Here is a 288,358-nt window from a genome sequence, read left to right as displayed (position 1 = left end):
ACACATTTCAGGTAAATCTCTACCAAAGCTCTCCTCATGTGTGGACCTGAATTAAGCAGCTAGTTATAAGAAAGTCTGGAATAAAAACAGAAAATACTCAGCAGGTCAGGCAGCATCTGTGGAGAGAGAAAATGTTTCAGGCCGATGACCCTTCTGCCAAACCTGCCTTAACGGCCGGCGCTAAGGTCCCAATTTTACAGCCATAGGCTTTGGATACATTGGTTAGTAAAACTGGACAAAATGCAGTGTGCAAAGTCCTGGCCTCAGCACCTTTAATTTCTTTGAGGGCAGTTTTGCCAGACCTGGGGAGGCGGGTATGGAGGCAGGACTGTGGGAAAATGGCAGAATCTGGGGGCGGGTGCCTATCCCGCCCCAACCCGCCTCCATGCCATTTTGCCAGGAGGCGGGTAGCCGTCCCGTGCCGGGTTCTGTCTCCTTGGAGGTGAGAAGGGATTAAAACCAATTAACTGCCCGTTGACAGGTAGTTAACAGGCAGAATAGGATTATCCCCTTTTTGCCCTCACGAGTGCAGGCTTCCCGAAGGCTCCGAAACCCGCCAGGTCAGCGAGGCGAGTAGTGGGTCTGCGGGGGTCGGAGGGGTCCAAAAGTGTGCTGTGGAGGTGAGTGATGGGTGCAAGTGCGGAGAGGTGAGTATCTGAGGTAAGTGGAAAGTGTTAGAAAAAGTGTACTTACCTTTGTTTCTTCCTGCAGGCCTCAGTCGGTGGGTATGCGGAGAGTCTCGGACCTCCGTGGTAGAGATGACAGGTGGCTGTTGCATTCTCCAGTGCAACAACCATCTCATTTCTGCAAAAGAAAGAGGTTTGATGAGGTCTTGAATGCAAGAACTGTCAAAAGTATGAATGGGGATGACCGCAAAAATGCACCAACACACTGAAATAAATAAATAAAAACCATTACATACATAAAATTAATTAAAATGCCATTTAATTAAATATTTTAAACAAAAATTTAATTTTTTGAAAAATAAATTTATATGTTTTAAAAGGGCTAAAAATAACCTTACCTTATTACACAGGTTTTTAATGTTTAATTGATTGAAAAAATGTATTTTTATGTTATTTTAAACTCTTATGCTGGTAAAAGCAGGCCTTACGGCTGCTTTTACCAGACATAAGAATTTGACAGGTGTTCAGCGGGCAGAGGTTGTGCAAAAAGAGAACTCTCCACCCGCAGAGGCACTTTTCCAGGGCAGGCGGATGATCTGTCAAGAGGATTCTTGACAGATCGCAAGTGCTTTTCAGCGACTGCGCTTCGCAGGCCTGAAACCGGCACTTGCGCGGTCCCTACGGGCACGCACGCACCTCGTACACACCCATGGGGGGGTTGGAAAATGCGGCCCAATATATTTACAGCTGCAATTTTCAACTTGCATTACAAATGAGTGCTTCATGATGAGTAGAGTGGTACTGAGATTTACCGTCCAGTCTAATCAGGTGTATCTTTATGCATTACCCAGTGGAGCAAACCCATTATTATACAAGTGAAAAAATAGTGTGGGAGTTAAGCTAAATCTAAAGATTTAACTTAATTAACCTAATGATAATTTAATGAAGCAAATTTTAAAAAAAGCAATCCAAACAGACCAAACACAATTGCAGAAAGATATTTTCTAATTTGCCTGGCCAGGATTGCTTCAGAATAATTTAAGAAAATTGCCTCAATATGCATGGTTATCCCCATTCTGTTCATATGCAGTGCCAGGCTTTTTACTCTGCACTGAAACAGTCAACATGCAGCCTTGTCTCACTGTGAAACTCTCAATGCCACAGCTAGGGACCACTGAAAGGTAAGAGTTTCAACATGTAATTCGGATCATCTTTGAGCTTTTGCTTGACAAATGCAAACATTTAGATCAGCATCTTCAAGGTTTAAAATGATTTATTTTGGCACATTGACACTCCAGGGCAGTGCTGAGGGAGAGCTGCACTGTCGGAGGTGCCGTCTTTCGGATTAGACGTTAAACCGAGGCCCCGTCTGCTCTCTCAGGTGGACATAAAAGATCTCATGGCACTATTTCGAAGAAGAGCAGGGGAGTTATCCCTGGTGTCCAGGCCAATAGTTATCCCTCAACCAACATAACAAAAACTGATTATCTGGTCATTATCACATTGCTGTTTGTGGGACCTTGCTGTGTGCAAATTGGCTGCTGCGTTTCCTACATTACAACAGTAACTCCACTTCAAAAGCACTTCATTGGCTGTAAAGCGCTTTGAGATGTCCAGTGGTCGTGAAAGGCGCTATATAAATGCAAGTCTTTCTTTTATAAAAACAAACTAGGCCCAACTCAGAAATTCAAGGTTCAAAATTCAATCTTTATTTTTGTCTATTAAACAAACTTACTTTCTGACAATTTTATTTTACAGTTCCACAATTAATCAATTTGTGAGCTGATTTAGGTTGGAGTTATACCGCACTGGGTGCAAACTCCTGGCAGTGGTCCCGGTATAATTACATACGAACATACGAATTAGGAGCAGGAGTAGGCCACTCGGCCCCTCGAGCCTGCTCCGCCATTCAATAAGATCATGACTGATCTGATTACTCCACATTCCCGCCTACCCCCGATAACCTTTCACCCCCTTGCTTATCAAGAATCTATCTACCTCTGCCTTAAAAATATTCAAAGACTCTGCTTCCACCGCCCTTGGAGGAAAAGAGTTCCAAAGACTCACGACCCTCTGTGAGAAAAAAATTCTCCTCATCTGCCTTAAATGGGCGACCCCTTATTTTATAATTGCACCCTTGAAATCAAAATTACACCTGCCAAAAGGCACCTTCTATCATTAGCAATGGTGATAAAAATGTATCGGTGTCAATTGGTATTTTTGCCCCTTCCATGAGATCCTCTAATCATGCTCTTCCAGTTTATTCCTTCATGCTCCAAACTTCAAGCGCTGCCCTTCAAAACCAAACACTAAAGTGAGGTGATTTGCAGTGAGGCGATCTTCTCACTATAATTATAGCCAGTATTTAAAACAAATGGTACAAATGAGACATATTTAGGTCCAGTTGCTTATGAAAATAGGCAGCAGTTCATGCTTTCATTAATTGATCTAACAGAGCAGCTATGAATGTGATCACTGCACTGATGACAAGTTCAGCAGTACACACAGTATCTGTGCCAATAATAATCCAGTAGTCGTAATAGCCATCCCTCCTACCACTATACATAAAGAAAGATTTTACAATGTGTAAGGGGCGTGTGCAATGCTGTCATTCCCATATTGACAAGTTGGATGGGAAGAATGATCTGTGCAGCCATTTATCACTGAGTGGTCGGGGGTGAATTTTCTTGCTGTTTTTGGCATATTTTTGGTGCATAATCAGGGCAAGTAAATGTTTGTGTCAGGAAAATTGGGCAGGAACCATTTTTGTCATTCTTCCACCATTAAATCGCTTCCCCGGAGTTCCCTTGGGATTTCTGGCTCTTCCTAACAATCGCCCCACCTTGTCTCAAGTGCCCTCATTTAAATATATGATAATGAGGGGCGATGGCTCTGCAGCTCCTGCTTTTACGCTCCCAGTGCACTCAGGATAACTCGGACTGAGAATTATAGCGTGCAGCCTCTTGCCAGGGTCAGCTGAGACAGGCGGCAGAGCGGAGGTTCTGAGGCTGAAGGATCTGGAGAGAGTCATTAATGATTTCTGCAGCTGGGAAATACTTTTTGCAGCTATCATTTATCACTCTGCTTCTACAGAGCTGTACTTGCTTCTCACTGCTTCCGTCAAGGTCAGACCACTGGCAGATTCTCCATCCGCCCCCCCCCCCAGCCCCCTCCCTTCACCCCCTACTCACAGTGAGCAGCTATTGCATTCTCTGTGCGCATGCCCTTGAATGCCATTATCATGCAGGAGGAGGAGGAGGAGCACAGGTTGAAGCAGAGGAGAATCAGGCAGCATTTAAGGAGGATGAACCACACCAGATATTATTGCATCTCCACCGAATATATAGGAAGCACAGGTTATACAGGACCGTTACTGAGGAGATGTTTGCAAGAAGAAGGCACTTCACCATCGAGGCAGTAGGACAGCGCTATCACCTACTGCATGAGGTCCTGCGGCCCCGCTCATCTGCCAGCTCTGCTCTCCGTGTGGCTATCAAGGTGACCACCACTCTCAACCTTTATGGTATGGGCTCATTTCAGGCAGTCACAGGCAATCTCTGTAATATTAGCCAGGCTACAATACGGGCATGCATTCATCAGGTGGCTGGTTCACTTTTTTTAAATTATTCATTGATGGGATGTGGGCGTCGCTGGCTGGCTAGGCCTGCATTTAGTGCCCATCCCTAATTGCCCTTGAGAAGATGGTGGTGAGCCGCCTTCTTGAACCGCTGCAGTCCATATGGTGTAGGTACACCCACAATGCTGTTAGGAAGGGAGTTCCAGGATTTTGGCCCAGCGACAGTGAAGGAATGGCGATACAGGTCCAAGTCAGGATGGTGTGTGGCTTGGATGGGAACTTGTAGGTGCTGATGTTTCCATGCGTCTGCGGCCCTTGTCCTTCTAAGTGGTAGAGGTCACGGGTTTGGAAGGTGCTGTTGAAGGAGCTTTGGCGAGTTGCTGCAGTGCATCTTGTAGATGGTACACACTGCAGCCACAGTGCGCCGGTGGTGGAGGGAGTGAATGTTGAAGGTGGTGGATGGAGTGCCAATCAAGTGGGCTGCTTTATCCTGAATGGTGTCGAGCTTCTTGAGTGTTGTTGGAGCTGCACTCATCCAGGCATTTACAGGAGAGCTGAGGAATTGAACACGTCTGATGTCACAGCAAGGCAGCAGTGAGCTCGGAACAATTCAGTTTTCCAGGTTTGCTGGATTCCCCAAGGTCCAAGCTGCAATCAATGGCATCCATGTTGCTTTTTGAGCTCCAACAGACCACCTCCTCAACTACCTCAATGGGAAGGGCTTCCACTTTCTGAATGTCGAGGTTGTGTGAGACAATGTTCACAAGATCCCACAAATCAATGTGAGATATGCTGGAAGCTGTCACTATGGATTCATCCTTCGAGATTTGGGCTTCCCTGATCTCTTTGCTGACTTGCTAGGTTAGATGGGGTTGTGCAGTATGCTACAGGTCACATTTCATGCATAGTTGTAGCTGCTGTACTCTGCACAACTTTGCCATACAAAAAGGGCTGCACTATGACTTTGCTGGGGAGTCAGACCTAGCTGCTTTGGAGGCGGAACTGCATGGAAAAGAGCATCACGATGACCAACCCTCGGAGGATTCCTCAGTGAATGCTGCAAGGGGCATCAGAGCACATCTCATCATGGAAGTCTTCTCTTCTGTGTAACACAGTCTACCTTTTATATCACAGCCTTACTCCCTTCTCCCCCAGTTTCAAGTAAAACGTCATTCCTAGCTGTCTTACAACATGAAAACATATCAGTCCTTTTTGCCTCTACATGACCTTGACAATAATCATCACCTGAATGAATAAGTCACCACCAAATACATGTGCCCTTTCCTGTATGACTCTAAACTCCATGAATAGCAAATCACAGCACCAGGGCACATTTTATTTCATTTCAATGAAGTCCAAAGTGAACATAAGCCAACCTAGTATTTCCCAACACTGTGCATCCGCTGGGCGCCAACAAGTGCCTTTCTTTCAACTATTCTAGTTCTTCCCGAAGGCCCAATCTGAGGGCCAATACTGCTAGAGGTGCTACAAAAGGCTCATGCGAGTGAGGTGGCCCTCCTCTCATTGCAGCTTGCTTGTGGCAGGGAGCTGCTGCTGATTGCATCTCTGCACTTTGTTCCTGGGCAGCCTGGTGTCTCCTCACATGTTCTAATGGTGTGGTGCTCTGAGGGGAGTTGGCAGGAGGAATGTGATAGAGTCCTGCGTTACAGCACTCTCAGGAAGGTGGACTCCAGCTGTGCTCATTCCATTGGGCCCTGGATTTGTGCCCCCACTAATCAGCGGGATGGCTGGTCTAACTGCAGCTATCAGGTCCTGAAAGCCCCGAGAGCCAGCAGAATGCATTGCGGCCACTGTTATCTGTAATCTCTCCCCAATTACCCTCAGAGTAGCAGCCTGTGCTTTCATTGTGGTTGGGGGCACCGATTGATTCCTTCCCAGATGGGGGTCTGCTGCAGATTCCAGTGAACACACTCCATTGGTGCCTGCAAAGAAGATAAAGCTACCGCAATATTGCCGCAAAGGAGAGCTACAGCCTCATGAGCGTCGTGTGTCAGTTGCTGCACAGTCTTGGAGACTGACCTCAGAGCTAACACATAGGTAGGATGCTCCTCAAACATCCTTCTTTTCAGGTATCCACGAGTACTGAGTTCTGATTCTGAAACCATTGGCTGCTTTCTCCACAACCTGTGCTGAGAAGATGGCACGTTGTCAGCCATTTCCCAGTCCTCCAGCTCCCTCATGCTCTGTGAATCAACTAATGCCACATCCTCGCTAAACGCTATCTAATAGCCCCCGGGTGAAAGCACCGCAGCTTGTGCCTGGAAATAAAGAAACAACTGACACAGGGGTTGAGTTAGAGGGTTAGGCAGGGGGACATGGGGTAGAAGGTTTGAGCAGGAACTCATAGGTAGGCTTCAGTCTGACATTTTAAAAAAATTCATTCCTGGGATGTGGGCATCGCTGGTGAGGCCAGCATTTATTGCCCATCCCTAATTGCCCTTGAGAAGGTGGTGGTGAACCGCCTTCTTGAACTGCTGCAGTCTGCGTGGTGAAGGTGCTCCTCTAGTGCTGTTAGGGAGGGAGTTCCAGGATTTTGACCCAGCGACGATGAAGAAACGGCGATATATTTCCAAGTCAGGATGGTGTGTAATTTGGAGGGGAACTTGCAGGTGATGCCGTTCCCATGCACCTGCTGCCCTTATCCTTCTAGGTGGTAGAGGTCGCGTGTTTGGGAGGTACTGTCGAAGAAGCCTTGGCAAGTTGCTGCAGCGCATCTTGTAGATGGTACACACTGCAGCCACGGTATGCCGGTGGTGGAGGGAGTGAATGTTTAAGGTGGTGGGTGGGGTGCCAATTAAGCGGGCTGCTTTGTCCTGGATGGTGTCGAGCTTCTTGAGTGCTGTTGAAGCTGCACTCATCCAGGCAAGTGGAGAGTATTCCATCACACTCCTGACTTGTGCCTTGTAGATGGTGGAGAGGCTTTGGGGAGTCAGGAGGTGAGACACTTGCCACAGAAAACCCAGCCTCTGACCTGCCCTTGTGGCCACAGTATTTATGTGACTGGTCCAGTTATGTTTCTGGTCAATAGTGACCCCCAGGATACTGATGGTGGGGGATTCGGCGATGGTAATGCCATTGAATGTCAAGGGGCGGTGGGTAGACTCTCTCTTGTTGGAGATAGTCATTTCCTTGCACTTGTGTGGTACAAATGTTACTTGCCACTTATCAGTCCAAGCCTGAATGTTGTCCAGGTCTTGCTGCATGCTGGCATGGACTGCTTCATTATCTGGGGAGTTGTGAATGGAACTGAACACTGTGCAATCATCAGCGAACATCCCCACTTCTGACCTGCATGGAGGGAAGGTCATTGATAAAGCAGCTGAAGATGGTTGAGCCTAGGACACTGTCCTGAGGAACTCCTGCAGCGATGTCCTGGGGCTGTGAATGACTGACCTCCAACCACCACAACCACCTCCTTTTTGCTAGGTATGACTCCAGCCAGTGGAGAGTTCCCCCCCCACCCCCCCCCCCCCCCCCCCACTGCCGATTCCCATTGACTTCAGTTTTACTAGGGCTCCTTGATGCCACATTCGGTCAAATGCTGCCTTGATGTCAAGGGCAGCCATTCTCACCTCACTTCTGGAATTCAGCTCTTTTGTCCATGTTTGGACCAAGGCTGTAATGAGGTCTGGAGCTGAGTGGTCCTGCTAGAACACAAACTTAGCATCAGTGAGCAGGTTATTGGTGAGTAAGTGCCGCTTGATAGCACTGTCGACAACACCTTCCATCACTTTGCTGATAAAAATTGAGAGTAGACTGATGGGGTGGTATTTGGCCGAATTGGATTTGTCCTGCTTTTTGTGGACAGGACATACCTGGGCAGTTTTCCACATTGTCGGTTAGATGCCAGTGTTGTAGCTTGAGGCACGGCTAGTTCTGGAGCACAAGTCTTAAGCACGACAGCCGGGATGTTGTCAGGGCCTATAGCCTTTGCTGTATCCAATGTGCTCAGCCATTTCTTAATATCATGTGGAGTGAATCGAATTGGCTGAAGACTAGCTTCTGTGATGGTGGGGACATCATGAGAAGGCCAATATGGATCATCTACTCGGCACTTCTGGCTGAAGATGGTTGCAAACGCTTCAGCCTTGTCTTTTGCACTCGCGTGCTAGGCTCCGCCATCATTGAAGATGGGGATGTTCATGGAACCTCCTCCCATTAATTGTTTAATTGTCCACCACCATTCACGACTGGATGTGACAGGACTGCAGAACTTTGATCTGATCGGTTGATTGTGGGATCGCTCACCCTTGTCTATAGCATGCTGCTTCCGCTTTTTAGCATGCATGTGGTCCTGTGTTGCAGCTTCCCCAGGTTGGCACCACATTTTTAGGTACGCCTGGTGCTGCTCCTGGTATGCTCTTCTACACTCCTTATTGAACCAGGGTTGGTCCCCTGGCTTGATAGTAATGGTAGAGTGAGGGATATGCAGAGCTTTGATCTGATCCATTGGTTGTGGGATCGCTTAGCTCTGATTATAGCATGCAGCTATGTCCTTCAGGACTCGGTCAGCTCGGTCAGTAGGGGTGCTACCAAGCCACTGTTGGTGTTGGACATTGAAGTCACCATGCAGAATAAATTCTGTGCCCTTGCCATCCTCAGTGCTTCTTCCAAGCGATGTTCAACATGGAGTACTGATTCATCAGCTGAGGGAGGGCGGTAGGTGGTATCAGCAGGAGTGTTCCTTGCCCATGCTTGACCTGAAGCCATGAGACCTTGTGGGGTCCAGAGTCAATGTTGAGAACTTCCAGGGCCACTCCCTCCCAACTGTATACCACTCTGCCACTTCCTCTGGTGGGCCTGACAGCACATACCCAGGGATGGTGAGGGAGGGGTCTGGGACATTGGCTGAAAGGTATGATTCCGTGAGTATGATTATGTCAGGCTGTTGCTTGACTAGTCTGTGTAATAGCTATCCTAATTTTGACACAAGTCTACAGTGAGGAGGACTTTGCAGGGTTGACTGGGCTGAGTGTGCCGCTATCATGTCTGAAGCTGGTGCCGAGGTCGATGTCGGGTGGTCCATCCGGTTTTATTCCCATTATTGTTTTCTGTAGTGGTTTGTTACAACTGAATGACTTCTTAGGTAATTTCAGAGGGCAGTTAAGAGTCAACCATATTGCTGTGGGTCTGGAGTCACATATAGGCCAGACCGGGTAAAGACGGCAGATTTCTTTCCTTAAAGGACATTAGTGAACCAGTCATCGTTTTCCTTCATTTCCTCTGTTTACTGCCAATGCTGGGTGGAGGAAAGTTACTTGGATTACTCAAGTGGCTTGGTTTTGATAGTTAAGGCAGTAAATTTGAGTCATTTTAAATTAACACTGATTGAATGTCTGATTTTTTTAAAACGAGTCAACTTTTCAGTGTTTCTGTGAGCAGACAATCCAGAATGAATTTCTTCCACCAAAAGTGTCTAAAACTTCTTTAAAATCCCTTTCACCCGTCATCTGGAAAATCACACCGCTCTGACCCCATTGTTGAAACCTCACTGGATTCTAAAAGCAATATATCAGAGGAATGAAGTCTTTTTTAACAATTATTCTGATTTGGAGTCTATGATAATAACATTTTTACTATTTTAACAAGATTTTTTATTTCCTTAATGAAGAATTATTATTTGAAATACCAGAGAAACTACATCTGACCGTAATTAATTTTATGGTTTAGTCCACAGGGCACATTTACTGTTGTTTTCACTAACTATTTACATCAAAGGTTTGATGCTTAATTATTTAAAGTTGTGCTGATTATAATAGACGTGTTAATGTGGCATCCTTTGTCCATAGAGAGAGCTCCCACTGTGGTGTGTACAGGTAGTGTCGGCTGTTGCATACTTTCCATGAAAAAGGTGTTGATTCTGGCCCAGGAAATGTTCTCGTTTAACATCAAGAAGCATTTAAGGAGGTGCAGTGGAGCTCCTATGGTTTAATGGCAGCTTCAGGTTTCATCTAAGGTCTGATGCCCAGCCAAGTAGCCAGCCTGCTCCGGTGTAATTCAGCTTTGACTGGGGAAGAGCCTCAGGAATGAGTTGAACTTCTCTGAAGACTTGGTGGTTAAACCACAGGAAGAAACACAAGTCTCACAATTACTGCCAGAGTTTCCTTTTTGTAACAAGGCAGACATGGTTAAGTGCCCGGAGAATCCCATAATTAGTCACACCGTGTTTTGCCAGTTTCCACTACGCCACACCTTTTGATGTTTATAAATCTTTGAAGCTCTTCTTAAAATTCCCCCTTTTATCTCCACAACTTTTTTTGTTTTTACCTTTCATTTTGGTTTTCCCATTCTACTCAACAGGCTACAGAGCAAGCATTTAATTTGCCCGCGATCTATGCCAGTTCTTCTCTACAACTGTCCACTAGGAGGTATGCAAGAATAGGCCGTGAGATCTTCAGTTTGACTTGCCTCTCCCTTCCTGTGTGGAATTCTGTAGCCTTTTCCAGGCCAAGATTGGGAACTCAAATTTTAAACAATTATGATCTTAAATTCACACCCTGCCACCCGATGCTGTAACGTACCACACAGGTACGCCAGCTCGCTTCTGCAGAGTACAAATTGCACCTAATTATTTGAACAGATTTATTTCACTGCTGCTAAGAGAAAAAACAGCTTGATTTCACTTTTGTTGCAGGTAACTTCTACATTAACTGGCGAAGCACCCATGGCCTTGCTCACGGTTAGACAGAGAAAACGGTATGTCTTTTAGCTGGGCTTGTTGTAACAGGCCAAGGGAGAGTGCAGTGCCACCTCTTCAGTAAGTAAGCAAATAATTAGGTGTTCTTGTAATTATGCTTTTTTTAGAGGTTATAGGGCCAATTTTTCTCTCCGTCAACCTCTCCCCTCCACCGCATGGGCACAAAGCAGACACAATATGCTTGCGGTGCGCTGAACCGATGAAGGCCTCAATCCACCCGGTTTTGTTGTCCTCGGCCGTTGGAATGGTCTAGGTGCAGACCTGCCACTTGGCATATCCTCAGAGACTGACCCTGCATGTAGTTACGATGTTCAAACATCCTTCGTTTCAGACAATTACCCATGAATTCTGGGTCCCACAACTCCAAAGCCATAGGCAGTCTACTGCACAGCCTCTGCTGAGAAGTTAACATATCCTCACCCACTCTTCTGGCTCCCCTGTGCTCTGTGAATCACTTGGTGCCACACCCTCACTAATATCCATTGCTCCCAGGTGAATCTATCAGAGTTGGTTCCTGGGAGTGAATTGGAAGGCACTGGGGCAGAGGAACATGGGGCAGGAGGTCTATGTAGGAACTCAAGGTTGGGCTTCAGTCCACAGTCATCTTCCTCTTCACCATCATCCTCCTTGTCATCATCGTCATTGACCAAGAGGTGGTTTAGTCTCTGTTCTTCCTCCTACTTCTCCTCCTCCTCCTCTTCATCATCATCATCATCCTGTGCCCTTGTTACTGTGTGGATCTGCATGAAGGAAGGGTAGAAGCTAAGAATGGGTGAGCATTACCCCCATGGAGTTAAGGAGAGGGAAAAAGTGGTAGGAGTTTGTGTCTGTGCGGTGCTGCACAGGGATGCTAGGGTGACAGTGTAGGTGTTCAGTCACTAACCTGGTGCTGGCAATCTGCTGCTGACCTTGCTATCTCCCACAACAAGAGCAGAGTGCCTGCTCATGAGTTCTACGGCCTTCTTCTTGTATGTCATGAGGGGTTTAGGTGAGGAAAACCTCCTCTGGTGGTCTGCCTCTGGCAGGCATTGTGCACCAGTTTCTCCTGGAAAAATATGGAGTAAGTGAGGGGAAAGCTAGCAGTTGAGAGGGGTGTGCCAAATGCATAGGAGAGCTGAAGTAAGTGAAGTGGGGGTATCAGCCTGTTTAAGTGGAGGAAGGGGTTTCAAGGTTTTACCTGTTTGTGCCATACTGCAAAATTCTGAGTTATAGCCCCCCTTAAATAAGTACATTGTGAAGGTTAAGCTGTACCAATGTTGCTTTAAGAGGGTGAAGAGTGTGCTGGTGCCCAGGGTGGGCAAGGAAGAAAAGGGTGAGTGTCTAGAGTATTACCTTGCCTGCCCTGGTAAGGTCATTGAACTTCTTGCATCATTAATTGGCAGTTCTGGGGGGTGACAGCGATGTTCCTGCAGGAGGCATGAGAGAGTTTCCTGGTAGGTTTACTGGCAAGGATACCCAAGGGTGGTTCTGTGTCTTCTTAATTCAACTTTTTGAGGAGGGTTTTGAGGTCCAAGTCAGAAAAATGCGATGTCTGGTTGCTCTGTACCACTGCCTTGTTTGGTTGCTTTCTCCAGAGGGTCCTGCTGTAGACATTCTTGTGAAGTATGAGAAATAGATTGATGAGACATCCAGTGATGTTATCTGAGAGTTAAGCGAGTAAGCTAAGCACTGCTCCTTTCTTCCATGTTTGCCCCCGCCCCCAGTCTACTGTTGAAGTGTGTAGACTGAACTGCCTTTTAAAAAGCTGCATTTTCATTTCCATGCACTCCAGTAGCTTACACCTGTTTTACATGGGGTTTATACCAATCACTACTCCAACGGGCATGTAAATGAGCAGAAGCCCTCCTGTAAGTACCTCTCCTGGTCACCAGCGGGTCCAAATCTTTTTCCATTGGCGTAAAGGCAGTGCAACACATCATGTGAAAATTCACCCCCATGTTGATAGAGCAGGGTCTCCCACACTAAGTTATCCCTCTGCACACTAAGGGTGGTGCAGTAGTATGCCTAACTAATCCAGGCTGCATCAAATTTCAAGACTGCTTTCCTGTTAGTTCTTTCACCTCAGGGATCATGGGGAGGCAGATCTTCACTTCACTAATATTATACAGAACTGCTTCAAATACTCCAAAAGGTCTCCTAGAATGTTTGTCTTGGCTCCTGGTGCTGTGGAATCCACCTCATTGCAGCATCGCAGCCAATGCAATAACAACTGCAAAAGCAAAGTACTGCAGATGCTGGAAATCTGAAGTAAAAAGCGAAAATGCTGGAAATACTCAGCAAGTGTGCAGTTGTTTAAATCAAGTTTTTGCCTTTTGTTTTCTGACCACTGACCTGCCCCACACACCTTGGGGAGGTACACACAAGGCCTCAACCAGTGAACTGCATTAATGGCCTGTGCATACCGGCTGAACCCTCAGGATGTCCAGGGTCAAAAAAAAATGGCCATCGGCCATGTCTAATGCTGACGTCATTCTGACTCCAGCAGTAGAGGGAGAGTCCATGTCTTGAATTGACTGCCGCTGGTGGTACCGCTGTAATGTGAATACAGATCAATGATTCATTCAATTGACTGTTGCATGGATAATGACATTACATCCTGCGAATTGGATCGTGTCCAAATCGGGTCTCATTAGGATAGTACCGGCAAGCTGTGGGTGCCACTCGTGGTCCAAGAAGTTCCTTAACAGTCGCAGGAGATGGGCAGGGGGTGGGGAATGAAATCATCCGCATCCCAAGTGAGTTGGAGACTGAGGAGGCAATCAGGAGGGGACAAGCAGTGGCTGGCAGCAGCCCGCAGTTTGATTGTGGAGCTGGGAGGAGGACTCCTGCTCCTCCCAGATCCACATTCAGGTAAATATTTTTTTAAGAGCGGACCTTTTTGATGGCGGCCTCCAAAGATCCCTATAAGGACAAGGACCATAAGTTAGGCTGCATATACACCGAGTGATCCTGAACACAGCAGGCCCGATTGCTGCTGTCGTTAGGGTATGAAATTTCCAGTTTGGGTCCTAAAACAGATATTAGACCTATTATTAACATATGTAAGAAGCATAACGGCTGCTTTAGGCACCCGCCAGGGACAACTCTACAGTACCCGAACCAATATGGCATCCGAAGTGTTTTGGACGTGGGAGGTTAGCCCTCTAAAGTGAACCTCTTTGCTTCAGTTTTACGTTTGGATGACAGGTGCAATGAGGTCCAAGTTTACCCCCTACATGTGCTCTATTAGCCAATGTTTGCAAGATTCTGAGGAAGTAACTAAAACAAATCAGGTGTATAGAAATTGGGTGCCTAAAACAAGCCAATGCATAGAAGGCGAGTGCTGCAGTTAACATCAAGGCAGAACCACACCCTGCTTTTGATTTGCCTGCAAGTTATTGTGTAAGTGAAGTCTAGGTGAAATTGCTAATGGCAGTAATTATTAGATACAGCCACAAATGATGATGCACCTTCCTGACCCTCCATTGTATTGCTTGAACCTCTACTCTTGCCTTGTTATGCAGTTTGCCGTGTGTCTAAACTAGCATCCTCTTATTACTTCTACCAGCCAGGTGCACAATAACTTGTGAAAAATTTTGCGTCAACCCTGACGGGAGGCGGCGACTGGCCAGGAGAGGCCAAGGTAAGTTTAGAAAAATTAATTTTGTACAAAATCCTTGTAGAATCATAGAAAGTTACAGCATAGAAGGAGGCCATTTCGGCCCATTGTGTCCGCGCCGGCCAACAAAGAGCTATCCAGCCTAATGCCACTTCCCAGCTCTTGGTCCATAGCCCTGCAGGTTAGAGCATCCGAAGTGCACATCCAAGTACTTTTTAAATGTGGTTAGGGTTTCTGCCTCTACCACCCTTTCAGGCAGTGAGTTCCAGACCCCCACAACCCTCTGGATTAAGAAATTTCCCCTCAAATCCCCTCTAAACCTTCCACCAATTACTTTAAATCTGTGCCCCCTGGTTTTTGACCCCTCTGCTAAGGGAAATAGGTCCTTTCTATCCACTTTATCTATGCCCCTCATAATTTTATACACCTCAATAAGGTCTCCCCTCAGCCTCCTCTGTTCCAAGGAAAACAAACCCAGCCTATCCAGTCTTTCCTCACAGCTAAGATTCTCTACTCCCGGCAACATCCTTGTAAATCTCCTCTGTACCCTCTCTAGTGCAATCACATCTTTCCTGTAATGTGGTGACCAGAACTGCACGCAGTACTCTAGCTGAGGCCTAACTAGTGTTTTATACAGTTGAAGCATAATCCCCCTGCTCTTGTATTCTATGCCACGGCTAATAAAGGCAAGCATTCCATATGCCTTCTTAACCACCTTATCTACCTGGCCTGCTACCTTCAGGGATCTGTGGACATGCACTCCAGTAACCCTTTGTTCCTCTACACTACTCAGTGTCGTACCATTTAATGTGTATTTCCTTTCCTTGTTAGCCCTCCCCAAATGCATTACCTCACACTTCTCCGGATTGAATTCCATTTGCCGCTGTTCTGCCCACCTGACCAATTTATTGATATCTTCCTGCAGTCTACAGCTTCCTTCTTCAGTATCAACCACACAGCCGATTTTAGTATCATCTGCAAACTTCTTAATCATACCCCCTATCTTCAAGTCTAGATCATTGATATATACCACAAAAAGCAAGGGACCTAGTACTGAGCCCTGCGGAACCCCACTGGAAACAGCCTTCCAGTCACAAAAACACCCATCAACCATTACCCTCTGCTTCCTGTCTCCGAGCCAGTTTTGAATCCAACTGGACACTTTGCCCTGGATCCCATGGGCTTTTAACTGACCAGTCTGCCATGTGGAACCTTATCAAAAGCCTTGCTAAAGTCCATATACACTACATCAAATGCACTACACTAATTTACCCTCCTTGTTACCGCCTCAAAAAATTCAATCAAGTTTGTCAGACATGACCTTCCCTTAACAAATCCGTGCTGACTATCTTTGATTAATCCATGTCTTTCTAAATGAAGATTTATCCTGTCCTTCAGAAATCTTTCCAATAATTTTCCCACCACTGAGGTTAGGCTGACTGGCCTGTAATTACTCGCTCTATCCTTTTCTCCCTTTTTAAACAAGGGTACCACATTAGCAGTCCTCCAGTCCTCCGGCACCACACCTGAAGCCAGAGAGGATTGAAAAATGATGGTCAGGGCCTCTGCTATTTCCTCTTTTGCTTCGCTTAACAGCCTGGGATACATTTCATCCGGGCCTGGGGATTTACATAGAAACATAGGAGATAGGAGCAGGAGTAGGTCATTCGGCCCTTCGAGCCTGCTCCGCCATTCAATGTGATCATGGCTGATCATCCAAATTCAGTACCCTGTCCCTGCCTTTTCCCCATATCCCTTGATCCCTTTAGCCTCAAGAAATATATTCAACTCTTTCTTGAATATATTTAATGAACTAGCCTCCACCGCCCTCTGTGGCAGAGAATTCCACAGGTTCACCACTCTCTGGGTGAAGAAATTCCTCCTCATTTCAGTCCTAAATGGCTTACCCCTTATCCTTAGACTATGACCCCTGGTTCTGGACTCCCCGGCCACTTTTAAAGCTGCTAAACCCCTTAATACTTCCTCTCTCGCTATGTTTATTTCATCTAATATTTCACAATCCTCCCCCCTGATGGCAATGTCTGCTTCGCCCCTCTTCTTTGTGAAAACAGATGCAAAGTATTCATTAAGAACCCTATTGACGTCTCCTGCCTCCACACACAGATTACCCTCATGATCTCTAATAGGCCCTATCCTTTCTTTAGTTATCCTCTTACTCTTAATATATTTATAAAATATCTTTGGGTTTTCCTTGATTTTACTTGCCAAGAATTTTTCCTGCTCTCTCTTTGCTTTCCTAATATCCTTTTTAATTGCACCCCTGCACTTTCTGTACTCCTCTAAAGATTCTGGAGTACAGGTATTTAGCCCTCGGTATCTGTCATACGCCTCCCTTTTTTTCTTCATCCTACCCTAGACATCCAGGGGGCTCTAGATTTGTTAGTCCCACCTTTTTTCTTTAAGGGCACATATTTGGTCTGACCCCTCCGGATCTCCTCCTCCCACTGCTCTGACACTGATTTACCTTCAAGTAGCTGTTTCCAGTCCACTATGGCTAAATCCCCTCTGAGCTTAGCAAAATTTGCTTTTCCCCAATTTAGAATTTTTATTCCTGGTCTATCCTTGTCCTTTTCCACAACTACCTTAAATCTAACAGAATTATGGTCACTAGCACCAAAATGCTCCCCCACTGATACGCCTTCTACCTGCCCAGCTTCATTCCCTAAAACTAAGTCCAGAACCGCTCCCTCCCTTGTTGGGCTTGCTACATACTGGCTTAAAAAGTTCTCCTGGATGCATTTTAGGAATTCCACACCCTCTATACCCTTCACACTAATTTTATCCCAGTTAATATTGGGGTAGTTGAAATCCCCTACTATTACTGCTCTATAGTTTTTGCACTTCTCAGAAATTTGTCTACATATTTATTCTTCTATCTCCCTCTCACTGTTTGGGGGTCTGTAGTACACTCCCAGCAGTGTGATCGCCCCTTTGTTGTTTTTCAATTCAACCCATATGGCCTCGTTTGATGATCCCTCCAACATATCATCCCTCCTCACAGCTGTAATAGTTTCTTTAAACAATACCGCGACCACCCCCTCCCTTTTTACCTCCCTCTCTATCCCGTCTGAAAATCATGTAACCAGGAACGTTGAGCTGCTATACCTGCCCCTCTTTCAGCCACGTCTCTGTAATAGCTATAATATCATAGTCCCAAGTATCTACCTGTGCCCTCAGCTCATCTGCCTTGTTCGCTATACTCCTTGCATTGAAGTATATACCATTTAGTACAGGCAAACCTCCTTGTTGACTTCTATCTAGCCCTTGATTCCTCTGTCCTTCCAATTTACTTTCTATGTTTTTGTTTCCCAATTCTAGTTTTTCTTCCCTCCCTATTGACTCTATACTTAGGTTCCCATGCCCCTGCCAAGCTAGTTTAAACCCTCCCCAACAGCACTAGCAAACCCTCCCGCGAGGATATTGGTCCCGTTCCCGTTGAGGTGCAACCCGTCTAGCTTGTAGAGGTCACACTTCCCCCAGAAACGGTTCCAATTCCTCAGGAATCTAAAGCCCTCCTTCTTACACCATCTCTCCAGCCACGCATTCATCTGCTCTATCTTCTTATTCCTGTACTCACTAACACGTGGCACTGGTAGTAATCCAGAGATTACTACCTTTGAGGTCCTGCTTTTTAACCTCTTTCCTAGCTCCCTAAACTCTGCCTGCAGGACCTCATCCCTCTTCCTACCTATGTTGTTGGTACCGATATGGACTACGACCTCTGGCTGTTCACCCTCCCGCCTCAGAATGCCCTGCAGCCATTCAGTGACATCCTTGACCCTGAAACCAGGGAGGCAACATACCATCCTCAAGTCACGTCTGCGGCCGCAGAAAGGCCTGTCTACTCTTGTGGGCCAGGAAGAGTAGGAGTGCTCCCCCCCAGGCCCCGCAAGGAGTCCTTGGGCCTCCTTAGCCCCGGCCCTGCCTCCCTGCACTGCCCTTGCCCAGTGCTAACATTCTGCCGAGGACTGTTCCCTTGGGCCCCCACTGTCCGAAGTCTCTCGACTCGATTTCCCCACTCCCGCCCGCCAGCCCTGATGTCAGTCCTGTCGGTTTGGGAGGGAGACTGTCCTGGATTATTTAAATGAGGCCTCACGCAAATCCTCGTGGGGTTTCCCTCCTTCCCGCACCCGTAGGTGTGCAGTTCTGCAGTAGAGATATGGAAGATGGTTAAAAGTGTGAAGAGGCTGCTCCAATTTACTGGAATCTGACCTAAACAACTGGCAGTGTAAAAACACCTTTTACACATATTCGTGGAGGAATCATCCTATTATGAAGACAGTAAGGATAATTGGCTGTCAAATGCATGCCAATTATACAGTTATTGGAGTGCCACTTTCTGCTTTTTATGTGTCAATTAACCATTCTACACAATGCAAAGTACAAAATTAAATAGTTTAGCATACAGAAACAACCCACATATGTGTTAATAATTTATTTTTCACTGGTGGTAACTAAAGCAAAAAGATTACTGAAGCCCACAGATATTTGAGGGAACCTGGGTTTTATATTACATTCTTTAAAGGAAAAGGGAAATTTGAGGCTGGGAAAGCCATTCACTGAGAAGATTTGGCTACTGAAATACTCAAAATATTAACCGAGCCTCAGAATGCAGGAAGTGGCTTTGTGAGGGCAAAAGGGTTATTGATGGCCCACAACAATCAATGAGGTGGAACTGTGACAACTAAAAGAAAAAGTGACAAAAGCAAAAAGAAGAGCATCCAGATGTTCTATCTCATGAAAAGGAGAGGACTCATCCGCTGATTACACAAACTCTGGTGTTACTTTGTGCAAGAGATAATGGAAGTAAATTTTCTTGAGGCTTCTGCCACTCCAACATCATGGCCTAGACGGAATCCAGAATAATACAGTGGGACTGGATATGAACTTAGTTCAATAACAGGAGATCGAGTCTTCTTCTTAGGCAGTCCCTCGGAACCGAGGATGACTCGCTTCCACACTAAAAATTAGTTCTCAGGTGACTGCTGAGTCCAATGCGGGACCTACAGTCTCTGTCACAGGTGGGGCAGATGGTGGTTAAAGCAGCGGGTGGGTGGGGTGCTTGGGTTGACGTGCGCTCCTTCCGCTGCTTGCATTTGGTTTCTGCTTGCTCCCGCCGAAGAGACTCGAGGTGTTCAGCGCCTTCCCGGATGCTTCTCCTCCACTTTGTGCGGTCTTGGGCTAGAGATTCCCAAGTGTTGGTGGGGATGTTGCACTTTTTCAAGGAGGCTTTGAGGGTGTCCTTGAAGCGTTTCCTCTGCCCACCTGGGGCACTCTTGCTGTGTCGGAGCTCCGAGTAGAGCGCTTGTTTTGGGAGTCTCGTATCGGGCATGTGGACGATGTGACCCATCCATCAGAGCTGATCGAGCATGGTCAAAGCTTCGATGCTGGGGATGTACTTGTGTACTTGAGAAATGAGCAGCGTCAGACTTGGTGGGGAGCTATTGAGTGGAATCCCATAAGGGTCAGTGGTTGGACTCTTGTTGTTTTCAGTCTGTATGAATGATCCAGACACCCTGTTAATATGACAGAAAACACTAAAATAAGGAGAAAAATGGTGTTATAGGATATAGTTAATGAGTTGCAAGGTGATTTAGATCAACCGCACATGCAGTTGGTAAATTGAATTTAATACTGTCAAATGCAAATTATTACACAATTGGCAGAAATTGTATAATATAATTATATAGTAAATGGAATGGAATTAGCACATGGAGGCATTTTAAAGGATTTGGCAGTAATAATAAATTGGAAAATATAGTTTTCCAATTTAATAATAAGTTGGAAAATATTCTGAGGAACAGGATTAATCATCATTTAGAAAGGCATGGATTAATCAAGGAGAGTCAGCATGGATTTGTTAAGTGCAGATCGTGTCTGACTAACTTGATTGAATGTTTTGTGGAAGTAACAAGGAGGATTGATGAGGGTTTGCTGTAGTCTACATGGTTTTTAGCAAGGTCCCACATGGCAGAATGGTCAGAAAAATAAAAGCCCATGGGATCCAAGGGATAGTGGCAAGTTGGATCCAAAATTGGCTCAGTGACAGGAACCAAAGGGTAATGGTCGACGGGTGTTTTTGTGACTGGAAGGCTGTTTCCAGTGGGGTTCCACAGGGCTCAGTACTATGTCCCCTTCTTTTTGTGGTATACATCAATGATTTAGACTTCAATGTAGGGAGCATGATTAAGAAGTTTGCAAATGTTTACAAATTGGCCGTGTGGTTGATAGTGAGGAAGAAAGCTGCAAACTGCAGGAAGATATCAATGGACTGGTCAGGTGGGCAGAAAAATGACAAATGGAATTCAATCCGGTGAAGTGTGAGGTAATGCATTTGGGCTAACAAGGCAAGGGAATATGTATGTGATTGCACTAGAGAGGGTACAGAAGAGATTTACGAGGATGTTGCCAGGACTGGAGAATGTTAGCTATAAGGAAAGATTGAATAGGCTAGGATTGTTTTCTTTGGAAAAGAGAAGGCTGAGGGGAGACTTAATTGAGGTGTATAAAATTATGAGGTGCCTAGATAGAGTAGATAGGAAGGACCTATTTCTCCTAGCAGAGAGATCAATAACCAGCGGGCATAGATTTAAAGTAATTGGTAGAAGGATTAGAGGGGAGTTGAGGAGAACTTTTTTCACCCAGGGAGTGGTGGGGGTCTGGAACTCACTGCCTGAAAGGGTGGTAGAGGCAGAAACCCTCATCGCATTTATAAAGTACTTGGATATGCACTTGAAGTGCCGTAACCTACAAGGCTATGGACCAAGAGCTGGAAAGTGGGATTCGGCTGGATAGCTGCTTATCAGCCAGCACAGACACGATGGGCTGGATTTTATCAATGGAGGCGTGTAGGAGGCGGGGCTCCCACCTTTGGGGTTGTAGTCCCGCCTCCATCGAGTTGTGGCCAACCCACTCGATTTTCCCCGATTGACCTTGTTGAACCCGCCCAGCGGGCTCAGCAGGCCAATTAAGGGCCACCCGGCAACAGGTGACATCACAGATTGACATTTCATCTGTCAAGAGCTTTTGACAGATGAAATATCAGCGTTTGACAGCTATTTGAAGCTGTCAAACACTGACAATCTGTACTCTAAGTTAATTCCTTCCCCTCAGGCTGATTTAGAGATCTCTCCAGAACAGAAAGCAGAGGCTGCAGATTTTGACAGCTCGCAGCCATTCTGCTTTCTGTGCTGGTGAGATGAGGGACTCCCGAGACCTGAAGGAAGGCAGGCTGCATTATTAAGTAAAGGTAAGTAAAACTTATTTAAACACTTTACACACACCAAACACACTTTCCTCTGCACTCATGCACCCATTACTCACCTGAACACCGGACATCTCGAACCCTCCAAGCCCTTCAGCCCGACGGTCCGCCTCGCTAACTTGGCGTGGTTTGGAGCCGTCGGGAAGCCCACACTTTAGGGATAAAAATAGGGATTAGGCTAAAAAGTGCCTGTTAACTACTTGTTCGTGCCCCCCGATTTCGCGATTTTAACCCCCCACACGCCTCCAATCCCGCCTCAGCGGCCCGATGAAATTCGAGCCCAATGGGTCGAATGGCCTCCTTCTGTGCTGTAAATTTCTATGATTCTATGATTGCATAATAACATTGACTCTTCTATTGTCAAAGCAATTAATAAGACTAATAGAATGTTGTGGTATACAACCAGAGCAGTGAAATGCAAGTTTACAGATGGCATGGTAAGGTGTAAAATGCACTGATCAGATCACATCTGGAGTTGTGCCATGGTTTTAGCCTCTGCACAACAGAAGAGAAGCAAATGAATTGGAGCGGGTGCTGGGATGAGCAACAAATATGATCCCTAAATGTAGAGGGGATAAGACTATGAGGAAAGGTTAGTAAAGTCAATTGAGGGAAGAATCTCAATGATATATTAAATGGTACAGATAAGATGAACCCAAAATTTGACTTCAGAAGAAGTCAGGTTTAGCAGGGCCAGATTCGCATAAATTTAAATCAGTTAAAAATTAATTTAAAACAGATAGTTAAGATTTTTTTCCCCAAAGGGTGAAAATGTTTGAACTAATCTGCCAAGTAATATAATGCATTGGGGGAGTGCAACATACAGTTAGTTGCTAGACTGGTAGAGTGAAGATACTTGGTGGTGGGGGTGGGGGCGGGGAGGATTAAATTTGATGGACTATATGGTATTTTCTTTGTCTTAACTATTCTTACGCAAAATCTGCTCCCCAGAATGACACTCTTGCTGATGACGCTCCGACACCACTGAAGGTGGACACTCTTCCGGAATCTCCCAGATCAACCACAATACTTCTATTACACAAAAAGGGTGAGGATCTATTTTGTGTGCATCCCACAAACCCATGTCTTTTCTCAATTGTAAACACTGGTGAAATCCTAATTCCAGGATAGACTGATCCTCACCAGAATGTGAAAAAGACATTTGACCAGGTAGTATGGAACTTACAACTCACACTGTTTAAGCAAATGCCTTGGGGGATATGATCTGATCGAGCAAAATCCTTTACTCAAATCCCTCATCCTCAGTGTGCACGAATGGCTACACCATATCTGCACTCACCATCCGATGAGGGACGCAGCAGGGCTAGTCCATATTCCCCTAAAGCCTAGGGTGTTTGGGAAGTTTGCGCAGGAGCCTCACCTCTGATTTAAGGATATTCACACCCTCGCTACAGATAAGTCTCAGCTGTGGTTCCTCAGAACTGTTGGGGCACAACAGCAGTCGCACCCCGCATCCTCTTTTACTGGGTAGACTAAACCAGGTGACAGTAGCAAGCTGTTAGTAACCAATCGAGGATAGCCAATGCATGTAGACTGAATGCAGCAATGTCACTGGAACCTCCCTGGTTGGTCATGAGCAGTGTAGTCACAACAACAAAGCATGTGGTACACAAGATTACAACATTGGCGCAAAGTAAATTCTGACTGGCCACTATGGATTGATTTTAAGTGAGACTACCACATATTTTTTCCTTATCAACTAGACCATTCATGATGTTAGATCTTGACTTTGAGCGACAGTGTAAAATGGGTGAAAGCGCTTAAGCAACCCGCTTTACATCTCTCCCGGTTTTTATTTCCATTGAAGTCATTGAAATCAGGAGAGATCTAAAACGGTCTGCCGACTCGCTAACACCCATTTTACACTATTGCACAAAGGCAAGGTCTACCCCCCATGGTGTGCACTAAACACCAGAGCAGAGAGAGTACACGGAAAGAGAGAGAAGTAAATCCTAGATGGCGAGGGAATCTAGCTTTGAACGTTTCACTGGTTGCCATTATTACAGTTTCCTGAATAACCAACTAAAAGGCCTGAGCAATGAAGGAAGTGATCCCACCCCAGCCTGTTTTTCTACACTCTTACAATTATTGACAAACCAGATCCCTGCAGAAAGCATGAGCACAAATATTGGTTGAGATAAGGATTTGAACTCTGCTCTCATTATTGAATGTCTAGCACACTAGTGTTGCAATTATCAGAACCTTCAAGTTAGGCTCTATTTCTTGACATGATCATAAACATAGGCCTGTTAGGATTAATTTGCTTTTTATTCAGAACAAATGTTCCAGTATACTGCACCCTGTAGTTATGTAGGCTGAAAAACATCAATAAAATCATAATAAAACATAATAATTTAATAGATGCCCTCAGTAAAACAGACTTAAAAGAATATTGAGCACGCTGTTATTTTTATTGCTGTATGAACCTCAAAGCCAAGTTTGGTATAATGAAGATTACACAGGTAATGAGCTGCTCTTGATGTAGGATTCTGCACAAGGTTTCCTTTAATGAAAGAAAAGGCAAGGCAGTGTTTCCATATTAAATTTTACAATATGCTTAAAACTGAAAGAATTGGTCTCTACCAGGATCCTAAAAATACTGTATTCCTCGAGTGAAAGAAACTGAACGTCTTATACATGAAAACCCAATATCACATTGAGCCAAGTAATTAAAGTCAAAGCCATGTTAATATTTAGGCAAGCAAAACTAAGAGTGAAACCAGATATGTTGGTTGTAAGAAAAAGAAAAACTTGCATTTGTATAGCGCCTTTCACAATCTCAGGACACCGCAAAGCGCTTCACAGTCAATGAAGTGCTTTTGAAGTGTAGTCACTGTTGTAATGGAGGAAACATTTGGTATTACGTATTGCCTAGGTGGAGCGCAGAGAGGAAAATTGGGCAGGCACCATTATGAGTGTGAGATCCCTTTTACGCTCTGCCTATGCTTATTCTCCTGGTAGAAAAGACAAAGGTCTATCCCAGACAGTGATAAGCCTGTGGGAAGGTTTGCTCTGCACTACACGTAACAAAATCATGAACCCACTCTTTATAAGCAGGTTTAATCATTTTGGTGCATGTAAGACGCAGAAGAAATCTCCCCAGCATGTTAATACTTGGGTAAGCAAATCGGACGACCCGAATTTCCATTTGGTGAGTTGTACCGCCTTTACGCCCATGGAAAGAGAGTTGTATCTGCCAATAGTCTGGACAAGTATTTACAAAGGTATTTCAATATTTTTGTCACCCTATTGTGACACTCCCTTTAAATTGTCTTCATCGCTCAAAATTTCACTTAAACACAATTTTCTGCTCCCATCACTTGTCCAAATCTGCACTTGAAGCTTTGCTAATGACTTTTATCTCAAAAAGTGGATGCAAGCAGCACACTACCATTTGAGTCTGTCTAAAACTCATCAATGGCCATTCTGACCTAAATAATGCCAATAACAGAAAATCAAGTGTTACAGACCCGGAACAGTGCAGCAATATAGCGCCATTTTAACCATCATACACAAAAGCAGAAGTTTATGGCCTAGAAATTCAGTTTGGGCCCGCCAGCTCGCTTGCGCCCAGAAGTTACCGCTGCGTGCGGAGCCACTTGCGCCCGCCGGAAATTCAGTTTCAGCGCCCCAAGTCGAAGCCAGCCGCTATTCAAGGGTGTGGCCGCCCCCGCTTGGGGCGCTGAAACTGAATTTCGGCGCGCTAGGTGCCGCAGCGCCACCCGCTGCGGAGCGGCAGGCTGCAGTACTGCAGGCCTTCCTCCCTCTCTTAAGGGGGAGGTGCCTGCAACAGCGAGATCGCCGCTCGCTAGTGCCGGCAAATGAGCCCGGCACCACGGAGAAGTGCCGGGCTCCCGGAAAACAGCCGGCAATGCCGCGGGGGGGGGTGGTGGAGGAGGCCGGGGAAGGAGGTGTGGGCAGGCGGCCGCCGAAAAAGCGGCCGGCCGCACCTCCGCCTTAACTCGCCCCACTAAGGCTGCAGGATGGCCCCGTTTTCAGATCGCTGTTTGCGGCCGCTGCGGATGAGGCGGCTGCAACTAAATATGGCGGTCGGGCCGATAGCAGGGCGGTAGCGGGGCACTGCGCACACCGATGACGTCATCGGTGGCGGCGCAGCGCTACTGGCTAACGCCACCATTACTGCAGCGCTGAATATCGGCGCAATCTCAGCAAGTGGCGCAAAAGCCCTCTTTGGGTGAAAACTGGGCGCAAAGCCTACTGAATTTCTAGCCCTATGACATTTTAAGGACCATGCCAGCTCTTGGAATCCCTTAAATATGATATAAATTCCTGGCCATAAGAATTTATAGCTTACACCATACAGTAATTGTAAAGCATGTTACAAATGTGCTGAACTTTCAGCAAGAAAAATTGAATTTAGATCCCATTCTGATTTGCATGCCCACACATAGGCTTCTCATAAAGGGCCAGTTTGCTAGGCTTGGCTAAGCCATCAATGCAAAAAGGGAAAGCTACTCAAGGAAGGATCCTATGTGGCTTCTGACACATCAGTGAGGAAATAATTTGCACTGATCATATGGAGTTATCGATTGACCATTCACTTAACTTCAGCTAGACTGCCTGGATGCATAGGGCTAATTCCTTTGAAGGTTAGGCAAAAATAAACATAACTTTTACAATAAATATAAACTGCATCATAGCAAAAGATTTGAACAGCAACAGACAGCTTCAATCTTAAGTTAATTTTATTATTTTTCCTTAATCTGATGTTATGTATCTTATGTGAGGAAAGGGTAGTTAGATAAATATGGATTTTGATGCTTATTTTCCAAAATGTTGGATTCTCTAAATCTGAGCACAAAGTCTGATTAACAAAGCTGATGATCAAGCAAGGGAACCCCAATCTGACTACTAGGGCTCAAACATCATATGAGGCCCAATTTTAACTCCCATTCATGAGTCATGCAGGCAGCGGGCTGAGGCAGACAACAAACCATCCAGGCCACTGCAGCATGAAGCCTGGAAGGTTTTAACCCCAAGGCCTCACCTGCAAAGGCCCTGCCAGTCTCCCACCTGAATGAAGCTTGAAGCGCTAGCTGGCAGTAGGCCGCTGCCGGGGATCCGCCGGAATGGTCCCCAGCACTCAGGTAAGAAGTTGGGAGGGAGTTTGGTAGCAAAGGCAGAAGGAGAGGGAAGCCTGGAGTAATCCTGCTCCTCTGGCCCACAGGGTTGGTAAAAAAAAAATAACTTGGGTTAATTTTAACTCTGGGCACATTTGGAGGCAAGATGAAAACTCCCCACCCCCCACCCCATGGAGACTTCAGTGTGAGGCCTGGGCCATCTTAATTCCTGGGGCCTCATTTGAATACTGCAGCATCGTCTGAAGCCGACAGGGTGACATCAAGGCCGGAGGGCAAGAGCGAAAATTGGGTGGGAAGCCCAAGGACACTGGTGACCGAAGAGAATGGTACCCAGCATGAGGTCAGTGCTGGGTTTTATTTTAATTCGTTCATGGGATGTGGGCATCACTGGCAAGGCCAGCATTTATTGCCCTCGAGAAATTGGTGGTGAGCGGCCTTCTTGAACCATTGCAGTCCGTAGTATACTTCTTTGTAGCGGTTTGGTACAACTGAGTGGTTTGCTCGGCCATTTCAGAGGGCAGTTAAGAGTCAACCACATTGCTGTGGGTCTGGAGTCACATATAGGCCAGACCGGGTAAGGACGGCAGATTTCCTTCCTTAAAAGACATTAGTGAACCAGCTGGGTTTTTACAACAATCTGGTAGTTTCTGGTCACCATTACTGATACTTGCTTTTTATTCCAGATTTATTTTAGTGAATTATAAACTTGCCATGGTGAGATTTGAACTCATGTCTCCAGATCATTAGTCCAGGCCTACTGGATTACTGGTCCCAGTAACATAACCACTATGCTACCGTTCCCAGGTGGGGCTGGGGCTGGGGCTGGGGCGTTGATAGCAGATGATGACACTGGGAGGGAGAGGCAAGGCACAAGGTTAGGGAGATCCAAGGACCCCTTGGGAGTCATGGGGAGCACTCGGCTCCTTCAATCTTCTGAAAAGTTAGACTTTTATAATTACCTTGGCCTCCTCCGGGCACACCGCTGACTTCCGCCAGGTCTTGCTGCCAGGTTTGGCTCTGTGCAGGCCTCACGAATTTTTTAGTTAAAAGGGCATTTTCAATGAAAAGTAGGCCTCCGCCTACTCGGGGGGGGGGGGTGGGGGCAGCCATTGCCTGCACAGTGGTGAGTTAAGATAACGGGGGGGCAGGGACTTATCGGGAATTCAATGTTCCTTCCGGAGGTGTGGTGCGGGTTGTGATTTAAAATGGACCCCTACCTTTCTGGGCCCCCCGGCCCTGGTTTAAGGTTGGGCTTCCCCTCGCAGGCCCTCGGTTAAAATTGTGGTCAAGCTCCGATGATGTCATCGGAGCCCAATCTGCATATTTAACGAAGGAACCAGCTGCCATGGGCGGATGTCCCCCTCGTCTGCTCAAATGAGCAGGTTAAGATGATAAACTGCAGGAAAGCAGTGGGATCAGTGCAGGTATGTGAGACAACCATGGTCTCAGGTACATAGATGTATAGCCATTATTAAACATTGATTAACTACATTGACGTAAGAAAACTACTAGGCACTTGGTCTAAGCGTTAAACAAAGCTTTAATCAACTGTTTTTCAACATGGAGATCTAGTTGTGTCCTTCACTAGTTCCTGTTAAAGAATGTCCTGAGCAAGCTGGGCCCATGCCTGAGTATTTATACTCTCCCTGGACAGCAACACCAGCAGGCCGCCCAGTATTATTTCATAAGTCATTTCCACATGAATGACAAGATTCTTTTCTTTTTCAAATTAACATTTTCAAAGACTACCTCGGACAGTCAGCCAGGCCATCACAGGGAGACTGCATGTGAAAGGGATGCACTTTCTCAGATATTAAATTAACCTGGGCTCTCCTTATCCACTTACGAATGGCTAAGGTCTAAAAAAAAAAGTTGCCCCGTTTACCCTTTCAGTTGAGAAATGGTATGCACTGTGTGCCTGAGGAAAAGGTTGGGAGGAAATTGTAAACACAAATATAAGGTTCAGTGCGCCACAGATGTGATGATGTATATGCTCTCGCCCTTAGTTCCCTCCGTGGTGATTTCCTGATTCCAGCTGGCTTGTCTGGACTGACACTGACACTGAGCAGAGCGGCGATGTTTTGCCACAGGGAAGGAGTTTCAACTGCTTGGTGTCCAGGGCAGTGTCGCGGGCCGAAAGAGCTTGATTTCAGCTGGTTGCACTTCTGGCTTTCTGCTGCAGCACATCATCTGTTAATAGTTCTTCCTTATTGATAAGGGCACATAAAAAACTGAACCCATTGAAACATACCGTTTTCGGACTATAGAAAATAAAAACACTGTCTGCTCTCCCAACCAGTTTTTTCTGCTCACGTTAAGTGTCGGCCACAGCAACATTTAAAAACAAAAATCTTAAACCTTCTTTCTTTCCCATTCCAGATGAATCTAGGTGGGGTGTGGGGGGAGCAGTGGATTTTCAACTTCAGTGGCTCGTTATACACCCCGCCTGATTTTCCTTTCCATCGGATGCGGTGTATAACAGGCGGCCGATCCAGTTTTACATCCCCACTGAAATTGAAATGACCCCTCTGGCTCTGTACATATTCCACGGGTGCGAGCAATCTTCCTGTGTACCTCACCCACAGGGACCTTCCTATTATCATTTCCTTCAAATCCTGCATAACAATAAAAAAAATTAAATAATATGGCATGAAAAGCGATTCCAAACGTGAAACCTCGCCAGTCCTCAGCAACAGCGTAAAAAGCTGTGCCAGCAAATAGCTCTTGTGAAGACCTGATATTGCAGCTGGCCCCACCTACTGCCACGCATTACTAACAGCGGAATACAGAGCAACTCGCTTCGTCTGTGTACCAGAAGGGGCTGCCAGTCAGTCGTGGAAGCAACCAAGAGATGCTCGGGGGAATTTCTTTTGCTAACTGCAGATAAGCCGTGGCTGTTCCCCCTCCCCCAAGCCTTGGCGCCTGCAGCTCCCTGAGCAGACTGCTGTACCTTCCATTATCTTTTCAACTTAGCATAGCTGAGTTGGATGGTTTGTTTGAACAGGAGGAATTTTAAGTTGTACAGTCAGGATTTAGAACTATGTCTGGGCTCTGCTGAGATACCCTGTAAAGGTCAGCATTTTAAAGATGTACTGGGAGCTACTTTCAGCTGAAATGCAATTAAATCTTTCACTCGGCACTTGAAAAGAGACACTCTGAGGACTGGCTTTTCCCCTTCAGTGCTGGGTGGAAATGTGCCAGAGCAGGATTTCTGCTTGTGCAAGTGACGTGGCAGATATTCCAAGCTCGGCTTCATGTAAGTAATGTAGGTGGGCTCCCAGAGGTATTGCTATCTCCGACTGGGAACTCACCATTGATGGAGTGGGGCGGGGCAGGGGGGAGGGGGTTGCTGGGGGCGCTGCATGGGAAATAGCTGTTGTAGGATTTCAAGGCTTGCAGCAGCTTAAAGGGCCAGGCATTCGGAAAAAAAATGTCCACCAATGGCACCTCAATCCATTTAAGTGCCTGCTGTGACTATTTAAGTTTTCTACCATGTGGCCTAACAAAGTTAGTCACCTGTTGTGTACAGGCATTCTCAATATCCAGTGTTACCGAGGTGGTAAATGATTAATAATAAGACATTTGATGTCACTACTTTATTACTGCCTCATTTGAATGCTCCCTCTAGTATTTGGGTGGGTGCTCCCGGCATCCAGCAGAAGTGATGCAGGAACTATGGTGATGCTCCCTGCTCTCACTGTGATTTTGAGTATGTCATAGAAGATAGGAGCAGGAGTAGGCCATTCGGCCCCTCGAGCCTGCTCCACCATTCAATGAGATCATGGCTGATCATCCAAATTCAGTACCCTGTTCCTGCCTTCTCTCCATATCCCTTGATCCCTTTAGCTTTAAGGAATATATCTAACTCTTTCTTGAATATATTTAATGAATTGGCCTCTACTGCCTTCTTTGGTAGAGAATTCCACAGGTTCACCACTCTCTGGGTGAAGAAATGTCATCAACTATGCTTCCAATTTTTACCCAACCTTCACCTTTACGTGGTCCACCTCCAACTTTTCGATTCCATTCCTGGATTTCGCTGTCTCTGTCCATCTCTGTTGGTATCTCTCTTTCTCGCTCTCCCTCTTTGGCAATGGGCTTTCTACAAAATGATTACAAGCCCACTGACTCCTGCAGTATGTTTTTCCCACCCAGCTTCCTATAAAGATTCCATTCCTTTTCCCAGTTTCTCCATTTCAGATGCGATCTGCTGACTCACCGAACTTCTGAAAGTCATCTGGTTTCCTCAGCTGGACCTTTGAGACTGTATCTGTTCCATTTCCCGTGCCTCTGTCCTGACCCTCCCCCACTCCTCTCACAACTGTGGCAAGGTATCCTTGTTCTCACCTAGCCCTCGCATTCAACAGATCATGTTCTGTCATTTACAACATTACCCCATCACCAAGCGCATCTTCCCCTCCTCTGTCCGCTTTCTGGAGGGATCTTTCCCTCCATGACACTCTAGTTCATTCTCCCAGCTTCCAGCTGCCCCTTCTCTGGCACCTTCCCATGCAAAAAGAAATATAATACCTGTCCATTCACTTATTCACGCACCTGGATTTTCATTGAGAAGGCGTGTAGGAGGCGGGACTGCAACTTTCGGGATTGTAGTCCCGCCTCCATCGAGTTGTGGCCAACCCATGCGATTTTGACTTGATTGACCTTGTTGAGCCCACCCAGTGGGCTCAGCAGGCCAATTAAGGGCCACCCAGCAACAGGTGACGTCAGGGATTGACATTTCATCTGTCAAGAGATTTTGACAGATGAAATATCAGCGTTTGACAGCTGTTTGTAGCTGTCAAACACTGACAATCTGTACTCTAAGTTAATTCCTTCCTCTCAGGCTGATTTAGAGATCTCTCCGGAACAGAAAGCTGAATGCTGCAGATTTTGACAGCTCGCAGCCATTCTGCTTTCTGTGCCAGTGAGATGAGGGACTCCCGAGATCTGAAGGAAAGAAGGCTGTAAAGGTAAGTATATGTAAGTAAAACTTCTTTAAACACTTTACACACACCAAACACACTTACCTCTGCACTCATGCACCCATCACTCACCTGAACACCGGACATCTCGACCCCTCCAAGCCCTTCAACCCGACGGCCCACCTCGCTAACTTGGCGTGATTTGGAGCCGTCGGGAATCCCACATTTCACCAATAAAAATAGGGATTAGGCTAAAAACTGCCTGTTAACTACCTGTTAACAGGCAGTTAATTGGCACTAATCCCCTTCCCGCCTCGGGGAGGCGGGTCCCAGCGCGGGTTGGGTACCCGCCTCCTTTGAAACTGGCATGGAGGCGGGTTGGGGGCGGGATGGGGTCGTGCCCCCCGATTTCAAGATTTTAACCCCTCACACGCCTCCAATCCCACCTCCGCGGCGCAATGAAAATCCTGCCATGTCCAGGACCCAAAAAATTCCTTCCATTTGAGGCAGCAATTTACATGTTCTTCTCTAATCTAGTTCTTGGTTATTCACTGCTTATGGTGTGGTCTCTGACATGAATCAGTCATTCATGAAAGAAAGACTTATGAAATAATATTGAGCGGCCTACGGGTGGCGCTGACCAGGGAGAGTATAAATACTCGGGCATGGGCCCAGCTTGCGCAGGACATTCTTAACAGGAACTAGTGAAGGACACAACTAGACCTCCATGTTGTAAAACAGTTGATTAAAGCTTTATTTAACGCTTAGACCAAGTGCCTAGTAGTTTTCTTACATCAGTCTCCTTTACAGTCATGAGATAAAACTCAGGTGAGCTGATAATTTTGCCAAACCCCTCTGTTCTGTCTGTAAGTGTGACACTGAGCTTCCTGTGACTCACCACATTATCTCCCTCTCCGACTTCAATCTTTGGCTTTCCCCACTGTTCCAACAAAACTCACCACAAGCTTCAGGAACAGTAGCTCTGATTTTAACCAGGAATAGGAATCGGGTAGGTGAGGCGGGAGGGAGGCACCAACCCCCAACCCCCCCCCAATCTCAGCAGCATTCGACCCGGGCGATTTTAACTCCCGAGCTTTATCTACATGGCGCTGGTCAGCGAAACGGCTGAAGTACAGTTTCCCAATAAATGTATAAGTATGCTGAAGTATGTTCTCAAGGACCTCTGTGTATCAGAAAGGCACCAGAGTTGCCATAAAAAAAATTCACATTAAGGGCTGGATTTTGTGAATGGAGAGGAGTTGGAGGCGGGACTACAGCTTGTCGGTCTAAGTCCCGCCTCCATCATCTTCGGGCCAACCAGCGGGATTTTCCCCTGACTGACCTTGTTAAGCCCGCCCTGTGGGCTCAGCAGGCCAATTAGGAGGAAGTCACTGACAGAGCACGTCAATGTCTGACGTGCCATCTGTCAAGATTTCTTGAAAGAATAAATGTCAGCATTTGACAGCTCTGTGAAGCTGTCAAACACTGACATTCTGTGTAGTTTGATGAGCCCTTGTGTTCAGGACTCATCAAAATCTTTCTACTTTGTAGATTTCAGATGACTGTTGGTTCAGAGGATCCAACAGCCAGCCTGTGAAATCTACAAGGAAGATGTCGGGACTCCTGATCCAGAGCGGATGAAGGCTGTGGGCAGAAACAAAGGTAAGTGAACATTTTAAAATAATTTACACTCACCTTACATACTTACCACTCCACACTTGCACCCATCACTCACCTCTACATCTCACTTTCAGACCCCTCTGACCCCCGCAGACCTCCTACTCAACTCCTCCACCCCGGCGGGGTTATCCGAGGTCTACCTGTTAACAGGCAGTTAAAAGGATTTAATCTCTTTCCCACCTCGAGGAGATGGGACCCAGGTCAGTACGGCTTCCCACCTCCTGGCAAAAAGGCACGGAGGCGGGATGGGAGCAGGTTTGGCAGCCGCCCCCACTTTCTGCCACTTTACCGGCAGTCCCACCTCCATACCCACCTCCTCAGGGCTGGCAAAATCCAGCCCGAAGCGTCTGCAACTAGAAGACGTTTAATGTGAAAGTGTGCATATATAGTTTTCACATGCTTCCAAAATCCATTCCTGAACCAATCTCACATTTGTCCATGGTGTAACGCAGCAGTGTTTAAAATGTCATTTTCAGTTCCGAATCCCCTCCAAACACCAGGACAGTACAGAAATAAAGAGGAATGTTGAAGGATTACGAAAATGGACTGCAATCGGGTGCTTAGGAATTCTAAGTTATTCCAGCATTTAACTGCCAACCAAAATATTTTCACTTTGATTCCCAGCTTTGAGAGACATTCAAACGTACCCGTTTTCATTGGTTACATGTCACCAAATGTGCCCAATAGATTTCTGAGTGCAGGACAGATTATTACACAATAGATCAGTACACAATAGGCCAGCACATGAAAGGTCAGTACGTGATAACAGAGGGTTTCGTTTCTAGGGGCAAGAAGGAGGAGAAAAATGAAGCACAATTAGAACCAGTACTACATCCTCAGAAGCACACTCACTGTCACAATTTTGGGAATTTTCATACCATATTTTCTCTGCATAATATAACAGCAATTCCTATAGGCAACCCGTTGTCCACCATGATCCAGAAGCTGTACTTTTTCTAAATTCTGTCCTTACAGAGGTGCATACCTTAGGGCTAAACGTTACTCCAGTTGCAGTAATCTGCTTACTGGGTTTGAGTAGTCTCATGCTAGACAGTCCACTTCACTTTCAATTGACAGATAGTGTAATATATGTGGGTAGAACAAATGAAGGACACAGACAGGATGAGTTGCTAGTCCATGTGCTTGCTTTATTAGGCAGAAGCGAACTGAGCATGCTCATACCAAACCATGTGACAAACCATGTGATAATACATTACAGATAGCACCTCACAGATTAGTTTTATAGATTAAATAGATTAATATCTTTACTTATAAATAGTAAAATACGAACGTATGAAAAGGACGAGCAAAGACATTGGGCCCATCAAGCTTGTCCCATCATCAGTTGATGGTGTAAAGTCATCCATTGTTTCATCATGTAATAAATTTATGACCAAACCGTGTTGTGAAAGAATATGTTGGGACCAGAAAACACCCACCTCCCAGCAAGGCCATCCCCTGGAAGGGACAAAGAAACAGTGGTCAATTCAGGTAAAAAAAAATCCACTCTACCGACCCCCCCCCCCCCAATGCAACAAAGCAAAGTTCAGGAGACAGTGGCTGCAGCACTCATCACAATCTGAACTAACTCGCAACTTATCGCCTATAACTGGAAATGTCCTTTTTTTTGCTCACGGGTTTGTCAAGTTCCCTTTTAAAGGGCTGCAGAGACTCAAAGCTCACTATGTTTTTCAAAAGTTTGGTGCAGAGGGCAATGGCTGTGAAAAGAGGTACTTCCTAGCCTACAGGTTATAGAGGCATGAAATCTAGTCCCACCATCTCTATAAATAACCCAACTAATCAGACTGTATCCACACTTTATCATTTTAAAAACTTCAATTTATTTTCTCTAAGCCTGCATTTTTCCAAAGGGAATAATCCTAAGGCTTGCAGTTTATATTTTCATAAGTAAGAGTTCTAAAATTTGCTACCATCCTGACCGTCTCCTTTGCACCCTCTTCAGAGGTTCAGGACAGACTGGAGAGGCTGAATGGCCAACTTCTGTTCCTTTCTTTCTATGATATCCTTCATCAAAGGATAAGATTTTCCACCCTGAAGATGCCAAAAGTGAAAATGTAAGCCAATGTTGCAGAATAGTCCACATGTGAACACGACTGTTCACGTAGGAGGTTCAAGTTATTTAAGTGAAGCTCTCTTCTACAAGAACTTGGTGTACTACTCTTACTGGCTTTTTTCATTTGTTTTTGGGGATGTAGTGAATGCTGGCAAAACTGCATTATTGCCCATCTCGAGTTGCCCCGAGAAGGTGGTGATGGGGCTTCTTCTTGAACTGCTGCAGTCCTTGTGCTGCCACAATGTTGTTCATAGAATCATAGAAATTTATGGCCCAGAAGGAGGCCATTTGGCCCATCGTGTCTGCGCCAGTCGAAAACGAGCTATCCAGCCTAATCCCACTTTCCAGCTCTTGGTCCGTAGCCTTGCAGGTTACGGCACCTCAAGTGCATATCCAAGAGGTTTCTGCCTCTTCCACCCTTTCACGCAGTGCGTTCCAGACCCCCACCGCCCTCTGGGTGAAAAAATGTCTCCTCAACTCCCCTCTAATCCTTCTACCAATTACTTTAAATCTATACCCCCTGGTTATTGACCTCTCTGCTAAGGGAAATAGGTCCTTCCTATCCACTCTATCGAGGCCCCTCATTATTTTATACAGCTCAATTAAATCTCCCCTCAGCCTCCTCTGTTTCAAAGAAAACAACCCCAGCCTATCCAATCTTTCCTCATAGCTAAAATTCTCCAGTCCTGGCAACATCCTCGTAAATCTCCTCTGTACCCTCTCTAGTGCAATCACATCTTTCCTGTAATGTGGTGACCAGAACTGTATACGGTACTGTAGCTGTGCCCTAACTAGTGTTTTATACAATTCAAGCATAACCTCCCTGCTCTTATATTTTATGCCTTGGCTAATAAAGGAAAGTATCCTGTATGCCTTCTTAACCACCTTATCTACCTGTCCTGCTACCTTCAGGGATCTGTGGACATGCACTCCAAGGTCCCTCAGTTCCTCTACATTTCTCAGTATCCTACCATTTATTGTGTATTCCCTTGCCTTGTTAGCCCTCCCCAAATGCATTACCTCACACTTCTCTGGATTGAATTCCATTTGCCACTTTTCTGCCCACCTGACCAGTCCATTGATATCTTCCTGCAGTCTACAGCTATCTTCCTCATTATCAACCACACGGCCAATTTTTGTATCATCTGCAAACTTCTTAATCATGCCCCCTACATTGAAGTCTAAATCATTGATATATACCATAAAAAGCAGGGGACATAGTACTGAGCCCTGTGGAGCCCCACTGGAAACAGCCTTCCAGTCACAAAAACACCCATCGACCGCTACCCTTTACTTCCTGTCACTGAGTCAATTTTGGATTCAACTTGTCACTTTCCTTTGGATCCCATGGGCTTTTATTTTTTTGACCAACCTGCCATATGGGACTTTGTCAAAGACCTTGCTAAAATCCAAGTATACTACATCAAGTACACTATCCTCATCGACCCTCCACTCACATTGACCTCAGTTTTGCTGGGCTCCTTAGTGCTAAAGATTTTTCCAACAGTAAAATCTTCTGATTCATTAGCTAGAGAATTCCAGGATATTGGCCCAGTGACAATAAAGAACTGACCATATATGTCCCAAGTCAGGATGGCATGTGACTTGGAGGGGAACTTGAGGTGATGGTGTTACCACAACATTGCTGCTCTTGTCGTTTTTGGTGGTAGAGGTTGCAGGGGACAGATGTGCTGTTGAAGTAACCATTGTGAATTGTTGCAGTGCATCCTGTAGATCGTACATACTGCAGCCACATTACGCCAGCGATGCAAAGAGTGGATATTGAAGCTGGTGATAGGAGTGCCAATCAACAAAATTGCACTATTCTGGATGGTGACAAGCTTTTTCAGTGTTGTTGCAGCTGCACCCATCCAGGAGAATGGTGAGTATTCCATCACACTTTGGAAGTAAGCCCTGTAAATGATGGAGAGGGTATGAAGGGTCAAGAGCCACTCATCACATTGTACCCAACATCTACCCTGGTCTTTTATCCATGCTGTTGATATGGCTGGTGCAGTTTAGTCTAGGGTCAATGCAGATCCCCAAGATATTGATAGTGGGAGACTTGGCGATGGTGGTGCTGTTGAGGGTCTCTTGTTTGAAATGGTCATTACCTGGCACTTACATGGCACAAATGTTACTTGCCTCATGTCAGCCCAAGCTTGGATGTTGTCCAGGTCCTGCCATAGGCTGGCTTGGGTTGCTTCATTACTGGAAGAGTTGTAAATGGAGCTGAACACTGTGGCATAATCAGCAAACAGCCCCAGGCCTGACCTTATGATGGAGGAAAGGTAATTAATGAAGCAGCTGAAGATTGTTGGGCTGAAAACACTTCCCTGAGGGCTGTGATGACTGACCTGCGACAACCATTATATTCCTTTGTGTCAGGTATGAATTCAGCCTATGGAGAGATTTCCTTTTGACCCCCATTGACCTCAGTTTTGCTGGGCTCCTTAGTGATAAAGGTTTTTCCAGTGGTAACATCTTCTGATTCATTGCCAGTGTCCTGATCTTGCCTTGCCTGTGCATGCACGTTTAGCACTTCCTGCACGTTCTTCCCTTTGGATGGCAAAACTGGAGCGTGCAGCAGACTACAGTGATCTCGATGGCCCTAGCTGGGCTGCACTGCAAGATACCCATGATCTATCCATGTTTCAGTAGTACTGTCAATAGCTTATTCAATTGTAACCCTGGTAAATGCACAAATATCATTGTAGCTGCGTTTAGCTTCTGTCCATTGCTCGCTCAAGGGTATCATTAACCACATCTGACTAGGGTAACTTTGATGTCCTATGGAACATACGAACATACGAATTAGGAACAGGAATAGGTCACTCGGCCCCTCGAGCCTGCTCCGCCATTCAATAAGAACATGGCTGATCCGATTACTCCACATTCCCGCCTACGCCTGATAACTTTTCACCCCCTTGCTTACCAAGAATCTATCTACCCCTGCCTTAAAAATACTCAAAGACTCTTTCAAGTCTACCTTCTCAGTCAAATAAATCAAGCATAGAATTCCCATCAAATAAAAAATTTGCGAGCATTGCCTGGGATGTGGACATTAACCTGCATGATCCTGTGCTGCTGGTCACAGAGCACCTGGACATGGGCGGTATGGAAAACTCTTGCACTCCTTAAACACTGTGGTATTGTGTTTAAGGTCTAGATAGCTACATGGATTCCATCAATAAACACTGTGGTATTGGCCCAGAAATTCGGGTCGGGGGCTTCCCGCGGGTGTAAGCCCCCGACCTGCACTTACCTTGCACGCCGGCTGTTGAGCTCTGGGCTCCCGTGGAATTCCGCTCCGGGGCCTGGCCCAGCTGCCGGCGCGCAGTGCTTGCGTAGTCCAGGGGCGCAATTAGTGCGATGCGTCCCCTGGGATCACGTGGGCAATGGGCAGCCAATCGGAGGAGGGAAAAGCCCATTCATAAGATTGACAGGAAGAGCTGTCAAAACTTATAAATACTACGGGCCCCAAAATAGCAGTAAACCTTCAAATAATTTTTTTTTTTAAATCACACTTTTTAAATAAACTATAAATTACATTAAATAACTATTTTAAACAATTATTTAAATTTTTGAAAAAAATAATTTTATATTCTAACAGGGCTAAAAATAAACTTACCTTGCTTTAAAGTATTTAAAAATAATAAACCTGTGGAAAAAATGTTTTAATTTTAATTAATTGACCACTTACCTTGTAAAAAGCAGGCCTTGCGCCTGCTTTTTACATTTCTAAATCCTGCAGGCTTACGATCCCGGGAAAACCTGCAAAAAAAACTAAGTTTGATGCGCACGCGCAGCCTCTCCTGCGCGCGTGTTCGACCTCTGAACCTCTTCGTTCAGAGGATCGGAATTGCCGGTTTCCCGCGCATGCGCAGTGCATGCAGAAAACCGGCACTTCCATTCGGCCTACGGGTGAGTACCCCGTGCGTACTCACCCGTGGAGAGCCGAATTTCTGGGCCATATTGTGTTTAAGGTCTGGATAGCTGCATGGATTCCATCAATAAACTCTTGGACATTTGGAAAATACTGCCAGATGAACGTATTACACTGCCTCTCATTCTGCTATTGCATTCCCACTGAAGTGATGAAGGTATTGATCTGGTAAACCAAGCATCAATGACCTGCTTGATGCACTTGTGCACTACACATTGACTGATGATGCAGATGCTTCCTGCCTGCAGTAGCTTGGAAGGAGCTGGTGGCGTAAAAGTTCAACGTGACGGCAACTTTGACTGCCACTATCTGTGCCACCTTTGTGGTCAGCATATGGCCTGACTCCCTGATGAACCTCAGCCTGCAAAGGCAGTCACTTCAGACATTTCCAAGTAGTTGCGCTTGGGTCTGTAAACACAGCTGCACACGTTCGCTTCTCTAGCAACTCTGCTTTCACTTCCAAAAAAAAATGAAGCACAGAGGAGTACAATGTGCAGTAGCCATTTTAGCAAATGTCTGTTGCTGTAATCAAGTAATTTCTTGGAAGACCAGAATATCTCTGATTTTTAATGGCCACTGTAAGTCAGCAGACTGGATACACTTCAAGATCCTGTTGCAAAGAATGGGATCTTATTTAAATCTAATTTACATAAAAGATTGATTATTAAAGTGGCGCTCTTGCACAAAATGCAAGTTCAGTGGGGTTTTGGTAAAAGAAATTCTTCAAAAGGACTCCCTGTGCAATCTCTCAGCACCCCGAGCATGCCCATTCTGCACCAATTGGAAATTCCACCCCACATTCAGGTCTGAGCGCAATAGGCCGTTGTTCTTCACTTTTTGATACAGTAACTTCCTAGCAACATCAAATCACTGTCAAACTTAAGAACTTGTTGTTCTCAGAGGTCCTGGGCAATGGATTTAAACAGAGTGGAAGTTACAGTTTGCAGGATGCAGTCGAGCGAGAGGCCTATGGGGATATGCAGATGAAGTTATAAATACTGCCCTAGTTTACAGCCGATTTATATTTAGAAGAAATTGTTAGTTTTGTATTTGTGTGTTTTTTTTCTAATTGTGCTTTACTATTTTTGTGCATCTTAAATGTAACTTTGTTTTGGAGGGCAGGGGTTGGGCCTTTATGTCAGAATTTGGAAACAGATGATTTTTACACATTTCTTTTTCTCCTTTTTGGTTTGGCAACTCATAGGCATGAACTGCGGTCCAGCAAGCAAACATTCTATGTGTTTGTGCATTAACATAGAATGGATAGTGCCGCATTTTGTGCAAAGTTTGGAAAGTTTCACAAAATTTGATCACACAAAATGCTCAGTAGGAGTAATGAGTTGTACTATTTTATGCTGAATAGCTGAAAGAAAACAGACATTGCATCAAAATGTTCCTTAAAATACAAATGTCTGTCCAAAGTATAGAAGACATCCAAATGTAACCACTATAATACAGCCTGTCTGTTCATTTATATAAAATGATGATGCGAGTGTTAGCAAAGAAATAAGTTTAACTTAATCAAATCTTGGTGTCTTTTTTTAGCAATGGAGGAAATCAATGGTGTCTACAAAACAAGGTATCGATTCAACCCTAAATCATAGGATTACATTGGATACACGGCACAGAAACAGGCCATTCGGCCTAACCAGTCCATGCCGACGTTTATGCTCCACACGAGCCTCCTCCCGTCTTTCCTCATCTAAATCTATCAGCCTAACCCTCTATTCCCTTCTCCCTCATGTGCTTGTTTAGCCTCCCCTTAAATGCATCTATACTATTCGCTTCAACCACTCCCTGTGGTAGTGAGTTCCACATTCTCACCATTCTCTGGGTAAAGAAGTTTCTTCTGAATTCCCTCTTGGATTTCTTGGTGACCATCTTACATTGATGGCCTCTAGTTATGCTCTTCCCCACAAGTGGAAACATTCCCTCTGTATCCACTCTATTAAAACCTTTCATAATTTTAAAGACCTCTATTAGGTCAACCCCTCAGCCTTCTTTTTTCAAGAGAAAAGTGACCTAGCCTGTTCATCCTTTCCTGATAGATATACCCTCGCATTTCTGGTATCATCCTTGTAAATCTTCTCTGCGCCCTCTCCAGTGCCTCTATATCCTTTTTATAATATGGCGACCAGAACTGTACGCAGTGTGGTGTAACCAAGGTTCGATACAGGTTTAGCATAACTTCCTTACTTTTCAATTCTATCCCTCTAGAAATAAAGCCTAGTACATGGTTAACTTTTTTTTTATGGCCTTGCTAACCTGTGTCACAACGTTTAGAGATTTGTGTATTTGTACTCCTAGATCCCTTTGTTCCTCCACCTCACCTAGACTCGCACCCTCCATCTATTCACAGCCTCCTTCTGAAGCTGTTCATTTCTGTGCCAAGAAAAGTTGAGCCATTTAAAATTTCAGACAATGTTGTCCCAACTAATGAGCTGAAGCTGTAGCTTCCTATCCAATAGCATCCAACCTGAATGGAATTCACTTCCCTTCCAGAGCTGCTCCTTTATCTCGATTGAGGGAATCCAAATGCAGAGGTTTGCTTTTAGAACAACCTCTCGCTGGTGATGGTGTAAATCAAGCGATATCGGATTGGCCGCCCATTATACACCCTGCCTGATGGTTCTTTCAATTCTGGAAAGAAAAATCAGGCGGGTGTATAACGGGCAGATGATCCGATATCGCCTGCTTTACACCAAAAGTTACAATTACCCCACTCTCATCAGTGATCAAATGTAAGAAGTCACACAACACCAGGTTATAGTCCAACAGTTTTATTTGAAATCACAAGCTTTCGGAGCGCTGCTCCTTCGTCAGGTGAAGTCATCTGCAGACGAAGGAGCAGCGTTCCGAAAGCTTGTGATTTCAAATAAAACTGTTGGGCTATAACCTGGTGTTGTGTGACTTCTTACATTTGTCCACCCCAGTCCAACACCGGCATCTCCACACCATCAGTGATCAACAAACATGCTGGATTTTGCAGGTATAGTCTCGATGTTTGAAAACCAATCCCCATCAGTAGCGTACAATATATTTACTGCGTGATAGCTTTGGGCCCTCCCCTGGGACAGAAAATTAGACATCAACACAGTTCGGTATGCATATGCATAAGGAACATTCCAATGACTTGACAGTTATGTATAGTAAAAGCTTTACGTAGCCCCAAGCAAAAGAGAAACTATTTCTTGCTTTTGCTGCCTAGTATGTGCTAAGTAATTTGACCGCGCCATACCTTACTCCAGTTGACTGAAGTAAGGAATCAGGCTTAAGGCAATCTGATACAGTGAGTTGAGTTCATTGGCTTGTAAAGACTTGTTTCACAAGTAAATAGTTGGAATATCAAACCAGATGAAAATTTGCAAAGAAGCCATTTACAGAATCAGAAATATAATTCGATTTCTTTTTAAGAAAAGCATTTCAGCTTCATTATTTACATAGGATCTCATAGGATTACATAGGCTATACGGCACAGAAACAGGCCATTCGGCCCATCCAGTCCGTGCCAGCATTTATGCTCCACTCGAGCCTCCTCCCATCTTTCCTCATCTAACTCTATCAGCATAACCCTCTATTCCCTTCTCCCTCATATGCTTATCTAGCCTCCTCTTAAATGCATCTATACTATTTGCCTCAACTACTCCCTGTGGTAGCGGGTTCCACATTCTCACCACTCTCTGGGTAAAGAAGTTTCTTCTCTTCCATCCTCAGCTCAATCACTTGCACCTACAAACTTGTTTCACTCGCAGGACGCACAGTTACTGGTGCACAAATGAGGCTCCTCCTGCTTTCTTGAATTTGCATCATTGTGAGGCTTCAAATACATTCGATACTTCAATTATACTGCATCACGTTTCAGTGTTGTTTTCCAGTCATTCTTTGTACTGTATTCAAAACTAGATAATAGTTGTCATCTGTATGTAATGGGCATGATTCAGTTCAAGTACAAAAGCCCTTTGACCCTTGACAGAAGGCTCACAAGTTCAGTTCCCGAGGCTGCCTGTCTTGCAAAATTGTTTGACTCAGTTGAGTGGGTTTAAGCTTTGCACAAAAGCAGGCCAAGCCAATAGTTAAGCATCGACTTTATATAGCTAGGGTGAAGCACAGTAAAAATTTATTACATTTGTGAGGGACATAATGAACATAATTATTCAAGTGAAATGAGGCTTACACTTGCTTGAAGCATAGCTTCATCTTGCCCAACAAATTCGCAGAGAAGAAAATTCGGCGTTCATATGTTTATGCAGCCAATTACTTTTTCAAAGCCTGCCCACAGTAAGGCTCGGTGCCATTGGCAGTATCTTGTAAAATTGGCGCTGAAGCTTTCTTCTCATGTCAGCTGTGACTCAGTGGGTAGCACTCTTACCTCTGAGTCACAAGGTTGTGGGTTCAAGTCCCACTCCATGAGACTTGAGCACAAAAATCTAGGCTAACAACCCAATGCAGTGCTGAGGGAGTGCTGCATTGTCGGAGGTGCCGTCTTTTGGATGAGACATTAAACCGAGGCCCCGTCTGCTCTCTCAGGTGGACGTAAAAGATCCCATGGCACTATTTTGAAGAAGAGCAGGGGAGTTATCCCCGGTGTCCTGGCCAATATTTATCCCTCAATCAACATAACAAAAAACAGGTTATCTGGTCATTCTCACATTGCCGCTGATGGGAGCTTGCTGTGCACAAATTGGCTGTGTCTCCTACATTACAACAGTGACTACACTTCAAAAGTACTTAATTAGCTGTAAAGTGCTTTGGGACATCCGGTGGTTGTGAAAGGCGCTATATAAATGCAAGTCTTTCTTTTTTCTTTATGTAAGTGTCTTCTGTGGCTTGTGCTGCTCTCTTCCATCTTTTACCATCACCAGCACACATGATCTGCACAGGTTAAGTGACACAGGTTAATGTACCATCAGTAGTATGTTAAAACCCAGTGGGGGAGAAATTCGGTATCGCCCCGTTTGGGGCGCAATTATCGGACGGGCACAAAGTTTAGCGCCTGTCGTTAATTATCGCATCTGACTGCAAACTTGGCTTCTATCGCCCCTGGAGGTGATTTGAGCGCTAAATCAGGTGCTACACACCTCTCTTAAGGCGCTAACGCCAAGGAGTGAGGCGCTACCTCAGAGCGCTGGCGAAGCTCATATGATGTCAGTTAGCAATGGAACACAGACACACTGGCGCTGGCCAGTTCTTAAAGGAGAGGGTCGATCTTGCTCTCCATCCACACCCTGCTCATTGCAGCCTTGAATCTCGGCCTGGAGAGACCTGTACATCAATGCTGCTGGAAAGAACAATGGAGAGGCCCAGGGAAAGAGCTCAGAGTGCAGCCCCCATAGTCTCTTCTAAATTGATGCAAGGAAGGTCAAATCAAAATGAACCTGCAAAGTGCTGCTCAGTACCCAAAACTCCTTCACACAGCATTGAATTTCTCCAGAAGTCTCTCTCTCTCTCAGAATGCGTGGTGCAAAAATGTTACAGACAAAAAAAGGCAGGAAGCGGTCGCCTTTAAATAGCATTCCCCCAGTCCCTTCCCGACTGCAAAATGCTCCCCTGAACCTGTAGTTGCTAATGGCAGGCGGTAAGGCAGGGGGCGCCACTCAATATCCGGACCGGGGCGCTACTAGGGCGTTGCACGCTCAACTGACGTCACGACCTGCGGGCGCAGGAGATCGTGGTGGTAGTGTTTAGCACTGCCGCAAAATATCTGGTCAATTGTGAATGGTGCTAACATCGCCGCGTCCGGGCGCTAGCTGCTTTGCGCCCCACGCTAACGGGTGGCGCAGAGCAACCGAACTTTTCCCCCAGTGTGCCCAAAAATGGGGCAAAAGCAACTTGCGGGGTAACTGCCGACCTGACCACACAGTCTCAAGACCACAAGGGCTCATCGGCCCAGAAACTGGATCTCACCCAAAGTGGGGCTTAATCCGGGTGCAGCGCATGCTGAAGGCGCCTAAAGAGACCTGTGGCAGGACCAGGGCCAATTGGTCCGCCGGCCTCATTTGCATGTTACCTTCGAACTGCGAGCACCAATCATGGCTCCAGAGGCAGTTCGCTGGTTGTGGGAGAGGAGCGAGAGCGGCTGGCTGAGGGCCGACGGTAAGTCTGCGGGAGGAGGGGCAATCAGGAGGGGTTAAGCACGGGCCGTAGTTTTCTTGTGGAGTGAGGAAGAGCAGGAGTGCTCAGGGAAGTAAAAAAAAATTTACTTACTTTTTGGGTGGCAGCATCCAGGGGTCCCTTGAAGGACCATTGGTTTGGCTGCCGTGCGCCTGAGAAAACTGACCACAGCACGGCCCACGCTGCAAGTCAGTCGAGAACCAGTTTCAAAAAGGGGCCTGAGACAGGCATTAGGCCTCTGATTTACAAAAGCAATGGGCCCAAGGCCAGTTTCAGGCAGGCACCCTGGACAACTAAAAGGTGCCCTCATCAATATGGCGTAGGGCGCACATCCGGTGCGGACTGAGCGCGCTCACGCCACATTGGGCCCTGCAGCGCCTGATTGTCGCCCTAAATACGGGCGTTGCACAATCGAATATTAGACCATCATCTCTTAAAAAGGTTGAGAAATATAACTGCTGATAAAGATATTTTGTAGCACTTCAAATGATTCATTCAATTGTGTCTGTGAACAGCAGATCTTATGGTGAGCTGAATTTGAAACCCTCGAACTTTTTTTGGTTGCAGAAAAATGATTTCAACTGTGGTTCAAAAGAAACCTGATGAATAAATATTTAAGCATCTGGAGAGGCTGTGCTTTTCCTGCTGCATTCATTCTTACTTTATTGGCCACAGGATGTTTGAAATGTTAATGCCCTGCACAACATTTAGAAAGTTTGGTAATGTACAAGCTCGGCCATTAAATATGAGATTGTGAAAAGTATTCTCAAACAGTGCACTGATGTATTTCATTCCAAGAATAACACTGCAGAGGTGAAAATTAAGGACTCCTCTTGTACCCGCCTTCCCACATCTTAGCTGAAGGCTGACTCTGGTATACCGCCAGTAGCAACAACTCTGAGGTAAAGCAGACTATCCTACAGACATAACTGAATGCCTGTATCTGCATGACACTGCCCTTATATGAATCACGTTGGGCAGCGGTTTCTACAGTTGTAATTTTATATTTATTTCCAGAGCAGCAAGCTACTCGTTTTCAAGCCAGCCTGTCGTTAGCAAGGCTGAGTGGCTGATGTTTAAAACGTTTGTGGTCTGTATTTTCCATTTGTTGTGTTTGGCTTGATGCTTTTCACTCTTTACTTGGGAAGAGCATTTAGATCAATTTGGACTTCAAGTTCGCTGAAGCCAAAGACCAAAGTAAAGGCGGCTGGTATGACACATGAGAAAGTGCTTTCCTCTCTTATGGGGATTCAAAATGTACAAAACACTAGCCACAAATGATTAGACAGATAACCATCTCCCTAGATTATCAGGAGTGAGATGTCTACTCACCACTAGCTAGCATGAGGCTTAAATTATCATCTTGCCAGACAAAGTGGACACACTGCTACCCACTAATCCACCACCAGAACAAGACACATACCTATTAAGTCACCACACCAAATGGGTGAGAATACCAAAATATTATTGAAAAAAATTAACATGCGTTTATATTTGCAGCAACTTCCTGTCAATAAAATGATCATGGTGGAACAAACTTTGGGTGTCAGGGCAGAAACTGTAATGCTCCACTTCAGTGTGGGGTCCTGATAGGCATTAGCGCCGAGCGCAAAATTGGGGTCACAATGCTTTAGCTGTAACTTCAAGCCATGCTTTCATCTAGTCAGGCTTCATTCCAGTAGTGTAGCCTCACAGTTCCTTTCCTCATGAATAAAACCTTGTGGGGCATGTGCAGAGGGACACTGTCTGAAGGCGTGTGAATCCTCACGGCTCCACATTCAGGTAAGTTGTTTACCTTCTTGGTTGGACCTAGTAGGCGACGCCTAGCTTTGGTTTCCCCGAGTCCATCCCACGCCATGCCTCAGGACAAACAAATCTTAGAGAAGTGACCTCAAACAGGCTTCAGGCCACTTATTTACATATTCAAAGGGCTTAATGCCTACTTCATGGGTAAAGGACGTATATTTTTGCCCTTACATAATATGGTGGGCAGCACACTTCTAGCCGGAAGTGTGCACACGTTTCCTGCCTGCCGTATTGGGGCCTTAGTAATCCGAATACCTCCATTTTTCGGGCGCTGTGAGGACCAACTTCTCGGCTAATGGTTGCTACATTTGCCCAGATAACCACAGTCACTGCACTCAAAAATTATTAAATAGCCACATTTACACTAAAACGTTGCTGGTTTAGTTTGTATTCCAGGAAATCAGCATTCATGAGCCAGCCCTCTGTATGTGCACTACTAAATCCAGCTCTTTTACCCTGTCAGGGTCGACCATAATAAACAGAACCTATGGTCCTGAAATAACTTTCTTAATTTTAAGTTAAAATTTCCCCACAGTGACAGAAGGAAAATTATGATTTGATAAATTAACCCATTGGGCTCTAAGCAGAGCCACAATGGATTCTCTTCTTTCTTTTGTTATATGAAAGTAGCCTTGTAAACTAGTTGCAGCACTTCTGTCTCTAATGTTAAAACACTGTGTAAGCCACCTAGCCTGGGAATCACTCGTTTCTGAAATTGGAAATGGAAGATAAAGTGATAGAAATGAAATTGAACATTGACAAAACCTGTCAGTTCAACAGTACTGCTGCTTGGATTTTAGGATAATTTTGTAATAACAAAATGGACTCAGGCACTATATATTGGGTTACTTTTGGGAGAATAAAAGATCCTCTAAAATAATGATAATAAAAAGTGTTAATAACTTGGACCAAGTGAGAATGTTTGATCTATGTTTTCAATCTTAAATATTGTACTGGACAGTAAAGTTCCTCCAGGGCTCATGAATGAGATATGAATGGTAATTAATGGGATGTGTAAAATGGAGAGAGGAAGTGATTGAGGGTGTGAGATAGAAACAGGAGAATTACACCACCAATTGGGAATTTTCCAAACTTTCTCATGAAAGTCAGGAAAGTGTAGTTAAGAATAGTAAATTGACAGCTTTCTCTTGGAGACATTTGTGTCCCTGTCTATAATGAACGTTTTAAGAAAACTGAATTTGATGGTCCAGCCACTATCCAAGACCTCGGGACCATGCGGTGGAAGATGAACAAAGACCTCCAGACAATCTTTTGATAAGATTAGCTGAAAGCCCGAGAAAGGCTTGTATCGGATGGCACATGTGGCACAATATGGAGATACCGATATGAGTGTGCAAATGTGATTCCTTACGTATGAAACAATTACCATCTGGAAATGTATGTTGAATTTGCACTGACATATGGGTCTCAGACATGCTCAGTTACTTGACAACAGCAAGACATGAAATGGTTAATGTGGCTCAGGAGAGCGAGACAACTTTTAAAGCATTAATATATACTCCATTGAGAAACTAATGGAATAATCAGAATAGAGTTAAACACACTGTTAGAGGGATTGAAATTGAAGTTGAAGTGGAGAGTTATATGGAATTTGAATTGGGACAATTAAGGGCCAAGGAGAAATCATGTTTAGTAGGAATTATCCACAAGATGGATATGAGTAAAAGAGAGATCTGGAGAATCTTTTAAGTCCATGATTTGTTGATTATATGTTAAACTGTAATGTTGCTTGAAATGATTGTAAGACGGAATTTAACTGTGACTGTAATAATTGTGTTTTGTAGGTAACAGAGCGTGGGAAAACCAGTATGAATCCAGTATGAGGTGGTTTTGGTGGTGCCTCCTGTGTCACTACTACTGCAATTACCATGCTTTACGGGTCCAACAGGACCTGTCCCATCAACCAACACGTTTTACTCAATATCAAAACCTATGCTCAAGTGAAACTGACAGTAAATGAGATACTTAAGTACGAGCTGCACAATTATGTGGCACAATTCGGATACTACATTCCCCTGTTGTCTAAGGGTTTCAGTGAGCTAATGATGTGACTGAACTCCTCCCTAAAGCATTTTTATGTATTGAAGCAAGACAACTCGAGAATAGATATTGAAATTGACAGCATAGAGGACAACTCACACTGGTGGGATATTGAGCTTAATACATCAGCACACCCTTAGTTCATATTATTTCACATGCTTTGGTAGTTCTCCAACTTGTAATGATAGTGTACAGGAAACTTTTTTTTATCCGGCACAGACGGGACTGACGTGGTGCCGGTTCATCAAAAATTCCGGATAACCGAACACTATAGTAAAAGATACGGAGCTGAGAGCTCCGTATAAAGCAACAAACCCTGTTGCAGCTTCAGAACAATCGGCACAAGTTGCAAGCATCTCTGTAGCTTAGCAACAGCTTCAGCTACACCCTTGCACAGCAACAAATGGAGTAAAAAAAGTAATAAAAGTTACCTGAACCTACTCCTGAATTTTGCCGGTTAACCAACATTTCCGGTTATTTAGGGGCCGGTTAATCAAAAGTTTCCTGTATTTGATATATGTATCTTGAAGCCAGCTCGGGAGGCCAGTGCTCAGAAGATCGCGCCTCCGGAGTTCGGTGCTTGCTTGGTGGGGGGGGCGAGTCTCGGGGGGGCCAACCTCGGGAGTTCGGGGGGTGGGGATCAGGGGGCTCGGGAGTTTGGGGGGACGGGGATTAGGGGGCTCGGGGACTCTCCCCCTTCCCCTCCCCTCCCCCCCCTCCCTCCTCTCCCCCCCTCCTCTCTCCTCCTCCCTCCTCACCCCCCCTCCTCCCCTCCCTCCCCCCGCCCCTCCCTCGCCCTCCTCCTCCCTCCTCCCACCCTCCTCCCCTCCCTCCCCCCGCCCCTCCCCCACCCTCCCCTCCCCCCCGCCCTCCCCCTCCCCTCCCCTCCGCCCTCCCCTCCCCTCCCTCCCCTCCCCCCGCCCTCCCCTCCCCCCCGCCCTCCCCTCTCCTTCCCCCCTCCCCTCCCTCCCCCCTCTCTCCTCCCCCCCTCCTCCCCTCCCTCCCCCCACCCCTCCCTCCCCTCCCCCCGCCCTCCCCCCTCCCCTCACCCCCGCCCTCCCCTCCCCTCCCTCCCTCTCCCCCCTCCTTCCCCCCTCCCCACCTCCCCCCTCCCCTCCCCCTCCCTCCCCTTCCCCTCCCCACCTCCCCTCCCCCTCCCCTCCCCTCCCCCTCCCCTCCCCTCCCCCTCCCCTCCCCTCCCCCTCCGTCGCTCTCTCTCTTCCCCCCAGTCGCTCTCTCTCTTCCCCCCCAGTCGCTCTCTCTCTTCCCCCCAGTCGCTCTCTCTCTCTCTTCCAACAACAACATGCCCTCGAAAAAGCCTCGGCACCGCCGGGCACTTCAGCTAGTATACTATGTAGTAAGACTTTGATACATAAGCCAATTGTATACTCATGCCTATGACTAACCAGCAACAAATTAATTGAGCACACCGAAAGAGAAGATTCAAAGCAACGTAGAGGAGACCCCCGGTGGGGTAACATCAGGAAAGGTAGAAGAAACAGAGGATACTCCAGGCGGGGCAGAATTGGAACACCGGAACAGTGAATTGAATTTAAGTAAGGGGTCAGATCAGGGCCGTTACTGCCCAATCGTATGATGCAGCAATAGGAGAAGCGGGCAGAGGAGAAAGGATAGACTGGGACGCACTAGAAGGCAAGACATATCAGCACGGCTAACATGATGGTTGGGGAGACCCCAGGATGTCCTCCATCAATGAGTATAGGTGGTCGGCCCCTGTGAGGGTCATAGTTAGCACCCAGGCCTATAATGAAAAGGGGATAAAACCTAATTTGAGAAGCACTCCGTTCCCCTCAATTAGAGGACTCCAATTTGCAGCAACGCTAGTCAGAGAATAGACTGAAGTAGTCGAGGAATCAATGTTTAAAACATTTCATCCTCAAGGTGGGGACTTGTACGAAAGGCTGATATTTAGAGATATTGGCCCAGAAATTCGGGTCCCAATGCGTGAGTACGCATGGGGTACTCACGCATGGACCCGATGGAAGAGCCGGTTTCTTGCATGCACTACGCATGCGCGGGAAACCGGCATTTCCGATCCTCTGAACGAAGGGGTTCAGAGGTCGAACACGTGCGCGCGGGAGTCTGCGCGTGCACGTTGAACTTCCTTTTTTTTTTACAGGTTCTTCCGTGCGTGAAGGCTTCTATATTTTACACATTTAAAAACCAGGCGTAAGGACTTCATTTTAAAAGGTAAGTGGTCAATTAATTAAAATTAGAATTTTTTTTCCACAGGTTTATTATTTTTAAATACTTTAAAGTAAGGTAAGTGTGTTTTTAGCCCCGTTTTTTTACAAAATTATTTTTTTCAAAAATTTAAATTATTGTTTAAAATAGTTATTTAATGTTATTTATAGTTTATTTAAAAAGTGTGACTTTTTAAAATATTTATTTGAAGGGTAAGTACTGTTTTGGGGACCGGAGTTTTCATTAGTTTGACAGTTCTTTCTGTCAATCTCATGAATGGGCTTTTCCCTCCTCCGATTGGTTGCCCATGGCTCACGTGATCCCAGCGGACGTATCGCACTAACTACGCCGCTGGATCACACAAGCACGGCACACCGGGAGCTGGACCAGGCCAGAGAGAGGAAATCCACGCAGGCCCAGGCCTCAACTGCCGGCGCGCTAGGTAAGTGTAGGTCGGGGGCTTGCACCCGCGGGAAGCCCCCGACACGAATTTCTGGGCCATTTAGTAGACGAGAATCATATATGTATAACTTCAAGTGTAGCCACTGACCAAATAATATTACCCATAATTACTCCTGGGTAACTAAAAAAGCTAAGACTTGTTCAAAATGTAGCTGCACAGTCAAACAGAAAACAAAGAGTTGGGATAAATGGTTCATTCTCGGGCTGGCAATCAGTAACTAGTGGTGTTTCGCAGGGGTCAGTGCTGGGACCCCAGCTCTTTACAATCTACATTAACGATTTGGAGGAAGGGACCGAGTGCAACATATCCAAGTTTGCCGACGATACAAAGATGGGAGGGAAAGCAATGAGTGAGGAGGACATAAAAAACCTGCAAAAGGACATAGACAGGCTAAGTGAGTGGGCAGAGATTTGGCAGATGCAATATAATGTTGGAAAGTGTAAGGTTATGCACTTTGGCAGAAAAAATCAAAGAGCAAGTTATTGGCCCAGTAATTCCTCTCTGAACGCGTGAGTACGGTCGGGGTACTCACGCGTCTGGCCGGAGGAAATGCCCGTGTTCAGCATGCACAGCGCATGCGGAGAAAACCGGCATTTCCAGTCCTCTGAACGAAGGGGTTCAGAGGCACAGCGCGTGCGACTGCACAGGCAGTGCGTGCGCAGTGAAATTCCTTTTTTTTTTCAGAGTTGCCCGAGTGTAAAGGCCTCTGGTTTTTACGCGTGGAAAAACCAGACGTAAGTACTTAGTTTTACAGGTAAGTGGGCTTTTAGTACAATTTAGAATTTTTTTCCCCACAGGTTTGTTATTTTTAAAGAATTTACAGTAAGGTAAGTTTAGTTTTAGCCCCGATTTTTTAAAAATGTATTTTTTTCAAAAATTTGATTAATTGTTTAAAATAGTTTTTTAAAGTTATTCATAGTTAATTTAATTATTGGGATGCTTTTTAAAATTTTATTTAAAGTTTAAGTAGTGTTTTGGGGTGCAGTACTTTTCATGAGTTTGACAGTCTTTACTATCAAACTTATGAATGAAGTTTCCCCTCCCCTGATTGGCTGAACAGTGCTCACTTGATCCCAGCCGGCACATCGCACTAACTACGCCGCTGGGTCAGGTTAGCACAGCGCGCCGGGATCAGAACCGGGCCACTGACAGGAAATCCACTGCGGGCCAGATTTCAGATGTCGGCGCGCAGGGTGAGCGCACATCGGGGGCTTGCACGCGCAGCAAGCCCCCGACAGGAATTACTGGGCCATTATCTAAATGGAGAGAAACTGCAAAGTGCTACAGTACAAAGGGATCTGGGGGTCCTGGTGCATGAAACACAAAAAGTTAGTATGCAGGTGCAGCAGGTGATCAGGAATGCCAATGGAATCTTGGCTTTTATTGCAAGGGGGATGGAGTATAAAAACAGGGAAGTCTTGCTGCAGTTATACAGGGTATTGGTGAGGCCACACCTGGAATACTGCGTGCAGTTTTGGTTTCCATATTTAAGAAAAGATATACTTGCTCTCGAGGCGGTTCAGAGAAGGTTCACTCGGTTGATTCCGGAGATGAGGGGGTTGATGTATGAGGAAAGGTTGAGTAGGTTGGGACTCTACTCATTGGAGTTCAGAAGAATGAGAGGCGATCTTATCGAAACATATAAGATTGTGAGGGGGCTTGATCGGGTGGATGCGGGGAGGATGTTTCTACTGATGGGTGAGACTAGAACTAGGGGGCATAATCTAAGAATAAGGGGCGGCACTTTCAAAACTGAGATGAGGAGAAACTTCTTCACTCAGAGGGTAGTAAATCTATGGAATTTGCTACCCCAGAGAGCTGTGGAAGCTCCGACATTAAATAAATTTAAAATGGAGATAGACAGTTTCCTAGCAGATAAGGGAATTAGGGGTTACGGGGAGAGGGCAGGGAAGTGGACGTGAGTCTAGATTCGGATCAGCCATGATCCTATTGAATGGTGGAGCAGGCCCGAGGGGCCGTATGGCCTACTCCTGCTCCTACTTCTTATGTTCTTATGTAAAAGCAGTTTTGACTAAGTTTTGAGAACAGACTGCGAGTGAATGTTAAATCATTAAATAACATATTATAATGCTGTATAGAACTTAGAATTCGCTTAACAAAACTAATTGCAACGATATTTAAAAAATAATAAGTATAAGGACATGAAATGAGAGAGATCATGGAGATAAGGTATTTATCTGGTAGATTAAAGTGAGATAGTTTGGATACCTCAAGGCTAGTAAAACAGCACTGATATGGGCCCTTGGTATAAAGGCCTTGTACCAGGGAAGCTAGAAATGAAAGAGATAAAGTAAATTCCAATGGGGTGGAAAACTATAAACAAGATAACACTGAACATGGTAAAGTTGGTGGAAAAATACTGGAAAGGCGGGATGCTACCTTAGTCTGAGTGATAATGGTATTTTGACCATTAGAGCCAATTTAAAAAGGTGATTTTGTTAAAGACCATATATGGACACTGGCCAAACCAACTTTTGATAAGAAAATGGTTAAAACCTCGATGCTCAAAGAACAACTTTACACAGACGTACTGCGAGAACAAAGGAACAGACTTAAGACGATGTCATCTGTGTCTGAGAGGTTCCAGAGACCAAGAGCTGTGAGCTACTTGTTAAAACTATTGCCTAATATTAAGTATATTATGCTGTAAGCTTAATAAATCTTGATCTATTGCTCAAACATACTAGCTGCTGCCTATTGGTGTCTTGTCCAAGAACGCAGAGATCATTAAGATCTTATAGGGGTTCTTCTGGTCTCTCGCTGTAAATGTGGTGAGAGACTGGCGGATTCCACAGGGATACAGCGGAGACTAGGTTATGCCAGAAAAGAATAAGTTACGGTCGGAGGCAGTATAACAAATCTATAATTGCAGGGTCAATTACTGCTCTATCAGATCTTCCAACTGCAGTGCACAAGTTGGATTTCAGTTCATATATGGAAACTGATTGATGGACTTCAGTGTCACAGCTAATGGTTCAGACAGTCCAAGTTAGATTTCATTACAAATACTCCACTTGATGTGATCATAAAAATCACAACATAATGGGCATTGGTAAAGAGTGCAGAACCAATTTGAGTTAGAGTAAATATACATAATTTGGCTGAAATTCCTCTTCTTATGAAAATTCAGAGGGGGAAAAATTCGGTTGGTTAGCACCTCCCGTTAGCGCTTGCAGAGGGGTGCTGATGCAGTAGCGCCGGGGTGAGGCGAGTTCAGCGACGCACGGCAAATTTGGCCCCCCTGTTGCACAGCTGGTATGAGTTACCACTGGGGACTTCAACGGCAGGCAGATCGTGTCGTCAGTGAGCGTGCAACACTCACTGGATGCCCGAACTGCAAAATTGATTTTCGCCACCTACCTTAATGCCTCGCCCCGACAGCAACAGGGAAAGGAGGTGTCAAGCAGGTGGAAGCTGGCACCAGGGACGTTATTTAAAGGGATCATGAGTAATGAGTCGCAGCTGTCAGGTTAGTGGAGTTTCACTGCTTCCTTGTCAGTTTGACATTGTGAAACAGTTTAATTCAGTAATTTAAAGGTTCATTTGTATCAGGAGTGCTGTGGTAACTAAAAAGTAGTTGATGTAATAAAACTCACTACGCACTTGGTTTGAGCATAAAGCAAGGCTTTAATCAACTTGTTTCAGAACATGGAAGTCTAGTTGTATTTCACTAGCTCCTTGTCTTACAAAATGTCCCTGGCAAGCTGGGGCCCACGCCCGAGTATTTATACTCCTTGGACGGCGCCAGCAGCTGGCTGTCCAGCGTTATTTCATAAGTAGTTTCTTGATGATGAGATTTATAACAGTAGTTACATTTATTCTTACAAAATATCAAGCTGTAACACTTGGTTACATTAATGGGGGCTGTACTGGCAGTCGACCTCACCCTACGGCAGAGGGAGCGAAGGCAGCAAGAAAGATTGGAACATGTGGCCAGAGGGAGGAGGAGGGCCATCAGGGCTCTCAACAGGAGGTCTTACCCTCCGAGGGTATTCCGAGAGCACTTCTCCTGTCTCCAATTAAGCGAGGAGCAGTGTATTAGAAGGCTCCGCTTCACCAAGGAGGTGATCACAGAACTCTGCCACCTCCTGCAACCAGACCTCCAGCTTCAGATCGGGGCAACCACGGCTCTCCCAGTGGCAGTCAAGCTCACCATCACCCTCAATTTCTTCACCAGCGGATCCTTCGGGGGTGATTTTGTCAATGGGGGCGCGATGGAGGCGGGACTGCTGCTTGTCGGGTTTTAGCCCTGCCTCCATTGACTTGTGGCCAACCCACGCTATTTTCCCTTGATTGACCTTGTTAAGCCCATCCAGCGGGCTTAGCAGGCCAATTAAGGGAAAGCCGGTTACAGAGAAAGTCAGCGTATGACGTTTCATCTGTCAAACATTTTTGACAGATGAATTGTCATCGTTTGACAGCTCTGTGAAGCTATCCAACACTGACATTCTCTGTTGTTTGATGAGTCCTTGTATTCAAGTCTCATCAAACCTCTTTCTTTAGCAGAAATCAGATGGTTGTTGCATCGGAGAATACAACAGCCATCTGTCATCTCTACCGGTGAGATACGGGGAGTCTCCGCATCCCCAACGGTTGAAGCCTGCAGGAAGAAACACCTGGCTGCTGGGAGACAAGGGCTATCCGCTCTCCACCTGGCTCATGACTCCCCTCCGCAACCCCAGCACTCACATAATGAGAGCCATGCCGCCACCAGGAACATCATCGAGCAGACCATCGGAGTGTTCAAGCAACGGTTCCGCTGCCTTGACTGCTCGGGAGGAGCCCTCCAGTATTCGGCTGAGCAGGTGTCCCATGTCGTGGTGGTCTGCTGCATGTTGCACAACTTGGCCATCATGAGGACCCAGCCTCCACCAGGGATTGCGGGATCACCTCAGGAGGAGGAAGAGGGGGAGGAGGAGGAGGATGAGGAAGAAGAGGAGGACGAGGAGTATGAGGAGGAGGAGGAGGAAGAGCGAGGGAGGAGGCAGCCACTCAACCGGCCTTCTGGAAGGTCGGTCCGTGACCGCCTCATCAGACTGTGGTTTGAATAAATTAAACCCCAGATCCCTGTTGCTCACCACATCACCATCATTCCATTCCTGTCACAGGCCATATCACATCGCAAAGCTGAAATGAGAGACTCCACAAAAGAATCCAAACTGAATTAATAAATGTATAAATAATCAGTCAACACATATTTACAACAACAATATTAACTAATCACCCTTGTGCAGTCCCTTAGTGCCTCTCGTTAATGTGCCTTTGCCTACTCTTGTGCTCCTATGGCAGGTGGAAGGCTGCTGAGTGTCCATGCGGGAGACTTCAGGAGGCCTTGCAGGACGCCCTCGACCAGTTCTGGACCTGGAAGGTCCGGCTGTAGACTGCACTAGCTCAACATGGGCAGCAGCAGTCTGGGCTGGCTGGATGACAGGCAGCGATAAGGGCAATGGTGGAGTGGCAGTGGTGGGAGCAGGAATGCTGTCATCCTGAGAGAGGACAGCAGGTTCCTGCTCCACTGACCCACTGCCACTCCACCAGGGCAGCACCTCAGCATCACTACCAGTCTGTTGTAGCACAGATTGCTGGCCTGCTGCGACACTGTAAAATCCCCGGTCGATGGTGGTAGACCCAGCCACGATGGCAGCAGTCAGAGCTTGCATGGCATCAAGCTGAAACTACATGAGGGCAGTCTGAGATTGGATGCCTAGACTGCATTACAGCACTAAGACATTGCGTCGCTTCCGCCTGTGCTGCAATGGAAGCTGCCAGATCGCCCATCACACGCGGCATCAGGTCTGGGTCGCCACGGTCTCTCTGGGAGTCGACCATCCTTTGCAGACTGGAAATGATGGGCTCCATGGTGTGCACAGAGCCTTGTGCAGTGTTGGAGGCGGACTCCTCCATGCTCCTTACCATTGCCGAGAGGCTATCGTGCACCCTTGCCATTGCACCTATCATCTCCATGAGCATGCCCATCACCCTTCTTCTAAAGACCTCCCCATCGAGGTCCTCATCTGTGTCCTGTACTGGAGAACTCGCTGGCCCCCAAACTACCCTTTCCCCCTGGCCTTGCTGCAGTCCGCTCGTCCCCAGTGCCTCACCATGTGCAGATCCCGCTACTCTACTAGCCTCTAAAGAAGGCGTAGTGCCAGTATCTGAGCTGGTGCCTGCGGGTGAGACATGCAGTGACGCAGTGGGTTCTTCCTCCTCCTCTTCTCCCGCCTCACTCTCTATGGTGCCCTCAGGGACAGGCTGCTCAGGTGCTTGCTCATTATCTGAAAGCATAAAGGTGCAAGAGTCAGGTTAAGGTGAGGGGAGGGGGGCAGGCAGGGAGAAATGCATGGCTACAGCATGATTAGCTGGAAAGTGCGAAAGGCTTGTGGGGCGAGGGGGAAGTGGGATGTGAGAGGAAGGAGTAGGGATGAACATACTGTTGTTGTCGTCAAGGGGGTCAACATCGCCGGTGGCCACGGCGCCCACCACCTGGCGCCCAATAATCTGCAGCACTTTATCTTCCAGCGCCGACAGTGGTTGGGTGTCAGCTTGTCCCCCACTTGTGTGCTCCTGCTCCCTCCTGTTGTGAGCCACCTTGGCCTGCAAGAGAAAGGAAAGTGTGTGAGTGAGTGTGGAGCAATGTGTTTGGGTGATGTGCCTGCCATGGTTGAATAGCTGTCATTGTGTGCAAGGTGTGAGATGTGAGTGTGAGTGTTGGTAGGTAGAGATTGTTGGTGGGTGAGTGCTGTGGGTGTGGTGCTTTGGACAGTGTGTGCAGACTGTGGTACAGATGGTGGTATGTAGCATTTGGTGAAGCATTGGCTCACTCTGACCATCCGAGTGAGGTCATAAAATTTCTTCCTGCACTGTGTGTGGGTCCTGAGGACCACAGTGCTGCCCGAGATGCTCTGGGCTACCTCCCTCCACATGGTGAGGAAGATTTGTGGTGAATGCCTCCTGCCACTTGCTGGGTAGAGCACCGCCCTCTGTCTCTCCACAGCGAACACCACCGCCAATGCTTGATCGCAGAATCTGTGGGCTCTCTCCCTGGGGCGTGCATCTGCCATAAGTACAGCTGTTCCAGTCCTCTGGCGCCTTCTACTTGACCTGCTGCTGCTTGCTGAGATAGCTGCACAGCCAGCAATGCTGAGAATGCAGTTCTGCAGCATCAATGAACCTCCCCTTTAAGAACTGGAAATAGCCTGTGGCACTGATGACTTGCGATTAGACTGCAGATGAAATTGGTCCACCGCTTGATTGTAACACCAATGAGCTTGGGCTTTAAAACCTGATTTAGTGCTCCAAACATTTCTTTGAGCAGTTAGCACAAAGTTTGCGTGCAGTCTAAAGTATTAATGGATGGCGCTAATTCTCAAACTTTTCTAGAGGTACCACCCATTCATGGGCTATAATGAATTTCTACAACAACAACAACAACTTGTATTTATAAAGTGCCTTTAACGTAGTAAAACGTCGCAAGGCGCTTCACAGGAGTATTTTAAGACAAAAAAATTGACACCGGGCCACATAAGCAGAAATGAGGGTAGGTGACCAAAAGATTGGTTAAAGAGGTAGGTTTTAAGGAGAGTCTTAAAGGAGGAAAGAGAATTAGCAAGGCGGAGAGGTTTAGGCAGGGAATTCCAGAGCTTAGGGCCTAGGCAACAGAAGGCACGGCCACTAATGGTTGAGTGATTATAATCAGGGATGCTCAAGAGGGCTGAATTAGAGGAGCGCAGATATCTCGGGGGGTTGTGGGGCTGAAGGAGACTACAGAGATAGGGAGGGGTGTGGCCACGGAGAGATTTGAAAACAAGGATGGGAATTTTGAAATCGAGGCATTGCTTAACCGGGAGCCAATGTAGGTCAGCGAGCACAGGGGTGATAGGTGAACGGGACTTGGTGCGAGTTAGGACACAGGCAACTGAGTTTTGGATGACCTCAAGTTTACGTAGGGTAGAATGTGGGAGGCCAGCCAGGAGTGCGTTGAAATAGTCAAGTCTAGAGGTAACAAAGGCATGGATGAGGGTTTCAGCAGCGGATGAGCTGAGGCAAGAGCGGAGACAGGCGATGCTACGGAGGTGGAAATAGGCGGTCTTAGTTATGCTGCGGATATGTGGTTGGAGCTCATTTCAGGGTCAAATATGACACCAAGGTTGCGAACAGTGTGGCTCAGCCTCAGACAGATGTTAGGGAGAGGGATGGAGTCAGTGGCTAGGGAATGGAGTTTGTGGCGGTGACTGAAAACAATGGCTTCGGTCTTCCCAATATTTAATTGGAGAAAATTTCTGCTCATCCAGAACTGGATGTCGGACAAGCAGCCTGACAATTTAGAGATTGAGGCGGGTGCGAGAGAAGTGGTAGTGAGGTAGAGCTAGGTGTCGCCAGCGTACATGTGGAGACTGATGCTGTGTTTTCGGATGATGTCGCCTCGGGGCAACATGTGGATGAGAAATAGGAGGGGGCCAAGGATAGATCCTTGGGGGACACCAGAGGTAATGATGCGGTAGCAGGAAGAGAAGCCGTTGCAGGTGATTCTCTGGCTACCATTAAATAGATAAGAATGGAACCAGGCAAGTGCAGTCCCACCCAGCTGGACAATGGTGGAGAGGCGTTGGAGAAGAATGGAGTGGTCAACCATGTCAAAGGCTGCAGACAAGTCAAGAAGGACGAGGAGGGATAGTTTATCTTTGTCACATTCACAAAGGATGTAATTTGTGACTTTGATGAGAGCTGTTTCGGTACTGTGTCAAGGGCAGAAACCTGATTGGAGGGATTCAAACATGGAATTGCGGGAAAGATGGGCACGGGTTTGGGAGGCGATAACACGTTCAAGGACTTTGGAAAGGAAAGGGAGGCTGGAGATGGGGCGGTAGTTTGCAAGGATGGAGGGGTCAAGGGTTTGTTTTTTGAGGAGATTTGAGCCAGAGGGGGACATTAGCTGAGGAGAGAGAACCTTTAACAATATCAGCTAACATGGGAGCCAGAAAAGGATGTTGGGTGATCAGCAATTTGGTGGGAATAGGGTCGAGGGAGCAGGAAGTGGGTCTCATGGACAAGATGAGCACGGAGAGGTCATGAGGGGAGATCGGAGAGAAACTGGAGAAAGATGTGAGCTCAGGGCTAGGGCAGGGGGGAACCTTAGAGGAAGTTTGGCCTGGTGGGCTAGGGGAAGGAAGGGAAGTGGCAGAGGCAGCTGATCGGATGGTCTCAATCTTAGAGACAAAGAAGTCCATGAGCTCCTCACCCTTGTTGTTGGAGGTGAGGGTGGATGAGACAGGGGAGAGGGGTTTAGGAAGACGGTTAGCAATAGAGAATAGCAGACGGGGTTTATCTTTGCATTCCAGAATGATTCTGGAATAGTGAGCAATTTTGGCAGACGAGAGCAGGACCTGGCTATGCTTTATGTGGTCCAGCCAGATCTGATGCTGAACTAGCCCACAGCACTCTTGGCTGATATAAACAGGCCACTAATGAAAACAGGACAATGCATGATTTATATCAGAACATCAGCAAATTTATCTGTAATGATATAAAAACAGAAAATGCTGGAAACACTTAGCAGGTCAGGCAGCATCTGTGGAGCGAGAAACAGAGTTAACGTTTCTTCAGAACTGTAATATCCATAATGATAACACTTCACAATTCACAAAGTAGTTCAGTTGTGGAGTGTGAAATTTTCTGTTAAATGGCTCAGCGATAACATAGACTTTACCCATATCCAACACGGAGAGAGGGAATGAGGCACTATCAGAACACACAATAATTCCTATTTTCCTCCAGGCAATGTACTAGAAAAGTGGATTAAAGAGCTAAACAGTGGCATTTGATTTAGACAGAGATAAATCATTTTATTAGTGCAATTGGCACTGACCACTTGCTGCCTCTTTAATCTCTCCTAAGACAGGTGTTGCATGAAATCTGAAAATTCCCCCTTCCTTAGGAAAAAGATCATCAGAATGACATGACCATAAAAACTAGTTATTATTACTTTGAATAGTACTTACTCTAACAAATAGCGAATTCTATTAATCTGTGAAATTTGTTTGTCTTTGATAATCACCGAGTGGGGATACTAAAATAGATCGGCTGACTGACATTTTTAAGATAATCCCAATCAAAACCATCTATCGTTTAGCTCTCCTGATAGGATAAATCACACCCAGTCAGCGTGTGGCTATCAAGCTTTCAGTCAAATAGTTCAAAATTGGGACCTTTTGATTTCACGGCGAGTCCTTAACAATACTGGCCAAGGTTTTCAAATCATAATCAAACCATTGAGTTGAATTGAAAAGTAAAAATCTGCAGGTCTATGGGGTAAGAGCAGGGGAGTGGGACTTATTGGATAGCTCTTTCAAAGAGCTGGTACAGAAACAATGGACCAAATAGCCTCCTTGCGTGCTCTATAATTCTATGATCACGCCAACAATAACATTTTGATGTCGGCATTATGACGTGATAAACCTAGGTTCCTGCTTCAACAAACATAGCACTTTATTTTTTAAAGATCATTTTTCAGACACATTAATGCTGGGGGGTGGGGGTGGGGGAAGGGGTCTCCTGCTGGAATTACAAGCAACACACGCCCCCACCGCCGCCCCCCGCCCCCCACCCTTGGAATTTCTAGCCCAAAATATTTTCCATCAAACCAACTTAAAACAGCTGTTATATATTTTGTTTGCAGTGAAGTTTTTTGTGGTAGAAAGTGCAGCATTGATAATTATCATTTACCTGGCTTCTTCCCGTGCAGGTTTAAAAGGAAAAGACTTGGAAAAGATATTACTATAGAACTTGTAAAAATAAACCGTGGATGCATACAATGTTTTGGACTGAGACACATTATTTTAAACTTAAACAGATTCAGATTTCAGTCTGAGTCAGACCTTTTGGCACAAACTTATATGATGGGCTGAAAGGAGTAATGTAAGTGGTGGATGTTGTGGTAAAATACATTCTAGTGAATGCATCGAAGTGAATAAGTACAGTTCATACGGTAGACATAGATGTACAAATGGCACGAATAATGTAAGCTAAATCGAACCATGAGCTGTACTTGGTCAGCCAATAAACACACACTATTGATTACACTGTTGAAGAGATGGATTTATTAAAGACTCAGGCCGCGAAATTTGGCTCCTTTGTGCCTGCCGTTAACGCCTCCGGGGGCGCTAACGGGGCACAAAAGGCTTATCGCCTGGGCAGATAGCGCCTCCCGAGAAATTCGATGGGGCGCTACTGAGGCGCTAGCCGATAGCGTGGTGCCCTCACCGATAGCACCCCAGGCCGCAACCTCTTGAGGCACTATCAGAAATTCGTCTGCGCCCCGCGAGGCTGCCGCGGATGGTGTCAGCGCCAGCCTCGCGGGTCGCGAGTCGGGCCGACCTCCGCTCGCAGGGCACTAATTAAAGGGAGGTGCAGCCACGACCCGTGCCGCTTTTTTTTTGGACAACCTCCAGGTCTGCCCTCTCTGGCGGCCCTTGGCGTGGTCCGTGGCCGCCATCGCGCAGCCCGGCACCGTGTCTCGGTGCCAGGCTGCAGCCACGGCACCACGCTGCCCTGGTGGGTTAGTGTGTGCCATCGGAGACCCTGCAGAGCTCGCAGCGTCCCCCCCCCCACTTTAATGGAAGGAGAGGGGTGCTGAAATGCATCAGCACTGCGTGGAGCGGCCGCATAGCATTCCGGCACTACCGCGCTTTGCGCCCCCGGTACCGGCCCGAGAGTAAGTGCAGCGCCTGAGATAGCACTTCGTTTCCTCGCTGGGGCAGTAAGCCGAATTTAGTGACCGGGGCGGTACTTCCACGCCGGGCGCTAAATCTCCGGCGATAATTCGGTTACCGCCCCCAAATGGGGCGTAACCGAATTTTGCCCCCTCAGATTAATATCAAGACAGGCCAATGACACAAGGGAAATTAAAAAATAGGAGACAATATGCAACTATATATATAATATATTTGTTGCGTATAATCTGCCAATTTTTTTAAAGCAAAGACAGGGTTTAACTTGGGGGTGGAGAGATGATAAATTCAATGAGGATGCACGCGCAGTGCAGAGCCTCACTGGATGGAGGCACAGGTCACAGATAGGTCACTTAACACCAAGGGCCAATTTTGTTATTGAATTCCCATTTAGCGGGGATCTGCATGGAAATGTAACTTCACTAAATATAACCTAATACGCAAATTGATTATGTCTCAATTCCTCGGGGTAGGTTCAAGTTTGGGTACGGCCTATATACAGAATGACTCTCTACGCTCATCAATTCAGCAAATGTCATCAGATATTTTAATATTGGCCAGTAGAAGAATTTCCCTGTAATGAATTGCATATTATTTCTTCATAAACTTGCAGTAAATACATCACAATCATTAACCCTAAAGGGAAGATTATCATGCTACATCACAGAGTATACTAGCTATCTCCATCTATATTAACAGCCCACTGTTATCATAAAACAAACCCCTTCAACTGTATTAAATTAACAGGACACATATATATTTATGTTTAAATATGTAACTAACAGCAGAGTTCAGATGGTGGTTACAAAGTGTTGGAGTTTTACTCCTGCTGAGTTCCTAGGACAGATATTCTGACCTGGGCATACCAAACCAGAAGCAGCCTTCACAGGGAGCGTAGTTGGGAGGTTGCAGGTCCACACTTCCTTCTCTTGATTAAAATGGGCAGAAAATCAGGGACTGTGGGCCCGTAATTTCCCAATCAGCGCTCCCTGCTATTGTTGCTTCTCAATGTGGAATCAGTCTCATAACCAAACCCTTCAATTAAATTTAAAGCATTATAATCTCTCCTAGGTATCTATTATCATTGATGTAATTGATTCTAATTTTGCAAAATAACATAAGGAAAGAATACAAGAAAAGTAAAGGGAGAGAAAGACCATTAAGTCCTATATAATAATATACTGTAATGTAATATAATGGAATGGTTCCAGTGCTGCTGTATCTGCAGTGTAATATTACACTTGTGGAGTCACAAGAAATCTGTGCAATGCCTGTGACAAATATCATTCTGACATTACGCCAAGCGCTGCAGATGGAAGCACCCACACTTGTACTTTAATTTATAATATATGCATGTTTTGAGAAAAGGGCTTTTATACAACAAAAATGTTGTTAATGGTCCCTGAACCCTGCAATGAGAGTTGCAATATTGTATTACACTTATAACTATCACACCACCTTTTGTGAACTATTTTGCTATTTAATTTAAAATTAACTAGGTAATTATCTTCAGGATAAATGCAAAGCTATTTTGAAACTTCACTGAAGTGTTTTCTTTTTCCTGAATCACCGTATTAAATTCAAAAGGACAAAAATAGCATGAGGCAATTATAATTTGTTGTACATAAAATAAAATTAACTAACACCAGTAATGATATATAAGTATCAAGCAGTTGCCAATACAATTCAGATATTTAAGCCGTAAATATGGAAAATTCATTTCAGTCTGAAAGGATTGCAATTGAAACAGTATGTGTTGCACTGTCAGGATGCTTTATTCTTTTTGTCTCGTTGCCAGTAAAACATTTGTTTCTCGTTTCTGAAGTTGCAAATGCTGCATTTTTAAAGGAATTGTCTAGTAATAATGCTTTACAAAACACCGCTGTTTCTTAAAGGTTATCATTCAATATTTCACCTTATAACTAGAAAAAGAGCATGCCAGTCTGGAAATGCAAAGCATAATCACTTAATTCCTCGCCAGTTTTATAACAGATTGCTCACAACCTAAAAGTAGTGATGTGTCAATTGATTCCAAAATTCCAAGTCACTGAATATATTTAAGAAGGAGATAGATAGATCACTAGACACAGAAGGCATCAAGGGGTATGGGGAGAGAGCGGGAATATGGTATTGAGATAGAAGAACTGCCATGATCATATTGAATGGTGGAGCAGGCTCGAAGGGCCGAATGGCCTACTCCTGTTCCTATTTTTCTATGTTTTCCTATGTTTCCTAAAAACCTTCGGTAGTCAGGTTCAGTATTGATACTGAGGCCTTGCATTTTACATTACCGTAGTTTAACATTCTAGTTCTAACTTGCCTTTCGACCCTTTAAGAAACAAGGGCCAGACATTAGTGTCAAGTTAACGGCACTTTACAAGATTTGTTAGTACTGAACTGTTGATACTGAATATTCTGATCTATGTACCATTCATGCTAAGCTAAGGCATTGAATCAGAAATAATTCAAATTTACTGCTTTAACCAGTGGAAGCTAAACATTTGATCCGCAAATATGACTGCAACTTAAACATTCAGGTAGAAAAATGTGGAAGCAGGTAGTGAAAGTAAAGACACATAGAAAACCATAGTTCAGCGGAATGTAATTGTTTTTAAAAAAAACAGTGCATCAAAATGAAACATGCCAGAACAATAATTTTCACAAGAAAGACCAAACACTTTCGCGGACTGAAAATCTAACATTTTTCAAGTTGTCAGGAATGAATAGAGGGCTGCAGGAAATATATCAATGATTTAAAACATGTGTTTCAATTTAAAATAGCACAGAATATTTTTTAAAAAATCTTCAGGGATAGGGACCGCCACATCGCCCAATTAAAGAGACCAAGATTGTCAGAAAATATGTTAGCTGAACAATTCAATCTTGTAGCCAAGGGACTCTGCACATCCTTGGAGCATATCGATTATGATTGGTGTTACATCAGTTTTCTTAATTTATTTTAAAATTTGCACTTAAGAAATAATATTGTAATGATGAGCTTAAATTCTTTTATAATAAGGTTAGCAATAACATTTACTAAAATCTTGTAAATCTAATGTATAATGTCCTGTAACAACAGCCATTTGTGCTTGAAGTAAATTTATTGGCTCTATCTTCGGAAGCATTCTTACTGTAAGAACATTCTGTACATGCACAGTCCAAAGTCAATTAATGAAAATACTTTTCTTGTATCCACAGGCCGTTCACCAGATATACCTCCAGAGCCCATCGACGTTTTGGAGGAGGAAAGTGAAGCTTATGAAGATGACAATCTGCCAAGAGAGAGCACACCACAGCCCTGAAAGATAATAGGATCTGTGGTCCAGGCTTTGGTTTGAGATGCTGCGAGAGAACTTCATACTTGTAACAAGTCCTTCCACAAAGTCAAATCTGGATAGCTCCATAGAAGCCAGAGAGTCTGTCACAAAAGAAAATCAGCCACAGTGAGCAGATGCTGAATCTTCATAGTCTCAAATTTAGGAAGGTGTAGAGGCAGTTTAGATTTAACTGCTTTATGCAGAGGGGATGGTAAATATATAGAATAGACTGCCAATGAAGCTAGTATCAGCAATTGAAGAGAGAGTTGGATACATATCTGGCAAAAAAATATTGATAAGGTATCATAGGCTATGATTTTTTTTTTAGACATTGTGATTGGCTGGATGAACTATAATGACCTTTTCCAATCCTGTATATTCATCAACATCACACCCAAACCAAACAGGACAGCCAATGACAAGATATGTAAAGGCATTTCAAATAACCCTGACACTGTGGGTTCACCCACTTACACAGTGGCAATGCAATATTACATAATTGTGCAGGGTGACTGGATGCATTGGAAAGAATGGACTAGTTTCATAGTGAATCTGCTCACCACACTAGTAATAAACCAGCTCCCCTCTGAAGGCTTATTTATCGATACTGTGGGGTCGGAATCAATTTTCACAAATGCCACTCCCTCCAGGGCATGCCCAGTTATTCTGTAAAGAGATAAAAACTACATAGTTTGAGAAACAAATGATTTTAAAATTTATTACATTCTTCAAAATGTATTAACAGCTTACAAAACAGGCCCACCAGGGTACCTATGATCATCATAGACTACTGCATGCTGTAAAACTTTGCCTGCCAAAGTAGCATATGCATGGAGCAGGTGTTGAAGAAGGACACCCACCTACCTCCAAGAATGCAGAAGTTGAAAATGAGGAACCATACGAGCCATACTGCAAGTTCTCATTGACTAAATGTCCCATCCAGCCGATGCATGAAAAGTCCTCTCCACATCAGCGACTAGATGTACCCTGATCAAGATTGGCCTTTGCACTAATTCCGTGACCATGGATCTCACTCCTCTCTCTTCAATTCTATACCATCCCAAGTGAGCTCTCTTGACACCACTGAAATAAAGTACAACCAAATTTAATACCCTCTATGTGCTTTGTATCTGCGCCTAGTGTTTATGGTCTGGTACGTCCCATGGTAACAGTGTAGGGAGAATTTTCATCTCGAGTTACATTGGTTTTCTAGTGCATGTCCAGTAGGCAGGGGTGGAAAATTGGTCATGGACTTATCCTGCTAGGTTGGCAAATTCCTATATAGAGCTGACATCAGTAGATTATACTGTTGCTTCCCTCTTAACTTCTGTCCCATATTGTCCACACACTCACACATCTCTACCAGGTGGAAGGACAGGCGATGCGCTGGTGTTTTCTATGACTCCTGTTGGTGCTACTCCATGATTGACCTGCAGCTGGCATGAATCAAGAATGCCAACCTAGATGATGTTAACTCTTCCTTTTAGCCCGCTCCCTAGGATTTTATTTCCATGAGATTTCAGCTAGAAGTCATCCTGAAACTTGATAAAAATTCATTGAACAATTTCGAGTGATGAGCAGTGATGGAACCCAATTGCAGCGGTCTAGTACAATGTCACGTACAAGATCATTCCAGATGTAAAAAAATATTAAACCCAGGGTCAGTTGTATAATCGTTGAATATTATTAATGGGTTACAAGGGATTGGCAAATTTGGGAGATGATGGACACTCAAAACTAATTATGTTATGCCACAGTATGTCAAATTAAACATTTAGGCCCTGATATTAAGGCAAAGCTGGGGAGTGAGGTGGGTGGGTGGGGGGACGGGTATTACGTGTGCAAAACCTGTAAGAAAATTTAGCAATTGAAATGTCCGATTGCAGCTTGGTTGCCTAATGGCATGTTTTCTTCCAGGTGTCGTGTCTCCAAGCTGCGACAGCGGGTGTGATGTGCGCCCGCATGACGCAATCTGAACTCGACTATTTAAAGGGCCAATGCAAAAATGGAATTTGGAGGAGCTAGGAAGTTCTGAAAGGAGATGGTGAGAGTTAGAGAACATGGATTTACAACGAGCAAGGCTGGCACCCAGATTTAACGATGCTTCCCTTGACTTACTGCTGGGTTCAGTCAGGGGCAGGAGGGAGAAAATTTTCCCCAGCAATGGAAGGAAGAAGCCTGCTGCTTTCACCAATAAGACGTGGTTGGAGGTGATTAAGGAGGTGAGCAGCAGTAACATTGTGCCCCGGACTTGGATGCACTGCAGGAAGTTGTTTAATCACCTAACCAGGTCAGGAAAGGTGAGTACATTTGCTGATTCACCTACATCCTGTGCTGTACAAGGCCCCCCACCCCCGTCTCACTCTGGCTTGTCAAGCGTACTCCGTCACATCACTCCTCACACCCACAAAAGTTTCAACAGCACACATTCTTCACTTTCTATGCACTTCCTCACCTCCCCATTTATCCATCCACTGCTGTCACTCACCCCAATCCTTATGCAATGTAATGCATCTGTCTGATAGTTACCCTCACCTAATACACAACAGCCATCGAATGATTACATGACCTTCACTCACAGGTGTTGTGTATGTACCTTTAAGAGAATAACTGGTCTCAGACTGCAGTACCGGCAGTGACCACCCCTGTATAAAAGGCGCTAGAGAGCCTCTGTTTGTTAGTTTCACTATTGACTTCCACCAGTAAAGACTTGTTTGTTTGCACTCCTGCTGGTCCGTGTCTCAATCATTCACAGACTTAACACTGACGACGAGTAAGAAACGAACTTCCCTGCAACTTGGCAGCACCTCGGACAACGTTGTTGAAGGTCGGAGCCAGAAGAAAGAAAAAAAAAATAGAGTCCAAAGAAACTTGGGAAACGGGCGTCGACCGTCAATCATCGGTTTGAAAACTTGCTGGAGAGATTGTCCAGAGCCAGGCTGGGTTCCTCGGTCTGTGGTTTCCCAGCTAATCGGGCTGGTGGCAGGTAGTGCTCTGATCCTTCCTGGGCTGCGGCGGGCTGAAGCTCGATCGGGTGGCTTTTCAACGGGGCCGGGCAGCGAGTCGGGAAGCAAAGAGAGAGAGAGAGGGTGGAGCACACAGGGCGCGGCCGGTGCTTCGAAGCCGGGCAGCGTTCGGACCTAAGAAGAGGGAGGGAAGTGTCCCAGAGGGTCCGCTCCACGACGGGGAAATAATAAAAGGAAAAGAATCAATATTTAACGCGCAAGAAACCGTGGAAAGCAGCGCTAACAACAGCGGGGAAGAAGGCAAAGCGCGGGAGGCGCCATTTTGTTAAATCGGGGAAGAAGGCAAAGCGCGGGAGGCGCCATTTTAGATTTGCAAGATGCCGAAGACTGGCTGTATCACTGCTTTTGATAATACATTAGAGGACTGGACCATGTATGTGGAAAGAGTCGAGGTATATTTCGAGGCAAACGAAATAGCGGAGGGGAAAAAGGCATCGATATTGCTAAACTTAATGGGCGCTAGAACATACGGCCTATTGCGGGACCTGATTACTCCAGCCAAACCGAAGGCGAAGAGTTTTAACGAAATTGTTGCTGTCCTACAGGAACACTTAAACCCTGCACCGCTGTTGATAGCAGAAAGATTTAAATTCCACAGGAGAACTCAGCACAAAGATGAGAGCAATGCTGAGTATCTTACAGAACTACGCAAGCTATCAAAGCACTGCCAGTTCGGAGCAGGACTGGCAGATACCCTACGGGACATATTTGTCTGTGGACTCCTGAGTGAAGGAACACAGAAGAAGTTACTCGCAGAAAAAGAGCTGACGCTAGATAAGGCTTTCAGCGTGGCAGTATCGTATGAAGCAGCAGCCAGGGGAGCTGCAGAAATTCAACAAAAACCACAGGAATACAGCACCCACAAAATGACACGGGGATTTGCAAAATGTTATCGCTGCGGCAGAACTAACCATGACCAGAAGGACTGCTGGTCCAAAGACAAAATATGCAGACAATGCGGGAAGATTGGACACATTGCACGAGTTTGCAGGTCTGGGAAGAAGACCAGCGACAACAAAAAGGCTACTAAGGAACCGTACAAGAAAGTACAAAAGATGACGGACAGTAGTTCCGAAGACCAGATGAGCGATAGTGAATCCGGGAACAGGAGACTAAGCTGTCTCAAACTTCACTATGTAATCGCAAAAGAGGATCACCGAACCATTTGGGTCACCCTCACGATAGCAGGGTCCCAAGTTAAAATGGAATTGGATACAGGATCAGCACTAACCGTCATGAATCGACGAGACTACGAGCGGCTATTTTCACACATACCCTTGAGAGAGACATCCATCGTCTTGACGACGTATACGGGGCAAAAGGTATACCCCAGAGGAAAAATAAGGGTGCCTGTCGAATACAATGGCAAGAAAATACGGAAATTGTATCTCTACATACTGCCAAATGGTGGACCACCGTTATTGGGACGGGAATGGATCAAGAAGATAAACTTAGATTGGCATTCCATTCATGCAATGACGGTGGATGGTAAAAAGGATGAAGACGTCACTCCTGGACGATTGTCAACAATCTTAGCTAACGCCAAAGAGGTATTTCAACAAGAACTGGGCACGCTTAAAGGCGTAACCGCCTCGATAAAAATAGAAGAGAATGCAGTTCCCAAGTTTTTCAAAGCAAGACCGGTACTATATGCAATTTGCCCAGCCGTCGAGGCAGAGCTGGAGAATCTGGAGAAGGCGGGCGTGTTGTCTAAGGTCGACTGGAGCGAGTGGGCGACACCCATCGTTCCTGTCATGAAGAAAACGTTAAGCAATAAGTCCGGAGAGCCAAGGAAGATTCGCATCTGTGGCGATTTCAAGGTGACGGTGAACCCTGTCCTTCACACAGTACAATATCCTCTTCCAAGGATAGAAGACATCTTCGCCTCACTGTCTGGAGGGAAGCGTTTTACAAAAATTGACCTAGCACAAGCATATTTGCAGATGGAGGTTGAAGAGTCCTCTAGGAAGTCTCTCACGATAAACACTCACAAAGGTCTTTACCAGTATTATCGATTGGTATTCGGAGTAGCATCGGCTCCGGCGATATGGCAAAGAGCGATGGAACAAGTCCTGCAAGGGATTCCGGGGACTCAGTGTTACTTGGACGACATCCTTGTAACAGATGAAGATGACAGTGAACACCTTAACAACCTAGAACAGGTGCTCACTAGACTACGGGAACATGGGCTGCAAGCCAACCGCCCCAAGTGCGAATTTTTAAAGAAACAGATATCGTATTGTGGCCACGTGATTGATGAAGAGGGGTTACATAAGTCCCCTGACAAAATTGAAGCGGTTGTTAAGGCCCCAGCGCCTGAAAATGTGTCGCAACTGAGGTCATTCCTCGGGTTGGTGAATTACTATCATAAGTTTTTGCCGAATTTGTCGACAATTCTGCACCCACTGAACGCCCTGCTACGAATGGGGGTAGCATGGAAATGGAACGATGATTGTAAGCGTGCTTTTCAGAAGAGTAAGGACTTAATCACTTCAAGGGAAGTATTGGCTCACTACAACCCAGCACTGCCAATCAGGCTGGCGTGTGATGCGTCTCCCTACGGCATTGGGGCGATACTGTCACATAAATTCCTTGATGGTTTAGAGAGGCCGATAGCTTTTGCGTCACGCTCGTTAACTTCTGCCGAGCGTAACTACGCCCAGATTGACAGAGAGGCCCTCAGCCTAGTGTGGGGGGTGAAGAAGTTCAATCACTATCTGCACGGTCAAAAATTTACTCTACTAACCGATCATCAACCTCTTGTCTCCATTTTCAACCCTCAGAAGGGCGTACCGATAATGACGGCACAACGGCTGCAGAGATGGTCCCTTTTCCTAGGGGCACACCAATATGACATCGAGTACAAAGGAACTAAACAGCATGGAAATGCTGATGGATTGTCACGCCTACCGTTGCCGACGGTGGAAGAAGAAGACCTTGCAGTGGATCCAATGGAGTTATTCCACTCGGCCATAGTCGAATGTCTCCCTGTGACGAATGCAAACATAGCAAAGGAAACACGGAATGGCCCGACACTATCATGGGTCTATGATTTAACGGTGAAGGGATGGCCAGCACATGGCGAACCACTGCTGCCAGCATTCTCGCCGAGAAGAGAACAGCTGTCAGTGTGCAGAGGAACCTTGATGTGTGGATCCAGAGTAGTAATTCCACCTAAGTTGACGGATAGAGTTCTCAATGAGCTTCATGAGGGTCATCTGGGTGGGGTAAAAATGAAGAACTTAGCCAGAGCATTTATGTGGTGGCCGGGAATCGATAGAGAAATCGAAGAGATGACCAAGAGCTGTGCAGGATGCCAGAAGGTCCAAAACGCCCCACCACAAGCTCCTCTGCATCCATGGGAGTGGCCCTCATCTCCATGGCAACGGGTGCACATTGATTTTGCTGGTCCCTTCATGGACTCGATGTTTTTAATTGCAGTGGATGCACATTCAAATTGGCCAGAGGTAATAAAAATGTCCTCAACCACCACGGAAAAAACTATCACAGTTTTGCGAACCATATTCGCCAGGAATGGGCTGCCTGAACAGATTTTGCTCTGACAAGGGACCACAGTTTGTGTCTGAAGAGTTCCGGAGGTTCTTAAAGAACAATGGTGTTAAGCATTACACATCTGCCCCATATCATCCAGCCACTAATGGATTGGCTGAGAGGTTTGTCCAAACATTCAAGAATGCTATCAAGGCATTGTGTAATGAAGATATACCCCTACAACACAAGGTGGACAACTTCTTGTTTGCCTACCGGAATGCGACACATGCGGTTACCAACCAAACTCCAGCCATGATGTTCTTCAATCGAAGACTACGATGCCGCTTGGATTTGGTTAAGCCAAACGTCCGAAGAGATGTGGAGAACAGGCAGTTTCAGAATATGAAGGAAAGGCCGACCAGGAGTTTTAGGATAAGTAACATAGAAACATAGAAGATAGGAGCAGGAGTAGGCCATTCGGCCCTTCGAGCCTGCTCCGCCATTCAACGAGATCATGGCTGATCATCCAAACCCTAGCACCCGGTCCCTACACCGACAGCCATCCCACACAAGCCCTATCCCCGTAACCCCGTAACCCCACGTATTTAATCCCCCCTAACACTAAGGGCCAATTTTTATCATGGCCAATCAACCTAACCCGCACATCTTTGGATAGGTCAACCAGTTTTGGCCTGGGACTACCACACTGAGAAATGGCAGCCAGGAATGATTTGTACACGACAAGGACCTCTCATGTGTACCGTGGACGTTGGGGAGAGCATTGTAAGACACCATGCTGACCAGATTCTAGAGTCACTGGAAAACGTCAACTCCACACCACGATCTGATACACCTGGTAATGAAATTGACGTTCCAATTGCAGCTACCGCAGAACCGGTAATATTGGAAGCAGATGAACCAAACAAAGACATTGATCCCGACGCAACATTGCCAGAAGAACCTGATACCCCAAAGAGGCGTTATCCAGACAGAATCAGGAAGCCTCCTCAAAGACTGAACTTATAATTGCTTAAACTTAACCAATGTATCTAGCAACAGTAATTGTGATTGTAATTTGTTATCATTTAGTTGTTAAATGAATGTTATGTACTGTTTATCTAAAAGGGGAGGAATTGTTGTGTATGTACCTTTAAGAGAATAACTGGTCTCAAGCTGCAGTACCGGCAGTGACCACCCCTGTATAAAAGGCGCTAGAGAGCCTCTGTTTGTTAGTTTCACTATTGACTTCCACCAGTAAAGGCTTGTTTGTTTTCACTCCTGCTGGTCCGTGTCTCAATCATTCACGGACTTAACAACAGGTCTATTCTTTTGCACCTTGTGGGAGCAGAGAGCACAAAACACAAGGCAGGGGGAGAGGACTGGAGACGGCCTGCCACAAATTGTGCAGGTCACAGATGTAGAGGAAGAGGCCATGGAAATAAGTGCCACATCTGCGCCCTTGTCAATTGGAGATGGAGAAAGTGGGAACTTGCAGATGCCTGGTGATAGCCTGGTGGGAGTGGGCCAGAGGATTTTATTATTTATTTTTTCTCGTGTGAGTCACTAGCTGAACCTTCAAACTATTAGGTCATCCCGGGCAGCAATGTACGTGTCTGGTCTGGCGATGGGTGCCCATTTTCATATTGCTTGTTATCCTCATCCTCCTCTTCTTCAATGTTCTCATCATTAGAAGATGATTGATGAGCACCTTGGTCGTCCTCCACCAATAATCCTCTGTGCTGCGCAATGTTGTCCACCTCTCTCGTGCGTGCCTCTCTCTTGTCCACCTGCAGATCCCACCACACCATATTGATGTGAATGGTGATTGCCCTCCTCATCCGATGTCCTATCAAAAACATCTATGGTGCCCCCCCCATCGTGATGTTGTCCATTTGTAAGCCTCCAAACTTCTGAAACAATCCAATGATCACAAGAACTCTCTGCAAAACGTTTTCCAGAGGGAACTGAGAAAGCAGCTGTAAGCATTGAGCTTTTATTCATATTGGGCAATCAGAACTTTAAACACCCCCTTGAAGTGCAGCTCAATCTTGCCTCCATTTCACTGACGCGTTTCCTGAGCCCCGGGAAACCCGAGCTGGAGGCATTAAATTCAAATTCCTGTGGAAATTTTTTCATTATCACATGCCAATGAGGCGCACTTGATCAACCCGCATTGACTCGCTGATCAGGTTACTTGCACGCAGCCAAACATGCCTCGGCTAGAACCAGAAGTCGATACATTGGAGGCGCACACGCCCCGAACCTAACAATCCTTGGAGGTTAAAATTCCCCCTATAGCTTCTGTACTAGAGTCTCCATTATATGGGAGTCATTGATATACAACAACAGTAAATGAAAACATAAAATAGCAATTTTCAACACCCTTTCCCACACCCCCCATTATAACAGTATATAGTGTGAAGTAAATTACTGTATGTAACTCTGTTCATGAAGTACATAAAAAAGTTAGCAAAAATATGACTTGGAGTACCCAAAATGGTCTGGCTGCACTGGTAGAAAATAATTACCATCCCTCATTGTGCTGCCAGAAAGGGCTGTTTGAAACCGAGCGATAAAATAATGCATTCTTACTGAGCGACAATTCAGAGACTCATGCGACAGGGTTGCTCTGTTCATTTGAGAAATCAACTCATTCTCTGTGCACTTTCATGTGTTAAGCGATGATTATAGTAATTATTTAGAGTGAGTAAGTTCCCCTATCTGAGCCACCGAGGAATGTGGAGGTAATTCCTTTCCCGGCAACACCGCCACTCCCTCACCCCCGCCCATCAATAAACCCTGACATTATTTCAAAATCCAATGTGAAAACAATTCAATTTTTTTTCTCTGTTCCTGCATCTGCTCTGAATGATCAAATCAGATTTCAAATGACATATGGCAATGAGTTCTGGTAAGAATATCATCTTTTTGAATGAATTGTTGCAGCTCAAAGAAATAAGCTGCACTTGAAAAATAATCAAAATCTTAAAGAAGTGAAATCCAAAAGTCATACGCAGAGATCTGAAAACTATTATAAATTCAAAATCAGATTAATCTGGCTGTGCTTATTTGGACATTCAGACAGATAGTCACTAGCGAACAGCAGCATGTTCTGGTGGCAGGGACACTTTGTGAAAGACTATCACACCTACCATCTCTTTATAATACTCCTATTAGCTTTATAAAGTTCCTGTACCCAATTTAACAATTACATTCTGAGTCAGTTGTGTCTGTTACTGCTGGGCTACTAAAGTCCCTTCTCATTTTGTAATTTGCTGTTTGTTTGTACTTTTCCAAACCTCAAAAATTCAAATAAAAGTCTCTCTTTAATTCTACTAAGCTATATTGGGTTATGGTGCAAAGCATAATAAACCAGTCGATAGGCATAATTTTATATATACTGTACCAATTACATATAATTGGTCAAAGTATATGCAATTCTTCTAATTACATTCAGATGTCTTATTACATTGCAGTATAACAGCTGCAAGTCGAAATATGAATCAGATTCAGGAATCTAAGCCAGATTTTCCAGATTCTTTAACATTCCAGATTCTTTACATTCAGAGTACATAAAAGATTAAAATATTTCAGGTATGATGTTTTGTGGTCAGCTGTTTATCCATTAAGTCTTAAGAAGACTATGTAAAGAACAGGAACTCTACAAACACCTCGTACAAAGCATTTTGGCTGAGGAATTAACTTCAGACACAAAGACAAAATGGAGCTTTTTTTAAGAAAGCTATTCTTCGACATTGTTGCTTTCTAGTTGCCCAGCTTGGAATACTGCACCAGTGTTGCCATTTCTCACTGCTGATTGCTTAAGTGAATCTTCCTAGGCATTCCCACAAATAGATCTCACACATGAGGCCTCAGAGCATTCTAAACAGAAAATAACAGAATTCAGCTACTAAAGGGTGGAACTATTTCTACGGCTATTTCAGACATCTAAAATGGTTGTGGATCCTAAAACATCATGGCAACGAACTGATAAGAAACAGACTCCATTAATTCAGACTATAGTTCCGAGTTGCCAGCTTACTGCTGGACAGTTCTCCTCACTTTTGATTGCATTAATTGAGTGAAATATGTTAAATTAACATTTTTTGTTTAGTGAATATAAAAAGAGAGGTGGAGAAATATTTTTGTCAATTGCATTTCTTTGGAAATGAATGACTTCAGCTGTAAATTTATGCTGCCTCAGATTCCATACAATCAAGTTCGACATCACACCCTGAATGGTTGCTGTGAAATGTGTTTTTTTTGGACTTGCTACTACTTATTTTTAATTACAGTTAAAAATAAGCCAGAAATTCTGGAACACATTTATAGAAAGAATAAATAACTATTCCAGGGACAAAAGTATTGTTGTGTTGAAAACAGATAAACACCAAACTGAATTAGAAATTAGTTTGCATTTCTGTAGGATGTAAAGGCAGTAAGAAATAATGGCCTAGAAATTCAGTGGGCTGCGCCACCAGTTAGTGCCCAAAGAGGGCACTCAGTGGCTTTAGCGCCACTGGCCACGCCTCCCGCGATATTTAGCGGGGCGCTAATGGCGGCGTTAGCTTGTAGCGCTGCGCCGCCACCGATGACGTCATTGGTGTGCGCAGTGCCCCGCTCCCGCCCCGATCACCATATTTGGTCGTGCCCACCTCTTTAACGCCGGTCACAAATCGCGACCGGTTCACAGGGCCTACCTGTGGCGGTAGTGGCGCAAATTAAGGTGGAGGTGCGGGGCGGCCATTTTTTCCGGTGGCCGCCTGCCAGCACCTCCTCGCGCCGCCCTCCCCGGCCTCCTGATCCACCCCCCGGGCAGTGCCGGCTGTGTCCCAAAAGCCCGGCACTTCTCCTCAGTGTCGGGCTCTTCTGCTGGCACTCGCGATCGGTGATCGCGCTGGTGCAGGCCCCTCCCCCTTAAGAAGGGGAGGAAGACCTGCAGTACAGCAGCGCGCCGTGCCACAGCATGTGGCGCTGTGGCCCGTAGCGCGGCAATATTCAGTGTGAGCGCCCCAAGCGGGACGCGGGGAGCCTCGAGTAGCGGCCCGCTTCCGTTTGGGGCGCTGAAACTGAATATCGGGATGGCGCAAGTGGCTCCGCTCGCAGCGGTAATTCTGGCGCCCAGGCAAGCTTGGCGCCCCAAACGGGGCGCCACTGAATTTCTAGGCCAATAGGCCTGATCTTGCAGGAAAAAATAACGGCTTGTTAACAACACTCGCTGTAATTAATGCGCAAATCAGCCGACAGGTTCAGGAGATTAAGAGATACGCCGCGAGTTACAAATCTTCAGAACTTACTGGTCGACTTATGCCACTCCGCCGTTTACTTCGCACAAACGGCAGCTCGCCCTTAGCCTCCCCGTTATTTTTAACAACTTGCTAGATTTGCACATTAATTTCCCATTAAACTCGCCACTGAAAGTTAGGGCTGGTGATTAGGAGTGTAAGTTCCCTGAGTACTGTGTACAGTTTTGGTCTCCTTATCTAAGGAAGGATATACTTGCCTTGGAGGCGGTGCAACGAAGGTTCACTAGATTGATTCCTGGGATGAGAGGGCTGTCCTATGATGAGAGATTGTGTAGAATGGGCCTATACTCTCTGGAGTTTAGAAGAATGAGAGGTGATCTGATTGAAACATACAAGATTCTGAGGGGGATTGACGGGGTAGATGCTGAGAGGTTGTTTCCCCCGGCTGGAGTGTAGGGGGCATAGTCTCAGGGTAAGGGGTCGGCCATTTATGATTGAGATGAGGAAGAATTTCTTCATTCAGAGGGTTGTGAATCTTTGGAATTCTCTGCCCCAGAGGGCTGTGTATGCTGAGTCTTTGAGTATATTCAAGGCTGAGATAGAGAGATTTTTGGACTCTAGGTGAATCAAGGGATATGGAGATCGGACGGGAAAGTGGAGTCCAGGTTGATGGTCAGCCATGGATCTTATTGAATGGCAGCGCAGGCTTGAGGGGCTGTATGCCTACTGCTGCTCTTATTTCTTATGTTCTTATGTTTAACTATGTGATCATTGTAAGGTCTCCTTACCTAAGGAAGGATATACTTGCCATAGAGGGAGTGCAACAAAGGTTCACCAGACTGATTCCTGGGATGGGGGAATTGTCCTATGAGGACAGATTGAGTAGACTAGACCTATATTCTCTGGAGTTTAGAAGAATGAGAGGTGATCTCATTGAAACATACAAAGTTCTTACAGGGCTTGGCAGGGTAGATGCAGGGAGGATGTTTCCCCTGTCTAAGGAGTCTAGACCAGGGGTCACAGTCCCAGAATAAAGGGTCAGCCATTTAGGACTGAGATGAGGAGAAATTTCTTCACTCAGTGGGTGGTGAATCTTTGGAATTCTCTACCCAGAGGGCTGTGGAGGCTCAGTCGTTGAGTATATTCAAGACAGAGATCGATAGATTTTTGGATATTAAGGGAATCAAGGAATATGGGGATAGTGCAGGAAAGTGGAGTTGAGGTAGAAGATCAGCCATGATCTTATTGAATGGCGGAGAAGGCTCGAGGGGCCGAATGGCTGACTCCTGCTTCTATTTCTTATGTTCTTATATTCAATCAATCTCTCTGGCCCAGAAAGAGAACAATTTAAATAGTTTAGTCTCATTCTTGCATGTAGTAAATGCTTCTTGGAGATTTTAAAAAAGTCAAATTTTTTATTTTTAAATTATTTTTCTTACTTTTCCTTTGTTTCCTTTTTTCTCTTAATTCAATCTTTATTTCCCTCTCTTTATTTCTCTTTCTCTACCTGATTTGACTCTAATTCACCCTATTTCCTTCTCGGCCGTTCCTCTGTTTCTTTCTCAATCCTTAAATCTCATTGGTGAAGGAGATAGATTGTTGGTCCCACCATTCACTAAGGTCCCAGATGCCCCATTGCCCTTGCCGTGCAGTTATCAGCTCGCACTTCCAGCAAGATTTTTTACGCAAAAAAAATACGAGCTGAAGGGCACAGGAAAAAGTCTAACTAACGGCGTACATCGCGAGATGCCCTGCTCCAACAAGATTTGATTTCCCTGATAGCTCAGCCGAAGTGTACAGAAGTAAATGTTGTAAGTGGTTTTCTCGGGCGTACCGAAAACACACCTCTTACTACAAGTTCGGGACGATCAGACTCGAACACCCATTTGAGCTCAACCGTATTGTGTTTAATAGGATTTAACAATAACACTCAGAGCAGTACAAAACCATACAGCCCTTGCTTGTCCAACAAGTCATACAGTGCTAAATTACCACGGTTTAATAAAAGAACCCTCCTGTGAAATAGGACCCCAGCACTAAACCCCTCTAAGGTTTGGTTGGAACTTACAATCACCCTCTCACACAGCTAAGTGGTCTTGTGGATGTGTAGGTGCAGGCAATATGCTCACCCCGATTGCCCATTGCCTTGCTTGCAGCTTCTTCCTGTACGTCTCGCTCCTGGTTCCGTACCGCCGATGTGGTATCCAAGTTTCAGTTTGAGTCAAGGTCCGTTGATGAGGGATGAAGAGCAGCACTCAGCTTCTGGCGGTGTTAGATTGATGCCAAGAAGAAAAGAGCAGCCCCCGAACGGCTCCTGATGTACCCAAAACCCATCGCCTTTTCCTCCCGCCAATACTGATCGATGTATTGACTCGGGTGATCTGTCTGGATCCGCCTGGTGGCCTGGAGTGACTCATGACCTTTGAAATCTTTGTGAAAAATGATATTCCGTTTCCCCGCTCCCAGGCCTGGCACCTGGAGAAACAATGAGTGTTGATTACTGGATGTCTGTCGTTTCCTGAGTTGATGGCCCCCATTAGCAGGTAATGGGTTTCAATCTCAAACCGAACTTACTTAACTGGCTTATCTCCTGGAAGATAATGGCCTAGTCATCTCCTGCCTTCCACCAATTTCGGTTGGGACTGTGCTTTATTGATAGTGTCTCTGAGTTACCTCTGAGTATTGTTCCCAGTAATCATGTTAGATGATATCAATCGGCCTGGGTTCCCTGTCACCCAGCCTGTCAGTGTGAGATGGCCATTTGCATATCAATGCACCTTAGTCAAGTTAGCCTGGCTTGCAATCCTGTTCCCTAAGCCACTCCCACAAGTTCTTCCCTGGGGTTTTGGATATAAAATATGATTCATAAAAATGGCCAGAAAGCTGGTGCTATAATGTGCATCTCCAAAATGAAATCAAATTATATCAACAGTAATTCACCGTTACCTTGCAGGTTTACCTAAACCTGCCTCAGCTCATCTGCTGCTGAAACCCTCATCCATGCCTTTGTTACCTCTAGACTTGACTATTCCAATGCACTCCTGGCTCCCACGTTCTACCCTACGTAAACTTGAGGTCATCCAAAACTCGGCTGCCCGTGTCCTAACTCGCACCAAGTCCTGTTCACCAATCACCCCTATACTTGCTGACCTACATTGGCTCCCAGTTAAGCAATGCTTTGATTTTAAAATACTCATCCCTGTTTTCAAATCCCTCCATGGCCACACCCCTTCCTAACTCTGTAATCTCCTCTCGCAACCACAACCCCGTCCCCTCTGCTGAGATTTCTGCACTCCTCTAATTCTGGCCTCTTGCGTTTCCCTGATTTTCAACGAGTGCTGGCCGTGCCTTCAGCTCTCTAGGTCCTAAACTCTGGAATTCCTTCCCTAAACCTTTCCGCCTCGCTACCTCTCTTTCCTCCTTTAAAACGTTCCTTAAAACTACCTCTTTGACCAAGCTTTTGGTCACCTGCCCTAATTTTTCCTTATGCGGCTCGGCGTCAAATTTTGTTTTATAACACTCCTGTGAAGCGCCTTGGGACATTTTACTATGTTAAAGGCGCTATATAAATACAAGTTATTGTTGTCATAAATTCATGGTCATCACACATCTTAAAACTGGTAACTGAACTTGGCCTTCTCAGATGTTTCATTGTATCAGATAAATAATAAATATCCCCTATACACATGTTTCAATTGTGAATATGTCTTCAATTGTTAATATGTCTTTACATTTCAAATATTAATTAATGTTAGGTTCAGTGTGAAGTCAGAGACAGTTTGAAGTCCATAGCAAACCTCTATAATAATTATGAAAATCTTCTACAATAAATACTCGAAGGAACTATTTCAATTCCAGGCATCTCTCTTAAATAGAAGCTGCTTCTATTGGTTTTGCATTCCCTGAATCCTTCTATCATGGTGATGTTTACTCAGCCTTCTGAACCTCCAAAGCAGAAATCCAGACTAAGGCTATGATACATTCCAAGTTAGAATGGCAGATTTTTTCTTCCTTTTTTGAGTCCAGTAACAATGATATTATCATCAAGAAAGGTGTGAATGTACGAGTCTGTTATTCATAGAAACATAGAAGATAGGAGCAGGAGTAGGCCATTCGGCCCCTCGAGCCTGCTCCGCCATTCAATGCGATCATGGCTGATCATCCAAGTTCAGTACCTGGTCCCTGCTTTCTCCCCATACCCCTTGATCCCTTTAGCCTTAAGAAATATATCCAACTCCTTCTTGAATATATTTAATGTATTGGCCTCTACTGCCTTCTGTGGTAGAGAATTCCACAGGTTCACCACTCTCTGGGTGAAGAAATTCCTCCTCATTTCTGTCCTAAATGGCCTACCCCTTATCCTTAGACTGTGACCCCTGGTTCTGGACTCCCCGACCATCGGGAACATCCTTCCTGCATCTAGTCTGTCCAGTCCTGTCAGAATTTTCTAAGTTTCAATGAGATCCCCCCTCATTCTTCTAAACTCCAGCGAGTACAAGCCCAATCGACCCAATCTCTCCTCATACGTCATTCCTGCCATCCCAGGTATCAGTCTGGTGAATCTTCGCTGAACTCCTTCCATGGCAAGAACATCCTTCCTCAGATAAGGCAACCAAAACTACACACAATACTCAAGATGTGGTCTCACCAAGGCCCTGTACAACTGCAGCAAGACATCCTTGTTCCTGTACTCAAACCCTCTCGCTACGAAGGCCAACATACCATTTACCTTCTTAACCGCCTGCTGCACCTGCATGCTTACCTTCAGCGACTGGTGCACAAGGACACCCAGGTCTCATTGCACTTCCCCTTCTCCCAATCTATTGCCATTCAGATAATAATCTGCCTTCTTGTTTTTGACATCAAAATGGATAACCTCGCATTTATCCACATTATATTGCATCTGCCATGCTTCTGCCCAATCACCCAACCTGTCCAAATCATCCTGTAGTTTCTCGGCATCCTCCTCACAGCACACACGCCCACCCAGCTTTGTGTCATTTGTGACATCACTTAGCCTACCTTCAGGCATTTAAAATTACCCCTGGTCATGCAAGTGTACCATTCAGAGCAGGTCTATTTGGTGTCTGCCTCAACTCCAACTGGTTGAAATGTTTTTGTGTCCTTGGCTCACAGCTGACTTCTTCAGATCATGTAGTGTTGTGAAATAAATCAAATTATTTATTCAATATACATTCATGAAACATCTTGTATAAAATATACTGTTAGCCATGGCTCAGTTGGTAGTGTTCTCACCTCTGAGTCAGAAGGTTGTGGGTTCAAAGTTCCACTTCTGAGACTTGAGCACAAAAATCTAGGCTGACAGTTCAGTGCAGTACTGAGGGAGTGCTGCACTGTTGGAAGTGCCGTCTTTCGAATGAGACGTTAAACCAAGACCCTGTCTGCTCTCTCAGGTGGACATAAAAGATCCCATGGCACTATTTCGAAGAAGAAATGGGGAGATATCCCTGGTGTCCCGGCCAATATTTATCCCTCAATCAACATCACTAAAACAGATTATCTGGTCATTATCACACTGCTGTTTGTGGGAGCTTGCTGTGCACAAATTGGCTGCCACGCTTTCCTACATTACAACAGTGACTACAGCCGGAGTTTTCTGGGGTGGTAGCAGGCGCGATCGGTGGCGGGTTGGGGAGGAAAGTTGTTACTTTTGACAGTGGGTTGGAAACCCGCTGTCAGCTCACTCCCACACACCTTTCCCAGGCGCGTCTGTCATCGCGGAGCCGACCCGACCAGCAGCGGCGGGCGACCCAATTGAGATGATTATCAGGTAGTTTACAGGCACTTAAGAGCCTTTTTTCCACTTCTTTTAAAATTTCCCTGCATCGCCACGGGATTCATGCAGCTCGGGAACCACGTCTGTCCACCTGAGGCGGGAGTTCCGTGGCCATTGCTCCAGCTGATTACTTGACAGCATCAAATGTACAGTAAAAGCTCCCACCTGACAGATGATCACTTTCCTCAGGCAGAAGCTGTTGCTCAGTCCATTTCCAGCACAGATTCTGCAGGCTGCAAGTGTTTCCAGCAAAGTCTCCATCCAGTGTCACCTCATTGGAAGAACTCTCTCACCATTGACAGATCGCTTCTGTCATCTCTACTTCACCTGCCATCTATTCCATCAACATGGGTGCCCTTTATACTGTCTCACCTTGGTCCTCAGAATCCGACCACGATCAGTCCCAACACCAGCAGCACCAGGCACAGCACCAGCACCAACAACAACACCAACCTTCTCCACAATCAACTGATGCTGCACAGGACACAGGGCCTGAGCACATTGCTGCCCGGGAGGCCAGGGATGGCCTCATCATGACCAGATTTACTTAAGTTTACACCCATATGGCTGCCACATGATGTGCAAGGTTGGCACCACCCCATACCAACACCAGAAAGCATCCCTACAGTGATCAAACCATTCCTTTCACATTCATCACCATTGCGGGTCATACCGTTATGTCTCACCATTCACTGCAACTCACTAAGCCATTTTCAAAGGTGCACACAAATCTGTCCAAGACCGGAAAGTTTTAAAAATAAAGATTTTTATGTTTGACACCATAAGCATTGGATAAAACACCCAAGTGGCTGCCCTTGTGTGTTGTTAGTTGATATGATTGCACTGGGATGAGGGTGAGTGTGCGGGGTGGCTCGTGAGATGGGGATGTGTAGAGAGAGAGGGATGGGTGGACGTGCAAGGTAAGTTGGTGTGATTAAGGATATGCAGTAGGGTAGGGAAGGCAAAATGATGGGGATGTGATGAGAGGCACAGCAGGATGCAGTTGAGTGTGGCTTTGTACTAACGTTTCGTGATCTAATGAGATAATTGAAATGTTTGTGGCACTGCACCCAGGTCCTCCTGACCACATCCCTGCTTGTGACCTCCTCTGCAAACTCCAACCAGGCTGTTTTGGTGTCCTGGAGAGGTCTCTTCTGCCCATCGGATGGGAAGAGGACCTCCCTGTGTACTCTAACTCCCTCCAAAATTATATGGAGGAGTCATCAGTGAACCTGGGTGCAGTCCTCTGCCTCTGTCCAGTCATTGTCAGTGTTTGCAGCACTCCAATGCTGTAGTGCACTGACAGCACTATGTTAGATTAAACTTCAAATGTAATGTGGCCATGGTCCCTTTAAAGATCCTGGCTGAAAAGGCGTCATGAATGATGTCACCAGACCCGCTCCATCTCATTGGGCAGGTTAATGCGCTGGGCGGGCTTCATTGGCCCCATTAAAGGGAGTTCATTTTCTACGGCGGGATGGAGCCAACAGCGGGGTCACGGCCTGCCACAGACACCGGCCGCACCGGACCCGCCCAGGTAGGCAAAATTCCGGCCTACACTTCAAAAGTACTTCATTGGCTGTAAAAAAAAACATTGGGACATCCTGAGGTTGTGAAAGGTGCTATTTAAACCGCTACAAAAAATAATAGGGATAAAACCGGACGGAAATCCCGGCATCAACCTCGGTACCGGCTATGGACACGACAACGGCACACCCAGCCCAGCCAACCCGGCAAAGTCCTCCTCACCAACATCTGGGGACTTGTGGCAAAATTGGGAGAGCTGTCCCACAGACTAGTCAAGCAACAGCCTGACATAGTCATACTCACAGAATCATACCTTTCAGCCAATGTCCCAAACTCCTCCACCACCATCCCTGGGTATGTCCTGATCCACAGGCAGGATAGACCCACCAGTGGTGGTGGCACAGTGGTACACAGTCAGGAAAGAGTGGTCCTGGGAGTCCTCAACATTGACTCTGGACCCCATGAAGTCTCATGGCTTCAGGTCAAGCATGGCCAAGGAAACCTCCTGCTGATTACCACCTACTGCCCTCCCTCAACTGATGAATTAGTACTCCTCCATGTAGAACACCACTTGGAAGAAGCACTGAGAGTAGCAAGGACACACAATGTACTCTGGGTGGGGGACGTCAATGTCCATCACCAAGACTGGCTTGATAGCACCACTACTGACCGAGCTGGCCGAGTCCTGAAGGACATTACTGCCAGTCTGTGCCTGCAGCAGGTGGTGAGAGAACCAGCACGAGGGAAACACCTACTTGACCTCGTCCTCACCAATCTACCTGATGCAGATGCATCTGTCCATGACAGCATTGGTAGCAGTGGTAGCAGTCATTGTGGAGATGAAGTCCCACCTTCACACTGAGGACACCCTTCATCGTGTTGTGTGGCACCACGACCGTGCTAAATGGGATAGATTCAGCACAGATCTAGCTCAAAACTGGGTATCCATGAGGCACTGTGGGCCATCAGCAGCAGCAGAATTGTATTCCACCACAATCTGGAACCTCATGGCCTGGCATATCCCTCACTCTACCATTACTATCAAGCCAGGGGACACCTTGTTCAATAAGGAGTGTAGAAGAGCATGCCAGGAGCAGCACCAGGCGTACCTAAAAATGAGGTGCCAACCTGGGGAAGCTGCAACACAGGACCACATGCATGCTAAAAAGCGGAAGCAGAATGCTATAGGCAGAGCTAAGCGATTCCACAATCAACGGATCAGATCAAAGCTCTGCAGTCCTGCCACATCCAATTGTGAATGGTGGTGGACCATTAAACAACTAATGGGAGGGGGAGGCTCCATGAATATCCCCATCCTCAATGATGGTGGAGCCCAGCACGTGAGTGCAAAAGATAAAGCTGAAGCGTTTGCAACCATCTTCAGCCAGAAGTGCCAAATGGATGATCCATATCGGCCTCCTCCTGAAATCCTCACCACCACAGAAGCCAATCATCAGCCAATTTGATTCACTTCACGGCGGAGCGCACTGGATACAGCAAAGACTATGAGCCCCGACAACCTCCCGGCTGTCGTGCTGAAGACTTGTGCTCCAGAACTAGCCATGCCTTTACGCAAGCTGTTCCAGTACAGCTATAACACTGACATCTATCCAACAATGTGGAAAACTGCCCAGGCATGTCCTGTCCACAAAAAGCAGGACAGATCCAATCCAGCCAATTATCGCCCCATCAGTCTACTCTTAATCATCAGCAAAGTGATGGAAGGTGTCATCAACAGTGCTATCAAGCAGCACTTACTCACCAATAACCTGCTCACTGATGCCCAGTTTGGGTTCCGCCAGGACCACTCAGCTCCAGACTGTGAAGGAATAAGCCATATTTCAGAAAAATACACCATCATATGAACAGAATTCTGATTTTATTAATACATGATGTACTGGGTTTAAAAGTCTGAAAAGCCTCGGCAACAAAAGCTGTGTCAAAACAGGCTTCTGAGATGGGATGGTTTGATAACACAAAAGTTGTAAAACATCACAAGCTTTTGAAGTGGGAATTGATTGTTAATACTAAAACAATGGCCCTATTGAAATAGCAGTTTGGCGCTTCCAGAAGGTCTGGAGTTTGGGAGAAACACAATGGAATGACCCAAGTAAAGTGTTATAAACTAACACATCGAACAGGAACATAGAGTATTAAAAAACCATGGCCTAGAAATTCGGTATGGCCCCGCCAGCTCAGTTGCGCCCAAAAGTTTGCGCAGCGCCCGGAGCCCGTTGCGCCGGCCAGAAATTCACTTTTAGCGCCCCAAGTCGGAAGCGGGCGCTGTTCCAGGGTGTGCCCGCCTCCGCTTGGGGCACTGAAAGTGAATTTCAGCGCTCCAGCTGCCGCTGCGCCACCCGATGCGGTGCGGCAGGCTGGGGTACTGCAGGCCTCCTCCTTCTCTTAAGGAGGAGCTGCCTGCAGCCGTGAGATCGCCGCTGGATTCTGCCAGCAAATGAGCCCGGCACGGAGAAGTGCCGGGCTCACGGGAATCAGCCACCAATGCCGCGGGGGGGGTGGTGTTGGAGGCCGGGGAGGGAGGTGCGGGCAGGTGGCTGCCGAAAAAGCGGCCGGCCACACCTCCACCTTTATGCACCCCACTAACGCTGCATGAAGGCCGTGTTTCACGAACGTTGTTTGCGGCCGCTGCGGAAGAGGCGGCCGCAACTGAATATGGGTGTCGGGCCGGCATCGGGGCGGAACCGGGGCGCTGCGCACACCGATGACGTTATCGGTGCCGGCGCAGCGCTACCGGCTACCGCCGCCATTAACGCTGCACTCAATTTCCGCGCTACCAACCCCGCTGGCGCAGAAGACCTCTTTAGGCGCTAAGTGGGCGCAAGGCCCACTGAATTTCTAGGCCCATGTGCCTCAGTAAAAGTAACATCAAATGAAACAGGAAACATGATTAATATGCAACCAATTGAAGTAGTTAAGAAATGCATGAAACACCCTGGTTGAAGTGTTTTCAATTTACATGTTGTAAAAGATACCTACAGAACACTTTGAAGATATGACTTCAATAGATGACACCAAGCAATCACATGGTTTTTGTATTGAACTTGGAACAGTTAGGAGACTCTGTTACAAACAGTTAAGCCAATATTAAGAATTGAATGAAAAACCTTTGATAAGAATGGCATCAAAGAGATAAATCTGTAATAACAATTTTATATGCTAAGTTTTTGGAACACCTAAAGGTAGAGACATAATTATGCACGCAGCAGCTGAATTGACAGTAAGAATAGAAAAAAGTCAACAGGAAGATGACAGTAAGAATAGAAAAAAGTCAACAGGAAGACGACTAGAGACAATTAGCTTACATCAGCAGAAAACCTCAAAGGATAAACCACTAAAAAAAGATATAAAAATAAGAGCTTTTCAGAATAGAAAGTCAGAAGTTGCTGGAAACGGGCAAGTGATTCTCGGCTTCAGAACCACTCTGTAAGCCTACAACTCTGAGTCTCGGGTAATCAAGGTATTTGATTTTGGTGGATATCCTGGATTAGAATTAAGAATAAGAAATGTAAAAATATACGAAGTGAAGATTTGAGAATAAGGATCTTTGAGGATAAGAAATGTAAGCTATTTATTTTTGAACTGTAATGTTGCGATGGACACCAGCTGTTAACTACTTGTCAGTTTTTAATAAATCTATATATTTTTAGAATTGTCTCAAGTAGTATTTCTGTATCAAACTCGCAAACTCAAATCTCTGTACATTCTTTGGTGAACAGTTGCAGAGTTCTGGGGGGTATTCCGGACCCTCATAATATCTGGAAGGTTACAGTCTAGTTAAACTTATTAAAAGTGCTATCCGGAGAATGGTAACATCTTCACATCGTTTCTTTCCTTTAGGGAGAGATAGCCTGAACCTTTAGACCCAATTAAGCATCTTATAGAATTCAGCTATCTTTAACTTTAGTTGAAGGTGAACGTCTGGGAAATACGCCTGATCTGGGGTAGCCCAAAAAGGGCTAGGACTTGTAATTATCCCTTCAGTACCTCATAACAGCCTTGGTCCAAACATGGACAAAAGAGCTGAATTCCAGAAGTGAGGCGAGAGTGACTGCCCTTGACATCAAGGCAGCATTTGACCGAGTGTGGCATCAAGGAGCCCTCGTAAAACTGAAGTCAATGGGAATTGGGGGGAAAATACTCCACCGGCTGGAGTCATACCTAGCACAAAGGAAGATGGCTGTGGCGGTTGAAGGTCAATCATCACAGCCCCAGAACATCGCTGCAGGAGTTCCTCAGGACAGTGTCTAAGGCCCAACCATCTTCAGCTGTTTCATCAATGGCCTTCCCTCCAACATAAGGTCAGAAGTGGGGATGTTCACTGATGACTGCACAGTGTTCAGTGCCATTCGCAACTTCTCAGATAATGAAGCAGTCCATGCCCGAATGCAACAAGGCCTGGACAACATTCAGACTTGGGCTGATAAACACTGTGGCAACAAGAGCAGGTCAGAGGCTAGGTATTCTGCGGCGAGTCTCTCACCTCCTGACTCCCCAAAGCCTTTCCACTATCTACAAGGCACAAGTCAGGAGTGTGATGGAACACTCTCCACTTGCCTGGATGAGTGCAGCTCCAACAACACTCAAGAAGCTTGACACCATCCAAGACAAAGCAGCCCGCTTGATTGGCATCCCATCCACCACCTTAAACATTAATTTCCTCCACCACCGGCGTACCGTGGCTGCAGTGTGTATCATCTACAAGATGTACTGCAGCAACTCACCAAGGCTTCTTTGGCAGCACCTCCCAAACCCACGACCTCTACCACCTAGAAGGACAAGGGCAGCAGACACATGAGGACACCACCACCTGCAAGTTCCCCTCCAAGTCACACACCATCCTGACTTGGAAGCATATCACTGATCCTTCATCATTGTTGGGTCAAAATCCTGAAACTCCCTCCCTAACAGCACTGTGGGAGTACCTTCACCACACGGACTGCAGTGGTTCAAGAAGGTGGCTCACCACCACCTTCTAAAGGGCAACTAGGGATGGGCAATAAATGCTGGCCTTGCCAGTGACGCCTACATCTCATGAACGAAAAAAATATATAAATGCACATCTTTCTTTTTCTTTCTTGAAACTGGAAGTGGTACTCATGACATACAAAATGTCATCATCTGTAAAATTACTATGATTGGGCAATACGGTTTCTGAAAGGATAATGACACTAAAGCCTGCCATGCCATTCTCCAAAAGAACATAATTCTCTTAAATAGTCAATACACTAATAAAGTTGCAATCATAAAACTAGACAGGGCATTATAAGAGGTTTGGTCTTTATTCAAAACATATTTTGCAGCCAAGGAGTACAGTTATCACTCCTTGTTATTTTAAAAAATAAATTACATAATACAAAGGCACCTCAACTCCAATCAATTGCAAAGCATACAATTTCACTGTCAAAAGATAATCGGATATAATACTGGCCCCATTGACTTGAATCATATATAAAGAGAAAGAACACAAGAAATATGAAATGAGGAAGGCTTTTTGGCACATCAGATCTGTACCTTCCACATATGATGCAGATCACCAGTTTATTAATATCCCCAGATGCAAAATGTCCTGTATTTTGAAGGTGTTTGTGCCAAACTCCAGATATCTATCTTACTGTACAACTTCCATTAATCTACCCACGCTTGATTGTTTTTTTGCAGATGCCACATTCATGCTTCCAGCAACACCGGAGCAAAACTTGTTCCAGGCCGTGCTTGATCATCTTTGTTTCGACTTATGCCTGTAAACCTTTCATCACATTTCTAATGAGGTCCTGATCCAAAAGGCAAAATACTGCAGATGCTGGAAATCTGAAACACCAACAGAAAACGCTGGAAACACTCAGCAAATTCGGCACAGCATCCATCCGTGGAGAGAAGCAACATTAACAGGAGTAAAAACAGATAACGCTGGAAGTACTCGGCAGATCAGCCAGCACCTTTAGAGAGAGAGGCAGAGTTAATGTTTCAGATCGATGACCTTTCGCCAGAACTGGAAAAAGTTAGAAAGGTAACAGATTTTAAGCAAGTGCAGGGGCAGGGAAAGGGGGAGGGGGAGGAAGGAGGGGAGGAAAGAACAAAAGGGAAGGTCTGCGATAGGGTGGAAGACAGGAGAGATTAAATGACAAAACATTAACAGCAGCCTGCACCGCTTTGCCAGGTTTTCATGCTTAATTGAAATACCTTATTCAAATTTATATTATGAATACTTTTCAGGGTTTTAACAACATGGATCACATCTCCTCACAGTTATAATTTTTCTGATGAAAGTAAAAAGAGTAGGTTTCCCGATGTTGTGCTGAGGCAGTGGATGTGAACTTCTTCTTACTCACTGACCTTCTGTGAACTTCCCAGGGTCAGCTCATTTACATCATTATTGACCGCCAGTGATTGAACGCATTTGCCTGTCAGTTTGAGATGCTATGATAGTAGGGGGGAAAAATTGGGTTGCACCCCCTTTAGGACGCTAACTTCGCCAGGGTGCTACTTTTAGCGCCCCGAAAAAGTTAGTGCACCCGTGCCGTAAATTGAGTGGTAACGCCCCAAGCAGGAGGCGGGGCGCTACTGGAAGTGCTCCCCCTCCTTCTTTGGGCGCTACCATTCAATATCGCGGAGTTACGTGCAACAGCGCCATGGTACTGCAGGCCTCCCTCCCCTGATTAAAGGGGAGGGGCCTAGCACAACGCGCACCAGGATCCTGCTGGACCACCGGGGAGCGGGGTGCCGGCAAAAGAGCCTGGCACTCAAGAGGAGTGCCGGGCTGACCGACCGTGGCCGGCACCCCGCATGAGCAGGCGAAAGGGGGCAGGTGCCGGCAGGCGGCCCAAAACAAAATGGCCACCCAGCACCTGCCCTTTAATTTGCCCCGCCGCCGCCGCCACAAACACATGGCACCCTGACCCTTCGGACATAGTGTCCGGCAGGAGGTCAGGGGGCGCGACCGAAGTTTGCGGCCGGGGCGCTGCGCACGTTGTCGTCGGAGGCACAGCGCCGCAGGGCGTACCAGCTAGCTCTGCCGCTAACCTTCCACTGAATTTCATGGGAGGCATTAGCGGCGCCGCACTGGGCTCTAACGGGAGGTGCAAAGCAGCCCAATTTTTCCCCCTAGGAACTTGCAATGTAAATCCAGAGTCAGGGCCCAATATAACATTCGGTCAAACCAGAGACTCCTGGGAGTCTGACTTTTCTTCACTCCACTGTCGGGTCGAATCCTAACTCGGGGATTTACACTACGACTTCTTAGCAATATTGCAAAGCAAAACTGCTTTGCACCAAAGTTAGCATAAATGCTGCCTCAGTTAAATCACAGTATAATTGCACCCTAAAATGAAATAATGTAAAAGACTGAATTAACTTTTAAATAGGAGGTAAGAGACTAGCAAAGGACCTAAATATAACAGAACATTAATAATTGGAAGTAAATGGGCCATTGTGAGAATCTGAAATTTGGTGCTGGGCTGGTTCATGTTACACCTTCAACATTATCCTTCCACTATGTTTCGATGGAGCACAAGACTGACGTGTAGGAACAAAAACAGTTCATTAAGCACAATTATGGAGTTGGCAGTTAATTTGTTTCCTTATAGACTGCACTACATTTTACTTTGCAGGAGCATTACTTTATACAGAATCTTACACGTGGCTTAACAGGATATTAAAACTCATTCTCAGGCTAGGCTGAAGGCCAAAGCCTCAGGTTTGGATTCATTACACTCAGCTGATACTGCATCTGCTATTACTACAGAGAGGGACAAACGGAAGGGAGAGAGAGAGAAAGAAAGAAAGGCTTGCATTTATATAGCGCTTTTCTCGACCACCGGACGTCCCAAAGCGCTTTACAGCCAATGAAGTACTTCTGAAGTGTAGACACTGTTGTAATGTAGGGAAACGCGACAGCCAATTTGCACACAGCAAGCTCCCACAAACAGCAATGTGTTAATGACCAGATAATCGGTTTAAAATGATGTTGATTGAGGGATAAATATTGGCCAGGATATTGGGTTAACTTCCCTGCTCTTCTTCGAAATAGTGCCAAGGGATCTTTTACACCCACCTGAGAGAGCAGACGGGGCCTCTGTTTACCGTCTCATCTGAAAGACGACACTATCTGTCAGTGCAGCGCTCCCTCAGCACTGCACTGGAGTGAGTGTCAGCCTAGATTTTTGTGCTCAAGTCTCTGGAATGGGACTTCAACCCACAATCTTCTGACTCAGAGGCGAGGGTGCTATCAACTGAGCCACAGCTGACAGCTGAGAGAAAAAGTTGACCTAGATAAAAGACTTACTCCAGACAGGAGAATGCAAGTGAAAAAAAAGTTTCCGTTAAATCACTAGCTCTTATATCTCCATTATTTAACGCGCAGAGACAGCTCTTTTCATACTTCAGCTATCACTGTGAGCTCTGCATCATCTCCCCCATACCAATCTGGCGCAGAGCAAAAGGGAGGTATGTGCACCTTATGAAGAACAGATTTAGTTCGAATTGCTCCACCCATCAACTGTCCTAGTTTCTAATTTTCCTCTAATTAGGTCATTAAGCAGTGCTATTCTCTTTGAACGTAGCAACGTGAATTCTGTCAATTAACATCTCTGGGAGCAGCTGACCTCAAGACAGCTCACAGTATTTTCAAATATTGTCGTCAACCCTAAACTACAAGTCCAAAACTTCAAGGAGTTTCATATTTCTACAATCTCACATTTTAAAAAGCAATTTCTATGCTATTACAAATGTAGTACTCTGCCAAGGCAGCATCCACTGTATATACATTCAGCATGTCACAAGTCCTAACAATGAATTGTTAAATATAAATAACTTTAAAATGCCAGAGAAAAGAAAATGTGATAACACATCTGCTGACGTCCCTCAGGGGTTATAGAAACATAGAAACATAGAAGATAGGAGCAGGAGTAGGCCATTCGGCCCTTCGAGCCTGCTCCGCCATTCAACGAGATCATGGCTGATCATCCAAACCCTAGCACCCTGATCGACTGCCATGAATTCAGCGGAAGATCAGAGAAAACCCCCTGGGTACACCATGTAAATGGGGTTCATAGAATCATGTAGCACAGAAGGAGGCCATTCAGCCCATGGAGCCTGCGCCGGCTCTTTGACAGAGCTTACCAATTAGTCCCACTCCCCATAGCCCTGCAAATGTTTCCTTTTCAAGTACATAAGAAATAGGAGCAGGAATAGGCCACTTGGCCCCTCAAGCCTGCTCCGCCATTCAATAAGATCATGGCTGGTCTAGGGCTCAAAGCCACTTCCCTGCCCACTCCTCATAACCCTTCACTCCCTTATCTTGCAAAAATCTGTCTATCTCCACCTTAAATGTATTTAATGACCCAGCCTCCACGGCTCTCTGGGGCAGAAAATTCCACAGATTTACAACCCTCAGAGAAGAAATTCCTCCTCATCTCAGTTCTAAAAGGGCGACCCTTTATTCTGAAACTATGCCCCGAGTTCTAGATTTCCCCATGAGGGGAAACATCCTCTCTGCATCTACCTTGTCGAGCCCCCTCAGTATCTTATATGTTTCAATACATATCCAATTCCCTTTTGAAAGTTACTATTGAATCTACTTCCACCACCCTATCAGACAGTGCATTCCAGATCATAACTAGTTGCTGCAAAAAATAAAAACTCCTCATCTCCCCTCTGGTTCTTTTGCCAATTATCTTAAATCTGTGACCTCTGGTTACCAACCCTCCTGCCAGTGGAAACAGTTGCTCCTCATTTACTCTTATCAAAACCCGTCATCATTTTAAACACCTCTCAGGGTTCCCACTGATCTTCTGCCGAGGTTACGGTGGCTGGTGAGGAGAACCCCCAAGGAAATTGCCAGTGATCATCACAACACTTCTACCTGTCAACCGCTTCTTGGCTATCAAAGCCTCTTCAAATTACCAAACATATTCAAAACTGACAATTGAGTGCGGTACTGAGAGCGTGCTGCACTTTCGGGGGTGCTGTCGTTTGGATGAAACAATAAAGGAAGGCCCCATCTGCCTGCTCTCAGAAGTAAAACATCCCAGAACACGATCCAACAAAGAGCAGGCAGTTCTCCCGGTATCCCGGCCAAATTTCTCCTTCAACCAACACCACCAACTAATTATCTTGTCATTCATTCATTTGCAGTTTATGGGATGTTGCTGTGTATAAATTGGCTGTCTTGTATGCCTGCCTTGTAACAGTGACTGCATTTCTAAAAAGTAGTGCATTAATTGCAAAGCACTTTAGAATGAAAGGTGCTATATAAATGCATGTTCTTTAAATTTCTTGGGCGAACCATTCAGTTGTGTAGCGCCTGTTGTTTGGGCACTACGGGTGCCATTTTGTGTCAAAATGGCGTCCGAGCAGCACACGCACACTCCTGGTGTGGGTTGCGCCAGATGCCATTTTGGTGAGGGCGTTAGCGTCGGCGCTGGGAGCGTGTGCCGTTAGTATGCAGTGTACGCAGATCGTGACACCAATCTGCATGTAACGTTGATTTGATGCCAGGGCTGCCATTTTCGACCTCAACACCGGAGCTAACACCCTCTCTTAACCTTGCACAAGAAGGACCCCCCCACCAGCGCTATTTAAAGAGATCATCACCTACTTACAGGTTAGTTGCTGATTGATTTCTATTTGCTGTTGCTGAGTTTGTGTGGTGTATGTAACCTGTTCCACCTTAAGAGAACTACCTTAAGAGATGTACTACTTTCTCTTGGCTGCTGTATACTGTAATACCGGTGGTGACCACACCGGTATATAAGTGTTGTGTAGGGATTTGCTGGGCAGTTCAGCCCTGACCTCCGAATAGTAAAGACCTGTTAAAGTTATTCTTGTGGTCTGTGCCCAGTGATTTATAATAAGCATAACTGGGACACACAGACTTAACAGTGGCGACGAGTCCGATCTTACCCTGCGGCAGTTTTACATCCAAGGCAGCTTCGTCCTCAGAACGGGCGTCGAGAAGAGGCATCCGCCCTCATCATCCTGCTGAGCACCATCGCACGGGAGGCATCGAGAACCCGGGTTAAAAAGAAAAATTCTGACCACCAAGCCCTCCATCAGCGACAGGCAGTGATCATCCCTTCTACCATGCTGGTGGGTAAGCCAATCAGCGACACGAGCAGAAAGTCGGTCGCGTTGACTGTGGAGTGGGGGAGGGAAAACGGAGGAAAAAGGGCGGAGAACTCGACCACGGCCGGTGAAAAGGGCCGGGCTGCAATCGAGGCCGAGAGGCGCAGCGACTGGGGCAGCTTAAGGCATTGAGAACCGCTGGGGAGGCGAGAACGGCAGCAGCACGGCAATCGCCATTGCAGCCAGCGGGGGAAGAAGGCAAACGCGGGAGGCCGCCATTTTAGTAGGCGGGGGAAGAAGACAAGCGCGGGAAGCCGCCATTTTGAGAAAAAGAAAAATGTAAAAACTTGCAAGGATGCCTAAACATGGGAACATTAATACTTTTGATAGCGATATCGAAGATTGGACCACGTATGTAGAACGCATGGAAGTTTATTGTAAAGCAAATAAGGTACCAGATGATGAGAAAGCACTAACCTTATTAAGCTCAATGGGTGCGAAGACATATGGGCTATTGAAGCACCTTCTGTCACCAGATAAACCGACGGATCAGACTTTTGCGAATATTGTTACTGTCCTGAAAAATCATTTAAACCCCACGCCGCTGATGATAGCGGAACGATTTAAATTTTACAGAATAACGCAGCTGAAAGACGAAAGCAACACTGAATTTTTAATTGAACTGCGTAAGCTATCAAAGTACTGTCAGTTTGAAACAGGACTAGCAGATGCGCTGAGAGATAAATTTGTGTGTGGATTGTTAAAAGAAGGAACACAAAAGCGACTGCTTGAGGAGAATGATCTTACGCTTGATAAAGCTGTCACTATTGCAGCATCGCACGAAGCCGCAGCGAGAGGCACTGCGGAAATGCAGCTACGGTCACCAGAACTCAGCACCAATCAAATGGTCTTGGGTACAGTAAAATGCTATCGTTGTGGAAAGACAACGCACGATCAGAACCAGTGCTGGTTCAAAAATCAGGAATGCAGAAAATGTGGCAGGCTTGGTCACATAGCTAAAGTATGCCGGTCAGGAAAGAAGACCAGCAACAAAAAGTCACCGCAGGAAAAGTACAGAAAGGTACACAAGGTGACAGAGAACAGTTCGAAAGAACAGAAGTCAAATTCAGACTCCAGCAGTAATGAACTGGGTAGTCTAAGAGTACACAATGTTGGTAATGAAGCAGACCTCCAAACAATCTGGGTCACACTTCAGATAGCAGGAGTCCAAGTGAAGATGGAATTGGACACTGGATCGGCATTGACGGTCATGAATAAGAAAGATTACAAAAGGTTATTCCCACATATTCCCCTACGGGATACGGAGATTGTATTGAAAACATACACGGGGCAAAGAGTATACCCCATCGGGAAGATAGAGGTAAAGGTGGTCCACAAGGGCAAAGAAAGCCGAGGAATGGACTTATATGTGCTACCTGAGGGAGGTCCACCACTACTGGGACGGGAGTGGATTAGGAAAATAAATATGGACTGGCATTCCTTAAAAGCACTAACGGTAGATTCCGGTAAAAAAGATGTCAAACCTAAACGATTGTCCAGAATATTGGACGATGCTAAAGAGGTGTTCCAACAGGGACTGGGAACACTGAGAGGAATTACGGCAAACATCAAGGTTGAAGAACATGCAAACCCGAAATTTTTCAAAGCCAGACCGGTACCTTATGCGATACGACCTGCTGTGGAAGCTGAGCTGGAAGGGCTAGAACGTTCAGGAGTACTGTCTAAGGTAGACTGGAGTGAGTGGGCCACGCCCATTGTTCCCGTCATGAAGCGTTCATCGAGCAACAAGCCGGGGGAACCGGGGAAGGTTCGCATCTGTGGAGATTTCAAGATCACTGTTAATCCAGTGCTTCACACGGTGCAGTATCCGCTTCCGCGGATTGAGGATATCTTCGCTTCGTTGTCTGGCGGGAAACACTTCACCAAGATAGACCTGGTGCAGGCGTACTTACAGATGGAAGTTGAGGAAGAGTCACGCCAGTATCTCACGATCAACACGCATAGAGGCTTGTACCGGTATAATGGACTGGTTTTTGGAGTGGCATCGGCTCCAGCAATTTGGCAGAGGGCCATGGAGCAGGTATTACAGGGAATTCCAGGCACACAATGTTACCTGGATGATGTTCTGATTACAGGAGATGATGACGAGGAACACCTTGCAAATTTGGAACTGGTGCTCACCAGATTGAAAGAATATGGACTTCGAGTTAATCGCCAGAAATGTGAGTTCTTTCAGAAGCGGATCTCGTACTGTGGTCATGTCATTGACCAGGAGGGGCTTCATAAGTCTCCTGACAAGATCGAAGCTGTTGTGAAGGCTCCCGCTCCGGATAATGTATCCCAGTTCAGGTCGTTCCTAGGGTTGATTAACTATTACCATAAGTTTCTGCCAAATTTATCCACGGTGCTGCACCCGCTGAACGCTCTTTTGCAGAAGGGAGTACCATGGAATTGGAGCGAGGACTGTAAGAGGGCCTTTCACAAAAGCAAGGCATTGATCACCTCAGAGGAAGTGTTGGCTCACTTCAACCCAACGCTGCCTATTCGTTTGGCTTGTGATGCTTCTCCATATGGTATTGGGGCAGTACTCTCACACAAGTTGCCAAATGGCCTGGAGAGGCCAGTTGCGTTCGCATCCAGATCATTGACCTCCGCTGAGCGCAACTATGCTCAGATAGATAGGGAGGCTCTCAGCCTTGTGTGGGGAGTAAAGAAGTTTAATCATTACCTGCAGGGCCAAAAGTTTACGCTTCTGACAGACCACCAGCCGTTGGTATCCATTTTTAACCCTAAGAAGGGTGTTTCGGTGATGACAGCACAGAGACTCCAGAGATGGTCCCTTTTCCTAGGGGCACATCAATATCAGATCGAATTCAAAGGTACAAAGCAGCATGGTAATGCTGATGGGCTGTCGCGCCTGCCACTACCTACAGAGGAGGAGGCACCGACGGTTGACCCTGTTGAGTTATTTCACTCGACCATCATCAAATGTTTACCAGTCACCAATGCAAGTATTGAAAGAGAAACCAGGAACGACCCGACACTGTCCCGGGTCTACGAAGTGACAGTGAAGGGATGGCCAGCACATGGTGATCCACTGTTACCGGCATTCTCAGCAAGACGAGACCAGCTGTCCGTCTGTCAAGGAACATTGATGTATGGAACAAGGGTGATTATTCCTCCTAAGTTAAGAGAGAGAGTTCTAAAGGAACTGCATGAAGGTCATCTGGGGGGAGTCAAGATGAAAAGCCTTGCTAGGGCTTATGTGTGGTGGCCGGGTATCGACCAACAGATAGAGGATCTGACAAAAAGCTGCTCAGGGTGCCAAAAAGTGCAAAATGCACCTCCGATTGCACCGCTGCATCCATGGGAATGGCCTTCAACCCCATGGCAACGTGTACATATTGACTTTGCTGGTCCATTCATGGACTCCATGTTTTTAATTGCGGTGGACGCACATTCTAAATGGCCAGAAGTGATTAAGATGACTACCACTACCTCGGAAAAGACGATCACGGTGCTAAGAACGATATTTGCAAGAAATGGATTGCCAGAACAAATATGTTCAGACAGCAGACCGCAGTTCGTGTCAGAAGAATTCCAGAAATTCATGAAGAAGAATGGGGTGAAACATTATACCTCTGCCCCATATCATCCGGCTACAAACGGGTTGGCCGAGAGATTTGTACAAACGTTCAAAAAAGCAATAAAGGCCATGAGCAGATTCCACTACAACACAAGGTGGACAAATTCCTACTGGCATATCGAAACGCCACTCATGCAGTGACAAACCAAAGTCCTGCCATGATGTTCTATAACAGGAGGTTGCGGTCCAGGTTGGACTTGTTAAAACCAAATGTGCGGAGGGAAGTTGAAAACAAACAGTTCCAGCATATAAATAACAAGACCACTCGGAGTTTCGAAATAGGACAACCAGTGTTAGCCCGGGACTATAAAAACGAGAAATGGCAATCTGGAACAATTCAGGCCAGACAAGGACCCCTGATGTACACGGTAGATATTGGTGAAAATGTAATACGGCGTCATGCTGACCAACTGGTAGAATCGAGAACAAGGGTCGAACCCATGGTTACGGCAGAGACAACCGTGGAAGAAGTTAGTGAACCTGAAGCATCTACCTCAGAAGTGAATGTACCTGATGATGATGTCCAATCCATAAGAGACCAACTAGATGAGTCACCCCAGCAACGAGAATCAGAGACCCCTGAAAGGCGTTATCCAACTCGAATCAGGAGGCCTCCTCAGAGACTGAATCTTTGAACTGTTTTGCATGAAGTTGTATATATATATGTTATTATGTTATGTTAAATGGGGATATAACTGTTAAGCTAAAAAGGGAGGATTGTGGTGTATGTAACCTGTTCCACCTTAAGAGAACTACCTTAAGAGATGTACTACTTTCTCTTGGCTGCTGTATACTGTAATACCGGTGGTGACCACACCGGTATATAAGTGTTGTGTAGGGATTTGCTGGGCAGTTCAGCCCTGACCTCCGAATAGTAAAGACCTGTTAAAGTTATTCTTGTGGTCTGTGTCCAGTGATTTATAATAAGCATAACTGGGACACACAGACTTAACAGTTTGCAGTAGGTTTTGGTGCTTTCTAGACTTCTTTAAAGTTGCCTAAAGCCGACAAGGCCTGATGTGGCACGTGCTCAAGGACTTGGCACTGACTTGCAAGGTTTCTGCTCAGACCAATTGCTCTCAGACATGGGTGCAGTAGTTTGCAGCACCCTTGGCCTGCAGCATGACAGGGAGAATGAGCAGAGGCGACACAGAGCAGGACATGCTGCTAGAAGAGGCAGGAGAAGGAGGGGGAGAAGGGTTCTGAGCAGGAAGCCATATCCACCCAGGGTCTTCAGGGAGCAATTCTCCTACCTCAACCTCAGCGCCAAACAACGTGTGCTACATCGCCGTTTTACTAAGGAGGTGCTCACTGAAATCTGCCACTTGCTGCAGACAGACCTGCGGCCTCGTTCCAGGGCGAGGACAGCATTGCCGGTGGCTGTAAAGGTGACCGTGGCTTTGAACTTCTTCACGTTGGGCTCCTTCCAGGCTGGAGCAGTCAACATCTGTAATGTCTCCCAGTGCGCCATCCACTCCTGTATAAGGTGAGTGAGGCTCTGCATGCAAAGATAGCTGAATATATTTCATTCTCTCTTGCCAGAGAGAAGTAGGCGGAATGAGCATGTGGCATCGCCAGGATAGCAGGCTTCCCCATGGTGCAGGGTGCCATTGACTGCACACACATCGTTTCGTGGGCACCGCATCTCAATTCGAAGATGTACCACAACCGGAAGGGATTCCACTCCCTCAATGTCCAGTAGGTGTGCGACCATACTCAGCGCATCATGCAGGTCAATGCTCAGTATCCTGGAGGCAGTCATGTTGCCTTCATTATGCGGCAGTCCTCTGTACCATCAGCATTTGAGCCACCACGACAACCCAGTGGGTGGCTACTCCCAACCCATGCACATGTGGGCAGCATGCATACAATGAAAGCCATGCTGCCACATGGAAACTGATAGAGCAGACCATTGGCGTCCTTAAATGATGCTTCCGCTGCCTGGACTGCTCTGAAGGAGCCCTGCAGTACTTGCGAGAGCGCGTCTCAAGATTCATTGTGGACTGCTGCATGCTCCACAACCTCACCATCATGAGGGCGCAGCCCTTGCCATCAGGCATACGGTGACGAGCTGAGGAGGAGGAGGAGAATGAGGAAGAGGAGGAGGAGAAAGGGAGGAGGCAACCCAGACAGCAACTTTCTGCCTGAGTTGTCCATGATCGATTCATCTGACTGTAGTATCAGTGAACGCAACCTCAATTCCACATTCACCAATAGTCCCACACCTTACCTTCCTTCTACCACTGGCCATCACAATGTCCTCTTGGCCAGCATGCTACAATAAGTCCACCACAAAACAAACATTCCAAACTGATTTTATGAATCAATCCATTACAATATTTCATTCAAAAGTCAATTACTCACTCTTGTGAATTCCCTTAGTGCCTGTTTTTCAAGTGTCTTTGCCTGTCCTAGTGCTCCTACAAAGTGCTACCCCTGTGGCTGCAGCTTGACTGGTAGAAGGCTGATGACTTCAAGTGGGGGAGACTGCAGATGGCCTTGCAGGACGACTTCGAGCAGCTCTGAGTCTAGTATGCCCGGCTTCGGGCTGCACCACCTCAGCATGGGCGGCAGCAGTCTGGGCTGTGTGGCTGACAGGCAACCGCAAGGGCACTGGCGGAGTGGCAGTGGTGGGAGGACAAATGCTGTAACCCTGAGAGAGGACAGCAGGTTCGTCCTTCATGGAGCCACTGCCACTGCCCCAGGGCGGCGCCTCAACACTCCTAGTAATCTGCTGGAGGACAGCTAGCTGGACTGCTGTGACACCATGCAAGCCCTTTTCAACACTGCTAACCCCAGCCATGATGGCAGCAGTCTGTGCTTGCGTGGCAGCAAGCTGAGCTTGCATGATTTCAGTCTGAGCTTCCATTGCAGCACTCAGACGTTGGGTGGCTTCCGCTTGTGCTGCAATGGAAGCTGAGACATTGGCCATCAGACGCTGCATCATGGTTGGGTCCACAAGTGCGCTAATGGATCTGCCCAGCCCTTCCACGCTGGAAAGGATAGGCTACAAGCTCTGCGCAAAGCCCTGTGCAAGGTTGGAACTGGACTCCTTGACATTGCATTCAGGCCTTCTGGCAGGCCTGCTATTGCACCAAGCATCTTGTTGTGCATACCCATTAGCTTTGTTCTGTCGGCCGTCCCATCGAAGGCTTCATCTGAGTTCAGGGCAGCAGAACTTGTGTGCGACCTCGCTCTCCGGGGAACTAGCACCTGCATTACCCTTTCCCCCTGCACTGACTGCAACCCACTCGTGCTCAGTGACTCTCCACGTGATGATCCCACCTCTAAGCTACCCTCTAAAGTCCCGCAGTGCCAGTATCTGAGCTGATGGCTATGAGAGGCAGATTGAGTGACGGTGTTTCTTCTTCACCATCGCACTCCTCTTCCTCTTCCACCACTGTCTAGCCAGGTTGGAGTTATTGGGTCACTGAAATGAGAACAGCACAAGGGTAGGGTTGTGGTGAGGGGAGGGGGGAGCGGAAAGCACGAAGTGCATGCTTACACCATCTGCAGCTTGTAAGTGAGAAGAGATTGTGGGATGAGGGGAAAGTGGGATATAAGAAGGAGGATTAGGTATGAGCATAACATCATGTTCAATGGTTTCAGTGCTGCCACTGGCCATGGCCTCAGTCACAGCCACTCCAATTGTGACGAGCACCATCTCCTCGAGCGGGGTCAGGATTTGGAGATGCGCCTGTCCCCCTCTGGTTAGCTGCTGCCAGTTGTGTGCCGTGTTTGGCTGATGTGGCTGTCATGGTTGAATAGCTGGTAGTGTGTGCAAGCTGTGAGATGTGGGTGTGAGGCTTTCAGCAGCGGTATGTGTGTGAGGGTGAGATGGAGCATAGGAATGTGAGGTATGAGTCGTGATTGATAGAGATTGTTGGTGGGTGAGTACTGGGCGTGTGGTGAATTGAGCAGTGTGTGAGGCTCGTGGTGCCGATTGTGGGATATGGCATTTGAAGATGCATTCACTGGTGCTTGGGCAAGACTGTTGGCATTGTCCTCCATGGCTATCTGCTCCCACTGCCTTCATTATGTCTGTCTGGAGGGCCTTCTGGCCCCCTGTGGAAACAGGACGTCTCTCCTCCTTTCCACCTCCTGTTCTAAGGCCTCCAGTGCAGCGTCTGAGAACCTTGGAGCCCTCTTTCTGCCCTGTTGTGCAATTGCTGAATGTTTCCCAGTTGAAACTGCCTTCTGAAGTGACTCCCAGCACTTGGTGTCGTCAAACGGCATCTCTCCTTTAAGAAGTGGAGGCTAGCTTTAAGAAGTGCAGGCTAGCTTTAATTGGTGCTAGCTTCGCACGAACTTCGGCCCCCTGCTGAACATGAAGCCACTCAGCAGCGCCACTATCATTTAAATTAGCAAGCAGCACAAAGTTTTCGTGCTGCCTACATTACTTTGAACGAGCACAGGTTAATTGCAGATCGCAATCCCAGTGCCCGTTTTCGGGAGCTATTGAATTTTTAGCCCCTTGTTTTGCTAAAATTGGAAATGAAGAGAATTGCATGTTATACTGGATTCGAATACAGTCTTCTGAACTCTACCCCCTGTTCTGACGTCCACCTGAGAGCGCAGGCAGGGCCGCGATTTAACGTCTCATCCAAAAGAACGGCACCTCCAACAGTGCAGCACTCACTCAGCACTGCACTGGAGTGTCAGCCTAGATTTATGTGCTCAAGTCCCAGGAGTGGGAATTGAACCCACAACCTTCTGATTCAGAGGCGAGGGTGCTACCCACTTTTTTTTAATATATTATTAATTGAACATTAAAAACATTTACAACATCATGATCATTCCATTGTATCATAAAAATCCATTCCGCTGCTCTGCACAGCCATTCCTCCACCACATATTAACATCAAAACCTGAAGTTTAATTTGTCTCCCATAACATATACTAATCTATTGTACTTTAAAAATTGATCAGTAATCATGGCTCCGAATAAGGGAACATAAGAACATAAGAAATAAGAGCAGGAGTAGGCCATTCATCCCAGGAATCAACCTAGTGAACCTTCTCTGAACTGCTTCCAATGCAAGTATATCTCTCCTTAAATAAGGAGACCAAAATTGTACGCAGTACTCCAGGTGTGGTCTCACCAATACCCTGTACAGTTGTAGCAAGACTTCCCTAATTTTATACTCCATCCCCCTTGCAATAAAGGCCAACATTCCATTTGCCTTCCTAATTACTTGCTAACTTTTTGTGTTTCATGTACGAGGGCACCCAGATCCCTCTGTACCGCAGCATTCTGTAGTCTCCATTTAAATAATATTTTGTTTTTCTATTCTTCCTACCAAAGTAGATAATCTCACATTTTCCCACATTATACTCTATCTGCCAAATTTTTGCCCACTCAGTTAACCTATCTATATTCCTTTGCAGACTCTTCAGGCTGGATTTTCCAAGCCCCGAGGAGGAGGGCATGGAGGCGGGACAGCCAGTGAACTTGGAGAAAGTGGGGGCAGATGGCAAAGCCACCCCCATCCCGCCTCCGTGCCCTTTTGCCAGGTGACGGGAAGATGTGCAGCTTCGGGTCCCGTCTCCTAGAGGCGGGAAAGGCATTTAATCCTTTTAACTGCCTGTTAACAGATAGTTAACAGGCAGAAAAAAGGATTAGTGCCATTTTCCCTTCACATGTGAAGGTTTCCTGACCTCGGAGAACCCCGCCAGGTTGGAGGGGACGTGGAGGAGGTCTGCGGCGGTCGGAGGTACCTGGAAGTAAGGTGTAGAGGTGAGTGATGGGTGCAAGTGTGGAGTGGTAAGTATTGCAAGGTGAGTGAGAAGTTTAAAAAAGTGTTCACTTACCTTGTTTTCTTCCTACAGCCTTTAGCCGCGGTGGATCGGGAGAGCCGACATCCTGCTTGTCAATTTCACAGACTGGCTGTTGGAACCTCCGTTCCTACAGCCATGTGAAATTTACAAATTTGTGTTCAAAGTCTCTGCCATTTCCTTGAACACAAGGACTCATCAAACTAAAGGGAATGTCAGTGTTTGACAGCTTCACAGAGCTGTCAAACGCTGACATTTCTTCTTTCAAGAAGTCTTGACAGATAGCACGTCAGACGTTAATGTGATCTGTCAGTGACTTCCTCCCTAATTGGCCTGCTGAGCCCGCAGGGCGGGCTTAACAAGGTCAATCAGGGGACAATCCCTCTGGTAAATCAGGCGAGGATGGAGGCGGGACATTGACATGACAAGCAGCAGTCCCACCTCCAACTTGCCTCCATTAACAAAATCCTGCCCATGGTGTCCTCCTCACAACTTGCTTTCCCACCTATCTTTGTATCGTCAGCAAATTTGGCTACAGTACACTCGGTCCCTTCATCCAAGTCATTAATATAGATTGTAAATAGTTGAGGCCCCAGCTCTGATCCCTGTGGCACCCCACTAGTTACAGTTTGCCAACCTGAAAATGACCCATTTATCCTGACTCTCTGTTTTCTATTAGTTAGCCAATCCTCTATCCATGCTAATATATTAACCCCAACACCATGAGCTCTTATCTTGTGCAGTAACCTTTTGTGTGGCACCTTATCGAATGCCTTTTTGAAATCCAAATACACTACATCTACTGGTTCCCCTTTATCCACCTTGCTCGTTACATCCTCAAAGAACCCTAATAAATTTGTCAAACACGATTTCCCTTTCATAAAACCATGTTGACTCTGCTTGATTGTATTATGATTTTCTAAATGTCCTGCCACTACTTCCTTAATAATGGATTTTCAGCATTTTCCCAATGACAGATGTTCGGCTAACTGGCCTATAGTTTCCTGCTTTCTGTCTCTCTCCTTTCTTGACTATGGGCGTTACATTTGCAGTTTTCCAATCACTGGGACCTTTCCAGAGTCGAGGGAATTTTGGAAGATTACAACCAATGCATCCACTGTCTCTGCAGCCACTTCTTTTAAGACACTAGGATGCAGGCCATCAGGTCCAGGGGACTTGTCAGCCTTTAGACCCATTAGTTTGCCTAGTACTTTTTCTCTACTGATAGTGATTGTTTTAAGTTCCTCCCTCCCTTTCGCCCCTTGATTTTCCACTATTATTGGGATGCTTTTAATGTCTTCTACCGTGAAGACAGATACAAAATATTTGTTCAAAGTCTCTGCCATTTCCTTGTTTCCTATTATTAATTCCCCAGTCTCATCCTCTAAGGGACCAACATTTACTTTAGCTATTTTCTTCCTTTTTATAAATTTGTAGAAGCTCTTACTGTCTGTTTTTATATTTCTTGCTAGTTTACTCTCATAATCTATTTTATCCCTCTATTATTTTTAGTCATCCTTTGCAAGTTTCTAAAAATTTCCCAAACTTCTGGCCTCACTAATCTTCGCAACATTGTATGCCTTTTCCTTCAATTTGATACCCTCCTTAGCTTCCTTAGTTATCCATGGATGGTTCATCCTTCTCGTAGACTCTTTTTTCCTGGAATATATCTTTGTTGAGAGTTATGAAATAGCTCCTTAAAAGTCTGCCAATGCTTATCTACCATCTTACCTTTTACTCTATTTTCCCAGTCTGTGTGCCTGATAATCCCCCCACTCCCCCTACCATCATTTAATCTCCGGCCCTTCCCTCCTCTCATGCTCCTTCCCAACTTTTCAGGCAGCTGTTGTTTTCTCCTGCAGCCTCCAGCTCTTTTTTACCTTCTGTTTGAACCTTCCCTCCAGTTTCAGCCTCTTCCTTACATTAGGTTTGGACCAAGGAGTTGCCCCTTCTCCCTCCTTTTGTCCCTCACTAACCTCTCCCTTTCCACAAGATGCCACCCCACCCCCCACTTCCATGTCTCTGTCCCACTCTGACTCCTCACTCTCGAGCTCTTCTGTAACCTCCTGTTCCTGCTCCCCGTCAGATACATAGAGCAGGATTTTCATTGGGCCGTGGAGGCGGGATTGGCGGCGTGTGGGGGGTTAAAATCTTGAAATTGGTGGGCACGAACCCATCCCGCCCCCAACCCGCCTCCATGCCAGTTTCAAACGAGGCGGATACCCGACCTGTGCTGGGAGCCGCCTCCCCGAGGTGGGAAGGGGATTAGTGCCAATTAACTTCCTGTTAACAGGTAGTTAACAGGCAGTTTTTAGCCTAATCCCTATTTTTATTGCTGAAGTGTGGGATTCCCGATGGCTCCAAACCACGCCAAGTTAGCGAGGCGGACCGTCGGGCTGAAGGGCTTGGAGGGTTCAAGATGTCCGGTGTTCAGGTGAGTGATGGGTGCATGAGTGCAGAGGTAAGTGTGTTTGGTGTGTGTAAAGTGTTTAAAGAAGTTTTATTTACATTTACTTACCTTTACAGCCTTCCTTCCTTCAGGTCTTGGGAGTCCCTCATCTCACCGGCACAGAAAGCAGAATGGCCGCGAGCTGTCAAAATCTGCAGCATTCAGCTTCCTGTTCTGGAGAGATCTCTAAATCATTCTGAGAGGAAGGAATTAACTTGGAGTACAGATTGTCAGTGTTTGACAGCTTCAAACAGCTGTCAAACACTGATATGTCATCTGTCAAAAGCTTTTGACAGATGAAATGTCAATCTGTGATGTCACCTGTTGCCAGGTGGCCTGTAATTGGTCTGCTGAGCCCGCTGGGTGGGCTCAATAACGTCAATCAAGTGAAAATCACGTGGGTTGGCCACAACTCAATGGAGGCGGGACTACAACCCCAAAACCCAGCCCAAAATCTCCCTTAGAAAGTTTTCCTGCTATCACAGTTTCTCCAACAGTGCCACTCCCTTCAGCCTCATCTCCACCACTGACCCTTGTTCCCCATTTCTTCTCTCTCTGGGACAATGGTGCATCTGCGCCTATCTTGCTCCCTCCTGCCATCTTTGTCTTCCCACTCCTGTCCTGCTACCCCTTTAAGGCTCCTGCCTCTTGCACCCTCTGCTTGTCTTGCGCCCGCCTGCTCCCCGAGAAGTCCGACTTCCTGCCTTTGGAGTACTTACACTTATCCTGCACCCTGCTCCCGCCTCCTCTCCCCCTGCGGATCCTAAATTCTTTAGGGAGAGCTGAACCATATTATGGATCAACTCTGCCCTCGACCCATGTTGCCCTCTGCTGTCTTTGTCCTTTTCCACCGTACTTGGTGTGTTTTCCACCATCTCGATCCTGTTCTCTGCTCTGCAATTTTCTACCTCTTCCTGCGCTCTTTTCTTCCATTCACCAGCTGTATCCTCCGCCTGCTCCGTTCCTCCAGCCGCCCCACTCACACCTCCTGCTCCCTGTCCTTCTCCCATTTCCTCATCACTCAAGGGGCTTCCTTCTGCCTCACACTCACAGCGGGTGGGGCCTTTGTGACACACCCCACAGCTCTCCACCTTGCAGCTCCGAGCGATATGTCCAGACTCACCGCAGTTATAACAGTACATGTCTGGACAGCTTCTTACAAGATGGTCCTGTCCAACAAAATAATAACAAACTTTCACCTGGTTATCATGCAGTACCCGGAAGTACTGCACTCCTTCCATTTTTCATGCTGTATGGCAATGACTTCACCCCCTCTGGGAAGCACACCTTTACATAACGGGTTCCATCTGCTACCCGTGTTCCTGCATAATATTTCCTCTTTATTGCCGAGCAAATTTTAATTGTCCACGACTCCAACTTTTTGATTAGCACATTGTCCTCAATATAAACCGGCAGGTTTAAGAATGAGACCACCACCTCTTCAGAATATAGCAGAGATACCTCCAAGAACTTATCTCCAACCTTCAAACTCTGTAAAAGTCTTTCCACCTGCTGTCGGCCACTGACCGTCACCTCGAACCCAACATTCGGCTTTGGTCGGTAGGCAAAGCAGCTTCCCTCACGACAGTCCTCATGTACCGCTTGGATAATATCCCAAGCTCGTATCTCCTTATCCTCGCACTGAACCACCACCGTGTTTTCTTTTCCAAACCTCCTGGGGTCCCGGCCCAAATCTTTGGGCCTTTTTTTCTCCCTTCCCCCAACCTTTTCTCCCCTTATTAAATTGATCCTGGGAACATTGTCCTCTGAGGGGTCCGGAGTGCTGGGCCCCCTCAGCAGCCATCTGGTTGCTGTTTAAGGACTGAAAAGGCCCTAAAACCTGAAAAAAAACACCAACTTTTTACAAACTCGCTCCAACTCCCTGCAGTGATCAAGCATCCAGCAGCACCTGCTCACTCCTAGCCCCTCCCACCTAGCTAGTGCTACCCACTGAGGCATTGGCTGTCACTGTGGGCAGCAATGGTAGTGAGGGGAGGGACAAACTAACACCTTTCTTAATTTCTTTAGAATTGGCTGGTCTTCAAGGAATGAAATGCTTTCATCGGAGATTCTTTGGAATTGAAAGCAGCCCTGATGTCATTAGGGGGTCAAAAATGGCACTTTAAAAATATTTCACTACATCAGCAAGAAATGTAAATACAAGGGCCACCTTGGGAACAGTGGGTTAGGCTGGTGTCAGGAAGTGTTAGGAAACTTGTAACTCCCTCATTTTCCACGTTCGTGGATTCCTAACCCCAACACACTCTCTCAGTGCTGCTCAGTGAATTGTTTTCATTAGCTCACTGTTCCTCAGTGGCAGCCTATAACTATTTCAGCAGCTTTGTAGAAAGAAATGGCAGCGTAGAGGCTTCAAAAAGGGAAGCAAAGGCAGTAAATGAACGTGCCGAAGTATTGTAGGAAATCAGAACTATCCTGGGACCACAGTATAAACCCTTAATTTTAATCATTTTTGCTGATAATACAGAAATACCATGGAGAATTCAAACCTTGATAAAATTAATTCCGGATGAGTAAAACTATTTTTCATTTCCCACAACTAATAATACTTTGTGATGGCACAAATAACCTATTATCAGCTTAAACCTATGAAAAATTTAATCTTTCAGTGGTAATACTCAATAGGGCAGAGAACACACAATATTGGGCTAGAAACTGGTGTCAGTTGGGGCCGTTTTACGCCCAAAGGCATACCTTTTTAGCAGTAGTATGGCCTGTGCCCAATTTGCACAGACGCTCGACCCGTTGCTAAATTTGTCAGGCTCATTCCCGGGCAGCTACCTAACACAGGTGTTAGGCCCCTTGCCCATGTAAATGAGAGTCTTAAATCCTGTTGAAAGGCCCTTTGCTCAAATTAGTTTATGATGAGCGGAACAGGCATCGTGCCAACAAAAGGTAAGTTTATTTCGGTTCTTTTTTTGATTAAAAACTTTCCTGTGGATCCAGGAGCAGCGGAAGTGCTCCCCCAATTCCACAGTCATCGTGATCGGCCTCAACCCCACCCCTCCCCTCCCTGGAGCACGTTTTAACCCTCCCTCCCTAGGTTAGTGATTTTCCCGTCGGTGCGAGCTTCCTGCGGAGGTGTGATGGGCACCGATTGTGTAGACGAGGCCCGAGGACCAATTCCTGGTGATCCTCAGGCCTCTCCGTTCGGGTGTGCGATGCCTCCACTGTACCGAGTCTGCGCCCAAAATTGGGCACTGATGAAATTCGACCCCATGGTTTGATTGTAGTTGCCCTTGTGCCACGCGGATGCAACCTGCAGATACCATTGCATCCTGTGCATCAGGCCATTTGCTTTATGATGGGATCTGATAGCAAAAAATTTAAACAGACCCTATGGGAACCAATGAAATTCAGAGCGCCACATATTGGGCTGGATTTTCATTCAGGAGTCGGGTTGGAGGCGGGACTACAACTTTCGGGGTTGTAGTCCCGCCTCCATCGAGATGCGGCCAATCCATGCGATTTTAACTTGATTGACCTTGTTGAGCCCACCCAGCAGGCTCAGCAGGCCAATTAAGGGCCACCCGGCAACAGGTGACGTCACAGACTGAAATTTCATCTGTCAAGGCGTTTTGACATATGAAATATCAGCGTTTCACAGCTGTTTGAAGCTGTCAAACACTGACAGTCTTACTTCTAACCTGAGTCCTCCTCCACAGACTCAGTTAGAAATCTTTCCTGCAGAGAAAGCTGCAGGCTGTCACTTTTGACAGATCGCAGCCATTCTGCTTTCTGTGCCGGTGAGATGAGGGACTCCCCGAACCTAAAGGAAGGAAGGCTGAAAAGGTAAGAAAAGGTAATTTACACTTCTTTAATCACTTTAGACACACCAAACACACTTACCTTTGCACTCATGCACACATCACTCACCTGAACACCGACATCTCGACCCCTCCAAGTCCTTCAACCCGACGGCCCGACTCCTCCAAATTGGCGTGGTTTGAAGCTGTCGAGAATCCCACAGTTTAAGCTTAAAAATAGGGATTAGGCTAAAAACTGCCTGTTAACTACCTGTTAACAGGCAGTTAATTGGCACTAATCCCTTCCCGCCTCGGGGAGGCGGGTCCCAGTGCGGGGTGGGCACCCGCCTCCTTTGAAACTGGCATGGAGGCGGGTTGGAGGCGGGATGGTGTCAGGACCCCCGATTTCGGGAATTTAACCCCCCGCACGCCTCCAATCCCGACTCCACGGCACACTGAAAATCGAGCCCATTGTATATTTGCAATGAAATGAAGTCTCCCAATATGCAAACAGCTCAGCCTGAACCATATGTTCAACTTTACTGATGGTTTGTTGTGTTTCCTACACATCTGCTTTGTGAATATTTATTTAGGGCTGGCCATACTTGAAAGGAATTAAATATAAACAGCACTTAGTTTGATATATCATTTATATAGAACAGTATTTATACTGGGAACAAAAGTCAAAGCAATTTGGTAAGCAGATTGCGTGATTCATGAGCTTTTAAATATTTCAAAAGCTACTTTAGAATTTGAGCCTATAACTGTCTATTATATGTTATAATTAAAGCATACTTCACTTCAACAAATTCTATCGAATTTGTTTTCATTTGGGTTTTTTTTAATGAGTTTTTTTATTAAAATATCATTTAATGCCAAGAGTATGGAGTTTTGTGCTGTAAATCCTTGCCCAATGGGAACTCAATTGAGACGGCCCAAATTTATTTTACTCAGGACTCCTAGTAGCGATTAGAAGGAGCAAACCAGAATCCCAAAGGGGATCAATTTTAAATTTTAGGGCAGGTGATTGGCGGAGCAGGCCCGTTCCATGGGTGAAGAAGACGGAGCCATTTTGAGGCCCAGCCCTCATTTAAAATGGAACCAGCAAGCTGAGGGCACCAAAGGTGGGAGCCTGGGCCGGTAGCAACCCCGATTTACATATTAAATGGGGCCTGCCGCTTGAAGCAGGCAGGCGCATTGGCTGCCCAGTGGTAGGCCCCTCTAAAAGTGGCAGTGGGCAGACCATCGCCAACAACAGGGCGGTGAGTCCATTTTGGGGCCATTACTGACCAATTGCTGATTTCAGCAAGTTAAAATTGACCGCCGTGTGCCTGGCTTGGGTATTAATACAGGCTCCACAAGTTAAAGCACTGTTCCTTCTAACCCACTACACCAGACCTGTCTTTTACTTTTACTTTAGCGCATCTATGAGTGTTAACATGTGAAATTAAAACTGCTGATTTGCTAAAGCTTCCAGATCTACCACGAACTTACGGTTTTAAGATTGCAGGGTTCAGTAACTAGTATAAATGAAAGAAAGAAAAGAAAGACTTGCATTTATATAGCGCCTTTCATGACCTTAGGACGCCCCCAAAGTGCTTTACAGCCAATGAAGTACATTTGAAGTGTAGTCACTGTTGTAATGTATGAACACGTCGATAAAAGTATGTCACCTGTATAATTACTTAGTTGATTCCATGGTATTGTTTTGCTTCTAAACCAAAAGAAAGTTGTGATGGGAACAAATTCTAGAGTGAGCTGGAGAAAGTGCCTATGTAATAATAATGCTGAGGGGGAGTAGTTGGTTTTGGCTTTAAGAGGTCCTAAAGCTCAATCCTGATAATCTAGTTCACAAAACTTGAACCACTGCAGTCCTTGTGTTGATGGTGTTCCCACAATGGTATTAGGCAGGGAATTCCAGGATTTCCACCGAGAGACGATGAAGAAACAGCGACATATGTCCACGTCAGGATGGTGTGTGACTTGAAGGGGAAGTTGGAGGTGACGGTGTTCACATGATCTTGCTGCTCTTGTCCTTGATGGAAGAGGTCACAAGCCTGGTGGTACTGTTGAAGTAAGCTTAATGAGTTGCTGCATTACAGTCTGTAGCTCTCCAATCAGGTTTGCACCCCTGCCATAGGAGTGAAATGGCTTTTATCAAAGTCACAAATGGGGCTGTGACTGCGGTGAACTATCCCTCCTCATCCTGCTCCACCTGTCTGCAGCCTTTGACACTGTTGACCACACCATCCTCCTCTAACGTCTCTCTTCTGTTGCCCAGCTGGGTGGGACTGCCTTCACCTGGTTCCATTCCTATCTGTCCAATCGTACTCAGAGAATCTCCTGCAGTGGCTTCCCTTCCCGCTCTCACACCGTTACCTATGGACTCACTCAAGGATCTATCCTTGGCCCCTTCCTATTTTTCATCTACATGCTGCCCCTTGGCGATATCATCCAAAAACACGACGTCAGATTCCGTATGTATGCCGACGACACCCACCTCTACCCCATCACCACCTCCCTCAACCGCCCCACTGCCTCTGATTTGTCACAGGCTTATAGAATCATAGAATGGTTACAGCACAGAAGGAGGCCATTCGGCCCGTCGAGCCCGTGCCGGCTCTCTGCAACAGCACTTCAGCTAGTCCCACTCCCCCGCCCTTTCCCCGTAGCCCTACAAGTTATTTCCTTCAGCTACTTAACAATTCCCTTTTGAAAGCCACGATTGAGTCTGCCTCCACCACCCTTTCAGGCAGTGCATTCCAGATCCTAACTAGTCGCTGCGTAAAAGGTTTTTCCTCATGTCGCCTTTGGTTCTTTTGCCAATCACCTTGAATCTGTGCCCTCTGGTTCTCGACCCTTCCGCCAATGGGAACAATTTCTCTTAGAATTATGGAAATTTACAGTACGGAAGGGGCCATTTCGGCCCATCGTGTCCGCGCTGGCCGACAAAGAGCTATCCAGCTTAATCCCACTTTCCAGCTCTTGGCCTGTAGCCCTGCAGGTTACGGCACTTCAAGTGCACATCCAAGCACTTTTTAAATGTGGTGAAGGTTTCTGCCTCTACCACCCTTTCAGGCAGTGAGTTCCAGACCCCCACCATCCTCTGGGTGAAGAAATTTCCCCTCAAATCACCTCTAAACCTTCTACCAATTACTTTAAATCTATGCCCCCTGGTTGTTGACCCCTCTGCTAAGAGAAATAGGTCCTTTCTATCCACTCTATCGAGGCCCCTCATAATTTTATACACCTCAATAAGGCCTCCCCTCAGTCTCCTCTGTTTCAAAGAAAACAAACCCAGCCTACCCAATCTTTACTCGTAGTTAAAATTCTCTACTCCCGGCAACATCCTTGTAAATCTCCTCTCTACCCTCTCTAGTGCAATCACATCTTTCCTGTAATGTGGTGACCAGAACTGCATGCACTACTCTAGCTGTGGCCTAACTAGTGTTTTATACAGTTCAAGCATAAAATCCCTGCTCTTGTACTCTATGCTTCGGCTAATAAAGGAAAGTATTCCGTATGCCTTCTTAACCACCTTATCTACTTGGCCTGCTACCTTCAGGGATCTGTGGAGCTGCACTCCCTTTGTTCCTCTACACTTCTCAGTGTCCTACCATTTAATGTGTATTCCCTTGCCTTGATAGCCCTTCCCAAATGCATTACCTCACACTTCTCTGGATTGAATTCCATTTGCCACTGTTCTGCCCACCTGACCAGTTTATTGCTATCTTCCTGCAGTCTACAGCTTTCTTCTTTATTATCAACCACACAACCAATTTTAGTATCAGCTGAAAACTTCTTAATCATACCCCCTACAGTCAAGCCTACATTCTCCTTCTTAGAATGTATATATATATACATTCTCTCTATCTACTCTGTCTAGACCGCTCATGATTTTGAACACCTCTATCAAATCTCCTCTCAACCTTCTCTGCTCTAAGGAGAACAGCCCCAGCCTCTCTAGTCTATCCACGTAACTGAAGTTCCTCATCCCTGAAATCATTCTCGTAAATATTTTCTGCACCATCTCTAAGGCCTTCACATCCTTCCTAAAGTGCGGTGTCCAGAATTGGACGCAATACTCCAGTTGTGGCCAAACCAGTGTTTTATAAAGTTCATCATAACTCCTTGCTTTTGTACTCTATGGGGGAAAAATTTGGTTGCTTTGCACCTCCCGTTAACGTCCTAAGAAGGCGCTAATGTGGCACAAACTAGCGCCCGGGCGCAGCACTGTCTGCACCGCTCACGAAATTTACCAGACATTTTGCGGCAGCGCTAAACACGACCGCCACGATCTCCTGCGCTTGCATATCGTGACGGCATCCAGCGTGCAATGCTCCGGTAGTGCCCCAGACAGGATATTGAGTGGCGCCCCCTGCCTTACCGCCTGCCGCTAGCAACGACAGGTTGCGGGGAGCGTTTTGCAGTTGGGAAGGGACTGGGGGAGCGCTATTTAAAGGCGACCGCTTCCTGACTTTTTTTGTCGGCGACATTTTTACACCACACATTCTGAGAGAGAGAGAGAGAGAGAGAGACTTCTGGAGAGATTCAACACTGTGTGAAGGAGTTTTGGGTATTGAGCAGCACTTTGCAGGTTCATTTTGATTTGACCTTCCTTGCATCGATTTAGAAGAGACTATGGGGACTGCACTCTGAGCTCTTTCCCTGGGCCTCTCCATTGTTCTTTCCAGCAGATCTGATGTACAGGTCTCTGCAGGCCAAGATTCAAGGCTGCAATGAGCAGGGTGTGGCTGGAGAGCAAGATCGACCCTCCCCTTTAAGAACTGGCCGGCGCCAGTGTGTCTGTGTTCCATTGCTGACTGACATCATATGAGCTTCGCCAGCGCTCTGAGGTAGCGCCTCGCTCCTTGGCGTTAGCGCGTTAAGAGAGGTGTGTAGCGTCTGATTTAAAGCTCCAATCACCTCCGGGGCGATAGAAGCCAAGTTTGCAGTCGGAGGCGATAATTAGCTCCAGGCGCTAAACTTTGCGCCCGGCCGGTAATTGCGCCCCAAACGGGCCGATACTGAATTTCTCCCCCATGCCTCTATTTATGAAGCCCAGTATCCCGTATGCTTTTTTAACCGCTGTCTCGAGCAGCCCTGCCACCTTCAACTATTTGTGCACTTATACCCTCAGGTCTCTCTGTTAATGCACCCCCTTTAGGATTGTACCCTTTAGTTTATATTGCCTCTCCACGTTCTTCTTACCAAAATGTATCACTTCACACTTTTCTGCGTTAAATTTCATCTGCCGCGTGTCCACCCATTTCACCAGCCTATCTATGTCTTCTTACAGTCTATCACTATCCTCCTCACTGTTCACTATACTTCCAAGTTTTGTGCAATCTGCAAACTTTGAAATTGTGCTCTGTACTCCCAAGTCCAAGTCATTAATATCTATCAAGAAAAGCAGTGGTCCCAGTACTGACCCCTGGGGAACACCACTGTATACATTCCTCCAGTCTGAAAAACAACCATTCACCACTACTCTCTGTTTCCTGTCACTTAGCCAATTTCGTATCCATGCTGCCACTGTCCCTTTTATTCCATGGGCTTCAACTTTGCTGGCAAGCTTATTATGTGGCACTTTATCAAACGCCTTTTGGAAGTCCATATACACCACATCAACCGCATTGCCCTCATCAACCCTCTCTGTTATCTCATCAAAAAACTCAATCAAGTTAGTTAAACACGATTTGCCTTTAACAAATCCGTGCTGGCTTTCCTTAATTAATCCACACTTGTCCAAGTGACAGTTAACGTTGTCCCTGATTATCATTTCCAAAAGCTTCCCCACTACCAAGGTTAAGCTGACTGGCCTGTAGTTGCTGGGTTTATCCTTACACCCTTTTTTTGAACAAGGGTGTAACATTTGCAATTCTCCAGTCCTCTGGCAGCACCCCCGTGTCTAACAAGGCTTGGAAGACTATGGCAAGTACCTCCATGATTTCCTCCTTAACCTCCCTCAGCATCCTAGGATGCATCCCATCCGGTCATGGTGACTTATCAACTTTAAGTTCAGACAGCCTTTCCAATGCCTCCTCTTTATCAATTCTTATCTCATCCAGTATCTCCACTACCTCCTCTTTCACTGTGACTTTGGCAGCATCTTCTTCCTTGGTGAAGACAGATGAAAGTACTCATTTAGTACCTCAGCCATGCCCTCTGCCTCCATGCGTAGGTCTCCATTTTACTCCCTAACCAGCCCCACTCCTCCTCTTACTACCCGTTTATTATTTTTATGCCTATAGGAGACTTTTGAATTCCCTTTTATGTTAGCTGCCAATCTATTGTCATACCCTCTCTTCCCCTCTGAACTTGTCCAACATCCGGTATTGAATGAGCAGAAATTTCCTCCCATTAAATATTAGGAGGACTGTTGTCCCCACCACACACTCCATTCCCCAGCCACCAATTCCAACCCCCTCCCTGGCCACTGTCTGAGGCTGAACCAGACTGTTCGCAACCTACTTGATCTTGAGCTGAGCTTCCAACCCCATATCCTCTCCATCACAAAGACCGCCTGACGTAAGAAAACTACTGGGCACTATTTTTCAACATGGAGATCTAGTTGTGTCCTTCACTAGTTCCTGTTAAAGAATGTCCTGAGCAAGCTGGGCCCATGCCCGAGTATTTATACTCTCCCTGGACAGCGCCACCAGCAGGCCACCCAGTATCATTTCATAAGTCATTTCCACATGAATGACAAGATTCCTGTCACCGCCTACTTCCACCTCTATAATAATCACCTGTCTCTGCCCCTGCCTCAGCCCATCGGCTGCTGAAACCCTCATCTGTGCCCTTGTTACCTCCAGACTCGACTATTCCAATGTTCTCTTGGCCAGCCTCCCACCTTCCACCCTCCATAAACTTCAGCTCAACCAAAACTCTACTGTCCATATCTTAACTGGACAGTTTCATTCACCGATCATCCCTGTGCGGACTGTCCTACATTGGCTCCCGGTCCAGCAATGTCGCAAATTTAAAAATCTCATCCTTTTGTTCAAATCCCTATGTTGCTTCGCCACTCCCTATCTCTGTAAACTCCTCAAGCCCTACAACCCTCGGAGATCTTTGTGCTCCTCCAATTCTGGCCTCTTGCGTATGATTTTGATCATGCCACCATTGGGGTCTGTGCCTTCAGCTGCCTAGGCCCTAAACTCTGGAATTCCCTTCCTAAAACTCTCTACCTCTCCCTCCTCCTTTAAGGTGCTTCTTAAAACCTACCTCTGTGACCAGGCTTTGGTCACCTGTCCTAATATCTTTATATGGCTTGGTGTCAACGTTTGTTTGATAACACTCCTGTGAAGTGACTTGGGACATCTTACTATGTTAAAGACGTCATATAAATGCAAGATGTTGTACATACTGCAGCCACAATGCAGCAATGTTGGGTATTGAATCCCGAGGTAGGGGTGTCAATCAAGTGGAATAAAAATGATCCAGGGAATCAGGAATGTTATTAATGAGGAAAGGTTGGAGAAGTTAGCCTTGTTCTCTTCAAAAGAGGAGACTTCAAAGTGACCAAATTGAATTTTGCAAGATTATGAAGAGAATCAACAAAATTGAACTGAGTAAATTCCTCACCACCATGTGGGTATAAATCCCAGAGGGCACTCGTCAAAAATTCGGAAGTTCAGAGCAAGAAGGGAAGTTGGATTGAACTTTTTCATCCATAGGGCAACAGAATTATGGGATAATTTGCCAGTGAAGACCATTAAGGTGGGCAGTATAAATAGATTTAGGAGACAATTAGATCTATTTCTGGACAGAGAAGGGTTTGAGGGATTACAAAGTATTTACAGCACCGAAAGAGGTCCATGCCGGTGTTAATGCTCCACACGAGCCTCATCCTACCCTGCTTCATCCAACTCCATCAACATATCCTTCTATTCCTTTCTCCCTCATATGCTTACCTAGCTTTTCCTTAAATGCATCTATGCTCGTCACCTCAACTATTCCTTGTGGTAGTGAGTTCCACATTTTAACCACTCTCTAGGTAAAGAAGTTTCTCCTGAATTCCCTATTGGGTTTATTGGTGACTATTTATATTCATGGCCCTTAGTAATGGTCTCACCCGCAAGTGGAAATATATTCTCTACCCAATCAAACCCTTTCATAATCTTAAAGATCACTGCTTTTCAATTCAATCGCTCTAGAAATGAACCCCTTTTCCATGGCTTTATTAACCTGTGTTGCTACTTTTAGTGATGTATGTATCTGTACCCCCAGATCCCTCTCTTCCTACCCCATTTAGACACTTATTTTCCAAGGGGTATGTGGCCTCCTTTTTCTTCCAAACGAACTGCACCACCTTGCACTTACCTATATTGAAGTTCATTTGCTAATTACATGCCCAGTCTGCAAGTTTATTAATGTCTTGCTGTATTTTGTCGCAGTCCTCCTCTGTATTAACTACACTACCCAATTTGGTGCCATCTGCAAATTTTGAAATTGTAGTGGGAAGGTAGCTGGGTGGAGCTGATCTATCAAAGAGGGGTGGAGCTTTGGACCTAATGTGCTTTCCCCACCCCCATAAGTTCTTACATCTCTTTAAAATGCACACAGAAGCCAGGAACTTCAACAGAGTAAGTTTAACAGAAAATGTCAGGACAAAGGTCTGTGTGTTAATAGCTATCCTGCGCCCACACTGCGATCAAGCACCCCTGCTGATGCATCCAGCCAATCAACAGCATGGTTAGCGCTAGCTGGAGGCAGAGATCATTTAAATGAGCAGGAAACATGAAGTTGGTGACATGAATCAGTCATTCATCGAAGAAAGACTTATGAAATAATACTGAGCGGCCTGCGGGTGGCACTATCCAGGGAGAGTATAATTACTCGGGCACGGGCCCAGCTTGCGCAGGACATTCTTAACAGGAACTAGTGAAGGACACAACTAGACCTCCATGTTGTAAAACAGTTGATTAAAGCTTTGTTTAATGCTTAGACCAAGTGCCTAGTAGTTTTCTTATGTCAGTTGGTGTGCTGCCTGCACGGCAATCAATGGGCGCGGGCTAATCGCGCATCGCAATCTCTGCGCCCATTTTCGGGGATTGTCCAATTTAGCCCCTGATATCTCTCCATCAGTACCCTTTAAAATATGCTTATATTTAGCATCCTTTTGCTTTATCAAACCTCCTTCTGGAACTGTAAAGATTTACTGCCATGATAAAAGGGCTTATTTTTCAACGACAGTTTTGAGGTGCTCTATTTCATTCCATCAAAATTTTGACTAGCCCAGTGCATGCATATAGCGGGCTAAAAATTTGGGTGTTTTACACCACCCATTACCGACATAAAAAGGCGAGAAAACGGTGGCCGTCGCTCTTCCGCCAGCTGGTGGTGGGTCCCGCAGCGGCCTCCAATTTGGGAGCAGTGCTGCCGATAAAAGCCCTGGAAATGTAAATGGGGAGAGGGTGACATCACCTTGGTGAACTTGGACCTTTGCACTGAGTTCAGCGCTAGGTCCTAAGCTCGCCATGAAAACCTACCATTCAGCAGACTCACAGAGGCGCTGTCAGCACCTCTTAAAGGGACACACACATCTTTCACGTAAGGTTTCATTTAAGCTTTTGGACTGGATTTTTAAAATTTATTGAAGTAGTGGCTTGGTACAATACATGTTTCAAGTTTTTCTTAAGTGTGCAGCATGTGCAGGGAGTGCTACTGGATGCTTGCAAGGCCCCGGATGGTAAAGGAAGACCTCTGAGAAGACAGAAAATGCTGGAAATACTCAGTAGGTCGGGCAACATCCATGGAGAGAGAAACAGTGTTCACGTCTGATGTTGAGGTGCTGTCTGACCTGCTGAGTATTTCCAACATTTGATGCTTTCAAATTTACAGCATCCGCTCACACAGAGAAGAGGAAGATGCATAAGAGGAAGATGTAGAGAAAGGATGCAACCCAGACTGCATCCTAAGCCAATCAGTGGCGCATTTAGTGCCAAGATCAGCGCTGTAATCATTATAATGAGCAGGCAGCATGAATTTTACATGCTGCCTGCACCACTTTGAACGGGCGCAGGCAAATAGCGCTGGCCCATGACACCGCCAGTTTTTGTGCCATATCCAATTTCTAGGCCGCTGGCTCTGAAACCTAGCAGCTAGCCATTGCACTTACTCCAGCCACTGTGGAGCACCTAGAAGGAACACAGTAGCCTAGAATTTCGAGTGCACCCATTTTACAGGAAACTTTCGATTAACTGGCCCCTAAATAACCGGAACGCTCTATCCACCGGCAAAATTCAGGAGTCGGTTCAGGTAACTTTTTTTACTTTTATTACTTTTTTTACTCCATTTGTTGCTGTGCAAGGGTGTAGCTGAAGCTGTTGCTAAGCTACAGAGAAGCTTGCAACTTGTGCCGATTGTTTTGAAGCTGTTAACAGGGTTTGTTGCTTTATACGGAGCTCTGAGCTCCGTATCTTTTACTATAACGTTCGGTTATCCGGAATTGTTGATGAACCGGCACCACATCGGTCCCGTCCGTGCCGGATACCAGAAAGTTTCCTGTATGTCACACGGTGGGGTGCAGGGAACAGTCCCTGTGCCTGAATGGATACGTCAGAGACGCACCTGATATTGGACCTCGGCGTCATTATCATCGAGCCAGCAAGTAACGGTCACCTAATAGGTGTCCTCAGGCAGCTCGCTGGGAGAGGAAAATCAGGCCGCTGCAGGTAAGTTGTTAAAGGGGACCGGGAAGGGAAGGGGAGGAATCGGGAAGGGAAGGGTGGGGTGGGGGGGGGCGGGGAACGATCGGGTCGTGATGGCAACAGTGACCAGGAAGGGTGGGTAGTGGTCAGGCAGAACAAGGGAAGATCATGTCTGACTAATTTGATTGAATTTTTTGAGGGGGTGACTAGGTGTGTGGATGAGGGTAACGCAGTGGATGTGGTATACATGGATTTCAGTAAGGCCTTCGATAAAGTCCCGCACAGGAGACTGGTCAAGAAGGTAAGAGCCCATGGAATCCAGGGTGCCTTGGCACATTGGATACAAAACTGGCTTAGTGGCAGAAGGCAGAGGGTGATGGTCGAAGGTTGTTTTTGTGACTGGAAGCCTGTGGCCAGTGGGGTACCACAGGGATCGGTGCTGGGTCCCTTGCTGTTTGTGGTCTACATTAATGACTTGGATATGAATGTAAAGGGTATGATCAGTAAGTTCGCGGATGATACAAAAATTGGTAGGGTGGTAAATAGCGAGGAGGGTAGCCTCAGTCTGCAGGACGATATAGATGGGTTGGTCAGATGGGCGGAACAGTGGCAAATGGAATTTAACCCGGAAAAGTGCGAGGTGATGCACTTTGGGGGGACTAACAAGGCAAAGGAATACACAATGAATGGAAAGACCCTAGGCAAGACGGAGGGTCAGAGGGATCTGGGTGTGCAAGTACACAGATCCCTGAAGGCGGCGGAACAGGTGGATAAGGTGGTAAAAAAGGCATATGGGATACTTGCCTTCATTAGCCGAGGCATTGAATATAAGAGCAAGGAGGTTATGATGGAGCTGTATAAAACACTGGTTAGGCCACAGCTGGAATATTGTGTGCAGTTCTGGTCGCCACACTACAGGAAGGATGTGATCGCGTTAGAGAGGGTGCAGAGGAGGTTCACCAGGATGTTACCAGGGCTGGAGCGCTTCAGCTATGAAGAGAGACTGGGCAGGTTGGGTTTGTTTTCCTTGGAGCTGAGGAGGCTGAGGGGGGACATGATTGAGGTGTACAAAATTATGAGGGGCATAGATAGGATGGATGCTGAGGAGCTTTTTCCCTTAGTAGAGGGGTCGATAACTAGGGGGCATAGATTCAAGGTAAAGGGCGGGAGGTTTAGAGGGGATTTGAGAAAGAACTTTTTCACCCAGAGGGTGGTTGGAGTCTGGAACTCACTGCCTGAAAGGGTTGTGGAGGCAGAAACCCTCACAACATTTAAGAAGCATTTGGATGTGCACTTGAAATGCCATAGCATACAAGGCTACGGGCCAAATGCTGGAATATGGGATTAGATTAGACAGGGCTTGATGGCCGGCGCGGACACGATGGGCCGAAGGGCCTCTATCCGTGCTGTATTACTCTATGACTCTATGACTCTATGAGAAGCTGGGATCGGTCAGGGAGGGCAGAGGCCAGGATTGGGAAGGGGTCTTGAGGTCACGATTGGTGGTGGGGGAGTGGGGCGGAGTGCAGGCTGGCAGCAGCCCACGTGCTTTGAATGTGAGATCGGGAGTAACGCTGCTCCTCTCGGCTCCACATTCAGGTAAGTATATTTTAGACACTTGTTGGTTGTCGCCTGCAGCGGTCCCTTTAAAGACCATCTGTTAAGCCGCATGTATACCTGGCAACCCAATATTGCAGAGGAGGCTTCAAACAGGCTTTTGGCTCCTTATTTGAATATATAAAGGGTTTCAACACCTGGATACCTATTTTCTTGCCTACACCAATATGGCAGGTGGCGCACTTCCAGCCCATAGTGCTTCCTGCCTGCCATATTGCTGAAGTTAAAAAACGTGCACTGCGTGGTCGAATTTCTAGGCCAATATTAGGAACTACAGCATGTAAAATATACACTACGAACAAGGAGGAACACTGGGGTAAAACATACACACTGAACACTTGGAGGAAATGCATTTTCAACTTACTTCAACTGTTTCCAGGCAGTTTTCTTCACATAGTTTTGTATAAGGCTTTAGCAGATGAACGGAATGAGATCTATGTTTGGCGCAGTTAATGCAGGGGCCAATATTGGGTAAAATGTGTTTGGCCACTGCACTGTGCAGATGTAGAGAGTATTGTTAATACAATGTGTGGGTGGAGCACTTTGTTGGTTCTAGCTGCCTGAAAAGGTGATTCCGCAAGAATCTCTGCACATTCCTTGTATTCTCCCTGCTCCTGCCTCCTGGTGGATGTCCTTCTCGTCCACATACTTCAGGGTTATGCCACTTTGGGTGACAAGCCTGTGCAGCATGCAGCACACAACAATGATCTTGGAGACCGTGGCGAGGTTGCATTGCGGGTGTCCTCAGATATGCCCAGACATCTAAAATACTGATTTAAGATGCTAATCATGTGCATAATGATGATCCTGGTCACTCCTGCTCACTGCTGGTTCCTGCATGGGCCCTCTCTCCCCACCCACCTCACCTCCTGCTATTGGCTGTCCCATTCCCTTAAGGTGACCTTGCTGGCACGACTCCGAAAGAAGCCACCGGATTCACCCCACCTCCGATCAGCGAGCTGGTTGTCAGCACTCCTTTAGTGCTGCCAGATCACTGATTTTATTATAATGAGGTCCAATCACTAAAATCGATCGGACCTCCTATCGGTGACGTGGGGCGGGGGATGTGATCGTTCCGCCCACTGCCCGTCTGATGTCTACCTCAATCAATAATCACCCCTACATCTCCATACCAAAAGCAAATATGACAATCTAGTTAATATCTGTTTAAAGCAAATGAATTTCACTTATGAAAAGGCTCAGCAGCAATCAGGAATTCAGTTTGCCATTGCTCCTCACTGATGCCAACACTTGGTGCCCTGGGATAAATCATTCCTAAAGTTTTTTGCACTTTATTGAGTGAAGTAAACTTATAAAGCACAGGGTGGCTGCAAAAAGCTGCAGGAAAATCTATTAAATTACTTTTAGAAGTGTCACTCAATGATGCTGGCCATCAGTCTGTCTATTGGAATTGAAGCCAAAACATACTTTTAAGAGAAACTAATCAGAAAATAAATGGAGAAAATCCATAGAGTGAATCAGCTTGTTTTTAATCAGAAATGTACTGAAGTAAGAAAAGCTTATATGTAAAACTTCTAAACTTTGGTCACAATATGTTTCTCTAACTCTTCTATCATGAATTATTGCTTTTCTACATTAAATGTTGACAGACCTGCTTGCACAGTTACCAGAATAAACAGTATTAAAAAACTCATACAACCTTTATAGTTCGGAGAATAAATATTTTTGAGCAAAGCCTGAATCATATATGAATTTTACCCTCTTTAAGCTTTAATAGCACTCTGTAGGGCAGGATTTTTGATTATGGACCAAGTCCTCCATTCTGCTATCCATTCCACGTCATCACTAATGTATCATTGCCAAATGCTGGTTCTGCAAACATCACTCATTTCTTTTTGTCTTCTGCTTCGCCTAATTTAACCCACAGTAATGCTTTAGCGGTCCAGCTCTTAATTGCAACATGGCATTGTTCTGCTTCCCTTTGACCTCAAGATCGTTCATTGTTTTCAGTGCATTATCCACTGGAAGAAAATACACCCAGCACAACCGGTACTTGAAATAAGAACTTCTATAGAATGAAGGTATTGCATGTGAAAAGTGAAAAAGCAAAAGCTGTTTCAAATCATGTCTAACTTTGACATTATTTCCTGAAAGAAATGTAAGGCGCAATTTTTTTGGCAGACGCTGTTGGACAAATAGGAAAAGTTTACTTCACAAAATAATTACAACCATCTGCAACATGGTGGATTGGCCGATTTATTCTTTCACAGACAGAAAGAATAAAAACCACCTAATCACAATGGCTGATTGCAGGAATGTTTAAGCTTTGACCAGAGTTAACCCTCTGGTCTGGTTACCAACTGGTTCCCCAACAACTGAAAGGGACGGCAATTCTCTACAAATCAGTGATGCTATTTGGAGAAAAATAAACAATCTCTGGTAAGGAACATTCCAAGATACGATAGTGTAAATTAAACTAACAGAGTAGAAATGTATAAGCTCTGCCAATATATGGTGAACAAAATCGAGGCAGATTAGCTGTGTGGGAGGTGAGGAGAGTGCACTTCGGCAACAAATTGTCTTCCAGTCTATGGAGCCACTTTATATTGTGTTCCTACTGATCAATTCAATTTTCAATTTCAATTTTATTTGTCACATAACCAAATACAACAAGTGAAATCCAGTCAGTGAAATGCTTTTTTCTTAACGAGCCGAGCGCACCAAGCAGCAAAGGACACTTAGCTGCCTGGTACGCACGGAGCCCGCAAGGACGGCAGCCATCTTCATCGGCGTCATTGGCAGAAGTAACATCGAAAAATGCAGCATGTTGACACAAAGCTTACCTTGCTCCCTGGTCCCCTCATATCCTCTGATCTTAGGGGATCCCAGGCATATGGCCCAGAGCAAGCTCTCAAAATCAGCAATCTTTTGTTACACAAGTAGGCCTAATTTCTATAGCTACCTGTTGTAGATGAAGGCTCAGGTGCACCTGAACAAGCACTTGGAGGTCCCAGGACAATATAACATCAGGTAACATTCGCGCCACAGAAGTGCCAGGCAATGACTATCTCCAACAAGCGAGAATCTAACCACCTCCCCTTGACATTCAACAGCATTACCATCGCCGAATCCCCCACCATCAATATTCTGGGCGTCACCATTGACCAGAAACTTAACTGGACTAGCCACATAAATACTGTGGCTTCAACAGCAGGTCAGAGGCTAGGTATTCTGTGGTGAGTGTCTCACCTCCTGACTCCACAAAGCCTTTCCACCATCTACAAGGCACAAATAAGGTGTGTGATGGAATACTTTCCACTTGCCTGGATGAGTGCAGCTCCAACAATACTCAAGAAGCTCAACACCATCCAGGACAAAGCAGCCCGCTTGATTGGCACTCCATCCACCACCTTAAACATTCACTCCCTCCACCACCGGCGTACCGTCGCTGCAGTGTGTACCATCTACAAGATGCACTGCAACAACTCGCCAAGGCTTCTTCGGCAGCACCTCCCAAACCCACAACCTCTTCCACCTAGAAGGACAAGGGCAGCAGGCGCATGGGAACACCATCGCTTCAAGTCACACACCATCCGAATTTGGAAATCCTTGAACTCCCTCCCCAACAGCACTGTGGGAGTACCTTCACCACACGAACTGCAGCGGTTCAAGAAGGCGGCTCACCACCACCTTCTCAAGGGTAATTAGGGATGGGCAATAAATGCTGGCCTTGCCAGTGATGCCACATCCCATGAACAGATTAAAAAAAGGCCAACCTTTCCTTTTTTGTCTTCTTATACAGTTTTGACAGGTTTAACTTTCTCTAGTGTGTCTAATTGAAATCCTAGATGCCTATTGATTGATTGAACATGCAACATTGTCTCTACAGAAAGAAATGCATTAGCTTTATTGAATGGTTCCCATTAACTTGTTAAAAACATGTGCATTGGTCCAAGCTGATGGTAACGTATCCTATAGATACCTTTGAACTAAAATCACTAGACCACCTCTATTGGAAAGTTTATTAGCAACATGAATATTGGCTGCTGTTTCCCAGAATGGCTGGTGCGATTTTAAGCGCTTTCGTGGTGTGTTTTTCAAGTCTTCGTGAATGGGAAGGTTGATGTTGTTCATGATTTTTTCCATCTCATGGAGCATTGTGGCTTTGCGGTGAATGGCAGGCGGGGCAATGTGGGACAGCACCAGGAGGGCTACTCAGTTGGAGTGGCCTTGAGCTCAGTTGTTAACACTCCTGCCTGTAGTGTATGTATCCGTCTACCTTTAAGAAGACCATTGTATGTAACCGTTCACCTTTAAGAGAACTATTTTAGGTGTGGCACTACTTTGTTGGCTTCTGTATACTGTAATACCGATGGTGACCACACCGGTATATAAGTGCTGTGTCAGGATTTATTTGGCAGATTCGCCCTGACCTTCGAATAGTAAAGTCCTGTTTTAAGTTACTCTGGTAGTCTGTGTATTAATTAACTAAACAACTCACAGACTTTACAGTGGCGACGAGTCCGATTGTACCCTGCGGCAACAATACTTCCGAAGCAGTTAACGAGCGTCGAGAAGAGGCAACCGCCCTCGTCATTCTGCTGGGAGAAAACTCGAGTCTGCAGAGCTGGAAAGGAGGAAGAATTCAGAGACAAAGACTTCCATCAGCAACAGGCACTGACTGTCCCTTCTGCCACGGTGAGGAGTGAGCCGATCAGCACGAGAAGCAAGCCGGCCACGGTGACTGTGAGTAAGGGAAAAGTAAAAAGAATAACCGGAGGATTAGGGCGGTGCACTCGACCACGGTCGAGGGGGAAAGGAGCCGGACAGAAGTCGGGCCCAGAGGTGCTGAGACTGGGGCAGCGTGGAGCAAGGAAGCCGCGGTACAGACAGGCTGGGGGACGCAACGGCATCGTCAGACAGCTAGACCGCGACCGGCGAAAAAGGCCGGGCAGCAACCGAAGCCACGAAGCGCTGCGACCGGGAGCGTAGCCGCGGGAAGAGATAAACTCAGCCGCAGCCGGGGAGGGAAGCACCGGACTGCGAGAGGGCTGGGAGGCGCGATTGGGAGCCGAGTGAGCGGGAGAGGCAGAGCCGACCAAGGGGGAACTGAGTGAGAGCCAGTCCAGCGGCTGAAACTGTTCTCCGTCAACGGGGTGTACCCAGCGCCGGTAGAGCCGAGCGAGCGGGAGAGAGACAGAGCCCGAGCAAGGGGAACCGAGCGAGAGCCAGCCCAACGGCTGAAACTGTTCGCCGTCAACGGGGTGTACCCAGCGCCGGTTGCCCTGCCGAGAAAAGGGAAAGCCCTGAAGCCGACGCGCAGGCTGTGAACCTGAAAGCCAGCGGCCGTCGCCCGTGGGGAAAGTGTACTCCTCCCGCTAGGGAAGAAACGCGGGAAGCCGCCATTAGGCGGGGAAGAAGACAGAAGCGGGAAACCGCCATTGAAGTGGGCAGGGAGAGAAGATAAGCACGGGAAACCGCCATTTTCGCGGGAACCGCCATCTTGGAAAAAAAAAAGAAAATTTAAAGAAATAATTCGTGGTGTTATCAGGAAGAGAGGAAGATGCCTAAGCGTGGTAACATCAATGATTTTAATTCCGAGGTAGAAGACTGGGCCACGTATGTGGAACGCATTGAGATCTATTGTGAGGCCAATAAAATAGAAGAAGATGACAAAGCTATAACCTTGCTAAACTCGATGGGCGCGAAGACATACGGGCTCTTGAAGCATCTACTAGCACCAGCTAAACCAGCGGATCAGACTTTCGATGATATTGTGACTGTTCTGAAGGATCACTTGAACCCCACACCGTTGATGTTGGCGGAACGATTCAAATTCTATGCGAGAACGCAAAGGAAAGACGAAAGCAATGCAGAATACTTGGTCGAACTGTGTAGACTAGCGAAACACTGCCAGTTTGGAGGGAATCTGACAGAGGCATTGCGAGACAAGTTCGTGTGCGGGTTGTCAAAGGAAGGAACGCAAAAGCGACTACTCGAAGAGAACGACCTTACACTTGACAGGGCTGTCCTTATTGCAGCATCGCACGAAGCCGCAGCGAAGGGAACTGCGGAAATGCAGCTAAAGGCAGCGGCACTCAGTGTGGATCAAATTACCTCGAGTACAACAAAATGCTATCGTTGTGGGAAGACAACACACGACCAGAACCAATGCTGGTTTATGAACCAGGAATGTAGGAAATGTGGCAAACTGGGTCACATAGCTAAGGTATGCCGGTCAGGGAAGAAGACCAACAACCAAAGGAAGCCATCACAGGAAAAGTACAACAAGGTACACAAGGTGGCTGAGAAGAGTTCAGACGAACAGAATTCGGACTCAGACCCAAACGGCCAGGAGCTGGGCAGTCTGAGAATTCACAATGTGAGTAAGGAAGCTGACCTACAAACTATCTGGGTCATGCTAAAAATAGCTGGAGTCCAAGTGAAAATGGAGTTGGACACTGGATACGCTCTATCAGTCATAAATCGAAGGGATTACCACCGGCTATTCTCACATATACCCTTAAGAGATACCAAGTTCGTATTGCAGACATACACGGGGCATAAAGTATACCCCATGGGGAAGATAAGAGTCAAGGTGAGAGATGGGGGTAAAGAACACCCAAGAATGAACTTATACGTACTACCTGAGGGAGGACCACCACTTCTGGGACGGGAGTGGATCAAGAAAATAGACATGGAATGGCACTATCTAAAAGCCATAACGAGTGAGGACTCGGTGCAGACAATCAGCTCAGATTCTGAAACGGATGACGATAAGACCAACCCAAATATGAAAGACAAGGCTAAAATGGACTTGCCGACTAAGGTTGGAAGAACGAAGGCATGCATAAAGGCTTATGCTCCAGAGAAGAACAAAGTTTCAGAACAGAACTCCACCGAACAACGACAACATAGTTTGACAGAGAATTCTGAGTCTGTTCAGTTTACGGACATATCCATGACTGACGAACACCGAGCTCGGACTCAACTTTATTTCAAATTACGACAGCAAGTAGAACAAGTGAGTTACCGTCTCGAACAAGAGATGAAAACAATGAAAAAGTTCTATGACACCGAATGGGAGAATCTGGAAAGACAACAGAAGCAGCTAGCTCAAGCAGAGAGCGACCATAGAGCCATTGTGACCAATTACCGATCACATCTCCCTTATGCTGTTCAGGAGTTAGAATATTTGCAGGAAGGAGCAAATGAAGAGGGATCTTCAGGAAGCCAGGATTTTATTCCCGTTCTTCTCTACGACTCCTTACAAGCAGAGTTTGAGAAGTTGAAGGAACAGTATGAACAGGCCCAGGCTACAATCCTGGAGGGGATTAACTCGGCAACCTCCGAAAAGTTAGTTTCAGTAGAAGCATATGAGCAACTAAAGGTTGAACATGAGCAAGAAGTCCAAAGGCTGCAGGAAATTCTTGATGAGCTCAAGGCCAAGACAGACTCATCGGTAGAAGTTCCATCCATAGATGAGAAATTAGAGGTGAAAGACATGGCAGAACATGAAAGACAAGATGTCCAAGAACTCATAAAAATATTGAAGGAAACCCAAGACAAATATGAGGCGGCAATGACCGAGGTTCAACAACTTGAAGAACAGATTCAACTGGGAATCCTTTCAGTGGAAGAAAAGGAAACTGTAAGAAACACAGAGACTGTAAGAATGGCCCCTGAACATGAGCTAGAGAGCATCAAGGCGCAACTTCTCCGAGCGCTGAAAGCCAAAGTACAAGAGGAAAAGAAGGTGAAAGCATTGGAGGAAAAGGTGGATGAAATGGAGAAGACTCTGATCCACAGTGTTCCCGTGGAAGAGCTAACGGTCAGCCAACTCCTTCATATGCTGAGGGACAAGACTCTGCAATGGGAACAATCTGAACACGAGCTTCAATCTTCAAAGGGAAGGAGTTCGGAGCTCTCAAAAGTTATGGAAATAGCTGAGGTTGCAACACAGATTTTACTGGGATGCCAAAAGTACGCTGAATCACGTCTATGTGAACAACAGAATGTTGAAACAGCTGCTCCAGTAGAAGGATTGAATAGCCCGATCAATCAATCCCCGATGGAAGGGGAAGTGTTGAAATCACAAATGAGGTCATTAGTGAAGGATTTGCAGGAAACCCAGGAAGAGCGGGATGAATATGAACGCATGAAGAAGTCTCTTCAGGAAAGATGTCTAGGGAGGGAACAACAGTCGGCTAACGTCCAGTTGGGTAAGGAAGAAGTAGCAGGCCCTCTCGCTAGACTAGTTCAGGACGACACCGAATATTACCATGACCTGTTGAGTGACACGGAATATTACGAGGACTTGGTCTGCCCAGCTTGTGATGAAAACTCCCAAAGTGCAGAAATCAGGATGAAGCACTTAAAGTCTAAGGAACATAGGGAGATGGTGGCGCTACAGCTGGCAGCTGATAAGGGAGCCCCGAGAGTCTCCAAGAAGCAGAAAAGAAAAAGACGAAGCAGAAGGTGCTAACCATCTAAATCATTATCACTTCTACCAGATCATGTACGTGGGCCCTACGAAGGGAGCCAAATCAGTTGGCAAGTAGGAAAAATTACCAAGGCAGTCCAGCTGTTTGTAAAAGTCAGCACTGCTGGTTCAGCAGGACGGAAGTTCAAGCTGTTAAGTCAAGGGAAAGACTATTGGATGAGTCACGCTAGCAATGTGAACCGGCTACACCACAGAGATGTTGTTCGGACCGAGTCAAGACCAAAGGCTGAATCTGTCAACTGTTCCCCCAGAGACTGAATCTGTAAACTGTTTCCCGCATAGATTATACCTGTGAATTGTTTTACATGAAGTTGAATATATGTTATGTTTAATGGGGGACTAAGTATGTTGTAAGCTAAAAAGGGAGGATTGTAGTGTATGTATCTGTCTACCTTTAAGAAAACCATTGTATGTAACCGTTCACCTTTAAGAGAACTATTTTAGGTGTGGCACTACTTTGTTGGCTTCTGTATACTGTAATACCGACGGTGACCACACCGGTATATAAGTGCTGTGTCAGGATTTATTTGGCAGATTCGCCCTGACCTTCGAATAGTAAAGTCCTGTTTTAAGTTACTCTGGTAGTCTGTGTATTAATTAACTAAACAACTCACAGACTTTACACTGCCTCTGAATCATGGGCTATGATTTCAAACCACATTCCAGAATTTGAGCACATAATCTAGGCTGACACTTCAAGACAATACTGGGGTAGCGCTACACTGTTGGAGGTGATGTCTTTGGGATAAGATGTTTAACTAAGGCCTTGTCTGACTGTTCCAGTAGTTTAGGTGGATGTGAAAGAACTTATGGTATTATTTGAAGAAAATTAAGACGCTCTCCTGGATAACAACCAATATCCCCAAAAACAGGTTAACTGGCCATTCATCTCATTGATTATTTGTGATACCTTGCTGTATGCAAATAGGTGGCCGCATTGGCCAACATAACAACAATGACTGCAATTCAAAAAAGTTATTTGGTTGTGACATCCCGAGAATGAAAAAGATACTATCTAAATTCAAGTTCTTTCATTATATACAAGTGACACTGTTTGGAGCAGTTAATTCCACTTAAGTGTCATGCTTTCTAAGTATATAAAGCAGCAACAACTGTTACTGTTATAGTCCAATGTTTTCCACTGAAATGTGCAGAAGATGAACCGAAGCCATGTCAAATTCCCATTAGCAAGACAGCTAGTCTCACATGTGCTGTATTACTTTCAGATGGCCTGGATGCACCAAGAAGTCTCTCCTGAATCCCCATATTTCTTTGGCTTTGCTCTAAAGATGATTCTGTAATAGTTTCTGATTCTATCCTGCATTCTCCTTGTAGTTTGACAAATTCATGTAACCAACTGATTATTTTCTAGCCATTGGTATGAGTCACTAACGTAGAGGATACAGTGAATGTGGCCCAAGGTTTGTGCCCTTAGTGTTGGTGACTGAATGATTTAAGCTGGGTTTGTTCAGCTTTTAGGAGTTAAAAATTTAAAGAGTTGTAATACAGTGCAACATAAATGTAATATACTGCAATGGACTGACCCAATAGTGTATGTGATAACAGGGTATGTTTTCTACTAGTGCTGGTACCTGATTGTCAGGCAAGCCACAATGCCAGTATTATTCAAACCATAAAGAAAAGTGCAAGTTTGGCTCCTAGGAGACCATCTACCCTCATGAGCCTTGGCTTAAGATAGCTTTGAGACAGCCATGAACTGCAGCACAATGCAGATACAGCGGGGCTGATTTTCATCTCTCTTCTGACTCCGTTTGACGTGAACAGAACCTCCTGGTAGCAGGGCTGAAATTTTTTGCGGGGTTGGGGGGCTGGGGGCGGGGTGGGGACAGGGGGTGGGTGGGGGGGGTAAATTGTTGACTTACTGGCGGCGAGCTACCTGTTACAATTATTGAGTGGACTTCAATTTATGCAGCAGACGCCCCCAGTGGAGATAGGAGGGAGCCTAATGAATATATTTAAATTAGAGTGACAAATCCAGTTTAATGAAGAAGCGGGCGGACACCCACACCAGCCTGCAGCCAGAGCTCTTCGGCAGCAGCTCATTGAACAGCGCTCCAGCTCAACATTCCCTTGCCCCCCGGGACAACAGTCATGTCCAACATCAGTCCCAGTCCTTCCACCCTCCAAATAAACTGTACAGTACAAGATACACTGCAGCCAAACAGTTTGATTCATGGAGGTCAAATCAGGGTAGTCATTGGCAATTGAGCGGATGATAAATGTTCTCAGGAGTGCAATCTCCATCCTAATAAGGCGTTTAGAGAAATAACTATATTCAATTATGTGAGTACGGTTTACATACAAAATAAAAGACATCTGTATTGTGATTTATGGAATTAATTGAGTTATGCAATTTAGTATTATACAATTAAGTTGTGTGTACCTTTACACCACATCAGAATCAGTAGTGTTGTAAGATCAGTATGTATGACTCCCATCTTATTTATTACCTTGTTATTTATTCATGTATCCCAGAGGATTGTGATAAAGTATAGATAATGCTTAATGTGTCCAGTCATAAGGCAGCTTCCAAAATGTTTTCAATAAATAAAAGTAGGCTATATTTTCCCCCTTAAGAGAATTCATAATTTACATCCAAACTTGAGTGTAAATAACACCCAAGGTTCAAATCTACGAGGGCAATTTTGACTTGGGCAATAGTGTAAAACAGGAGATATCGGTTCAAATACTATTATATCTCTCTCGATGTTCCAATTGCATCAAGTGCAGTGGAAATTAAAATGTATAAAGGTCTAGAGTCAAGATCTACCACTTGGTCTCTTTGAAAGGAAATTTCATTAACATTGTTGCCTAAAAAAATGTGCCCAACACATGCAGAAATCCCTTTCAAAGCCATTCGAGGCTTAACGACATTACCTTTGTTTTTTTGCTGATTTTCAACTACCTGCCTTTCAGGCCTGAATGCAGTAGAAGAATATTGTGAATAGTGCTAATAGCACAATTTATTACATTTGCGCTAATGCACTTTATTTAACACAAATTAAATTTCATTATTTGTAATGGCACGAGGAAAATGTAACCTACATCGTTGTAAACACTTTGAAACAGCTCATTGAAAGAGCAGAGGTAGATTTTCAACTTGCCACCGAGAATAAAACATGCATTGTGGATCGGCCGCCTATTATAGTAACCACCCGATATTCATTCTCATTGAGAGCAATACCAGTTTTGTGCCCAGGCAAGAGGTTGAAAATCTATCCCTTTATCTTAATATCATAGAATCATAGAGACACAGAAGGAGGCCATTCGGCCCATCGTGCCTGTGCCGGCTCTCTGAAAGTGCTATCCAATTAGCCCCAGCCCCTGCTCTTTCCCCATAGCTCTGCAATTTTTTTTTATCCTTTTCAAGTACATAGGGCTGATTATCCTTTCTCTTGTTCCTATAGCAAACGAGAAACTGGTGCAATGAAGAGGCAAAGAGGATGCTATTCCTTTGCTGGCATTCTGCTCCCAAATAACACAGCACTCAATTTCCACTGTGGTTTTTCTGGTGTCTGACCCTGAAGAAGGAGTGGGCCTTTGGCGTAGCGGTAACATCCCCGCCGCTGGGCCAGAAGGCGTAGGGTTTCGAACCCCGCTCCAGACAGCCCCGGCAAGTGGAGTCGGAGCTCCGGCTCTAAATTCTGGGTTGACATCCAGCGGGATACTTGCGTCCGTGGGTGTGGGTGGCCCCCCCCCCTCGTATGGGTTGTGGGAGTCCATAAAACCCTCCCGCCATAGGACTAACCACCCTAATGGCTGGTACGAAGATGGTTACGGTCATGGAAGGAGCGTTAATCGCGGCCAGAAATCCTTCCACCACTTCATACAGTTCCCCAAAGGGAACAGTATGAAGACACATACGACGACGACCCTGAAGAGGGTATGGCGATGTAAATTCCATGCAAATGAATGTCACAGGGCATTGCACCCAGATTTCCTCTAATAGTACTGGGTTCAGCTAAAGCGCAAACTGCCCCCCAATGAAAAAAAAACTGGTGCTACTGCTTCTGAGCTGGTGTTTAGGTGCTATCTGGCTTGAGGGGCAGACTTGCATTGTCAAAATAGGTCTTTATTATTGACCATTTGAATAAAAGTAGTATTTCCCTGCTTCAGGATTTGTTACAGAATGTGGTTCGTATTTGACACTTAGTGATGGAGGCCATTTTCAGTACTGTGCCACCATACCCCTAACCCTCCTACAATATTACTTATTTGAAGGCAGCTGAGGGGAAACAATCAGAAGTCCCCTTGACAGCTGCTAAAGTAATTTGCCTGGGTCTCTCCTAAGCCACTAATAACAATTTCCCTACCAGAGAGTAGGAAGCTTCCTTTTCCTTGATCGTACAACTGCTCCATGGCAACTGGGATAGTCACCCTAGCACCCGCCTCTGTACCATTATTCTTCATACCCACACTTGTTTATGCTTGGTCCATCACCTACTGCTTGGCACCGTGGTGCCATCTTCTCACCAAAGGCAGACAGCAGGGGCACCTGCACTGTTACCATCCCAACCATGGCACAGCAACACAAAACCATTCACGGGGTCAGAACCATTAACTAAATGTGAAGATGCCAAACATGCAAATTACAGTTTTTCTAGCACATGCACATTCATTTAAAAAAAAAACATGCAATTCTTCAGCAGTAGGGTGCCCAGGAAATAACCCTGCGAAAAAAAAACAAAAATCCTTCCGACTCTCCCACAGGAGACCATATAAAGCATGGTCACTCGGGGAGACTGCCAGTGCTTTCAGAAGAGCAGTAGAGAAAATTGTGGTGGGGGGGAAAAAGTATTATTTATAAACACAAGGACTAATGAATGAAAAGAATTGCAGGAAGTCGATGAAGGGCAAAAATTAAGAATTGTACATTGCTGGAATTTTGAAGCAGTGTTCGTAATAACCTAGTATTAAGCTGTCAGTAAACTTATCATTCCCCCAAAATAGTTTAGTATAAGCTTGCCACGTGTTCCAAAATGCAGCCTGCAGGAAGCTAGCTGCACTGGGAGTTCATACTGAGCTAACACGTAAGCATATCCCTAGTAGATATTTTTCCTTAAAGGTGCAATTTTAGCTTGAAACTGGAAAATAATCTGCAACAGATAAAAATTTACAATTAAAAGTGATATGGAACAAATACAATTATTGAACCTCAGTGGAATGCACAGGTAAAGCATTGTGAAGTATCAGGGAACAACCTGGATTCTTTCACAAAACATTACACAATGCTCCTCAACAAATTGAAGGAATAATCCAGTGCAATTTGCTTCCCATCAACTTTGACAATATCCAGCCTCATACATTTTGAGCACAAGTTTCGACAAATGACAGCAGCCATCTAATACAATCTTTTAAAGAAAAATGTAAGCTTGCATTGTTAAAACAGTCAAGGCTTGCTGTATTGCTGTGAGTTGTGTGGTATTCGGTGATGTGTTGTGCCTGTTAACTGTTCTTATTGTTAACTGCAAATAAGAATTGCTGCTGAATTGCAATCTCCTGTGGAAATGTCATTAACGGAAATAATGTTTGTGATTCAACACTGAAAATTAATAATATTTTTTAGAAACAAAACTAAACCAATCAGTAAAAAGTTATTTTAAGAACATAAGAATTAGGAGCAGGAGTCGGCCATACGGCCCCTCGAGCCTGCTCCGCCATTCAATAAGATCATGGCTGATCATCGACCTCAACTCCACTTTCCCGCCCGCTCTCCATATCCCTTGATTCCCCTAGAGTCCAAAAATCTATCTATCTCAGCCTTGAATATACTCAAAGGGCTGGATTTTCCAAGCCCTGAGGAGGTGGGCATGGAGGCGGGACAGCCGGTAATCTTGGAGAAAGTGGGGGCGGATGGCAAACCTGCCCCCATCCCGCCTCCGTGCCCTTTTGCCAGGAGGCGGGAAGATGTGTTGCTTCGGGTCCCATCACTTGGAGGTGGGAAAGGCATTTCATCCTTTTAACTGCCTGTTAACAGGTAGTTAACAGGCAGAAAAAAGGATTAGTGCCATTTTACCTTCACAGGTGAAGGCTTCCTGACATCGGAGAACCCCGCCAGGTTGGAGGAGGTGTGAAGGAGGTCTGCGGCGGTCGGAGGCACCTGGAAGTAAGGTGTAGAGGTGAGTGATGGGTGCAAGTGTGGAGTGGTAAGTATGTAAGGTGAGTGATAAGTTTAAAAAAATGTTCACTTACCTTGTTTTCTTCCTACAGCCTTCAGCCGCGCTGGATTGGAAGAGCCGACAGCCTCCTTGTCAATTTCACAGACTGGCTGTTGGAACCTCCGAACCAACAGCCATGTGAAATTTACAAAGTTGAAAGGTTTGATGAGTCCTGAACACAAGGGCTCATCAAACTAAAGAGAATGTCAGTGTTTGACAGCTTCACAGAGCTGTCAAACGCTGACATTTCTTCTTTCAAGAGGTCTTGACAGATAGCACGTCTGACGTTGATGTGCTCTGTCAGTGACTTCCTCCCTAATTGGCCTGCTGAGCCCACAGGGCGGGCTTAACAAGGTCAATCAGGGGAAATCCCTCTGGTTGGTCAGGCGAGGATGGAGGCGGGACATTGATATGACAAGCAGCTGTCCCACCTCCAACTCGCCTCCATTCACAAAATCCAGCCCTTTGTGTCACATGTTGTCCAGTCATTAGCATTAATATGAGGTGGTTTCGGCTTCACACCATCACTAACTATGAAGTGCAATTCCAATGTGAAGTCATAAAACTTGAGGCCAGTGGGTCACATCGCCTTGAGAAAGTAGTTCCAAGTCACTTCAACTTTGCACAAGCTGCAGTATAACCACAACCAGTACAAACCAAAATCTGAACAAGCTCCAAAGTGACTCAGTGGATCTTTGAAATGCTGGCAAAGAGCATGCGGTTCCTTTGGTCCTTTGTTACTGTTAAAATTTAAACAGCAATTCAATGACAACGTTGAGCACCATTTTCTTTTGCCCAAGTGTAACCCCGGTCTGCTGGCCTGGTGTAGGTACTGGTACTGGTCTCAATCCTGTGTTCTGCTCCTGTGTCAGACGTGGCCTGATGTGGAACAGTATAAATGCTTCACTTTAGTGGATATGAGCTTAGCATTACAGCTGCATTACAGGTCTATTAGTCAGCAGTTTTTTTTTGTCTGTCAAATTTAACTTCGTTGAGTTAAATTTCCCAGATCAGTTATTTTGTAAAAAGGTTATTTTAAATACATGACTTTATTTTTAATGCTATCAAGAAAAGGTTAATTTACACTTTACCCATTCTAAAGAAAGTAATATACAGCATGAAACATCACCCATTGCAAATCTCTGATAGATGCTATGCTGTTATTCATTCTGAAATGAAATATGATGATTTAATACAATTACGTGTCTCACTTTTAATATGAACTGCAGTCTGGAAACTAAGAGGAGTGTCTAGAAATGTATTTCTTCAGGAAAATCTCCAAGTTGTGTTTTGGAAGAGTTTAACAGAAGAAAGGAGTGTGCTTTTTTTTTAAAGGGTGTATTTAACCTCTGGAAAACCAATCAGGGCTCAGGTTTGGGATCTTAAAACGCCATGTGTAATGTTTTCTTGAAATCTGTACAAAGTTAAATCTGTTACTCTGAAGGAACGGCACTGCATTAAAAGTGGATCTCGCTACCTCCCAAAATCCTTTTGCTGTGAGGCTAGTGTAAGGGTTGCTTTCAGACAATGTTATTTAGATGACTGGACTGGGGAAAAACTGTAATGTTGCCATTTGTGAATTCTTATTTTCCCTTAATTGAAGTGTTCTGGAACAGATTCCAAATATAAACTGTACAGAATGGAAGCGAACCAGGAGATCAGGAAGGCTAAGTGGGAGTGTGAACTGAGGCCGGCAGACAACATAATAATGGCTCTTAAAGCATTTAAGAAGTAAAAGTCGAAAGGCGGGTGGGAGCTGTTAGGGAAACAGAGGGCCATCTTGTACTTGAGAAAGAGAGAAGGGCAGAGTTGGTAAATAAACACTTCGCCTTGTTGTTGACAGGGAAAAGTAAAATGAGGACTTCAGAAGCACCAGAAGAGGATGTGGAGGATCCACTGCTGGAGATAAATATTTAGTACAGAAGTTAACGGGACAAAAAAATAGAAAAGTCACCAGGCCCGGATAGCACGCGTGCCAGAAAACTTAAAGAAAATGGGAAAATCTTATAGGTCTGGAGTTTCCTCTGTGGTTGCAATTGGGTATTTGCACCCAAAGTGCACCTGAAGCTGCCTCCGTTTTGCCAATGTGAAATTGTGCCCAAGTATCCTCACAAACTAATTATCATAAGCCCGAGCGCAATGTCAGTGCAGTCTCCAAGTGCAGTTAAAACGCAATGGCAGCACGCTTCTTCATTATTTGCAGTCAGTAATGAGTAAGCTGGGCAACTGCATTGACTTAGGTGGCAGCCTCCCATCATGCAGATTGCACCTCTGCTTAAACTGGAGAGTAGCTTCCAGCCCGAAATAGGGCTACTGTCCTTTGGTACATCTCCACCCTGTTGTAATACCTCTAACTCTTCAGCATTAAAGGGAGCAGCGTTGCCCACTTGTCTCCACTGTGCCATTGTGAACAACTAGTCCACCTTTTTTTTTAAGCCACCAAACTAACTTACATTGTTGTGGTGAACTGCAGCCCACGCCAGATTGTGTGATTCCCAGCTAAGTGTGCTGCAGCTCAAGCCCTCTGGGCGAGCTTTTCCTTTGCTCAGAATATGAGGGAATGAAGATTATATCACAAAGCTTGGTGTGGCCCACCTCCCTCCATGTTACAGGCACAGAGGCCTCCATGTTTTGGCCCAGCGCAACCCATTTCTGCCAGTATTTCAAAATTGGGGCTGAAATGCGCAAGAAGACTGTGTCCCTACTGATATCCGTTGCTGGCTCAAAAACGTACCCAAACACAATGAAATCACTCTATAAATGTAACCGCATTTATTCTTTTAAAACAACGTAATCCCTCAAGTGAATTAAAACTGTAGTCCAAATCAGGGTTCAAAGAACAGCTATGACTTCAGCTTTGCTGTTGTGGTTCACGTTATTCAAAGATTACACTCTTGGGGGGGAAAAATTGAGTCGCGCCCCCTTTGGGGTGCTAACCTCGGCGGGGCGCTACTTTTAGCGCCCCGAAAAAATTTGCGCCCCCGTGGCTGAAATTCATCGGTAGCGCCCCAAGAGGGAAGCGAAGTGCCCCGCCTCCCTCTTGGGGCACTGCGAGTGAATATCACGGCTCGGGACTGCAGACCTTCCTCCCCTTCTTAAAGGGGAGGGGCCTTGCATAGCATGATCGGGGCCCAGCTGGGCCACCGGGGATCGGAGTGCCGGCAAAAGAGCCCGGCACTCAAAAGAAGTGCTGGGCTCACGAAGCGCAGCCGGCACTCCGCGGGGGGGCGGGTCAGGAGGCCGGGAACGGCAACTGGGGCAGGTGCTGGCAGGCGGCCTAGCTACAAAAATGACCGCCCGGCACCTCGCCTTATATTAGCGCCACCCCAGCCGTAGGTAGGCTCCCCTGACCCCGTCAGACATGGTGTCCGGCGGTAAGTCAGGGGGCGATACCGAAGATCGCAGCCGGGGCGCGAGCGGGGCGATGATGTCATCGCCGACAGCGCAGCACCGCAGGGTGCCAACAGTTACCGCCGCCGCTAACCTCCCGCTGAATTTTGCGGGAGGCGTTGGCGGCGCTGCGCCCGGGCACCAGTTGCTTTGCGCCCCCTTAGCGCCCTCTCTGGGCGCTAACGGGAGGCGCAAAGCAACCGAATTTTTCCCCCTTGACCTTTATCGCTTGTTCTACATGTAACAATCTATTTGAGAAAAGGTTTAAGGTCAATTGGTTTGCCTATCTCGACAGTCTGGAGATTTTAGTAATTTGCAGGTGGTTTAATATAAGGTCTAATGAATCTGCTTTTGTCACCATTTTGTCAGGAAAATAAGTATAGAAGCTCTTTCCAGGACATTTGAACACCCATTACTAACGGCTCAGACACCTAGTAATAAACCAGTGCTAGATAGGAAGCTGAAAACGCATGCAAACAGGGTTTCTGAAGCATTTCTGATGCAGTTACGGCGACCCTGAAGCAGCAGCTCCAAGGAAATTTCCAGCCCCTGTGTTTCAGACCGAGAATTTTTCCAAAGATTCCTCCTTGCTGGTGGACTGCTCGTGTAAAGGAATCAGCACACAGGTGCTGTAGACGACTCTTTTGGAGGTTATAATTAAGGCCCATCATTCAAACAATGCAGGATCGGCTGTAAATCACACATCACCTGTGCTAAAGCTGAATGGGAACAGAAAGTTGCAAAACAAGTTCCATTTGCCAGCATTATGGTTGTTCCCTCTGAAATCTACTATCTCTGATTGATCTCCCAGCTTTTCACGTTCAACAGATCATCCTCCGCCATTTCCGCCACCTCCAGCATGATCCCACCACCAAACACATCTTCTCCGCCCCTCCCCTTTCAGCATTCCAAAGGGAGCATTGCCTCTGCGACACCCTTGTCCACTCCTCAATCATCCACAACACCAATCCCTTTCCCACACCACCTTCGTGTGCAAACGCAAGAGATGCAACACCTGCCTTTTTACCCCGTCCCTTTCCACCGCCAGGGCCCCAAACAGGACCAACCCTGGTTCAATAAGGAGTGTAGAAGAGCATGCCAGGAGCAGCACCAGGCATACCTAAAAATGAGGTGCCAACCTGGGGAAGCTGCAACACAGGACTACATGCATGCTAAACAGCGGAAGCAGCAAGCTATAGACAGGGCTAAGCGATCCCACAATCAACGGATCAGATCAAAGCTCTGCAGTCCTGCCACATCCAGTCGTGAATGGTGGTGGACAATTAAACAACTAACGGGAGGAGGAGGCTCCATGAATATCCCCATCCTCAATGAAGGCAGAGCCCAGCACATGAGTGCAAAAGACAAGGCTGAAGTGTTTGCAACCATCTTCAGCCAGAAGTGCCGAGTGGATGATCCATAACAACCTACTCCTGAGGTCCCCACCATCACAGAAGCCAGTCTTCAGCCAATTCAATTCACTCCACGTGATATCAAGAAATGGCTGAGCGCACTGGATACAGCAAAGGCTACGGGCCCCAACAACATCCCGGCTATTGTGCTGAAGACTTGTGCTCCAGAATTAGCTGCGCCTCTAGCCAAACTGTTCCAGTATAGCTACAACATTGGCATCTATCCGACAATGTGGAAAACTGCCCAGGTATGTCTTCTCCACAAAAAGCAGGACAAATCCAATGCAATTACCGCCCCATCAGTCCACTCTCAATCATCAGCAAAGTGATGGAAGGTGTCATTGACAGTGCTATCAAACGGCACTTACTCACCAAAAACCTGCTCACTGATGCCCAGATTGGGTTCCGCCAAGACCACTCGGCTCCCGACCTCATTACAGCCTTTGTCCAAACATGGACAAAGGAACTGAATTCCAGAGGTGAGGTGAGAGTGACTGCCCTTGACATCAAGGCAGCATTTGACCGAGTGTGGCATCAAGGAGCCCTAGTAAAATTGAAGTCAATGGGAATCGGGGGGAAAACTCTCCACTGGTTGGATTCATACCTAGCACAAAGGAAGGTGGTTGTGGTGGTTGAAGGTCAATCATCACAGCCCCAGGACATTGCTGCAGGAGTTCCCCAGGGCAGTGTCCTAGGCCCAACCATCTTCAGCTGCTTCATCAATGACCTTCCCTCCAACATAAAGAGATAGTGGATGTATTGGTTGTAATCTTCCAAAATTCCCTAGATTCTGGACTGGTCCCAGCGGATTGGAAGGTCGCAAATGTATTCAAGAAAGGAGGGAGAGAAAAAACAGGGAACTAAAGGCCAGTTAGCCTGACATCAGTCGTCAGGAAAATGCTGGAATCCATTGTTAAGGAAGTGGTATCAAGTCACTTAGAAAATCATGACATGATTAGGCAGAGTCAACATGGTTTTATGAAAGGGAAATCATGTTTGACAAATTTATTAGATTTTTTGAGGATGTAACTAGCAGAGTAGATAAAGGGGAACCAGTGGATGTAGTATATTTGGGTTTCCAAAAGGCATTCGAGAAGGTTGTAATATATATACCTTTAAGGGGGGAACTATCTTTTACAGCTCATGTATACTGCAGTACCGGCAGTGACCACACCTGTATATAGCCCTGAGTAGTAATCTGTACAGATCAGTTCCAGTGTGAGCCACGTTGAGTAAACACCTGTTGTACCGTTCTCCTGCAGTCTGTGTCTTATTATACACAGACACAACATTGGCGACAAGGCAAGTTCGAACCTACCTGCAACTCTGCATCACCTCCCGGGGATTCGTTCCTGGAGATCAGTGGATTGGAGCTCAAGGCCAGAGACTCGGGCATCGACCACGGGCAACCGCCCAGTCATCCAGCAGAGACTCGAGAATTGCGGGGGAGGCTGTCGAGAGCCAGGCTTGGCTTTCCAGTCGAGGTGGTCCAGCGAAACGGGCTGGCAACAGGTAGTGCGCAGACACTTCCCGGACAGCGGCGGGCTAGAGCCCAACCGAGCGGCACAGCAAAGGGCCGAGCAGCGTCGACGGGGGAGAGAGAGAGAGGGCAGAGCGCACAGGGCGCAGCCAGTGTTCAAGGGCCAAGCAGCGCCGAAGAGAGGGAGAGAGAGACGCGCAGAAACCCGCGAGGCGCCGCCATTGCCACGAGGACCGCCGAGAGCGGCGTTGGCAGCAGCGCAGGAGAAGCACGCGAAACCTACAGGGCACCGCCATTGCCACGAGAACTACTGGGAGCGGCGTTGGCAGCAGCGGGGGAGGAAGGAAAGCGCAGGAGATGCCATTTTAAGCCATTGGGCGACGCCAGTTTAAACCACACCCAAAATGCCGAAGAGTGGCAGTATCACCGCATTTGACAATGAAGTCGAAGATTGGACTACATATGTCGAACGCATAGAGGTATACTGCAAGGCAAATGAGGTGTCAGATGACAAGAAAGCGTCGGTATTGTTAAATTTAATGGGTGCAAAGACGTATGGTTTATTACGAAATCTAGTAACCCCAACGAAGCCAATGGAAAAGAGTTTTGAAGACATAGTAACGATACTACAGGAACATTTAAACCCCACACCGCTGCTGATAGCAGAAAGATTCAAGTTTCACAAACGGAACCAGCATAAGGATGAAAGCAATGCTGATTATTTAACAGAACTGCGCAAACTATCAAAACACTGCCAGTTTGGAGCGGGACTGGCAGATACCTTAAGGGACAAGTTTGTGTGTGGGCTTCAAAGTGAAGGAGCCCAGAAACGGCTTTTATCTGAAAAGGACCTTACGCTGGAAAAGGCTTTCAGCATTGCGGTATCATATGAAGCAGCAGCACAGGGCGCTGCAGAGATACAACAGAGACCGCAAGAATCTGACACAAACGAAATGTCATATAGAACAGAGAAGTGCTATCACTGCGGCAGAACAACACACGACCAGAATGATTGCTGGTTCAAAGACAAAGTGTGCAGACAGTGTGGAAAAGTAGGACACATAGCACGAGTCTGCAGGTCGGGAAAGAAAACCAGCAATAAGAAACCTACCAAAGAAAAGTACAAGAAGGTACATAAGATGACAGAGAATAGTTCAGATGAACAAAAGAGTGATAACGACTCTGAAAGCAGGGAACTGAGTTGTCTGAAACTACATAATGTGATCACAACAGAGGATCACCGAACCATTTGGGTCACTCTCAAGATAGCAGGAGTCCAGGTAAAGATGGAATTGGACACAGGATCAGCCCTAACAGTTATAAACCGACGGGACTACGAGCGACTATTCTCATACCCTTGAGAGACACAAAAATTATTTTGAAGACGTACACGGGGCAAAAAGTCTACCCCAAAGGAAAAATAAGGGTGACCGTTATATATAACGGTAAGGAAACACCAAAACTAGACCTGTATGTATTGCAAGATGGAGGACCACCATTACTGGGACGTGAATGGATCCGGAAAATACAACTGGATTGGCATTCCATACAGGCACTGACTGTGGCTGACAAAAAGGATGACGACGTCACACCTGGGCGACTGTCAAAGATCCTAACTGACGCGAAAGAAGTGTTCCAGCAAGGACTCGGAACACTAAAAGGCATGACAGCGACGATTAAAATTGAAGAAAACGCAAGCCCAAAATTTTTTAAGGCCAGACCGGTACCTTATGCGATCCGCCCAGCCATCGAAGCAGAGCTGGAGAGTCTAGAACGTTCAGGTGTACTGTCCAAGGTAGACTGGAGCGAGTGGGCTACACCCATCGTCCCTGTGATGAAAAAGTCGTTGAGCAGCACGCCTGGGGAACCAAGGAAGGTTCGCATCTGTGGGGAGTTTAAGGTAACAGTGAACCCGGTCCTTCACACCGTACAATATCCACTTCCGCGGATTGAAGATATTTTCGCCTCGCTATCTGGAGGGAAAGGCTTCACTAAGATTGATCTGGCCCAGGCGTATCTGCAAATGGAGGTAGAAGAAGCATCAAAAAAGTACCTCACAACCAACACCCATAAAGGTCTCTACCAATACAACCGGCTGGTATTCGGGGTAGCATCAGCTCCGGCTATTTGGCAGAGGGCAATGGAACAAGTCCTGCAAGGGATCCCAGGGACCCAGTGTTATTTGGATGACATCCTGGTCATGGGCAAAAATGACAGTGATCACCTTGCCAACCTGGAGCAGGTGCTCACTAGATTGCAGGAATATGGGCTCCGAGCTAACCGCCCCAAATGCGAGTTTTTTAGAAAACAGATCTCGTATTGTGGCCACGTTATCGATAAAGAGGGGTTGCATAAGTCCCCAGAGAAGATTGAGGCAGTAGTCAAAGCTCCAGCACCGGAAAATGTGTCTCAACTGAGGTCGTTCCTCGGGCTGGTAAACTACGACCATAAGTTCTTGCCAAATTTGTCTACAATACTACACCCACTGAACACCCTACTGCAAACTGGGGTGCCATGGAAGTGGAGTGACGAATGTAGACGAGCTTTCCAGAAGAGCAAAACACTAATCACATCGAAAGAGGTATTGGCCCATTACAACCCGGCATTACCAATTCGGTTGGCATGTGATGCGTCACCCTACGGCATTGGAGCGGTGCTGTCGCACAAATTTTCGGCCGGCTCAGAGAGGCCAATAGCCTTTGCGTCACGATCACTAACCTCAGCCGAGCGTAACTACGCCCAGATTGACAGGGAAGCCCTCAGCCTAGTGTGGGGAGTGAAAAAGTTCAATCACTATCTGCACGGGCAGAAATTCACCTTGCTGACTGATCACCAGCCTCTTGTCTCCATTTTTAATCTGAAGAAGGGTGTTCCGGTGATGACTGCGCAACGATTACAAAGATGGTCACTTTTTCTAGGGGTGCACCACTATGAGATTGAATATAAGGGCACGAAACAGCATGGAAATGCTGATGGGCTATCACGCCTGCCACTGGCTACTGCGGAGGAAGCACCAGCAGTGGATCCTGTCGAAATATTCCATTCGACTATAGTTGAATACCTACCGGTAACTAACGCTTGTATCGAAAAGGAAACCCGAAATGACCCGACACTGTCTCGGGTATATGACTTGACGGTGAAGGGATGGCCAGCACATGGCGACTCACTGTTGCCAGCATTCTCGACAAGGAGAGAACAGCTGTCAGTGTGCCGGGGGACCTTGATGTGTGGAACCCGAGTAGTAATTCCACCCAAGTTAAGGGATAGAGTGCTCAATGAGCTTCATGAGGGTCATCTGGGAGGGGTAAAAATGAAAAGCCTAGCCAGGGCTTATGTGTGGTGGCCGGGAATCGATAAACAAATCGAGGACCTGACCAAGAGCTGCTCAGGATGCCAGAAAGTCCAAAATGCACCACCACAGGCCCCTCTACACCCATGGGAGTGGCCCTCATCTCCATGGCAACGGGTGCATATTGATTTTGCTGGTCCATTCATGGACTCAATGTTTTTAATAGCCGTGGATGCGCACTCGAAATGGCCTGAGGTCATCAAAATGTCCTCCACCACCACGGAGAAAACTATTGCAGTCCTACGGACCATTTTTGCCAGGAATGGCTTGCCAGAACAGATTTGCTCCGACAACGGACCACAGTTTGTGTCCGAAGAGTTCCGGAGGTTCTTGAAAAAGAATGGGGTAAGGCATTACACATCCGCCCCGTATCATCCAGCCACAAATGGATTGGCTGAGAGGTTCGTACAAACCTTTAAGAAGGCAATAAAGGCTATGTACAATGACAACATTCCACTGCAGCACAAGGTGGACAATTTCCGTTTCGCCTACCGGAATGCGACGCACGCAGTCACCAACCAGGCCCCAGCCATGATGTTCTTTAACCGAAGGTTAAGATCTCGCCAGGATTTGCTCAGACCAAACGTACGAAGAGACGTTGAGAGTAAGCAATTCCAGCACATCCATGAGAAGCCAACAAGGAGCTTCAATGTAGGGCAACCAGTCTTGGCCCGTGACTACCGAACAGAAAAATGGCAGCCAGGAATGATATGCACACGGCAGGGCCCACTAATGTACACAGTGGACGTTGGGGAGAGCATCGTGAGATGCCATGCTGACCAGATCCTAGAGCCACAGGAACAAGTCAACCCCATGCCTCGCCCATATGTACCTGGTGATGAACCCGACGTACAGGTCGCATCTACCCCAGAAACAGTAGCATTGGAAGCTGATGAACCAACCGACGACAGGGGGCCAGAATCGCCTCCGCACCAAGAGCAAGACACTCGGGAAAGGCCCTATCCAGAAAGGATCAGGAAGCCTCCCCAAAGACTGAATATATAAATAGATTATTTTCAGCTAATGTTGCATGTCAAAAGTGTTAATTGTAATTAGTTTGATATTTAATTGTTAAATGAGTGTTATGGTACTGTTAATCTAAAAGGGGAGGAATTGTAATGTATATACCTTTAAGGGGGGAACAATCTTTTACAGCTCATGTATACTGCAGTACCGGCAGTGACCACACCTGTATATAGTACTGAGTAGTAATCTGTACAGATCAGTTCCAGTGTGAGCCACGTTGAGTAAACACCTGTTGTACCGTTCTCCTGCAGTCTGTGTCTTATTATACACAGACACAACAAAGGTGTCACAGAAAAGGTTATTACACAAGATAAGGGCTCATGGGGTTGGGGTAATATAGTAGCAGGGATAGAGGATTGGTTAATGGACAGAAAACAGAGAGTAGAGATAAATGGATCTTTTTCAGGCTGGTAGGCTGTAACTAGTGGGGTGCTGCAAGGATCAGTGCTTGGGCCTCAGCTATTTACAATCTATATTAATGACCTAGATGAAGGGACTGAGTGTAGTGTATCCAAGTTTGCTGATGATACAAAGCTAGGTGGGAAAATAAGCTGTGAGGAGAACACAAAGGCCGCGATTTTCTCAGTGGTGTTGGGATGGAGGTGGGTCAGCTGGTTTCCGGGTTCCAGTCCCACCCCCAGCTGCCTCCGCTCTGCAGACGTGATTTTCAAAAGAACGTATTTTCAAAATACTCTTAAATTGGCTCTTAACAAGCCATTTAAGTACCAGAATTGTCTCCCCCGCCACTTGGTGTCGGGTCAGTTCTGCGCTGACGGACCCGACACCTGGGAGACTCGCGTGGAGGCGGGTTGATAGCGGGCCCACCTCCAAACCCACACTCCGAGCGCTGGCAAAATTCCGGCCAAAGAGTCTGCAAAGGGATATAGATAGACAAAGTGAGTGGGCAGTAAGGTGGCAGATAGAGTATAATGTAGGGAAAAGTGAGCTTATTCACTTTGGGAAGAATAGAAAAACAGAATATTTTTTAAATGGTGAGAAACTTTCAAATGTTGGTGTTCAGATAGATTTGGGTGTCCTCATGCAAGAAACAGAAAGCTAACATGCAGGTACAGCAAGCAATAAGGAAAGCAAATGGCATGTTGGCCTTTATTGCACGAGGGTTGGAGTATAAGAGTAAGGAAGTCTTGCTACAATTGTACAGGGCCTTGGTGAGACTACACATAGAAACATAGAAGGTTGGAGCAGGAGTAGGCCATTCGGCCCCTCGAGCCTGCTCCGCCATTCAATGAGATCATGGCTGATCATCCAAATTCAGTACTCGGTCCCTGCTTTCTCCCCATATCCCTTAATCCCTTTAGGCTTAAGAAATATATCTAACTCCTTCTTGAATATACTTAATGAATTGGCCTCAACTGCCTTCTGTGGTAGAGGATTCCACAGGTTCACCACTCTCTGGGTGAAGAAATTCCTCCTCATCTCAGTCCTAAATGCCTTACCCCTTATCCTTAGACTGTGACCCCTGGTTCTGGACTCCCCCACATTGCTAAGGGGGCATGTTGAAAGTAGTCTTGAAACACAGGAGGCTTCGAATCCTGCTGCCCCAGGGAGGCGCCAGGGCCAATTGCATAGAGTGTCCATCGGCTGCCTTTATAAGGGGGATCAATAAACCTTCAACTATGTCAAAAATCATAGAGATCCAGACCAAATCCCAGGCCCAGACTGCGAAAGTTGTCCCTACAGTTGGGCAGGCCTGCTTTCACTCAGCCTGGGAGTCCCCTTCCCAAACAAGGTGCCATGGATACTGAGGGGGAAAGCCGACACCCAGTGTCTCCAGGTCCTGGCCTCATTTCTGGCCCTTCCACCACACACCCACCAGACTTATAGTGACAGTGGACCAGAAGGGCTGCAGATCTTTGCCCCCCAATATTTTGAATGAAAATAACAAAAAATGATAATTCTGTTCAAAAATAATTTCTCACCTGCATCAGCAACTTGGAGGGCTAACTCATCCGTTTAAGATATGTTCACAGTGCAGTCCAAGGAACTGAAAAAAATGCTGAAACTATCTTTCCATCTTTGCCAAATTTTAAAATATTTCTGTAACAGTGCTTGTGGTTGTGCTTAATTAAGCAAATCTTCATCTGAATCTTGCAGCACCATTCAAACCCATCCTCACCAATTTCAATGATGCCCTTAAGGTGCAGCAACAGCAAGAGAACTGTAGGAAAGCACTGGCAAAAGCCGGGGTGGGGGGATGGGGGGTAAATACAAAAATTATGCAGCCCCCCCCCCCCCCCCCACAATGAAAACTACTGGATGAATCAAAATGCTAACAAATTCTACTGGTACCATTGGTGGCCATGCCCTCAGCTGCCAAGGCCCTAAGCTCTGGAATTCCCTCCCGAAACCTCTCTATCTCTTTTCCCCCCCTTTAAGACGCTCCTTAAATCCTACCTCTTTGACCAAGCTTTTGGTCATCTGCCCTAATATCTCCTTATGTGGCTCGGAGTCAAATTTTGTTCGATAACGCTCCGGTGAAGCGCCTTGTGACGTTTCACGGCGTTTAAGGGCGCTATATAAATGCAGGCTCTTGTTGTTGTCCAAGAAATTTTGAAAAGACTTTTGTAAGTGATTTCTTTACTTGAAATCTTCTTTAAGAATCCAAGTGGAGCAGGCGAGGTCACAGAATCACACGTCTATCAATTTCATGTGAGCAAGCTCAGTGCTGTGGGTGCAGCCCACCAAAAATATGGGTGATCTGGGTATGTGAAAACCTCTAAAACACTTCACAGCTCAAACCTGAACATCGCAAGCTTCCCAATTCCTTATCCCGTTGAATCAATTAAGTTGATTTCCTTTCTATTCTATAAAATTGTTATGTATTACATTTGCTTGTTTAAAATAAGTGTTTATATATGGAAATGTATATAATTGAGAGTATATAATTAGATTGAGAAATTATTATACTCTTTACAGGGAGAGGCCTCAGCAGCTGGGGAAAAACGAGCCTCTATTTAAAGGAGGAATGATCTAAGTTCAACTATCATTTTCATAAGATCTGAAGAACCCACAATAACTCCCTGTGGCCATTTCAAGTGCAACACGGAATAATTTATCAGGAATTCGTATTGAGAGATGCAGCTCCAACCTATCCCACTGTATTTGCTATTTATAAAGTCGGAACTGTATCAGGGTCTTATGGTTCTAGAAACCAGCTGTACTCCCTGGATAGAGGCAACTCAAAGCTTTATGCTTGACTGGACAGCACGAAAAAAGGCAAACAGCCCTGTTTTTGGCACTCTATTAAACATAATAGAAACATCTTCATTAATGGAAGCCATAATGCAAGAAAGGAAATACGACTAATGTAACATCTGCAATGCAATATACAGGAAACTTTCTGGTATCCGGCACGGACGGAACCGACGTGGTGCCGGTTCATCAACAATTCCGGATAACCGAACGATATAGTAAAATATACAGAGCTGAGAGCTCCGTATAAAGCAACAAACCCTGTTGCTTAGCAACAGCTTCAGAACAATCGGCACAAGTTGCAAGTGTCTCTGTAGCTTAGCAACAGCTGCAGCTACACCCTTGCACAGCAACAAATGGAGTAAAAAAAGTAATAAAAGTTACCTGAACCTACTCCTGAATTTTGCCGGTTAACCGACATTTCCGGTTATTTAGGGGCCGGTTAATCGAAAGTTTCCTGTATAGCATTAGTTCCTCCAGATCTTCACATGACTCCCAATCAGGCAAGTGTCAGCTTGAAATAACAACAGAAAATGCTGGAAAAACTCAGCAGGTCAGGCAACATCCGTGGAGAGAGAAATAGAGTCAACGTTTCAGGTCGAAACCCTTCGTCAGGACTGAGAAAACACAGGAAATGAAACAGATTAAAAGGCCAGTTTGGGGGCTGGGAAATGGGGATGAAAGAACAAAAGAGAAATGAAGAGACATTAAGAGGTATTCAAAACGAGACAAGATGGTGATAGGACTAGTAAAGAGACAAAAGACGGCTCTAGATGAGGTGTGAAATGCGCTGGCAGAATGGGAGACAGCTGCCATGTGGGAGAGAAAAAAAAGGGGGAAGGGCACAAAACAAAGGTGTGGATAAAAAATATATAAAAGTGTAATAGGGGCCGAGGTTATGATCTGAAATTGTTGAACTCGATATTGAGTCCGGAAAGCTCAATATCGAGTTCAACAATTTCAGATCATAACCTCGGCCCCTATTACACTTTTATATATTTTTTATCCACACCTTTATTTTGTGCTCTTCCCCCTTTTTTTTCTCTCCCACATGGCAGCTGTCTCTCATTCTGCCAGCGCATTTCACACCTAATCTAGAGCCGTCTTTTGTCTCTTTACTAGTCCTAGCATCACCTCGTCTCGTTTTGAATACCTCTTAATGTCTCTTCACTTCTCTTTTGTTCTTTCATCCCCATTTCCCAGCCCCCAAACTGGCCTTTTAATCTGTTTCATTTCCTGTGTTTTCTCTCAGTCCTGACGAAGGGTTTTGACCCGAAACGTTGACTCTATTTCTCTCGCCACGGATGTTGCCTGGCCTGCTGAGTTTTTCAGCATTTTCTGTTGTTATTTCGGATTTCCAGCATCCGCAGTATTTTGCTATTGTACAAGTGTCAGCTTGAGCTGAGCATATAACCTAGGCTGACCCTGAGGGAGTGCTACGCTGTTAGATTTCCATCCTTTGGACAAGGCCTTAAACTAAAGTTGTGACTGCCTGTCCGGGTGAAAGTTAAGGAGCCCGTGGCAATATTCATGAGTGGAGGTGACTCCCCTGGTATCACAGTTAGCACTCCTCCCTCAATCAACACAATAAAATTAACAGGTTGATTAGCCATTCATCCCATTGCTGGCCGTCACTTTTGCCTAAATAAAAAGTCAATACAGGGATTCCTCCCCAACCGCGGGTTTGCCATACGCGGATTTCACGTATCCGCGGTTTCCACTCTGCGACAATTTTTGTCAACCGCGGCCGTGAAATTCGCGTATCCGCGGTTTTTCATTTAGGAATAAGGTAAAAAACATGATTTTGATGCTATTTATATGATTTTTATGCTATTTATATGCTTTTTATATGTGTTTATAGTGAATTTGCCAACCGCGGTTTTACTAACCACGGGGGTTCTCAGGGACGTACCCCCCGCGGTTGGGGAGGGATTCCTGTACAGCCAAAAGTACTTAATTCTGTGAAGTGATTTGAGATGTTTTGATTTATATGGCTATGCTATTTTAATGCAAGCATTTCTTTTCTTCTTAACTGTCTACTTTTTGTAGCTTCAGAGCCTTTAAGCTGCTGGACTATACGTTAATCTGACATATTGGAAGGCAAGAACGCAGAACCGTAGAAGTTTATAGTATAAAAGGAGGCCATTCAGCCCATCGTGTCTGTACCAACTCTTTGCTAGAACAATCCAAAACTAATCCAATTGGCCTGCTCTCTCCACATACCCCCATAGCCTCCTCTGCTTCAAATATTTATCCAATTTTCCCTTGAAAGATGTGATAGTCTTTGCCTCAATTATTTCATGTAGCAAGGCTTTCCATGGTCCAACAACTCTGATCACACTATCAAAACGCATCACAATTTAAAAACCTCTATTAAGTCTCCTCTTAGTTTTCTCTGTTCCAGTGGAATTAGTCCCAGCATCTCAAGTGTCTCCTTAGTTTCTTGTCACTGGCATCATCCTGGTGAATCTATGCTGTGCACTCCTTATGGTTTCAATGACTTTTCTATAATGTGTTACTCAAAACTACATACAGTACGCTATCTGTAGTCTAACCATGGGTGTCAGCTGTGGCTCAGCTAGTAGCACCCTCGCTTCTGAGTCAGAAGGTTGTGGGTTCAAGCCTCACTCCAGGGACTTGAGCACAAAAGGTTGACACTCCAGTGCAGTGCTGAGGGAGTGCTGCACTGTCGGAGGTGCCATCCTTTGTTAAACCGAGGCCCCGTCTGCCTGCTCAGGTGGATGTAAAAGATCCCATGGCACTATTTCAAAGAAGAGCAGGGGAATTATCCCTGGTGTCCTAGCCAATATGTATCCCTCAATCAACATCACTAAAACAAATTATCTGGTCATGATCACATTGCTGCTCATGGGAGCTTGCTGTGCGCAAATTGACTGCTGCGTTTCCTACATTACTGGGACTGAAAGCCGATAAATCCCCTGGACCTGATGCCCTACATCTGAGGGTTTTGAAAAAGGTGGCTATAGAGATAGTGGAAGCATTGGTTGTCATCTTCCAAAATTCCATAGATTCCAGAACGGTTCCCGCAGATTGGAAGGTAGCAAATGTAGCCCCACATTTAAGAAAGGAGGGAGAGAGAAAACGGGGAACTACAAACCAGCTAGCCTGACATCAGCAGTAGGGAAAATGCTAGAGTCTATTATTAAGGACGTGGTAACAAGGCACTTAGAAAATAATAGTAGGATTGGGCAGAGTCAACATGGATTTATGAAAGGAAAATCGTATTTGACAAATCTGTTAAGAGTTTTTTGAGGTTGTAACTAGCAGAATAGATAAGGGGGAACCAGTGGATGTGGTGTATTTGGATTTTCAGAAGGCATTCGATAAGGTGCCACACAAGAGGTTATTAAATAAAATTAGGGCTCATGGGATTAGGGGTAATATACTAGCATGGATTGAGGATTGGTTAACAGACAGGAAACAGAGAGTAGGAATAAACGGGTCATTTTCGGGTTGACAGGCTGTAACTAGTGAGGTACCACAAGGATCAGTGCTTGGGCCTCAGCTATTTACAATCTATATCAATGATTTGGATGAGGGGACCAAATGTAATATATCCAAGTTTGCTGATGATACAAAGCTGGGTGGGAATGTAAGTTGTGAGAAGGATGCAAAAAGGCTTAAGGGGATATAAACAAGCTAAGTGAGTGGGCAAGAACATGGCAAATGGAATATAATGTGGAGAAATGTGAAGTTATCCACTTTGGTAGGAAAAATAGAAAAGCAGAGTATTTTTTAAATGGTGAGAGATTGGGAAATGTTGGTGTTCAGAGGGATCTGGGTGTCTTTGTACACGAATCACTGAAAGTTAACATGCAGGTACAGCAAGCAATTAGGAAAGCAAATGGTATGTTGGCCTTTATTACAAGAGGATTTGAGTATAAGAGTAAAGACATCTTCCTGCAATTACATAGGGCCCTGGTGAGACCACACCTGGAGTATTGTGTACAGTTTGGTCTCCTTACCTAAGGAAGGATATACTTGCCATAGAGGGTGTGCAATGAAGGTTCACCAGACCGATTCCTGGGAAGGGGGGATTGTCCTATGAGGGCAGATTGACTAGACTAGGCCTATATTCTCTAAAGTTTAGAAGAATGAGAGGTGATCTCATTGAAACATACAAAATTCTTACAGGGCTTGACAAGGTAGATGCAGGGAGGATGTTTCCCCTGGCTGGAGAGTCTAGAACCAGGGGCCACAGTCTCAGAATAAGGGGTCGGCCATTTAGGACTGAGATGAGGGGAAATTTCATCACTCAGAGGGTGGTGAATCTTTGGAATTCTCTACTCCAGAGGGCTGTGGAGGCTCAGTCGTTGAGTATATTCAAGACAGAGATCGATAGATTTTTGGATATTAAGGGAATCAAGGGATATGGGGATAGTGCAGGAAAGTGGAGATGAGGTAGAAGATCGGCCATGATCTTATTGAATGGCGGAGCAGGCTCGAGGGGCGAAATGGCCGACTCCTGCTCCTATTTCTTATGTTCTTATTACAACATTGACTACACTTCACAAAGTACTTCATTTGCCTGTAAAGTACTTTGGGACATCCGGTGGTCATGAAAGGTGCTATATAAATGCAAGTCTTTCTTTCTAACCATTGCCTTATACAACTTAATCATGTTAAAAAAACAAATAAGCTGTGGCACAAAACATTTTCGATCCTCACTGCAAATAACGCACACACACACAAACATCTAGCAATTTTTCCACAGTTTTGTATCGGGTATGTTCTCAGTGATCACCTGTTTGAAGTGGATTAGCTTTTGATTCACTCTCATAAGGGAACTTCTAAAGATCTTTTGATCTATTTGTCTGGTAACTATCTCATTTGTTTTTAAGTAACTGTGATGCAAGGCATGCTACATAAACTTTATATCGCAGTTTCTGAACTTCAGCCATAGCAGACCAAATGCTAAATCAGTGCACAGTCTAAGATACCCCAAGATCAATGGAATGATCTATTGTAGCTTCACTACACTTGAATTTATGCATGACAAATGTTTCCACAGGCTTCTTCCTGATTTCTTTCAGTTCTGTAGCTAATGTTACCAGCATCTCTATTCGGGGTTGATTCAGTCTTTGATAATCATGCTTTTTGTTTTTTTTCATTACTAGAGAGGCAAGAATAGTCACACACTTTGCAAACTGCATCATTTTAAACTCATTCATTCAATGAACTTCAAAATGTCCTCCCTGATCAAAATGAATCCATACAGGTAATCCACAGTGATAAAGTAACTCATTGGAGAGAGGTTAGACAGCAATGGATGCTGCTTAATTTTTCTGTCCAAGCATAACAGGTTATCTGATCTGTTACGAACATAATCACTTCCACATTTCTTTTCAAATGAGAGCAAATAAGTACATTCAAGAATACTCATTAATGTTACTGAAGTAGTTATTAATTGGGTATGGTAGCCTTGTGGTTATGGTACGTATGATTAAAGGTCATAAGTCCAAATCCCATCATGGCAAGTTGTGAAATTGAACTACAGTCAATGAATCTGGTAATTTGCCGGCCAGCACTAAGACAAAATGGCCATGAAAGCTGTTGGATAGTCATAGGGCTGCATCTATTTGCAACACCAGTGAGTTGGACCAGATTTCTGATTGGGCCACTTGGAGGACAAGACACACGCAACAGATTTTCTGGAATGTGTAATTTGATCCTGCATGCTGTAGACAACCCTGCAATGTGTAATTTGATCCAGTTTTGCCAGTGAACCTACAGAAAGTGGAAGTATAGTTAGCTTTGTGACGGTCCCTTGTTATCTAGTTTTCTGCAATTGTAATTATAGTTGTCCTTGGCTGGTAAAATAAAATATTTTATACTCTAATTAGTAGATTAGTTAATTCTTTGGAGTTTTACTTATTTTTTCCTTCTGGAAGTGATAAAAATTCTTTAATTCTGAATGAAGGGACAATGTGTGTAGGGTCCGTGTTTGTGGTGTGGGGTCCAACCTTCTGACACACCAGCAAGTTCACACTGGGGAGAGGCCATTCACCTGCTCTATGTGTGATAAGGGATTCGCTAATTCATCTGGATGGTTGAACATGATCCACATTCAACAGAGGGAGGAGAATAAAAACAGAAAATGTTGGAAATACTCAGCAGGTCAGGTAGCATCTGTAGAGAGAGAAACAGAGTTAACGCTTCAGGTCGATGACCCTTCGTCAGAACTGGAAAAAGTTGGAGATGCAACAGCTTTTTAAGCAAGTGTAGGGGCAGGGAAACGGGGAGGGGAGGAAAGAACAAAAGGGAAGGTCTGTGATAGGGTGGAAGGTAGGAGAGATTAAGAGACAAAAGGGATGATGGTGCAAGGCAGGAGAATGTGATCTGTCTTCCCATTTGGATCACGTTCTCGCTCTTATCCCCCCCTTTTAGACCTGAAGCACATTCCTCCCCCATCCCCACTGTTCTCTCACTGCTTCACCCCCCCTCCGAGCTTCTGACCTGCTCCCCCACCCCACCAAGTTCCTGACCTTCACCCTCCCCAAGTTCCTGACCATATCTCCCTCTGTGCTCCTGATCTTTCTCCCCATCCCCAAGTTCCTGACCTTTTTCCCCTCCCCAAGTTCCTGACCTTCTCCACCCCCACCCCCGAGTTCCTGACTTTCTCCCCGCCGCCCCCCCCCACCCCCCTGGCCGCCTCTGAGCTCCTCACTTCCCTGCCTCCCCCACAGATCCCCATTCAGCAGGTTCAGGCTCCAGCAGACTCGGGCTCAGGCTCCAGGCTTAGCAACGTGCTTCGGCAGGCCCCACTTCCGGTTTCCTCATGATTCGTACTGCGCATGCGTGACCGGATCGAGTGCACATGAGCAATGCCAAAAATGTCCTCAGGTTCCTAAGACAATTTTCAGGCGCGTGCACAGTGGGACTCAATACACCATGAAAATAATCACTCCATAGTCATAGAAACCCAATTGGCTCACTAATGTCCTTCAGGGAACAGAAGCTACCGCAACCTGGTCTGGCCTACAGTTGACTCCAGTGCCTCACTACATGATTGAGTCTTAATGCCTCCAGGGCAGCTGGGGATGGGTAAAAAATGTTTCCTTGTCAATGTTGCAAACATTCCAAGAACTAAAAACAAAGGCCTAGTATTTCTGTTAGTTTCATCAGGAAATCGGGTGAAATCAGCTGAACCAGTACATTTGATAAGGTGCCACATAAAAGGTTACTGCATAAGGTAAGAGCTCATGGAATTGGGGGTAATGTATTAGCATGGATAGAGAATTGGCTAACTAACAGAAAGCAGAGAGTCTGGATCAATGGGACATTTTCCGGTTGGCAAACAGTAACTAGTGGGGTGCCACAGGGATCAGTGCTGGGGCCTCAACTATTTACAATCTACATTGATAACTTGGATGAAGGGACCGAGTGTAATGTAGCCAAGTTTGCAGATGATACAAAGATGGGTGGGAAAGCAAGTTGTGCAGAGGACTCATAGGGCAGGATTTTCATTGGGCCGTGGAGTCGGGATTGGAGGCGTGTGGGGGGTTAAAATCCCGAAATCAGGGGTCCCAACCCCATCCTGCACCCAACCCGCCTCCATGCCAGTTTCAAAGGAGGCGGATACCCGTCCCGCACTGGGACCCGCCTACCCAAAGTGGGAAGGGATTAGTGCCAATTGACTGCCTGTTAACAGGTAGTTAACAGGCAGTTTTTAGCCTAATCCCTATTTTTAATGCTGAAGTGTGGGATTCCCGATGGTTCCAAACCACGCCAAGTTTGCGAGGCGGGCCGTGGGGTTGAAGGACTTGGAGGGGTCGAGATGTTGGTGTTCAGGTGAGTGATGTGTGCATGAGTGCAAAGGTAAGTGTGTTTGGTGTGTCTAAAGTGTTTAAAGAAGTTTAAATGACCATTTCTTACCTTTTCAGCCTTCCTTCCTTTAGGTCTCAGGAGTCCCTCATCTCACCGGCACAGAAAGCAGAATGGCTGCGAACTGTCAAAAGTGACATCCTTCAGCTTTCTGTGCAGGAGAGATTTCTAACTGAGTCTATGGAGAAGGACTCAGGTTAGAAGTAAGATTGTTAGTGTTTGACAGCTTCAAACAGCTGTGAAACGCTGATATTTCATCTGTCAAAACCTCTTGACAGATGAAATTTCAGTCTGCGACATCACCTGTTGCCGGGTGGCCCTTATTTGGCCTGCTGAGCCTGCTGGGCGGGCTCAACAAGGTCAATCACGTCAAAATCACGTGGATTGGCCACATCTCGATGGAGGCGGGACTACAACCTCGAAAGTTGTAGTCCCGCCTCCTTCCCGACTCCTGAATGAAAATCCAGCCCAAAGAACCTGCAAAGGGATATAAACAGGCTAAGTGAGTGGGCAAACATTTGGCAGATGGAGTATAATGTGGGAAAGTGCGAGGTTATACACTTTGGCAGGAAAAATAAAAGAGAGATTGCAAAATGCTACAGTTCAGAGGGACCTGGGGGTCCTTGTGCATGAAACACAAAAAGTTAGCATGCAGGTACAGCAAGTAATCAAAAAGGCAAATGGAATGTTGGCCTTTATTGCAAAGGGGGTTGGAGTATAAAAACAGGGAAGTCCTGCTACAACTGTACGGGGTATTGGTGAGACCACACCTTGAGCACTGCGTACAGTTTTGGTCTCCTTATTTAAGGAAGGATATACTTGCATTGGAGGCAGTTCAGAAACGATTCACTATGTTAATTCCAGAGATGAGGGAGTTGACTTAAGAGGAAAGGTTGAGCAGGCTGGGCCTATACTCGTTGGAATTTAGAAGAATGAGAGGTGATCTTATTGAAACATATAAGATACAGAGGGGGCTCGACAAGGTAAATGCAGAGAGGATGTTTCCCCCCGTGGGGAAATCTAGAACTCGGGGGCACAGTTTCAGAATAAAGGGTCGCCCTTTTAGAACTGAGATGAGGAGGAATTTCTTCTCTCAGAGGGTCATAAATCTGTGGAATTCTCTGCCCCAGAGAGCTGTGGAGGCTGGGTCATTAAATACATTTAAGGTGAAGATAGACAGATTTTTGCAAGATAAGGGAGTGAAGGGTTATGGGGAGTGGGCAGGGAAGTGGCTTTGAGCCCAAGATCAGCCATGATCTTATTGAATGGCGGAGCAGGCTCGAGGGGCCAAGTGGCCTATTCCTGCTCCTATTTCTTATGTTCTTAAAAGATCATGGAAACTCAAGCGCAAGTTACGTGAAGCGCAAGTCGAGTTTACATAGGATTACATAGGATATATGGCACAAAAACAGGCCATTCGGCCCAACCAGTCCATGGCAGTGTTTATGCTCCACTCGAGCCTGCTCCCGTCTTTCCTCATCTAACCCTATCAGCATAACCCTCTATTCCCTTCTCCCTCATATACTTATTTAATCGCCCCTTAAATGCATCTATACTATTCGCTTCAACCACTCCCTGTAAAAAGAAAAGAAAGACTTGTATTTATATAGCGCCTTTCACGACCACTGGACGTCTGAAAGTGCGTAACAGTCAATTAAGTACTTTTTTTGAAGTGGAGTCGTTGTAATGTGGGAAAAGCGGCAGCCAATTTGTACACAGCAAGGTCCCAGAAACAGCAATGTGATAATGACCAGATGATCTGTTTTTGTTATGTTGGTTGAGGGATAAATATTGGCCCGGACACCAGGGATAACTCCCCTACTCTTCTTTGAAATAGTACCATGGGATCTTTTATGTCCACCTGATAGAGCAGACAGGGCCTCGGTTTAAAGTCTCATCAGAAAGACGGCACCTCCGTGTTGTGTATGTACCTTTAAGAGAATAACTGGTCTCAGACTGCAGTACCGGCAGTGACCACCCCTGTATAAAAGGCGCTATTGAGCCTCTGTGTTTTTAGTTTCACTATTGACTTCCACCAGTAAAGACTTACTTTGTTCACTCCTGCTGTCCGTGTCTCAATTATTCACGGACGTAACACTGGCGACGAGTAAGAAACAAACTTACCTGCAACTCGGCAGCATCTCAGACGACGTTATTGAAGGTCGAAGCCAGGAGAAAGAAAAAAAAATAAAATCCAAAGAAACTCGAGAAACGGGCGTCGACCGTGGGCAACTGCCCTCCAAATCGTCGGATTGGAAACTTGCAGGAGAGACTGTCCAGAGCCAGACTTGGTTCCTCGGTCTGTGGTTTCCCAGCTAATCGGGCTGGTGGCAGGTAGTGCACTGATCCTTCCTGGGCTGCGGCGGGCTGAAGCTCGATCGGGTGGCTTTTCAACGGGGCCGGGCAGCGAGTCGGGAAGCAAAGAGAGAGAGAGAGGGTGGAGCACACAGGGCGCAGCCGGTGCTTCGGAGCCGGGCAGCGTTCAGACCTAAAAAGAGGGAGGGAAGTGTCCCAGAGGGTCCGCTCCACGACGGGAAAATAATAAAAGAAAAAAAAAATCAATATTAAACGCGCAAGAAACCATGGAAAGCAGCGCTAACAACAGCGGGGAAGAAGGCAAAGCGCGGGAGGCGCCATTTTGTTAAATCGGGGAAGAAGGCAAAGCGCAGGAGGCGCCATTTTAGATTTGCAAGATGCCGAAGACTGGCTGTATCACTGCTTTTGATAATACAATAGAGGACTGGACCACGTATGTGGAAAGAGTCGAGGTATATTTCGAGGCAAACGAAATAGCGGAGGGGAAAAACGCATTGATATTGCTAAACTTAATGGGCGCTAGAACGTACGGCCTATTGCGGGACCTGATTACTCCAGCCAAACCGAAGGCGAAGAGTTTTAATGAAATTGTTGCTGTCCTACAGGAACACTTAAATCCTGCACCGCTGTTGATAGCAGAAAGATTTAAATTCCACAGGAGAACTCAGCACAAAGATGAGAGCAATGCTGAGTATCTTACGGAACTACGCAAGCTATCAAAGCACTGCCAGTTCGGAGCAGGACTGGCAGATACCCTACGGGACAAATTTGTCTGTGGACTCCTGAGTGAAGGAACACAGAAGAAGTTACTCTCAGAGAAAGAGCTGACGCTAGATAAGGCTTTCAGCGTGGCAGTATCGTATGAAGCAGCAGCCAGGGGAGCTGCAGAAATTCAACAAAAACCACAGGAATACGGCACCCACGAAATGACACGGGGATTTGCAAAATGTTATCGCTGCGGCAGAACTAACCATGACCAGAAGGACTGCTGGTCCAAAGACAAAATATGCAGGCAATGCGGGAAGATGGGACACATTGCATGAGTTTGCAGGTCTGGGAAGAAGGCCAGCGACAACAAAAAGGCTACTAAGGAACCGTACAAGAAATTACAAAAGATGACGGACAGTAGTTCCGAAGACCAGATGAGCGATAGTGAATCCGGGAACAGGAGACTAAGCTGTCTCAAACTTCACAATGTAATCACAAAAGAAGATCACCGAACCATTTGGGTCACCCTCACGATAGCAGGGTCCCAAGTTAAAATGGAATTGGATACGGGATCAGCGCTAACCGTCATGAATTGACGAGACTACGAGCGGCTATTCTCACACATACCCTTGAGAGAGACATCCATCGTCTTGACGACGTATACGGGGCAAAAAGTATACCCCAGAGGAAAAATAAGGGTGCCTGTCGAATACAACGGCAAGAAAATACAGAAATTGTATCTCTACATACTGCCAAATGGTGGACCACCGTTATTGGGACGGGAATGGATCAGGAAGATAAACTTAGATTGGCACTCCATTCATGCAATGACGGTGGACGGTAAAAAAGATGAAGACGTCACTCCTGGACGATTGTCAACAATCTTAGCTAATGCCAAAGAGGTATTTCAACAAGAACTGGGCACGCTTAAAGGCGTAACCGCCTCGATAAAAATAGAAGAGAATGCAGTTCCCAAGTTTTTCAAAGCAAGACCGGTACTATATGCAATTCGCCCAGCCGTCGAGGCAGAGCTGGAGAATCTGGAGAAGGCGGGCGTGTTGTCTAAGGTCGACTGGAGCGAGTGGGCGACACCCATCGTTCCTGTCATGAAGAAAACGTTAAGCAATAAGTCCGGGGAGCCAAGGAAGATTCGCATCTGTGGGGATTTCAAGGTGACGGTGAACCCGGTCCTTCACACAGTACAATATCCTCTTCCAAGGATAGAAGACATATTCGCCTCACTGTCTGGAGGGAAGCGTTTTACAAAAATTGACCTAGCACAAGCATATTTGCAGATGGAGGTTGAGGAGTCCTCTAGGAAGTATCTCACGATAAACACTCACAAAGGTCTTTACCAGTATCATCGATTGGTATTCGGAGTAGCGTCGGCTCCGGCGATATGGCAAAGAGCGATGGAACAAGTCCTGCAAGGGATTCCGGGGACTCAGTGTTGCTTGGACGACATCCTTGTAACAGGTGAAGATGACAGTGAACACCTTAACAACCTAGAACAGGTGCTCACTAGACTACGGGAACATGGGCTGCGAGCCAACCGCCCCAAGTGCGAATTTTTTAAGAAACAGATATCGTATTGTGGCCACGTGATTGATGAAGAGGGGTTACATAAGTCCCGTGACAAAATTGAAGCAGTTGTTAAGGCCCCAGCACCTGAAAATGTGTCGCAACTGAGGTCATTCCTCGGATTGGTGAATTACTATCATAAGTTTTTGCCGAATTTGTCGACAATTCTGCACCCACTGAACGCCCTGCTACGAACGGGGGTAGCATGGAAATGGAGCAATGATTGTAAGTGTGCTTTTCAGAAGAGTAAGGGCTTAATCACTTCAAGGGAAGTATTGGCTCACTACAACCCGGCACTGCCAATCAGGCTGGCGTGTGATGCGTCTCCCTACGGCATTGGGGCGGTACTGTCACATAAATTCCTTGATGGTTTAGAGAGGCCGATAGCTTTTGCGTCACGCTCGTTAACTTCTGCTGAGCGTAACTACACCCAGATTGACAGAGAGGCCCTCAGCCTAGTGTGGGGGGTGAAGACGTTCAATCACTACCTGCACGGTCAAAAATTTACTCTACTAACCGATCATCAACCTCTTGTCTCCATTTTCAACCCTCAGAAGGGCGTACCGATAATGACAGCACAATGGCTGCAGAGATGGTCCCTTTTCCTAGGGGCACACCAATATGACATCGAGTACAAAGGAACTAAACAGCATGGAAATGCTGATGGATTGTCACGTCTACCGTTGCCGACGGTGGAAGAAGAAGACCTTGCAGTGGATCCAATGGAGTTATTCCACTCGACCATAGTCGAATGTCTCCCTGTGACGAATGCAAACGTAGAAAAGGAAACACGGAATGACCCGACACTATCACGGGTCTATGATTTAACGGTGAAGGGATGGCCAGCACATGGCGAACCACTGCTGCCAGCATTCTCGCCGAGAAGAGAACAGTTGTCAGTCTGCAGAGGAACCTTGATGTGTGGATCCAGAGTAGTAATTCCACCTAAGTTGACGGATAGAGTGCTCAATGAGCTTCATGAGGGTCATCTGGATGGGATAAAAATGAAGAGCTTAGCCAGAGCGTTTGTGTGGTGGCCGGGAATCGATATAGAAATCGAAGAGATGACCAAGAGCTGTGCAGGATGCCAGAAGGTCCAAAACGCCCCACCACAAGCTCCTCTGCATCCATGAGAGTGGTCCTCATCTCCATGGCAAAGGGTGCACATTGATTTTGCTGGTCCCTTCATGGACTCGATGTTTTTAATTGCGGTGGATGCACATTCAAAGTGGCCAGAGGTAATAAAAATGTCCTCAACCACCACAGAAAAAACTATCACAGTTTTACGAACCATATTCGCCAGGAATGGGCTGCCTGAACAGATTTGCTCTGACAATGGACCACAGTTTGTGTCTGAAGAGTTCCGGAGGTTCTTAAAGAACAATGGTGTTAAGCATTACACATCTGCCCCATATCATCCAGCCACTAATGGATTGGCTGAGAGGTTTGTCCAAACATTCAAGAAGGCTATCAAGGCAATGTGTAATGAAGATATACCCCTACAACACAAGGTGGACAACTTCTTGTTTGCCTACCGGAATGCGACACATGCGGTTACCAACCAAACTCCAGCCATGATGTTCTTCAATCGAAGACTACAATGCCGCTTGGATTTGGTTAAGCCAAACGTCCGAAGAGATGTGGAGAACAGGCAGTTTCAGAATATGAATGAAAGGCCGACCAGGAGTTTTAAGATAGGTCAACCAGTTTTGGACCGGGACTACCGCACTGAGAAATGGCAGGCAGGAACGATTTGTACATGACAAGGACCTCTCATGTATACCGTGGACATTGGGGAGAGCATTGTAAGACGCCATGCTGACCAGATTCTAGAGTCACGGGAAAACGTCAACTCCACACCACGATCTGATACACCTGGTAATGAAATAGACGTTCCAATTGCAGCTACTGCAGAACTGGTAATATTGGAAGCAGATGAACCAAACAACGACATTGATCCCGACTCAACATTGCTAGAAGAACCTGATACCCCAAAGAGGTGTTATCCAGACAGAATCAGGAAGCCTCCTCAAAGACTGAACTTATAATTGCTTAAACTTAACCAATGTATCTAGCAACAGTAATTGTGATTGTAACTAGTTATCATTTAGTTGTTAAATGAATGTTATGTACTGTTTATCTAAAAGGGGAGGAATTGTTGTGTATGTACCTTTAAGAGAATAACTGGTCTCAGGCTGCAGTACCGGCAGTGGCCACCCCTGTATAAAAGGCGCTATTGAGCCTCTGTGTTTTTAGTTTCACTATTGACTTCCACCAGTAAAGACTTACTTTGTTCACTCCTGCTGTCCGTGTCTCAATTATTCACGGACGTAACACTCCGACAGTGCAGCAGTGTGGTAGCGAGTTCCACATTCTCACCACTCTCTGGGTAACGAAGTTTCTTCCGAATTCCCTATTTGATTTTTTGGTGACTATCTTATATTGATGGTCTCTAGTTTTGCTCTTCCCCACAAGTGGAAACACTCTCTCTATATCTACTCTCTCAAAATCTTTCATGATTTTAAAAACATCTATTAGGTCACCCCTAAGCCTTCTCTTTTCAAGAGAAAAGAGACCCAGCCTGTTCATCCAAAGAATGGAGGTTAAAGAAGAGGCTTCTAAATGAATTCAGATATTTAAATTGATGTCTCGCCTCCTGGCAGCGGGTTGGCTGCCCACCCTGTTAGATCCGTGTGTTAATGAAGACACGGAATGCAGGAGTTGATTTAACAAGTGTTTACTGAACAAAGTCTGGAGGTGAACTAACTACACAAGACGCTATACAGGCTTATATACCCGAGTGGTTACTACTGGTACTACAGTATACAGGGGCTTCAAAAACATAGTTCCTCTTAAAGGTACATACACTACAATTCCTCCCCTTTTAGATAAATAGTACATAACATTTTAAGTAATCATTAAATAAAATTTTTACAAGAACAATAATATACACATTTGCTGAAGTTAATCAATTACAAATTCAGTCTCTCTGGAGGCTTCCTGACTCGGTCCGGATAACGCCTCGGTGGTGTAGTAGGTTCTTTTGGCAAGGTCGATTCGGCTTCAATGCCAGTGTCGGGTTCATCTGGTTCCAGTATCACCGGATCGGAGGTAGATACTATGGGTATCGCTGCTTCATCACTAGGCGTATAGAGTTGTGGTGTAGGTTGTCCTTTTTCGGATGACTCTATGATCTGGTCAGCATGGCGCCTTATTATGCTTTCTCCAATGTCCACGGTATACATCAGCGGTCCTAGTCGTGTGCAAATAGTTCCAGGCTGCCATTTCTCGGTACGGTAGTCCCGGGCCAAAACTGGTTGACCTATCTGGAAGGTTCTAGTTGGCCTTTCATTCATGCTTTGAAATTGCCGGTTCTCTACGTCCCTTCTGACGTTTGGCTTGACCAAATCCAGCCGGCATCTTAGGCTTCTATTGAAAAACATCATGGCGGGGGTTTGGTTTGTAACCACATGTGTTGCATTCCTGTACGCAAACAAGAAGTTATCTACCTTATGTTGTAGATTTATGTCTTCATTACCCATGGCCTTTATGGCCTTCTTGAAGGTCTGGACAAACCTTTCAGCCAATCCATTGGTGGCGGGATGGTATGGGGCGGACGTGTAGTGCTTAACCCCATTGTTTTTTAAGAACTTCCTGAATTCTTCGGATACAAATTGCGATCCATTATCAGAACAGACCTGTTCAGGTAGCCCATTCCTGGTGAATATGGTCCTTAATACTGTGATGGTTTTTTCCGTGGTGGTGGAGGACATCTTTATTACCTCCGGCCACTTGGAGTGTGCATCCACCGCGATTAAGAACATTGAGTCCATAAATGGACCAGCAAAGTCGACATGTACCCTTTGCCATGGAGATGAGGGCCACTCCCATGGATGTAGAGGGGCTTGTGGTGGGGCGTTTTGGACCTTCTGGCATCCTAGACAGCTCTTGGTCATTTCTTCGATGTCTCTATCGATACCTGGCCACCACACAAACGCTCTGGCTAAGTTCTTCATTTTCACTCCACCCAGATGCCCCTCGTGAAGCTCCTTTAGCACTCTATCCTTGAGTTTGGGTGGAATCACCACTCTGGATCCACACATCAAGGTTCCTCGGCACACTGACAGCTGTTCTCTTCTTTGCGAGAATGCTGGCAACAGTGGTTCGCCATGTGCTGGCCATCCCTTCACCGTTAAATCATAGACTCTTGAGAGAGTCGGGTCATTTCGCGTTTCCTTTTCAATGGTAGAATTTGTCACCGGTAGACATTCCACTATGGTCGAGTGGAACATCTCCACTGGGTCCACTGTAGGCGCCTCTTCCACCGTTGGCAACGGTAGGCGCGATAACCCGTCAGCATTCCCATGCTGTTTTGTTCCTTTGTATTCTATGTCATATTGGTGTGCCCCTAGGAAAAGGGACCACCTCTGTAGCCTTTGCGCTGTCATAATGGGAATGCCCTTTTTAGGGTTGAATATGGAGACGAGGGGTTGATGGTCAGTCAACAAGGTAAATTTTTGTCCGTGTAGGTAATGGTTGAATTTCTTCACCCCCCCACACCAGGCTGAGTGCCTCCCTGTCGATCTGGGCATAGTTACGCTCAGCTGAGTTCAATGAGCGTGACGCAAAAGCTATCGGCCGCTCTGAGCCATCAGGGAATCTATGCGATAATACCGCTCCCACGCCGTAAGGGGATGCATCGCACGCCAGTCTGATTGGCAGTGATGGGTTGTAATGAGCCAACACTTCCCTGGACGTGATCAAGCCTTTGCATTTATGGAAGGCACGTTTACAGTCTTCGCTCCATTTCCAAACTATTCCCGTTTGTAGCAGTGCGTTAAGAGGGTGCAGAACCGTCGACAAGTTCGGTAAAAATTTATGATAGTAATTTACTAATCCCAGGAACGACCTTAATTCTGAGACATTTTCAGGTGCTGGGGCCTTTACGACTGCTTCAATTTTTTCAGGTGACTTATGCAACCCTTCTTCGTTAATGACATGGCCACAATATGATATTTGTTTCTGGAAAAATTCGCACTTGGGGCGATTTGTTCGTAGGCCCCATTCTCTCAGCCTTGTGAGCACCTGCTCCAAGTTGGCAAGGTGCTCGTTGTCGTTTTCTCCTGTTACAGGGATGTCGTCTAGGTAGCATTGAGTCCCCGGAATCCCTTGCAGGACTTGCTCCATAGCTCTTTGCCAGATAGCCGGAGCTGATGCCACTCCAAAAACCAGTCGATTGTACTGGTACAGGCCTTTGTGTGTGTTTATCGTGAGATACTTTTTAGAGGCCTCCTCAACCTTCATCTGTAGATATGCCTGTGCTAAGTCAATTTTGGTGAAACTTTTCCCTCCAGATAGTGAGGCGAAAATATCTTCTATCCTCGTTAGAGGATACTGTACCATGTGAAGAACCAGGCTTACAGTCACCTTGAAGTCCCCACAGATGCGAATTTCTCTCTGTTCTTCAGATTTATCATTATTCAACGTTTTCTTCATGGGTGTTGCCCACTCGCTCCAATCTACCTTGGATAACACGCCTGCTTTTTCCAAATTCTCCAGCTCTGCCTCGACGGCTGGACGAATTGCGCATGGCACCGGCCTTGCCTTAAAAAACTTGGGAATTGCCGCATCTTCCACTATTATTGAGGCGGTGGCGCCTTTCAGGGTTCCTAGTTCCTGTTGAAACACTTCTTTGGCGTTAGCCAAGATTTCTTTTAATCGTCCAGGTATGACATCATCATCGTTTTTTTTCTTACTGGTCACCGTCAGTGCCTGAATGGAGTGCCAGTCTAAACGTATCTTTCTGATCCATTCACGTCCCAACAACGGTGGACCAGCATCTTGCAGAACGTATAAATACAACTTCTGTATTTCCTTGCCGTTGTATACAACAGGCACCCTTATTTTCCCTCTGGGGTATACTTTCTGCCCCGTATATGTCTTCAAGATAATGGATGTGTCTTTCAAATGTATATGCGGAAAGAGCCACTCGTAATCCCGTCGACTCATGACGGTCAGAGCTGATCCTGTATCTAGCTCCATTTTGACTGGGGACCCCGCTATCATGAGGGTAACCCAAATGGTCTGGTAATCTTCTTTGGCAATTACATTATGTAATTTGAGACAGCTTAGTCTCTTGTTTCCAGAGTCGCTATCGCTCTTCTGGTCTTCGGAGCTACTGTCCGTCATCATTTGTACCTTTCTGTACTTTTCCTTATTGACCTTTTTACTGTCAGCGGATTTCTTTCCAGATCTGCATACACGTGCAATGTGTCCCATCTTTCCGCATTGCCTGCATGCTTTATCCTTGAACCAGCAGTCCTTCTGGTCATGGGTGGATCTGCCGCAGCGATAACATCTCTCGAAACCCCGTGTCATTTCATGGGTGCCGAAGTCTTGTGGCTTTTGCTGTATCTCTGCAGCTCCTCTTGCTGCTGCTTCGTATGATACAGCCACACTGAAAGCCTTGTCCAGTGTCAAATCTTTCTCAGAAAGTAGTCTTTTCTGTGTTCCTTCGCTTAGGAGACCGCAGACGAATTTGTCTCGTAGAGAATCTGCCAGTCCTGCCCCGAATTGGCAGTGCTTTGACAGTTTTCGTAATTCGGTGAGGTAATCAGCGTTACTTTCATTCTTGTGCTGATTCCTCCTGAAGAATTTGAATCGTTCCGCTATCAGCAGCGGTGTTGGGTTTAAGTGCTCCTGTAAGGTATCAACAATATCCTTAAAATTCTTGTCCATCAGTTTGGCTGGAGTGATCAAGTTTCGTAACAGCCCGTATGTCCTTGCGCCCATCAGATTTAGAAGTACCGATGCCTTTTTATCATCCGCTACTTCATTCGCCTTGCAATATACCTCCACTCTTTCTACATATGTGGTCCAATCTTCTATATCACTATCGAAAGCAGTAATATTGCCAGTCTTCGGCATCTTGAAAATCTAAAATGGCGCTTCCCACACTTTTCCTCCGTCCCCGATGGATCAAAATGGCGCCTCCCGCGCTTTTCTTTCTTCCCCGCTGAGTTAAGATGGCGCTTCCCGCGCTTTCCCGCCGCTGCTGCTGTTCTCCGCGGTTCCCGTTGCGACCGGCAGCTTTTCGCGGTATTTCTATTTTTTATATATCGCTTCAATAGTTTCTCTGTTACTTGGAGAACTGTTCCCGTCGTGGAGCGGACCCTCTGGGACTTTCCCCTCCCTCTGCTCAGTCTGAACGCCGACCTGCTTTGCAGCACCGGCCGCACCCTGAGTGCTCCACCCTCTCTCTCTCCTTGCTTCTGCTTCCCGACTCGCTGCCCGGCCCCATTGCAGAGCCACCCGATCGAGCTCTAGCCCGCCGCAGCCCAGGAAGGATCAGTGCACTACCTGCCACCAGCCCGTTTAGCTGGTGAAACCACAGCTTCCCTTTCTTTTTTTCTTGCCTCTGGCTTCGACCTTCGTCTGAGGAATCGATCTCCTTGAGGTGCTGCCGAATTGCAGGTAAGTTCGTTTCTAACTCGTCGCCACTGTTAGATCCGTGTGTTAATGAAGACACGGAATGCAGGAGTTGATTTAACAAGTGTTTACTGAACAAAGTCTGGAGGTGAACTAACTACACAAGACGCTATACAGGCTTATATACCTGAGTGGTTACTACTGGTACTACAGTATACAGGGGCTTCAAAAACATAGTTCCTCTTAAAGGTACATACACTACACACCCCATCCCACCTCCCGTCCCGCCTCCATTAGAACCGGAAGTGGACGGGTTGGAGACAGGTTCAGGTTGGGAATCCGTTTTTTAACAATTTAACTACCCCCACGCTCCAAACCCACCCGATCTTTTAGTTTTAAAATTACTCCCATATCTTTCACATTGGGGCAACTCAAAGTGCTTTAGAAAATTTAAAAAAGTAATTAAAATAAAACAAAAATGAAGTACAATGGCTGGAAATTTCAACCTCAGCAGGGGTGTAAAGCGGGTGGTGGATAGCGAGTGTACACCAGGCAGGAATGATAGAGAGGAGTGATAGAGAGCCAGGAAGGAGAAAAAGCACGGAAGACAAGGAGGAGAGTCTTGAGGAAGATTTGGAAACCATACGAGAGGTCAAGGTGGCCTATGTTGGCATAGCTTTTACCCAAATTAGAGAAGTCTGTGATATTAGTTACAATACTCGGCTCATGATCACCAACAATGGAAATAGATTTTAAACCAAAGAGCTAATTAAAGTTTAGTCTGTAGCAGGGGCTACAAGATAATTATTTTAACTGTGACAGTGATGTGAATGTGCGGTTGAGAGGGAGGGGGCAAGAGAGGGGGAAGCTGAATATTTTAATTGAAGAATTGATGAAGGTTCATAGATTCACTCAAACTAATACTCTGTATATTTGAATTAAATAACTCAAAGCCTAGGCAGCACCACAGAAAGAACATTGGAGCCAAACTTCCATTTACAGGGTCCAAGTTTATGTTCTAATGCCTGTGAAGACTTCTGGTTGGGAAAGTTTTACTAACTTCTGGCTAGACCATTAAGGAGAATTCAGTGTGCTTTTCTTGGACGAAGGGCAAGGCAGGGAGGAAAAGTTAGCAAGACAAGAGACAACCACAGATATGCCCTCAGGCAGATACCCTCCACCACCACCACTGGCGCCTATTTATGCCCATCTGCAGGCCCTTGTCATAGAGTCATAGAGTCATAGAGTTTTACAGCACAGAAAGAGGCCCTTCGGCCCATCATGTCTGCGCCGCCCATCCATCCCTGTCCAGTCTAATCCCATTTTCCAGCATTTGGTCCATAGCCTTGTATGCAATGGCATTTCAAGTGCTCATCCAAATGCTTCTTGAATGTTGTGAGGGTTCCTGCCTCTACCACCCTTTTAGGCATTGAGTTCCACATTCCAACCACCCTCTGGGTGAAAAAGTTCCTCCTCAAATCCCCTCTAAATCTCCTGCCCCTTACCCTGAATCTATGCCCCCTTGTTATTGACCCCCCTACTAAGGGGAAAAGTTCCTCTTTGTCTACCCTATCTATGCCCCTCATCATTTTGTACACCTCAATCAGGTCCCCCCTCAGCCTTCTTTGCTCCAAGGAAAACAACCCCAGCCTGTTTAGTCTTTCTTCATAGCTGAGGCGCTCCATCCCAGGTAACATCCTGGTGAATCTTCTCTGCACCCTCTCCAAAGCAATCACATCCTTCCTATAGTGAGGTGACCAGAACTGCACACAATACTCCAGCTGTGGCCTCACCAGCGTTTTGTACAGCTCCATCATAACCTCCCTGCTCTTATATTCTATGCCTCGGCTAATGAAGGCAAGTATCCCATATGCCTTTTTAACCACCTTATCTACCTGTTCCGCTGCCTTCAGGGATCTATGTACATGTACACCAAGGTCCCTCTGACCCTCTGTACTTCCTAGGGTCCTACCACTCATTGTGTATTCCCTTGCCTTATTTGTCCGTCCAAAATGCATCACCTCGCACTTTTCAGGGTTAAATTCCATTTGCCACTTTTCCGCCCATCTGACCAACCCGTTTATATCATCCTGTAGCCTGAGGCTTTCCTCCTCGCAATTTACCACCCCACCAATTTTCGTGTCATCTGCGAACTTACTGATCATACCTTTTACATTCTCATCCAAATCATTTATGTAGATCACAAACAACAAGGGACCCAGCACCGATCCCTGAGGTACCCCACTGGACACAGGCTTCCAGTCACAAAAGCAACCTTCGACCATCACCCTCTGCCTCCTGCCACTCAGCCAGTTTAGGATCCAACGCGCCAAGGCACCCTGGATCCCATGGGCTCTTACCTTCTTGACCAGTCTCCTATGCGGGACTTTGTCAAAAGCTTTACTGAAGTCCATGTAAACCACATCCACAGCATTTCCCTCATCCACCCCCCTAGTCACCCCCTCGAAAAATTCAATCAGATTTGTCAGACATGATTTACCCTTGACAAAGCCATGCTGACTATCCCCGATTAATCCTTGCCTCTCCAAGTGGAGACTAATTTTGCCCCTCAGAATTTTTTCCAATAATTTCCCTACCACAGATGTTAGGCTCACTGGCCTGTAATTCCCTGGTTTATCCCTGCTACCCTTCTTGTATAATGGTACTACATTAGCTGTTCTCCAGTCCTCTGGTACATCCCCTGTGGCCAGAGAGGTTCTGAAAATTTGTGTCAGAGCCCCTGCAATCTCCTCCTTTGCCTCCCACAGCAGCCTGGGATACATCTCGTCCGGGCCTGGGGATTTATCCACTTTTTGGCCTGCTAAAACCGCTAGCACCTCCTCCCTCTCGATGCTAATATGTTCAAGTATGTCACAGTCCCCTTGCCCGATTTCTATGTCCGCATCGTCTTTCTCCATAGTGAACACAGATGCAAAAAATTCATTTAAAACCCCGCCTACATCATCTGGCTCTACACACAGATTGCCACTTTGGTCCCTAATGGGCCCTACCCTTTCCCTGGTTATCCTCTTGCCCTTAATATACTTATAAAACATCTTAGGATTTTCCTTTATTTTGCTCGCCAGTGTTATTTCATGGCCCCTCCTCGCCCTCCTAATTTCTTTTTTAAGTATGCCCCTGCACTTTTTATACTCCTCTAGGGCTTCTTCCGTCTTTAGTCTTTTGTAACTGCCAAAAGCCCCCCTTTTATTTCTAATGCATTTTTGTGTCCCTACTCCCATCTCTGCCCTTCTGTGCTGCCCCCGACATCATTGGCATGGTAGGAGGCATGCCCAGATTCTACCCCTCCTGAGTGGATTGTCCACGGCAAAGTTAATTAATTATGGAGCAGCATTTATAGCTATGGTGGAAACCTCAGACAGTCTACCCACCCAGCCGAGAAAACAAAGGAAGGTGATGCACGGAAAAAGTGTCAGTAAAATTTAAAAAAAGTAAATTAAAGGATGTCACCCTCAGTAATTGTTTGAGAAAACAAGTTGAGACTACATTTTAGACAGTCAGAATAACATATTTGTCGAGAAAGTAAACTGCAACAAACTCCAATGACTCTCCGGGAGCAATTTTAATCCAACCCGCCTGTCGGAAAACTGACTGAATCGGGTACAACCCTGATCTTACACCATTGAAGTCAATGCAGTGTAACATTGGACGGGGTGTTAAACTGACACTCCACCAGATCTCGTGGAATTCCCACCCACTGAGTTAGGTTAACGTTACCCCCCGGTCCCTCTTGCGTTTTCCTCTTGGTTGAGTTTCTGCTACAAAAAAATGCAGTGTTCATTGGCAGTGGTCCAAGGGAACAACACATGCCTATAGCAGACACTTTGGAAAAGGAAACTTCCACAATAATTGAGATTGTACAGTAGAATTTTTGCTTGATCAAAGCTAGCCTTCATTCTACTCTTAATCTGCCGACATGGCAAAGCTGCAAAGTATCATATGGGATTAAAGCCAAACTCTGAGCACTGGGGAATTCAACGGGTTTATGTCTTATATGTGCAGATTTAGTTACTTTCTAACTAAAGCTGCAACATGCTGTGTTATTGTCAAATATCAGGATCCTTTGAGTTTTTAAATTGGGATATTCTCATTCCACAGATTAAATTCTTACAGGGCTTGACAGGGTAGATGCAGGGAGGATGTTTCCCCTGGCTGGGGAGTCTAGAACCAGGGGTCATAATCTTAGGATAAGGGGTCGGCCATTTAGGACTGAGATGAGGAGAAACTTCTTCACTCAGAGGGTGGTGAATCTGAGATTTACACCAAGATAAAGCAAATATTTTAGGAATTTTCTTGTCTGCTTGTGTGTGATGTATCGCATCAGCACACAGGCTCATACTGCATACACCTTGTTGTGCAAATAAGCCAACAATAATTTCCAATCATGCACTGGCTGATCTTCTACCTCATCTCCACTTTCCTGCACTATCCCCATATCCCTCGATTCCCTTAATATTCAAAAATCTATCGATCTCTGTCTTGAATATACTCAACGACTAAACCTCCACAGCCCTCTGGGGTAGAGAATTCCAAAGATTCACCACCCTCTGAGTGAATAAATTTCTCCTCATCTCAGTCCTAAATGGCTGACCCCTTATCCTAAGACTATGACCCCTGGTTCTAGACTCCCCAGCCAGGGGAAACATCCTCCCTGCATCTACCCTGTCTATTCCTGTAAGAATGTTGTATGTTTCAATGAGATCACCTCTCATTCTTTAACTCCAAGAACTGATTCTGCTTCCTAGCTTTGAAAGTATACCTTTAATATCACAGAGCATATGTTTAAAGCATGTTCTAAATGTCATCTCAAGATTAGCACAAACTTGGGGTAAAGCATAAATCTGATCCAAGCTCAGAATTCCAGTGCACTAAACCACTTCCCATTCATTCCCTTTGAGAAAAAAATCCTGATCCAAGCATAACATTCAAATACAAGATCCCGATCCAGGTATAAAAGCATTTTCTAGTTAACTGTGTTTTTGTGATCTTTACCCTAAAGACAGCCATTCTGCAGCCAAATTTCACCAAGTGACAGTAGACTAATTGCATTATTTGATTTTGTTTATTGTTGTCAGTGAATTGCTACCTGATTCAACTCAAAGGGAATTACAAATTAGCTGTTTTATCTATTTATAAAATAAAATTCTTGCTCTGTGCAAGTTTCAAAGGTAAAATTCCTGTGTTTATCAAAATTCAACAGGACTTCTAATACAAAGCTAAATATCACATGACTGAATCATTTATTTATCCATATATATTGATGGATCTCTATTTCTAACAAAGCAGGGTGTGTATTATTAATGGCCCGGAATTTGCGGTCAGCGGCGACACAAAGGCGTTCACCGCTGGCCCTGAAGTAAGTGCAGCACAAAGATCTCATGATCTCTGTGTCGAGAATTTTGGGTTTTCCAACACATAATTCAAAGCAACTGAAGTTAATGGGGATTCCCAGGAAAAAGAGCAGCTGTGATGTCAACAAGCTGCCTAAGTAGCAAATCAAAACACAGAATTCTCACTGACACCAAACAAGGAAGTGGGTAAGCTCCTAAAATTCTAACTTTTTGAAAATGTTAGAAAGAGCAAAACAAAGATTGTGGCTGTCACATGGGGAAAAGGCAAACCCGAAATAAAGATGAACAAACTTTTTTTTAAATTAATTTTTCTTTTAAGTTTCTTAAAAATATTAGGGCCAGAAATGTGGGTTGGAGGCTTCCCGCGGGCGCAAGCCCCCGACCTCCACTTACATAGCGCGCCTGCCGTTGTGCTATGGGGCCGCGTGGGATTCCGATCCTGGGCCTCCTCCAGCTGCCGGTGTGCAGTGCTTGTGTATCCCAGGGGCGAAGTTAGTTCGCAGCGTCCCCTGGGATCACGTGGGCCATGGGGAGCCAATCGGAGCAGGGAATCTCCATTTATAGATTTGACAGGAAGACCTGTCAAATCTATGAATAGAGATGGGCCCAAAACCTAACTAAAACTTCAAATACATTTTTTTTTTAAATCACATTTTAAAAATAACTATAAATTACATAAATTAACTATTTTAAACAAAAATTTAAATTTTTGAAAAAATTAATTAAAGTTTTTAACGGGGCTAAAAATAAACTTATGTTTCTTTAAAGTATTTTAAAATGATAAACCTGTGGAAAAAATGTTTTAATTTTACTTAATTAACCTCTTACCTTGTTAAAAGCAGGCCTTGCGACTACTTTTTTCATGCGCAGCTGCTGGAGACTTACCCGCACGGAGAAACCTGTAAAAAAATCGGAAGTTCCAGGCATACGCGCTGCCTCTCTGGCGCACGCGTTTGTCCTCCAAACTCCTTCCTTCAAGGGAACGGAAGTTCCGGTTTCCAGCGCATGCGCAGTGCATGCACAAAACTGGCACTTTCATTGGCCCTACGCGTGAGTACACAGCGCATACTTACCCGTGGGGACCCGAATTTCTGGCCCGTTAATTTTTATTAAAATGGATAAATTTGACACTCCACAAAATTAAAATTCGTTTTTCAGGGCCATGACCTTTGTTTAGCTGTCAATACGCTGTTAAAACCCCAGTTACACCTAATCCCTTAGGGTCTAACTTTTAATGGGGTATTTAACAGCGTAACACTGCGGAAGAGCCGAAGATTTTGCCAGTTTCAATGATTTGAGAGATTTCACTGATTGCGGCTCTGTGGGGGGGTGGGTGAGCGGGGGGGGGGGGCGGGGGGGAACACAGCACAGCCTCTGGAGGAGCAGTGAATGACAGACCGTAACTTCAGGATTTCCGCATTAGGCTGTGCATGAGTTAATTCCTGAAGTTGCCATCAGTTTCAAAAGCGAAATGACGACGAACGCTGCCAGTTCATCGTCATCATGGACCACAAATTCCGGGCCATTATTTAACCCTGGGCTTTGTCTTGCACTGTAACTATAGCTCAGTACTTTCAAAATGTTTTTAAAATGCCTCACAATTTACATATGCATTGAAAAATTTAGCAAAACAATAATCTATATAATACAACTTCTTTGTATATGTCCCCTTATCAGCAACGTAGGGTGAACTTCTTAACAAAAGAGGGGAAGGCCCATTTTTCTTTGTTATTAATGGTGTACTAATAAAATCACAGTCTCAGATATCGCACATTTCAAAGCTGGCATTCAGGGATCTCCTTAGCAAGTGATTAGCTACAGAGAAAAAACAGGCACTCTCATGTTCTTCAATGAAAAGAGGAGTTTGATCTGGTGTCTAAGGTATTGTCCACAATACTCAAAGCAATATGACTGCTGAGATGTCTTAATATTAGCCTGAAATGTTATTGCATGGTCTCTAATCAGTTGACAAACTGCAACACAAATGGTATTGCATAGATCTGAAGAACATAGTACTTTTTTAAACCAGCATCAGACTGTGCCTTTGTGGTCAGCAGTGTAGTGTATGTACCTTTAAGTCAGAACTACTTTTACAGCTCCTGTATACTGTAGTACCGGCAGTGACCACACCTGTATATAAGCTTTGCGCATGCCTCTGTACCCCCAGTCTTGAGACTACCCTCCTCCAGTAAAGACCTGTTTATTGTTGATTTACATCATCCGTGTGATTATTGAATAACAGCATATCCTCAGAATCACGGATCTAACAGTGATGACGAGTGTCGATTCGAATCTACCTGCAACATAAAAAAAAAGTCGAGGCCAGGAACACGGGCGTCGACCACGAGCAACCGCCCAGCCGTCAGGCAGAGAGTGAACATCGCAGGGGAGGCTGTGGAGAGCCGGGCTTGGTTCCCCAGCCACAACGATCAGCAAGAGACCGACGACAGGTCCAGCGCAGACCCTTCCCAAGCAGCGGCGGCTGGAGCTGACCGACGGCGGAGAGAAAGCCGAGCAGCGTCGACGGGGTAAGACAGAGGGTGAAGCGTGCAGGGCGCAGCCGGGGGTTGGACATCGAGCGGCGTCGAGAAAAAGAAAACAAACCGGAGAGAGAGAGGGTAAAGAAACAGCCGGGTTCAAGACTGAGCGGCGTCGAAATTTTTTTAAAAAAAGAGAAGAACGCGCAGAGCACAGCCAGGGCTCACGGGCTGAACAGGGTCCGCGGGGAGAAGAGGGAAGAGCACGGGAGATGCCATTGAGCCGCGGAGAAGAAGGAAGAGCGCGGGAGACGCCATTTTTAGAAGCCGCAGCGGGGAAGAAGGGCGAGCACGGGAAGGAAGGAAAGTGCGGGAGACGCCATTTTGTGCCAGCGGAGAAGAAGGGGAAGCGCGGGAGACACCATTCTTGACAGTTAACTCACACCCAGGGATGCCGAAGAGTGACAGTATCTCTACGTTCGACAATGAAGTCGAAGATTGGGCGACATATGTGGAACGTATTGAGGTGTACTGCAGGGCGAATGAAGTGCCAGATGCTAATAAAGCACTGGTTCTGTTAAATTCCATGGGTGCAAAAATTAATGGGTTACTGCGAAATCTAATAACCCCAGAGAAGCCAGTGAACAAGAATTTCGAAAACATAGTAGAAATCCTACAGGACCACTTAAACCCCACACCGCTGCAGACAGCAGAATGATTTAAGTTCCATAAAAGGAACCAACACAAAGACGAAAGCAATGCTGAGTACCTAACGGAACTGTGCAAGCTATCGAAACACTGCCAGTTTGGAGTGGGACTAGCAGATACGTTAAGGGACAAGTTTGTGTGTGGGCTACAAAGTGAAGGAACCCAGAAACGGCTTCTATCAGAAAAGGATCTTACGCTGGACAAAGCTTTCAGTATGGCAGTATCACACGAAGCAGCCGCAAGGGGCGCTGCAGAGATACAACGGAGACCGCAAGAATATGGCACCAATGAAATGTCCTATGGAACAGGGAAGTGCTATCGCTGCGGCAGAACAACACATAACCAGAAAGATTGTTGGTTCAAGGACCAAGTGTGCAGACAGTGTGGGAAAGCAGGACACATAGCAAGAGTCTGCAGGTCTGGGAAGAAAACCAACAGTAAGAAATCTCCACAGGAGAAGTACAAAAAGGTATACCAGGTGATGGACAGTGGTTCAGACGAACAGAAAAGTGACACAGACTCCGGAAGCAAGGAGCTGGGTTGTCTGAAACTACATAAGGTAACCGAAATGGAAGATCACCAGACTATCTGGGTTACACTCAAGATAGACGGAGTCCAAGTGAAAATGGAATTGGACACAGGGTCAGCTCTAACAGTCATAAATCAAAGAGGCTACAAGCGGCTATTTTCACACATACCCTTGAAAGCTACAGAGATTGTCTTCAAGACGTATACGGGGCAAAAAGTCTACTCCAAAGGGAAAATAAGGGTGAAAGTGATATATAAAGGCCAGGAAATACCTAAAATGGATATATATGTGTTGCCAGATGGAGGACCACCACTGCTAGGACGTGAATGGATCCGGAAGATACAATTAGATTGGCATTCCATACAGGCACTGAAGGTTGAGGCCAAAAAGGATGACGACGTCACACCTGGACGACTGTCAAAAATGCTAACTGACGCAAAAGAAGTGTTCCAGGAGGGACTAGGAACACTAAAAGGCATAAAAGCAACGATCAAAATAGAGGAAAATGCAAGCCCAAAGTTTCTGAAGGCCAGACCAGTGCCTTATGCAATCAGACCAGCTGTTGAAGCAGAGCTGGAAGGGTTGGAACATTCAGGAGTACTGTCCAAAGTGGACTGGAGCGAGTGGGCTACACCCATCGTTCCTGTAATGAAGAGGTTGTTGAGTAATACGCCTGGGGAACCAAAGAAGGTCCGCATCTGTGGGGATTTTAAGGTGACAGTGAACCCAGTCCTTCACATGGTACAATATCCGCTTCCACGAATTGAGGATATTTTCGCCTCGCTATCTGGAGGTAAACGCTTCACCAAAATTGATCTAGCCCAGGCGTACTTGCAAATGGAGGTAGAAGAAGCTTCGAAACAATACCTTAAGATTTACACTCATAAAGGTCTCTATCAATACAACCGGCTGGTGTTTGGAGTAGCCTCGGCTCCGGCTATCTGGCAAAGGGCGATGGATCAGGTCCTGAAAGGGATTCCAGGGACCCAGTGTTATTTGGACGACATCTTGGTCACGGGCGAAAATGACAATGATCACCTCGCCAACTTGGAGAAGGTGCTCACCAGATTAAAGGAGTATGGGCTACGAGCTAATCGCCACAAGTGCGAGTTTTTCCAGAAACAGATCTCGTATTGTGGCCACGTCATCGATGAAGAGGGGTTACATAAGTCCCCTGACAAGATTGAGGCAGTAGTCAAGGCTCCAGCACCGGAAAATGTGTCACAACTGAGGTCGTTCCTCGGGCTGGTAAACTACTACCACAAGTTCTTACCAAATTTGTCCACGGTATTACACCCACTGAACACCCTACTGCAAACAGGGGTACCATGGAAGTGGGATGACGAACGTAGACGAGCTTTCCTGAAGTGTAAAGAATTGATCACGTCAAAAGAGGTGTTGGCCCATTTCAACCCAGCACTACCAATTCGTTTGGCATGTGATGCATCACCTTATGGTATTGGAGCGGTGCTGTCGCACAAATTCCCAGACGGGTTGGAGAGGCCAGTAGCCTTTGCGTCTCGGTCACTAACCTCAGCCGAGCGCAACTATGCCCAGATTGACAGGGAGGCCCTCAGCCTAGTATGGGGAGTAAAAAAATTCAACCACTATCTGCATGGGCAGAAGTTCACCTTGCTGACTGACCACCAACCACTTGTCTCCATCTTTAATCCTAAGAAGGGCGTTCCAGTGATGACTGCACAGCAGTTACAAAGATGGTCCCTGTTTCTAGGGGCGAATCAATATGAGATAGAATATAAAGGCATGAAACAGCATGGGAACGCTGATGGGCTATCACGCCTGCCACTGCCTATTGTGGAGGAAGCACCAGCAGTGGACCCTATCGAGATATTTTATTCGTCAATAATTGAACGATTGCCAGTAACGAACGCGGATATAGAGAAGGAGACCCGCAATGATCTGACGCTGTCTCGGGTATATGATTTGACGGTGAGGGGATGGCCAACACATGGCGACTCATTGTTGCCCGCATTCTCATCCAGAAGAGAACAGCTGTCAGTATGCCAGGGGACAGTGATGTGTGGATCCAGAGTGGTGATTCCACCCAAGTTAAGGGAGAGAGTGCTAAATGAGCTACATGAAGGTCATCTGGGTGGAGTGAAAATGAAAAGCCTTGCTAGGGCTTATGTGTGGTGGCCGGGAATCGATCAACAAATCGAAGACCTAACTAAGAGCTGCTTAGGATGCCAGAAGGTCCAAAATGCACCACCACATGCCCCTCTACACCCGTGGGAGTAGCCCTCCTCTCCATGGCAATGGGTGCATATTGATTTCGCTGGTCCATTCATGGACTCAATGTTCTTAATAGCAGTGGATGCTCATTCAAAGTGGCCTGAGGTGGTAAAAATGTCTTCAACCACTACAGAGAAAACGATTGCAGTCCTACGGACCATATTGGCCAGGAACGGTTTGCCAGAGCAGATTTGCTCTGATAATGGACCACAGTTTGTGTCCGACGAGTTTCAAAAATTTATGAGAAGGAATGGGGTAAGGCATTACACATCCGCCCCGTATCATCCAGCCACAAATGGATTGGCTGAGAGGTTCGTACAAACCTTTAAGAAGGCGATAAAGGCCATGTGCGACGATGAAATTCCACTACAGCATAAGATGGACAACTTCTTATTAGCCTGCCGAAACGCGACACACGCAGTTACCAACCAGACCCCGGCCATGATGTTCTTTAACCGAAGGTTGAGATCTCATCTGGACTTGCTCAGGCCAAATGTGCGAAGAAATGTTGAGGACAAACAATTCCAGCACATCAATGAGAAGCCGACAAGGAGCTTCAATGTAGGGCAACCAGTCTTGGCCCGTGACTATCGAACAGAGAAATGGCAACCCGGAACGATATGTACAAGGCAGGGGCCATTAATGTACACAGTGGATGTCGGGGAGAACATTGTGAGACGCCACGTCGATAAGATCTTAACGTCACAGGAACGCGTCAACCCCATGTCTCGAGTACCTGGGGATGAACCCGACATACCGGTAGCATCTACCTCAGACCCGGTAGCAGTGGAACCCGATGAACTACCCGATGAAAAGGGGTCAGAATTGCCTCTGCACCAAGAACAAGCACCTCCGGAAAGGCACTATCCCGAAAGGGTCAGGAAGCCGCCCCAAAGACTGAATCTATAAATGGACTTTTGTTGTTTAATGTACATGTTAAAATGTTAATTGTTATTTGAATATTAGGGGTACTACTAATCTAAAAGGGGAGGAATTGTAGTGTATGTGCCTTTAAGTCAGAACTACTTTTACAGCTCCTGTATACTGTAGTACCGGCAGTGACCACACCTATATATAAGCTTTGCACATGCCTCTGTACCCCCAGTCTTGAGACTACCCTCCTCCAGTAAAGACCTGTTTATTGTTGATTTACAGCATCCGTGTGATTATTGAACAACAGCATATCCTCAGAATCACGGATCTAACAAGCAGGGAAACCTTGGATTGCATGCAGGAAAGCAGTTCCAGATCGGTTGTGGGTCTCATAAGTTGTAGGGCTATTAGTTCTGGCATTATTAATAACTAATAATTCAGATGTGATTACCTTTAAAGTTACCTTTTAGCTGCTTTTAGAATATGCATACATTTCCATGACCTATTTTGACAGGAGTTTTATCTTTTACACACAAAATGTAATTTGCACCTAACCTTAAAAATAGCTTGCAGTAGGTGCATTTCAGTTTAACTTGTACAAAAAGTTTAATGTTTATTTATTACTTAAAGGCATTGAACACAGGCTGTATTGCAGTCATTATTTCAGCACTTTAAAAAGCTACAAAATAATCAATGTTGTTACCAGTTTGATTTTATTTATACAGAATTAGGAAGCAGTTCACATTTTTAGTACTGTATTCTGAATAATTTGAAACAATTTCTTTTTTTTTAAAGTGACAATTTAAAAGCAACTCTCGCAGCAGAAAATTTTGCACAGCATTTTTTAAACTTGGTTTTGAAATAATGTTTACACACTTGTAGGAATACATGCAATTGGTGAAATATTCTGTTGTCATTTAACACCGTACAACTTTGTCCACGGGATGATAGAATGGTTACAGCACAGAAGGAGGCCATTCGACCCATCGAACCCGTGCCGGCTCTCTGCAAGAGCACTTTAGATAGTTCCACTCCCCCGCCCTTTCCCCATAGCCCTGCAAATTATTTTACTTCAGGTACTTATCCAATTCCCTTTTGAAAGCCGCGATTGAATCTGCGTCCACCATCCTTTCAGGCAGCGCATTCCAGATCTTAACCACTCGCTGCGTAAAAAAGTTTTTCCTCGTGTCGCCTTTGGTTCTTTTGCCAATCACCATAGGCCCAAAATTTGCAATCGGAGGCTTCCCGCAGGCGGATTCCTCCGACCTGTAAAAAATCTATGAATTTACCTGGTGGCCCGGGAGGTACAGAGAATTGCGATCCTGGGCCTCTCCAGGTACCCGCAGGTAAAAGCCCACGTATCCCGGACTGTATGTGGTTCGCTAGCGCCCCTGGGATCACGTGGGCCGGCCCAACCAATAAAAGAAGGGAATCCCCATTCATACTTATGGGAGTTTCATGCATACAGAAACGCCATAAGTATGAATGGGGATCACTTAAAAAATATTTTTTTTTAATTACATGTTTAAAATGAATTAAAATGCCATTTAATTAAATATTTTAAACAAAAATTTTATTTTTTGAAAAATGTTATTTTAACGGGGCTAAAAATAAACTTACCTTATTGGACAGGGCTTTTAATGTATAAATGAGTGATAACATTTTATTTTTCCATTTTTAAAAATTCTTATGCTGGTAAAAGCAGGCCTTACGCTACCAGGCATAAGAATGTCACGGGCATTCAGCGGGTGGAAGTTGGGCAACTCTCCACCCGCAGAGGCCCTTCTCCCGGGGATGCGGAGGATCTGTCAAAAGATTCTTGACAGATCGCATGGGCCGGGTTTTAGCGCATGCACTTCGCAATCCTAAACCCGGAACTTGCGCGGCCCGTACGGGCGCGTTCGCACCTCATACGCACCCGTAGGGGTTGCAAAATACGGCCCCTTAAATCTGTGTCCTCTGGTTATCAACACTTCCGCCAATGGGAACAGTTTCTCTCTATCTACTGTGTCTAGACCTCTCATGATTTTGAATACCTCTATCAAATCTCCTCTCAATCTTCTCTGCTCTAAGGAGAACAACCCCAGCTTCTCCAGTCTATCCACGTAACTGAAGTAGCTCATCCTTGGAATCATTCTCGTAAATCTTTTCTGCACCCTCTGTAAGGCCTTCACGTCCTTCCTAAAGTGCGGTGCCCAGAATTGGACACAATACTCAGTTGAGGCCGAACCAGTGTTTTATAAAGGTTCATCATAATTTCCTTGCTCTTGTACTCTATGGGCAGGATTTTCATTGGGCCGTGGAGGTGGGATTTGAGGCGTGTGGGGGTTAAAACAAACCCATCCCGCCCCCAACCCGCCTCCATGCCAGTTTCAAAGGAGGTGGGTACCTGCCCTGCACTGGGACCTGCCTCCCCGAGGCGGGAAGGGGATTAGTGCCAATTAACTGCCTGTTAACAGGTAGTTAACAGGTAGTTTTTAGCTGTCAAAAATTGCAGCATTCAGCTTTCTGTTCCGGGGAGATCTCTAAATCATCCTGAGAGGAAGGAATTAACCAGGAGTACAGATTGTCAGTGTTTAACAGCTTCAAACAGCTGTGAAACGCTGATATTTCATCTGTCAAAAGGTCTTGACAGATGAAATATCAATCTGTGATGTCACCTGTTGCCGAGTGGCCCTTAATTGGCCTGCTGAGCCCGCTGGGCGGGCTCAACAAGGTCAAGCAAGTCAAAATCGCGTGGGTTGGCTAGAACTCGATAGAGGCGGGACTACAACCCTGAAAGTTGTAGTCCCGCCTCCTCAATGAAAATCCAGCCCTATGCCTCTATTTATGAAGCCCAGGATCCTGTATGCTTTTTTAACCACTTTCACAAACCTGCTAAATGTATCTGCAAGACTCCTTATCACGTAACAATGTTCATTGAGCATTGATTAAAAGCACAGACGTTATACAGTTGATTCATTTTTATTAGGCAGATATTCAAAGTATAGTTCACAATCATTCAGTTTGTTTCAGACCAGCTCAGATACAAGCTGGCACAATAGCAATATTTCTTCCCCTCACTTTTTGGGCTGGATTTTCATTCAGCAGTCGGGAAGGAGGTGGGACTACAACTTTCGGGTTTTAGTCCCGCCTCCATCGGCGTCCAGCCAATCGATGTGAATTTCCCTTGATTGACCTTGTTGAGCCCGCCCAGCGGGCTCAGCAGGCCAATTAAGGGCCACCCGGCAACAGGTGACATCACAGACTGAAATTTCATCTGTCAAGAGTTTTTGACAGATGAAATATCAGTGTTTCACAGCTGTTTGAAGCTGTCAAACACTGACAGTCTGACTTCTAACCTGAGCCCTTCTACGCAGACTCAGTTAGAACTGTCACCGGCACTGAAAGCTGCAGGCTGTCACTTTTGACAGATCGCAGCCATTCAGCTTTCAGTGCCAGCTGAGTGCTGGACTCCCGAAGCCTAGAGGAAGAAAGGCTGTTAAGGTAAGTACAGGTAATTTAAACTTCTTTACACACTTTAGACACACCAAACACACTTACCTTTGCACTCATGCATCCATCACTCACCTTTACACCGACATCTCGACCCCTCCAAGTCCTTCAACCCGACGGCCCGCCTGCTCTAACCTGGCGTGGTTTGGAGCCATCGGGAATCCCACACGACACCCTTCAAATTAGGGATTAGGCTAAAAACTGCCTGTTAACAGGCAGTTAATTGGCACTAATCCCTTCCCGCCTCGGGTCGGCGGGTCCCAGTGCGGGGCGGGTACCTGCCTCCTTTGAAACTTACGTGGAGGCGGGTTTTGGGCAGGATGGTGTCGGGACCCCCGAATTCGGGATTTTTGCCCCCTGCACGCCTAAAAGCCCGCCTCACGGCACACTGAAAATCTGGGCCATTATATCAGTCCTCTCAGTGGCAAGAGGCTTGTGTTTGGGCAAGGCAATACCATAGGCTAGGTTTAGACAGTACAGTAATTCTTTGGCTTGCAACCTTTCCCAGTAATTAAATAACATTGTTTTATGTTACCCATTCATGACATTTTTCCAGAAGTGAAGACCTAAGATCGTCCTGATGCACGAAACAAGAAACTAGAGGTGCGCATAAGAAAGCTTAAAGCTGTCATCCAGTTATTGTGCTTTAATTAACTAGACATCATGGGCCCGAATAATGTTGAATTGCAATCACACTCTAGCACTGACCACACTGAAGTCTGTAGGATCAGGAGGAAGGAGCATTACTTACCAGGGGCCAACGGACATACACGCCACTACGTGCCTATCTCCACCACCAGCCTACCCTATGCAGTAGAAAATCCAGCACCTGCCCATCATCGGACAAAGTCAACATGGATTTACAAAAGGTAAATCGTGCTTGACTAATCTACTGGAATTTTTTGAGGATGTAACTGGTAAAATTGATAAGGGAGAACCAGTGGATGTGGTGTATTTGGACTTTCAGAAAGCTTTCGATAAGGTCCCGCATAAGAGATTAGCATGTAAAGTTAAGGCACATGGGATTGGGGGCAAGGTACTGACTTGGATAGAGAACTGGTTGGCAGACAGAAAGCAAAGAGTTGGAATAAACGGGTCTTTTTCCGAGTGGCAGGCAGTGACTAGTGGGGTACCGCAGGGATCGGTCCTTGGACCCCAGCTATTCACAATATATATTAATGATCTAGACGAGGGGATTGGATGTAATATCTCCAAGTTTGCAGACGACACAAAGCTGGGTGGGCATGTGTGCTGTAAGGAGGATGCCAAGAAACTCCAGTATGATTTGGACAGGTTGGGTGATTGGGCAGAAGCATGGCAGATGCAATATAATGTGGATAAATGCGAGGTTATCCACTTTGGTGTCAAAAACAGGAAGGCAGATTATTATCTGAATGGCAATAGGGTGGGAGAAGGGGAATTGCAACGAGACCTGGGTGTCCTTGTGCACCAGTCGCTAAAGGTAAGCATGCAGGTGCAGCAGGTGGTTAAGAAGGTAAATGGTATGTTGGCCTTCATAGCAAGAGGGTTCGAGTACAGGAACAAGGATGTCTTGATGCAGTTGTACAGGGCCTTGGTGCGACCACACCTGGAGTATTGTGTGCAGTTTTGATCGCCTTATCTGAGAGAGGATGTTCTTGCCATGGAGGGAGTGCAGCGAAGATTCACCAGGCTGATACCTGGGATGGCAGGAATGACGTATAAGGAGAGATTGGGTCAATTGGGCTTATACTCGCTGGAGTTTAGAAGAATGAGAGGGGATCTCATTGAAACTTACAAAATTCTAACAGGACTAGATAGACTGGATGCAGGAAGGATGTTCCCGATGGCCGGGTAGTCCAGAACCAGGGGTCACAGTCTAAGCATAAGGGGTAAGCTATTTAGGACAGAGATGAGGAGGAATTTCTTCACCCAGAGAGTGGTGAACCTGTGGAATTCTCTACCACAGAAGGCAGTAGAGGCCAATTCATTAAATATATTCAAGAAGGAGTTAGATATATTTTTTAAGGCTAAAGGGATCAAGGGATATGGAGAGAAGGCAGGGACAGGGTACTGAATTTGGATGATCAGCCATGATCTCATTGAATGGCGGAGCAGGCTCGAGGGGCCGAATGGCCTACTCCTGCTCCTATCTTCTATGTTTCTATGTTTCTATTAGAGGGGGTTGCCCAGCCTCCCTCCCCCCGAAGACCCCATTGTGGAATTTCTCAGACCCCCGCACAAGGGGGTCAATCCAATCATTATTTTTTGAGAACTTACCATTTCCCCAGCGGTCCACGCCATTCCCCGCAGATAGATTCCCCCCCCCCCACCCCACCATTGAGACCTCTTTATGCCCATCGGCAGGCATTTGTTTCCCATCTCACTCAGTGTACTGGCCTCCAAAAATACGCCAGGTTCCAACTGAGCTGAAAAAGTGAGAGTTCCTGGTGTATGGAGTCCCTACTCCCATCTCTGCCTTCTGGGTCTGCTCCCAATATCATTGGCATGGTAGGAGGCATGCACAGATTCTACCCCTCATGGGTGGACTTTCCGTGGCAAAGGGTTTAAATAACTGGGGACAAGCTAACAACTAGGAGTTTAGAAGCAAGGAGGGAATTCAGATTAAACATTTTTACCGAAAGCCATTGAAGCAAAACTGCACAAATGGGTTCAAGAGGCAGTTCCTGTTTCTGGAATGAGAATTGATTGAGGGGAAATGGTGAGATTGTGGGGAAGGGGGCTTGAGATCAATCAAAATAGGACAGGTTTGTTCCGACTGACAGCTCTTTGCCGTTCCTAAAAATTCTTATGTTCAGTATTTGAAGTTGATGGAATATACAAGAGAGTGAATATTGTCAAGATTTTTGATACATTGGATATGTTCGTTTGGTGTGGAATGGTAAAGCATTTATCGGCAACAGATTTAATTTTGATCCAAAATAAGCAAATTTTAAAAGTCAGAGTTACAGTTTCTATGCAAAGATATGTGACTGAACCCAATGAATATTTCATCAGTCGCAGTTGAAGCTTGCACACATTACGGGATCTTGCTGTGCACAAAACGGTTATCATATTTGACAGCATAACGAAAGTCACTGTTCCTCAAAATAATTTATTGCATATGAAATGCTTGGAGGCATTTATGACAACCAATGATTAGCTGCCACATAAATGCCGGTCTTCTCCCACTCTTTCTAACTTTCTCTCGTGTTCTACTGGTTTAATTACCATAATTTATAGGAATCAAGCAGCTTGTTCATTGTTTCCAAATGAACCTTAATTATTGTAACTGTGTGCTGATAGGCTGTCAACTTATTACTGGCAGTAAGTTACAAATCATTTTTACCAGAAATCATAGCATTCTCATCTGGGTGGTAAACATTGCACTTTCTGTCTAAAGGACCTTAGCTTGCAAGTCAGAATCGAACTCCATCATTCTTGAGATTATCACAATACAAGTTTCACTGACCTCCATGTTTGTTTGTAGATTCCTGTGGCAAAATGATTGGCTCTGGAATTAGTTCTCTCTCTCTTTCCCCGTGTGCCTTCTTCACCCCAGAGGTCGGCAGCTTGTGCACTCTCTGCTTTCCCTTTTCTGCACAAGGTGATTATATCAGCTTCAGAAGTTGTAATGATCGATTAAATCGATCATCTTGCCAGGTTTATCTTTGTTTCCTTTTGATCAATTCCCATAAACTTTCAGACAATAACAATTCCAACCACTTTCCATAGTGTCCGAGGCAATCGTAAGCAATCGTAGAATCATATAACAGAAATGGGGGCCATTCGGCCCATCATGCTGTAATGCTCCCACATTAGGTCTGATTCCCCTTTGGGTACTACCAACATGGAGCAGCACTCACAAGAAGCACTGGTCAGGAAATTGCAGGCTTCCAGACCCTGAAATACATCCAGCGCAGTCCCATACCCAACTCCAACCTTGAGCCCAACACTAAACCTAATCCCAATGGTATTTGAACCAAATGCACAGCCCAATAAGGCAGCACGGTGGCATAGAGGGCAGCACGGTGGCATAGTGGTTAGCACTGTTGCCTCACAGCACCAGGGACCCGGGTTCGAATCCGGCCTCGGGCGACTGTCTGTGTGGAGTTTGCACATTCTCCCCGTGTTTGCGTGGGTTTTCTCTGGGTGCTCCGGTTTCCTCCCACAGTCCAAAGATGTGCGGGTTAGGTTGATTGGCTATGATAAATTGACCCTTAGTGTTAGGGGGATTAAATACGTGGGGTTACAGGGATAGGGTGGGATATGTGTTGGTGTTGGTGTAGGGGTTACGGGGATCGGGTGGGATATGTGTCGGTGCAGGCTCGATGGGCCGAAATGGCCTCTATCTGCACTGTGGGGTTTCTGTGATTCTTCTGTGAATATGTATATTATTTGAATGGAACTAAGTGCAGTGAGAGGACTGGAAATAGGAATCTATGCAGGTCTTATTACATGCTACATGCTTACTCACTTTGTGTCACTCTCTCTGAGCCCTTGCCTCAGCTCACCCGTTGCTGAAACCTTCATCCATGCCCTTGTTACCTCTAGACTTGACTATTCCAACGCACTGCTGGCTGGCCTCCCACATTCCACCCTACGTAAACTTGAGGTCATTCTAAACTCGGCTGCCTGGATCCTAACTTACACCAAGTCCCATTCACCCATCACCCCTGTGCTCGCTGACCTACACTGGCTCCCGGTTAAGCAACACCTCGATTTCAAAATTCTCATCCTTGTTTTCAAATCCCTCCATGGCCTCGCCCCTTCCTATCTCTGTAATCTCCTTCAGCCCCACAACCCCCCAAGATATCTGTGCTCCTCTAATTCTGCCCTCTTGAGGATCCCTGATTATAATCGCTCAACCTTTGGTGGTCGTGCCTTCTGTTGCCTGGGCCCCGAGCTCTGGAATTCCCTGCCTAAACCTGTCCGCCTCTCTACCTCTCTTTTCTCCTTTAAGATGCTCCTTAATACCTACCTCTTTGACCAAGTTTTTGGTCACCTGCCCTAATTTATCCTTATGTGGATCGGTGTCAAATTTTTTGTTTTAAAATACTCCTGTGCAGCGCCTTGGGACGTTTTACTACATTAAAGGTGCTATATAAATACAAGTTGTTGTTGTGTTGTTGTAATTCCAACCAATTACAGTTTCTTTACATTTGCAAATGCAATCAGGCTCATTTCTGCTGCTAACAAGCTAGCAAACTAGTTATAGGCCCACAGTTGACTATCACTATCATATTACATTACATTAGCTCAGTCACTGTTGCAATAGTCATCTATAATGCCCTTGTTCCTACTGTTGCTAAAATATTATTTTAGCTAGAAATAAAGCTTTACTTTAAATAGGTTAGAAATGTTTGCCAACTAGTAAAATAAATGCAGGATTTTGCATCATCTAAGTTTCCAGTCAGCAGTTTATTTAACGGCAGTATTACAGACACAGTGGCCCTGAAATTGCGGCATGTATGATGACGTACTCTCAGAGTATGCCGTCGTATTCCCTTTGCAATGCACCACAGGTTTGGGATTTCCGTATGCGCTTACGCATGCCCGAAATCCGGAACTTGCGGTCTGTCAACGTACGCATTGACAGGCCATCCGCGGGGGCCATGAAAAAGCAATCGCTGGCACAGAGTTGGGCTATTTGCCCACCGACTGGCCAGCGAGTCCACACAGAAGACTTTTGGTTGATGCAAGCAGGCGTAAGGGGAAATTTAAGCCATTAATTCAATATGTTCATATCCTAAATTAAGCACTGTATGAAACGAGTTTATGCAAATATTGACCCGGGTTACAGTTTTAATGATGTCAAAAATGATCAAAAACTTTAATTTTTAGAGAGGTTGGTGGAATGAAGGTATTTATGAATAAAATTCCAATTCTGTACATTGTATTATTATTAGATTTGGGGATTCCATTGCATCTCATTAGGGGATTCCCTTCGTAAATGATTGAAATGGAATTCTGCTTATTGATTGGAGGATCAGCCCACGTGATCCCAGGTACGCTTCCGCACCGCTTGCGTCCCTGGGATCCGTGGGCCATTACGCTGCCCTCCGCCTCGAGGCCTGAAACCGCAAGTTTATGCAGCCTGGCCGCCAGCAGGTACTTTCGTAATTGTTTCATAGGTCGGAGGCCAACTCCAGAGGTAGCCCTCCAACCGCGATTTCTAGCCCAGTGATACATAGGTGAACAGTAGGTATGCAGGAATCATAACCATGGGAGATTTACCAATCAAGCTACTGTGGACTTGAATTCCAGAGTGGTCTGACACTTTGCCAGGTAACATTAGGAGAAATTAGTCCGATTAATTTGCCCAATTCTCCTGACAAAATAATTTCATAGAAACATAAAAACATAGAAACATAGTGTAAAGTCTGTGGGTTGTTTAGCGAAGTAATACACAGACTACAAGAGTAACTTAAACAGGACTTTACTATTCGAAGGTCAGGGCGAATCTGCCCAATAAATCCTGACACAGCACTTATATACTGGTGTGGTCACCGTTGGTATTACAGTATACAGCAGCCAAGATAAAGTAGTGCCACACCTAAAATAGTTCTCTTAAAGGTGAACGGTTACATACAATAGTTCTCTTAAAGGTAGAACAGTTACATACACTACAATCCTCCCTTTTTAGCTTACAACATACTTATTCCCCATTAACCATATCATTAGAACATATATATAAATTATGTAAAACAGTTCACAGGTTCAGTCTCTCTGGAGGTCTCCTGACTCTGTCCGGATAACGCCTCGGTGGTGTAGTAGTTTTCGGCGGGGTAGTAGGTTCTTCCGGCAAGGCCGATTCAGCTTGAAGGACAGTGTCAGGATCATCTGATTCCAGTATTACCAGATCGGAGGTACGTGCTCTGGGTATCTCTGTTTCTACATTAGCCGTGTAAGGTTGTGGAGTAGGTTGGCTCTTTGTGGATGACCCTATGATCTGGTCAACATGGCGCCTTATTATGCTGTCACCAATGTCCACTGTATACAGCAGCGGCCCTAGCCTTTTTACAATAGTTCCAGGCTGCCATTTCTCGGTACGGTAGTCCCGGGCCAAAACTTGTTGACCTGTCTGAAAAGATCTAGTTGGCCTTTCATTCATGCCCTGGAATTGGCGGTTCTCTACGTCCCTTCTGACGTTTGGCTTAATCAAATCCAGCCGGCATCTTAGTCTTCTATTGAAAAACATCATGGCGGGAGTTTGATTTGTGACCGCATGTGTTGCATTCCTGTACGCCAACAAGAAGTTATCTACCTTATGTTGTAAGTTGATGTTCTCATTACCCATGGCCTTTATGGCCTTCTTGAAGGTCTGGACAAACCTTTCAGCTAAGCCATTGGTGGCGGGATGGTATGGGGCTGACGTGTAGTGCTTGACCCCATTGCTTTTTAAGAACTTCCTGAATTCTTCGGACACAAATTGTGGTCCATTATCAGAACAGACCTGTTCCGGCAGCCCATTCCTGGCAAACATGGTCCTTAATACTGTGATGGTTTTTTCCGTGGTGGTGGAGGACATCTTTATTACCTCCGGCCACTTGGAGTGTGCATCCACCGCTATTAGAAACATTGAGTCCATAAATGGACCAGCAAAGTCGATGTGTACCCTTTGCCAAGGAGATGAGGGCCACTCCCATGGATGCAGAGGAGCTTGTGGTGGCGCGTTTTGGACCTTCTGGCATCCTAGACAACTCTTGGTTATTTCCTCGATGTCTCCATCAATACCTGGCCACCACACAAACGCTCTTGCTAGGTTCTTCATTTTCACTCCACCCAGATGCCCCTCGTGAAGTTCCTTTAGCACCTTATGCTGAAGTTTGGGTGGAATCACCACTCTCGATCCACACATCAAGGTTCCTCGGCACACTGACAGCTGTTCTTTCCGTTGCGAAAATGCTGGCAGTGTTGGTTCGCCATGTGCTGGCCATCCCTCCACTGTTAGATCGTAGACCCGTGAGAGAGTCGGGTCATTTCTTGTTTCATTCTCGATCATCGAATTGGTTACTGGTAGACATTCTACTATGGATGAGTGGAACATCTCTACCGGGTCCATTGTAGCCGCCTCTTCTACTACCGGCAATGGTAGGCGCGATAACCCATCAGCATTTCCATGCTGTTTGGAGCTTTTGTATTCAATGTCATATTGGTGTGCCCCAAGTAACACGGACCACCTCTGTAACCTTTGCGCTGTCATAGTGGAAACGGCCTTGTTAGGGTTGAATATGGACACCAACGGCTGGTGGTCTGTCAGTAATGTGAACTTCTTGCCCTGCAGGTAATGATTGAATTTCTTTACTCCCCACACAAGGCTGAGGGCCTCCCTGTCTATCTGAGCGTAATTTCGCTCCGCGGAGGTCAACGATCGGGACGCAAATGCGACTGGCCTTTCCGAGCCACTTGGTAACTTGTGTGAAAGTACTGCTCCAATTCCATAAGGGGAAGCATCACAAGCTAGACGAAGAGGTAACGTTGGGTTGAAATGAGCCAACACTTCCTCAGAGGTAATCAACGCCTTGTTTCTGCGAAAGGCCTTTTTACAGTCCTCGCTCCACTTCCATGGCACTTCTTTCCGTAACAGAGCATTCAGCGGATGTAGCACCGTGGATAAATTTGGCAGAAACTTGTGATAATAATTAATCAACCCCAGAAACGATCTCAACTGTGAAACGTTTTCCGGAGCGGGGGCCTTCACGACAGCTTCTATCTTGTCAGGCGACTTGTGCAGCCCCTCTTGGTCAATGACATGACCGCAGTACGAGATCCGTTTCTGGAAGAACTCACATTTCTGGCGATTAACTCGAAGGCCATATTCCTTCAACCTGGTGAGCACCAGTTTCAAATTTGTGAGGTGTTCCTCCTCGTCTTCTCCCGTAATCAGGATATCGTCCAAGTAACACTGCGTGCTTGGAACACCTTGTAAGACCTGCTCCATTGCCCTCTGCCAAATTGCTGGAGCCGAAGCTACTCCAAAAACCAGTCTATTATAACGATACAAGCCTCTGTGCGTGTTGATTGTGAGATACTGGCGCGACTCTTCCTCGACTTCCATTTGTAAGTATGCCTGTGCCAGGTCTATCTTGGTGAAGTGTTGCCCGCCAGACAATGAAGCAAAGATATCCTCAATCCGCGGAAGCGGGTATTGTACCGTGTGAAGCACCGGATTAACTGTGATCTTGAAATCTCCGCAGATGCGGACCTTCCCCAGTCCCCCTGGCTTGTTACTTGATGAAGACTTCATGACGGGAACAATGGGCGTGGCCCACTCACTCCAGTCCACCTTAGACAGTACCCCTGAATGTTCAAGCTCTTCCAGTTCTGCCTCCACAGCAGGTCGTATCGCGTAAGGTACCGATCTGGCTTTGAAAAATTTTGGGCTTGCATGTTCTGCAATCTTGATTTTTGCTTTAATTCCTCTCAGTGTTCCCAGTCCTTGCTGGAATACCTCTTTAGCTTCGTCCAATATTCTGGACAACCGTTCAGGTTTGACCTCTTCCTTCCCGGAATCTACCGTCATTGTGTTTAGTGAATGCCAGTCTATCTTTATTTTCCTGATCCACTCCCGTCCCAGAAGTGGTGGACCTCCCTCGGGCAGCACATACAAGTCCATCCTTTGGTGATCTTTGTCTTTGTATCTCACCTTGACTTCTATCTTTCCGATGGGGTATACTTTGTGCCCCGTGTATGTCTGCAATACTACCTCCGTATCCCGTAGGGGAATATGTTTGAATAACTTTTTGTAATCATGCTTATTCATGACCGTCAACGCCGATCCGGTGTCCACTTCCATCTTCACTTGGACTTTTGCAATCTGTAGTGTGATCCAGATAGTTTGTCGGTCAGCTTCTTTACTCACATTATGAATCCTCAGACTACCCAGTGCCTTGCTGTTGGAGTCTGAGTTCGAATTCTGTTCATCTGGACTCTTCCCAGTCACCTCATGTACCTTTCTGTACTTCTTCTGCAGTGACTTATTATTGTTGTTCTTCTTTCCTGACCGGCATACCTTAGCTATGTGGCCAAGCTTGCCACATTTCCTACAGTCCTGGTTTTTAACCCAGCATTGGTTCTGGTCGTGTGTTGTCTTCCCACAACGAGAACATTTCGTTGTACCCGAAGTCATTTGATCCACACTGAGTACCGCTGTCTTCCGCTGCATTTCCGCCGTGCCTCTCGCTGCGGCTTCGTGCGATGCTGCAATAAGGACAGCCTTATCAAGTGTAAGATCGTTCTCTTCGAGTAGTCGTTTTTGCGTTCCTTCCTTCGACAATCCACACACGAACTTGTCTCGCAATGCCTCTGTCAGATTTCCTCTAAACTGGCAGTATTTCGCTAGTCTACGCAGCTCGACCAAGTACTCCGCGTTGCTTTCCTCTTTTCGTTGCGTTCTCCCGTAAAATTTAGATTGTTCCGCTAACATCAGCGGTGCGGGGTTAAAATGATCCTTCAGGACAGCAACAATATTATCGAAAGACTGATCCGCCGGTTTAGCTGGTGATAGAAGATGCTTCAATAACCCGTATGTCCTCGCACCCATTGAGTTTAATAAGGTTAGAGCTTTTTCATAATTTGCTATCTTATTAGCCGTACAATATATCTCGATGCGTTCTACATACGTGGGCCAGTCTTCCACCTCGGCATTGAAACCGTTGCTGTTACTATGCTTAGGCATCTTCACACTCTTCCTGAGAAACAACAACAATATTCTTTAACTTTTTTTTTCCAGATGGCGGTTTCCCGCGCTTATCTTCTTTCCCCGCCCACTTTAAAAATGGCGGTTCCCGCTTCTGTCTTCTTCCCCGCCTACTGGCGGCTTCCCGCGTTTCTTCCCCTGGCAGGAGGGGTAAGCTTCCCTCGGGCGACGGCCGCTGGCTTTCGGGTTTGCAGCCTGCGCGTCGGCTTCAGCGCGTTCCCTTCTCTCGGCAGGGCAGCCGGTGCTGGGTACAACCCGTTGGCGGCGAACAGTTTCAGCCGCTGGGCTGGATCTCGCTCAGCCTTCCTCGCTCGGGCTCTGTCTCTCCCGCTCGCTCGGGCTCCCAATTGCGCCTCCAGCCCTCTCGCAGTCCGGTGCTTCCCTCCCCGGCTGCGGCTACGTTCTCCGCGGTTTATTTATTTTATATCGTCCCGCGCCTTACGATCCGGTCGCAGCGCTTCGTGGCCTCAATCACTGTCTGGCCTTTTTCACCCCAATCGCGCCTCCCAGCTTCTCGCAGTCCGGTGCTTTCCTCCCCGGCTGCGGCTGAGTTCGCCGTGGCTTATTTATTTTTATATCTTCCCGCGCCTTACGATCCCGGTCGCAGCGCCTCGTGGTCGCGGTAGTTGTCCGGCCTTTTTCGCCGTCGCGGTCTAGCCGTCTCACGACGCTCCCCAGCCCGCTTGTACCGCGGCTTCTGCTCCACGCTGCCCCAGTCTCAGCGCCTCTGGGCCCGACTTCTGTCTGGCTCCTTTCCCCCTCGACCGTGGTCGAGTGCACCGCCCTTATCCTCCGTTTATTTGTTTCTATTTTCCCTTTACTCACAGTCACCGTGGCCAACTTGCTTCTCGTGTTGATCGGCTCACTCACCACCGTGGCAGAAGGGACAATCCGTGTCTGTTGCTGATGGAAGACTTCGTGTTTGAAATCTTCCTCCTTTCTTGGTCTGCAGACTCGAGTTTTCTCTCAGCAAAACGACGAGGGCGGGTGCCTCTTTTCGACGCTCGTTTACTTCTTCAGAAGTATTGTTGCCGCAGGGTAAGATCGAACTCGTCGCCACTGTAAAGTCTGTGGGTTGTATAGCGAAGTAATACACAGACTACAAGAGTAACTTAAACAGGACTTTACTATTCGAAGGTCAGGGCGAATCTGCCCAATAAATCCTGACACAGCACTTATATACTGGTGTGGTCACCGTCGGTATTACAGTATACAGCAGCCAAGATAAAGTAGTGCCACACCTAAAATAGTTCTCTTAAAGGTGAACGGTTACATACACTACACATAGAAACATAGAAGATAGGAGCAGGAGTAGGCCATTTGACCCCTCGAGCCTGCTCCGCCATTCAATGAGATCATGGCTGATCATCCAAATGCAGCACCCTGTCCCTGCCTTCTCCCCATATCCCTTGATCTCTTTAGCCTTAAGAAATATATCTAACTCCTTCTTGAATATATTTAATGAATTGGCCTCAACTGCCTTCTGTGGTAGAGAATTCCACAGGTTCACCACTCTCTGGGTGAAGAAATTCCTCCTCATCTCAGTCCTAAATGGCCTACCCCTTATCCTTAGACTCTGACCCCTGGTTCTGGACTCCCCCACCATCGGGAACATCCTTCCTGCATCTAGCCCATCTAGTCCTGTTAGAATTTTATAAGTTTCAATGAGATCCCCTCTCATTCTTCTATACTCCAGCAAGTATAAGCCCAATCGACCCAATCTCTCCTCATACGTCATTCCTGCCATCCCAGGTATCAGTCTGGTGAATCTTCGCTGAACTCCCTCCATGGCAAGAACATCCTTCCTCAGATAAGGCGACCAAAACTGCACACAATACTCAAGGTGTGGTCTCACCAAGGCCTTGTACAACTGCATGATTACAGAGGGCTGTAAGTTACTGGACGGGAGATTCTGACACTGGTTGTCTTACCCACTATAAACAGATCTGCAAACAGACTGCAGAATGGGATCTGTAACACAGGCTATGGTGTCGGCTGGATGACTGGAGTGCTTGAGGCTGAATAAAGAGCCTGTAGCAGCTGAAGTAATCCCCCAAAAGGCTACAGTAATAAATGATTTCCCAGAATGATGCAGCATAATTTTTAAAAAGCTGCATAATAAAATATTATTTAGAAAACTTTTTGAAAGAATTTGACATTTTGTTAGTTATCCAGATTGAGGCTGTGGGAGCAAACCTATCAAATAATACAGATTGAAGGAGTTATGAACTATGACTCATGCTGTCTGCAGTTCCTTTCACTATAAATTCCTTAGACTCCCAGGGGAAGAGTAACAGATCCAGTAAAGTTCACCGAAAGGAGAGCAATTACTGAAGCAAAACCTTTAAGCAACACAATTTATATGCATTAAGGTAGTTGCACATTAAGTCCAAGGCTACATTGTCTGGTTGCTCATACTTTTTGTTATCACATTTGTCAAACTATATATTCTGAATCAAATAAACTTTTTAATAATAGGTGTATTTAAGCTTAATCTCCAGAAACGTTATACTTTGTTAGCTCAAGTATGTCTAAATATTGTTTCAAAAAGGAGATCAAGCTTTGAAGACTGGACAAAGTATATTTGTATAGAGTTGCTGAGAGATGGATTTATGGCTTTCTCCTTTTTCCGTTAACAACTTGGTTTAGATCTGCATTTTACAGTTTAACAGTGCCGTCGCTGCCAACCTTCAGACAGGAACATGGGCCAGCTGGACGTGTACACTCCTGTTATTCTACATGTCAGGCAACAAGCCTCCACAGACTGACCAACGGAAGAGCATAACTGCCTAACGGCAAATACAAGTAAACTGGGGCTCCTTATGCTGGCTGACAGAAAATGCCAGATTTTGCTAAAATGAGGAGAAAGATCCCACCATGCAGTTTGGTTGACAGATTACCTCAGTGTGAAATATTGGTTCTAGATTTAAACTTGATTTTTCCCCTTAGAGGGCCTTTTCTGTTTTTGGACAGATCTTCAGCCATCAACAACACAGAGAAATAGGGGCTGATAAATGTTCAAAAAATGCTTAATGAATAAGCTTTATTAGCTTTAAAACATTTTTACAACCTTATTTTAAATCTACAATTATAGAGGTGCGAGACTATTATCTATAATACCAGTAGATGGCTCAGAGTTGATATGGAAATAAATTCTTCATCCTCAAAGAGTTGTCTGGCTTTAATGTTCAAAATTGAAAACATTTTTATATAAACAGTCCAATCTTTATCCACACACCAGTCTAAATACTAAAACCCAAATGCTGCCCATAATACAGTGTCCCGTCTTGCAGCCACCATCCTTCGGATGAGATAATAAACTATTATACATAATATATCTGTCCCAGTGCACAATATTCTATGACACTAATCACAAACAAGAGGGGATTACTCTGATGTGCCAGCCAATATTTCTCCCCAAAAAGTTCCAAATTCTCTGGTCCCCCAGAGCGTTTAGATGAACAAGCTGTGCAGTCTATAGGCAACCCATGTTTAATATCACCGACAGTTGTCTCCGTCTCACTCAGATGGAGAAAGACGCACACATTTTGGTTTAAAAATGTAACCTGGCTGCTTTGATGGCTCAGTGAGTTTATCCACTGAATAACTGATCTGTACAGATCGCCAGCACTGGCTGGAATTGAATGCGTGTGGAGGTTGGATGAAGACAGGAGTGGATTCAGTTGGGATGTCCCACAGTCGAATAACCTGCTGATGCCATCAAAGCTCACGTATGAATAATGGCCACATTGAGTGGTTCCAGAGTATTTCTGTGGAATCATACTCCAGGAAGAAATCAATGGGCTTTATTTTGCTGGCACTCAGTGTGTGGGTTTGGAGGTGGGTCCGCTGCCAAAATCAAAATGATTGACAGCCTCCATGTAAGTTTCCAAAGTGTCGGGTCTGCGATTTCAGAACAGACCCTACGCCAAACGGCAGGGGAGGCATTTAAGATAGTTAAATGCTTGTTAAACGCTTGTTAACTACTATTTTGCCAGCCTATTTCTATGTTATTACTTTTTAATGAGGTTCACGTCGCTCGGAGATCATGTCAGGTAAATAGATCAGGTTCTCTATGTCTCCCCATTGCTGTGACTAGGTGACAGCTGCAAAAGTGGTATAAAAGTTACTCTTTCACAGCTGGTCACTTTCCAATGTCAGAAGCTTGAGCCTTCAGGGCTTGGAAGACATTTTTGAGCTTTATGCAGTTTGGAAGTGTTTGGAGTAAACTCTCTATCCACTGTCACCTCCTTGGAACAAGCTCACTTGTCATTGACAGATCACTTCTGTCATCTCAACTTCAGCTGCCATCTGTTCCAACAACATCGGTGCCCTTGAAAAAATCTTACCTTGGTCCTCTGAATCCCTCCATGATCAGCTCCAACACCAAAATCACCAGGCACACCAACATCACCAACCTTCTCCGCAATCACCTGATGCTGCGCAGGACACAGGGCATCAGCACCTGACAATATTGCTGCCTGAGAGGCCAGGGATGGCCTCACCATGGCCAAATTTACTTCACTTGATGCTGTACACCCTGGCTGCCACATGATGTGCCAGGTTGACACCACCCCACACCAGCACCATGAAGCATCCCTACAATGTCCAAGCCATTCCTTTCACACTCATCGGCCTCGATTTTCATTGAGCCGTGGAGGCGGGCTTGGAGGTGTGCGGGGGGTTAAAATCGCAAAAACTGGCGGGCGGGCCCCCCCCCCGCCCGCCTGGTTCCCGACTCCAAGCAATTTTAACTCAGTCGTGTCTGATGGTCCCGACTCCATCCCGCATCCAACAGGCGGGACTGGTTGTTAAGGCCCTTAACAACCACTAAATGGCCTCTATAATCCTATTTTGAAAGGCCCTTGCAATTTTAACCCTTTTCCCATGTCAAACACGCCTGGTGGGAAACACGAATGTGAAACCTGGCGGGAGCACTATTTGATTGCTGACTATCAACTGCAGGTCAACCATTAAAGAGGAGATTTGATCAGCCATGATTTGCAGGTGGCAGGACTTAGTGGTCTCAGGTCTAAGGCAACTTTTAGAAGGCTGTGGAAGGTTGGAGCCTCACACCCATCTCCAGTGTGAACTCCTGGGAAACCCCTCTCGCCACCTTCCTCAACGGAGGCATATACCAGAAGCATGGGAGCCATTTATTTCCTTCCCATCTGGCCATGAGAGGAGCTCGAGCACCAGCCGTGGCAGCAGCAGAACCAGGAACAACAGCAGCACCAGCAACAGCAGCAGCAGCAGGAGCGCCAGGCTGCTGCTCACCCACCTGAAGCTGCACAGGCCAGAAGGGGCCAGCGCCTGGAAGCCTATATAATACAACTTCTTTGTATATGTTCCCTTATCAGCAACGTAGGGTGAACTTCTTAACAAAAGAGGGGAAGGCCCATTTTTCTTTGTTATTAATGGTGTACTAATAAAATCACAGTCTCAGATATCGCACATTTCAAAGCTGGCATTCAGGGATCGCCTTAGCAAGTGATTAGCTACAGAGAAAAAGCAGGCACTCTCATGTTCTTCAATGAAAAGAGGAGTTTGATCTGGTGTCTACCGTATTGTCCACAATACTCAAAGCAATATGACTGCTGAGATGTCTTAATATTAGCCTGAAATGTTATTGCATGGTCTCTAATCAGTTGACAAAATGCAACACAAATGGTATTGCACAGATCTGAAGAACATAGTACTTTTTTAAACCAGCATCAGACTGTGCCTTTGTGGTCAGCAGGGAAATCTTGGATTGCATGCAGGAAAGCAGTTCCAGATTGGTTGTGGGTCTCATAAGTTGTAGGGCTATTAGTTCTGGCATTATTAATAACTAATAATTCAGATGTGATTACCTTTAAAGTTACCTTTTAGCTGCTTTTAGAATATGCATACATTTCCATGACCTATTTTGACAGGAGTTTTATCTTTTACACACAAAATGTAATTTGCACCTAACCTTAAAAATAGCTCGCAGTAGGTGCATTTCAGTTTAACTTGTACAAAAAATTTAAAGTTTATTTATTACTTAAAGGCATTGAACACAGGCTGTATTGCAGTCATTATTTCAGCACTTTAAAAAGCTACAAAATAATCAATGTTGTTACCAGTTTGATTTTATTTATACAGAATTAGGAAGCAGTTCACATTTTTAGTACTGTATTCTGAATAATTTGAAACAATTTCTTTTTAAAAAAATGACAATTTAAAAGCAACTCTCGCAGCAGAAAATTTTGCACAGCGTTTTTTAAACGTAGTTTTGAAATAATGTTTACACACTTGTAGGAATACATGCAATTGGTGAAACAATTCTGTTGTCAGTCATTTAACACCACACAACTTTGTCCACAGGATGATAGAATGGTTACAGCACAGAAGGAGGCCATTCGACCCATCGAACCCGTGCCGGCTCTCCGCAAGAGCACTTTAGATAGTTCCACTCCCCCGCCCTTTCCCCGTAGCCCTGCGAATTATTTTACTTCAGGTACTTATCCAATTCCCTTTTGAAAGCCATGATTGAATCTGTGTCCACCATCCTTTCAGGCAGCGCATTCCAGATCTTAACCATTCGCTGCGTAAAAAAGTTTTTCCTCGTGTCGCCTTTGGTTCTTTTGCCAATCACCATAGGCCCAAAATTTGATTGCTGACTATCAACTGCAGGTCAACTATTAAAGAGGAGATTTGATCAGCCATGATTTGCAGGTGGCAGGACTTAGTGGTCTCAGGTCTAAGGCAACTTTTAGAAGGCTGTGGAAGGCTGGAGCCTCACACCCATCTCCAGTGTGAACTCCTGGGAAACCCCTCTCGCCACCTTCCTCAATGGAGGCATATACCAGAAGCATGGGAGCCATTTATTTCCTTCCCACCTGGCCATGAGAGGAGCTCGAGCACCAGCCGTGGCAGCAGCAGAACCAGGAACAACAGCAGCACCAGCAACAGCAGCAGCAGCAGGAGCGCCAGGCTGCTGCTCACCCACCTGAAGCTGCACAGGCCAGAAGGGGCCAGCGCCTGGAAGCCTGTCGGCGCAGGAGATAGCCCCCAAACAGGGTCTACAGGCGCAGGGTCAGCTACCTCAACATGTCTGAGCCGCAGTGCCAAAGGCGGCTCCGACTTTCACGAGTGGTAGTGGGTGACATCTGCGCAACGCTACAGCAAGACCTGCTGCCCAGAGGACCAGGTGGACAAGCATTACCAGTGGCCATCAATGTCACCACCGCACTCAACTTTTTTGCTTCAGGCTCATTCCAGGGATCAGCAGCAGACATCAGTGGCATCTCCCAGGCGGCCGCACACACTTGCATCACGCAGGTAACCGATGCCCTCGCGCAGAATCACATCCATTTCACCAAGGATCGAGCAAGTGTCACGGCACGAGCGGTTGGATTAGCTAATCTGGCAGGCTTTCCAAGGGTGCAGGGTGTCGTTGACTGCACACATGTGGCCCTTAGGGCACCCCATCGCAATCCATGTATTTTTGTCAACCGCAAGGGCTTCCACTCCCTCAACATTCAGCTGGTGTGTGACCACAATAAGGAAATTTTGCATGTTTGTGCCATGTACCCTGGCAGTTGCCATGACTCCTTCATACTGCGCCAGTCTAGTGTGCCTCCGCTATTCAGTCCACCAGACCAACTTAACGGATGGCTACTTGGAGACAAGGGCTATCCCCTGAGGACGTGGTTAACGATGCCATTGAGGAGGCCAGCCAACGAAGCTGAGGAGAGCTACAACTCCAGCCACATGTCCACCAGAGCCATAATCGAGCAAACCATCGGTTTGCTGAAGATGCGCTTCAGATGCCTGGATAGATCAGGTGGAGTCCTGCAGTACTCAGCAGCCAAGGTCTCCAGAATCGTTGTGGTTTGCTGTGCACTTCACAACATGGCACAGCGTCGTGGCTTGCATATTCCTGAGGACCAAGTGATCCTCACATATCCTCCTCAGATGAGGAGGAGGAGAAGGAGTGCGTAAACGTACATCCTGCAGAGGCCCATCAACCAGCGGCAGCATTACGCGAGAACATTGCTGCCCGGGATGCAAAGATGCACTCATCCTGGCCAGATTTGCTTAGCCTAGTCAATCAAACACTTTTGCCTCGCTGCTTCTTACCAGAGCTTTGACAATGGCCAAGAACCAGAGGATTCCTAGCACTCTGACCACCATACTGACAGTTGCAAGTATTCCTAAGGCCTCAATGTGGAAGTCCCAATAGCGAAAGGACAGACGCCACAACTGCAACAGTTGCCATCAGAATTTTTATGTTCAATAACGACGTGATGGCATTTTTACAATAAACACAAAATTGCACCCAAGTGACTACCCTTGTGACTATTTGTGCATAATTTTCCTCTTACGTGTGCTCCTACGTGGTGCCTCCCCTGTGGCTTCAGCAGATGTGGAGGCCCCTTGCTCACTTTCCTGCTGCTCCTGTCTCGACACCTTTGGCGGGCGTCCTCTGGGGTTGCAAGCCTGTGAGGGCTCATCAACAGTCTGCTGCTCCTGCAGCTGTGCAGGGGTTGAGACGTCTATTTCACTTGGGTGTGGACTCCGGTGGGGCTCTGACCTAGGGCTCTGCAGTGGCATGGAAGTGTGAGCGCTTGGAGAGGAGCCCCCACTTCCTTGAGGTCTGCCACCAACCTCCCTCTCATGGGTCAGGTTCCCCTCAGTGCCTGCAAGTGGCTGGAGAGCACCTTGCTGCACAACAGGGGGCCATGGGGACCCGTATCTGCAATGGCAGTCCTACTCAGAAGGACTTCCATGAAGGTCTGGTTTCTCTGTTCAATAGATGCCCATCGCTCCTCAAAAGATGTCATTCTATTCTGAACAATGACCATGCTTTCCATACCCTGGCGACTAAGCTCCTCCATGGCCGTAGCCATCCTCTCCTCTACCATAGCCATCCTCTCCTCTATGGTAGCCAGCCTTACCACGAAGGTAGCAATCCTTTCCACGGAGGTAGTCATCCTTTCCGTGGTGATGCGTTCATGCGCCAATTACTCCACAAAGGCTCTGCTCATGTTTGCTATGGACTCCTCCATTTGCTCCACACTCGCAGCGACCCTAGAGAAAAAACCTGCCAGAGACTCCTGCATCTGTGCCTGAAGTTCCATCACCTCTGACCTTATGAATGGACCCAGAGGCAGAGGGTCGACATGCTGCTGAGCTGAGCTGGCAGAGTCCTGTGCCCTCTGACTAGGACTCTCCACTGCTGTTCCTGTCTCCACAATCTGCTGATACTCACTTGTGAGCTGTGATACACCAGGTGACAACACTATTCTATGTCCCGAAGGTCCCACCGAGGTGTGAGTGTATGTGCTGGTGCTGGGTGCGCTGAATTCTGCTGACGCTATGCCCTCAGAGGTTGCAGCTTCCTCTGAGGAGTCTGGCTGCTCAGCCTCTTCTTCCTGGCTAGGGGAGACGGATGCTTTTGATGGTCCTGTGGGGGAGTAAAGGAAAGAGTCAGAGATGTGATGCAAAGGCTACATGCACATAGCTTTTTGCAGATGCTCATAAGTCCATCTGTTACAGCTTCACAATCATTATCAGTGACTCATGCAATGTCAAAGAGAGAGATGGGAAACTTTTCTGTCACCAGCTTGCTGTGTTGCACCCGTCTGTCCGTCCCCCATGCGCAAATCATCCTCAATGCCCATAATTTCCAGGACGGCCTCCTCCCAGGGGGTCAGGTGGGCTATTGAGGCTGTCCCTCCTCCTGTCCTGGCTCACTCTCTTCTGTTGTGAGCTCTCTTTTCCTGCAATGAGGGAGACAAGTGGAGGTTGAGTGAGAATGAAGGAGTGAGTGTAGAGGTTGCATAGCATAGATACTTAGAATGGGACAAAGATGGAGTGAGGTTGCAAGACCAAGGGCCCTCCCTGTGTGTTGTCAGTTGTGTTCAAAGCATCAGAGTGATAGGGAGTATGAGGGCTGCATGGTCAAATAGTTATGTGAATCTGAGCATAGAGGGAGTGGGAATGGGTAAGGGTGCATGGATGTCAGTGTCAAGTGGGATGTGGAGGAAGAGATTGCTAAAGCTGGGTGCTGGTGAGGAAAGGCAATGGGGATCAGATTGAGGGTGACGGGAAATTCATACTCACTTTTCCAGTGCGCTGAAGGTCATGAAATCTTTTCCTGCACTGTATCCAGGTTCTGCGGGTGACTCCCAAGGAGTTGACCTCCTCAGCCACCTGCATCCACACTGCCTTGGTCTGAGTGGGAGACCTCTTCCTCCCTGATGAAGGGAAGAGCACCTCCCTGTTGGCCCTAGCCCCATCCACTAATGCCTGCAGTGCCACCTCGTCAAAGCGAGGAGCTGATCTGGCCCTCCCGCTTGTCATATTTGCTGCAGCTCCCTCACACTGCAGTCAAGAAGCTTAGCAGTCTGCAGAAGAAGCAAGGCTTGCTGTGGACCTTAAATGCAGCAGCAATGATGACGTCATCATTAGTTGGTATGTTTGCAGTAGGATGAGGGTGAGTGTGAGGAGTGGCTAGTGAGATGAGGAAGTGATAATGTAGATAGAGAGCGATGGGTGGAGGTACAAGGTAAGTTGGTGTGAGTAAGGATGTGCAGGAGTAAGGTAGGGAAGGCAGAGTGATGGGGATGTGATGAGTGGCACAGCAGGATGAGGTTAGGTGTGGTTTTGCAGTAACGTTTCGTGATCAACTGAGATAATTGAAAGGTTTGTGCCACTGCAGCCTGGTCCTCCTGATGACATCCCTGCTTGTGTCCTCCTGTGCAATGTGCAACCAGGCTGCATTGGTCTCCTGGGGCGGTCTCTTCCACCCTTGGAAGGGAAGAGGACCTCCCTGCATGCTGTGACTCCCTCCATAAGCAGAAGCGAGAGCCTGGGTGCAACCGTTTACCTTTGTGCAGTGCTTGTCAGTGTTTGCAGCACCTCAATGCTGCAAAATACTGACAGAACAACTGTCAAAATGAATGTGGACATGGCCCCTTCAAGGAAACCGGCTGATGACGCGTCCGTTTCCGTTTAATTGGCTTCCGTTTAATTGGCTGGGAACATTGCAGGGCGGGCTTAACAAGCCCTATTAATGTAAAATCACTCGGAGAGTGTGGGCTGGAGCAGGCAGCTGGCTGGGACCACGACTCCGACCCCGGCCATCCTGGACCCGCCTCAGTTGGAGAAATTGCAGCCAATGTTTTCAGGAGAGGAGAGGAAGGGAGAAAACTGGTATAGAAAATTGGCAAGGAAAAGACTTTAAAAAAGTAACCCAATGAATCTATGTCACTATGAACGGTAAACACCACAATCATTCTCACTCTTTTTGGTTATATAAATCTCACTCAATGTTTTGCTAACTGTGACAACTTTCTACATACTGTAAATAAACTCATGAAAATCAACCTCCAAATAGAATTATTTCCCTGACAAGCATGTCATCCTGAAATGCAAAGATAATCCCTGGCTTCCCTTCTCCACTACAACCCACCTTCTTAAATCCCTATCCCCTGCTTCCTCCACCCTCACCTCCAACAACAAATGCGAGGAGCTCATGGATTTCTTTGTCACTAACATTGAGATCATCCATTCAACTGCCTCTGCCACTTCCCACTGGGCCAAACTTCCCCTAAGGTTCCCTCCTGCTCTGGTCCTGAACTCGCATCTTTCTCTAGTTTCTCTCCTATCTCCCCTCATGTCCTCCCCGAGCTCATCTTGTCCATGAGACCCACTTCCTGCTCCCTCGACCCAATTCCTAAACTGCTGACCACCCAACTTCTCCTCCTGGTCCCATGTTAGCTGATATTGTTAATGACCCCCTCTCCTCAGGTACTGTCCCCCTCCCATTTCAAATCTGCCATCATCACCCCTTTCATCAAAAAACCCACCCTTGAACCCTCCGTCCTTGCAAACTACCATCCATCTTTAACCTCCCTTTCCTCTCCAAAGTCCTTGAATGTGTTGTTACCTCCCAAAACTATTCTCATCTTTTGCACTACTACATGTTTGAATCTCTGCAATAAGTTTTCCGCCCCGCCACAGTACTGAAACAGCCCTATGTGACTGTGACCATGGTAAACTATCCCTCCTCATCCTTCTTGATCTGTCTGCAGCCTTTGACATGGTTGACCACACCATTGTCCTCCAATGCCTCTCCTCCGTCGTCCAGCAGGGTGAGACTGCCCTCGCCTGGTTCCATTCTTATCTATCAAGTCATAGCTAGTGAATCACCTGCAATGGCTTCTTTTCCACTCCTGCACTGTTACCTCTGGCATCTCACAAGGATCTAGCCTTGGCTCCCACCTAATTCTCATCTACATGCTGCCCCTCAGTGACATCATCAATAAACACGCCAGGTTTCACATGTACGCTGACAACACCCAGCTCTACCTCACCAGCAACTTTCTTGACCCCTCCACTGTCTCTGATTTGTCAGACTGCTTGTCCGACATCCAATACCTTTTGAGCAGAAATTTCCTCCAACTAAATATTGGGGAGATCAAAGCCATTGGGCTGGATTTTCATTCAGGAGTTGGATTGGAGGCGGGACTACAACTTTCGGGGTTGTAGTCCCGCCTCCATCGAGATGCAGCCAATCCACGCGATTTTAACCCTAACCCTAACCCTAACCTAATTAAGGGCCACCCGGCAACAGGTGATGTCACAGACTGAAATTTCATCTGTCAAGACGTTTTGACAGATGAAATATCAGCATTTCACAGCTGTTTGAAGCTGTCAAACACTGACAGTCTTACTTCTAACATGAGTCCTTCTCCACAGACTCAGTTAGAAATCTCTCCTGCACAGAAAGCTGCAGGCTGTCCCTTTTGACAGATCGCAGCCATTCTGCTTTCTGGTGAGATGACGGACTCCCCGAACCTAAAGGAAGGAAGGCTGTAAAGGTAAGAAAAGGTAATTTACACTTCTTCAATCACTTTAGACACACCAAACATACTTACCTTTGCACTCATGCACCCATCACTCACCTGAACACCAACATCTCGACCCCTCCAAGTCCTTCAACCCGACGGCCCGACTTCTCTAACTTGGCGTGGTTTGGAGCCGTCGGGAATCCCACACTTCAAGCTTAAAAATAGGGATTAGGCTAAAAACTGCCTGTTAACTACCTGTTAACAGACAGTTAATTGGCACTGATCCCTTCCCGCCTCGGGTAGGCGGGTCCCAGTGCGGGGCGGGCACCCGCCTCCTTTGAAACTGGCATGGAGGCGGGTTGGGGGCGAGATGGGGCCGGGACCCCCAATTTCGGGAATTTAACCCCCTGCATGCCTCCAATTCCGACTCCACGGCACAATGAAAATCCAGCCCATTGTCTTCAGTTCCCACCACAAAACATCCCCTAGCCACCAACTCCGTCCCTCTCCCTGGCAACTGTCTGAAGCTGAACCACACCGTTCACAATCTTGGTGTTATATTTGACCATGAGATGAGCTGCTGACCACATATCCACTCCATCACCAAGATCGCCTATTTCTACCTCTGTAACATCACCCAACTCCACCCCTGCCTCAGCTCATCTGCTGCTGAAACCCTCATTCATGCCTTTATTACCTCTAGACTTGACTATGCCAATGCTCTCCTGGCCGGCCTACATAAACTTGAGCTCATCCAAAACTCTGCTGCCTGTATCCTTACTCACACCAATTCCCAGTTGCCCATCACCCTTGCGCTCACTGGCCTTCATTGGCACCCGGTCCGGCAACACCTCAATTTTAACATTCTCAGCCTTGTTTTCAAATCCCTCCATGGCCTCGACCTTCCCTATTTGTGTAACCTCCTTCAGCCCTACAACACTCTGAGATCTCTGCGCTCCTCCAATTCTGGCCTCTTGCGCAACCCCGATTTTAATCGCTCCAACATTGGTGGCTGTGCCTTCAGCTTCCTACCACTAAGCTCTGCAATTCCCTCCCTAAACCTCTCTGCCGCTCCGCTTCTCTCTCCTCCTTTAAGATGCTCCTTAAAACCTATCTTTTTGATCAAGCTTTTGGTGATCTGTTCTCATATCTCTTTATGTGGCTCGGTGTTAAATTTTATTTCAGAATGCTTCTTGGGACTACGTTACAGGCACTGCAGAAATGCAAGTTGTATTTAATGCAAGTAATCTAGCAAAGTTTAATAGCAATAGTTGGGAATGCATTATTTCTTTCACAGACATCCAGAAATGAATACGTTCCCAAGGAAATCAGAGGAAATAGTGGATAAAGCTTTATAACGAACACCAAGAGAAAGGGCCATAATTTTAACTTTTCTCTTAGTGATTAGACTTAAACAAAATGCTTCATGGTTGGGATTGGCCGAATGGCCTCCTTCTGTGCTGTATGAGTCTATGGGGGAAAAATTCAGTTTCGCCCTGTTTGGGGCGCCATTATCGGCCGTGCGCAAAGTTTAGCACCTAGCGCTAATTATTGCCTCCGACAGCAAACTTGGCTTGTATCTCCCCTGTTGGTGATTGGAGCGCTAAATCAGGCGCTTCACACCTGTCTTAAGGTGCAAAGGCCAAGGAGCGAGGCGCTACCTCATAGCACTGGCAAAGCAAGGAAGGGCAAATCAAAATAAACCTGCAAAGTTCTGCTCAGTACTCAAAACTCCTTCACACAGCGTTGAATCTCTCCAAAAGTCTCTCTCTCTCTCTCTCTCAGAATGCGTGGTGCAAAAATGTCACCGACAAAAAAAGGCAGGAAGCGGTCACCTTTAAATAGCGCTCCCCTAGTCCCTTTCTGACAGCATAACACTCCCCTCAACCTGTCGTTGCTAGCGGCAGGCGGTAAGGCAGGGGGCACCACTCACTATCTGGTACGGGGGGGCTAACGGGGCGTTGCGCACTCGACTGACGTCACAATCTGCCGGCGCAGGAGATCGTGGTGGTAGTGTTTAGCACCACCGCAAAATGTCTAGTTAATTTCGCGAGCTGTGCAAACATCGCTGCGCCCGGGCGCTAGTTGCTTTGCACCCTATTAGCGCCCTCTTAAGGCGCTAACAGGAGGCGCAAACAACTGAATTTTTCCCCATATGAATCTAGCAAGTCTTTAGTTCAACTAATTTCATTTCTCTTTTCTATATTGCTCAGCAGTGTAAAGGTCAACATGAAACAATAGGGAAGATTTTCTTGGGCCTGCACCATGGTTGCCTGTGTACGGCCAATACCGGAAATCCGGGCGGGTAGGAGTTAGTACCTGTAAAGAACCGGCACTGTATTCTGGTGTTCACTGTACCCAGGTGATTCCATGCACCCAGGAAAATCTCTTCTAATATTCAAAATCAGTTTAAATAGAAAATAAAAAATTCTGGGTGCATTGGTTTATCATGCTGGCCACTGGTGTATTACATAATGGCACGGATTTTGTGGTGAGTATGGCGGCGTACCCTCTTTGAAATCCACCACAAGTTTGGGATTTCCGCATGCGCGAAATCCAGAACTTGCGGTCTGTCAATGTACATGTTGACAGGCCATCCACACGGCCCAAGAAAACCGACTGGCCAGCAATTGCATATGGAAATGTTATGGTTGATGCAAACAGGCACAGGGCCTGTTTACATCAGCGTAAGGGGATACCTCAGGCATATTTTAAACATTTTCATCTCAGAAATTATACACATACACTATATCAAATGGGTTTTTCAATGTTTCTGCAAATAGCACAGTTTTAATTATGTCAAATATTAACAAAAAATTACATTTTTAGTGAAGTCTTTCCTGATAGTTCTCTCAGTTCTGGTATCATCCTAGTAACTCTTTCTTGCACCTTCTCCAACACCTCTATATTCTTTTTATAGTATGGAGACCAGAACTGTTCACAGTACTCCAAGTGTGGTCTAACCAAAGTTCAGTATAAATTTGACATAACTTCTTTGCTTGTAAAACGGGTGTAAGCTAACACAGTACTTGCTGTAATGTTTTTTTGTCCCTTTTCTTTCTTCGTTATACTCCAAAGTTGAAACATTTATGAGTGTTAAGGGACCAGGTAGGTAGTATATTAGAATGCTGCCCTGACACTGCTGTAGATCTGGATTTAAACTCAGCCCAGATTAACGGGATGAAAGCCTCCTTTTGACAAACTGCGAGCTTCTATCTGCAATGAGTGAGCAGTTTGGACCCAGTTCCTAATGGCCACATGTCCACACTACAACTTGCACATCGTCCCTCTGTAAAAATCTCTAAGTTGGCAACAGTGGAGTAGGGGTTGCTCTGCTGTGGTTGAGAGTTAAGCTACATTGTTGGGACAAAGTAAAGGAAGCTTCACTCTATGTTTGTCCCACGGTTTAACTAAGCTGGAATGACTCATAATGAGTTTTAAAAGTAGAAAGTGTTCTGCCTAACACTGACCCTGGCCTTAACGATCACAAATACGCAAACTTAACAGGCCTGCTTATAAAGTTGTGAAAAAGACAACATTGACCCTTTAAAGTGAATTACAATTACACATGAAACAACCTCTGTATATATGGAGCTGAAAAACTGTGTGGTTATAATGTTATTGAATATCAAATCTGCTGTTTTGTTCCATTTTATTCTATCTTTACAAACAGGGACAGAAGAGAAGTTTTAAAGAGGATACACGTGCCAGAAGATACTGATCTTGCGATAGAAGGATAACAGAAACATGTACTAGTTACCCCCAGGTAACAGGAAACAACTTTAATCCATACCACGTAGAATAAAATACTAAGACATGGAATTTCTTGCGAGTTTGCACATCAGAAAATGGGGCACAAAACAAAAAAGCGGCTGAATAGATCGTGGAAGTTTGGGTGCAAGTTATGCGCGTAAGTGCAATACGCTCAAACGTCCTCGATCTTTAGTATCATCTTCGATCCCTCCACCCTATTATATCTCCAGCCGTAATAATGGCCCAGCCACCATTACAGAGCATTAAACATGAGTTTCCTGCAATTGCGCTCTTTTCAAATTATGACCAGATTTCAGGCGCAGCAGGAAACAGTCATTTTCCTGCTTCTTTTATTGCAATTTTTTGAGTTAAAAAAAAAAAAAAGTCCTCACTTGGACCTGCTCTTCATTTTGCGTTTCTTAGCCAAAGTGATGTTAGGGGTGCTATGATTGGACTGAGAGACCCTGGGCTGGGGACAGGGAAACAATCACGCCTAAATGTTATTAAATTACAAAAGCAAAATACTGCGGATGCTGGAAATCTGAAATAATAACAGAAAATGCTGGAAATACGCAGCAGGTCAGGCAGCATCTGTGGAGAGAGAAACAGAGTTAACGTTTCAGGTCGATGACCCTTCGTCAGAACTGGAAAAAGCTGGAGATGGAGCAGGTTTTTAAGCAGGTGCAGGAGCAGGGAAAGGGGGGATGGGAGGAAAGAACAAAAGGGAAGGTCTGTGATAGGATGGAAGGCAGGAGAGATTAAGAGACATTTAGCGAGATTAAGAGATGGTGCAAGGCAAAAGGAGATGGTAATGGGACAAGTTAAAAAACAAAAGATGGCTCTAGATGAAGTGTAAATGGCGCTGGCAGAATGAAAGACAGCTACCATGTGGGAGAGAGAGAAAAATTACCCCTGCTGGTAGGTACGTTGTGTGTGGACATAGGGTGACATCAGGATCGAGCCTACTACCATTAACGTTACGGACACACATGACAAATAGGCAAAATATTGTCAGTCAGCTGACACCTGTAGAGTGATCCACCAGCTTCAGTCAGTGTCTTCAGAAAGCAGAATCTTCTGGAACACCACTGGCTTAGGACAGAACTTCACGCACTCTCAGGGCGTTTTAGTATTTTTTTATAAACTGCACCCCAGCTCAGTTTGGTTTGGAAACATCTGTTTATGCAACCAAACCAAACGTATTTGACGCAAAGACTAGGGTCCTGAATTTAAATAAAGGAAACTGCGATGATCTGAGGCGCGGGTTGGGTAGGATGGACTGGGGAACATTACTTAAAGGGTTGATGGTGGATAGGCAATGGCAAACATTTAAAGATCGCATGAATGAACTACAGAATTTGTTCATCCCTGTTTGGCATAAAAATAAAACAAAAAAGGTGACTCAACTATGGCTAACAAGGGAAATTAGGGATAGCATAAGATCCAAGGAGAGGACATATAAATTGGCCAGAAAAACCAGCAAACCTGAGGATTGGGAGCAGTTTAGGATTCAGCAAAGGAGGACAAAGGAATTAATTAAGAGGGGGAAAATATAGTATGAGAGTAAGCTTGCAGGGAACATAAAAACTGACTGTAAAAGCTTCTATAGATATATGAAGAGAAAAAGATTGGTAAAGTCAAGCGTATGTCCCTTGCAGTCAGAATCAGGTGAAACAGTGATTTACTTGTACTTCTTGCAATCTAATATACTGTATTCGCTGTTCACGATGCAGTCTCCTCTACATTGGGCAGACCAAATGCAGATTGGGTGACCGTTTTGCGGAACACCTCCATTCAGTCCGTAAGGGTGACCCCGAGCTTCCGGTCGCCTGTCATTTTAATTCACCGTTCCACTCCAACTCGGACCTCACCGTCCTCGGCCTCTTGCATTGTTCCACGGAAGCTCAACATAAACTCGAGGAACAGCACCTCATCTTCCGATTAGGCACTTTGCAGCCTTCCGGACTCGATATCGAGTTCAACAATTTCAGATCATAACCTCAGCCCCTATTACATTTTTACTTATATATTTCTTTTCCACCCCTTTGTTTTGGGTCTTCCCTTCCCCCCCACTTTCCTTTTTTTTCTCTTTCCCACATGGCAGCTGTTTCTCATCCTGCCAGTACACTTCACACCTAATCTGAGCCATCTTTGTCTCCTCTGTCCTATTACCATCTCGTCTGGTTTTGAATACCTCTTAATGTCTCTTTATTCTCTTTTGTTCTATCGCAGCCCTGCCTTCGATCTATTTTATTTCCTTTCCAGTTTTGAAAAAGGGTTTCAACCCGAAACGTCGACTTTTAATTTCTCTCCACGGATGTTGCCTGGCCTGCTGAGTTTTTCCAGCATTTTCTGTTGTTATTTCAAATAAATACATACTTTGATTCTGTCTTCACAAAGGAGGACACAAATAACCTCCCAGAGATATCGGGGAACATAGAGTCTAATGAGAGGGAGGAACTGAATGAAATCAGTATTTGTAGGGAAATGGTGTTAGGGAAATTGATGGGATTGAAGGCCGATAAATCCCCAGGGCCTGATAATCTACATCCTAGGGTACTTAAGGAAGTAGCTCTAAAAATAGTAGATGCATTGCTGGTCATCTTCCAAAATTCTATAGACTCTGGAATAGTTCCCATGGATTGGAGGGTAGCTAATGTTACCCCACTATTCAAAAAAGGTGGTAGAGAGAAAACAGTAAGCCTGACATCAGTAGTGGGGAAAATGCTAGAGTCCATTATAAAAGATGTAATAGCAGAGCACTTGGAAAACAGCGACAAGATCGGACAAAGTCAACATGGATTTACAAAAGGTAAATAGTGCTTGACTAATCTACTGGAATTTTTTGAGGATGTAACTGGTAGAATAGATAAGGGAGAACCAGTGGATGTGGTGTATTTGGTCTTTCAGAAGGCTTTCGATAAGGTCCCGCATAAGAGATTAGCGTGTAAAGTTAAAGCACATGGGATTGGGGGTAAGGTACTGACTTGGATAGAGAACTGGTTGGCAGACAGGAAGCAAAGAGTTGGAATAAATGGGTCTTTTGGACAGGTTTGGTGATTGGGCAGATGCATGGCAGATGCAGTATAATGTGGATAAATGCAAGGTTATCCACTTTGGTGGCAAAAACAGGAAGGCAGATTATTATCTGAATGGCAATAGATTGAGAGAAGGAGAAGTGCAATGAGACCTGGGTGTCCTTGTGCACCAGTCGCTAAAGGTAAGCATGCAGGTGCAGCAGGCGGTTAAGAAGGCAAATGGTATGTTGGCCTTTGTAGCGAGAGGGTTTGAGTACAGGAACAAGGATGTTTTGCTGCAGTTGTACAGGGCCTTGGTGAGACCGCACCTTGAGTATTGTGTGCAGTTTTGGTCGCCTTATCTGAGGAAGGATGTTCTTGCCATGGAGGGAGTGCAGCGAAGATTCACCAGACTGATACCTGGGATGGCAGGAATGACGTATGAGGAGAGATTGGGTCGATTGGGCTTATACTCGCTGGAGTTTAGAAGAATAAGAGGGGATCTCATTGAAACTTATAAAATTCTAACAAGACTAGACGGGCTAGATGCAGGAAGGATGTTCCCAATGGCGGGGGAGTCCAGAACCAGGGGTCACAGTCTAAAGATAAGGGGTAAGCCATTTAGGACAGAGATGAGGAGGAATTTCTTCACCCAGAGAGTGGTGAACCTGTGGAATTCTCTACCACAGAAGGCAGTAGAGGCCAATTCATTAAATATATTCAAGAAAGAGTTAGATATATTTCTTAAGGCTAAAGGAATCAAGGGATATGGGGAGAAAGCAGGGACAGGGTACTGAATTTGGATGATCAGCCATGATCTCATTAAATGGCGGCGCAGGCTCGAGGGGCTGAATGGCCTACTCCTGCTCCTATCTTCTATGTTTCTATGTTTCTATGACTCATACCAAGCGCTGGCTAATTCATTCCTAACCCGGGTGTTCGAAAATAAGATGTGTGGCATGAACCAGCTCCTGTGAGGAGAAAAGGTGACAGCTTGATATTAACAATAACAGCGTTTTAGAGCGCAACCCTTTTCCAAAGAATTTCTTGCTATAAGCTCAATGCATCAAATGAACTAGCAAAAGGGTTTAAATACAGATAGGAACAAGTTTCAGCCCAATATAGAATGTAGATAAAAGTTTATATTTTGTTCACATCAGGCTCCTACACAACAAATCAACACTACAATAATTACATAGCATCATTATTGAATGATATTAAAATCAGCGCATAATGTAGGACGTTAAGAGCCTCACTTTACACAGCATTCCACTTATAAGCTTAATCGCCTGTTTTTGCCCATAAAAGGAGAAGACTTTAAAATTCATAGAGTGAAATTCTAAGCAGCCACAGAAATGCTGACTCAATCTCATAGGCCAGCCTATCTCTCCTTTATTATCTAATGGAAGCACTTCCATTTCAAACTTGAAGACAGATCTGATCATGACTAAAAACTGCTAAACCAGCAAAATCACATTTAATCCAGCACGATAACCTAAAGCTTTTTTTGTATCTCTGATAATGGTATCTAAGATTTGCAGTAGCTCCAGCCGTATTTTATTATATTATAACTGATAAACACTTTTTGCACGATTAATCACTCAGTGCTGCAGCACTACTGTAGTGGATGGCCTGGCATTTTCCACAGAATATTGCAGGAATTTCTATTAGCTAGGGTTAAATAAGCAGAACATGTGCCATGACGAGTGTTTTCTGCTGCATGACATTCTGTATACTCGGTATAAACAAAGTTAAGACCAAAAAATGACATTTAGATAGAACTTTTCTTCTCTCCTGAAGGTATTAACATCAATTCTTTGATGGGGTATAGTCCCAGGGTATCATTATTCATGAGTAAGCCTTGACATTGAATGTTGATAGGCTATTCAACCACAGGGGAATCACAACTAAGCCCAATCCTTTTACTCAACATTATGGGTCGTATATTCCAATCCCTACGGGTGTGTATGGGCTGTGTACACACCCGTAGGGACATCGGAAATGCCAGTTTCAGGCATGCCAAGCACATGCGCTGAAAACCGGCATTTCCGATCTGTCAAAAATGCTCTTGACAGATCCTCCAGCTGCCCTGGAGAAGGGCCTCTGCGGGCAGATAGTTCAGCTTCCTGGAGACCCTCCGCCTACAGAAAACCCTTACAATTCTTACGCCTGGTCAAAGCAGGCGTAAGGCCTGCTTTTACCAGCATAAGAGTTGAAAAAAGTATAATTTATCATTTTAAAATACTTTAAAAAAGGTAAGTTTATTTTTAGCCCCGTAAAAAACTTTAATTGTTTTTTTCAAAAAATTTCATTTTTGTTTAAAGTATTTAATTTATTGTAATTTCAACTAATTTTAAAAGTGTGATTTAAATTTTTTTTTTAATGTTTTAAAGTGTTTTTGGGGTGATCTCCATTCATACATTTGACAGGTCTATCTGTTAAGTGTATCAAGGGAGATTCCCTTCTTTGAGTGGCTCCCCATGGCCCATGTGATCTCAGGGATGCTTGCGAACCGCCTGCGCCTCTGGGATACGTGGGCCCTGCGCACTTGGAGTTGCAGAGGCCCAGGAGCAGAAGTGTCCGGACCTCGGGAGCCCTCAGGTAAGTCCGTAGATTTTTTCTAGATCGGAGGCCTCCGCACACGGGAAGCCTCCGATCGGAAAATACGGCCCATTATATATAACTTGCAGGGATCACTGCAGTGATTCTGCCTGAGCTGCTCTACAGCTATCTGAGTATGTGTTTCTGGTGGGCATACTACTCGTGAGCACCCTCACTAAACTGCAGCCTTCGGTAAGAGTGCATGGAGGACCAGTGAAGCCAGAGATTGCCCTAAAATATGGGGGAATTCAGCCCAATTTTTCCCTCCTTAACCCAGGGTCCATCATGGCACCCTAATGTCAGCCCAGCTAAGACCAGCTAATTCAACACAAACTGGTCATCCTTGGCTCAGCTATTCACTGGGCAATCTCACTGAGCCATGGGGGTGCATGTCAGTCTTTCATGGATTAATATAGTACGGTTAGTTCAGAGGCATCACTAAGATCCTAGTGTGAATGAATAGCCAGGAAATGTGCAAAGTTAAACCTCTCTGCGAGTGGTTTAATAAATGCTTCAGGGATGTTGAAACTGTAGTTGAATAGTCACTGTGCAGAACAGCAACCCAAACAAACTAGGAAAAGCTCAACAACAGCTTCAAAAAGAATGTCGCAACCCCGCCCCCTCCCCAAAAAAACCAAGTTGACAACTCAAAAATGGTCTGAATAGAAGCTTATGATATGTAAAAGCAAGTACTGTAATTATACTGAAAGAGCAGTAGGACCTTGTATCAACATTCCATCAGTTCAAGTACAGGAGAGCCTGAAAGAGGATACATGTGATGAAGCTATAAGATTTATTTTCTGGGATGGCTGGGGGTATGCTATTCCAGAAGGTTTTGATTTTTGATACTTTATTTGGTGCATTTTCCAGTATTTTGGAATCTGCAATGAATATGAGTATTGTATTTCTACATTTAAAAACTAAGAGACCTCTGCATGATTTTGTCGAAAATTACCCCCTAATTATAATTTTTCAAGAATGAGTTTACTTTGCTATTTCAAAAAATCCTTTCTTCCAGTAACAGTAAATAACCTATTACTTAGGACACAAAAGTTTTTTTTTGTTTTTTTTAAATGCTTAATAGTACATTGCAGGTTCAAATGCAGTCTTATTGACCATGGGATCATTCAAGTCAAGGCTGTCGGCAGCCAAGTTACAATTATAATAGCAAAAAATGCTGGAAACATTTTGTTGTTTCAGATTTCCGGCATCTGCAGTATTTTGCTATTGTACAATTATAATAGTCCTTCTACATGCTACCTCCCGCAAATATCCTGGTGGTGCACTGATGCGGTATACTCCCCTGGAACGTTTTGACTTTCAACATGAAAAATGGTTCATCCCGATAATTTTATACTTCATAATTGGTAGATTTATAATCTAAAGAAATGATAAACAACAGACCAGCCCAACCCTTAGCTTTCTCCTTCTCCCAAAGTGAAATCATTGTTTTTATTTATATCTCTTTCATTCTCTTTCTTTCTTATTCTGCCTCTGTCTCTATCTCTCTCATTCTCTCTATTTTTCTCTCTCTCTCATTTTCTCTTTATCTCTCTCTCATTCTCTCTCTCTCACAGTCTCCCAAGTATTCGCTCCTGACACCTCCCCCCCTCAAACTGTTCCTCCTGACTTCCACTCCAAGTGCTGTTCCCAGCTTCTTCCCTTTCTCTTTCCACACCCACTGTGCCATTCCCAGCTTCACCACTTCCACCACCCTCCCCCCAAATGTGCTACACTTGTCTTCCCCCCCACACCCCGCCTCCCAGCTTCAATCCCACCCCCTCCAAGTGCTGCTTACAAGCTCCCAGCTGCAGACATGCCCAATCTGGTAGGAATCCAAACACAGCAGTGGCACAGTAGCTCAGGAGTGACAGTAGGAAAGGAGCCTGATTTACTCTGATTTTGGTCCATGAACACAGACACAAGGATAAGCCCCCAGAATGCTGACGTGTCGAACACGGAATCTTGACATACATGATTTAAACTGGAAAGTATATTACGTCCCTAGTTTTAGAAAATTTAAAGACAGAAAATAACTTCCATATCTTGGCATTTAAGAGAGTAAAATATGAATTTACAATCAAATTTATTAAATTAATTAAATTATTCTTTGCATGGGAATGACTTTGAATACCATTTTAGTTTAAACCTTGGACCATCCTACCTACCTGGCTGAAGAATGTGTGATGAAAGCTATTGTTGTAAATAGAAACCTTCTACACCACAGATATTTGATTATCAGTCAATGCAAAGAATCACTCAAAATAAGGCCATTAATGAAGCAAGTAAATTAATAATAGAGACCATAGTAATGAACACATGAATTGGTTATATGTTGATTTCTGAAATAACCTGCCTTTGAGTAAGATGTATAGACATTCACAACTTTTGTATTGTATCAGAATACAGTGGCCCAGATTTTGCGGTAATTATAGCGGTGAGGTTATAAACACTCACCGTTATTTTGGGGTATTTCGGACTGCAACTTCTGGCTTCCGCTAATGCGCAGTTCAACGCGCAAATCCAGAAACTGCTGACAGAGATATCCCGTTCCTCCACAGGGTGCACTGTTGCAGTCCTCGACGATAGATTCGGTGCTGAAATTACTGCAGTGCCTTGAACTTGCTATACTTGCCCATTAGTTCCGCACTAAAAATGGCTGAAAAGTTAGGGCTTGTGCATTCAGGAGTAAGTGAGCTTTTAACGGTGTGATAAATGATAAATACTGCTGAACAACCTCTCTGGCCCTGAAAAACTAATGTTATAAGTGTGGAGTCTCATTCCCTCAGAAGAAAATTAGTGTTGAAGGTTTTTTTTAACTAAATATTAAAATATTTTTTTTAACTTTTTCTGAATGTCTCTTTTATCTCTCTCCCTTAATCCCATCTGTATTTCCCAATCTTCATTTCACTTTCTGTAAATCATTTCAATCTAATTTATATTTCCTGCTTTATACTTCCTGATTTGGACTCTGCGTCTCAGTGAGGATTCTTCAATCTGATTGGTTGTAGAGCCTCACTGTTTCTTGTTATTCACACAGATGCCACAGATCCCCTGTAAAGGGCGCTGACATGAATCAGTCATTCATGAAAGAAAGACGTATGAAATAATACTGAGCAGCCTACGGGTGGCGCTGTCCAGGGAGAGTATAAATACTCGGGCATGGGCCCAGCTTACGCAGGACATTCTTAACAGGAACTAGTGAAAGACACAACTAGACCTCCATGTTGTAAAACAGTTGATTAAAGCTTTGTTTAATGCTTAGACCAAGTGCCTAGTAGTTTTCTTACGTCAGGCGCCATGCTGGAAACAACACCAGATTCGAGGAAATCTACGCTGAGAAGCTTGCGAAAACTCTGTGGGCAACTTTCAGCGAGGTGACCGGTGAGCGCCATTCATTCACCGCTGACAGCAAAATCTGGGCCATTGATTTTGTAGCTACTTTATGGATTAATTTTACAAATCTGTGCTGCTGACAGACAATCTCAACCACCGGCAGCTCAAGTCAGAATTTCAGGTGTGCACTTCTCACAATTTTCCACCCATTAAGTGGCCAGAAAATGCTGGGCAGTGCATGCCTAAATCTCCAATTAGTACTGCCGGTGGGTGAGGCTCTCCACTAGCAGGACAAACTTAGTAAAATTATCCTCTGCATCCCTGAACCTATTGAGGATATACAACATTGGACTTGACCACAAGTGACAAAAGAACTGAGAGTGCTGACATGGCCCATGAGTTGAATGGCTTCCAGATCTGTCACCCCTCTCCACATTGCTTATTCTATTAATTATATGACCTACAAAAGTGCCAATGCATGGAGACCACTAGATGATACTTTATTTGTAAAATTGTTTGTGGGCATTCATTTTCTCAGAGGAATAGCGGTAGTTCTTAGCACTGGATGCTCCAGATATTGGCAGTTAATGGTTAGGTAGCATTTCACAATTGTTCCAATTGTATTCACTGAATGCCTCTGCGGCTGTATGCATGAGATAAATGATCTGTCCGATGAACAAAGGACGAAAACCATTTCTTTCACATGACTTAAATACTTTGTGTAGTCGCTACTGTAAATACCCCGTCTTCTACATTTAAAATGTAAAATAGATTTATTTTTAACAAGGTGCAGTCAGGGTATGATCATTTTTACTGGAATTTTTGTCTCCCTATAATGTTAATTCAATGTAATTTTCAAGGTAGCATTTCAATTGAGTAATCTGGATTCAATTGAAGTTGGCCTGGCATTAGCAGCTGGTGGGCTAATGTTACATGCCTTGCATCGTGTGCTCACTCTACAGTTTTTGTAAAGGCACCTTACATAAAACAGAAATTACACACTTTGGGGGGAATTTGTAGAGTACAGCATGAACATCTTTTGATTCCCAATAACTTGATCTTAAATTTTTGCACCTAAATATTTTAACAAAGAAAATATGATGCCGATTGTCCCTCAGTTGTCTCAAACACAAGTAAGTGAAACAGCTGGGAAATATTGCAATTTTGGGGCAACATACTTATTTATTTCCTACACCCTGATAATTTGCAACCATATCATTTCACTCTAGGGTTTGCTTTGAGTGACCAATAAAGAAATTTAAATGTTCTCTGATCACAATATTTGATAAAATTCCTGCTACATAAAGATTGGCTATCATGAATATCTAGAATTAAAGGGGTCTCTGTATTACACAGCAACAACAAAAACAACAATTTTCAGAAAACAAAGTATCTAGGCCTGAGGGTTTTCATTACCACTTAGAATACTAGGATAGCCCTGCCACCATAGTTGTCTCTTGCTTCCTCTCACAAGAAAGTGAGAAAATACTTGCAAATCCCTCATTTAGGTGCAGTTTGAAGAGACTGAGAGGAAACGAGTAAAACGGGTAAAGGAGTTTAAGGTAGAGAAGAGAAGAAGTGTATGTTAATTCCGCTAAGCTGCCTGCCCCTGTGCACAATGTGATAAATATAATTAAAAGCAGCAGACTGCATTTATGGTTTACTTCGAGTGGACGCCTTGTGTATGTGGCTCGGGACTGAATATTTCTCACCGAGGATTTCTCCATTGTTATCTACTCCAGTTAACAACACAACAGAAATGCCTGCTCTCTCAGGTGGATGTGGGAGATCCCATGTGTAGTGTATGTGCCCGTCTATCTTTAAGGGCACTATTGAATGTAACCGTTCACCTTTAAGGGAACTACTTTAGGTGTGGCACTATTTGTTTGGCTTCTGTATACTGTAATACCGATAGTGACCACACCAGTATATAAGTGTTGTAGCAGGATTGCTGGGGCAGATTCGCCCGGACCTTCGAATAGTAAAGACCTGTTTGTTTGTTACTTCTGAAGTCTGTGTATTTATTAACTGCACAACCCACAGACTTTACAGTGGCGACGAGTCCGATCGTACCCTGCGGCAAGATTACCAAAAGCAACGAAGAGCGTCGAAGAGAGACAACCGCCCTCGTCGTGCTACCAAAAGAAAACACGAGGCTGCAACAACAGAAAGCAGGAAGACTAACAACAAAAGCTGTATCAGCAACAGGCACTGACTACCCTTCTGCCACGGTGCGGAGTGAGCCGACCAGCAAGAAACAAGGCGGCCGAAGAGACTGTGAGTAGGGGAAGGTGTAGAAGTATTCGGAGGATAAGGGCAGAGCACTCGACCTCGGTCGAGGGGGAGCTGTGCCGGCCAAAAGTCGGGTCCAACGGCGTCGGGTGACAGCCGGACCGCGATCGGCGGGAACAATCCGGGCAGCGACCGCAGCCACGAAGCGCTGAGCCTGCGAGTAGGCGCGGGAAGAGAAACCCAGCCGCAGCCGGGGAGGGAAACACCGGTCTGCGAGAGGGCTGGGGAGGCGAACGGGAACCATGCGGGTGAGAGCCGGGTGCGGAGAGAGAGACTGCGAGGAGCCAGTCCAGCGGCTGAGCTGTTCTCCACCAACGGGGTACTCAGAGCCGGCAAAACCGAACGTGCGGGAGTGGGTGAGAGACACAGCCGAAAACGGGGTGAGAGACTGCGCGAGAGCCAGTCCAGCGGCTGAGCTGTTCTCCACCAACGGGGTACCCTGGGCCGGTAGCACCGAACGTGCGGGTGAGAGAGCGACAGAGCCGGGTACGGAGAGAGAGACTGCGCGAGAGCCAGTCCAGCGGCTGAACTGTCCTCCGTTAACGGGGTGTACCCAGCGCCGGTAGAGCCGTGCGGGCGGGAGGAAAAGACATAGCCGAGTAAGGGGAGCTGTGCGGTAGCCAGCCAGCGGCTGAACCTGTCCGCTGTGGGGGAAGCGTACCCCTTCCACCGGGAAGAAACGCAGGAAGCCGCCATTAGGCGGAGAAGACGCCAGAAGCGGGAAACCGCCATTGAAGTGGGCGGGGCGAGAAAGGAAGAGCGGGAAACCGCCATTTTTGCGGGAAAACCGCCATCTTAGAAACAAACAAATAAATAAGAATACTTAAAGAAATACTGGTGCTGCTCCCAAGGGAAGAAAGATGCCTAAGCGAGGGAATATTAACGACTTTAATTCTGAAATAGAAGACTGGGCCACGTACGTGGAACGCATAGAGATCTATTGCGAAGCCAACAAAATAGAGGAAGACGACAAGGCGATAACATTGCTAAACTCGATGGGGGCAAAAACATACGGGCTCTTGAAGCATCTAATAGCACCAAATAAACCAGCGGATCAGACCTTCGAAGAGATTGTGGCTGTGCTGAAGGACCACTTGAACCCCACACCGCTGATGCTGGCTGAACGATTCAAATTCTACGCAAGAACGCAGAAGAAAGACGAAAGCAATGCGGAATACTTGGTCGAACTGCGTAGGCTAGCGAAATACTGCCAGTTCGGAGGGAATCTGACAGAAGCGCTGCGGGACAAGTTCGTATGCGGATTGTCCAAAGAAGGGACGCAGAAGCGACTACTGGAAGAGAACGACCTCACACTGGACAGGGCTGTCCTTATAGCTGCATCGCACGAAGCCGCAGCGAAAGGAACGGCAGAAATGCAACTAAAGGCGGCGGCACTCGGGGTGGACCAAATTACTTCAAGCACAACAAAATGCTACCGTTGTGGGAAGACAACGCATGACCAGAATCAATGCTGGTTTAAGAACCAAGAGTGTAGGAAATGTGGCAAACTGGGTCACATCGCGAAGGTATGCCGGTCCGGGAAAAAGACCAATAATCAAAGGAAGCCACCACCAGAAAAGTACAACAAGGTACACAAGGTGGCTGAGAAGAGTTCAGACGAACAGAATTCAGACTCAGACCCAAACAACCAGGAGCTGGGTAGTCTGAGAATCCACAATGTGGGTAAAGAAACGGATCTACAGGCCATCTGGGTCATACTAAAAATAGCTGGAGTCCAAGTAAGAATGGAGCTGGACACTGGATCAGCTCTATCAGTCATCAACCGAAGGGACTACCACCGGCTATTCTCTCACATACCTTTAAGAAATACCAAGTTCGTATTACAGACATACACGGGGCATAACGTATACCCCGTGGGGAAAATAAGAGTCAAGGTGAGAGATAGGGGTAAAGAACACCCAAGAATGAGCTTGTACGTATTACCTGAGGGAGGACCACCACTTCTAGGACGGGAGTGGATTAAGAAAATAGACATGGAATGGCATTACCTAAAAGCCATAATGAGGGAGGACTCGGTGCAAGCTATTAGCTCAGATTCTGAAATGGATGATGATAAGACCAAGTCGAAAATGGAAGACAAGGCTAAAAGGGACTTGCCGACGATGGGAAAGAAAACGAAGACATGCAGAAGGACTTATGGTACCAAGAAGAATAAAGCTGCAGAGCAGAACTCCAGGTTGACAGAGAATTCTGAGCCTGTTCAAGCAAAGGATTCATCCATGACGGAAGAACACCAAGCTCGGACGCAAACTTATGTCAAAGTACGACAACAATTAGAACAGTTGAGTGACCGTCTCGTACAGGAGATGAAAAATATGGAAAAGTTCTGGGACATCGAATGGGGGAACCTGGAAAGACTACAGAGACAGCTAGCTTAAGCAGAGAGCGACCATAGAGCCATCATGGTCAAATACCAATCACATTCCCCTGATGCTGTTCAGGAACTAGAATATTTACAGAATGAACCAAAGGAAGAGGAATCTTCAGGGAGCCAGGATTTTATTCCAGTTCTTCTCTACGACTCCTTACAAGCAGAGTGTGAGAAGTTGAAAGAACAGTATGAACAGGCCCAGGCTACAATTCTGGAGGGGGTTAACTCGGCAGCCTCCGAAAAGCTAGTTTCAGTAGAAGCATATGAACAACTAAAGGTTGAACATGAGCAAGAAGTCCAAAGGCTGCAGGAAATTCTTGATGAGCTCAAGGCCAAGACAGACTCATCGATAGAAGCTCCATCCATAGATGAGCAATTAGAGGTGAAAATCATGGCAGAGCATGAAAGACAGGATGTCCAAGAACTTACAAAAACATTGAAGGACACCCAAGACAAATATGAGGCGGCAATGACCGAGGTTCAACAACTTGAAGAACAGATTCAACTGGGAATCCTTTCAGTGGAAGAACAGGACACTGTAAGAATGGTCCCCGAACATGAACTAGAGAGCATCAGGGCGCAACTTTTCCGAGCGCTGAAAGCCAAAGTTCAAGAGGAACGTAAGGTGGAAGTATTGGAGAAAGAGGTGGATGAAATGGAGAAGACTCTGATCCACCGTGTTCCCAGGGAAGAGTTAACGGTCGGCCAACTCCTTCATATGCTGAAGGACAAGACTCTGCAAGGGGAACAATCTGAACACGAGCTTCAATCTTCAGGGGGAACGAGTTCGGAGCTCTCAAAAGTCACGGAGATAGCTGAGGTGGCAACACAAATTTTACAAGGATGCCAAAAGTACGTTGAATCACGTCAAGGTGAACAGAAGGTGGAAACCGTTACTTCAGTAGAAGGGTTAAATAGCCTGATAACGCAATTACCGATGGAAAGGAAGGTATTGAACTCACAAATGAGGTCCGTCGTGAAGGAATGGCAGATAACCCAGGAAGAGCGGGATGAATATGAATGCATGAAGAAGGCTTTTCAAGAAAGATGTTTAGGGAAGGAACCACCGTCAGCTAACGTCCAGACGGGTGAGGAGGAAGAAGAAGTCTCTCTCGCTGGCCTAACTCAGGACGAACCTGAATATTACCATGACCTGTTGAGTGACACTGAATATTACGAGGATGTGGTCTGCCCAGCTTGTGATGAAAACTCTCAAAGTGCTGAAATCCGGATGAAGCACTTAAGGTCTAAGGAACATAGAGAGTTGGTGGCGCTACAGCTGGCAGCCGAGAAAGGAGCTCCGAGAGTTTCAAAAAGGCAGAAAAGAAAAAGAAGAAGCAGAAGATAATAACTGTCTAAAATATTAGCACTTCTACCATTCCAGGTGGGACATTACGAAAGGAGCTAAATTAGTTGAAAAACTGGAAAATGTCAAGACAGCCAGTTGGTTGTAAAAGTCCGCACTGCTGGTTCAACAGGACGAAAGTTCAAGCTGTTACGTCAAGAAAAAGGCTATGGCGGAGTCACGCTAGCCAGGTGAACCGGCTACACCAAAGAAATGTTGTTCGGAACGAGTCAAGATCAGAGACTGAATCTATGAACTGTTTCCGCAGAGACTGAACCTGTGAACTGTTTCCACCGAGATTATATTTGTAAATTGTTTTATATGACATTGACTCCACCGAGATTATATCTGTAATTTGTTTTATAGGGGTTTCTGTGATTATGAACCCATTCATAAGAAAGTCAAAGTTGAAGATATGTATGTTTAACGGGGACTCTGTAAGTAATAAGCTAAAAAGGGAGGATTGTAGTGTATGTACCCGTCTATCTTTAAGGGAACTATTGAATGTAACCGTTCACCTTTAAGGGAACTACTTTAGGTGTGGCACTATTTGTTTGGCTTCTGTATACTGTAATACCGATAGTGACCACACCAGTATATAAGTGTTGTAGCAGGATTGCTGGGGCAGATTCGCCCGGACCTTCGAATAGTAAAGACCTGTTTGTTTGTTACTTCTGAAGTCTGTGTATTTATTAACTGCACAACCCACAGACTTTACACCATGGTACTGTTTCGAAGACGAACAGGGGGGTTATCGTCTGTGTCCTGGCCGGTGTTTGTCTCTCAATCACCATCGCTGAAGCAGATTGTCTGCTCATTGTCGCGTTGCTGTTTGTGGGACCTTGCTGTGTGCGGGTTGGCCGCTGCGTTTCCTACATTGCAGTGGTGATGACACTTCAGGGTGTACTTCCTTGGCTGTGGAGTACTTTGGGACGTCCGGTGGTTGTAGAAGGCACTATATAAATGCAAGTCTTTCATTTTTTTTCTTTTTTGAAAATTGTGAGTGACTGCAATGAGTGAGTCGATCATTCAGCAATTAGCTAACAGCAGTGCTGCACAAATTTGGTTGTCCCTGCCATTTACTCTGAACTTCAAGTAGTTTTGAGTTCTGGGAAAACAAACTTGAAGGAATGTAATGCAAGTTTAAAATGGCTGATGCCTGAAAATAAGGTTACAAGTCCAAAGATGTGCGGGTTAGGTTGATTTGGCTATGATAAATTGACCCTTAGTGTTAGGGGATTAAATACGTGGGGTTATGGGGATAGGGTGGGATATATGTCGGTGCAGGCTCGATGGGCCGAAATGGCCTCTATCTGCACTGTGGGGATTCTGTGATTCTGTGATTCTGTGATAATCCCATCCGATTGGCAAAAGGAGGTAACTCTGGTTCCAAATGGCTTTTAATGGACCACAGGCTTTTAAACCTTTTTTCGACAGTATTGGTTTCAAAGGGATTTTTGACTTGGAGTTTCTTTCTTCCAAATCTTGCAGTGCTTAACTTGCATTTTTAAAACCATTTTTCAGGCATCCGCACATGGTGATCCTAAGATATTAGCCTTCTCAGTGGTCTGTGGTGTGTAGGATGCCATGAAAAACACAGTGGACACAGATAAATATAAACAACATTTATGTTTAATCAAAAGCAAAACACTGCGGATGCTGAAAATCTGAAATAAAAACAGAAAATGCTGGTTATACTCAGCAGGTCAGGCAGCATCTGTGGAGAGAGAAACAGAGTCAATGTTTCAAATCTTTTGTCAGAACTGGAAAACGCTGAAGATGTAACAGGTCTTAAGTAAGTACAGAGGGTGGGAAAGCAGGGAGGGGAGGAAAGAACAAAGGGGAAGGTCTGTGATAGGGTGGAAGACAGGAGAGATTAAATGACAAAAGGGTTGATGGTGCAAGGCAAAAATGGAACAAGCAAAGAAACAAAAGATGGGTTTAGAGGAGGTGTAAGTGGGAATATCAGAATCATCAGCAACAGCTGCCGCCAGGAAAAATGTTGGTAGGGATTATGATCTGAAACTGTTGAACACAATGTTGAGTCCAGAAGGCTTACATTTAATCATCTAATTTTAGCATTGAGTGAAAATGGTGGAGGCAAATTAGAAGTAGCAATGGTAACATAAACAGCACTTGTAAAATGTTACTAACATTGCAAATCAACAATTTTAGCGGTTACATTCTGAATCTAAGGATGCAGTTTTTGCACTGACAGAAAAAGAGCAGCGTATGACAGGAGCAGTGTGAAACACTCTCCCACTTCCCCTCGAAAGGAGACCATCTCACATTGCTTTGAATGGACTCTACCTCCAGCGTAGTGTCAACCTGAGTTTAAAAAGTACTTAGGGGGTCCACTGGACTTCCTGGGCATTTTATAAATGTTGTTTTAAATGTCTTGACAGGGTGGATGCTTCCAGCCATGCTCTCTAAACATTTAAAATTTACTGACTTGGAGTGGAGCTCTGCACATGTGGGCAAGCTCTCATGTGCAGAGCTCACTCCTGGATCAAAGAGTTGTATTCATAGACAGTATCAACAAAGTGCTCCTGGCTCTGAACCGAAACAGTGGCTACTGATCTGAGATCAGTGCCAGTCGCCGAAACTAGGAGTAGATCACTTTGCATTGCACTGAAACAAACGTCCAATTCATTCATTTCCCTTTGAATTTATTTCAATAAATAAAATAAGCATGTCTCCATCGACATTTCATGAGTTGGTTCCCCGTCTAGAAGACAAAAATCCTTGCCAGAGTTGCTGGTGACTCAAAGTAAAACACCTCAGTAGGGTGACTTTTATAATGGGCTTCCAGCAGGCCAGCTGGGAGAAAGACTGATGGTGTTCTCCAAGAAATCTAGCCCAGACTGTCCCACCCAGGGCACCAAATGAGAGCGAACAAGGGGTAAAATCTGTAACACAATTAATAAAAGTAGAACATTTATATACACATTGATTTGAATACGAAACACCAGACAGATGAGTAATTTACCACAGTACATCTCCACCCTGTTCTGTGGTATGAAGAATGAGGTTACAAAGAGTAGAAAAACCCATAGACATTTTTGGAAATACTGATACTCTACCCGCAGAGTTCTGCTTTTTTTTCCAAAAAAGAGTACTCCCTGGGTCATATCTTTAGTTCAAATTCCAGGAAAAGAGAATTTACAGATTTTGTTAAATACATCAGAACGACCATAATTAGAAACATAGAAACATAGAAAAATAGGAGCAGGAGTAGGCCATTTGGCCCTTCAAGCCTGCTTCGCCATTCAATATGATCATGGCTGATCCTCTATCTCAATACCATATTCCCGCTCTCTCCCCATACCCCTTGATGCCTTTTGTGTCTAGAAATCTATCTATCTCCCTCTTAAATATATTCAGTGGCTTGGCCTCCACAGCCTTCTGTGGCAGAGAATTCCACAGGTTCACCACCCTCTGAGTGAAGAAATTTCTCCTCAGTCCTAAATGTCCTACGCTGTATCCTGAGACTGTGACCCCTCATTCTAGACCTCCCCCAGCCTGGGGAAATATCCTCCCTGCATCCAGTCTGTCTAGCCCTGTCAGAATTTTATACGTTTCAATGAAATTCCCTCTCATTCTTCTAAACTCTAGTGATACAGGCCTAGTTAAACATTATGCACAAGGTGATTACACAGTGAAGAAGAAGAATGTTACACAATTCCACATACATTCTACTGTTCTGCTCAAAGTAATTATTTACTATGTGTGACACTTCAATCGCTGCTTACTTGTGTGTGCTGCACAGTATTAAAATTATCCTGTATATATTTATTAACATTATTCAACTTTTGATGTCATGCAAATGTCCAATTTACATAAACGTATAGATAAATTTAACATCACAATCTGTTCCATTTCACTTCTGTAACCTTGCTTTGAAATCCAGACTAGACTGGTGGGATGACAAGCTTTGCACTCTGTCGGCCATAACTGAAGCAATTTTGTGCAATTTTAATTCATTTCACAATCCCACAGCAACACCAATTGGCATTACATTTTTGGTGTTGCCCACAAAGTATGGTTGGTGCAATAATTGGAAATGGCACAAGAGTCCAGTAGGTGGTGCTCTTCTGAGGTCTTCTGAAGTCAGAGGTTAAGGCATTGCTGAGATACTGTAAATAAAGCTTTCTCCTGGATCTGATCTAGGTTTGCCCAAAAAGAATGGGAATGCATGATGGATTTTCAGTCCTAACCTCTCTGCAGCATTATGCATCTGCGCAGGAGAAAAAAAACTCTGAAGTTCTCCAAAAACTTTTAACACTAATATTACTCAGTTGCCTGTCTCATCAGAAAATGGAGGAGCATCATGCTCCCAGACACTGTAGCCTGCTACACCTATTAAAGTTCACTCAGTAATAGTGGGCAGGGCCAGTGCATACATGTCCACTCAAGCTGGTGTTCTGACGAAGGGTTTCGACCTGAAACGTTAACTGTTTCTCTCTCCACGGATGTTGCCTGGCCTGCTGAGTTTTTCCAGTGTTTTCTATTGTTATATTGGTGATATTATTATTGGTTTCACCAGCAAAAGAATTAAGAGCTTTGTTACATTTAAGCAATAATGAATGCTCAAGAAACTATTAATAAAAATGAATAAGATAGCAACAAAAAAGAAGAGAACTTTATGGAGCTGTGATACTCATGCTAATTTGACACACTAGCAACCAGAGTTAGCGGAATGTTAAAATTAATTTTTTTTGAATTGAATGTGATTCAGCAGACCTGCTGAATTCTTAGTAAAGCCAGAAAGAGCCAACTATCTTGGTACATTGTTAAAGTGCACATTAAAAAAAAACAATGATTTCGAAAAGTCACAATAAGCATGAATCATAATATATACACTTAATTAAACATGAATCAGTTAGTCATCGTAAAATCAATGGGACCACATACCGGGACTTGTTAATCCAAGTACTTGAGAGGCGATCTTATCGAAACATATAAGATTGTGAGGGGGATTGATCGGGTGGATGCGGTGAGGATGTTTCCACTGATGGGTGAGACTAGAACTAGGGGGCATAATCTTAGAATAAGGGGCTGCCCTTTCAAAACTGAGATGAGGATAAACTTCTTTACTCAGAGGGTAGTAAATCTATGGAATTTGCTACCCCAGAGAGCTGTGGAAGCTGCAACATTAAATAGATTTAAAACAGAGATAGACAGTTTCCAAGCAGTTAAGGGAATTAGGGGTTACGGGGAGAGGGCAGGGAAGTGGACGTGAGTCTAGGTTCGGATCAGCCATGATATCCTATTGAATGGCGGAGCAGGCCCGAGGGGCCGTATGGCCTACTCCTGCTCCTACTTCTTATGTTCTTATGTAATACTGTGGGATAGTTTTAACCTAACCCAGTCGATGGGAAATTGAGGAGTTCGGAACAGCCACCCATTTTATACTCCGCCCGATTATACTTTCCATTGACCCATCACAAATCCTGGGACTTTGGCATATTGTAGGCAGGTGCCCGCACAATTTTCCGTATAACTGGGTGCCTGCCTTGGGAAGAGGCCCTGATGTAGCATATGTGGACAAGCTGTTCTGGCCAAAGAGTTTGAAAGAAATTCGAAAAGTTTTTGAATTTTGTTCTGCATCAGTTGTGACGGTTTAATGTTGACCTGAGCCTCTCCCCTGCCCTTAGAAATGCTGGATGACAGAGACCAGCAAGCAAATGGAGATATGTTGTAAGATGGATGTCAACCCATTTGTAGGTGAGCATATTGATGTCCCCACCCCCAAATTCACCAGGATTTGGGATGGGGCAAAAAGAGGCATGGACTCAGTGAGTCTCATCCCAAACTCTGCCTCTGCCTACCCAGATGGTGCTGTCGATAAATCCCCTGGGGAGGGGGGATTTTAGCCAAACTGTTTTTAATATATTAAAATGTATTAAATTATGTTGAGATTTGGTTATAGTTTCAAGTTTTCTACCATATTAGCATTTCCAACCAGTTCTGCTTTCTCCTTAAAGTATTCCAATAAATTTGTTAGATATGCCTTCTATAAGCCTATGGCACCTTGACATTGTTGGCCTAGAAATTCTGGAAACAATCCCTGTGCCTGAATGGGTAGGCCCGAGGCATATCTGACATCGGGCCTCATTTATATGATACCAGCGAGGGGCGGACACCTGATAGGCATCCCCAGGGCAGCTCGCTGGCGAAGAGACTTTAAATTTAAATAGGATTGTCCTATGAGGAGAGATTGAGTAGACTAGAGTTTAGAAGAATGAGAGGTGATCTCATTGAAACATACATCATTCTTAAAGGGCTTGATAGGGTAGATGCTAGGAGGATGTTTCCCCTGGCTGGGGAGCCTAGAACTAGGGGGTCACAGACTCACAGTGGGCTAGATTTTCGGGGGGGTCAGCAAGCGTGATCGGTGATGGATCGGTTGGGAAAGTATTTTTTTTTAACACTGGGTCAGGACCCTGCTGCCAACCCGTCGCCACGCGCCTTTCCCCGATGTCGGGTCTGTCAGCACTGCGCAGACCCCACATGCAGCGGCAGGGGACTCAATTCAGGTCATTATGATCTTGTTTAAAGATGATTAAGAACATATTTGAGCTCACCTTTAGACTTTACATGCTTGCCCACGGGGTCCTCGTTGCTCGGGGATCATGTCTGTGAAGCTGAGGCGGGAGGTCAGTGGCCATTGAATCAGCTGCTGAGTTGACAGCTTCAAATGTAAAGTAAAAGTTTGCACCTTACAGAGATATCTTCCCTCATCCACAAGCTCTTCCTCACTGCATTTCCCCAACAGATTCATCGTGCTGCAAGTCTTGACACAAGTCTCCATCCAGTCTGTCCACATCACCATTGACAGATCACTTCTGTCATTCCCAACTTCACCTGCCAACTATTCCATCAGCATGGGTGCCCTTTATACTCTCTCACCTTGGTCCTCAGAATCCCACCACAATCAGCCCCAACACCAGCAGCACCAGGCACACCAGCAGCACCAACAACAACACCAACCTTCTCCGCAATCAACTGATGCTGCACAGGACACAGGGCATCAGCACCCGAGCACATTGCTGCCTGGGACACCAGGGATGGCCTCACCATGGCCAGATTTACTTCACTTGACGCTGTACACCCTGGCTGCCTCATGATGTGCCAGGTTGGCATCACCCCACACCAACACCATAAAGCATCCCTACAATGCCCAAGCCATTCCTTTCACATTCATCACCATTGCGGGGGATACCTTTATGTCTCGCCATTCACTGCAACTCACTAAGCCGCTTCCACAGGTACACACAAATCTGTCCAAGAATGCAAAGTTTTGAAAATAAAGGTTTCAATGTTTGACACCACATTAACAGAAACTTTACATGAACATTGCATAAAACATCTAAGTGCCTATCCTTGTGTGTTGTTAGTTGGTATGATTGCACTAGGGTGAGTGTGAGGGGTTTCTAGTGAGATGAGGATGTGATAATATAGATAGAGAGAGAGGGTTGGGTGGAGGTGCAAGGTAAGTTGGTATGAGTAAGGATGTGCAGGAGTAGGGTAGGGAAGGCAGAGTGATGGGGATGTGATGAGAGGCACGGCAGGATGAGGCTGAGTGTGGCTTTGCAGTAACGTTTCGAGATCGACTGAGATCATTGAAATGTTTGCTGTGCTGCACCCAGGTCCTCCTGACCACTATCCCTGCTTGTGCCCTCCTCTGCAATGTGCAACCAGGCTGTGTTGATCTCCTGGGGAGGTCTCTTCCGCCCATGGGAAGGGGAGAGGACCTCCCTGCGTGCTGTGACTCCCTCCATAAGCTAATGGAGGGAGTCATGGGAGAGCCTGGGTGCAGCTGTGCACCTTTGTGCAGTCATTGTCAGTGTTTGCAGCACCTCAATGCTGTAGAACACTGACAGCACAAATGTCAACTTAAAGTTGGACATGGTCCCTTTAAGGAAACCGACCGATGACACGTCATCAAATGACGTCACCAGACCCGCTTCCTCTAATTGGTTGGGAAACGCGCTGGGCGGGCTTAACAAGCTCAATCAAGGGAAAGTCATTTCAGAGGATGGGATAGATACATCAGTGGGGTCGGGACCCGCCACCGACATTGCCCACCACGGATCCACCGAGGTCAGCAAAATCATAACTACAGTCTCAGAATAAGGGGTCGGCCATTTAGGCTGAGAGGAGGAGAAATTTCTTCACTCAAAGGGTTGTGAATCTTTGGAATCTGTGGATGTTCAGTCGTTGAGTATATTCAAGACAGAGATCGATAGATTTTTGGATACTAAGGGAATCAAGGGATATGGGGATAGGGTGGAAAGGTGGAGTTGAGGTAAAAGATCAGCCATGATCTTATTGAATGGCGGAGCAGGCTCGAAAGGCCGAATGGTCTACTCCTGCTACTATTTCTTATGTTCTTATGTTCTTAAATTTCAGGCCATTGCGTCACCAAGTTGTTAAAGGGCAAGGGTCATGATCAGGAGGGGGTCAATCGGCAAAGGGAGGGAAGTTGGGGTGGGGGGGGCGACCGGACCAGGGAAGGGAGAGTGATCGGGAGGAGGGTGACCAGGGGAGGGAGGGCAATCATGAATGGGGCATTCATGCGCGAGCCCTGGACGCTTATTTTCTTTCCTATAGCAATATGGCGGGCAGCGCACTTCCGGCCGGTAATGAACACAAACTTCCTTCCCACCATATGGAGGCTTAGATGCCCATTTAGCGCCTGAAAAATGGTTGCAGCACCACTGAATTTCTAGACCAACATCTTTATTCCTGTTAAATGTGCTCGAATTACTTCCTTTATAATAGACTCCAGTGTTTTTTCTTCGTCGATATTAAGTTAACAGGCTTATAAGTAACACGACCTTGTCACTTCTTCTATTTTGTTAAACTAGAAGGCTATCTAAATTCCAAATCTCAGGAAATACCTACCCTTATAATTGATCAACTATAAATACCGTCAGCTATCACTGCTTCTATTATTATTTTTGCTTGCCTGAACAGAAGGAAATTCCAGAGGGGCAACTTTTTATTCAAAGTCTTACACAAGCTGAGAGGGCTCAATACAAATGAATCCCCAGAGAGGGGTGTTTGTCTCACAGTGCTGAAAGAGACGAGGGAGGAGATAAATGAAGCATTGACAATCATTATGTAGTAGTGAAAAAAAAGAAAATACTGCAGATACTGGAAATCTGAAATAAAAACAGAAAATGCTGGAGAAACTCAGCAGGTCAGGCAGCATCTGTGAAGAGAGAAACAGAGTAAACGTTTCAGGTCGGTGACCTTTCGTCAGAACTGGAAAAAAGCAGGAAATGGAGCAGAGCTTTGCGGAACACCTCCGTTCAGTCTGTAAGGGGGACCCCGAGCTTCTGGTCATCTGTCACTTTAATTCTCCGCTTCACTCCCACTCAGACCTCTGTCCTCGGCCTCTTGCATTGTTCCACTGAAGCGCAGTGTAAGCTCGAGGAACAGCACCTCATCTTTCTATTAGGCACTTTACAGCCTTCTAGACTCAACATAGAGTTCAACAATTTCAGATCATAACCCCGGCCCCTATCATATATCTTATTTTTTATCCACACCTTTTGTTTGTGTCTTTTCTTCTCCCCCACAGGGCAGCTGTCTTTCATTCTGCCAGCGCAATTTACACTTCATCTAGAGCCATCCTTTGTTTCTTAGCCTGTCCCGTTACTATTGTTGAGGCTGCCGCGGAACACGAATGGAGGCCGAACCAATCTGAGGAACACATGGCTTTTATTACATTCTCTTGAGAGATGGCTGCCCCAGCTCCTCTCTCTGCTAAACCCGAAAACCAAATGAGGGCGACGCCCGCGCTTTTGAGTACACACTGAGGGTGACGCCCGCTCCTTTGTCATGCCTTAAAGGCAGCATGCTTCTTAAAGGCAAGGTGCCCGATTTATTGTCCACGGACGGAAAAGTGGATTGCGCCCGTTTAGGTGGCGATCCGCCACACAGCTCCCCCCAGAATCCGCTTAGGAGGTGTGGACGAGACGGTGCGGCGGTCTGATGGGCCGGCCGGAGCGGCTCTTGTAGGACGCCGGTGGACGTGGAACGGCCGGGCGTGGAGCAGCCGGGTGTACTGGCTTGAGGGCAGGTCAGCCACATGGCGGTGGACGAGCTACTGGGACCTGCTCACCGGGCTCCGAGTGTGCTGGCTTGAGTCGGTCAACCGACACTTTTTCAGTCCTGTCGCCCACTTGTAGGTCGAAAAATTTGTCCCCAGCCTGTAGCACTTTGTAGGGCCCGTCGTACGGGGGTTGAAGGGGTCCGCGGTGGGCATCGTGCCGGACGAAAACGAACCGTGCCTGGTGCAGGCTTAGCGGGACGTGTGAGGTGGATTCGCCGTGCCGGGCAATGGGCACCGGGGCAAACTGTAGCGCCGGTGAGGCGAAGTCATGGCGTTGCTGGTCGGCTGACCAGGGTGTTGTGGCGGTGGGCAGGAACTCGCCGGGTATGCGCAGCGGCTGGCCGTACACGAGCTCTGCTGCTGATGCGTGGAGTTCTTCTTTAACCGCGGAGCGCAGGCCGAGGAGGACCCACGGGAGTCGGTCGGTCCAGGCGCCGTCCTGGAGGCTGGCTCGAAGAGATGCCTTCAAGGATCTGTGGAACCGCTCACACAGTCCGTTGGCTTGGGGGTGGTACGCTGTGGTGCGGTGAATGGTCACCCCGAGATTGCGTGCGATGGCAGTCTAGAGTTCAGAGGTAAATTGCGGACCTCTGTCCGACGTCATGTCGGAGGGGACGCCGAACCGTGCGACCCAGGTGCTGACGAAGGCTCTGGCGATGTCGGCGGTGGTGGTAGAGGTCAGTGGAATTGCCTCGGGCCAGCGCGTGGTGCGGTCGACGATCGTCAGCAAGTGCGTGTGGCCTTGCGACGGCGGCAGGGGCCCGACGATGTCCACGTGGATGTGGTCGAATCTACGTGAAGGGACGGTGAACTCCTCGAGGGGTGCTTTCGTGTGTTGCTGCACCTTGGCCCGTTGGCAGGCTAGGCAGGAGTTGGCCCAAGTACGCACATCCTTGCGAAGGCCGCGCCAGACAAAGCGGTTGGCTACCAATTTGATGGATGCGCGGGCGCCGGGGTGGGAGAGGTTGTGGAGAATCTCGAATACCCGGCGGCGCCAGGACGCTGGGACGACGGGCCGAAGTTGAGATAGGGATATGTCGCACTTGACCGTGACTGCGGTCGGGCCGCAGACGACGTCGGCCAGGCGTAGCCCTGATAGGTTGGTAGGTGCGGAGAGCAGATCAGGGTCCGTGAGCTGGTCTGCTGCGAGTTGAGTGTAGTCGACTGCCAGGTGTGCGGCGTGGATGGCAGGGCGGGAGAGGCAGTCGGCTACCACGTTGTCTCGGCCGGAGACGTGTTGGATGTCCGTGGTGAACTCGGACACTGCCACGAGCTGGCGCTGCTGCCTGGCGGACCAGGGGTCGGTTGTCTTTGCCATTGCGAATGTCAGGGGTTTGTGGTCGACAAACGCAGTGAAGGGGTGGCCCTCCAGCAAAAACCGAAAATGGCGGACCGCCAGGTACAGCGCGAGGAGCTCACGGTCGAAGGTGCTGTACTTGACCTCCGGGGGGCGTAGTTGGCGGCTGAAGAAGGCAAGTGGTTGCCAGGCACCGTCGACCCACTGCTCGTACACGGCGCCGACCGCGTGGTCAGAGGCGTCCATGGTGAGCGCTACTCTGGCATTGGGCCGTGGGTGCGCGAGCAGGGTGGCGTCGGCGAGCGCGGTCTTGGTGGAGTTGAAGGCGGCTGATACGTCTGCCGTCCATTCGACCGCCATCTTGCCGCTCCTGCCCCGGAGGGTTTGATACAGGGGCCTCATGAGGGACGCCGCTTTGGGGATGAAGCGGTTGTAGAAATTCACCATCCCGAGGAACTCCTGGAGTCCTTTGATGGTGGTGGGGCGGGGAAATTGCTGGACGGCCTGCACCTTGGTGGGCAGGGGAATGGCCCCAGCATGGGTGATGTGGTGGCCGAGGAAGTCGATCTTGTCCAGGCCGAACTGGCACTTGGCTGGGCTGAGGATGAGCCCGTGGTCGCTGAGGCGCCCGAACAGGATGCAAAGGTGTTCGAGGTGTTCCTGCTTGGAGGAACTGGCTACCAGGATGTCATCCAGGTAGACGAACAGGAACTTCAGGTCCCGAAGGACCGAGTCCATGAGCCGTTGGAATGCCTGGGCCGCATTTTTGAGGCCGAAGGGCATCCGCAGGAACTCGAAAAGCCCGAAGGGGGTGATTACGGCCGTCTTGGGGACGTCCGTGGGGTGGACAGGGACTTGGTGGTAGCCACGCACCAGGTCGACTTTGGAAAAGGCTGAGCGGCCGGCCAGTCTAGCCGAGAAGTCCTGAATGTGCGGCACGGGGTACCAATCAGGGGTGGTGGCATCGTTGAGGCGGCGGTAATCCCCGCAGGGGCGCCAACCCCCGCCTGGTTTGGGGGCGATGTGGAGTGGGGAGGCCCAGGGACTGTTGGAGCGGCGGATGATGCCGAGCTGTTCCATAGTGGCAAACTCAGTCCGCGCGATCTCCAGTTTGGCCGGGTCCAGCCTGCGGGCGTGGGCGTACACTGGGGGTCCTGTGGTGGGGATGAAGTGTTCCACCCCGTGTTTGGCGACCTCCGCGGAGAAGGTCGGGTTGGTGAGGGCCGGGAATTCGTCCAGGAGTGCCGAGTAGTCATCCGTGGCCCGGGCTTGGCACTGTGACGCCATGTCGGCGGGTTGATGGGGGGCCATGGCGCCCAGGATGGGGGACATGGTGTTCATGTCCACGAGGCGGTGTCGAGGGATGTCTACCAGTAGGCCGTGGGCGCACAGGAAGTCTGCGCCGATGGGAGGGGAGAGTACCTTGGCAGTGATGAACTCCCATCGGTAGCGGCGACCAGCGAGGTCGAGGGTGACTGTGCGGGTGCCGTACGTCCGGATGTCCGAGCCGCTAGTGGCAGCCAGCGCCTGTCCTCGTTCGCCCTTTTGGATGTCGAGGGCGGAGGCCGGGATGATGCTGTGCTGAGCTCCAGTGTCGCACAGGAACCGGCGGCCGGTTTTGTCATCCATGACGTACAGCAGGGAGCCCGCGTGGCCCACGGCCATCGCGGGGGCTGGTACGGGGGCGGACTTGAAGGAGCAGGGAGGTGTGCACCGTTGTGCCCTGGCGCCGAACCGTGCGTGGTAGTAACAGTAGCCCGGGTTTGTGGGGCGCGAAGGCCCCGTGGGCCCCGTGGCTGGGCCTTGTGGCCGCGTGGTTGCCGGTGAGGGGCGCGCCCAGGCTGTGGCTGCCAGGTCCGGAGCGACATCGCAGCTGGAGTGAGTGGACAGCAGCTTGTCGGCCTCGTCGGCCAGGGCTTCTAGGTCCGTGAGGCCGGACGCCACGATCACTGGGCGGATGCTGGGAGGTAGCTGGTGGATGAACAGCGTGCGGAAGAGGGACCCGGGTGGGCTCTCGTCGGTGACTGAGAGCATGTGGGAGAGGAGGTCTGACGGTGAGGCGTCACCGAGGCCTGGAAGGTCGAGGAGGCGGCAGTTTCGCTGGTATGTCGAGGTCGTAAATTTTTTAAGGAGCGCGGCCTTAAGATGTGCATACTTGTCCTCCTCTGGTGAGTTCTGCAGCGCTATCCAGACCTTCGTGACTGTGGAGCTACCGAGTGATGCGACGAGATAGTCATACTTCGTCCCATCTGTGGTGATGTGTCGCAGCCGGAATCGGGACTCAGCTTGGAGGAACCAGGCTTCGGGCTGGTTTTCCCAAAACTCCGGCAGTTTCACGGAAACTGCGTTCGTGTCTGCCATTGCAGTGCTCGGAATACGTTCTGAGCGTCGGGGTCACCAATGTTGAGGCTGCCGCGGAACACGAATGGAGGCCGAACCGATCTGAGGAACACATGGCTTTTATTACATTCTCTTGAGAGATGGCTACCCCAGCTCCTCTCTCTGCTAAACCCGAAAACCGAATGAGGGCGACGCCCGCGCTTTTGAGTACACACTGAGGGCGACGCCCGCTCCTTTGTCATGCCTTAAAGGCAGCATGCTTCTTAAAGGCAAGGTGCCTGATTTATTGTCCACGGACGGAAAAGTGGATTGCGCCCGTTTAGGTGGCGATCCGCCACACTATTTCCTTTTACTTTGAATATCTCTTAATGTCTCTTACCCTCTCCTGCCTTCCATCCTATCACAGACCTTTCCTTTTGTTCTTTCATCCCCTCCCCCCTTTCCCAGCCCCTACACTTGCTTAAAAATCTGTTCCATTTCCTGCTTTTTTCCAGTTCTGACGAAAGGTCATCGACCTGAAACATTAACTCTGTTTCTCTCTTCACAGATGCTGCCTGACCTGCTGAGTATCTCCAGCATTTTCTGTTTTTATTTATTATTATTATGTAGTAGTAGTTACTGGGCGCTGGGGAGGTACCAGTAGAATTGAAACAGGCTAAAATTGTGCTCATTTTTTTAAAGGGGCATAAAACAGACTCAGGCAACTACAGACCCATTACTTTCAGTTCCATTCCATGTAAAATAATCGCATCAGGAATAAACTTGATGATTATTTGTACGACAATAACCAGCAAACAGTTATTAACATTGATTCAGAAGGGGAAATTCTGCCAAACAAACCTTATTGACTTCTTTGAAGACATGACCCTAATTGACTGAGGTAAGCCTTACAATGTCGTGTGATAAATTTGTTTTTGTTCTGGATTTGGTGTTGGTATTTATATTTGTTGTGAATGAGGGCAAGACCCATAAGGCTGGACTGAAGGAAGGCAAAGGTATGGTGGCAGTATTGACGGTGATGATCAGGATTGCGGGACTGTTGGTGTATTGGGGGAGGGAGGGATGGTTCAGGTGAAGTGCTCTTCGATGAGCTGCTCTCTGAGAGCTCTGGCAGCTAGGGGCACTGGTGGTCGATGCCACTCCTGCTCTTCCTCCTCTTCATGCTGCTCCTCCTCCTCCTGCTGCACCCCTTGTTGCCCAGGTGGCGGTAAGGGCTGCTCCCTCATGGTGGCAGAGTTATGAATCATGCAGCAGACGACCATATACCCACTCAGGGCTGCACTGCAAGGCTCCCCCCAAGCAGTCCAGGCAGCGTTAGCATTGCTTGAGCAGGCTGACTGCCTGCTCGATGACGTTTCTGGTGACAGCATAGATCTCATTGTATGCCAGCTCTGCAGCTGTGCCCGTGTTCCTGACAGGAGTCATATGCCATGTCTGGAGGGGATATCACTCGTTGCCCAGTAGCCTGCCTGTAACTTGAAGGCCTGTTTAGAATAAAGATGGCAGAGAGGACTGTCGTATGATAAATGAATCATAACTGCTGCCAGGATACCGGGCACAGACCTGCCTGTTTTTGTAAACAAGCGGGATGTTAAGGGAGTGGAATCCCTTTCTAATCAGAAAGATGCCAGTCTGTAGATGGGGAGCACTCAAGGCAATGTGGGTCCAATCTATGGCACCTTGGACCCTGTAATGTGGGTGAAGACTGGTGCTCTCTCATCCTGCTCCACTCTGTCTATGGGGAAACGAGATGTAGGTGTTCCTCCTGGCATGGAGAGCCTCAGTGACCTCCCTGACACAGCGGTGGACTGGAAGCTATGAGATATTGTTACTGTCATCTACTGCAGCCTGGACAGAGCTTGTTGCATAAAAGCTCAGGGCCACAATGACTTTGACAGCCACAGGCTGTCTCTTGCTCTCTCCTGTCCATGCTCTAGTCTGAGACTCAAGTTGTGGCTGCAGCAGGTTACATAGTTCAATGACAGCCTCCTTTGTGAGGGGAAGACACCTGGCACATTGCTTCTCCATGAAGTTGAGATCGGAGAAGTGCTCTCTGAAGACCCGCAGTGCCTTCTGAGCAGTGCCCTTCATCTCCTTCTTCTGCGAGCTGTTCCTGCTCTCTCCTGTCCTTCTTGCTTCTCACCCTCATCCTCTCGCCCCAAAGGTAGGCCTACCAGACCACCCATGACTGCAGTAAAACTGTTTTGAAGACAGCCAGTATGGTGGACAGCGAACTTCTGGCATGTAGTGAATGCGCATCTCACCTGCCATATTGATATTGGATACTTAAGTGGCCATTTTTCACCTGAGAAACAGGTGTGGTGCCATCGAATTTCTAGGCCTTAGTGTCAAAGGACTAAACTTTGAGTAAAGAAATGAGACACTTGGGCTTTGGGAGGTGTTTGCAAGATAATCTTATAACGCTATATAAAATAATTATGAGAATATAAAAAGTAAATCTGGAATATTAATTTAAATTAAATTGCAGACGAGAGAATACAGTTTCAAGCTAGCCAGTTTCAAGCTAGGACTGATGTCAGGACATTCTTCACACAAAGAGTAATTATGATGTTTTGGGATTTTTTTGACCATTTTTCCATAGGTCATAGGTCCCTTATTTGCATATTAAAAGGGGCCGTCTGCCTGATCAGGCAGGCACTTCGCCGCCCAGCAATGGGCCCCGCTGAAAGTGGCAGCAAACTGATCGTTGGCTTTAAAGGGGCTGTAAGTCTACTAACATAATTTTGAGGCCTTTATTGCCCCATAAATGCTGATTTTTGGCAAGTTAAAATTGACCCTAATGTGTCTAGAATAAATCATTTTGCTTCCACATGTTAAATTAATTTTAGCACTTACCAAAAGACACATGACAGCAAAAAATGAGTGTTTGACAAACAATCCCAACGTTTCTTTTAACGGCAAGGCAATGGGCAAACCCCCAGCCTTCTCAGCCTTCCTGCAGCAGAGCATCCTTTATCCAGCTGAAATGGGGTTATTCCCTGGCTAATGCGGGCCGTTCCCCTCACACGTGTAGCAAAACGAATGACTGTGAACCTGGTGATGACAGCACAATGGTGAGGAGAATCTGTGTTCATAAAATGTTTCTGCTGCAAGTGGAATCAATTATCAAGTAACACAGCAACATAAAATACTGCATATTGTTTCAGTGACATATCAGTGATTACTTGGGAAATTGTGACTTTATTAAAGTGGCAAAAACACATGAAAACGAGAGATTCCATACAAATCTAAAAGCCCCCGACTTCCGTCTGATTCCCTGGTTATATTTTGTATTACTGTACCTCAGTTAAGTTGGACTAAGGAATGTCCTCTCTTTAGCTTTACATTAGCATACAACTCCTGCGGATTCCTATCTGCCTCAGTTCAATGTATTGCCTACACATCCAAGCCACCTTATAAAACGGTCTTCCAGGCAATGCACTAGCTGTGCCCCCACCTTTAATATGTAGGCACTTTGTAATTTATGTACTCGCTATAAAAAATGTCACTAATGCTCGGTAATGTCCTTATCCTGGCACTGCAGTTGCTACAGTACTCTGGTAAGGCGGGTCTCTGCTGTGCTTTGGGGGGTGGGGGGAGGGGGGGATAGCGCTGTTACTGCAGACGTGTCAGTGATTCACATTACAGATTTTGTTTTCTTTTCCACAGTATTCCATTGTTATGAGTCATCGGCATGGAGTGAGTCCTGCTCGCTCAGTAAGGCCTCATAACCCTGGCACTGGAGTCAAGCAGTGTACATTCAGAGCAGTGTAACAAGGATTCGGGAATTAGTACTGCAAACAAATTTTCCTTGCGAACAGCTAAAAAACATCCACGCAGCCAATCATAATTCTCTTTTTTCTGGTATCTGTGTCGATTTTCTGTTTCCTTTCTGTCCAATCTAAAGACAGATGGGGCAGAGTAACTTAGATTGCCTTTACTCGAAAGGACATGTTATCTGCAGTTGGTCAGAATTTAGTAATTTTTTCCATAACATTTCTCTCAGTTAAAAACCCTGGGGGTGTTTTTGTTTTCTCTGCAGTCTGAGAGCTCTGGGTCAGAGCTGTCTTTTTGGTATGTGTCTGGTTTCAGCAATAAAATGTTTAAACTGGAGTTGCAGATGGTGGAAAATACTCCTTAATGCGGCTATCCCGACTGTATCTAACTGAATTCACCACTATGAATATCAGATAGCGACAAATGGAGCCTAAAGTGATTTATTTTTGGTTTTTAATTATTCATTCACCAACCAACGGTCGTAGTTGTATTTATCCCCATTAATCCTCGGGTTCAAGTTGTTTTTTCTGAGAATAAGGTACAATTAGAATAGCAAATTTGCATCAACGATACAACCCCTTTCCAGAGAAAGAAAAAAAATTCTCGGGCACACAGTTATGTTGAAATGCGAAACCAGGAGACTCGTGCGAGGTTGGTACAAATGCTTAATATGAATGTCTGGCCAGTCTTTGAGACTAAAAAGCCAGTCTGTATTATTGCCTTGATAACCCAAAGAGGTTAAACATGGAATGAAAAACGCCATTAACTTAAATTACCACTGAAATAGTAACAAAAGTATCCATAATTTGCAGAAACAACTTAATTTGGAAGCCTCAGCACAGCCTTTAGTCGTTCCTACAGAGCGCAGACTGGGGATCACATTTTCCTTCATGAAAAAGTAGATGTCAGGAAACAGTTGTGCTGGTAAAAGGCAGTAATGGGCATTTTTGCCATCTTAATAATCGCCCTATTACTGCTCCCCTGCAAAAATGCATTTCTGGACATTTATGGGTGGAAAGAAATTGCTGATAAAGGATTGTGTTGTAAATGGCCAATCAGTGAATCATTCGCAGAATCGAGCGCACAGAATGGAAAATTCAGTTGTTAACTCACATGCAGACTCTAACTTGGAACAGGAAGAAGGGAAAGACCTTAACAATGGAAGTTCTCACAAATTAAAAGTGACCATAAGTATTCATAATTGCAATGTACCCAATGATGACAAGCAAATTAGCAGATTATTACAAAATATTTATGAGAAATTCACTGTGTAGAGCCATCATTCCCATTGACATACAACTGGTTGTAGGTCCAATATGGTGACTGTCTAGTGTCACAGCTTCAGTATTCCATGATCCTGAGTCAACGTACAACAGAACATAAAGGAGACTTAATGTAAAGGCATTAAATCTAATTCCAAAAACTGAATGGATAGCTAGCTGGCAGAATGGATAGCTAGCTGGCAGAATGGATAGCTAGCTGGCAGAATGGATAGCTAGCTGGCAGAATGGATAGCTAGCTGACTTCAAGACAGAAAGCAGAGAGTAGGGGTAAAGGGTAGATATTCAGAGTGGCAGAAGGTGGGTAGTGGTGTTCCACAAATGAGGGGGAAAGCCAATACCGAGGAGGACTGCAACAAACTACAGGAAGACAGTAATAAACTTGCAGATTGGGCATATAATTGGCAAATGAAATTCAACACAGATAAATGTGAGGTATTTACATTTCGGTAGGAAGAATAGGGAGGTCACTTATTACTTGGAGGGTGCGAGTCTAGGTGGGGTAGAGGAGCAAAGGGATCTCGGAGTACAAATACACAAATCACTAAAAGTAGTGACACAGGTTAACAAAGTCATAAAAAAAAGCAAATCAGGCACTAGGGTTTATTTCTAGAGGGATAGAATTGAAAAGTAGGGAAGTTAATGCTAAACCTGTAGCGAACCCTGGTTAGACCACACCTGGAGCACTCTGTACAGTTCTGGTCGCCATATTATAAAAAGGATATAGAGGCACTGGAGATGGTACAGAGAAGATTTACAAGGATGATACCAGAAATGTGAGGTTATACCTATCAGGAAAGGGTGAACAGGCTGGGTCGCTTTTCTCTTGAAAAGAGAAGGCTGAGGGGTGACCCAATAGAGGTCTTTAAAATTATGAAAGGTTTTGATGGAGTGGATAGAAACATAGAAACATAGAAGATAGGAGCAGGAGTAGGCCATTCGGCCCCTCGAGCCTGCTCCGCCATTCAATGAGATCATGGCTGATCATCCAAATTCAGTACCCTGTTCCTGCATTCTCTCCATATCCCTTGATCCCTTTAGCCTTAAGAAATATATCCAACTCCTTCTTGAATATATTTAATGAATTGGCCTCTACTGCCTTCTTCGGTAGAGAATTCCACAGGTTCACCACTCTCTGGGTGAAGAAATTCCTCCTCATCTCTGTTCTAAATGGCTTACCCCTTATCCTTAGACTGTGACCCCTGGTTCTGGACTCCCCGACCATCGGGAACATCCTTCCAGCATCTAGTCTGTCTTGTCTGTTAGGTGCGTGTATCTGAATGTTGTGTCTTTCAATAATCAGACAACAGACTGCAGGGAACGATTCAACAGTTGTTTACTCAACGTGGTTCAAACTGCAACTGAAACAACAGATTACTCAGCGTTATATACAGGTGTGGTCACTGCCGGTACTACAGCATACATGAGCTGTAGAAAGTAGTTCCCCCCTTAAAGGTACATACACTACATAGTCCTGTTAGAATTTTATAAGTTTCGATGAGATCTCCTCTCATTCTTCTAAACTCCAGCGAGTACAAGCCCAATCGACCCAATCTCTCCTCGTACGTCATTCCTGCCATCACAGGTATTAGCCTGGTGAATCTTTGCTGCACTCCTTCCATGGCAAGAACATCCTTCCTCAGATAAGGCGACCAAAACTGCACACAATACTCAAGGTGTGGTCTCACCAAGGCCCTGTACAACTGCAGCAAGACATCCTTGCTCCTGTACTCAAACCCTCTCGCTACGAAGGCCAACATACCATTTGCCTTCTTAACCGCCTGCTGCACCTGCATGCTTACTTTCAGCGACTGGTGCACAAGGACGCCCAGGTCTCGTTGCACTTCCCCTTCTCCCAATCTATTGCCATTCAGATAATACTCTGCCTTCCTGTTTTTGACACCAAAGTGGATAACCTCACATTTATCCAGGTTATATTGCATCTGCCATGCTTCTGCCCAATCACCCAACCTGTCCAAATCATACTGGAGTTTCTCGGCATCCTCCTCACAGCACACACACCCACCCAGCTTTGTGTCATCTGCAAACTTGGAGATATTACATCTAGTTCCCTCATCCAGATCATTAATATATATTGTGAATAGCTGGGGTCCAAGGACCGATCCCTGCGGTACCCCACTAGTCACTGCCTGCCACTCGGAAAAAGAGCCATTTATTCCAACTCTTTGCTTTCTGCCTGCCAACCAGTTCTCTATCCAAGTCAATACCTTGCCCCCAATCCCATGTGCATTAATTTTACACGCTAATCTCTTATGCGGGACCTTATCGAAAGCCTTTTGAAAATCCAAATACTGTACACCACATCCACTGGTTCTCCCTTATCTATTTTACCAGTTACATCCTCAAAAAATTCCAGTAGATTAGTCAAGCACGATTTACCTTTTGTAAATCCATGTTGACTTTGTCCAATCCGGTCACTTTTTTCCAAGTGCTCTGCTATTACATCCTTTATAATGGACTCTAGCATTTTCCCCACCACCGATGTCAGGCTTACCAGTCTGTAATTCCCCGTTTTCTCTCTACCACCCTTTTTGAACAGTGGGGTAACATTAGCTACCCGCCAATCCATGGGTACTGTTCCAGAGTCTATCAAATTCTGGAAGATGACCAGCAGTGCATCTAGTATTTCTAGGGCCACTCCCTTAAGTACCCTGGGATGTAGATTATCAGGCCCTGGGGATTTATCGGCCCTCAATCCCATCAATTTCCCTAACACCATTTCCCTACAAATACTGATTTCTATCAGTTCCTCCCTGTCATTAGACCCTATGTTCCCTGACCTCTTTTGAGGTTATTTGTGTCCTCCTTTGTGAAGACAGAACCAAAGTATGTATTTAATTGGTCTGCCATTTCTTTGTTCCCCATTATAAATTCCCCTGCAAGGGACCTACGCTTGACTTCACCAATCTTTTTCTCTTCACATATCTATAAAACCTTTTACAGTCAGTTTTTATGTTCCCTGAAAGCTTACTCTCATACTCTATTTTCCCCCTCTTAATTAATCCCTTTGTCCTCCTTTGCTGAATCCTAAACTGCTCCCAATCCTCAGGTTTACTGCTTTTTCTGGTCAATTTATATGTCCTCTCCTTGGATCTTATGCTATCCCTAATTTCCCTTGTTAGCCACGGTTGAGTCACCTTTTTTGTTTTATTTTTATGCCAAACTGGGATGAACAAATTCTGTAGTTCATCCATGCGATCTTTGAATGTTTGCCATTGTCCATCCACCGTCAACCCTTTGAGTGACATTCCCCAATCAATCCTACCCAACTTGCACCTCATACCATCGTAGTCTCCGTTATTTAAATTCAGGACCCTAGTCTCTGAGTCAACTATTTCACTCTCCATCTTAATGAAGAATTCTATCATATTATGATCGTTCTGACCCAAGGGGCCTCGCACAGCAAGATTGCTAATTAATCCTTTCTCATTACATAATACCCAGTCTAAGATGGCCTGATCTCTAGTTGGTTCCTCGACATATTGGTCCAGGAAACCATCCCGTATACACTCCAGGAATTCCTCCTCCACAGTATTGTTACTAATTTGGTTAGCCCAATCTATATGTAAATTAAAGTCACCCATGATAACTGCTGTGCCCTTATTGCACGCTTCTCTAATTTCCCGTTTAATGCCATCCCCGACCTCCGCACTACTGTTTGGAGGTCTATATACCACTCCCACTAACGTTTTCTGCCCCTTGGTATTTTTCAGTTCTACCCATACAGATTCCACATCATCAGAGCTAATATCCTTCCTTGCAATTGTGTTAATCCCCTCTTTAACCAGCAATGCTATCCCACCTCCTTTTCCTTTTTGCCTATCTTTCCTGAATATTGAATACCCCTGGATGTTGAGCTCTCAGCCTTGGCCACCCTGGAGCCATGTTTCTGTAATCCCAATCATATCATATTCCTTTACCTCTATTTGTGCAGCTAATCCATCCACCTTATTACGAATGCTCCTCGCATTAAGACACAAAGCCTTGAGGCTTGTTTTTTTAACGCTCTTAGATCTTTTAGAATTATTATTTACTGTGGCCATGTTTGATTTAAACCCTTGATTTCTCTGCCTTCCACTTTTGTTTTTCTCCTTCCTGTCTTTTGCTTTTATCCTTGTTTTCCTTTCCTCTGTCCTCTGTCTCCCCGCTCAGGTTTCCAACCCCCTGCCATTTTAGTTTAAACCCTCCCCCGGAGCATTAGCAAATACTCCCCCTAGGACGTCGGTCCCAGCCCTGCCCAGGTGCAAACCGTCCATTTTGTACTGGTCCCACCTCCCCCAGAACCGGTTCCAATGTCCCAGGAATTTGAATCCCTCCCCCTTGCACCATTCCTCTAGCCACGTATTCATCTGAAATATCTTTCTATTTCTACTCTGACTAGCACGTGGCACTGGTAGCAATCCTGAGATTACTACCTTTGAGGTCCTATTTTTTAATTTACCTCCTAACTCCCTATATTCAGCTTTTAGGACCTCATCCTATATCCTATAGGTACCTATATCATTGGTACCTATATGCACCCTGACAACTGGCTGTTCACCCTCCCCTTCCAAAATGTTCTGCAGTCGCTCTGAGACATCCTTGACCCTTGCACCAGGGAGGCAACACACCATCCTGGAGTCTCATTTGCGGTCGCAGAAACACCTATCTATTCCCCTTACAATAGAATCCCCTATTACTATAGCCCTCCCCCTCTTTTTCCTCCCGTCCTGTGCAGCAGAACCACCCCTGGTGCCAGGAAGTTGGCTGCTGCTGCCTTCCCCTGGTAAGCCAGCCCCCCCATCAGTATCCAAAGCGGTATATCTGTTTGAGAGGGGGATGACTACAGGGGACCCCTGCACTACCTGCCTGCGCCTACTACTCTGCCTGTTGGTCACCCGTTCCCTTTGTGCCTGTGCCACCTTCACCTGCGGTGTGACCAACTGATTAAACGTACTATTCACGACGTCCTCAGCATCGCGAATGGTCCAGTATGTATCCAATCGCTGCTCCAGCACCGCAATGCGGTCTGGCAGTAGCTGCAGCTGGACACACTTCCTGCACACATAGTTGTCAGGGACACAGAAAGTGTCCCTGAGTACCCACATATCGCAGGAGGAGCATACCACGTGGCTGGGCTGTCCTGCCATGACTTACTTTAATTAATTGAAATTAAATTAAATCAAATCAATCCAACCAATTTCACTACAGTTAAATGATATACTTAAGGGCCCTGGTTTACAAACAGTCCCCGCTACACCACAGAGAGATTAGAAAGTATAAACCACAGAGTTAAAGTTTTTAAAAAAGAGAGAAATACTCACCAACCAATCACTTATCTGCTTTCTGGTGACGTCACACCTCGATTACTTTTTACTTCTCTCCCTCTGAGATTGGAGATTAGTATGCACTGAGGCCTACCCGCGCCTCGGGCTTACCTTATATAGCTTGCTGCCGCTCGGATTCCCGCCACTGCCGCACTGAGGCCTACCCGCGCCTCGGGCTTACCTTGTATAGCTTGCTGCCGCTTGGATTCCCGCCACTGCCGCACTGAGGCCTACCCACGCCTCGGGCTTACCTTATATAGCTTGCCGCCGCTCGGATTCCCGCCGCTGCCGCACTGAGGCCTACCCGCGCCTCGGGCTTACCTTATATAGCTTGCAGCCGTTCGGATTCCTGCCGCTGCCGCACTGAGGCCTACCCGCGCCTCGGGCTTACCTTATATAGCTTGCCACCGCTCGGATTCCCGCCGCTGCCGCACTGAGGCCTACCCGCGCCTCGGGCTTACCTTATATAGCTTGCCGCCACTCGGATTCCCGCTGCTGCCGCACAGAGAGAGTGTTTCCACTTGTGGGGAAGAGCAAAACTAGAGGCCATCAATATAAGATAGTCACCAAGAAATCAAATAGGGAATTCAGAAGAAACTTCTTTACCCAGAAATTGGTGAGAATGTGGAACTCACTACCACAAGGAGTAATGGAGGCAAATAGTATAGATGCATTTAAGGGGAGTCTAGACAAGCATATGAGGGAGAAGGGAATAGAAGGTTATGCTGATAGAGTTATATGAGGAAAGATGGGAGGAGGCTTGAGTGGAGCATAAACGCCGGCATGGACTGGTTGGGCCGAATGTATTTGTGTTGTATATCCTATGTAATAAACACAGTAAGTGTCTCATGTCATAGGGTTGATGTCTATCATGTCAGCTTCCCAGATACATCCATGCAAAGGTCCATTTATTGTCCTTTGCCACATGGTGACCATAGTACTTTACAAATAGGTGACATCCCATTGGCAAAAAGCCAATGTGTGGTTCAGACCCTCTCTTTCCATTCAAGGAAATAGTATTTGTAATTTGCTATGGGCATATAACCATGACTTTGCACAAAAAGCAAAACTCAACTAAGATGCAATTCCACAAAGTACTTAATTTAATTCAAAACATCGTTCATTGCTTTGACATTTTTTTTCTCTTTGCTAAATGTAATAAGATGCAGATTATCAAAAATGCATAGTGTAGATTTAGCATCTACATTTTTAATTAAAACTTTTGTATCTGTAAATAATTATTCTCTTGAATTAAAATGATTTTCCATACAACAGGCAGTAACATATTTCAGACATGTCTCCATTTTTTTTTACTGCACTGCATTTAATAAATCATGGGCCATATTTTCCGATCGGAGGCTTCCCGCTTGCGGAGGCCTCCGATCTGGAAAAAATCTACACACTTACCTGAGGGCTCCCGAGGTGCGTATACTTCTGATGCTGGGCCTCTCCAACTCCAAGTGTGCAGGGCCCATGTATCACAGAGGCGCAGGCGGTTCGCAAGCGTCCCTGGGATCACGTGGGCCATGGGGAGCCAATCAAAGAAGGGAATCTCCCTTCATACACTTGACAGATAGACCTGTCAAATATATAAATGGAGATCACCCCAAAAACACTTTAAAACATTAAATACATTTTTTTTATCACATTTTTAAAATTACATTAAATTAAATATTTTAAACAATTTAATTTTTTGAAAAAATAATTCAAGTTTTTTACAGGGCTAAAAATAAACTTACCTTTTTTAAAGTATTTTTAAATGTTAAATGAGTGAAAAAAAAATTTAAACTTTTTTCAACTCTTATCCTGGTAAAAGTAGGCCTTTCGCCTGCTTTTACCAGGCGTAAGATTTCTAAGGGTTTTCTGCGGGCGGAGGGTCTCCAGAAAGCGAAACTATCCGCCCGCAGAGGCCCTTCTCCAGGGCAGGCGTCCGATCTGTCAAGAGCGCCAGTCACTGAAGGTAAGCATGCAGGTGCAGCAGGCGGTTAAGAAGGCAAATGGTATGTTGGCCTTCGTAGCAAGAGGGTTCGAGTACAGGAACAAGGATGTCTTGCTGCAGTTGTACAGGGCCTTGGTGAGACCACACCTTGAGTATTGTGTGCAGTTTTGGTAGCCTTATCTGAGGAAGGATGTTCTTGCCATGGAGGGAGTGCAGCGAAGATTCACCAGACTGATACCTGGGATGGCAGGAATGACGTATGAGGAGAGATTGGGTCGATTAGGCTTATATTCGCTGGAGTTTAGAAGAATGAGAGGGGATCTCATTGAAACTTATAAAATTCTAACAGGACTAGACAGACTAGATGCAGGAAGGCTGTTCCCGATGGCCGGGGAGTCCAGAACCAGGGGTCACAGTCTAAGGATAAGGGGTAAGACATTTAGAACAGAGATGAAGAGGAATTTCTTCACCCAGGGAGTGGTGAACCTGTGGAATTCTCTACCACAGAAGGCAGTAGAGGCCAATTCATTAAATATATTCAAGAAGGAGTTAGATATATTTCTTAAGGCTAAAGGGATCAAGGGATATGGAGAGAAGGCAGGGACAGGGTACTGAATTTGGATGATCAGCCATGATCTCATTGAATGGCGGAGCAGGCTCGAGGGGCCGAATGGCCTACTCCTGCTCCTATCTTCTATGTTTCTATGTTGACAGATCGGAAATGCTGTTTTTCAGCGCATGCGCTGTGCATGCCTGAAACCGACATTTCTGATGTCCCTACGGGTGTGCACACAGCTCGTACACACCCGTAGGGATCGGAATATCCGGCCCAATATATTCATGGTATGTACTTTGCCTCTATTCTGCTTAAATTCTGATCACCGTCTAGTATTTAGTATTACTGTTGTAATCTGTGCAATCTTCCATTTCAGCTCAAAATTCTTTATGTGCGTATTTAACGCACTCCACAGTTGGATTAGAGAAATTATCATTTGTTCTACCTGTTAAGTGGCTACTTATTTCAGAAGTGTGCAAGTTAGCATTATTACATGTGCATCATCCCAGGATTTGCTCCTGCTAATGGACTGGTATCACTCAATCATCCACAGTGCACACCAACCACTTGCTTTATTGCCTTTAACGTGAATGAAGCAGACACAATGGGCTGGATTTTAATTCAGGGGTGGGCTGGGGTCGTGTCATCCACTTTTCATGTTATGCACCCGAATCTAAATCGATGTGGGAGATTGATGCGGTTTTAACTTAATTGGCCAATTGAGTTCCAACGTGTGGGAACCCATGGCAAATTAGTTTTTCAAGTCTGAATGTTGCCTCCGATGACGTCATCATTGCTGCTGCATTTAAGGTCTGCAACAAGCCTTGCTTCTTCTGCAGACTGCCAACCTTTTGGCCTTTCATGCTACAGGGACCTGGAGGCAGAATGACCAGCGAGAAACCTAGGGCTGCTCCCAGGTTTGATGACGTTGCCTTGCAGGCTTTAGTTGAGGGAGCAAGAGCGCATAAAGAGGGCTCTTCCCTTCTTCAGCGAGGAAGAAGCCTCCCCAGCAGACCAAGGCTGTGTGGATCCAGGTGGCAGAGGAGGTCAACTCATTATCAGTCACCCGCAGAACCTGGATTCAATGCAGGAAGAGATTTCATGACCTTCTGCGCACTGGAAAAGTGGGTATGAGTTTCCCGTCACCCTCAATCTGATCCCCATTGCCTTTCCTCACCAGCACTCAGCTTTAGCAATCTCTTCCTCCACATCCCACTTGACACTGACATCCATGCACCCTTACCCATTCCCTCTCTCTCTATGGTCACATTCAACTAACTATTTGACTATGCAGCCTTCACACTCCCTATCACTGTGATGCTATGAAAACAACTGACAACACACAGGGAGGGCCCTTGGTCTTGCCACCTCACTCCATCTTTGTCTCCTTCTAAGTATCTATGCTATGGAATCTCTACACTCACTCCTTCATTCTCACTCAACCTCCACTTGTCTCCCTCATTGCAGGAAAAGAGAGCTCACAATAAGCGAGAAAGAGCGAGGACAGGAGGAGGGCCACCCTCAGTGGCCCACCTCACCCCTTGGGAGGAGGCGGTCCTGGAGATCATAGGAGTGGAGGAAGATGCGCAAGTGGGGGATGGACAAACAGGTGCATCACAGCAAGCTGGTGACAGAATAGTTTTCCATCTCTCTCATTGACATTGCATGAGTCGCAGATAATAATTCTGAAGCTCTAACAGATGGACTAATGATCATCTGCAATATGCAATGTGCATGTAACTTTGGCATCACATCTCTAACTCTTTCCTTTACTCCCCCACAGGACCATCGCAAGCACCCGTCCCCACTAGCCAGGAGGAACAGCATGAGCCTCAAGACTCCTCAGAGGAAGCTGCAACCTCTGAGGGCTCAGCGTCAGCAGAATTCAGCGCACCAAGCACCAGCGCAGACACTCACACCCCGGTGGGACCTTCGGGGCATAGAGTAGTGTTGTCACCTGGTGTATCACAGCTCACAAGTGAGCATCAGCAGATTGTGGAGACAGGGAATGCAGTGAAGAGTCCTAGTCAGAGGGCGCAGGATTCCGCCAGCTCGTCTCAGCTGCATGTCGACCCTCTGCCTCTGGGTCCATCCATATGATCAGCGGTGCTGGAACTCCAGGAACAGATGCAGGAGTCTCTGGCAGGTTTTGTCTCCAGGGTCGCTGCGAGTGTGGAGCGAATGGAGGAGTCCATAGCGAACATGAGCAGAGCCTTTGTGGAGTCATTGGCACATGAACGCATCATCATGGAAAGGATGGCAACCTCCGTGGAGGTGATAAGTCGCCAGAGTGTAGAAAACATGGTGAGTGTTCAGAATAGAATGACATCTCTGGAGGAGCGATGGTCATCCAGTGAACAGGGAAACCAGACCTTCATGGCAGTGCAGATACGGGTCCCCATGGCCCCCCTGATGGGCAGCAAGGTGCTCTCAAGCCACTTGCAAGCGTTGAGGGGGACCTGACCCATGAGAGGGAAGTTGGTGGCAGACATCAAGGAAGTGGGGTCTCCTCTCCAAGTGCTCACACTTCCATGCCACTGCAGAGCCTTCAGTCAGAGCCCCACCAGAGTCCGCACCTATCTGAGGTCGGCTTCTCAACCCCTGCACAGCCGCAGGAGTAGCAGACTGTTGCCGAGCCCTCACAGGTTCGCAACCCCAGAGGACGCCCGCCAAAAGTGTCGAGACAGGAGCAGCAGGAAAGTGAGCAAGGGGCCTCCACATCTGCTGAAGCCACAGAGGAAGTACCACGTAGGAGCACGTGTAAGAGAAAGATACTACACAAATAGTCACAAGTGTAGTCACTTGGGTGAAATTTGATGTTTTCTGTGAAAAAGCCATCAGATGAATAATGTAAATAAAGAATCTGACGGCTACTGCTGTAGTTGTGGCGTGTGTCATTTCGCGAATGGGACTTTCACATTGAGGGCTTAGGATTACTTGCAATTGTTAGTATTGTGGTCAAATTGCTGAGAATCCGCTGGTCCTTGGCCATCGTCGATGCTCAGGTAAGAAGCTGCGAAGAAAAAGTGCTTGATTGGTTAGGCTAAGCAAATTTGGCCAAGGTGAGTGTGTTCCTTGCACCCCAGGCAGCAATGTTCTCACGTACTGCTGCCGTTGGTTGATGGGCCTCTGCAAGATGTTCGTTTTTGCTCTCCTCCTCCTCCTCATCTGAGGAGGATATGTGACGAGCCACTTGGTCCTCAGGAATCTGCAAGCCACGACGCTGTGCCATGTTGTGAAGTGCACAGCAAACCACGACGATTCTGGAGACCCTGGCTGCTGAGTACTGCAGGGCTCCACCTGATCTATCCAGGCATCTGAAGCGCATCTTCAGCAAACCGATGGTTTGCTCGATTATGGCTCTGGTGGATATGTGGCTGGAGTTGGAGCTCTCCTCAACAAGGGAAGGATCGGAAAGACCAGTGTGGGAGGTGGGGGAGATCGGAAAGGCCAGGTTGGTGGGAGATTGTGGCTCAGGTGGGACATCAGGGCTCAGGGTGGGGGGGGGTCAAGTCGCGGGGGGTGGCATGGGACTCTCGGCCAATCATGGGAGTGGTTTACAGGTAAGCTTGAGGGGCCGGGGGCAAGCACTCTCACTCCTCCTGGCCCACAAGCAGTGCTTACCAGCAATCCTCACTCCCTTTAGCTGTTGGGTTTCCTGAGCCCTGGGAAACCCGGTTGGCCAAGGTTAAACCTAAAATGGAGAAAAAATATTTAAATGAGCCACCCGCCTCCTGGGAGTGGATTGGTCGCCTGACCCGCGTCCTGCCTCTGTTAAAATCGGAACTGGGCGGGTTCGAGGTGTGTTGGATTCGGGTGTGTGAACATTTTAACATCCCACCTGACCCAAACCCACTCGTTTTTGGGGGATAAAATTCCCCCCTAATTGTCTAATCCTCTTTCTTACTAGTATTCAAGAACATCTCAACCCCCCCAGAGCCTATCACTGAATTAGGTTTGTGGATGTATAAATCAATGGAAACCTTAGCCAAGCTGATGTCAGGCTGATTGTGGCCTAGCCTAATATTAGTTAATAATAATTGGCTGATTTAGGAAAGTTATCTATACAAGTCTGAGGAGAGGACAGTCAGGAGAATCCAATGATGCATGAAAACCCATTTAGATTTTTCTTGTTTTCTCTATTCTGCTTTCATAATCTTTGAATAACAGCTTGCAAACCTGAAAAAAGTTTCTTGAATTTACGGAACTGAAAGTCTTTTGTGAATAAAAAATGAGACAATGCCCTTTTTTCTCCATAATTAACGATTCACTGACAAAATCACAGGACCAAGCAGCTTAGAAATGTCTAGTTACCGAGAAGGAGCCTTTGGTGCAGTGGTACCATTCCTGCCTCTGGCCCGAGAAGATGCAGGGTTCAAACTCCCACTTCAGACAGTCCCAGCGAGAGGAGTCGGAACTCTGGTTTTGAATTCTGGGTTAACATCAGCAGGATACTCACATCCAGTAAGGTGTGGGTGCCCCCCACCCTCATCATACGGGGTGTGGGAGCCCATAAAACCCTCCCGTTGTATAGAACTAGCCACCCTATCAGCTGGTATAAAAATGGTTACAGCCATGGAAGGAGCGTTCACGCGACCTGTCAGACTGTTAAACAGCCTGCGAATCCTTCCAAAGGGAACAGCGAGAAGACGTGAAAATGATGATGATTACTGAGAATATAATTTCATTAGCAAATCATCAATTAAGGAAAAGCACAGGCATTCTCACAGTTTACATCAGAAGTGGAATTTCACCTTATATTTTCCAATGTGCATTGGAGGTCGACAATCTGAAAAAAGGGCTGGATTTTGCCAGGCCCCAGGAGGCGGGAATGGAGGCGTGTGGGGTGTTAAAATTACCAAAATGGCGGGCGGGCCCGACCCCGCCTCCATCCCGCCTCCAAGCAATTTTCCCAAATGCGTGGTTTCTGATCCCGTCTCCGTCCCACCTCCAAGAGGCGGGATAGGCCCTTAAGTCCCTTAACAACCAGTGTATTGCCTCTATAATCCCATTTTGAGAGGTCTTTCCGATTTTAACACGTTTCCCACATGATTCACATCTCCTCTGAAACACGACAGTGAAACCTGGCGGGAGCACAATTGGATTGCTGACTATCAGCTGCAGCTCCACCAGTAAATAGGAGATTTGATCAGTCATTATTTGCAGGTGGCAGGACTTTGTTGTCTCAGGTCTGGGGGAACTTTTAGCAGGCATAACCATAGCTGTGGAAGTTTGGAGCCTGACACTCATCTCCAGTGTGACCTCCTGGGAAACCCCTCTCGCCACCTTGACTGAGCGCTTCCTCAACTGAGGCATCTACCAGAAGCATGGGAACCATTTATTTCCTTTCCTCCTGGACATCAGATTCGGACGAAGACCAGCCGCAGCAGCAGCAGGACCATGAACAACAGCACCACCAACAGCAGCGGCAACAACAGGAGCGCCAAGCTGCTGCTCACCCACCTGAAGCTGCACAGGCCAGAAGGCGCCAGCCCATGGAAGCCCGTCGGCGCAGGAGATACCCCCCAAACAGGGTCTACAGACAGAGGATTAGCTACTTCAACATGAGTGCGCAGCAGTGCCAAAGGCAGCTCTGACTTTCGCGAGAGGTAGTGGGTGAGATCTGCGCAATGCAGCAAGACCTGGAGCCCAGAGGAGCAGGTGGACACCCTTTACCAGTGGCCATCAAAGTCACAACCGCACTCAACTTTTTTGCTTCAGGCTCATTCCAGGGATCAGCAGCAGACATCAGCGGCATCTCCCAGGCGGCCGCACACACTTGCATCATGCAGGTAACTGATGCCCTCTTTGCCATCGCGCACAATCACATCCATTTCTCCAAGGATCAAGCAAGTGTCATGGCACGTGCGGTTGGATTAGCTAATCTGGCAGGCTTTCCAAGGGTACAGAGCATCGTTGACTGCACACACGTGGACCTTAAGGCACCCCATCGTAATCCTGGTATTTTTGTCAACCGTAAGGGCTTCCACTCCCTCAACGTGCAGCTGGTGTGTGACCACAAGAAGGAAATTTTGCATGTTTGTGCCAAGTACCCTGGCAGTTGCCATGGCTCCTTCATACTGCGCCAGTCTAGTGTGCCTCCGCTCTTCAGTCCGCCAGACCAACTTAACAGATGGCTACTTGGAGACAAGGGCTATCCCCTGAAGACGTGTCTAATGACGTCATTGAGGAGTCCATCCAATGAAGCTGAGGAACGCTACAACTCCAGCCACATGCCCACCAGTGCCATAATTGAGCAAACCATCGACATGCTGAAGATGCGCTTCAGATGCCTGGATAGATCAGGTGGAGCCCTGCCGTACTCAGCAGCCAGGGTCTCCGGAATCGTTGTGGTTTGCTGTGCACTTCACAACATGGCACAGTGTCGTGGCTTGCAGATTCCTGAGGACCAAGTGGCTCCTCACATATCCTCCTCAGGTGAGGAGGAGGAGGAGGAGGAGGAGAGCAAAAACAAACATCTTGCAGAGGCCCATCAACCAGCGGCAGCAGTACGCGAGAACATTGTTGGCCGGGATCCAAGGAACGCATTCATCTTGGCCAGATTTGCTTAGCCTAGCCAATCAAGCACTGTTGCCTCGCAGCTTCTTACCAGAGCATTGACAATGGCCAAGAACCAGCGGAGTCCTAGCAATCTGACCACCATACTGACAATTGCAAGTAATCCTAAGCACTCAATGTGGAAGTCACATTTGCGAAATGACACACGCCACAACTGCAACAGTTGCCATCAGAATTTTTATTTACAATAACCAACTGATGGCATTTTAAAAATAAACACATTTCACCCAAGTGACTACCCTTGTGACTATTTGTGCAGTATCTTTCTCTTATGCGTGCTCCTATGTGGTGCTTCCCCTGTGGCTTCAGCAGATGTGGAGGCCCCTTGCTGCTCCTGTCTCGACACCTTTGGTGGGCATCCTCTGGGGTTGCGAACCTGTGAGGGCTCGGCAACAGTCTGTTGCTCCTGCGGCTGTGCAGGGGTTGAGACGCCGATCTCAGTTGGGTGGGGACTCTAGAGGGGCTCTGAGGGAGGACTTGGCAGTGGCATGAAAGTGTGAGCGCTTGGAGAGGAGCCCCCAGTTCCTTGTTCTCTGCCACCAACATCCCTCTCATGGGTCAGGTCCACCTCAACGCTTGCAAGTGGCTTGAGAGCACCTTGCTGCACATCAGGGGGACCATGGGGACCTGTATCTGCACTGGCAGTCCTACTCAGAAGGACTTCCATGAAGGTCTGGTTTCTCTGTTCAATAGCTGACCATCGCTCCTCCAGAGATGTCAGTCTATTCTGAACACTCATCATGTTTTCTACACTCTGGCGACTTAACTCCTCCATGGCCGTAGCCATCCTCTCGTCTACTGTAGCCATCCTTTCCAGGGAGGTTGCCATCCTTTCCATGGTGCTGCGTTCATGCGCCAATGACTCCGCAAAGGCTCTGCTCATGTTCGCGATGGACTCCTCCGTTTGCTCCACACTCGCAGCGACCCTGGAGACAAAACCTGCCAGAGACTCCTGCATCTGTTCCTGGAGTTCCAGCACTGCTGTTCTTCTGGATTGACCCAGAGGCAGAGGGTCGACATGCCGCTGAGCCGAGCTGGGAGAGTCCTGCGCCCTCCGACTAGGACTCTCCACTGCTGTCCCTGTGTCCACAATCTGCTGATGCTCACTTGTGAGCTGTGATACACTAGGTGACAACACTACTCTATGCCCCGAAGGTCCCACCGAGGTGTGAGTGTCTGCGCTGGTGCTGGGTTGGCTGAATTCTGCTGACGCTGCGCCCTCAGAGGTTGCAGCTTCCTCTGAGGAGTCTGGAGGCTCATGCTGTTCCTCCTGGATAGCGGGGATGGGTGTTTACGATGGTCCTGTGGGGGAGTAAAGGAAAGAGTCAGAGATGTGAGGCCAAGGTTACATGCACATTGCATATTGCAGATGATCATAAGTCCATCTGTTAGAGCTTCAGAATCATTATCAGCGACTCATGCAATGTCAATGAGAGAGATGAAAAACTATTCTGTCACCAGCTTTCTCTGATGCACCCGTCTGTCCGTCCCCCACTTGCGCATCGTTCTCGAGTCCCACGATCTCCAGGACCGCCTCCTCCCAAGGGGTGAGGTGGGCTACTGAGGGTGGCCCTCCTCCTGTCCTCGCTCTTTCCCTCTTATTGTGAGCTCTCTTTTCCTGCAATGAGGGAGACAAGTGGAGTTTGAGTGAGAATGAAGGAGTGAGTGTAGAGAATCCATATCATTGATGGTTAGAAGGAGACCAAGATGGAGTGAGTTGGCAAGACCAAGGGCCCTCCCTGTGTTTTGTAAGTTATTTTCATAGCATCACAGTGATAGGGAGTGTGAGGGCTGCATAGTCGAATAGTTAGGTGAATGTGACCATAGAGAGAGAGGGAATGGGTAAGGGTGCAGGGATGTCAGTGTCAAGTGGGATGTGGAGGAAGAAGTTGCTAAAGCTGAGTGCTGGTGAGGAGAGGCAATGGGGATCAGATTGAGGGTGATGGCAAAGTCATACTCACTTTTCCAGTGCGCAGAAGGTCATGAAACCTCTTCCTGCACTGAAGCCAGGTTCTGCGGCTCATCGGCAATGAGTTGACCTCCTGGGCCACCTGAACCCACACAGTCTTCGTCTGCTGGGGAGGCTTCTTCCTCCCTGAAGAAGGGAAGAGCACCTCCTTACTAGCTCTTGCTCCCTCCACCAAAGCTTGCAGGGCGACGGCATCAAATCTGGGAGCAGAATTAGGTCTCTCGCTGCTCATTCTGCCTCCAGGTCCCTCTCACTGCAAAGGCCAAAAGGTTGGCAGTCTGCAGAAGAAGCAAGGCTTCTTGCAGACCTTAAATGCAGCAGCAATGATGATGTCATCGGAGGCGAGTTTCAGACTGAAAAAACTAATTGGGCCATGGATTCCCACACGCTGGAACTCAATTGCCCAATTATATGAAAATCGCATCAATCTCCCACATCGATTTGGAATCGGGTGGATAACACGAAAAGTGGATGACATGACCCCAGCCCACCCCATGACAAAATCCAGCCCAAAGTGTCCACAGATTGTGCTTGTTGTTGCGTTACCTTTTGCTCAATGTGACAAGTGACAATACACAGTAGGATCAGGAGGGCTGCTGAAGATATGAGACTTGGTGAATGTAGCAACCGCCGCATTTATATAGCGCCTTTCAAGACCACCGGATGCCCCAAAGCACTTTACAGTCAATTAAGTAATTTTTGAGGTGCAGTCACAGTTGTAATGTAGGAAATGCAGTAGCCAATTTGCGCACAGCAAGCTCCCACAAACAGCAATGTGATAATGACCAGTTAACTTATTTTAGTGATGTTAATTGAGGGATAAATATTGGCCAGGACACCGGAGAGAACGCCCCTGCTCTTCTTTGAAATAGTGTCATAGGATCATTTACATGAGAGGGCAGATGGGGCCTTGGTTTAACATCTCATCCAAAAGTCAGCACCTCTGACAGTGCAGCACTTCCTCAGTACTGCACTGGACTGTCAGCCCAGTGGGACTATAAACCCACAACCTTCTGACTCAGAGGTGAGATTGCTACCAACTGAGCCACAGCTGACAGTAGAAGGACAAGGGCAGCAAGTGCATGGGAACACCACCACCTCCAAGTTCCCCTCCAAGTCATACACCATCCTGACTTGGAAATATATCGCCGTTCTTTCACTGTCGCTGGGTCAAAATCGTGGAACTCACTACCTAACAGCACTGTGGGTGCACGGACTGCAGCAGTTCAAGAAGGTGGCTCATCACCACCTTCTCAAGAGCAATTTAGGGATGGGCAATAAATGCTGTCCGTGCCAGCGACACCCACATCCCGTGAATGAATAAAAAAAATATTGAATCAATGGGAATAGACTAACAAAAATCACAGAGTGAGAAAAGAACTTTAACCAGTAAGTTATTTTTTTAGAAAACCAGTTTGCACCAAGGCTTAGGACTGGACTCAATGGGCAATAATAATAAGCAGAGCACAAGAAAAAGACTGAATTTGAGAAGGCTGACAGAAACTGAAAGAGTGAACTGATAAAACTAAAGGGAAAACATTTTAAAATGAGCCTGCGAGGCAGATATCTGTCAGGATAGAAGAAACCTTTGGCAGTAACACAGCAGACAGCTTCTGAGAGATAGTTACTGGCACTGAGACAAAAAGAAGGGCTCTGGAGGATTTATTTGCAACTGATAAAAACCGAAGACTGACCGAGTTGCCAGGCAGTATTTGAATGGCTATTGATCTTGAGGTAGATTAATCAAGGGAAGAAAAAAATCAGTGATTAACATCAGTCCAACGGTCGAAGGGGCCAGTTAGTCGAGAGTTTTTTGTAATGGGGTTGCAGAGATGCCAACTTGCTGTATTTAATACGCAAACAGTTTCTCAGTAAATGTGGCCGTTTCTCCGAGTTTCCACCTATATGCCCAGTTGGCACCTCTGGAGCCATTGCAGTCGGATCGGAGTCCTGGAACAGGAAGGAAACCAATCCATAATAACAACAGGAAATGCTGGAAAAACTCAGCAGGCCAGGCAGCATCCGTGGAGAGAGAAACAGAGTTAACGTTTCAGGTCGATGACCTTTCGTCAGAACTGGAAGCCAATCCATATTCAGTATAATAGCAGTGAGCTGGAGATCCAACTATTGGATAGGCCATTGAAGTGGGCTGTCTCTAGCCTGGAAACCCAGTAAAGGACCGTTCAGTTGCTGGATGATGACAGCTTTACTGCAACATTAAATATACGATGTAACCATTGTAAAATTACATTTCAGTCATTTTACAGCATATTGGGGGAAGTTACACTGCTATATTGTATGTCTATTATACTATAAAGCCTTTACGTATGGACATACTTCCTGTTCAGCACACTTCAAATGTCACGCATCGTCTGATGAAAAGTTTGGTGTTACACTGACAAACAAGTATAAAGGGGAAAAAAACACATTGCAAGAGGGATCAAGGGATATGGAGAGAAGGCAGGGACAGGGTACTGAGTTTGGATGATCAGCCATGATCTCATTGAATGACGGAGTAGGCTCAAGGGGCCGAATAGCTTACTCCTGCTCCTATCTTCTATGTTTCTATGTTTCTATTGTAGGGGGGCATCCTTTACCTGGTTTACGGTAATTTACCTGGTCAGGCAGCCTTGCCACTGCACTGTGACCAATTCCAATCAGCGGTTTCGAATCGCTAAACCCTCCTTCCAGTTCTGACTGGAGGAACTTATAATTAATGATATATTAAAAATGGACAAATGGTCTGGATGCAAGAAAGTCAAATTTTATTAAAACTAAAGGAACTACACCACACGATCGAAGTAATCACAGTAAAATTGCTTAACAGGGGAAGGCAGATGGCAAAATGAGGGATAAATGGCTACAATGTTAATTTCACAATCTTAGCAACAGTTCCCTTAAATTACCACCCCTTTACTTCTCACTAGATTGTCTTGGTAGTGGGTCAGAAGCCTTGCTCACCTACAGTCCAAAGAGTAAAAGAGAAGAGAGAGATGCTTCTGGGAAGCTATCTTTTATACCTCTTTTTGGGGCCCGCCCAGATCTGATGTTTCTGGGCTAAAACAAAAGAGATCCCAACTGTCCACTTGTCTGGGGTGGGTTTGGATAAAGTTGCAGTTTAAATTGATTGACAGTCTTGAGTGCTTAGCAAACAAAGTCCCTTTGGTCATGCTGGCAGTTTCAAGCACTTGATCTTAGAGTCAATTTCAGTGAATGGATGTGTGTAAACAACCCAGTGTGCTTGCTGTCTGATGATTGGCTGATACAAACGGGCCACTCCCCAGTGTAAACAAACAGCTTGTAGGTTACCGGACCCGCCCAATACCACAGGGTGACTGACAGCTTGGGCTCCATTCAAACCCACTGCAGGGCAGCGCTGAGCTTTTTCATATGCTAACAGCCTGTCTGTTTCATATGCTAACAGCCTGTCTGTCCTTTTAAATTCTGTTTCCATGAGGTCTGTTCAGCCATTTTTAACAGTCCAAAACTCAAGAGTATATCTTTTAATAAAATGTACAATCTTAAAGTGTGCGATTCTCACAAAGTTCTTTGATTCCAGTGTCCAAGTGCTGCCCAGCTTATGAGCTTTTTAACGCAGCCTTTTGCGGTTCTGGGTATGTTTTAAAACATTGTCCAACCCAGAGACAATTTAAATCACACAAGTCTTCGTCCACGATGTGGATTAATATTTCCCGATCTTCGGGGGCTGAGGGAATTTTGCGACCCCTATACTACTGGGGGAGAGTTTAAGCTTTGGGGGCAATAGGCAATCCGAGAGCAAATTGAGTCCAAAATTGCGCCCGCTTTAAGAAGTGTTTTTTTCCCCAAGTTTCTGCTCAAACTAATTTGCATATCATCAAACACAAAATCTGCCATGAACCAGCAGCGTTTTAAACGTAATTTTTTTAAAAATTTGCTTATGTAAGAGTCCTAACTTGGTGCAGTTTGATTAATACAGCTGAAAATGGGTTCACCACAAAAAATAAGTGTTTTTAATCACAGTGTCAATCCACCGTCTGTGAGTAGCCCGATTTTAAATTACTTAAAAAAAATATTCAGAACCATTTGCTAGTCTTTTTGGGGTACTGTAGTCAGTTTCATAGTACATTTAAAAAAAAATTACATTTAGAATCTTTTAAAACGTGCCTATTAGTGTCCGTGCACCCAAAAGGACCAGTTTAATTTTCAGCGCCTCCTCGAAGGCTCGCAAACGGGCACAATTAGCAGAAACCCCCAATGATGATTAATTCATCCTGGGGGCATGGCCACTTTAGTGGGCAGGGTCTGCTTCCAGCGCGATGTTCTTAAAACTAGCACAGAAGATCGCAGGAACGCGATTTGCAATGAACGTAATTTGCACTTAAAATTCCATGATCTTTTGCGCGGGTTATGCCAATTTTATAAAACAGTGCATCCTCGGATTTACCGTGAGCAACACCATGGAAGGTTCACTAATATATATAAAAAATCTTGCATCCCGTTCACTTCTGTAACACTTCAAATATATAAAATAATAATTATATCCTGTTGTTTTTGCCGATAATCTACCTTCTCCCTAGATTTATAACAGCTGTCAAGCTACAAAAACCTCCCTCAACAATTAACCTCTAATTGGCCTCAGGAAGTGTTTATTTAGGTTAGTTCTTCACATGTAATGCCTGAGCAACAGCCTTAAGGGGACTGGTCAAGTTCACCTTACCAGCTATAAACCCGATTTTAACCTTGGGTGCGAGTTGCCCCACAGAATCATTGGCGTGAGGCCCAGGCCATTTTAACTCCCAGGCCTCATTCTAATATTTGAGATTTGTCTCAACTGACGTCAAGGCCAGCGGGCAGGAGTGGAAATTGAGGCAGCAGCTGGATGCTGCTGGGGTCCCAAGGGAACGACACAAGTGTTGGAGGGGTTGCAGAGCCGATTGCGGTCCAGGGAGGGAAAGGCAAGATCGTGGCTGGCACTGTGCAGGGTGTCTGTGATTTGAAGTTATAATCGCATCGCAGCACTGAAGACTTCATCAAGCTGCAGTTTTCACATTTCAATTAGGCCCCTGTCTGCCTGAGGCACGCAGATCCCATGCTCCCGCAATCCCGGCAGTACAAAATGGTGGCAGGCGCGAATGCGTTGAGAACACGGTGGCGAATTACCTGACCGCATTTTTAAGCACCTGCCCACCCTGTTTATACCAGGCAGGTTGGGTTAAGCTCACAACTGTTTGCAGATCACTAGTAAGCAATGCCACAATGCTGGGTATACACAATAAACTGCTCTAAATGACGGTTGCTTCTCAACGCTTATAGTCAAGATTTCCCATTGTGTTCCCACCCAATTTTGTGCAGACCCCCAGAGGCAGGAAAATCATCAACAATTAACCTCTAATTGACCTCAGGAAGTGTTTATTTAGGTTAGTTCTTCACATGTAATGCCTGAGCAACAGCCTTAAGGGGATTGGTCAAGTTCAACATCAATTCCAGACTTTTTTGCCGGAAGTGACAAAAGCTGTCAAACACGCCCATCCTAATATGGGCAGGCCTAGTCAAACTGCATGGTATTGACAGAGCAATATCAGGCGTCACATTTTTAAAATATTGCTGCCATAGCAATGCCGAGCGTTGCCAGATTGCTTGTCCAACATCTAGTGGATGAGCAGAAATCTCCTTCAATTAAATATTGGGAAGACCAAAGCTCTTGTTTTCGGTCCCCGCCACAAACTCCATTCCCTAGCCACCGACTCCATCCCTCTCCCTAGCACCTGTCTGAGGCTGAACCACACTGTTTGCAACCTTGGTGTCATATTTAACCCTGAAATGAGCTTCCGACCACATATCCGCGCCATAACTAAGACCACCTATTTCTGCCCCCGTAACATCGCCCGTCTCTGTCCTGCCTCAGACCATCTGCTGCTGAAACCCTCACCCATGCCTTTGTTACCTCTAGACTTGACTATTCCAACGTACTCCTGGCTGGCCTCCCACATTCTACCCTACGTAAACTTGAGGTCATCCAAAACTCGGCTGCTCATGTCCTAACTCGCACCGAGTCCCATTTACCTATCACCCCTGTGCTCACTAACCCCGGTTAAGCAACACCTCAATTTTAAAATTCTCATCCTTGTTTTCAAATCCCTTCATGGCCTCACCCCTCCCTATCTCTGTAATCTCCTCCAGCCCCACAACCCCACCGAGATATCTGCGCTCCTCTAATTCTGGCCTCTTGAGCATCCCTGATTATAATCGCTCCACCATTGGTGGCCGTACCTTCTGTTGCCTGGGCCCTAAGCTCTGGAATTCCCTGCCTAAACCGCTCCGCCTCTCTACCTCTCTTTCCTCCTTTAAGACGCTCCTTTAAACCTACCTCTTTGACCAAGCTTTTGGCCATCTGCCCTAATTTATCCTTATGTGGCTCGGTGTCAAATTTTGTTTTATAACACTCCTGTGAAGTGCCTTGGGACGTTTTACTATGTTAAAAGTGCTATATAAATACAAGTTGTTGTTGTTGTTGAGATAAGGAATATCAGCAGATTCCTGTCATCCGGCATTGCTAGTGTGTGGGAGGGCATTTACATTTTTAATAGTCCCCTAAAGGAGTGCAATCAACCACAGGACATCCCACGAAGCGGCAAAACATATGAAAACCTAAGAAGACACCACAGAGCACTGCATAATTGAATACAATCAGCTCAGATTCACTGGATCTTGTAGTCCAATGTGCAGAGAGTGTAAAGAAACAGAGTGGCTGAGTCATGAGGCGACGATTTTTGAACACTGCATTAATTGGGTGGGCAGTCCACCTGCCTGAAGGAATTGGCATGGGGCCCATGCAATGGTTATGGCCAGGCCTCATTTTTATTAAATTGACGAGTAGCCAGCATGAAACATGCTCCCTGTCGGCAACTTGTACGGTTGCGAGGGCAGGAAATCCAGCAGGGCAACCGTTGCTTAAAGGCAGCCTCCAGCACCTTAAAGGGGAGGTCCTCCTTTCAGTTACTGGATAGCAGACAGTGATATTGTGGAGCAGCAGGAAGGACTCTGAGATTCTCAAATGCAATAGTGGAGGTGCCCATTGACACAGAGAGCAGCAGAAAGGAGGTTGTCTTCCTCTCCGAGACATATTAGTCAGCAGACAAAGAGTGAGATAGAAGAACATATAAATGCCACTAGTATTGTCCCTAGGAACTGGTTGCAGAGCAGGAAAGAAATAAATGATCTCACCAGGACTGCCAAGGTAAGACTCCCTTTCACATCCCTCTTATTCTCCAGACATTCCCTGCACAACCCTACTTTAACCCGAGCACTATCAATCCTTCCCATCCCTACTTCCCAAGCGCTCCCCAAGTCCACTTGGAATATGTTTCTGCTTGCACTTAGACCCTCAAAACCTGCTACTACCCTCACAACTACTTTTCCCTCTTGGCCTCACTTATTGATTCTTCCTGTCATCAAGCACACTATGCTAAACTGCCTCAAACATCTTGAAAACCCTTTCACAGGGTATATACTAACACACTTTCACTCTTCCTGCAGACGTAGCTGGAACACAGCAAGAGGGATAGTACGTGAACAGGAGGATATCCTGCCATTCTACAGACCCTGACCCCAATGGAAGAGGCCACCATCAACTTCATTGATGGAGCGAGGGCATGCACCATTAGAGATAGCCAGGCTGGAGGTTAGAGATGCAGACTTTAAGGGCCTAACCTTCAAAAGAAAAATGTTTTCCTGAGCAGAAGTAATTGGACCGCCTGCCGGGAGCTTCTGCAACATTTCAGAGAATGAGGAGGCGTCCACTAGCAACTTGTGCGGGGTTCCTGCACATGGCATCGACATTCTGCAGTCAACCATTGAGGGTGTGGTCACTTCAATGGACGCTGCAGCTAGGCCCTTCCTGCAGGATTATGTGGCACCAGTAACAGCGTCCCTGAGGAATGCTCATACTGGGGCCTGACAGCCTCTAGGCTCAACCATCAAATCTGCCTTGGACATGCTAGGAGACCGAATGCATAGTGGCTTCAATAGGTCCACGAATGTCCTAGAATCCTGTTTCCCCACAGATCAGTAAAGAGTGCTGATCCACAGCCTGGCAGCAGCAGAATATAATATGTGGAGACCCATGTAAGCACTGGATAACAGGGTCGTCAACATCTTCCAGACAAAAATCCAAAGAACTATAGAACCATAGGGCCTAGAAATTCGGTAGCGTTTACGCCCACTTAGGGGCGTTACAGTGGTTTGCGCCGGAAGTAACGCTGCGTCCGAAATTAGGTGCGCCCTAACATCGGCGTTAGCCGGTAGCGCTGCGCCGGCACCGATGATGTCATCGGTGTGCGCAGCGCCCCGGTAACGGCCGAAACCACGCCGATCCCCATCTTCAGTAGCGGCCGCCTCTTCCCTGGCGGCCGCTAACAACGTTGTGAAGGCCGGGCCGTGCTGCAGCCTTAGAGGCGCTATTTAAAGCGGAGGTGCGGCCGGCCGCTTTTTCGGCGGCCGCCTGCCCGCACCTCCTTCCCCGGCCTCCTCCACCCCCCCCCCCCCCGCGGCATTGCCGGCTGGTTTCCGTGGAGCCCGGCACTTCGCCGTTGTGCCGGGCTCTTTTACCGGCACTTTCAACGGGGCTCCGGCCGTTGCAGGCACCTCCCCCTTAAGAGAAGGGGGAGGCCTGCAGTACAGCAGCCTGCCGCTCCGCATCGGGTGGCGCAGCGGGACCGGCAGCGCTGAAATTCACTTTCAGCGCCCCAAGCGGGGCGGGCACACCCTGTACCAGCGCCCACTTCCGCTTTGGGGCGCTGAAAGTGAATTTGGGGTGGGCACAACTGGCTCGGCGGTGGGCGCTAAATTTCCGGCGCAAACGTGCTGGCAGGGCGTCACCGAATTTATAGGCCTCCATGTTTTAACTCTCTATATAACGAAGTTTCTCCTAACCTTGCTAAACACTTCCTTGCAAGGAAATAATCTTTCCCAATTCAATCTATCAAAACCCTTCAAAATGTTGAAAACCTCAACAAATCTCCTTGTCCTCTCTACTCCAGTAAAAGCAATCCCAATTCAGAGATTTAAGGACTGCTGGTTAGGCTGCAGAAGAAACCAAAAAACTGAGTGTAGCAGGCCCAGAGCTGACCAATTTCCTAGAGGGGTCCTTAAACAGGCAATAATATTCTTATTAAGATGTCTGATTCCGAGCACCAAATAGATATCAAAATTGTTACATAATCAGCAGGTTATTCTAACCCATGGTACCATATGGTTGACAGCTTAACTAGCTAAAGAGAAATTGCAATTAGAAAACTAATGAGGTGGTGATGGTTCAGGGATAAATGTTGGGCAGGACAGAGAGAGCTCTCCTGCTCTTCTTCCAAAAGTGCCATTTGATCTTTTATATCCACCTGAGGAGGCAGACAAGGTTAAATACCTCAGATGCAAGTCAGCACCTTCGGATGTGCCCGATTCACACCTACATCTGTGTCAGCACTGGCTCAGCTGGTAGTACGCTTCCTTCTGAGTCAAAGGATTGTGGGGGAGAAATTCACTATTGCCCCGTCTGGGGTGCTAATTTTTTTAAGTTTGAAAAGTTAGCGTCAGGCGCTAACGATTTCAAACTTTTGAAAAATTTGCCGTTTGCGCTCCAAGAAGGAAGTGGAACGCTAAATCAAACGCTCCACATCCCTCATGGAGTGCAATCATCAGCAGGCAGGGCGGAGACTTCAACAGCGCTGCACACTGGGCCGTGCAGCGCTGCTGTGTTCAAAGGCTCCTTCCCTCCCTTAAAGGGAAGGGCCATCGCATGCAGGCTCAAGCAGAGTGCCAGGCTGATCGATCGCAGGCAGGAACCCGTGAAAAAAACTGGAACAAGAAAGGTAACTTTTTTTTTTACTTACCTCGGCCACTTCGCCTTTAATCATCGCCCCCAAAGCAGCTGGCCACCCGAAGCACGCCTCCTGCAGCTGTCGGTGTTTTCGACAGGCGATGCTGCAGGGGACAGAAGCCAATTTCGGGTCCGGGGCGCTACCATGGCGATGTGTACGGTGATGGCGTCACAATCTCCGGGCGAAGGAAATCGGGGCGCAACGCCGTAGCACCGCTGCAAAACTCCCGCCGAATATGGCGGGAGTCGATGTCAGCGCCGCGCCCGGTCGCAAAGCCATTTGCACCACGTTAGCGCCCCCCGGGGTGTTAACAGGAGATGCAAAGACACCCAATTTTGCCCCCTGTTGGTTCACGTCCTGCTTCAGAGACTTGAGCACAAAAACCTAGCTGACACTCCAGTGCAGTACCAGGAGAGTACTACACTATTGGAGGTGCCGTCTTTCAGATGAGACGTTAAACCAAGGCCCCCGTCTGCTCTCTCAGGTGGATGTAAAAGATCCTGTGGCACTGTTTCGAAGAAGAGCCGGGGAGTTATCCCCGGTGTCCTGGCCAATACTTATCCCTCAATCCATATCACTAAAAAAAATAATCTGGCCATTATCACATGGCTGTTTGTGAGAGCTTGCTGTGCGCAAATTGGCTGCTGCATTGCCAACATTACAACAGTGGCTACACTTCAAAAGTACTTCATTGGCTGTAAAGCGCTTTGGGACATCCTGAGGTTGTGAAAAGTGCTATATAAATGCAAGTCTTTCTTTTTTTACTTTTTCTTCGACAGAGCAGCATTTTCTCAATACTGAAGAGGCAACCTCGATTACATACTCAAGGAGCAGGACTGGGGCTTGAACCCACAACCTTCTAACTAGCTACCACTGAGCCAAGGCTGGCACCAATACAAGCTCTTTGTTGCCATGACAAGGAAAACGTTGTGTATCTTCCGCGGCAGGGTGCATGTAGTTTTGTGCAAAAATGGGTAGATAATTGCAAATGTTAAACATTTAATGGAGTAAAAATGAGTCTCAACTATCCCTCTCCTCTCCAACCCCAACATTCCTTATAGCATAATATGTCATTAGCTTGACTTAACAGCTCCACTTCAGTCCAGAATATTTCTCAGTTCTTTTAGCTGAATCTTACAAAAATCCAGTACGGTATAGAGTTCAAGTGAGCTTTCTATACCAATCAGTACATACTGTATCAATTGCCGTAGAGAATTATCAGACCTACAGATGTCACGCCAAGAATATCCACCCTATAATTGTGCTATAGGCATAAAGAAAATTCTTTTCTAGCAGAATCTATTTTGTAATATTGGTAGAGCGTATTATGGTTTCATTCACTGCAGGATGTGGCCATGATGTACTTGGCATGTTGTCTCTCTCCCTTCTGGATCTCTACATCTGAATTAGATTTTATTAAAATATATTTTTCACCATAGGAAAAGATATGAACAGTGCAGTCAATTGTGTATGAAATAAAATAGGGTTAATTTCAAATGTGCAAAAGGAAGAAAGCTCCAACAGGGAAATATGCAAGTTCCCTGAAAACAGTCACTGAGTTTTTTTTTAATAAGAAACCACAGGGATTGTGGAAGCCAGACTAGAATGAAGGAGCAATGCAATTGTGACCTTTCAAAGTGAATGCTCAAATTTAAGTCCAGCAAATAATGCATTTTTATGTTCATTTTCTTGAGATTTGCAGACATAGTCTAAAGGCTAAACAGTGGGAAGAAATCCAAGTAATCCTGGGGATCCTGATTGTCCTTATCTTCAGTTTTTCCTTGTTTCGCAGTACGAGATCTCAACCACTCCCATTAAACTTCAAATAATTGTGAAGGGGGAGGGCCATATCCTGCCAAACTGTTCTCAGTTGTGATAACTAATTTGCTGCCCCAGTCTAACAAACCACGAAGGGGACTTCAAATAGTAAGTGAGGCTTGGGGTTACAAGATGGGATGGTCAGCTTGCTCGACTGGGATTGTTGGTTATCTGAGCACAAAAATTCATTGCTCTGGCTGATGTTCACTTTTGCATATCCGGAGCAAACCCAAAAGAAAGTGCATCTGCTCAGCTGGAACACGTACGTTGCACTGCTACCGGCAAAGACTGTGTCTGAGGGAGCAACTGAATATAGGCATATAATAGTCCTGTAGAATTCAGCTTTAGGAATAGCGACTTTTAATAACTGATCATCTCTAGCAAAGCTGTAACCCATCTGTAGCTGTGCGGTTTTGCAATTGGTTATAATGATCAATGAGGGTTGACACTACTGATCAGATTAGTGATACAGGAAACTTTCGTTTAACCGGAGGTTAAATATCCGGAATGCTCTATCCACCGGCAAAATTCAGGAGTCGGTTCAGATAAGTTTTTTTACTTTTCGTTGCTTTTTTTCTCCAGTCCTGGCTCTGCAAGCATCTAGCTGAAGCTGTTGCTTAGCTACAGAGACGCTTGCAAGCTGCGCCGACTGTTTTGAAGCTGTTGATAAGCAACAGGGTTTGTTGCTTCAGACGGAGCTCAGAAGCTCCGTATGTTTTAACATTAGCGCTCGTTTTTCCGGCAATGTTGATTGACCGGCACCAGTCAGTGCCGGATACCAGTAAGTTTCCTGTACTGTAGTTTAATCATGGTTTACTGTGCCAATGCGGGAACAAATGTTTACTTGTAATGAACACAGGGCAGTTCAACGAATGATAATCACCTACCTGACAACAGTGACCGCACTTCAAAAAGTACTTCACTGGCTGTAAAGCGCTTTGGGACGTCCGGTGTTCATGAAAGGAGTTATATAAATGCAAGTCTTTCTTTCTTTCTTTGTGTGTTGGCCTGTAACCGCTTATAAAAAGATCTGGTGTTTTGCCCAGCTTTATACCTTTCCTTACCTGCTCACTATACAGTTCCACATACCAAACAAGGCTCAATCTTTGTTCCTATGACAAAAGAACAAATTGATTGTGTACGAGATTGCAACAATGCCAAAAATAAGTCAGAGGTAACACGGAGCAACAATGCAGGATACTGCCGCCTACATTGTCTACTGTGCTGAAGCAGGGAGATAAAATCATGACTGGCTAACTGAGCAATCGAAACCTCAATCACAAACAGAAGTGTGACAAGAAAGATCCAGATGTAGAGAACTCATTCCCATGTTGGACAAAGCATGCTTTAACCCATGAGGTTATGTTACGTGGCCAACCACGTATGCAAAAAGACAATGGCCTTCCATCTGTTATAGGAAAGAACCAGAGCTAGTTCCATTGATGGACAACCAGAAACAAAACATTGGCCTAGAGTTTCCGCTATTCGCTGGAAATCGGCCAAACCAACGTAAAAGATCGAGGTATTTTAAGTGCAAGTTATGTCGAGCGTAAATCGAGGTTCCGCGATCTTTAACACTGGTTTAAAAAAATCGCACTGGTAGTCGTCTCCGCCCACAAAACTAACCACGTCCCCAGATCGAAATAATGAGCATGACGAGTTTCTGCTGATTACACCCGTTTGCGACCATTCGAGAAGGCTCTTAAAATGAAGCTTTTTTGTTGGGCGCAAGACACAAGTGGGCACGATTTAAAAGTTTCTAACCATTAAAAAATAATGAATTTACCAAAAAGCTGACTAGTGTACACCAATTAAACCAGTAAATGGTTCAGTATAGTGTTTCAAAGTCAATTTCAGTGATTTAAAATTAGGTTACTCACAGGTGGTGGACTAGACACGAGTTCATGGAAGATTTTACATTTCTGATTACGCAAATGCGTTTGAGTGGAAACTTGAACCATAGGTTCATCTCGGAAAACCAGCGCAATGTCAAGCGCAATTTGCACCCAGAATGTCGATTGCGTCCAAAGCGGAAATTCTACCCCATTGTGTTTAAGAAGTTGCAGGAAGAGCTGAGTCAGACGACAAAGCTTCTGATACCCTGGAGATGAGATGTGTTGTCAGAGTTGTAAAACAGTGATCCACAGAACGTTAAGAAGCACTACCTGCATTCTCTTTGCACTACAGTGAAACCAGGATTGATTCAGATGATGTTACTGCATTGTGTGATGTGTAACTCTACAGGATCCATTCCACTGCTGGAGGAGCCGTTCTACAGTCATGCACTGTCAATTGTTTCTGCAAATGCGGTTTTTCCATCACACTCGACAACAACAACTTGTATTTACATGGCGCCTTTGGCATCGTAAAACGTCCCAAGGCGCTGCACAAGAGTGTTATAAGACAAAAAAAATTTGACTCATTCCACCCGAAAGAAACGGAGTCCCTGCATCAGCTGATGGTGACAACTATCACCAATGCCTCAAGTGTCAGGGGAAGATGTTAAGGTGCTGGCAAACCTGGAAAATTCAGGAATCGATTAATTTGGGATGGCATGAGCAAGAGTGCAATATCAAAGCTGAACCTCCACAGTGCTGCCAACATGGACAGGTGGCACTGCCTGTGAACTAACTGTAAGGGGTTTTAGATCGCAGAGGTTTCTCTCTCTAGAGGCCTCTCTCTCTCGCACAGGAAAACCGTGAGTGGTTCGACCCACTCGCCCCTTAGATTCTGTACTCTGGACTTGGGGGCAGGAACTACAATGTAGAGAAAACTCTTATAGACCAAGTTTGATGAAACAAAATGGAATTTTATTGCATAATGTAAAACAAATCAAAATGCAGGCAAATAAGAGGCTACATGGGAGGGGAAAATACAAACAAATCATAACGACACAGTACTAACTAAGGCAAATACAGGCATATTATACTCTACAAAGATCATCATGAAATGGGGAAAACACACGGAACATCGAGGGAAAACAACTCATGTTAATTGTACCCTTAAATGTCCACCCCCTTAAACCTATCTAGATCTGATTATGAAGGGCCAGAAACATGCTCACCAATCCAACTAGGAAGTGTAAGGTTTTGAAACAGGTCTGCGTTTGATTCTTTCAGGCGTCCCGTCTCCACATGGTTGTTGGAGCCCCAGCGAACTGCGCCACACCTCTCTCCTGAGGTGGGGGTCGGGGACGGCTGGACACCGGCTGGTCTGGATGTCGGCGGGGTCGGGGATCGTTAGCTCGACCCCGGTCAGAGGAGCCTCGGGCTGGCCCCCATCATTTCTTCAGTTTCTTCTTATCTCTTCTCCCGAGCAGGAGCGGGTCGATGGCCTCTCGTTTCGTCAACGGCCCGGGGTTGGTCGATGATCTCCCGATGTTTTACCCCGAGGCGGGACGCCGGCTCGAACCGTCTTCCTCTCCGATGCTGGCCGCTCCGTTTATGGCTTCCTCCTGTTTTTCACGATGCTTCCCTTGATGACTTCTTTCTACCCCTGGGTTCCCAGATATACTTCTCATCAGAAGCCCTTATCTCGCGCCAAATCAGGTTAGTCTTTTGTTTTAATTTTGGCAGGCTGGGAGCACAACAGGGTAGTTATTATATTTTAAACTGTTCTTGGATGGCCGGTAATGGGCCATCTCTGGTCTGGAATGACCTTCATTGTTTTTAATGTCCTGGTGATGTCCTTAACGGGCCCTTGATGCTCTTCTCATGAATATGAAACTGTTCCCTTTTGTCTGGTTAAACATTTAGATGGCCTTTATCTACAGGCCGACCTTGACTGGATCTGCATCCAATCTATATGTATATGTGGGTGTCTGGTTTCGTTCTCTCAGAAACGGCTTCCAGAACTTACTGTGGGCTGAATCCACAAAGCTGTCTGAGGACTGCAGGAACCATTTTACAGTGTCCCAATAAGTTGATCACGGGGTCTGGTGGCCATTTTGAGTGCCCCTTTTTCCTAGGCTTCATTTAAAACAGTCTTTAAAATCATGGCCTCTTCTGCCATTCGACCCTTTATAATATAAAGTTCAATTTTGCGAATCCTACATAACTATAGGCTGGATCCTGGAAATAGGGAAAGGACCCAACAGAAACCAACTGGTGTGCCTTGTACCAAATACAGGGGTAGAAATTGGTCATCATTGGACCCACTTTCTAAGTGGAAAACGGGAGCAAAAAAGACCAGTTTCAGGGCACAACGTCCTGTGCTGGTCTGCGCATGTGTTAGGGGTGCCACCATATTGGTAAAGGCAGCTTTGCAGGCATCCCAGCGGCCACCTAAAACAGGCGTTAGGCCCCATACATATGTAAATGCCAAGGTTGGAAGCAACGAGATAACGTCACACTCGCAGTTTAGGGTTGGTGTGAAGTCATTTGGGTTTCGCAGCAACACTAAACTAGAATCCAGATTCAGGGCCCACCCTTGAAGAGAAGCAAAGTGCCATTCCTGGAAGGGGGCAGTTTCACAGCATTTTCATTTGGCACAGCATGGAGAGTAAACGTAGTGCGGTGTTAAACCTTATAAAGCACTCAAGGAGCTCATTGCGCTGAACATTTCGTAAACCCATTTAATTGTGATTCAAATGCTTTGAGAGCAAGAATTCTCTCCACCCCACTTTTTGCTCCAGAAATTCTGCAGGGTTCTCCCGATCTCCCATTCTCAGCCATTTACATTGTTTCTCTGGGAGGGTTCTGGCGATCTCCCGCCAAAGTTCAGGCAGGGCATTAGGAACTTTAGGGCTCGGCATGCCTATATCCAGTTCCAGCCAAGCAGGAGCCAGTAAGTCTAAACACGGTCTGTCTGGTTAGAATCAGAACCGCTGCTATATATTTCTGTCTGTATATTTTTATAATTTAATAGTTCTGGAGAGGTAACTGTTATTACTCAGACTAAAGGGATACATTTTTGAAATCCTGAAAAAGTAGCGCCAGGCGCTCATGATTCTGAGCTTCCCCTAAATTGTCCGTTAGCGCGCCTGGGAAGAGCTGGAGCGCTAAATCAAGCGCTAATGACCTAAGCTGGGCGCTACAGGGGCGCTACCAGCAGAGCGATAATGAATTTCAGGTGCAATGCAATTGAGAATGATCCTTCACACTGGCCCCTTCCAGCTCTTAAAGGGGAGGTTGCATCATTGTGCAGGTCCTCATTATCAGCATTGCTGGCTGTGAAGGTGACCTGCAAGGAACTCAATCCCCTGATCGTGATGGCTGATCCCACTCCCAGGGGGAGAGCTCGTCGTTTCATGGATGAGGCATTGGTCGCGGGAGTGGAGCGAAGGAGGGCATTCCCCCAGGTCTTCAGGGCAATGTGGAGGGAAGTGGTCCAGGAGGCCTCAGCCAGTAGTGTGGTCGTATGCAGCCTGACACAGCGCCAGAAGAAATTCAACGACCTCACTCGGGTGGTCAAGGTAAGTACATGCTTCAACAGGTCCTACATACCAGCATCCGTCTGTGCACACTGCACAAACCACCACACCCCCACCACTCACCCACCAAGCATCTGCACCTACTCAAACTCACATCCACATCTTACACCTTGCCTACAATTACAGCTATTCAGCTACGGCAGGCATATCTCCCAAACACACAGCGGGACTCTGACTCACAAACATTCGTTTCTCTGGCAGGCCAAGATGGCCCACAATAGGAGGGAGCAGCACAGAACAGGCGGGGGTGATGCGCAGCTCCAGCAGCTCTCAGACCTGGAGGAGCGAGTGCTGCGACTCATTGGGCAGCAAGTGGTGGGCGGCGTGTCCGTCGGCGACATCGACCACCTTGGGGGCAACAATGGTATGTTCACCCCCTCTCCTTCTCTCATCCCACTTCCCCCTCACACCACAAGCCTTTCCCACTTTCCAGCCCCTGATACTGTCTGCATTCCTTGCTCCCTTCCTGCCCCCCTGCCCTCACCTTAACACGAGTCTTGTGCCTTTATGCTTTCAGAGAATCAGCAACCAGATGACCAGCCTGTCCCTGAGCCTCCCACTGAGAGTGAGGAAGGAGAAGAGGAGGAGGAGCAAAGCACCGCGTCACTGCATCGCTCACTCGCAGGCATCACCTCAGATACTGGCACTACATGATCTTTAGAGGCAAGTTAAGCACAGGGGTCTGCACTGGGTGATGCACCGGGGGCGAGCAGGTTGTAGCAAGGCCAGGGGGAAAGGGTAGCTCGGGAGCCAGCTCCCCGGAGGGCGGGTTCTGCTGCACAGGACTCAGATGAGGACCTCGATGGGGAGGCGTTCACTATAAGGGGGATGGTCATGCTCACTGAGATGATAGCTGCAATGACAAGGGTGCCCGAGAGCCTCTCGGCAATGGTAAGGAGCGTGAAGGAGTCCACCTCCAACATTGCACAGAGCTATGCGCACACCATGGAGCCCATAATTTCCAATCTGCAAAAGATGGTGGACTCCCAGCGAGACCGTGCGGATCCAGACCTCATGACATGTGTCATGGGTGATGTGGCAGCTTCCACTGCAGCACAGGCGAAGCGACACAACGTCTTAGTGCTGTAATGCAGTCAATAGTTGGTGGCATCGAATCTCAGACTGCTCTCATGCAGGCTCAGCTTGATGCCACGCAAGCTCTGACTGCTGCCATCATCGTTGGCTCCACCACGTTCCACCGGTGGTCTCACGGTGTCGCAGCAGGCCAACAATCTGTGCTCCAGCAGATTGGTGGGGATGCTGAGGTACTGCCCCAGGGGAGTGGCAGTGGGTCAGTGGAGCAGGATGCTGCTGTCCTCTTTCAGCATTCCTGATCCCACCACTGCCACTCCACCATTGCCCTTGCTGCTGCGTGTCATCCAGCCAGCCCAGGCTGCTGCCGCCCATGCTGAGGTGGCGCAGTCTACAGTTGGGTCTTCCAGGCCCAGAGCTGGTCGAGGGCATCCTGCAAGGCCATCTGTAGTCTCTGGCACTGAAACGCTGCAGCATTCTACCAGCCCTGCTGCAGCCACTGGGAACAGACTACATAGGAACATTAGATTAGGGAAAAGCACTGTAAAGAGGGTAAGTAAGGGTTTACACAAGGGTGATTAGTTAATATTGTTGTTGTATATATGTGGTTACTGAATTTGGATAAATTTATTATTGGAATGTTGCAGATTTGGCGCTGTGTCTCATTTCAGCTTTGGGGTGTGGTATGGAATGAGGAATTGATGGAATGATGGGGACATGCTGAGCAACCAGGAAGTGGCCTCGAATTCATTGGAACTGAAGCCAATAGAGTGGCTGGATCCTCCATCGCTGCTATTTGTGCTCCTGCTCCTCCTCCTCCTCCTCTTCCTCCTCCTCGTCTTCCTCCTCTCCCTCTTCCTCCTTCCGAGGTGGCCCGCTATGCCTGGTGGCAATGGCTGAGTCCTCATGATGGCCAAGTTGTGCAGCATGCAGCAGACAATGACTAAAAGGGACACCCGCTCAGCAGAGATCTGGAGGGCTCCTCCCGAGCGGCCAAGGCAGCGGAACTGTTGCTTGAGCACCCCGATGATCTGCTCAATGATGTTCCTGGTGGCAGCATGGCTCTCATTATATGAGTGTTGGGCACAAGTGCTGGGGTTGCGGAGGGGAGTCATGAGCCAGGTGGAGAGCGGATAGCCCTTGTCTCCCAGCAGCCAGCCGCGAGCTTGATGTGGTGGCTGGAAGAATGCTGGCACAACAGTCTGGCGCAGGATGAAGGCATCGTGGCTGCTGCCAGGATAGCGGGTATTGATGGTGAGGATGCGCTGTCTGTGATCGCACACCAACTGCACATTAAGTGAGTGGTAGCCTTTGCGGTTACGGAATACCTCAGGATTGTTATGCGGTGCCCGCAAAGCAACGTGGGTGCAGTCAATGGCGCCCTGCACCATGGGAATGCCCGCTGTCCTGGCAAAGCCACATGCACGCTGGCGCTGCTTCTCTCTGGTCACGGGGAAGGAAATGTAGTCCCTTCTCCTTCTGTAGAGAGCATCTGTGAACTCGCAGATGCAGCAATGGATGGCGAACTGTGATATGTTAGATATGTCTCCTGTTGCACACTGGAAGGATCCGCTGGCATAGAAATTGAGGGCGACGGTGACCTTGACTGCCACTGAGAGAGACGTTGCACTCCTGAGGTGAGGCTCCACGTCTGGCTGCAAGAGGTGGCAGAGCTCTGTGACCATGTCCTTGGTAAAACGGAGCCTTCAAGACACTGTTTCTCAGTGAAATTGATGTATGAGGAATGCTGCCGGAATACCCTGGGAGGGTAAGGCCTCCTGTTGAGAGCCCTGTTGGCCCTCCTTCCTCTAGCCGGATTTTGCACCCTTTCTCTCTGCCTCCGCTGCCTCCGACGTTAACACTGGAGGGCGAGGTCCAGTGCCAGTACAGCCCCCATTAAAGTATGGAAATATTGCACTTTCAAATCTCGCCTAAATGAAAGTGAATAACTTTTCTGAGGCAGAAGACGCCTTCAAGTGGAAAACGCTGAAATCGCTCAAAATGCCTGTTTGCCTATGTCAAACTGGCAAGGCAGCATTCTTTGCTGACTAAAAATAAACCGGATGTTGACGCCTTTATTTAGCGCTCCCCCAGCGCTCATCCGACTGCGTACCGCCTCCTCTACCTGTCGTTGCTAACAGCAGGCGCTCAGGCAGGGGGCGAGAGTGAATTTCTCAGCCGGGGTGCTACCGGGGCGCTGCGCAGCTGGATGACGTGGCGATCGTGGCGCTAGTGGTTACCGCCGCAGCAAACCTCCACGTCAATTTCGCGGGCGTCGGTACTATCGCCGCGCCCGGTCGCAAAGCTGGTAGTGCCCCGTTAGCGCCCCCCCCAGAGGAGCTAACGGGAGGCGCTAAGGTACCAAACTTCTCCCCCAAAGTTCCTTCAGTTGTATCAAGAGATCTCCCGTTGTCAAAACATACAAAGCAACGTGTGTGTACATGCACACACTTTTCGGGTCATTTATTTTTAACCGCACACTCAATGGCAGATACTGCTACACCTTTATGTGTTTCTAAAACTTCAAATGAAAATTGCTGCTGCAAAACCTAATCTGTTCATCTTGTCACTGATTACAGACACATACCTACTTCAAACACTAAACCATCACCTCCCCGCTTCTAACCTGTCTGTGTTTCTGTGGAGCTGTTGAACAAATGCAAAACTGATTAATTTTGTACACCGTTAAAGGTTAACGTCGTGCTGGCAATGTCACTGAATTGCTGCCGGTCTCGGAAGGTACTCTGAAAGGAGTCTGCTGTCAAAATGTAAACTTGGATGTGCTCAATTGAAGAGGAAGAGTGAACTCTACGAGAGAAAATGGTAACCTGTTTTTTTTTAATCATTTAGCCAGTGATGGTGCTGCTTATGAGTAAGCTCTGGATGTTATTTCTTTAAGAGAGAAATGGTCAGGAAATTGTTAATGACAGCCAATCATGTTTGAGAGCATAGGTGGGATTAGCCATCTCCACCAGGAATAGGATGGCTGAAGAAAAGGCACTGCACTGGGGCCCCAGCCTTATCGTGTGGTAGTAACGTTGCATGCAGTGACCCTTATATAAAAGTCAGTTATTACAGCTGCTTTATAGTATTTGCAAGTTCTGCTCCGCCCCCACACTCAGATATTGCTGCCCTCCCAGTCTGAAGCTGATATTGATATAATGGCAGAGGAATGCACATGCTGGCAAACCGGAGTTTGTGCATTGAGATGAAAAGATCTTTACATCGTATCATGTTCAGACGACAGAATTGAATCAAGTAACTGATGGGAGCTTTCCCCATCTTTAAGTTGACCATGTCACTTGGATTTGTGTGAGTTTTATTTTTGGACCAGA

Source organism: Somniosus microcephalus, chromosome 24 (assembly GCF_052327205.1).
Source record: "Somniosus microcephalus isolate GS21.2 chromosome 24, FLI_Smic_1.0, whole genome shotgun sequence".
Classification (NCBI taxonomy): Eukaryota; Metazoa; Chordata; class Chondrichthyes; order Squaliformes; family Somniosidae; genus Somniosus; species Somniosus microcephalus.
Note: the sequence above shows the minus strand (reverse complement) of the source record.